At 51.2% G+C, this 227,499-nt stretch overlaps 3 protein-coding genes across 4 annotated transcripts in view; 2 read left to right on the top strand and 1 right to left on the bottom strand.

Annotated features, from left to right (window-relative positions):
- The window catches only part of LOC140478446 (unconventional myosin-VIIa-like), a 531,053-nt gene extending 503,846 nt beyond the window's left edge, over window positions 1-27,207 (top strand). The window contains exons 42-43 of the mRNA XM_072571711.1: window positions 23,712-23,831; window positions 26,087-27,207. Coding sequence (XP_072427812.1) covers window positions 23,712-23,831; window positions 26,087-26,173 — 207 coding nt within the window. The 3' untranslated portion in view covers window positions 26,174-27,207. The remainder of the gene's footprint in view (window positions 1-23,711; window positions 23,832-26,086) is intronic.
- Window positions 27,208-42,314: 15,107 nt separating this feature from the next.
- LOC140479140 (LIM and senescent cell antigen-like-containing domain protein 2) lies at window positions 42,315-216,579 on the bottom strand. 2 transcript variants are annotated; one of them, XM_072573092.1, is made up of 10 exons: window positions 216,504-216,579; window positions 134,952-135,111; window positions 127,284-127,350; window positions 123,739-123,859; window positions 65,933-66,082; window positions 59,954-60,104; window positions 57,132-57,224; window positions 50,027-50,075; window positions 46,337-46,412; window positions 42,315-43,883 (listed from the first exon to the last, which is right to left on the bottom strand). In XM_072573092.1, exons 1-10 carry the CDS (start codon window positions 216,512-216,514, stop codon window positions 43,769-43,771), a joined length of 993 nt encoding a protein of 330 aa, XP_072429193.1. In that variant the 5' UTR covers window positions 216,515-216,579; the 3' UTR covers window positions 42,315-43,768. The 2 variants fall into 2 exon arrangements, with proteins under 2 accessions (XP_072429193.1, XP_072429192.1); XM_072573091.1 differs by lacking the exon at window positions 216,504-216,579 and adding an exon at window positions 192,737-192,885.
- Window positions 89,120-121,630, top strand: LOC140479139 (uracil nucleotide/cysteinyl leukotriene receptor-like). Its single transcript, XM_072573090.1, has 2 exons — window positions 89,120-89,319; window positions 115,737-121,630. The coding sequence occupies exon 2, from the start codon at window positions 115,793-115,795 to the stop codon at window positions 116,789-116,791; it is 999 nt and encodes a 332-aa protein (XP_072429191.1). The 5' UTR covers window positions 89,120-89,319; window positions 115,737-115,792; the 3' UTR covers window positions 116,792-121,630.
- Window positions 216,580-227,499: the final 10,920 nt, after the last annotated feature.

Here is a 227,499-nt window from a genome sequence, read left to right as displayed (position 1 = left end):
CCTCTCTCCCTCCGATACCCCTCTCTCAGTCCAATACCCCTCCCTCCCTCTGATATCCCTCCCTCCCTCTAATTCCCCTCACTCCTTCCAATACCACTCTCTCCCTCCGATACCCCTCTCTACCTCTCATTCCCCTCTCTACCTCCGATTCCACTCCCTCCCTCCGATACCCCTCTCTCGCTCCGATTCCCCTCTCTCTCCCTCCAATTCCCCTCCCTCCCTCCAATTCCCCTCTCTCCCTCCGATACCCCTCTACCCCTCCAGTGCCCCCTCTATCTCTCTGATACCCCTCCCTCCCTCCGATACCACACTCTCCCTCCGATACCCATTTCTCCCTCCAATTCCCCTCTCTCCCTCCGATACCCCTCTCTCATTCCAGTTCCCCTCTCTCCCTCCGATACCCCTCTCTCCCTCCGATACCCATCTCTCCCTCAAATTCCCCTCTCTCCCTCCGATACCCCTCCCTCCCTCCAATTTCCCTCTCTCTCTCCGATACCCCTCTCTCCAACCAATTCCCCTCTCTCCCTCTGATACCCCTCCCTCCCTCCGATACCCCTCTCTCCCTCCGCAGCCCCTCTCTCTCGCCAATTCCCCTCCCTCCCTCCAATTCCCCTCTCTCCCACCGATACACCTCTCTCCCTCCATTTCCCCCCTCCCTCCCATTCCCCTCTCTACCTCTGATTCCCCCTCTCTCCCTACTATTCCCCTCTCTCCCTCCATTTCCTTCTCCCTCTCCCATACCCCTCTCTCCCTCTGATCCCCCCTCTGCCCCTTGATTCCCCTCTCCCTCCCATACCCCTCTCTCCCTCCCATACCCCTCTCTCCCTCTGATCCCCCCTCTGCCCCTTGATTCCCCTCTCCCTCCCATACCCCTCTCTCCCTCCCATACCCCTCTCTCCCTCCCATTCCCTTCTCTCCCTCTGATCCCTCTCTCTGCCCCCTGATTCCCCTCTCCCTCCTATTCACCTTTCGCGTTCCCATTCCCCATCTCCCTCTGATTCCCCTCTCTCCCTCCGATTTCCCCCTCTCTCTCCCGTTTCCCTTCCTCCCTCCGATTCCCCTCTCTCCCTCCGATACCCCTCTCTCCCTCCTGTTCCCCCTCTCTCCCTCCGATACACCTCTCTCCCTCCGATACCCCTCCCTCCAATACCCCTCTGTCCCTCCGATTCCCCACTCTCTCTGCGATTCCCCTCCCTCCAATTCCTCTCTCTACCTCTGATACCCCTCTCTCCCTTCAATTCCCCTCTCTCCCTCTGATACCCCTCCCTCTGATACCCTTCCCTCCCTCCGCGACCCCTCTCTCTCGCCAATTCCCCTCCCTCCCTCCAATTCCCCTCTCTCCCACCGATACACCTCTCTCCCTCCATTTTCCCCCTCCCTCCCATTCCCCTCTCTCCCTCCGTTTCCCTCTCCCTCTCCCTCTCCCATTCCGCTCTCTCCTTCTGAATCCCCCTCTGTCCCTCCCATTCCACTCTCTCCCTCTGATCCCTCTTTCTGCCCCCTGATTCCCCTCTCCCTCCCATTCACCTTTCTCGTTCCCATTCCCTCTCTCCCTCCTGTTCCCCCTCTCTCCCTCCAATTCCCTTCTCTCCCTCCGATACTCCTCCCTCTCTCCAATACCCCCTCTCCCTCCAATTCCCCTCCCACCCTCCAATTCCCTCTCTCCCTCCGATACCCCTCTCTCCCTCCGATACCCCTCTCTCCCTCCGATACCCCTCTCTCCCTCTGTTACCCCTCCCTCCCTCTCTCCCTGCCCTCTCTCCCTCCCATTCCCCTCTCTTCCTCTGTTTCCCCTTTCCCTCCCATTTCCCCTCTCCCTCCTATTCCCGTCTCTACCTCCTATTCCCATCTCTCCGTTCTATTCCCCTCTCTCCCTTCCATACCCCTCTCTCCCTCTGAATTCCCCTCTTTCTCCCATTTCCCTCACTCCCTCCATTCCTCTCTCCCTCCCATTCCACTCTCTTCCTCTGTTTCCCCCTTTCCCTCCCATTTCCCTCTCTCCCTCCTATTCCCCCTCTCCCTCCTATTCCCCCCTCTCCCTCCTATTCCCCTGTCTCCATCTGAATCCCCCTCTCCCTCCCATACCCCACTGTCCCTCCGTTTCCCCTCTCTCCCTCCCATTTCCCTCTCTCCCTCCATTCCCCTCACTCCCTCCGTTTCCCCTCTCTCCTTCCCATACCCCTCTCTCCCTCTGATTCCCCTCTCTGCCCCCAATTCCTCTCTCCCTCCCATTCATCTTTCTCATTCCCATTCCCCATCTACCTCTGATTCCTCTCTCTCCCTCCAATTCCCCTCCCTCCCTCCAATTCCCCTCCCTCCCTCCAATGTCCATCCCTCCCTCCCGTTTCCCTCTCTCCCTCTGATATCCCTCTCTCCCTCCGATTTCCCTCTCTCCCTCCGATGCACCTCTCTCCCTACAATTTCCCTCCCTCTCTCCTATACCCCTCCCTCCCTCCGATACCCCTCCCTCCCTCCAATTCCCCTCTCTCCCTCCGATACCCCTCTCTCCCTCCTGTTCCCCTCCCTCCCTCCTGTTCCCCTCCCTCTCTCCGATTCCCCTCTCTCCCTCCGATTCCCCTCCCTCCCTCCAATTCCCCTCTTCCCTCCGAAACCCCTCCCTCCAATTCCCCACTCTCCACCAATTTCCCTCCCTCCCTCTGATGCCACTCCCTCCAATACCCCTCTCTCTCTCCAATACCCCTCTCTCCCTCCAATTCCCCTCTCTCCCTCCAATTCCCCTCTCTCCCTCTGATACACCTCTCTCCCTCCGTTTGCCCCTCCCATTCCCTTCTCTCCCTCTGATTCCCACTCTCCCTCCAATACCCCTCTATCCCTCCCATTCCCCTCTCTTCCTTTGTTTCCCCCCTTTCTCTCCCATTCCCCTCTCTTCCTTTGTTTCCCCCCTTTCCCTCCCATTCCCCTCTGTCCCTCTAATTCCCATCTCTCCCTCCCGTTCCCCTCTCTCCCTCCATTTCCCCTCTCCCTCCGATACCCCTCTCTCCCTCCAATACCCCTCTCTCCCTCTGTTTCCCCTCCCTCCCTGCCTCCCTCTCCTCTCTCCCTCCCATTCCACTCTCTTCCCCTGTTTCCCCCTTTCCCTCCCATTTCCCCCTCTTCTCCCATTCCCCCACTCTCCCTCCAATTCTACTCTCTCCCTCCAATACCACTCCTTCCCTCTGATACACCTCTCTCCCTCTGATACACCTATCTCCCTCCAATTTCCCTCCATCCCGCCAATACCCCTCTCCCTCCGATACCCCTCCCCCCTCCGATTCCCCACTCTCCCTCCAATTACCCTCCCTCCCTCTGATTCACCTCTCTCCCTCCAATTTTTCTCCCTCCCTCCGATAACCCTCCCTCCCTCCAATTCCATTTTCTCCCTCCGATACCCCTCTCTCTCCAATACCCCCCTCGCCCTCCAATTTCCCTCCCTCCCTCCGATACCCCTCTCTCCCTCCCGTTCCCCTCTCTCCCTCCAATTCCCCTCTCTCCCTCTGATACCCCTCTCTCCCTCCAATTTCCCTCTCTCTCTGATACCCCTCCCTCCGATACCCCTCTCTCCCTCTGATACCCCTCTCTCTCTCCGATTCCCCTCTCTCTCTCCAATTCCCCTCTCTCTCTCCGATACCCCTCTCTCCCTCCTGTTCCCCTCTCTCCCTCCGATATCCCTCCCTCCCTCCAATTCCCTTCTCTCCCTCCGATACTCCTCCCTCTCTCCAATACCCCCTCTCCCTCCAATTCCCCTCCCTCCCTCCAATTCCTCTCTCCCTCCGATACCCCTCTCTCCCTCCGATACCCCTCTCTCCCTCTGTTACCCCTCCCTCCCTCTCTCCCTGCCCTCTCTCCCTCCCATTCCCCTCTCTTCCTCTGTTTCCCCTTTCCCTCCCATTTCCCCTCTCCCTCCTATTCCCGTCTCTCCCTCCTATTCCCATCTCTCCGTTCTATTCCCCTCTCTCCCTTCCATACCCCTCTCTCCCTCTGAATTCCCCTCTCTCTCCCATTTCCCTCACTCCCTCCATTCCTCTCTCCCTCCCATTTCCCCCCTCCCTCCCATTCCACTCTCTTCCTCTGTTTCCCCCTTTCCCTCCCATTTCCCTCTCTCCCTCCTATTCCCCCTCTCCCTCCTATTCCCCCCTCTCCCTCCTATTCCCCTGTCTCCATCTGAATCCCCCTCTCCCTCCCATACCCCACTGTCCCTCCGTTTCCCCTCTTTCCCTCCATTTCCCCTCTCTCCCTCCCATTCCTCTCTCTCCCTCCCATTCCCCTCTCTCCCTCCCATTCCCCTCTCTCCCTCCCATTTCCCTCTCTCCCTCCATTCCCCTCACTCCCTCTGTTTCCCCTCTCTCCTTCCCATACCCCTCTCTCCCTCTGATCCCTCTCTCTGCCCCCAATTCCTCTCTCCCTCCCATTCACCTTTCTCATTCCCATTCCACATCTCCCTCTGATTCCTCTCTCTCCCTCCGATACCCCTCTCTCCCTCCGATAACCCTCTCTCCCTCCTGTCCTCCTCTCTCCCTCTGATACCCCTCTCTCCCTCCGATACCCCTCTCTCGCACCTGTCCCCCTCTCTCCCTCCGATACACCTTTCTTCCTCCATTTCCCCCCACTCTCCCATTCCCCTCTCTACCTCTGGTTCCCCTCTCTCCCTCCTGTTCCCCTCTCTCCCTCCGATTCCCCTCTCTCCCTCCATTCCCCTCTCTCCCTCCATTCCCCTCTCTACCTCTGGTTCCTCTCTCTCCCTGCTATTCCACTCTCTCCCTCCAATTCCCCTCTCTCCCTCTGATACACCTCTCTTCCTCCATTTCCCCCCACTCTCCCATTCCCCTCTCTACCTCTGGTTCCCCTCTCTCCCTTCGATTCCCCTCTCTCCCTCCCATTCCCCTCTCTCCCTCCCATTCCCCTCTCTCCCTCCCATTTCCCTCTCTCCCTCCATTCCCCTCACTCCCTCCGTTTCCCCTCTCTCCTTCCCATACCCCTCTCTCCCTCTGATTCCCCTCTCTGCCCCCAATTCCTCTCTCCCTCCCATTCATCTTTCTCATTCCCATTCCCCATCTACCTCTGATTCCTCTCTCTCCCTCCAATTCCCCTCCCTCCCTCCAATTCCCCTCCCTCCCTCCAATGTCCATCCCTCCCTCCCGTTTCCCTCTCTCCCTCTGATATCCCTCTCTCCCTCCGATTTCCCTCTCTCCCTACAATTTCCCTCCCTCTCTCCTATACCCCTCCCTCCCTCCGATACCCCTCCCTCCCTCCAATTCCCCTCTCTCCCTCCGATACCCCTCTCTCCCTCCTGTTCCCCTCCCTCCCTCCTGTTCCCCTCCCTCTCTCCGATTCCCCTCTCTCCCTCCGATTCCCCTCTCTCCCTCCGATTCCCCTCCCTCCCTCCAATTCCCCTCTTCCCTCCGAAACCCCTCCCTCCAATTCCCCACTCTCCACCAATTTCCCTCCCTCCCTCTGATGCCACTCCCTCCAATACCCCTCTCTCTCTCCAATACCCCTCTCTCCCTCCAATTCCCCTCTCTCCCTCCAATTCCCCTCTCTCCCTCTGATACACCTCTCTCCCTCCGTTTGCCCCTCCCATTCCCTTCTCTCCCTCTGATTCCCACTCTCCCTCCGATACCCCTCTATCCCTCCCATTCCCCTCTCTTCCTTTGTTTCCCCCCTTTCTCTCCCATTCCCCTCTCTTCCTTTGTTTCCCCCCTTTCCCTCCCATTCCCCTCTGTCCCTCTAATTCCCATCTCTCCCTCCCGTTCCCCTCTCTCCCTCCGATACCCCTCTCTCCCTCCAATACCCCTCTCTCCCTCTGTTTCCCCTCCCTCCCTGCCTCCCTCTCCTCTCTCCCTCCCATTCCACTCTCTTCCCCTGTTTCCCCCTTTCCCTCCCATTTCCCCCTCTTCTCCCATTCCCCACTCTCCCTCCAATTCTACTCTCTCCCTCCAATACCACTCCTTCCCTCTGATACACCTCTCTCCCTCTGATACACCTATCTCCCTCCAATTTCCCTCCATCCCGCCAATACCCCTCTCCCTCCGATACCCCTCCCCCCTCCGATTCCCCACTCTCCCTCCAATTACCCTCCCTCCCTCTGATTCACCTCTCTCCCTCCAATTTTTCTCCCTCCCTCCGATAACCCTCCCTCCCTCCAATTCCATTCTCTCCCTCCGATACCCCTCTCTCTCCAATACCCCCCTCGCCCTCCAATTTCCCTCCCTCCCTCCGATACCCCTCTCTCCCTCCCGTTCCCCTCTCTCCCTCCAATTCCCCTCTCTCCCTCTGATACCCCTCTCTCCCTCCAATTTCCCTCTCTCTCTGATACCCCTCCCTCCGATACCCCTCTCTCCCTCTGATACCCCTCTCTCTCTCCGATTCCCCTCTCTCCCTCCAATTCCCCTCTCTCTCTCCGATACCCCTCTCTCCCTCCTGTTCCCCCTCTCTCCCTCCGATACCCCTCCCTCCCTCCAATTCCCTTCTCTCCCTCCGATACTCCTCCCTCTCTCCAATACCCCCTCTCCCTCCAATTCCCCTCCCTCCCTCCAATTCCCTCTCTCCCTCCGATACCCCTCTCTCCCTCTGTTACCCCTCCCTCCCTCTCTCCCTGCCCTCTCTCCCTCCCATTCCCCTCTCTTCCTCTGTTTCCCCTTTCCCTCCCATTTCCCCTCTCCCTCCTATTCCCGTCTCTCCCTCCTATTCCCATCTCTCCGTTCTATTCCCCTCTCTCCCTTCCATACCCCTCTCTCCCTCTGAATTCCCCTCTCTCTCCCATTTCCCTCACTCCCTCCATTCCTCTCTCCCTCCCATTTCCCCCTCCCTCCCATTCCACTCTCTTCCTCTGTTTCCCCCTTTCCCTCCCATTTCCCTCTCTCCCTCCTATTCCCCCTCTCCCTCCTATTCCCCCTCTCCCTCCTATTCCCCTGACTCCATCTGAATCCCCCTCTCCCTCCCATACCCCACTGTCCCTCCGTTTCCCCTCTTTCCCTCCATTTCCCCTCTCTCCCTCCCATTCCTCTCTCTCCCTCCCATTCCCCTCTCTCCCTCCCATTCCCCTCTCTCCCTCCCATTTCCCTCTCTCCCTCCATTCCCCTCACTCCCTCTGTTTCCCCTCTCTCCTTCCCATACCCCTCTCTCCCTCTGATCCCTCTCTCTGCCCCCAATTCCTCTCTCCCTCCCATTCACCTTTCTCGTTCCCATTCCACATCTCCCTCTGATTCCTCTCTCTCCCTCCGATACCCCTCTCTCCCTCCGATAACCCTCTCTCCCTCCTGTCCTCCTCTCTCCCTCTGATACCCCTCTCTCCCTCCGATACCCCTCTCTCGCACCTGTCCCCCTCTCTCCCTCCGATACACCTCTCTTCCTCCATTTCCCCCCACTCTCCCATTCCCCTCTCTACCTCTGGTTCCCCTCTCTCCCTCCTGTTCCCCTCTCTCCCTCCGATTCCCCTCTCTCCCTCCATTCCCCTCTCTCCCTCCATTCCCCTCTCTACCTCTGGTTCCTCTCTCTCCCTGCTATTCCACTCTCTCCCTCCAATTCCCCTCTCTCCCTCTGATACACCTCTCTTCCTCCATTTCCCCCCACTCTCCCATTCCCCTCTCTACCTCTGGTTCCCCTCTCTCCCTTCGATTCCCCTCTCTCCCTCCTATTCCCCTCTCTCCCTCCGATTCCCCTCTCTCCCTCCAATATCCCTCTCTCCCTCCGATTCCCCTCTCTCCCTCCGTTCCCCTCTCTCCCTCCATTCCCCTCTCTCCCTCCGATTCCCCTCTCTCCCTCCAATATCCCTCTCTCCCTCCAATTCCCCTCTCTCCCTTCGATTCCCCTCTCTCCCTCCGATTCCCATCTCTCCCTCCGATTCCCCTCTCTCCCTCCATTCCCCTCTCACCCTCCTATTCCCCTCTCTCCCTCCTTTTCCCACTCCCTCTCCCAACCCCCCGCCCTCCCATTCCCCTCACTCCCTCCCATTCCCCTCTCTCCTTCCCATACCCCTCTCTCCCTCCCATTCCCCTCTCTCCCTCCCATTCCCCCCTCTCCCTCCCATTCCCCTCTCTCCCTCTGATCCCTCTCTCTGCCCCCAATTCCCCTCTCCCTCCCATTCACCTTTCTCGTTCCCATTCCCCATCTCCCTCTGATTCCTCTCTCTCCCTCCTATTCCCTTCTCTCCCTTCTATTCCCCTCCCTCCCTCCTATTCCCCCTCTCCCTCCTATTCCCCTCTCTCCCTCCGTTTCCCCCTCCCTCCAATTCCCCTCTCTCTCCCTCCAATACACCTCTCTCCCTCCGATACACCTCTCTCACTCCAATATCCCCCTCTCCCTCAAATTTCCCTCCCTCCCTCCGATACACCTCTCTCCATCCCATACCCCTCTCTCCCTCTGATCCCTCTCTCTCTGCCCTCAATTCCCCCTCCCTCCCATTCACCTTTCTCGTTCCCATTCCCCATCTCCCTCCGATACATCTATCTCCCTCCGATTCCCCCCCTCTCCCTCCGATTCCCCCCTCTCCCTCCGATGCACCTCTCTCCCTCTGATGCACCTCTCTCCCTCCATTCCCCCCTCCCTCCCATTCCCCTCTCTATCTCTGATTCCCCCTCTCTCCCTCCCATTCCCCTCTCTCCCTCCCATTCCCCTCTCTCCCTCCCATTCCCCAACTCCCTCTGATTCCTCTCTCTCCCTCCGATATCCCTCTCTCTCTCCAATTCCCCTCTCTCCTTCTGATACACCACTCTCCCTCTGATTCCCCTCTCTCTCTCCGGTTCCCCTCCCTCTCTCCGATACCCCTCTCTCCCTCAAATTCCCCTCACTTCCTCCAATGCCCATCTCTCCCTCCCATTCCCATCTCCCTCCAATTCCCTTCTCTCCCTCTGATTCCCCTCTCTCCCTCCGATTCCCCTCTCTCCCTCCAATATCCCTCTCTCCCTCCGATTCCCCTCTCTCCCTCCAATTCCCCTCTCTCCCTCCGATTCCGATCTCTCCCTCCGATTCCCCTCTCTCCCTCCATTCCCCTCTCACCCTCCTATTCCCCTCTCTCCCTCCTTTTCCCACTCCCTCTCCCAACCCCCCGCCCTCCCATTCCCCTCACTCCCTCCCATTCCCCTCTCTCCTTCCCATACCCCTCTCTCCCTCCCATTCCCCTCTCTCCCTCCCATTCCCCCCTCTCCCTCCCATTCCCCTCTCTCCCTCTGATCCCTCTCTCTGCCCCCAATTCCCCTCTCCCTCCCATTCACCTTTCTCGTTCCCATTCCCCATCTCCCTCTGATTCCTCTCTCCCTCCTATTCCCTTCTCTCCCTTCTATTCCTCTCCCTCCCTCCTATTCCCCCTCTCCCTCCTATTCCCCTCTCTCCCTCCGTTTCCCCCTCCCTCCCATTCCCCACTCTCCCTCCAATTTCCCTCCCTCCCTCTGATACCCCTCCCTCCAATTCCCCTCCCTCCCTCCAATTCCCTCTCTCCCTCCGATACCCCTCTCTCCCTCTGTTACCCCTCCCTCCCTCTCTCCCTGCCCTCTCTCCCTCCCATTCCCCTCTCTTCCTCTGTTTCCCCTTTCCCTCCCATTTCCCCTCTCCCTCCTATTCCCGTCTCTCCCTCCTATTCCCATCTCTCCGTTCTATTCCCCTCTCTCCCTTCCATACCCCTCTCTCCCTCTGAATTCCCCTCTCTCTCCCATTTCCCTCACTCCCTCCATTCCTCTCTCCCTCCCATTTCCCCCTCCCTCCCATTCCACTCTCTTCCTCTGTTTCCCCCTTTCCCTCCCATTTCCCTCTCTCCCTCCTATTCCCCCTCTCCCTCCTATTCCCCCTCTCCCTCCTATTCCCCTGACTCCATCTGAATCCCCCTCTCCCTCCCATACCCCACTGTCCCTCCGTTTCCCCTCTTTCCCTCCATTTCCCCTCTCTCCCTCCCATTCCTCTCTCTCCCTCCCATTCCCCTCTCTCCCTCCCATTCCCCTCTCTCCCTCCCATTTCCCTCTCTCCCTCCATTCCCCTCACTCCCTCTGTTTCCCCTCTCTCCTTCCCATACCCCTCTCTCCCTCTGATCCCTCTCTCTGCCCCCAATTCCTCTCTCCCTCCCATTCACCTTTCTCGTTCCCATTCCACATCTCCCTCTGATTCCTCTCTCTCCCTCCGATACCCCTCTCTCCCTCCGATAACCCTCTCTCCCTCCTGTCCTCCTCTCTCCCTCTGATACCCCTCTCTCCCTCCGATACCCCTCTCTCGCACCTGTCCCCCTCTCTCCCTCCGATACACCTCTCTTCCTCCATTTCCCCCCACTCTCCCATTCCCCTCTCTACCTCTGGTTCCCCTCTCTCCCTCCTGTTCCCCTCTCTCCCTCCGATTCCCCTCTCTCCCTCCATTCCCCTCTCTCCCTCCATTCCCCTCTCTACCTCTGGTTCCTCTCTCTCCCTGCTATTCCACTCTCTCCCTCCAATTCCCCTCTCTCCCTCTGATACACCTCTCTTCCTCCATTTCCCCCCACTCTCCCATTCCCCTCTCTACCTCTGGTTCCCCTCTCTCCCTTCGATTCCCCTCTCTCCCTCCCATTCCCCTCTCTCCCTCCCATTCCCCTCTCTCCCTCCCATTTCCCTCTCTCCCTCCATTCCCCTCACTCCCTCCGTTTCCCCTCTCTCCTTCCCATACCCCTCTCTCCCTCTGATTCCCCTCTCTGCCCCCAATTCCTCTCTCCCTCCCATTCATCTTTCTCATTCCCATTCCCCATCTACCTCTGATTCCTCTCTCTCCCTCCAATTCCCCTCCCTCCCTCCAATTCCCCTCCCTCCCTCCAATGTCCATCCCTCCCTCCCGTTTCCCTCTCTCCCTCTGATATCCCTCTCTCCCTCCGATTTCCCTCTCTCCCTCCGATGCACCTCTCTCCCTACAATTTCCCTCCCTCTCTCCTATACCCCTCCCTCCCTCCGATACCCCTCCCTCCCTCCAATTCCCCTCTCTCCCTCCGATACCCCTCTCTCCCTCCTGTTCCCCTCCCTCCCTCCTGTTCCCCTCCCTCTCTCCGATTCCCCTCTCTCCCTCCGATTCCCCTCCCTCCCTCCAATTCCCCTCTTCCCTCCGAAACCCCTCCCTCCAATTCCCCACTCTCCACCAATTTCCCTCCCTCCCTCTGATGCCACTCCCTCCAATACCCCTCTCTCTCTCCAATACCCCTCTCTCCCTCCAATTCCCCTCTCTCCCTCCAATTCCCCTCTCTCCCTCTGATACACCTCTCTCCCTCCGTTTGCCCCTCCCATTCCCTTCTCTCCCTCTGATTCCCACTCTCCCTCCGATACCCCTCTATCCCTCCCATTCCCCTCTCTTCCTTTGTTTCCCCCCTTTCCCTCCCATTCCCCTCTGTCCCTCTAATTCCCATCTCTCCCTCCCGTTCCCCTCTCTCCCTCCATTTCCCCTCTCCCTCCGATACCCCTCTCTCCCTCCAATACCCCTCTCTCCCTCTGTTTCCCCTCCCTCCCTGCCTCCCTCTCCTCTCTCCCTCCCATTCCACTCTCTTCCCCTGTTTCCCCCTTTCCCTCCCATTTCCCCCTCTTCTCCCATTCCCCACTCTCCCTCCAATTCTACTCTCTCCCTCCAATACCACTCCTTCCCTCTGATACACCTCTCTCCCTCTGATACACCTATCTCCCTCCAATTTCCCTCCATCCCGCCAATACCCCTCTCCCTCCGATACCCCTCCCCCCTCCGATTCCCCACTCTCCCTCCAATTACCCTCCCTCCCTCTGATTCACCTCTCTCCCTCCAATTTTTCTCCCTCCCTCCGTTAACCCTCCCTCCCTCCAATTCCATTCTCTCCCTCCGATACCCCTCTCTCTCCAATACCCCCCTCGCCCTCCAATTTCCCTCCCTCTCTCCAATACCCCCTCTCCCTCCAATTCCCCTCCCTCCCTCCAATTCCCTCTCTCCCTCCGATACCCCTCTCTCCCTCTGTTACCCCTCCCTCCCTCTCTCCCTGCCCTCTCTCCCTCCCATTCCCCTCTCTTCCTCTGTTTCCCCTTTCCCTCCCATTTCCCCTCTCCCTCCTATTCCCGTCTCTCCCTCCTATTCCCATCTCTCCGTTCTATTCCCCTCTCTCCCTTCCATACCCCTCTCTCCCTCTGAATTCCCCTCTCTCTCCCATTTCCCTCACTCCCTCCATTCCTCTCTCCCTCCCATTTCCCCCTCCCTCCCATTCCACTCTCTTCCTCTGTTTCCCCCTTTCCCTCCCATTTCCCTCTCTCCCTCCTATTCCCCCTCTCCCTCCTATTCCCCCTCTCCCTCCTATTCCCCTGTCTCCATCTGAATCCCCCTCTCCCTCCCATACCCCACTGTCCCTCCGTTTCCCCTCTTTCCCTCCATTTCCCCTCTCTCCCTCCCATTCCTCTCTCTCCCTCCCATTCCCCTCTCTCCCTCCCATTCCCCTCTCTCCCTCCCATTTCCCTCTCTCCCTCCATTCCCCTCACTCCCTCTGTTTCCCCTCTCTCCTTCCCATACCCCTCTCTCCCTCTGATCCCTCTCTCTGCCCCCAATTCCTCTCTCCCTCCCATTCACCTTTCTCGTTCCCATTCCACATCTCCCTCTGATTCCTCTCTCTCCCTCCGATACCCCTCTCTCCCTCCGATAACCCTCTCTCCCTCCTGTCCTCCTCTCTCCCTCTGATACCCCTCTCTCCCTCCGATACCCCTCTCTCGCACCTGTCCCCCTCTCTCCCTCCGATACACCTCTCTTCCTCCATTTCCCCCCACTCTCCCATTCCCCTCTCTACCTCTGGTTCCCCTCTCTCCCTCCTGTTCCCCTCTCTCCTTCCGATTCCCCTCTCTCCCTCCATTCCCCTCTCTCCCTCCATTCCCCTCTCTACCTCTGGTTCCTCTCTCTCCCTGCTATTCCACTCTCTCCCTCCAATTCCCCTCTCTCCCTCTGATACACCTCTCTTCCTCCATTTCCCCCCACTCTCCCATTCCCCTCTCTACCTCTGGTTCCCCTCTCTCCCTTCGATTCCCCTCTCTCCCTCCAATTCCCCTCTCTCCCTCCAATTCCCCTCTCTCCCTCCTATTCCCCTCTCTCCCTCCGATTCCCCTCTCTCCCTCCAATATCCCTCTCTCCCTCCGATTCCCCTCTCTCCCTCCGTTCCCCTCTCTCCCTCCATTCCCCTCTCTCCCTCCGATTCCCCTCTCTCCCTCCAATATCCCTCTCTCCCTCCAATTCCCCTCTCTCCCTTCGATTCCCCTCTCTCCCTCCGATTCCCATCTCTCCCTCCGATTCCCCTCTCTCCCTCCATTCCCCTCTCACCCTCCTATTCCCCTCTCTCCCTCCTTTTCCCACTCCCTCTCCCAACCCCCCGCCCTCCCATTCCCCTCACTCCCTCCCATTCCCCTCTCTCCTTCCCATACCCCTCTCTCCCTCCCATTCCCCTCTCCCTCCCATTCCCCCCTCTCCCTCCCATTCCCCTCTCTCCCTCTGATCCCTCTCTCTGCCCCCAATTCCCCTCTCCCTCCCATTCACCTTTCTCGTTCCCATTCCCCATTTCCCTCTGATTCCTCTCTCTCCCTCCTATTCCCTTCTCTCCCTTCTATTCCCCTCCCTCCCTCCTATTCCCCCTCTCCCTCCTATTCCCCTCTCTCCCTCCGTTTCCCCCTCCCTCCAATTCCCCTCTCTCTCCCTCCAATACACCTCTCTCCCTCCGATACACCTCTCTCACTCCAATATCCCCCTCTCCCTCAAATTTCCCTCCCTCCCTCCGATACACCTCTCTCCATCCCATACCCCTCTCTCCCTCTGATCCCTCTCTCTCTGCCCTCAATTCCCCCTCCCTCCCATTCACCTTTCTCGTTCCCATTCCCCATCTCCCTCCGATACATCTATCTCCCTCCGATTCCCCCCTCTCCCTCCGATTCCCCCCTCTCCCTCCGATGCACCTCTCTCCCTCTGATGCACCTCTCTCCCTCCATTCCCCCCTCACTCCCATTCCCCTCTCTATCTCTGATTCCCCCTCTCTCCCTCCCATTCCCCTCTCTCCCTCCCATTCCCCAACTCCCTCTGATTCCTCTCTCTCCCTCCGATATCCCTCTCTCTCTCCAATTCCCCTCTCTCCTTCTGATACACCACTCTCCCTCTGATTCCCCTCTCTCTCTCCGGTTCCCCTCCCTCTCTCCGATACCCCTCTCTCCCTCAAATTCCCCTCACTTCCTCCAATGCCCATCTCTCCCTCCCATTCCCATCTCCCTCCAATTCCCTTCTCTCCCTCTGATTCCCCTCTCTCCCTCCGATTCCCCTCTCTCCCTCCAATATCCCTCTCTCCCTCCGATTCCCCTCTCTCCCTCCAATTCCCCTCTCTCCCTCCGATTCCGATCTCTCCCTCCGATTCCCCTCTCTCCCTCCATTCCCCTCTCACCCTCCTATTCCCCTCTCTCCCTCCTTTTCCCACTCCCTCTCCCAACCCCCCGCCCTCCCATTCCCCTCACTCCCTCCCATTCCCCTCTCTCCTTCCCATACCCCTCTCTCCCTCCCATTCCCCTCTCTCCCTCCCATTCCCCCCTCTCCCTCCCATTCCCCTCTCTCCCTCTGATCCCTCTCTCTGCCCCCAATTCCCCTCTCCCTCCCATTCACCTTTCTCGTTCCCATTCCCCATCTCCCTCTGATTCCTCTCTCCCTCCTATTCCCTTCTCTCCCTTCTATTCCTCTCCCTCCCTCCTATTCCCCCTCTCCCTCCTATTCCCCTCTCTCCCTCCGTTTCCCCCTCCCTCCCATTCCTCACTCTCCCTCCAATTTCCCTCCCTCCCTCTGATACCCCTCCCTCCAATTCCCCTCTCTCTCCCTCCAATACACCTCTCTCCTTCCGATACACCTCTTTCACTCCAATATCCCCCTCTCCCTCAAATTTCCCTCCCTCCCTCCGATACACCTCTCTCCATCCCATACCCCCCCTCCCTCTGATCCCTCTCTCTCTGCCCTCAATTCCCCCTCCCTCCCATTCACCTTTCTCGTTCCCATTCCCCATCTCCCTCCGATACATCTATCTCCCTCCGATTCCCCCCTCTCCCTCCGATGCACCTTTCTCCCTCCGATGCACCTCTCTCCCTCCATTTCCCCCCTCCCTCCCATTCCCCTCTCTATCTCTGATTCCCCCTCTCTCCCTCCCATTCCCCTCTCTCCCTCCCATTCCCCAACTCCCTCTGATTCCTCTCTCTCCCTCCGATATCCCTCTCTCTCTCCAATTCCCCTCTCTCCTTCTGATACACCTCTCTCCCTCTGATTCCCCTCTCTCTCTCCGGTTCCCCTCCCTCTCTCCGATACCCCTCTCTCCCTCAAATTCCCCTCACTTCCTCCAATGCCCATCTCTCCCTCCCATTCCCCCCTCCCTCCAATTCCCTTCTCTCCCTCTGATTCCCCACTGTCCCTCCAATTCCCCTCTCTCTCCGATTCCCTGTCTCCCTCCGATACCCCTCTCTTCCTCCAATACCCCTCTCTCCCTCTGTTCCCCTCCCTCTCCTCTCTCCCTCCCCTCTTCCCTCCCATTCCCCTCTCTTCCTCTGTTTCCCCCTTTCCCTCCCATTTCCCTCTCTCCCTCCCATACCCCTCTCTCCCTCTGAATTCCCCTCTTCCTTCCATTTCTCTCTCTCCCTCCATTCCCCTCTCTCACTCCCATACCCCTCTCTCCCTCTGTCCCTCCGATTCCCCTCCAATTCCCCTCCCTCTCTCCAATTCTCCTTCATCCCTCCAATTCCCCTCTCTCCCTCCGATACCCCCCTCTCTATGATACCCCTCTCTCTCTCCAATACCCCTCTCTCCCTCCATTTCCCCTCCCTCCCTCTCCTCTCTACCTCCCATTCCCCCCTCTCTCCTATTCCCGTCCCTACCTCTGATTCCCTCTCTCCCTCCAATACCCCTCTCTCCCTCCGTTTCCCCCTCTCCCTCCCATTCCCCTCTCTCCCTCCCATTTCCCTCCCTCCCTCCGATACTCCTCCCTCCAATTCCCCTCTCTTTCCCTCCGATACACCTCTCTCCCTCCATTTCCCCCCTCCCTCCCATACCCTTCTCTCCCTCCCATTCCCCTCTCTCCCTCTGATCCCTCTCTCTCTGCCCTCAATTCCCCTCTCCCTCCCATTCTCCTTTCTCGTTCCCATTCCCCAGCTACCTCCGATACATCTCTCTCCCTCCGTTTCCCCCCTCCCTCCCATTCCCCTCTCTATCTCTGATTCCCCCTCTCTCCATCCCATTTCCCTCTCTCCATCCTATTCCCCCTCTCCATCCTATTCCCCTCTCTCCCTCCCATTCCCCTCTCTCCCTCCCATTCCCCTCTCTCCCTCCCATTCCCCTCTCTCCCTCCCCTTCCCCTCTCTCCCTCCTATTCCCCTCTCTCCCTCCTATTCCCCTCTCTCCCTCCTTTTCCCACTCCCTCTCCCATCCCCCCTCCCTCCCATTCCCCTCACTCCCTCCCATACCCCCTCTCTCTCCCATTCCCCTCTCTCCCTCCCATTCCCCTCTCTATCTCTGATTCCCCCTCTCTCCCTCCCATTCCCCTCTCTCCCTCCCATTCCCCTCTCTCCCTCCTATTCCCATCTCTCCCTCCTATTCCCCTCTCTCCCTCCCATTCCCCTCTCTCCCTCCTATTCCCCTCTCTCCCTCCTTTTCCCACTCCCTCTCCCATCCCCCCTCCCTCCCATTCCCCTCACTCCCTCCCATACCCCCTCCCTCTCCCATTCCCCTCTCTCCCTCCCATTCCCCTCTCTATCTCTGATTCCCCCTCTCTCCCTCCCATTCCCCCTCTCTCCCTCCCATTCCCCTCTCTCCCTCCCATTCCCCTCTCTCCCTCCTATTCCCCTCTCTCCCTCCTTTTCCCACTCCCTCTCCCATCCCCCCTCCCTCCCATTCCCCTCTCTCCCTCCCATTCCCCTCTCACCCTCTGATCCCTCTCTCTGCCCCCAATTCCTCTATCCCTCCCATTCACCTTTCTCGTTCCCATTCCCCATCTCCCTCTGATTCCTCTCTCTCCCTCCAATACCCCTCTCTCCCTCTGATACCCCTCTCTCCCTCCGATTCCCCTCTCTCCCACCGATTCCCCTCTCTCCCACCGATTCCCCTCCCTCCCTCCAATGCCCCTCTCTCCCTCCCGTTCCCCTCTCTCCCTCCGATTCCCCTCTCTCCCTCCGATACCCCTCTCTCCCTCCGATTCCCCTCTCTCCCACCGATTCCCCTCCCTCCCTCCAATGCCCCTCTCTCCCTCCCGTTCCCCTCTCTCCCTCCGATTCCCCCCTCTCCCTCCGATTCCCCTCCCTCCCTCCAATGCCCCTCTCTCCCTCCCGTTCCCCTCCCTCCCTCCAATGCCCATCTCTCCCTCCCATTCCCCTATCTCCCTCCAATTCCCCTCTCTCTCTCTCTCTCAAATTCCCCCCCTCCCTCTGATTCCCCCTCTCCCTCCAATACCCCTCTCTCCCTCCATTTCCACTCCCTCCCTCTCTCCCTCCCCTCACCCTCTCTTCCTCTGTTTCCCCCTTACCCTCCCATTTCCCTCTCTCCCTCCTATTCCCCCCTCCCTCCTATTCCCCTCTCTCCATCTGAATCCCCCTCCCTCCATTTCCCCTCTCTCCCTCCGTTTCCCCTCTCTCCCTCCCATTCCCCTCTCTCCCTCTGATGCCTCTCTCTCTGCCCCCAATTCCTCTCTCCCTCCCATTCACCTTTCTCGTTCCAATTCCACATCTCCCTCTGATTCCTCTCTCTTCCTCTGATTCCTCTCACTCCCTCCGATACCCCTCTCTCCCTCCGATACCCCTCTCTCCCTCCAATTCCCCTCTCTCCCTCTGATACCCCTCTCTCCCTCTGATACCCCTCTCTCCCTCTGATTCCTCTCTCTCCCTCCGATACCCCTCTCTCCCCCCGATACCCCTCTCTCCCTCCGATACCCCTCTCTCCCTCTGATACCCCTGTCTCCCTCCGATACCTCTCTCTCTCCCTCTGATACCCCTCTCTCCCTCTGATACCCCTCTCTCCCTCCGATACCCCTCTCTCCCTCCGATACCCCTCTCTCCCTCTGATACCTCTCTCTCTCCCTCCGATACCCCTCTCTCCCTCCAATACCCCTCTCTCCCTCCGATACCCCTCTCTCCCTCCGATACCCCTCTCTCCCTCCGATACCCCTCTCTCCCTCCGATACCCCTCCCTCCCTCCGATACCCCACTCTCTCCGATATCCCTCTCTCCCTCCGATACCTCTCTCTCTCCCTGTGATATCCCCCTCTCCCCCTCTGATACCCCTCTCTCCCTCTGATACCTCTCTCTCTCCCTCCGATATCCCTCTCTCCCTCCGATACACCTCTCTCCCTCCAATACCCCTCCCTCCCTCCAATTCCCCTCTCTCCCTCCAGAGAGCAGCGAGTGAGGGCGTGAATGAGGGAGAGTCGATGAGGGAGCAGCGAGTAAGGGGTGAATGAGGGGGTAGTGAATGAGTGATGAGGGAGCAGCAATTGAGTGATGAGAGAGCAGCGAGTGAGGGGGTGAATGAGGGAGCAGCGAGTGAGGGGGTGAATGAGGGAGCAGCGAGTGAGGGGGTGAATGAGGGAGCGGTGAATGAGGGAGCAGTGAGTGAGGGGGTGAATGAGGGAGCAGCGAGTGAGGGGGTGAATGAGGGAGCAGCGAGTGAGGGGGTGAATGAGGGAGCGGTGAATGAGGGAGCAGTGAGTGAGGGGGTGAATGAGGGAGCAGTGAGTGAGGGGGTGAATGAGGGAGCAGTGAGTGAGGGGGTGAATGAGGGAGCAGCGAGTGAGGGGGTGAATGAGGGAGCAGTAGGTGAGTGACAAGGGAGCAGTGAGTGAGTGATGAGGGAGGGAGTTGGAGAGTAGGTGAGGCTCCCTGTGCTGACCTGCCATGATGTGAATAACCCTCACAGGGGTTACTCCCCGTGTGTTTGATGGAAGCATCACGGTGGGTTAAGAGTGAGGGGAGGCCTCTCACTGACCTCACGGAGTGAGAGAGGGTATCGGAGGGACAGAGGGGTATCAGAGGGGGAGAGGGGTATCGGAGGGGGAGAGGGGTATCAGAGGGAGAGAGGGGTATCGGAGGGAGAGAGGGGTATCGGAGGGGGACAAGGGTATAGAAGGGAGAGAGAGGGGTATCAGAGGGAGAGAGGGGTATCGGAGGGGGAGAGGGGTATCAGAGGGAGAGAGGGGTATCGGAGGGAGAGAGGGGTATCGGAGGGGGACAAGGGTATAGAAGGGAGAGAGAGGGGTATCAGAGGGAGAGAAGGGTATCGGAGGGAGAGAGGGGTATCGGAGGGAGAGAGGGGTATCAGAGGGAGAGGGGTATCGGAGGGGGACAAGGGTATAGAAGGGAGAGAGAGGGGTATCAGAGGGAGAGAAGGGTATTGGAGGGAGAGAGGGGTATCGGAGGGAGGGAGGGGTATCGGAGGGAGAGAGGGGTATCGAAGGGAGAGAGGGGTATCGGAGGGAGAGGGGGGTATCGGAGAGAGAGAGGGGTATCGGAGAGAGAGAGGGGTATCGGAGAGAGAGGGGTATTGGAGGGAGAGGAGGTATCAGAGGGAGAGAGGGGTATCGGAGAGAGAGGGGTATCGGAGGGAGAGGAGGTATCAGAGGGAGAGAGGGGTATCGAAGGGAGAGAGGGGTATCGGAGGGAGAGAGGGGTATCGGAGGGAGAGAGGGGTATCGGAGAGAGAGAGGGGTATCGGAGGGAGACGGGTATCAGAGGGAGACAGGGGTATCGGAGGGAGAGAGGGGTATCGGAGGGAGACAGGGGTATCGGAGAGAGGGGGGTATCGGAGGGAGACAGGGGTATCGGAGAGAGAGGGGTATCGGAGGGAGACAGGGGTATCGGAGGGAGAGAGGGGTATCGGAGGGAGGGAGGGGAATCAGAGGGGGAGAGGGTTATCGGAGGGGGAGAGGAGTTCCAGACACTTGCAACTTTCCCATAAACACACCCCCTTGGCACCAAAGGTAAAACCAAACACAGGTTCTTACAGGAGAGATGTCAGAGAGAGAGAGGATCAGTGTGGAGCTGGTCCTTTGACCAACAGTCTCAAAAAACTGACTGCATGATAAAACCAAACTGAACCAAACCAAACCAGATCGTAGTTCAGCTGAAGGGCTGACCACTTCAGTGTACAAGTGATTGTGTTTTTAAACAAATTTCCTCAGTGATTGATGCTCAAAGCCTGATTGAATGGGTCCCTGGTGCTGTGAGGCAGCAGTGCTAACCACTGCTTGGTACGCTTCCCTTTATTGGTCAGAGGATTGAGTACAGGAGTTGGGAGGTCATGGTGCAGCTGTACAGGACATTGGTTAGGCCGCTGTTGGAATATTGCATGCAATTCTGGTCTCCTTCCTATCGGAAAGATGTTGTGAAACATGAAATGGTTCAGAAAAGATTTACAAGGATGTTGCCAGGGTTGGAGGATTTGAGCTCAAGGGAGAGGCTGAACAGGCTGGGGCTGTTTTCCCTGGAGCGTCGGAGGCTGAGGGGTGACCTTACAGAGGTTTATAAAATCATGAGGGACATGGATAGGATAAATAGACAAAGTCTTTTCCCTGGGGTTGGGGGAGTCCAGAACTAGAGGGCATAGGTTTAGGGTGAGAGGGGAAAGATATAAAAGAGACCTAAGGGGCAACATTTTCACACAGAGGGTGGTATGTGTATGGAATGAGCTGCCAGAGGAAGTGGTGGGGGCTGGTACAATTGCAACATTTAAGAGGCATTTGGATGGGTATATGAATAGGAAGGGTTTGGAGGGATATGGGCCGGGTGCTGGCAGATGGGACTTGATTAGGTTGGGATATCTGGTCGGCACGGACGGGTTGGACTGAAGGGTCTATTTCCATGCTGTACATCTCTATGATTCTAATTCCCAGACACTGGTCAGCTCAGGCACAGCCATCAGGCAATGTTGGCAATTGGCCTCAGTGCCTTGAGGTGAGTTGGGGGTGAGGGGGTCCCCCTGCCCCCCCCCCCCAAACCCCCCCATTGCTGCCTGTTCAGTGTTAAGCCCCCACCCTGTACAGTGGGCGTTGTGGCTTCAGGAACGGTTCGCAACCAGAGGAACTGAAGGAACGTTAGCAAATCAACCTGTGACTGTGAGAGAGTCCTCCTCAGTCAGCATCATGAGCCTGGGTTCAGTGTGTGGATGTGATATGTCCTCCCGGGTGTGAGCCATGCGGCTCTGGAGAGAGTGTTAGTTCCCCCTGTGTTGGTGGAGGGTGGGGACGGTGTGATTCTGATGCTGTGTGGCAGTGCTCTTTTCATTCGGCAGTGCCTGATGAATCCCAGAGTGGAGTGCTCTGTGTGACTGTGGGCAGAGGGACAGAGCTCAGGCTAACGGCTGGGTGTTACACTTGGCTGCGCTGACTGGCTGTGCCTGGTACCTCCTGGAGTCGGCTGGTAAGCTGACACCTTTCCGAGGCTCCGTGTGTCTGTGACTGTGATGTTCCTCCATGAACTGATTCGCTCCACATCAGGGGACTGTGTCCACTCGGCTCTCCCACAGCTGCTGCTGACTGGCGGCTGAAGCTGAGAAAGGGAACTGGCTTCAGTCCCCGAGCTGAACCCTCCAGGCTCAGAGAGAAGTGAGAATTCGACCAGGGAAAGCATGGGGAGACAGAGGGGAGGCTGTGACAGCTTCTTCCTGGTCCATACAGCCTGAGGTTCGGGCTGCCCGTAGGGACTGGGTGATGGGCCCTGATTACCCGATTCAACTTTCCCTTCCATGCCAACCTCCCCTTCCCCACCCCCAGCCATTTGTTCTGACAGTCCAGGCAGTAACTCTCCGGAATTATGAAACCTGGATATTAATGTTCCTGTGTATTTCTTTAGGAAAACTGCTTCAGTTTGTAAAAAAAAAATGTCCCATAACATAACAAAACATAACAAAGATCACAGCAGCACAGACTGCTGAAACAGTCAGGCCATTATAGAGTCATAGAGAGGTACAGCATGGAAACAGACCATTAGGTACAATTCGTTCATGCTGACCAGTTAGCCCAAATGAATCTAGTCCCCTTTGCCGGCCCTTGGCCCATATCCCTCTAAACCCTTCCTATTCATATCCCCATCTGGATGTTTTGTAAATGTTGTCATTGTACCAGCTTCTACTATATCCTCTGCCAGTTCATACATTATATATTAGTCCCCTCCCATCTGAAGCCTATGTCCTCTGGAGTCTCCTGCTCGTCTGGGAAAAGACTTTATCTATTTATCCTATCTGAGCCCCTCCTGATTTTATAAACCTCTATGAGGTCACCCCTCAGTCTCTGACGCTCCAGGGAAAAACAGCCCCAGCCTATACAGCCTCTCCCTATAGCTGAAACCCTTCAACCCAGCTACACCTTTGTAAATCTTTTCTGAACCCTTTCAAGTTCCACAACATCTTTCCTATAGTACAGAGTAATAGAGTCATAGAGATGTACAGCATGGAAACAGAGTCCAACCCGTCCATGCCGACCAGATATCCCAACCCAACCTAGTCCCACCTGCCAGCACCCGGCCCCTATCCCTCCAAACCCTTCCTATTCATATACCCATCCAGATGCCTGTTGCAATTGTGCCAGTCCCCACCACAGTCCATAGTTCCATGCAGTATTCCTGCAGTGGCCTAACTAATGTCCGGTACAGCTGCAACATGACCTCCCAACTCCTGTACTCCCAACTTCTGACCAATAAAGGGAAGCATCCCAAACGCCTTCCTCACTATCCTTATCCTACCTACCTGCGACTCTACTCCCATCCTGTCTGCAGTAGATCTGCAACTGGGCAGTCCACTTAGTGCCATTTCCCCATCTTCTTCCCGTAAACCCTGCACTGTCTTCCTTTCCAGAAATCAGGATAATTCCCTTCTAAGTACCTCCATTTAACCAACCTCCCCCACGCTCTCAGGCAGTACTTTCCGGATGGGAACCTTCTCTCTATCCCTCTCTACTTCCCTCTTTGCACACTTGCCTCTTTTGACCATCCTTTTGGTTGTCTGTCCAATTATCTCCTTTGGGTGGCACATCATCACATTTTATCTGATCAAACCCCTGTCAAACACCTTTCAGGTGCTATATGAATTCATGGTGTCCTTGTTGCATGGCGTTACTTGGAGCTAACAGGATGGCAGTGCTGTGGACTATAAATAAGGCTGTAACAATCGAGAATCGATTCCAGCAGAGTGTTGATTCTGAGTTCACTTCCAATTTGATGGAATGGGTTTAATTAAGAACAGAAGGAATAAGAGCCAAAGTAGGCCATTCAGCCCATCGAGTCTGTCGCACCCCCTTGATATGGCCCTGGATGATCTGGTTCCTCCACTCCTCACTCCCGACATTCTTCGCTCTCCTCAGAGACCAGTGAGATGCATGGTCGGACTGGGCAAGATGTGACCGCAATTTGGGTGGGACGTTGGTCAGATGTGGGTGAGGTGAGAGTGACCCACAAGCTGTGGGCAGACAGACCCTGCCATTAGGGGTATTTGGCACCTGACCGTCAGGAGCCCTTACCCCATCCTAGCATCCTCCGAGGCATTGGCACCCAAGGACTGGGCACACTGGGACCCAGCATTGTCTGGCCACATTGAGTACAGGAAGGGAACCCGTACACGTCTATGTGCTGCTGCCTAGGCCTACAGCACACCAGGGAGTGCCCAGTCCAAGGGGTATGCACCTTCCCCCAGGTCAGTGTACCTCCTCCCTCTGACACTTGTACCATGTGGACCCATCCCCAGGAGATGTCCGTCAGTCTGTCAGTCTCTTGATCTTCTCCACTCTGTGCTTGCAGGCAGCTTTAGTGACTCATCCCTTCAACAAAATCTCCAACTGGTGCAGCGGCAGTACCTACTTCCACATGTCCGTCGGTAACCTGGTGCGAGGGGGGAGGCTACTCTGTGAGACCTCACTGGTAAGGCCGGTTACTCACCGGGCTGGTTACTCACCGGGCTGGTTACTGACCGGGATGGTTACTGACCGGGATGGTTACTGATCGGGGCGGTTACTGATCGGGCCGGTTACTGACTGGGATGGTTACTGACCGGGATGGTTACTGACCGGGGCGGTTACTGACCGGGATGGTTACTGACCGGGATGGTTACTGACCGGGTTGGTTACTGACCGGGATGGTTACTGACTGGGATGGTTACTGACCGGGATGGTTACTGACCGGGATGGTTACTGACTGGGGCGGTTACTGACCGGGCCGGTTACTGACCGGGTTGGTTACTGACCGGGATGGTTACTGACCGGGCCGGTTACTGACTGGGATGGTTACTGACCGGGATGGTTACTGACCGGGGCGGTTACTGACCGGGCCGGTTACTGACCGCGTTGGTTACTGACCGGGATGGTTACTGACCGGGCCGGTTACTGACTGGGATGGTTACTGACTGGGATGGTTACTGACCGGGCCGGTTACTGACCAGGTTGGTTACTGACCGGGTTGGTTAGTGACTGGGATGGTTACTGACTGGGCCAGTTACTGACCGGGTTGGTTAGTGACTGGGATGGTTAGTGACCGGGATGGTTACTGACTGGGCCCGTTACTGACCGGGCTGTTTACTGACCGGGATGTTTACTGACCGGGATGGTTATGACTGGGATGGTTACTGACCGGGATGGTTACTGACCGGGCCAGTTACTGACCGGGATGGTTACTGACCGGGCCGGTTACTGACCGGGCTGGTTACTGACCGGGATGGTTACTGACCGGGCCGGTTACTGACCGGGATGGTTACTGACTAGGCTAGTTACTGACCGGGATAGTTACTGACTGGGTCGGATACTGACAAAGTTGGTTACTGACTGGGCTGGTTACTGACTGGGTCGGATACTGACCAAGTTGGTTACTGACCGGGCCGGTTACTGACTGGACCGGTTACTGACTGGGCCGGTTACTGGCCAGGCTGGTTACTGACTGGACCAGTTACTGACTGGACCGGTTACTGACTGGACCGGTTACTGACTGGGCTGGTTACTGACTGGACCGGTTGCTGACAGGGATGGTTACTGACCGGGTTAGTTACTGACCGGGCCGGTTACTGACCGGGATGGTTACTGACTAGGCTAGTTACTGACCGGGATAGTTACTGACTGGGTCGGATACTGACAAAGTTGGTTACTGACTGGGCTGGTTACTGACTGGGTCGGATACTGACCAAGTTGTTTACTGACCGGGCCGGTTACTGACTGGACCGGTTACTGACAGGGCCGGTTACTGGCCAGGCTGGTTACTGACTGGACCGGTTACTGACTGGACCGGTTACTGACTGGGCTGGTTACTGACTGGACCGGTTACTGACTGGGCCGGTTACTGGCCAGGCTGGTTACTGACTGGGCTGGTTACTGACTGGGCCGGTTACTGGCCAGGCTGGTTACTGACTGGACCGGTTACTGACTGGGCCGGTTACTGACTGGGCTGGTTACTGACTGGACCGGTTACTGACTGGGCCGGTTACTGACTGGGCTGGTTACTGACTGGACCGGTTACTGACTGGGCCGGTTACTGGCCAGGCTGGTTACTGACTGGACCGGTTACTGACAGGGATGGTTACTGACCGGGTTAGTTACTGACCGGGATGGTTACTCACTGGGATGGTTACTGACAGGGATGGTTACTGACCGGGATGGTTACTGACTGGGCCCGTTACTGACTAGACTGGTTACTGACTGGGCTGGTTACTGACCGGGATGGTTACTGACTAGGCCGGTTACGGACCGGGATGGTTACTGACCAGGTTGGTTACTGACCAAGTTGGTTACTGACTGGGCTGGTTACTGACCGGGATGGTTACTGACCGGGCCGGTTACTGACCGGGCCGGTTACTGACCGGGATGGTTACTGACCGGGATGGTTACTGACTGGGCCGGTTACTCACTGGGTCAGATACTGACCAAGTTGGTTACTGACCGGGATGGTTACTGACCGGGATAGTTACTGACCGGGCTCGTTACTGACCGGGATGGTTACTGACTGGGATGGTTACTGACCGGGCTCGTTACTGACCGGGATGGTTACTGACCGGGCTCGTTACTGACCGATATGGTTACTGACTGGGATGGTTACTGACCGGGATAGTTACTGACCGGGCCGGTTACTGACTGGGCTGGCAATGACCATAATACCCTGCTCCGTCCTCTAACCATCTGCACCTCTGCTTAAAGGGTTACAAGATGGATGACCTTGTCACCTCCTATGTCGGTGCCTACCAAGCTACAGTGATGCAGAGACCAGCTCGACACCTCGCCTGACCAGATCAATGTGGCCGGATTTCAGTCTCCGCGAGGAGAGTCCGACCACTCCCTCTCTCTCTGTCTGCTGCCTCTCCGTCTCTCCACTTTCCAACATCTCTCTCCTTCGCCGTTTCTCTCTCCTTCGCCTTTTCTCTCTCCTCTTTGCCTTTCCCATCCTCAGTCCACTCTCTCTTCCCAATCCAGGTCGGACTGAGTCATTGAGTTCACATTTGAGATTGTTGTGATGACGTTGTTCATGAGCATCCGAGTGCAGTTCACGCCCAGGTGGCAGAAACGTCATTCCAAATACAATCAAAGTAGCTCGGATCTGAAATGATTAATATCCCCTGACATATTGCAGATCTAACCTTGCGTAAAGACTCTCTGGGCTCCTTCTTTCTCGGGTGTACTCAGCACAAAACTCAAACCTTTTGGGTTTCTTAAATGTCCGGCAGACGGCTCAGATGGGTTCGTGCATTCTGACCCTCAGGCTGAGTGAAAAAAGGACTTTTATACACCTATTACCTTGAGCAGGCTGAAATCTTCAGAGAATCAGTGGTGTCTCCCGACCAAGGCTGGTCCCCTGCTTAATGCCATCAGTGGTGTCACTGGTGCTTCGACACACCCGCAGTGTCACCCCCGAGGAGCCCACGTACCCACCCAGTGTTACCCAGTCTCCTTTAACTTTGAGTGGACGCCTGGCTGGAGGTTTGCTCTCCCAACTTCCTGCCTCCCAATCCTCACCCATGTAACTGGGAGGCACCTGCCATTGCTCTCCCAATGATTCCATGTCTACAGTGGACTTCTGGGCCACATACTCGCTGTGTGACGGGAATGACCTGAAGAGCTCAGTCACGTGGCTGGCGTGCTTTGTAACCTGGAGCAGAGCTGGAAGGTGACCGAATTACCAGGATGTTGCTGGGAGTCGAGGGTTTGAGTTATAAGGAGGGGCTGGACACGCTGAGACTTTTCTCACTGGAACGTAGGAGGTTGAGGGGTGACCTCATGAGAGGCCATTGACCGGGTGAATAGCCAAAGTCTTTTCCCCAGGCTGGGGGAGCTCAAGATGGCGGGGTGGGGGGGGGGTGATATTTTTAAGGGGAGAGGCGAAAGATTTGTTTTTCTTTATTCATTCACAGGATGAGGGCTCTGCTGCCAAGGTTAGCATTTATTACCCATCCCTAATTGCTCAGAGGGCAGTTAAAAGTCAACCACATGGTTGTGGGTCTGGAGTCACATGTAGGCCGGACCAGGGAAGGATGGCAGTTTCCTTCCCTAAAGGGCATCAGTGAACCACATGGTTTTCCCAACAGTTGACAATGGTTATTATTAGGCTCTTAATTCCAGATTTATTGTTTAATTGAGAATTCAAATTGCAGCGTCTGCTGTGGCAAGATTCGAACCAAAGTTGCCAAGCCATTATCTGAGTCTCTGGCTTAACAGTCCAGCGATAATACAACGGGGCCATCACCTCCCCCTTTCGAACACGGAACCTGGTGTGTGGAATGAACTTCCAGAGGACGTGGTAGATGCTGGTACAGTTACTATGTCTAAAAGACATTTGGATAAGTACATGAATACGAAAGGTTTGGAGGGATGTGGGCCAGGAGTAGGCAGCTGGGACTAGTTCAGTTTGGGATTCTTGTCGACATGGACTGGTTGTTCGAAGGCTCTGTTTCCCTGCTGCATGACTGTACGACTCTACACCTTCTCCATTTCAAACCATTCCTGAGTGTTGCTTTGGTGACCAGGAATTTGATGTGATCCTGTTAAATCTGTCTGATCAAAACTGGCGCGTGGAAGACTTCCAACCAGTAGACTGCCACTTCAGTTCAGCAGTGGGTTTTGTTCATCTCTCTCTCATGCGTTACTGGTGCCCAGGCTGTTCCAGTCTTCATAATAAATTATATTCAATATCAACACTGTCTCTTTTTTTCTTACTGACTGTGAAAGAGAAGCTAATTTGGTTGTGGGCTTGAGAAGTGTCAGTAGTTATGAAGGTCAAAGTAATGATGGTCTGAATGATGAGTGTGTGGGTAATAATACCATGGCCATTAAGGGTGTAAGTAACAATGGCTCAGAGTATGTGGCTGTGAGTAACAATAGTTTGAATGATGTCGGTTGGAGTAACAAACATGATAAAGGTTAACAATGCTGGATCGAGGTTGGTGTAGTAACAATCATTTTGATTGAACAATGCTGTGTATGATGACCATCGGAGTAACAATGGTCTGGGTGATAATACTATGAATAATGAAGATCTACATGTCAGGAGTATGAGTAACAATGCCCTGGCTGATGAGGGCGTGACAAGAATAGAATCCCTCAGTTTGGAAACAGGCCCTTCAGTCCAACAAGTCCACACCGACCCCTCCAAAGAATAACCCATCCAGAACCCTTCCCTTACATTTAACTCCTGACTAATGCACCTAACCTACACACCCTTGAACATTGTGGACAACTTAACACAGCCAATTCACCTAAACTGTACAGAAGATACCCACACAGACATGGGGGAGAATGTGCAAACTCCACACAGAGAGTCACTCAAGGCTGGAATCGAACCCAGGTCTCTGGTGCTGTGAGGCAGCCAGTGTGCAGCCCCCAATAATGAACCGAGAGCTCAGGGTGTGAGTAGTAATGTTCTGGAATGATGGAAACCCTGATGAACAGATGGATGGAACAGTGGGCAAGGTGATGTGAACACGGGTAATGATGCCCTGGGTATTGCCATTGGGATACTGATGGCTTGGGTGATGTGAGGGTAACAATGCTCTGTGTAAAGTAATTGGAGTACTGTTGGTCTGGAAAATTATTATCAATGCATTAGGGTGTGAGTAACAAAGGAGTGGGTGAAGGGGGGTGAGTAACAATGGAGTGGGTGAAGAAGGTGGGAGTAACAATGGAATGGGTGAAGAGGGAGTGAGTAACAATGGACTGAGTGAAGAAGGTGGGAGTAACAATGGAATGGGTGAAGAGAGAGTGAGTAACAATGGAGTGGGTGAAGATGGTGGGAGTAACAATGGAGTGGGTGAAGAGGAAGTGAGTAACAATGGAGTGGGTGAAGATGGAGTGAGTAACAATTATCTGTGAGTAATGAGAAAAATAAAGTCATGCGGAATCTGGAAATCGGAGATAAACACCGAGATGTTAGAAACAGTCAACAGCTCTCTGTAGAGAGAGAAACATGAAAATGATAGTTAGTTTGCAGTATTAACACCATTGCTGTCTGTACAGATGCTGCCTGGGATGCTGAGTATTTTCAGCATTTTCTCAGCATTTAAGAGTAATTATGGTCTCAGTGATACAAGACCATATTTATCGATGACAAAGATTGGCAACCTGGTAAGCAGGGTAGGTTAGATATGTGAATGGGCAAAACGATGGCAATTATCGAAACAAAACTGACTCACTAAGGATGCAATAACTACGTTGGGAATGAATATGGGTTTTAAAAATTGGAATATGGATATATTGACATATGACTGGGTTGAAAAGGACTTATTGTGTGGTTCCTTGGGATGGGAAAGTCAAAAGGTTAAACGAGACCAGTCTATTTGCTATTGATATTTTTAAAAATGAACTTTGGAAAGCAGTGTCTAACAAATTTTATAGGGAGAGAGAAGGGTGGAGCTTTGTTGCTTTAACAAACAGACCTGGAAAACCTGAATGGATCAATGCTGCCATTGCCTAGCAACAGCCTCTGGACTGAGATGCTGGGTGTGGAGAAGTTTGCAAGGACATCAGGACTGAGCGTTTCTCTCTTTGTCAGTAAAAGACAGAGCTTGGAGCTAAAAGCAGTGCTCCCTATTTTTCTCTCAGTGATATTTCTAATATCAGAATGCTGATGTCACTCAACTGAATTTAATATCTCATCTAAAGATTTTCCATTAATCTGCAACTGTCAACAATTGGATCCCACCAGCTCAAAGGGATTCAAAGAAATTTGTGATGTCAATCTGTTTTGTCTAAAATCACTCTTGACCCACAGAGTTTTTTGTATTTTCTTTCCTCCTGCCTATTTTTTCCCCACCCAGGAACACTCTGCATGCCTTTGTCCTGTGTGTGTGTATGTGTGTGTGTGTGTGTGTGTTTATAAATGTGTGTGAACTTGAGATTCAGTTTACTTGATACCAGTTTGACAGCATTATTTTTGAATTTTGTTTGAAAAGCCTGGTGAAACTCTATTTAGGTCTATGTGACAGTAATAAAAAGAAACAAATTGACCATTTTGGTGATTAAATAAGACATTTTCACTTTGGGTACAACTTGTGGAGTGATGGGACTTCATTTCAAGCATAATGCTCCAACCAGAGTTCACAACAATTGTCTGTCAGTAATGTAATGGTATACATGCTCAACTCTCTAAATATCCCAAAACACACACACACAGACAAATACACAAGCTCCTCAAGGAAAAAGGGGGGAAAAAAAGAACAGATTGCAGATTTTGGCTTTCTGAAATCGAACAAAGAATAAACCATGGGATGTTGCAGAGTCTGTTGCTCTGATGCCCTGGCACACGAATTCTTACAGACACAGATTGCCTGGGAAACGCAATCTTGAGATTTTTTTTTCCTTGAAAGGAATAAATGCATTTCACCCTGAACTCAACAAGACATTTTCTATCCAGGAATTTGCTGAGCAGCTTGTTCTTAGCAGGCTTTCCTCCATCTCAGCTTGTTCTTATCGGGCTTCCCAAATAAAACAAAACATCCCTGAGTCTGGCACCGATTAGGAAAGTCCCATCTGGGGTTTGTACCAAAGCAAGTAGTTAGCACCAGTCATGTGACTTTCAGGTTACGAATAACTCCAAAATCCACAGTTAACATTCAATGACCTAATTATTTCCACAAAATTTGAAATAAACCTATTATCCACAAATCATTTAAATATAAGGTCCCTCAAGCAACTTTTAATATAACATTGCACAAAGATCATTGAAATGTTATGAACAGACATAAAAGGTGAATTAAATTCTAGCCTTGCTATTCCTGTCCTGCGACATCTACCCGTGACCCTGGGAACAAATCTTTCAGAACCACAATGGTCTTTGAAAAGTACAGGTTAACCAAAATTATACCTTATTATGTTATAGTAACGGTTATGTTAAAGTACAAGAGTCCTACAGCATCAAGTCAGGCCCTTTTGTCCAAACTGGGCCACGCTGACCAAAATGTCCATCCACGTTAACCCCATTTCCCTGTACTGGGTCCATATCCTCCTACATCTTTCCTATTCATGCATTTGGCCAAATGCCTTTTAAATGGTGTTAGTGTACTGTCCTCAACCACTTCTGCTGCCAGCTCATTGCATTTGTGTACCACCCTCTGTGTCAAAAACGTTGCCCCTCAGGTTGCCTTTTATTCTTTCCCCTCTAACCTTAAACTGATGTCCTCTAGTCCTCGATTCCCCAAACCCTGGGAAAAAGACTGAGTACATTCACCCTATCCAGGCCTCTCATGATCTGATACATTTGAACAAGATCCCCCCTCAATCTCCTAAGCTCAAAGGAAAGAAGTTCTAGCTTGTCCAACCTCTCCCTATAGCTCAGAACATTGAGTCCTGGCAACATCCTTGTAAATTTATGCTGCACTCTTTCCAGTTTAATAACGTCCTTCCTGTAGCAAGGTGATCAAAACTGAACACAATATTCCAAATGGGGCCTCACCAATGTCCTGTATAACTGCAAGATAACTTCCCAAATTCTATACTCAATGCCCTAACTGAAGGCCAGTGTGCCAAAAGCCTTCTTCACTGCCCTGTCTACCTGGGACTCCACTTTCAGAGAACCATGCGCCTGAACTCCAAGGTCCCTCTGTTCCACTGCACTCCTTAAGGCCCTACCATTCACCATGAACCTCCTGCCTTGGTTTGACTTTCCAAAACACCAAACTCCATTTGCCGTTTCTCTGCCCAATACCCCAGCTGACCAAGGTATGTAGAACATAGTTGAAAATGTGTTGCTGGAAAAACGCAGCAGGTCAGGCAGCATCCAAGGAGCAGGAGAATCGACATTTCGTGCATCAGCCCTTCTTCAGGAATGAGTGTGTAGAACATAGAACAATACAGCACAGAACAGGCCCTTTGGCCCTCAATGTTGTGCTGACCTGTCAACCTATCTAAGCTCATTCCCCTTACACTATCCCACCATCATCCATGTGCTTATCCAAGGATTGTTTAAATCTCCCTACTGTGGCTGAGTTAACTACATTGGCAGGCAGGGCATTCCACACCCTTACCACTGAGTAAAGAACCTGCCTCTGACATCTGTCTTAAATCTATCACCCTTCAATTTATAGCTATGCCCCCTTGCACAAGCCGACGTTATCATCCTAGGAAAAAGACTCTCACTGCCTACCTTTCTAACCATCTGATCATTTTTTACGTCTCTATCAAATCCCCGGTTAGCCGCCTTCTCTCCAATGAGAACAGATTAAAGTCTCTCAGCCTTTCCTCATAAGGCCTTCCCTCCAGACCAGGCAACAGCCTGATAAATCTCCTCTACACCTTTTCCAATGCTTCCACATCCTCCCTGTAATGAGGCGACCAGAACTGTACACATTAGTCCAAGTGCGGCTGCACTAGCGTTTTGTACAGTAACAGCATCATGGCTCTGGAACTCAATCCCTCTACCAATAAAACTGTATACCTTCTTAACAGCACGATCAACTGGGTGGCAACATTCAGGGATCTATGTACATGGACATCAAGATCCCTCTGCACATCCACACTACCAAGAATCTTTCCACTGACCCAGTATTCTGCCTTCCTGCTATTTTTCCCAAAGTGAATCACCTCATATTTAGCTGCATTGAACTCCATTTCCACCTCTCAGTGCAATTCTGCAACTTATCCAAGTCCCCTGACAATGTGCAACATTCTTCCACTGTCCACTACTCCACAGACTTTAATATCATCTGCAAACTTACTAACCCATCCACCTTTGCCTGTATCCAAGTCATTCATAAAAATGACAAACAGCAGTGGTCCCAAAACAGATCCCTGTGGCACACCACTAGCAACCGGACTCCAGGCTAAATATTTTCCATCAACCACCACACGCTGCCATCTTCCAGAAAGCCAATTTCTAATCCAAACAGCTAAATCACCCTCAATCCCATGCCTCTCCATCAGCCTCCCATGTGGAACCTTATCAAAGGCTTTCCTGAAGTCCACGTACACCACGTCAATTGCCCTACACTCATCCACATGCTTGGTCACCTTCTCAAAAAAACTGAGGTTTGTGAGACATGACTTGCCCTTGATGAAACCATGTTGACGGTCTGAAATCAAAGTGTTGCTTGCTAGATGATTATAAATCCTTATAATCCTTTCCAAAACTTTTCCTACAACAGACGTAAGGCTCACTTGTCTATAATTACCTGGGTCATCTCTACTGCCCTTCTTGAACAAGGGCACATTTGCAATCCTCCAGTCCTCTGGTATTAAGGTCCTGCTGCAATTTCTGAGAACCTTCATCACTCTCCACGATACCGCCTATTTTAGTGTCATCAGCAAACTTACTAAATCATGCCTTGTACATTCCCATCCAAATCACTGACATAGATAAGAAACAGTGATGGGCCCAGCAGCGATCCCTAAGGCATTCCAGGCCTCCAATCCAACAAGCATCCTTCCACAAATACTTCCTACCATCAACCCAAACGTGTATCCAATTTGCCAGCTCCCCCTGGATTCCGTGTGATCCAATCTTCCACAGCAGCCTACCATGTGGAACCTTATCAAAGGCCTTACTGAAATCCATACAGACTTTGTCTACCCTCATCAATCCTTTGTCTACCCTGCCCTCATCAATCTTCCTGGTCAATTCACCAAAGAACTCTTATCAAATTTGTAGGGCATGATCTCCCACTGACAAAGCCATGCTGACAATCCATAATGAAATCCTGTCTTTCCAAATGCATGGATATCTTATCCCTCAGAATCTTCTCAAGTAACTTACCTACCACAGATGTTAAGCTTATTGGTCTATAGTTCCCTGGCTTTTCTTTGCAGCCCTCCTTGAATATGAGAAATTAAGTAAACAGTTGTGATGCTTATCAGCTTTTATAAGGGCAAAGTTAGATTTAATGGAAATTAAAAACAGATTAAAGGAAACAGGGTAGGTGGAGAGATGAGGAATCCTGTGAATGCCCCTGTAATTATTATTCATTTCAATTTCCTGTGTCAGTTGGTAAAGTTATTTGACAAATAGAGGAGCAGACCAGAGTGTGGCATAGTGACTGCATCTTTAATTATATACTTGTATATCATAGAATCCCTCCAGTGTGCCATTCGGTGCACACCAACCCTCCAAAGAGTATCCTACTCAGACCCAAGCCCTTTTACCTTATCCCTGTATTTCCCATGGCTAACCCCACTAGCTTGTGCATTCCCAGACACTATAGGCAATTTAGCGTGGCCAATCCACCAAACCTGCACATCTTTGGACTGTGGGAGGAAACCAGAGCGCACAGACGGGGAGAGAATGTGCAAACTCCACACAGACAGTCGCCTGAAGCTGGAATCGAACACAGGTCCCTGGTGCTGTGATGCAGCAGTGCTAACCACTGAGCCACTGTATACCAGCCACTGCACACAGAGAGACTCAGTACACAGACACAATCTGTTGTAACGTGTGACCAGTGTGACTTGGGATCACTTCCAGCTGAAGCCATTCGTTCTTTACTACGTCCTGGGTGTGTTACTAAAAACTCAGGCATCAAAGTCACCCCTGGCATCAGGGGATGTCCCAAACACCTATAAAACCCAGGAATTGCCGGGATGGTCAGGTCACCCAGTGAGAATGGACTGAGTGGAATGTAATCTCCAGTTTCTGAGGTTTAGGGAAAACGTTGATGAAGGTGTGAAATTCTGAGGGAGTCTAACATGGAGGATACAGCATGAATATTAACCTAACTCTCAGTATAAGGGCTCAGTCACTGAGGGGGTCTGAACGTTTGATTTGCTCCAGGGATTACTTGGCACTGGTAATGTCAGTCAGACTGGTAATCCAGAACTCAGGTTGATGTTCGTAAGACTTTGGTATGAAGGCCATCATAGCAGATGGTGAAACATGAATTCAGTAATAAAGCTGGAGTTCAATCCTCACTCAACAATGACCATCGAACCATTATCGATTGTCAGAAAAACAAAGCAGTGCCCTTCAGGGAAGGAAACCCATCGTCCTTACCCAGTCTGGTCTACAAGTGACTCCAGACCCACAGCAATTGACTCTCAACTGTCCTCTGAAGGGGCCTAGTCAGTCGATTGAGTGAAGGACAATTAGGGATGGCCAATAAATACTGCCAGCCACATCTCGTGAAATAATAAAGAAAGAGTTCTTTACTTTAAGAGAAGTGTAGGTCCTCAGCCATTGAGCATCCAACTGAACATATAAAAAATCTCTGAATTAGGAACAAGCAGAGGCTGTTCAGCCCCTTTGGTCTCCTCCCTATCTTGGTAAGTTCATGGCTGATCTCCTCTTGGTCTCATCGCCATTTTCGTGTCCTTGCTCTCTATTCCCTGACTCCCTCGTCTGTGGAACTCAGCCCTATCTCTCGAATCAACGTCACTGTCTCTATAGAGATGACCTTTGGACGTTAGCACAACATGATGGACTAGTGGTTAGCACTGCTGCCTCACGGTGCCAAGGGAGACAGGCAGGAGGCTGGAAGAACACAGCAAAGTCAGCGTTTCGGAGTCTTGAAGAAGGGTGACACTTGAAACGCTGACTTATCTACCACCTGGCTTTGCTGGGTTCTTCCAGCCTCCTGCCTCTCTACTTTCGATTCCAGCATCTGCAGTTTTTTTTAAAATCTCTCACAGCGCCAGGGGCCCGGGTTCGATTCCAGCCTCGGGTGATGCCGAGAGGCTGTGTGGGGTTTTCACACTCTCCCCGTGTCTACGTGGGTCCCCTCCAGGTGCTCTGGTTTCCTCCCACAGTCCAGTGTGCAGGTTAGGTGAATCGGCCATGGGGAATTGCCCGTAGTGCCCAGTGATATGCAAGCTGGGTGGATTAGCCATGGGAAAAGCAGGCGTGTGTCCGGGTGGGTCGCTCTTCGGAGAGTCTGTGTGGACATGATGGGCCGAATGGCCTGTCTCCATGCTGTGAGAAGCCAGAGTTGAGTAGATTACCGAAGCCACGATGGTACTGAACGCTGGAGCAAGGTCTACCCCTGCTCCTCAGTCTCACGTTCTGTTGATTCCCTGCCGGAGATGTGCCAGGCTTTCTGACAATCTCATGAAGGCCAATGGAAAACATTCCCAGCTGTGAAGTTATAGAAGCCAAAATATGCCCAGAAGGGAGGGGAAAGATTAGAATGTGGAATTTGGAGCACAAACAAATAGGGAACAATCTGGTGGAGCAGGCGCTAGGGGCACAATGACCTCCGACGTTAATAAATATGATTAAGAATGTAACAGCAGCTAATGGTCATGACATGGCTCTGGGTAAATGTATTAGATACAGAAGCTGGGTCCTAAAAAGCTCAACTCATTTAAACCTGCTCATCTCAGAGCTACCAGGATAGCAGCAAGGGTTTGATTCCTTTATTAAGGTTGTACAAACAGAACAGGTTACAGGTACAAGCAGCTTGCAATATGACCTTTAAACAGCTGTTCACTATATTCAATATATCGTTGTTGAACTAAAGCTCTGACTCACGTTAGAGCACTTGGTGCTTCTCCAGCTAAGACCAGACATGACAAGGGTTACCTTTTCCCCAGACAGCCAGCTGTACGATTATCTGAGGAGGGGAATCCTGGTTAATGTTGTTACTCTGATCCCCAAAGAGATTGCGCATTGCTGATCACAGGTTGGACGTGTGAACAGCAGGAATTAATTACCCTTCTCAGAAGGTCAGTGCAGGCCCAATGGGCTGAAGGGTCACTTTCCAAACTGTAGGGATTCTATGATTCTATGAATGTGATTCACTCATTTTTCCTTCCTTTTGCCAGTTTACTTCACTCACCTGTTCACTTGAACAAACAGCCCATGGACCTCAGGAACTACCCCCCCCCCCCCCCCCCACGCCCCCAACCCCTGGCCGCCAGGACAAATGTCACTGTTCAATAGCACAAGTCAAATCTCAACAAATCTCATGTCATAGAGTCATAGAGATGTACAACATGGAAACAGACCCTTCGGTCCAACCAGTCCATGCTGACTATATATCCCAACCCAATCTAGTCCCACCTGCCAGCACCCGGCCCATATCCCTCTAAACCCTTCCTATTCATATACCCATCCAAATGCCTCTTAAATGTTGCAATTGTACCAGCCTCCACCACTTCCTCTGGCAGATCATTCCATACACGTACCACCCTCTGTGTGAAAAAGTTGCCCTTTAGGTCTCTTTTATATCTTGCCCATCTCACTGTAAACCTATGCCCTCTAGTTCTGGATTCCCCCCCACCCCAGGGAAAAGACTTTGCCTGTTTACCCTATCCAGTCCCCTCATGATTTTGTAAACCTCTATAAGGTCACCCCTCAGCCTCCGACACTCCAGGGAAAACAGCCCCAGCCTGTTCAGCCTCTCCCTATAGCTCAAATCCTCCAACCCTGGCAACATCTTTGTAAATCTTTTCTGAACCCTTTCAAGTTTCACAACATCTTTCTGATAGGAAGGAGACCAGAATTGCATGCAATATTCCAACAGTGGCCTAAGCAATGTCCTGTACAGCCACAACATGACCTCCCAACTCCTGTACTCAATACTCTGACCAATAAAGAAATGCATATCAAATGCTGCCTTCACAATCCTATCTACCTGCGACTCTACTTACAAGGAGCTATGAACCTGCACTCCAAAGTCTCTTTGTTCAGCAACACACCCCAGGACCTTACCGTTAAGTGTAACACACTTACACACACACATACACACTTACTGTCTCACATACTCACACATTCACTCTCAAACACATTATTTTACACATACCCCACTGTGTCTCACATACACACTCAAACACAGCCTCACACACAGACTGTTTCACATATTCAGAATCTTACACACACACACACACACGCACTCACACACACACAAACACACACACACACAAACACATGTAAACACACACACAAACACACATACAAAAACACACAAACACACACACAAACACACAACACACACACACAAACACACACGCACACAAACACACACAAACAAACACACACACACAAACACACACACATACACAAAGACACACTCACACACATACATAAACACACACACTCACACACACACTCACACACACACACTCAACACACACACAAACACACACACACAAACACACACACACACAAACACACACACGCACACAAACACACTCACACACACACACAAACACACTCACACACACAAACACACACACTCAATACACACAAACACACACACACGCACACAAACTCACACACACACAAAAACACACGCACACAAACACATAGACACACACACACAAACACACACACACACACACAAACACACACACACAAACACACACACACAAACACACACACACACACAAACACACACACACAAACACACACACACACTCTCACAAACATACTCACACACACAAACACACACGCACACAAACACACAGACACACACACAAACACACACACACAAACACACACACACAAACACACACACACAAACACACACACTCACACACACAAGCACACACAAACACACACACACAAACACACACACAAACACACACACTGACACACACACAAACACACACACTCACACACACAAACACACACACAAACAAACACACACAAACACACACTCACAAACACAAACACACACAAACACACACACACAAACACACTCACACACACACTCAACACACACACAAACACACGCACACAAACACACACACACAAACACACTCACACACACAAACACACACGCACACAAACACACAGACACACACACACAAACACAAACACACACTCACACACACACTCAACACACACACAAACACACGCACACAAAAACACACACACAAACACACTCACACACACAAACACACACGCACACAAACACACAGACACACACACACAAACACAAACACACACCCACACACACATAAACACACACACACACAAACACACACTCACAAACACAAACACACACCCACACACACATAAACACACACGCACACAAACACACTCACACACAAACACACACAGACACACACAAACACACACACACAAACACACACACCAACACACTCACACACAAACACACACACACAAACACACACACAAACATGCACACAAACACACTCACACACACACACTCAACACACACAAAAACACACACACTCACACTCAGACACACACTCACACAAACTCACACACACACTCAGACACACACAAACAAACTCACACACACAAACACACACACACACTCACACAAACACACACAGACACACACAAACACACACACAGACACAAACACACACAAACAGACACACACACTCACACACACAAACACACACACCTCCTACACGAATCCTTGAATAACTGGGATCACTGTAACCCCCCTGAAATGATAGAGCTTAGCTGAACCAATCTGTACAAGTGAGTTCACAGTCAACTCCTTTGGACGACTGTACACAGTTCTGGCCTCCCAATACACCAGTAACATGGAAGCTAGCGATCCTGTGAAGCATTATGGATAAAGAGTGGAGTTGGTGAAAGCACAGCAAGTCAAGCAGCATCAGAGGGGAGGGGGGAGTCAACATATCAGCACCGCTGAAAGGTTCCAACCTGAAACATCGACTCCCCTCCTCTGATGCTGCTTGACCTGCTGTACTTTCTCTAGCTCCACTGTGATCTCCAGCATCTGCAGTTCTCCCTATCTCCAGCATTGGGGAGCAGGTGCACAGAGGTGCCCTTAGTTTGACTCTTGAAGTGATACATATCGGGAAAGATTGAACAAGCTTCAGAATCATGAAGCCTCCTTGACAATTATGGTCACCAGGTTTAATCTGGTCACCAGGGCAACACTTATACACAGGAACCAAGGACCATAAACATCAGATTAAACCCAACAAGGAACAGCAGATAAACTTCAGGGCGGAGAACAAGGACCATATAACCAGAGAGAATAGGTTCCTCGAGGTGAGGAACATCAATGTGTTCAGGGAGGAGTGCAGAGCTCTGTATGAATAAATGGCTGGGCAGGATGTGCTGCTCGATTGAGATGAAGGAGACCAAGAGGAGGTTCAGGTCTGCAGGGAAGAGCTGGCTCCGTATTTTTTCGAATCTACGTAAAGGTCAGTGTGACGCCCTTAATCCACACATCACATCGTCTCCGACTTCCAGTATTTCATCGTCCTGTTGTGCAGCTCAAACCCAGCACTTCACCCCTTAAACCGAGATCGAACAGATAAAACCACCTGATACTTATTACAGTTTGTGTGACTAAACAGCAAGGGAATTCAGGAGAGTGAGGGTTGAGTGGGGATGGGATCCTCCACAAAGGATATACAGATAGGAAAGACCATCCACTGGAACAATATGGGTTTGATCAAGGTCATAATCAGAGTCAAGTCAAAAACCGATCAACCTTCCAATCAAGAGGATGAGGAATTGAGCACGAGATCCTGATGGGTTAGCCATGTCACCCTCAGCTCCTCATTCACCAGTTACATATACTGTAATGACCCAGGTCATGTACCTTGAACCTAGGCTATCATGCAATAAACTACATCTTGTGGTTAAGGCAAGTGTCTCTTGGTTTAAGACTCATGAGTTGTTTATCCTTTATCCCTGTTAACCCTTTGGGGGTCTGCGTCAGTCCCAAGACCCCTCAGTGCCATGTGTCCCCTGGACACATGGTACCTGCTGTTACACATGCTGGCTTTCTTCCCTCGGGGCAGACCCTGGCCATTGAACGGTTGGTGCACAGGCGGCCATTCGGTCCTTCGATGCTGTGCCAGCTCTCTGAGAAATCAAAGTGGGCAGCTCTCCACTCCCCCCACCTCCCGCCCGTAGCTCTGGAAGGTTCCTTCCCTTCAGCTGTAAATCTAATCTTTCGAAAGCCCCAGCCTCTGCCATGCTGTGAATTCCAGATCCTAACCACCCGCTGCACCCAGAGGGATCCCCTCATGGTGCTCTTTGATCCTTTTAACCTAACACCTTACGCCTGCATCCCCCAGTCCTCCCCCAGTGAGGACACTACCTCACCATCTCCTCACCCAGACCCTGTGTGAGGTCGGACACCTCGATCAGATCTCGTTCTCTGGGAAAACCAGCCTGGCTTCTCCAAGCTCTCTGACGTCGTCATTCCCATCCTCATGAGTCTTGCTTCACTCTCGATGGAAGACTTCCCTTCACAGGTTTCTGACAACATAATTCTCTGGTAGCTTCGAAAGGGGGAGGGCATTTTGAAGGAGCTGGGGGAAGCTAAGTGTTGCGTCTTCGGCGTGGATTTGAAAAGGCTACACATCTCCCCAGTTTGGAACGAGAGCTTGTTCCTTGAATCCAACTCTTTCAACGACGGAGGGAGGGTTAAGGTCAACTGATGATTGCTCCCTCGGTCTGATATCCATTCTCCCAGCTGCTGGCAGATTGGCACCTCTTTAACATGTTATGTGAAGGATCACACAGCTCACATCCTGACAATGTCTCACCAACTAGCCTGTGCCTTTCATCACATACTACCCACAACAATCATCAGACAGAGAGGCTTCAGATCCACAACCCCTGGATATGTTCATTCAGCTAAATCCCCCCTTTTGGGCTCTGGGGAAATCACCTTTCACCCAGCAAGCAAATCCCAAACAGCTGTCTGAGAATATTACAAATTTCACAGGGCAGCTACTTAAGACCGGATTGTGCTTAGTGACATTTATGAGGTTGATGTTAGGTTCGGCAGTGTGAGTGTATCTGCCCTGCTCCATTTGGTAGCTCACATCCTGGTGTAACATAGATTAGACACAGGGTAAAGCACCCTCCAAGTTAAAAATATCAGTGTTAACTCCCTTTACATTGGTCCCACCCAAACTCTTCCTGTCACAGTGCTCCGTCCAACCCAGGGGCGGTTTTTTTTACCAATGGAAATTAGAAATGGCGATGTTAATTAGCACCAACAAGCCATTAAATAAAACCAAACCCAAATCTTGCTGATACTGGAACTCAAGTAAAGGTGGAACATATCGCACTGTTTTATTCAAATTCCAGTGAGTGTAGACTCTGAGGAGTTAAGAGAGAGAGTTAGGGCGGTGTTTGGGTTATCAGTGGACAAGGGGAGCTCTGGTTAACAGTTCAGACCAGATGGAAGTGCTGAAGTTAGCTTGTATTTTTGGATCTCTATCATTACTAATGGCGTTGGCAAATTTGAATTTTGATGCGTACTGACAAAGAGAGGATTTTCTTTCCCCCCAGTCAGACTGGAGTAGTCAAATCAGGATCCTATCATTAAAAGGCATTACTCAAATAATTAACCTGCACAATCATTTCCCCAACATACCATATAAAGTGGGGATCAAAATACATCGGGGTGGTGGACAGACTTGCCCTAAAAGTGCCCCAAATCATAGAATCCCTGTGCGGAAGCAGGCCATTCGGCCCATCGCTCCACATCGACTGTCTGAAGAGCCTCCCACCCAGGCCCACCCTATCCCCATAACCCTGCGTTTCCCATGACCAGTCTAACTAACCTGCACATCTATGGAGTGTGGGAGGAAACTCATGCAAATACAGGGAGAATATGCAAACTCCCTGGGATGTGAGGGGGCAGTGCCAACTGCTGAGCCACTGTGCTGCCCGCAGAATGTAGGTTATAGATTCCTGAAAGCAGGAATCATCAGCAGGGCTTCGTCCAGAGGCTCACTGAAGATGTTACCTCGGATGGTGATGAAACGTCTGAAAATGAACCTTCCAGCTCAACGAGGACCTCAACCTGAGCTACAGATATTCTCAAAAACTCGCTGATACCAGGGAAAATTCCACCAGAGACAAAGCAATCAGAGAAAGATCACCACCACAAATGGTCACTTTGAGGAACTGCTTCTTAAAACACTAGCTGCTGTCAATCGCTCACAAGGTTTGTTGCTAACTAATGCCAGTTGTGTCAAGTTAAATACAGCGGGATGGAGGCATTATATTTAGTGGAATGCAAGCAGTTACTGAGGATATTGATGAATTCTTCTAACTCTGCCTCTGCAGTTCGGATACATAGAGCATCGACACAAACATAACCGACAAACCATTAAACAAAACCAAACTCAAATATTGCTGATACTGGAACTCAACTAAAGGTAGGCAATAATGTTTTGCTAAGTTAAGGGCACTATTCAAATGCAAGCTATTGTTGGCAGTGTTACAATGTGATCGTGTCACTGACTCAATGAATGAAGAGGGAGCCCCTGAAAACCAAGATAATACAACTGCAAACATCAAGAGGTCGCCCTCAAAAAAAGCCCTCTAAAAATACAATGTAGGCCTATATATGATTATGAAGCGTTAGTTTCTGTTAATCATCCATCTGTCTCCCAGTGACCCACTGCTACCCCTCCATTATAACCAATCGTTATCATGGAGTGCAGAAAGAATTGCATGGAATCAACTGGAGTTTGAGACCAAAGGCCTCATTTGCGACCACTCTTCTCAGACATTTTCTTCAGTCGCTTCTTCAGCTCCAAGGGGAACTTCTCGTAGCACCTCTTACACACTGGCTTCATCTCAAATTCCACAAACTTATTCCTGGCACACAAAAAAAAAAGAAAAAGATGCAACAGATTCAGTTCTCAAAGCCTGAGGTATTTACAAATCTCAGATTATGAGGCAGTGTGACTCCAAACAAAATGGCCGATCAGGCCTTTGCGTTCCAGGGATCAGGGAATTTCAGCCGCAAGGTGAGATCAGAAGAGTGGGGATTGCAAGGACGATTGAGGGCAGCTCGACGTGTATAGGTCAGAGGGAGACAGTGAGGACTGCAGATGCTGGAGATCAGAGTCGAGAGTGTGGCGCTGGAAAAGCACAGCAGGTCAGGCAGCATCCGAGGAGCAGGAGAATCGATGTTTCGGGCAGGAGCCCTTCATCAGGAATTAATCAGAGAGTCATCCAACCTGGAAACAAACCCTTCGGTCCAACCCGCCCAACTTTTTCACACAGAGGGTGGTGCGTGTGTTGAATGAGCTACCAGAGGAAGTGCTAGAGGTGGGTACAATTACAACATTGAAAAGATGTTTGGACAGGTATGTGAATGGGAGAAAGTGAGGACTGCAGATGCTGGAGATCAGAGCTGAAAATGTGTTGCTGGAAAAGCGCAACAGGTCAGGCAGCATCCAAGGAACAGGAGAATCGACGTTTCAGGCATGAGCCCTTCTTCAGGATTCTCCTGCTCCTTGGATGCTGCCTGACCTGCTGCGCTTTTCCAGCAACGCATTTTCAGGTATGTGAATAAGAAGGGTTTAGAGGGATATGGGGCAAACAGGACTGGTTCAGTTTAGGAAATCTGGTCAGCATGGAGGAGTTGGACCGAAGGGTCTGTTTCCATGTTATATGACTCTGTGACTCTATCGTGAGGGTCGAAACTGAGGCTGGTTATTGTATTATAGCGAGTCAGACTGGAAAGTGGGCTGGAGGATGGGGAGAGAACGTGAAAGGAAATTATTTCTAGTGTCTGATAAACAGGGTTATTTCACACAGTAATTTGACATATTAGGGTAACCATAGTTTCAGTGACTCGGGCAGTGATGTTAGAGTGAGGATCCCAGTCTGGTACAATAGGGGCTGAATTCAGGCAGAAGGAAACAGTTGGATAACCCCCTCAGTACCACACTTCCCATGAAGCTGAGGGTCAGCTAAAATTGGCCAGGCTTGGGACCTACTGTTCAGTCAAAATGGCGGAGTGGGTGGGAGGGGCTGACTCTTACCTCTAAATCCCAGCCTGTATGGTCCACCCCAGTTCAGAAACATAAGAAACACTGGAAGGCTGTTATAAAGCATCCTAGGGTTTGGAACTAGAAACACAGGGTACAAAATTGCTTTAAACCTTTCAATGATTTGGATTTTGCTTAAATCCATTCAGAGGATATGGATGATTCTAGCTCAGCCCAGAGGAGGCAGTTAAGAGCAGTGCTAATCACTGAGCCACCGTCTCTCTCTCTCTCTCTCTCTCTCTCTCTCTCTCTCTCTCTCGCTCTCTATCTACTACTTGATGTGGTCTGGAGTCACGTGCAGGTCAGACGAGTTAAGGATGGCAGAACTCTCTCCTTCAAGGGCATTGATGGACCAAATGGGAGTTTACAAACAATGCACAGGGTGACCATTGGCTAGCTTATTTTTAATGAATTCCAATTAGACCATGGAATTTAGAACCCGGATTGTTAACTGGGATCTACTTGATCCAGTGACATTACCACGATGTCAGCATCACCCCCGAAGAGATCTGAGCACCAGAGTTTAAGGAAGGATATCAAGGCATTGGTGAGGATCCACAGGTGATTTACCAGGATGGGCCGAGCGATGTGGGACTTCAGTTCCACTGAAAGACAGGAGCAGCCTACACCAGGGAAGGTTAATGGGAGATTCAAGAGATGCCTTGAGCACAGGGTCAATAACCAGAGGGCACACGTTTACCAGCATTGCTGATGGAAGCAGAGGGAGAGATGTGAAGTGTTTACTTTGTACAGGCCCAGCCTGAAAAGCCACTGGAGGCAGATTCAATTGGAACTTCTAAAAAGGAAGTCTATAAATACCCAATGGGCAGAGAGCAAAATGGTGTGGGGGCAATGGCAAAGAGCAGGGGAGTTTACCCAAGGTCCGAGACTGGATGGATGGGCTGAATGGACTCCTCCTGTTCTGTAAGATCCCAAAAGTCCCATTTGCACTTGGTTCCTGAAAGGCAGGAGTGGTTTGGTAGCAATTGTCGGCTAGAGTCCTGGCTTGTCTTATTTCATCCTAGCTGAAAAACTCTGGGGAGATTTAACCTCAAAACCCGTTAACTCAGTACAAAGCAGCCATCAGCCCATGGGCTGTTCACATGGGAAGACTACAGGACGAGCAGACAGCTGTGTGACTTTGAAGACACGAGCCGTTCCGCCTCTCCAGCTGAAGTACTGGAGTCGTCACACAATGAGCCAAACGTTCGTGGCTCGATGGCCTCGCTGGGGCAGCCCAAGAGGTCAGAGGGCACGATGATGACCACTTACTTCAAGGTGAGCTTGGCATTGCAGGTGGAACAGGCAAAGCAGTGAACACACCAGGTCTTATTCAGAGCTGAGACCACTGGAACAGAAAGCAGACAGTGTTACCATTTGCTCTCAAGCCTCCCACCATAACCATTCCTGTCATTGCCTCTGATCCACTTGCTATAGACTTGAGCAGGAAAAGGCCTACTCTTCCCCACTAAAGCCTGCATTTAATTATGACCATGCGGTTTCCCATGACGTTCCTCCAAATAATAGTTCAATCTTGATGTGTAGCTATTACTCTGTCTAGAATCATCATAGAGTATGGAAACAGGCCCTTCGGCCCAACAAGTCCACACTGACCCTCCAAACAAGTAATCTACCCAAAGCCATTCCACCAGTACTCTACATTTAGCCCAGACTAATGCACCTAACCTACACAACCCTGAAGACTTTGGGCAATTTAGCATGGCCAGTTCACCTAACCTGTGCATCTTTGGATTGGGGGAGGAAACCAGCGCAGCCGGAGGAAACCCACGCAGAGATGGGCAGAATGTGCAAACTCCACACAGACAGTCGCCTGAGGCAGGAATCAAACCTGGCACCCCTGGCGTTCTCTCTCTCTTTCTCTCTCTCTCTCTGTCTCAACCACATTAACATTGGTTTGGAGGCAGTTTTCAATTCTGGATTTCTTATTAATTGAATTTCAGTTCCATTGGGATTGTAACCACAGGGTATCAGGGATTACTAATCCAATTGTATGCCCATTACATAAGTGAATCTACACTCATTATCCATCTCTGTGTTTGAAATGGCGTCGTTGCTTCAGGAAACAGGAGGAGGCCATTCAAGCCCTCAGGCCTGTTCTGTTTTGCAACTGCACCACCGTTGATCTGTATTTTAACTCCATCACCATACTCCACAGACTTTAACTCATCCAGCATAAATCTCAGCTTTGGAATGTCCAATTGACCCACAACCTCAACAGCCGTTCTGGACAAAGAGAGTTCCAAACTTCCCTTTGTGGGAAGAACCGTTTTGCGTTTGGTCTGTGAGGTGATTGTCCCTGGTTCTGGGCTGTGCCAACAGAGGAACTGGTTCCTGCTATCTCCCTCGATCTCTCCTTCAATCACCTCGAGCAAACCTATCACCTCTTAACAATTCACAGAAGCAATTGTTCCAGTGTAGAAAGAGGCCATTTAACCCATTGCACCTGCACTACCTCTTCAAACGAACATCAGTAGCTAGTGCCAACCTCCTGCCTTCACCTCACACCCTTTGCATACTATTTCTATTCAAATATTCATTTAATGCTCTCTTGAATGCCTTAAACTTAACACATTACACAATCATTCTGTTCAACACCATGTGATGAGAAATTCGGAGCATTCATTCATATTTCACTCTGATTCCATTGGTACATCCATTGGCACATCTCAGGAATAGAGATCATAATCTTATAAAGTTAGATTAGTAGGACAAGGAGCAACATAGTATTAAAATGTACCTACTCAGAGGTGATCTAGTTACTGCACATTGAGGAAGAATTGGAGTTAAAGCATGATCTACAGAAAAACAGCCAACAGGTAACTATGAAGAGTCGCTGGTTAAGCTATAGTCTTAATCCATGCCCAAACGGGTGAAAGGGTGGGTAACCGCAGCCTCTGGAGACAAAACTAGTTAGGCAGTGGGATGAGCTGCAAAAGAAAGACATTTGGTAGATGTCAAGTTGATCATACAAGGGAGAAGGAGGCAGAGAAAAGGTAAAACAGGAAATAGGAGGGGCATGGAGACAGCACGTGACACGCCCGGCAGCTAACATCACAGGGAATCCGAAGACCTTCTATTGACATAGTAACAGTGAAAGTGATGTCAGAGGGCCAGTGAGGTATCAAAATGGAGATCTATTGATGGAAATAGGGGCATGGCTAAAATTCCGGATGTGTACATTCCATCAAGGTTTACTGAGGAAGCTGAACTTGCTCGATTTAACGCAAATCTCCAAGATATTGAAATAACAGATGGGATAAAGTAGGTAGAAATGAGACACTAAAGAAACCATCTGGACTGGATACATCACCCTTTGTGAATGGGCTGCATCATTGGTTGCTGAGGGACACAAAGGCAGAAATTGGGGAGATACTGTTCAAAATCCTCTCTCCTGTTCGGATCTCCTGGATGGCTGCAGAGCATCGGAGATTTGTAAACATTACAAACAGCCCTGCCTCCAAACAATGTTGGAGATTTACACCGGCCAATACAAGATCAGTAGCAGGGGAGCTTTTAGAACTGATTATTCAGGAGAAAATGTACAGCCACTGGACAAGCAAAGACAAACCGAGGGGCACCGACTTAATCTGGGGAAGTCATTCCTGACAAATGTGGAGGTTTTTGATGAGGTGACAGAGAGGTTGGCTAGGACAGGACAGTAGGTGCTGTGGATCTGACGTTAAAAAGCTGTTCACGAGATATTATCAAAATGGAAACCCTTGAGAGAAAAGCAGCAGCAGCAGCATAATGGTTACAAAATTGGCTATGGGCCAGAGCAAAGGTATCAGTCTGATTCAATAAGTATTGGCCAACATCTTTCAGTGGTGCACTGAGATTGTGACAGTATTGGAAACAGTGATAACAATTTGAAGAAGGTAAGTTGGGGGTTAGAATATGGAGATAACACATGGATGCTTAACAAAGCATGAAGGAGCCTGGAGTTTCTAGATAGGGGCAGAGAGAGATAAAGAGCAGGGAAGTTATAATAAACCAGTGGAAAACTCTGTAAACAGCGTTCGGATGAGAAGGTCATGAGCTGAGGCAGTGACTGTGTGCCTCTGTGTTTGGGCCGGTCTGGATCCAACTGTTTTTTTTTATTCTGCTTCAGTTTTAGATTAGATTATTTAGATTAGATTACATTACAGTGTGGAAACAGGCCCTTCGGCCCAACAAGTCCACACCGCCCCGCCGCAGCGCAACCCACCCATTCCCCTACATTTACCCCTTACCTAACACTACGGGCAATTTAGCATGGCCAATTCACCTGTTAGTTCTGCACTCTATAAAACGCTGGCTTGCTTTACAACTACAACGTTGAGGACCAGTTTAGGAAGAAACTGAGGGCATTAGAGAGAGTGTGGAGAAGATGCAGGGGAATGATGGGAAGGATGAGGAACGTCAGTTAATGTGAACAGACTGGAGAAGCTGGGGCTGTTCATTTTAAGTCATTTGACCGAGATATTCAACATTATGAGGGCCACGGCAGAGTTGATGGGGGAAAGCTGTATTACAGAAAGGACAGAGAGGCAGACAGCACAGATTTAAGGTGTTAGGCAAAAGAGGAGGAACTTTGATACACAAGGAGTGGTTAGGATTTGGCGTGCACTGCCTGAGAGCCTAATAGAGAAAGGTTTTGATTCTGACATTGGAAAGGGAATTGGTGTGTTGTTAAAGAGAAGGAAATTGCAGGGCTACTAGGTAAAGGCAGAGGATTTGGATGGAGGGGAGCTGCTCTCTGCAAAGGGTCTGTGTGGAGGTGCTGTTTTCCCAGGATGAGGACGGGGGACAGCAAACAGGATAATAAAACAGAGAAATGGGAATGTATCGAAGTGGGAACTGCCATCATAGTGCAATGATTGAGACACTAACATTAAGCAGACAGATAACGCCCAGAAGAATGCTGATCAGTTTGTGTGCACTGACTCTGAAAGATGCACTTACCATCTCCCTCAATCACGTGGTTACAATGATAGCAAACATCGCCAAACAGCTGCAGAAACAAACAGAGAGCAGATGAGCAGACTCAGAAATGTATATGTCTCTGGGGGCTGGGCCTTGGCCTCCATTAAAAACATCAGCTCAGTCAGCATCATTCTCAGTATTACAGAGAGGAAGGTTAAGCTGATCACACTGAATTACATTGCAGTTATATCACTGTGTGAGTGACGAAAACCAGAATCGAGGAAAATGAAGGTGGTCAACATCTAGGGAAATGAATTTAATACATTTTACCATTTAATATAGTCTTGATATAAGCCTTAAAAAGCTTGACTTTTCTTAGGTCTATCACATAAATTGTGAATATGAGAAAAGCTATTTTTCACCTTTAATGTGATGAATGAGGGTGATCAGTTGGCTGATCCCTGGTATGGAGGGACTGTCTCATGAGCAAAGGCTGAATAATTTGGGAGTCTACCCACTGGAGTTTGGAAGAATGAGAGGTGATCTCTTGCCAGAGTAAATACTGAGAGGATGTTTCCCCTCATGGGAGTCTGGGGCCAGAAGGTATGGTCTCAGAGTAAAGGTGCCAATTTAAGTCTGAGATAAGGAGGATTTTTTTCTTTCAGTGAGTTGCAAATCTCCTGACCAATGAGAGCTCTGGGACAGAGACTTTGAGTATATAAGGCTGAGATAGGTAGATTCTTGACCAACAGAACAGGGAAAGAGACAGGAAGGCAGACATGAGGAAGGTCAGATCAGCCATGATCCTATTGAATAGTGGCTCAGGCTCAAGGGGCCGAATGGCCTATTTCCTATAGTCTCATGGACTAGAATTCTAACTGCTGTCAAGGAAACAATACTGATAATGGTCTCTGTTTGTTTTGACCACTTTCCCCCAGGATGGGGGGGTGGGGTGTTCTTCAGTTTTTCAAAGTCTTCAACTTGTTTTGCTAAAATTGCGTGATGTTTGCACCAGAAACCACACAGGAATTTTGGAGAAGTGCAAAACTCACAACCGCATGACTGATCTGCCGACACAAGTGACTTCATTTTTCTTTTCAACCCCACCACGCTGCTTGCCATTTCCTTATAAAGTGACAAACCAATGTGACAACCTTGTCGCCCACTCCCTTTAAGGAATTATTCGTTTTGATTCTAAAGTTGGCTTCTGTGTCAGATTTTTCCTCTTGTTACAATATTCATTGAGGGGTTTTTTTTTCTATATTCATTCAGGTGGTGAGGGCGTTGCTGGCTAGACCATCCCAGTTAAGAATCAACCACGTCACTGTGGGTCTGGAATGACATGTCAGGCCAGCCTAATGACATGTCCTTCCCTAGAGAACGTTAGTGAATCAGATGCGTTTTTTTTTCCAACAATCGACAACAGAATCGTGGTCATTATCAGATTCTGGATTCCAGTTTTTTTTTTACTGAACTCATATTTCACTATCTGCCGTGGCGTGATTTGAACCTGGGTCACCAGAACCTGGGTCCTGGTCTCTGGATTAACAGTCCAGCGATAATTCCACTAGGCTGTCGCCTCCCCTAAAGCTTTGTTGTTGTTGCACCAACCAACGTAAAAGATCTGCGAAACGATGGATATGCTGGTCAATATCAAAAGTATCATATCAACATACTCTAGGTAGTCGCAAGTTAAAAACAATGACTGCAGATGCTGAAAACCAAATACTGGATTAGTGGTGCTGGAAGAGCACAGCAGTTCAGGCAGCATCCAAGGAGCAGCGAAATCAACGTTTCGAGCAAAAGCCCTTCATCAGGAATAAAGGCAGTGAGCCTGAAGCGTAGAGAGATAAGCTAGAGGAGGGTGGGGGTGGGGAGAGAGTAGCACAGAGTACAATGGGTGAGTGGGGCAGGAGATGAAGGTGATAGGTCAAGGAGAAGAGGGTGGAGTGGATAGGTGGAAAAGGAGATAGGCAGGTCGGACAAGTCCGGACAAGTCAAGGAGACAGTAACTGAGCTGGAAGTTTGAAACTAGGATGAGGTGGGGGAAGGGGAAATGAGGAAGCTGTTGAAGTCCACATTGATGCCCTGGGGTTGAAGTGTTCCGAGGCGGAAGATGAGGCGGTGAAGGAGGCCCAGGACCTCCATGTCCTCGGCAGAGTGGGAGGGGGAGTTGAAATGTTGGGCCACGGGGCGGTTTGGTTGATTGGTGCGGGTGTCTCGGAGATGTTCCCTAAAGCGCTCTGCTAGGAGGCGCCCAGTCTCCCCAATGTAGAGGAGACCACATCGGGAGCAACGGATACAATAAATGATATTGGTGGATGTGCAGGTGAAACTTTGATGGATGTGGAAGGCTCCTTTAGGGCCTTGGATAGAGGTGAGGGAGGAGGTGTGGGCACAGGTTTTACAGTTCCTGCGGTGGCAGGGGAAAGTGCCAGAATGGGAGGGTGGGTCATAGGGGGGTGTGGACCTGACCAGGTAGTCACGGAGGGAACAGTCTTTGCGGAAGGCGGAAAGTGGTGGGGAGGGAAATATATCCCTGGTGGTGGGGTCTTTTTGGAGGTGGCGGAAATGTCGGTGGATGATTTGGTTGATGCGAAGGTTTGTAGGGTGGAAGGTGAGCACCAGGGGCGTTCTGTCCTTGTTACGGTTGGAGGGGTGGGGTCTGAGGGTGGAGGTGCGGGATGTGGACGAGATGCGTTGGAGGGCATCTTTAACCACGTGGGAAGGGAAATTGCGGTCTCTAAAGAAGGAGGCCATCTGGTGTGTTCTATGGTGGAACTGGTCCTCTGGGAGCAGATACGGCGGAGGCGGAGAAATTGGGAATACGGGATGGCATTTTTGCAAGAGATAGGGTGGGAAGAGGTGTAATCAAGGTAGCTGTGGGAGTCAGTGGGTTTGTAATACTCTAGGTAGTTCTGACCTCTACACTGTGTTTACTATCTTTAGGGTATAATTTACATGATTAATGAATAATGACACATTAGATTAGATTCCCTACATTGTGAAGACAGGCCCTTTGGCCCAACAAAGTCCACACCATCCCTCCAAAGAGTAACCCACCCAGACCCATTCCCCCCCCCTACATTTACCCCTGACTAATGTACCTAACACAATGGGCAATTTAGCACGGCCAATTCACCCAACCTGCACGCGCTTTGGATTGTGGGAGGAAACCCACACAGACACGGGGAGAATGTGTGCCTACACGGACAGTCACCCAAGGCAGGGATCGAACCCAGGCCCCTGGGGCTGTGAGGCAGCAGTGCTAACCACTGAGCCACCGTGCCGCCCAGAGTAGCTTTATTCTCAGAAGACCTATGTCTTTTGCATGGATTTGGAAGAAAGGTTTATGAACCGTTTTTCATGATCACTGGATACTTCAGAGGAGAGGTAGGAAGTAGGGCAGGAGTAGGTCAACGCTTTCTGTCATTTGACCAAATCATGGCTGACCTTCTGCTCCAGAGCAATTTTCCTGGGCCTTACATCTTTCATGCCCTAGTGATCCATTGATCCCAGTCTTGAACATATTCAGAGGTACACAGCACAGAAACCAGCCCTTCAGCCCAACTCGTCCATGCCGACCAGAGATCCCAAACTGAACTAGTCCCATTCGCCTGCATTTGGCCCACATCCCTTTAAAACCTTTCCTATCCATGTACCTGTCCAAATATCTTTTCAGTGTTGTAAATGTACCTACCTCTACCACTTCCTCTGGCAGCTGTGTGTGAAAAGGTTGCTGCTCAGGTAGGGGATTCCAAAGATTCAACATCATCCGAGAGAAAAAAATTCCTCCTCATCTCAATCCTAACTGGCCTGGCCAAAAGCACCCCTCCACAACTCCACCCATTATCCCGAGACAGTATCCCCTGGTTCCTGAGGTCCAGCCAGAAGGAAACATCCTTCCTGTATCGCCCAGGTTTTAGTCCTGTCGCAATATCCTATATTTCGATATGATCATCTCTCCTGGTGTAGCAGCCTTGGAGACAGAGGTTTGATGGTTACAGAGTGTAACAGCATCCACTGAGGAAATCAAGAAACCATGGAGGGAACAAGGAATGGCATTTGTCCTAACGTTGTCCTTACTTATGGGTGACTTTTACACAGCTTATTGTATTTTCATGAATAATAAATTACTAATACCATCACTCTCACTCTTCTAAACTGGACAGAACATAGACCCAGTATCTTCAATCTGTCCTCATGGCACAGCCCCAGCACAAGAAGCAGCCTCAAAGTACATTGCAAATGAGCCCTAAAAGGTAGGGTGGCTCAGTGGTTAGCACTGTTGCCTTACGCGATTTCGCTGCTCCTTGGATGCTGCCTGAACTGCTGTGCTCTTCCAGCACCACTAATCCGGAATTACAATATCAGGGACCCAGGTTCAATTCTAGCCTTGGGAATGTGTGTGAAGTTGGTGCATTCTCCCCGTGTCTGCGTGGGCTTCCTCCAGGTGCTCAGGTTCCTACCACAGTTCAAAGATGTGCAGGTTAGATGGACTGGCCGTGTGAAATTGCCCATAATAGTGTCCAAGGATGTGCAGGCTAAGTGAGTGAGCCTTGGGAAATGTAGGGTTTACAGGGATAGGGGAAGGGGTGGGTCTGGGTTCAATGTCCTTTAGAGGACTGTGCAGACTCAATGGGCTGAATGGCCTCTGTGCACAGTAGGGATTCCATGATTGTCAATATGCTAGAATGGCAGTTAACTTGTGCACAGCAATGGTATCATGAGCAGATGATCTGTTTTTTGTGATGTCAATTAAGGAATAAATTTTCACCACAATATCAGGTCAAACCACTGGGTTCAGCATTAACCCTCTCATTGTCCCTCTGAGATGGGATGCTCAAGAGGGAGAGGAGATGGAGTTCCCTTTGAGAATAACTACTGTGAAATGACCAAACTTCAGCAACTCTTGATCATGTTGGGAATTGGTGGAATATGGCCTGCTATTCCCACTCTCCACGAGGGTGAGTGCTGAGTTGAAGGTTTCCCGTTGAAAGAGAGGGAATAATCGACCATAAGGACATATGTAGGTGGTTCCTGCAGAAATCTGGACAGAGAGTCCCTCAGCCTGAAGGACACACATGCTCATGACCAGAACACATGCTTTGGGAATCTTTTTAGCATGGGGCCTTTGCAGCAACGACAGAATTCCGGTTGACTGGAAGATTCATCTACACTTACTGTCTACCTTAGGTGTAGAAGATTGAGAACAAATTCGATTTGGTCACATTACACGCACTTTTCCATTGCCAATGTGCACTGGAGTGGGACTCACACATACAGCATCGGGCCCGGAGACGAGAACACTCTCTGTCTCCGCCCGAGCTGAAATGGGATTGAAAAGGAGACTGCAGCTTCCAGTTATATTGGAGTTATTTAAGGATAATGGTAAGGACGTTTGGGATTTAATGTTTCAGAGAGGACAGCTCTGGGAATAACATCGCAGCACTGATCGGAAAGAGCTTGTTTTGCTCCAAATGGTGGACTGTTCGGGTGCCAGGATCGAGGGGCCAGGATTGTGAGGAGGGGGAGACAAGCTGTTAGAGCTGGGAACCGTGAATATTAACGACTTCCAACTGTTTCAGCAACATCAGCCCAATGAGACCTGAGTCCCAGTGTAGAGTCAGGTCTGGGGTGGACCAGTGAAGAGGGGGGGGGAGCTGTTGCGTTTAGGATAAAGACAGGACCTGCCTCTGGAATCTGTGCAATGTTTCGATAAAATGGGCTCAAGCACAATAGAATCAGGGAGTCACTATAGAACCGAAGGAGGCCATTCAGCCCATCAAGACCAAATATAGCACCATCTAAGCTGGTGGAGCTGGTAGAGCATAGAAATTAAAGAACTACAGCCAGTTACACAGCAATGACAAAAGAAAGAGTACTTTCTTAACAATTTAAGGAATACTTAGCAAAATAAATGAAAGCACAAATGAAGCAGTGGGCGAAATTCTGACGGATCTGTGTTTTACAGCGTAGATGGTAAATTTCCTCATGAATAAGATGCCAGTGTTAAATGCTAGAGGTTAAATGCTGTTCACGTTGACACTTTGATTCCAACTCACACTTCACAAAACTCTTAACAAAATGGAAACCGAAAGAACTGCAAATGCTGCAATTCAGAAACAAAAACGGAAATTGCTGGAAAACCTCTGGAGATCTGGCAGCATGTGTGGAGAGAAATCAGAGTTAATGTTTCGGCTTGAACCCTTAACACTCTGATTACTTGGTCCCCATTGTCCTCAACCGGGTGAAAGTGAGGACTGCAGATGCTGGAGATCAGAGACTAGATCAGAGCGGTGCTGGAAAAGCACAGCAGGTCAGGCAGCATCCGAGGAGCAGGAGAATCGACGTTTCGGGCATAAGCACTTCATCAGGCATCACTCTAATCTAGGTTGTATTGTTCTCATCCAATTATTCCTTAATTAACAGATAATCCCTGTTTCCTACTTGATTATAACAAACAAATTTTATGCAACAATCGAACTGATGAGGTAATTGAGGGCATCAGAGTGAAGACTGGCTTCCCCATTTTAGTTTCGAGAAATATCTTTTGCTGTGTGTTTGGTTGCACTTCACACCTATGCTGCTGATCTTTGGTGACTGGGGCCGGAGGGGTGTGAGCTGATCAGACCAGAGGGGTGTGAGCTCCTCGTGGGTCTGCTCCCGTGCGATACAGATTCCCCAGAATGTTAGCAGGGCTCCGATGTTGAGATGAAGAGAAGGGACTACGTAAACTATGCTTATATTCTCCGGGATGTGGGAGACCAAGGGGCGAATGGAGAGGATCGATGGACAGAAATGGTTGGGCAGTCCAGGACAGAGGGAGCCATCAGGGACATTACAAAATATTTCATCAAACAGAAGTGTGGAACTCCCTCGAACCAAAAGTTCCACTCCATCATTTTCAATCCCATTTTGTGCTGGTTATATATGGATGGGGTTAGGTGGTCAGTTAGTCCCGATTGCATCGAAGGGCTGGACAGGCAGCAAATGCAGGAGGCCTACTCTTTACCCATTTGCACGTGGAACCTGCTGTCGATGTCAGTAATTCAACTGATAGCGATATCACCTTCAGTAACAGTCTGCGTCAAGAGGACCATTTGAAACAAGTGAATAATAAGGATAGGTTTGGGGTCAGTACCTGGTTGTAGTGCTTCTCACAGTAGGCCAGGCCTTTCCGCTCAAAATGATGATGTCCCAGGAACGGCTTCTCACACTTTGCACAAACAAAATGCTGCAGGGGAGATGAAACAGAACAAAGTAATTAATCGGTTTCTCCACAGTCATTCCCTAACACTGGTGAGCCCAGTGTTTATTGCTCACCCCAACCCAACGGAGAACATGGAACAGGAACAGGCCCTTCGGCCCACTGTGTGCTGACCATGTTGCCATTGTAAAGTAATCCCATCTGCCTGCACATAATCTGCATACCTTGGCTGGTCATGTGCCTGCTTAAATATTGCTATCATATATCTGCTTTGCCCACTTCCCCTGGCAGTGTGTTCCAGGCACTTACCACCCTTTGTGTGAAAAACTTGCCATGCACATCTCCTTCAAACTTCCTCCCTCTACCTTAAACCTATGTCCGCCCCCCCAGTATCTGACATGTCCACCCTGGGAAAGAGACTCGGATTTCCATTCTAATCATCATTTTACACACTCGTATCAGGTCGACCCCCCCCCCCCCCCACCACCATCCCCAGCCTCTGACACTCTGGCATAAACAATCCAGGATAGTCCAACCTCTCCTTATAGCTAATACCCTCCAGCCCCACCTTCACTGCAGGCAACCCCAGTCCAGGCAAAGTCCTGATAAACCTTGCTTTGCATCATCTCAAAAATCTCCACCTCCTTCTTTTAGTGTGGGAACCAGAACTGCACCCAATACTCCAAACGCGACCTAACTAAAGTTTAATACATTCTCAGCACATCCTGTATACTCAAAGCCCCAACTTGTGAAGGGCAGTGTGCTGTACACCTTCTTTACCACCTTGTCTACTTGTGTTCCACTCTTACAGCGAGCTGTGGGCCTGCACCCCTCTGTGTATCCGTGCTCCAAAAGGGTCCTGCTACTTTCCTCTTGCATTTTGATCTCCCAAAATGTGTCAGCTCCCCGAGTGAAGTGGTGGTGAGCTGCCTTCTTGAGTTGTTGCTGTTCAAGGTGCCCACAAGTGCCCGACAGGAGGAGAGCTGCTGGGTTTACATGCATGGCCAGCGAGGGCTGCGGTACGGTTTTGGGCGATGTGGAGGTCATCCCCTTGTACCCGCCCTCTGGCTGCCGAACGCTGGGTTGACGGTGGCATGGCTTGTAGTAACCTCACCAGCCCCGTCCGGCCTCATGGTGAGTGGTAAGGGAACCGACCCCAAATCCTCAGCGGCTTTTCCCTCCAATCCAGTCACGTCCACTCCCACGTTGAGGGTTCATCAAAGTGGGGGGGGGGGACTGTAGTGGACTGGTAATCTCTCAGTGGAGGGAGAGGGGCTGGAGTTGGCTTACACCCCGCCCGATCTGCCTCACAGCAGCCTGGGATACACATGAGAAAGTCTCCATTCCCCCCCGCAGCGCCAAGATGGCGCAGACAAAGGGCTGGTTTGGCTCCAGTTTTCGAAAGATACTTCCCATTAAGGTGTATGAGGGACTGCAGCAATGCTGTGTCTCCCTCCCATGCTGTGGCACGAACTCAGTGACCAATGCAGCTGCTCCAAACCCACCCCAGGAGCCTAGATCACCAGGAGGAGATGGGCTGTTACAAGCACCCGCATGTGAGTCCAGACGCTCCCTCACCATAGCCCCTCTCTAGTCCTCCCGTCAGGAACTCAGTATCTCAGTTCCACAAGACACGAGCTTCCTCAGAGCTGAACCCCCCACCTTCACTGCAGGGAAGGTGTAAAATAGGAAATGGGTGACAGTGACAAAGAAAGGAGGGTCAAACTGCCAGGACTGCTCCACGATTTGCTAAATGGTTTGCCCCTGCTCCAGACTTACCGTGGTTTGCCAGGCTGTGACTGACTTTCACCAGAGTGACCTCTTCAGAAACCCACACAAAGTTTTGGGTCACCTGAAGGCACAGACATATTTCACAGACTGTGACCTTTCCTTTCTCTGAGCCCCGGCCTCATTGCTGATCCTGAAAGGTTCTCACCCTGATGACCAGACCAACGGGAAGCATCTTCCACTACTACAACAACTCAACATAGCACCTGTAAGGCAGCGGGTTATCCCGTGGTGTCGTTGGACAGATCCCGACACTGGGTCACGTGAGCTGGCGGACTGGGCACCTAAATGTCCAGAAGGTAAAGGGAGGCAGAGCGGCCAGAGAGACTCAGAACGGGAGCTCTAGAGCATAGCATGCAGGCAGACACCAGAGGGATTGAAGTGGAGGGTGCTGAAAGGGCCGGACTGGGAGGGCCGTAGGGTGGCTGGACATTGCAGAGGTGAGGCCAGGAGGGATTTGCAAACAAATGGAGGCCCTGCTAGACCAGGAGCCGGTGAGAATGAGTGATCAGGAGATGGTGTGAATTAGAAACACAGGCAGCAGCCTTCCCCAGTTAATAGGAGATCAGCCAGGAGTGTGCTGGAATAGTTGCATCTAACAGTAATACTGAGGGACTTCAGCACCTGGAAGAGCTGAGATAGGGGCACAGACGTTGCAGAAGTGTAGAGATTTTCTAATCACCCTGCTCAGAGATGTCACGACCCACCTCTGGAGCAGGTAGGGAGTTGAACCTGGGTCTCCTGGCCCACAGATATGGGCAGTTGCACCATAAGAGAAGCCTGGGGGACAGTGCAGATGTGGGATGGGAAGCTCAGCTGAGGGTTCAGGTGGGGTACCCTCACGGTGAGCCCCTGGCCCGGCCTGAGACTGGGGAGAGGGTTAGACACCCTGTGCCGTTTGTCCATCCGCAGCTCCCCCCCCCTCCCTGTGACAGGTTCCTGAGGCTTCATGCCACTGGCTCACCCACCTCAACGTGCCACTGCTTGCCCAGAGCATTGACCACTCGCCCCTCAATTGGCCTGCGGCACGCTCCACAGATCGGAATGCCCATTTTGTCATGGCATGGGAGACAGTACAGCTCCCCCTTCAGCTCTCGGGCCTCCGCTGTCAGCTCCTTCCTGTAAAATTACCAAACACACACTCCCATTACTAACATCAACAAGTTTAAACCATTACCCTCCAGACATGGGGGCGCGGGGGGCGCGGGGGCGGGGGGGGGGGGATGGGGGGGGGTGGGGGGGGTGGGGGGGGGGGGGCGGGTGGCACGGTGGCTCAGTGGTTAGCGCTGCTGCCTCACAGCGCCAGGGACGTGGGTCCGATCCCACCCTCGGGCGACTGTGCGGAGTTTGCACATTCTCCCCCATGTCTGTGTGGGTTTGTTCCAGTAGCCGTTCGCTTCCACAGAGGATGTGCAGGTTAGGTGGATCGGCCGTGCTAAATTACCCACAGTGTCCAGGGATGTGAAGACTCGGTGGGTTAGACACTATGGATGGGGCGCGGTGAGGCTGGGTGGGATCCCTTTGGAAGTTCGGAGTGGACTCGAATGGCCTGCTTCCACCCTGTAAAGATTCTACACACTCTTTGCCAACACATCTACCATCTTGGCCTTGTTGGAAATCGTGGGATAAAATAAAAGGCTCAATGATTCAATTCAGTCACTCTTCGCACAGCGATAAAGCAGTAGGGGACAGTAATGAAAGGACTGGGTATGGTAAGCCCACAGAGGAGGTAGAAGCTGGGTATAATTGTCAGTGTAATTACCACCGAGTGAAATCAAGAGACACCCTGAATGACAAGTCATTGTCACTCTGTGCAGAGGAATGGAAAACCCTATCAATCATTGACCTCTGTGAGTACCAGATCTAATCATGGAGGACATTGAATGAGTCTTCCAATGAAAACTAATGTGCAAGGGCTGGGGGGAGAAAGCAAGAGGTTGGCACAAGGTAAATGATGGTCATTTAACATGCCACGGCACTTGACGCAATCAGGCAGCGTCAGAGCGGTAAGGCGCCTGGCCCAGATGGATTTAAGGTTGAATCCTACAAAGAGTTTATAGGAGTATTAGCTGGTCCACTTATGGACATGTACAATTACTCATATAGTCAGGGCTACCTCCTGCCTTTGCTGAAAGAGGCAAATATCTCCCTCATTCTCAAAAAAGGAAAGGACTCAGAAAATTGGGCATCATGCAGACTAATATCTTTGCTAAATGTAGATTTTAAAATTCTTTCTAAAACATTAGTATTGAGGCTGGAGAGGGTATTGCCATAAAAGAGGACCAGCAGGGGTTTATCAAGAGCCATAGATCATCTAATAATATTAGAAGGCTTTTGAATGTGATTCAAGTCTGTCATCAGGAAAGAATACTGGGAATAGTAGTCTCGTTGGACGGGGAGAAGGCATTTCACTGGGTTGAATGGTCATACCTGTTCTACACATTGGAAAGGTATTTGTTAAATGGGTCTCAACACTGTATAATGACCCCAAAGCAGTTGTGATCACCAATGGATTAGGCTCGGATAGCTTCAGTGTGGGTAGGGATTGCCATCAGGGATGTCCTCTCTCACCGTTGCTATTCACACTAATAATTGAGCCACTAGCAGAAACTATACAGGCTGATTCTAGTATAACGGCCCCAAGGGTTGACACGGGTAAACATAAAATTACCCTGTATGGAGATGATGTTCTCCTTTTTCTTAGTAATCCTCTGATGTCCGTGCCCCGCCTGATCCAAGTTATTAATTTACTTAGTGCACTCTCAGGTTACAAAATTAATTTCTCAAAATCGGAGGCCATGCCGATGGGTAGTCTCACTAGTATGTCCCACTTATTGGATGGATCTCACTTTCCCTTTCGGTGGTCTCTGGAGGGTTTCTTATATTTAGGTATTTTTATCACCCCAGTATTTGGCCAGCTGTACAAGGTCAATTTTGTGCATTTACTGGAAAGGATAAGGCAGGACCTCCAGCGATGGGGAGACCTTCCAATTTCCTGGCTGGGTAGAATAGCTCTAATTAAAATGAATGTTCTGCCCCGTCTCCTATACCCTATGAGAATGCTTCTGGTGATGCTGCCGAGGCTGGCTCTACGTAAATTGTATGGTTGGCTGGGTTCTTTCATCTGGAATCATAGACGGCCCCTCATTAAGTTAAAAAGCTTCCACAGGCAAGGGGAGGGCTGGATTTTCCAGATTTTAGGAAGTATCAGCTGAGTTCCCTGTTAAGCTACATAGCCGATTGGGTCGTGTCTGACCCGTAATCAATCTGGCTGGACATCGAGGCTTCTCAAGTAAAATGTCCTCTTATTAACCTCTTATTTTCAGATAAGATGAAAGTCATTATGAACCATTGTAAAAACCCCATAGGATTAAACACAATTAAAGCCTGGAAGATAATGCGGCAAAACAAGGATAATTCACATAAAACACATCCCCTTATACTCCTACAGTGGGGGCATGGGGTTTTCAACTGGGGCTCACAGACGCCACATTTAAATCCTGGAGTTTCAGGGGTATCTCCTGTTTAGGGGATCTGTTTGATGAGGGGGTCATGATGTCTTTTGAACAGCTGCACCAGAAATTTGGACTACCTAATGGAGACCTCTTTCGATACTTCCAAATTCGAGACGTCATACAGAAGAAGACTACGTTATTGGATAGCCTTTACAAATCTGATAGAGAACGTAGAGTGTTGTGCCCAATGGGTTTACCTTCGGTCAGCACTCTCTACCATTTATTACATAATGAAGTGTCAGAAGAAATGGAACATGGGAGCAGGAATTGGGGTTGGAAATATCCACAGAAATGTGGGATGACATAGAGTCATAGAGATGTACAGCATGGAAACAGATCCTTCGGTCTAACCCGTCCATGCTGACCAGATATCTCAACCCAATCTAGTCCCACCTGCCAGCACCCGGCCCATATCCCTCCAAACCCTTCCTATTCATATCCCCATCCAAATGCCTCTTAAATGTTGTACCTCCACACATCCCCTGGCAGCTCATTCCATACACGTACCACCCTCTGCATGAAAAAGTTGCCCCTTAGGTCTCTTTTATATCTTTTCCCTCTCACCCTAAACCTACGCCCTCTAGTTCTGGACTCCCCCAACCCCAGGGGAAAGACTTTGTCTATTTACCCTATCCAGGCCCCTCATAATTTTGTAAACCTCTATAAGGTCACCCCTCAGCCTCCGACGCTCCAGGGAAAACAGCCCCAGCCTGTTCAGCCTCTCCCTGCAGCTCAGATCCTCTAACCCTGGCAACATCCTTGTAAATCTTTTCTGAACCCTTTCAAATTTCACAACATCTTTCCGATAGGTAGGAGACTAGAAGTGCACGCAACATCTGGGAAAATGCCAGAAAAATCTCCATCTGTAATCGAACCCAAGCCATTCAGTTAAAGATACTCCATAGGATTCATATAACACCGGAACGATTGGCAAAATTTAGGGCAGGAGCATCTCCAATGTGTCCCAAATGTAAAACAGAAGTGGGCACTCTCACACACTGCGTATGGACATGTCATAAGATCCACAAATACTGGGTCAGAGTAGCAAATGTGCTGACAGAAATCTTGGGAGCAGAAATTGGAGTAGATCCAGTATTTCTTTTCCTGGGCTTCTCAAACCTGCCTTCCCTGGATGTGCACGGGAGGAAATTATTTACCATTCTCTCCTTAGTAAACTGGGTAGCTGAGGGCCCTCCAGGACTTTCAAATTGGTATAGGTTGGTCATGGAATGTATTCCCCTTGACTTCCTTACAAATATGGTGCACCAAAAAACTGAATTATTCTATAAAATATGGCAGCCCTTCCTGAATTATATAGATACAGATATTTCGGCCATTTTGTCAAGGGCTTTCACCTAAGTTGTTGTAGCGGTTCAGGCTGGTCCGGGGACCCTTGGGGGAGGAATCCTGCATGAATAGGGGATTTTATTATGTTAATTCGTTAATTTGATGTTAATTCGGTCTGAGCATGTACTTCACTATTTAATTACTATGTTATCTTTTTTTTCTTGAGTAATGTAAGATATTTTATTATACGCTCTGGTTTCTAATAGGTTAGATTAGTAGTTATTTGAGTTTTGTCTTTTTCTTGTCTTTTCTTTATCTTTTCTTTTTGTTTGACAGGTTTTGGTTATTTATTTAATATTTAATTGTATATTAGTGTTTGCATTTGTGTTTTCTCTTTTGTAAGTTTGTAAAAATATGTTAAATTTTCAATAAATATATCTATTAAAGAAAATGCCACAGTACAGGCACAAGGGGCCGAATGGTCTCCGTCTGCACTGGAACGATATTGTGATGCTGGGTATCCTATCTAACCCACACTGGATGAATGTATAATTTGCGTTACTCTTTCATGGGATGTGGGCATCACTGACAAGGCCAACGTTAGTTACTAAACCCTAAATGGCCTTCACCTTGGTCATCAAGTATCATTTCAGAGGAGGCTCGAGAGTCAAGCACCTTGCTGTGGGTCTGGAGTCACGTGTAGGCCAGATCTGATCAGGACTGCAGATTTACCTCCCTAAAGAATCCAGGTAGGCTTTTACAACAGTCGACAAGAGGGTCACCATATTGCGATAAGCTCCCAATTCCAGGTTTTATGACAATTAAATACCACTGTTTGAACCCAAGCTCCCACATAATGCTAATTCAGTAATCAGGGAGCATTTTGCCACCTTTACTGAGTGACGATCAGGGGGCAATGCTGAGTCACAACTGGTATAGAGATTAATGTTTTCTTATCGCCTTAATGACATACAGTGAATGTAAGCAGTCAATGCGTCGCCTACATTTCCCCTGGGATGTGAATGTTGCTAACCAAAGCCAGTACTTATTTCCCAGCTTTGGGTAGATGCCCCAAAACAGCCTTCTTGAACTGCCTGAGTACATTTGGTGTAAGGACACCCACAGCCCAGTTCGGAAGGGAGTCCCAGGATTTGACCCAGTAACAGTGAGGGAACAGCGATGCATTGTTAAGTTATGGATCGAGTGTGTTCTATGGGGGAGTTTGCAGGTGTTCCCATGTATCTACTGCCATTTTCCTTCTAGATGGTGGAGCCCGTGAGCTTGCAGGGTGCTGTCGAATGAGCCTGCTGCAGTGCATCTTGTAGATGGGGCACACTATTGCTACTGGCCATTGGTGATGGGAGCACCTTGGTGGATAAGGTGCCAATTAAGCGGGCTGCTTTGTCCTGGATGGTGTCAAGCTTCTTAAGTGTGGTTGGAGCTGCACCCATCCAGGCAAGTGGGGAGTATTCCATCACACTCCTGACATGTGCCTTGTAGATGGTGGACAGGCTTTGGGGAGGCAGAGGGTGAGTTACTGGCCACAGTATTCCTAGATTCTAATGTGCTTGTGCAGCCATTATGTTTATGTGGTGAGTTCAGTTGAGTTTCTGGTCAATGATAACCCCAGGATGTTGATAGTGGGTGCTTCAATAATGGTGTGTCAAGGGGCAATAGTTAGATTCTCTCTTGTAATAGAGCCGATCATTGATCCACCGCGGGAGTGTTATATGATCTGTACTCTAAATCAATAGGGAGATATAGTTCTTCGGGCTAAAGGGATCAAAGGAACTGGGACAAAAGTGGGACTCAGTACAGGGAGATCTCTGATTTACGAACGTCCAACTTACAAACACTCGTATGTAGAATCACAATCCCAGTGTAATTTGAAAGTTCCAATATTTCCTTGTGCTTATGATCAGCTATTTCATATAATCCTACACTGTGAGTACAAATTAACTTTAGAACAAACTCACAAACAGAACCTGCTCCCACCCCAGCGACTGCATGTCCTGGCTTGGGTGATAAGCCTTGATCATTGCGCACGGCAGGACGGGTTCGAACAGCCGCATAAGGCCTACTCCTGCTCCGATTTTCTTTGTTCCCATGCTCCTGCATAATGGTTGAACCGTTCCCCTGACTCACCCACAGTGGGTACAGTTGAAATGATCAGCGTGGTAAGCATCACTCCTGTACATGAGTGGAACCTCATCGATGATGAGCTGGCATTTCTGACAGATGTACTGGCCAAGGCGTTTCGCCTTCTCTCGGTTGTGACAGGGTCTGCAGAGATGCCTGTTGGTGAAAGACAATATCAGGGTCTTCAGCTACTCAGACCAGAAGCCACATGTCTCACACATGCACAAACACACCCGGTTAACTGATAGGCCCAACTGTACATATAACTGTACACTCACAATTTAATATACAAGCATCCACACAACACTGAAAAATACTCTTAAAATATTAGTGAATAAATACTTGAAAGCTTTGGGTTTGTGATACTAACAGTCAAAGGGGTGTAATGTTAAAGGCAGTGAATTGTCACCCACAACTATCCAAGACAGGAGCTGCTCACATTTAATGTAAACATGCAAGAATTCTGTAAACACACATACATGTACACAGCTATATACAAATACAGAGCTACATACATGTACACAGTGACATACAAATACACAGCTACATACATGTACACAGTGACATACAAATACACAGCTACATACATGTACAGAACTGCATACGTGTACAAAACCACATATAGGAGGTTAGGTTCACCTCATTGCTATGGATCTAGAATCATATTTCTGTTAGCCAGGCCAGGTGAGCACACAGACTCATTGGTGAAACAGACAGTTTTTACAACAATCATGGCTGCCATTATTCCAGAACATTTTTTAAATTCAAATTTCACCATCTGCCATTGCGGGACCTGAACCCATGCACCTAGCCCAACAATATTAACGTGCGCGCGCACACACACAGGCACTCACACATATACACAGAGACATACACAAACAGAAACACATTGACACACATGTGGACATACACACATATACATATAGGCAAACACACCTCCACACATAAGCACATGCATACACTCACATACACACAGACACACACACAGACATACACCACTCAGCGATAAATTCTAATAATTGTTCAGTAAAAAAGGGGACCTTTCAGCTGTTTTCGCCTCTGGATAATTTGTTGACAGAATTTCATCTTCATGTACCTTCCCCATTTCCTTTCCTTCTCCAACTCCCTTTTAAATGGCAGTCATGGAGTGTGTTACTCTGGGTGTTTCTAGGACCTAACAACCCTCTGAATCAAAATTGACTTTGGAACATTTCCATACAAGTACAGATACACCTGCCCACAATTCCTTGCTGGGTGTAAATTCTCAAACTGCGGGGCAGAAACATATGGACTCTCACACATCTGCACCCATTCTCTCCAGAGATTTCTATCCAACTGACAATTGACATCTCCACACTGTCATTCCTCAGCGCAACTATACTGCAACAGATATCCGTATTATTCACTGAAAGCTGATTGGAGGAATGATACAAACCGAGGCTGAACTCCAGTATCTCAGGCAAATTCGGATGGCGTTAAAAGAAAGTGTACACTTTGGGACTTTGTGCTGAAATTGAGTTTAAGATCAGACTCTGATTCTGTTCCAGATGAGGCCACCATCTCTGGTCCAAATGAAATCTGAAGGGAAATGAATGAACTCACGCCCCGCCCCTTTTTCTTTAACAATTCCTATTTCTGTTGGCAATAGAATTATCTTCCATCCCTAAAACTGCACATCTCACTTACCCAAACCAGATGTAGGAATCTATGGTGTGGGTGTGAATGACTATCATGATATACCCTCCCAAATTGTAACCTTCCATATCATTCCAGCAGTCAGAGAGCAGTTCATCTCAATTTACATAGAACATAGAAAAATACAGTGCAGTACAGGCCCTTCGGCCTTCGATGTTGCACCGACCCAAGCCCACCTAACCTACACTAGCCCACTATCCTCCATATGCCTATCCAATGCCCATTAAATGACCATAAAGAGGGAGAGTACACCACTGCTACTGGCAGGGCATTCCATGAACTCACGACTCGCTGAGTAAAGAATCTACCCCTAACATCTGTCCTATACCTACCCCCCCTTAATTTAAAGCTATGCCCCCTCGTAATAGCTGACTCCATACGTGGAAAAAGGTTCTCATGGTCAACCCTATCTAAACCCCTAATCATCTTGTACACCTCTATCAAATCTCCCCTAAACCTTCTTTTCTCCAATGAAAACACCCCCAAGTGCCTCAGCCTTTCCTCATACGATCTTCCTACCATACCAGGCAACATCCTGGTAAACCTCCTCTGCACCCGTTCCAGTGCCTCCACATCCTTCCTATAGTATGGCGACCAAAACTGCACACAATACTCCAGATGCGGCCGCACCAGAGTCTTATACAACTGCAACATGACCTCAGGACTCCGGAACTCAATTCCTCTACCAATAAGAGCCAGTACACCATATACCTTCTTCACCGCACTATTTACCTGGGTGGCAACTTTCAGAGATCTGTGTACATGGACACCAAGATCCCTCTGCTCATCCACACTACCAAGTATCTGACCATTAGCCCAGTACCCCATCTTTTTGTTACTCATGCCATTAAAACCCTTAATCTGAGGGGATCAACCTCAGATTTATAGAAATCCATCTCCTTCCAATCAATATGAATCCATCTATAATCCTATCTGCAGCGATTTTCGCAAATGCCTCATTGTACGATGTGTTTTTTTTATTTATTCACAGGATGAGAGTGTGACTGGATAGGCCAGAATTTATTGTCCATCCCTAATTTCCCGGAAGGAAGTTAAGAGTTAGCTACATCGTTAAGGGTCTGGAGTCACATGTAGGCCAGACCAGGTAAGGATGGCATTTTCCTTCCCTAAAGTGAACCAGGTGGGTTTTCCTGACCATTGACAATGGATTTATGGTCATCATTAAACTCCCAATTATGGATTTTTATTGAATTCAAATTCCACCTTCTGCCACAGTCGTGTTCAAACTCAGGTCCCCATGGACATTAATAATCCAGTGACAAAGCCACTAGATCATTGCCTCCCCAATAAAATCTGAAAATGTGTTGCTGGAAAAGCGCAGCAGGTCAGGCAGCATCCAAGGAGAAGGAGAATCGACGTTTCGGGCATTGGATGCTGCCTGACCAGCTGCACTTTTCCAGCAACACATTGTCAGCTCTGATCTCCAGCATCTGCAGTCCTCACTTTCTCCCCAATAAAATCCCCAAGGGCTCAACAACAGTTAATCAACAGTGATCAATCAGTCCTCAATCTTTCCAAAATGTAGGCATCAATTTCACTCCAATCTGTAAATATCTATCTACTTTCAATCTTCAGGGATCAATCTACCTGTGATCGAGTCATTCCTCCAAGTTCTAGTCTGTAGGGGGACTGGAATCCACTAGATCTGCGAACCTCAGCCTGATTGTAGCCTGTTCACCCCAATCAGTGGACAATGTAAAAGTCATCAGGTCTTGGGAGGTTTTCCTGATTACCTTAAATGACCAAGGATCAACCTGCCTGTAATCCACTGGCATTAATCGACTGAAATCAGTCTGAACTGTACCATCACGCTCACCGATTGCTATGACTGTGATGTATTCCACTGTCCTCCAGTATGGGTGGCATGGCGGCTCAGTGGTTAGCACTGTTGCCGCACAGCGCCAGGGACATTGGTTCGATTCCCACTTTGGGCGACTGCTTGTGTGGAGTTTGCACATTCTCCCCAGGTCTGCTGAGTGTTTTGGTTTCCTCCCACAATCCAAAGATGTTCAGGCCAAGTGAATTGACTAAGTTGCCCATAATGTCAGGGGTAAATATAGGGTAGCGGAATGGGACTGGGTGGGTTACTCTTTGGAGGGTCAGTGTGGACTTGTTGGGCCAAAGGGCCTGTTTCCATACTGTAGGGAACCTAATCACCTTTAAGGGAATTAGATTATCACAGGGAATAAAACTGACTTTGCCTCAGACAATGGGCAGGTATCATTACCACACATTGGGGAATGATCCGTGGACCAGTCACACAACAATGATCATTTGCCCCCTGGCTGGTTCTTGCAATCCTCTTAAAATGATTTCATCATTTTGAAAATCACAAAACGCAACATTCAATCTTAAAGTCCTTTCTCTGCTCCCCGTTTCTGGCTCCTTGTTCAATTCACTGCTCCACAATCCCTGTACCCTGCCTGTTATTTCCTGTTGAGTGCTCCCAGTTTTCCACTCAATATTCTCAATACCCTGCTCCCCATTCCCAGTTTCTTATTCTATGTCCCCTGTTCCGTATTCCCTGTTTCCACTCCCTGTCTTCCATTCCCTATTCCCTGTTACTACTCTCCATTCCCTGCTTCCTATCCCTTGTTTCCCACTCCCAATTCCCTGCATCCTATTCTCCATTCACTATTCCTTGTTCCCTGGACCCTACTGTCTTTTTCACGTTCCTTATTTCCTGTTACCTGCATACGCTTCCTTGGAGAGTCATAGATTCACAGAAAAGGCCCTTCAGCCCATGAAGACTGCATTAATACTAAAAGGGCGTTAGTCCCAATTTCCTGCACTTGTCCCAAATCCTTGAATGTTACGGTATTATTTGAAGTGTTCATCCAAATATTGTTTAAAGGTTGTAACATTTCCAGCCTCCACTACCTTTTAAGGTAGTGCATTCCAGATGTCCACTAACTGCTGAGTCTTAAACCATGGGCGTGGCTCCTGTTGGTTCTCTCACTCTCTTGTTGCATGATTTGGAGATGGACTGGGGTGTACAAAGTTAAAAATCACCCCACACCAGGTTATAGTCCAACAGGTTTAATTGGAAGCACTAGCTTTTGGAGCGTCGCTCCTTCATCAGGTGATAGTCACAACCTCCTGATGAAGGACCATCACTCCGAAAGCTGTTGGAGTATAACCTGGTGTTGGGTGATTTTTAACTCTCTTGTTGCAATTGGCAGTTTCCACTCTCTTTGGGGTGTTTATGATGAACAGACATTATTTACAGAATTCTTTTAGAACTCTGCACAGACTCAAAGTGTATTTCTAGGCCCCGAAGCCAAGAACTCTCATTTGCGCACAAGAACATTTCCAGTTTTGTTCAATTCAGTTTACTTCTCAATTGATACAGAAGGTCTCACTGACATCGTAGTAAGAACACAGGAACTAATTTCTGACAAAGTGCCTTGGAGAAAGATCGTTTCATGGGAAATTTATTTTTTTCATCTTATAATAATGATCTTTGTTTTTGAATCTTAAAAGAATTTCTTATGAACTAGCTTGATAAACTGAGGAATCTGATTAAAGAGGTTAATCACTGTGCTCATTTAGGATCTCAACAGTTTGGCCTTGTTTAAACAGAAAGAGCAAGGAATATGCGACACAGAAAGGGATTGTTAGAGACTGTAGAGTCAGTGAATTATAGTTGGAAGTGTGTGTCATGTGTTCATCTGTGTGTGTGCAGTGTCAGACATTATGTAGATGTGGCTGTGCATCTATATGTGCATCTGTGTGTCTTCGTATATGTGTGTATGTGTTTGTGTCTATCTGTGTGTTTGTGTCTGTATAAGTGTGCCTGGGTGTATATTTCTATGTGCATGTGTATCTCTGTGTGTGTCACTGTATATGTGGAAGTGTTCATATCTGTGCATCTAAGTGTGCATCTATGTCATTGCGAATGTCTGTATTGCAACTGTGTGAATATGTCTGTGTGTATATATATTTGTATCAGGAGTTTGACCCAGCAACATTGAAGGGACGGCGATATATTTCCAAGTCAGGATGGTGACTGGCTTAGAGGGGAACTTGTAGGTGGTGGTGGTCCCATGTATCTGCTGCCCTTGTCCTTCGAGGTGGAAGTAGCTGTCTGAGGATCTTTAGTGAATTTCTGCAGTGGGTCTTGTAGATAGTACTGCTGCTACTGAGCGTCGGCGGGGGAGGGAGGGAATATTGAAGGTTGTGGATGTGGTGCCAAACAAGTGAGCTGCTCTGTCCTGGTGTAGTGTTGATTTTCTTTCAAATTGTTGGAGATGCATTCATCCAGAATACCCAAGGAGTTGGCATGATACGTCAATCAAATAAAAATGGTGATGGAAATAGGTACTAAGTTAGCACAGCATTACAAGAGACCATGCTCTGGGCAGATGGCATTAGGTTCATGGATTGGGCATAAGTGCGTGCTGAAGGTTTGTTTTGTATTTCATCCAATCTGGAGAAGGAAGGTATCCTTTTGGTTTGGTCCCAGGGCCACCTATGGTGGAGGTAAGGTACCGCTAGGCCTGCAAACATGCATATAAAGTGGGTGAACGCAATGGGACTGACAAGGATAGTCACAAAATTGGACAAAATAACATGGAGTTTAAAACAGAGGTCAGTATTTGAACAAGTCTGGAAATGTTATTATAGAATTTATGCAGCTTGACTAATTCCCCAAAACACCCTCTTCACAATAGACTATGTGCATCTGTTTGTGTGTATGTGTGTTTTTATAGGAGTGTGTGTGTTTGCATATACAAAGACGTGTGTGCATGGGTATGTGTTTGTACAGGAATGAGTCTGTGTGTGCAGGTGTAAGTATGTGTGTGTATATATATATATATATATACACACACACATAAATACGGATGAGGGCATGCATTTGCAACTTTGTGTCTTTGGGTGTACTTGTCTCAATTAACATGTATGTGATTAGGACTCTGGATGCCTGTGCACAGGAGTGTGTGCGCAGGAGTGTGTGTGTGCAGGTGTGTGTATATATATGTCTGTATGTGTCTCTATGTGTCAGTGTCTGTGTGTATGTGTGTGTGTGAAGGAGTGTCTGAGTGTCTATGTCTGACTGAACGTATGTGAGTGTGCGCGTGCGTGTTTGTGTATGTGTCTTTGTGTGTGTGTGTCTGTGTGTGTGCATGTGTGTCTGTGTGTGTATGTGTGTCTTTGTGTGTATGTGTGTGTATGTGTCTTTGTGTGTGTGTGTTTGTCTTTGTGTGTGTCTGTCTGTATGTGTGTATGCGTGTCTGTGTGTATGTGTGTATTTATGTGTCTTTGTGTGTCTGTGTGTGTGTATGTGTCTGTGTGTGTGTATGTATATGTGTATATAAGTCTTTGTGTGTCTGTATGTGTGTGTATGTGTCTTTGTGTGTGTATGTGTGTCTGTGTGTATGTGTATGTGTCTTTGCGTGTGTGTATGTGTATGTGTCTTTGTGTGTGTGTGTGTATGTGTATGTGTCTTTGTGTGTGTGTGTGTATGTATGTGTCTTTGTGTGTGTATGTGTGTCTGTGTGTGTATGTGTCTTTGTGTGTGTGTATGTGTGTCTGTGTATGTGTCTTTGTGTGTGTGTGCATGTGTGTCTGTGTGTGTGTGTATGTCTGTGTGTGTGTATGTGTGTCTGTGTGTGTGTATGTGTGTCTGTGTGTGTATGTGTGTCTGTGTGTGTGTATGTGTCTTTGTGTGTGTGTATGTGTGTCTGTGTGTGTCTGTGTGTGTGTCTGTGTGTGTGTATGTGTCTGTGTCTGTGTGTGTGTGTCTGTGCGTGTATGTGTGTCTGTGTGTGCGTGTGTGTATGTGTGTCTGTGTGTGTATGTGTGCCTGTGTGTATATGTGTCTTTGTGTGTGTGTGTGTGTGTGTGTCTGTGTCTGTGTGTGTCTGTGTGTGTGTCTGTGTGTGTGTGTGTCTGTGTGTGTGTGTCTGTGTGTCTGTGTGTGTGTCTGTGTATGTGTGCATGTGTGTGTGTGTCTGTGTGTGTGGTGTGTGTGCGTGTCTGTGTGTCTGTGTGTGTGTGTCTGTGTGTGTCTGTGTGTGTGTCTGTGTGTGTGTGTCTGTGTGTGTGTGTGTGTGTGTGTGTGTTAGATCTGGGAACACCAACAGTGCAGATATAAAGTGGGCTCTATTCTCATTCCACAAATCCAACGACCGAGCGAGCTAAATTAACTCAGTAAATGTTCAGACTGAGGGCACTTCCAGGCTTTTGTGTCAGTCTGCAACTGAGCCTGACGACAGGTGTTGGCTGGCCGTTCCGTGTGAAAGTTGTGTTTGAACTTGAAACCGCTTTGATTGAAGGAGCTGAAATTCAAGCCCTGTGGAGCTGGACTGCCAGAGTCAACAAACAGAGCAGGGGGTATAGCCTGCAAAACCTCACAGAGTACACACACTCCAGTCCCCGTGACCAATCCACACTCCAACATCAAGTCTCTAATTTTACAAAACAGTCTACTCCTGACACGCAAATGCCCGATCAGGTCGGCACTGAACGTCTCCCGCACTCTGCCATCGGTGGGCCGTTTCAGTGGGCCGACAGACTCTGCCGTGTGGTCTCCTGTTCCACCTCTCTCTAACCTGAACCCTGTCCACACACAGAAAAAAGCACCTTCAGAATAAACGTGAAGAATCATTCCTTATAGCCACACAGCCTTACAGCACAGAAACATGCCTTTCGGCCCAACTTCTCCATGCCTACCACATTTCCCAAACTGAACCAGTGCCATTTCCTTGCGTTTGGCCCGTATCCCTCTAAACCTTTCCTATTCCCAAACCTGCTCAAAAGCCTTCCAAAGTTTGTATTTATATCTGCATCTACCACTTCCTCTGGCTGTTCATTCCATACGCACACCACTCTCTGCATACAACAGCTGCCTCCCAGGTCTGTTTTAAATCTTTCACCTATGCCCTCTAGTTTTGGAATCCCCTACCCTGGGAAAAGACCTCGGCTATTCCCCTTATCTATGCCTCTCATGATTTTATAAATTTCTATAAGGTCCCTCCCCACCACCCCAATACTGCCTCTGATACTCCAGGGAAAATAGTCCCAGCTGATCCAGCCTCTCCTTACAACACAAACCTTCCAGATCCTTGTCAATCTGCTTTGCACCCTTTCCAGTTTAATTACATCCTATAGGAGGGTGACCGGAATTGTATGCGGCACTCCAAATGTGGCCTGACCGATGTCTTGGACAGTCGGAACGAGACATCTCAACTCCTGTACTCAGTGCTCTGACTGACAAGCACAAATGTGCTAAACACCTCCTTCACTATTCTGTCTAGCTGTGTTGCCACTTTCTGCAGCCCTAGGTCTCTCTGTTCAACAACACTCCCCAGGACCCTCCCATTAACTGCATAAGCCCTGCCCTGGTTTGTCTTCCTAAAATGCAACACCTTGCATTTATCTGTCGAATCACAGACTCCTTACAGGGTAGAAGGAGGCCATTCGGCCCATTGAGCTCACACTGCCCCTCCAAAGGCAACCCATCCAGACCTACTCCCCTACCGTATCCCAGTACCCTGCTAATCCACTTAGGTTGCAAATACCTGGATACTATGGAACAATTTAGCGTGGCCAACCCACCCACCCAACCTGCACGTCTTTGGACTGGGGGAGGAAACCAGAGCACCCAGAGGAAATGGTTTCACAGTGACTTAAACAGGAATAGGTCCTTGGACTGTGTGTCCTAATATTCTTGTTATTGATGCTTTCACTGAGGGAGTGGATTTGAGACCTCTATAAAGTGCACAGTGTTGGGAATGTGACCAGGAAACAAGTTAATGCCTAACTAAGACTAGGCTGAATATTGATTTGAGTTCACTCAGGACAGGTGGCCTCCCTATTCATTGTATTAATCGCTTTTACAGCAGCCCCGAACTCATGAACCCCTGTGACAGGAGTCGAATCTTTTGTATGTTCTGTGACACGTCCTGCTCTCAGACAATCTACGACCCTGGTGTAAATTACAGCAGTGTATTGTGTGAGCCCTGCTCCCTACTTCAAAAACTTTCATCATTTTGTCTTCATTACATTTCAGCATCTCACATCCCTTGAGGTCACATATCAGACGCGGTTTTTTTTCTTGCTCTCTATTTGCATAACCTGAGTATCCCTTTTCCCTGAACACTGGAGACTAACTGGGGACAATTAGTCTCGCCCTCCACATGCAGTACCCTGTAAACATTGCCTGACCTTCCCAGGAGGAAGTCAATCAGAGTATCTCTTTCCCAGGGTCAACTCTCACTGCACTTTGATGTCCATTCAGACTGCTTAGCTGCTGGCAAAGGCATTTGATGTCTTGCAGGTGCATCTCAGGGCTAGGATTGCAAATGATTTGGGAGAGTCTCGCCCTCTCTGAGACGTTTAACTGGCTTTTTAATCCCCTTTCCCAGCAAGACGAGACTGCCAAGGGGGAGCTGACGTGAAACGCAGAGACTACACTGGTCCCAGCCAAGTGGATAATGGGTGCCCTTGCCACTCTCAAGAGGCTTGAGGGTAAAATCTAGGCTGGCACTCGGTGGGGAGCTGCTGGAAGTGCTGCTGTTCAGATGAGGCTATGTAAACCTTTTCTGTAAAAGAGATCCCGTGATCTATTTCTCAAGCAACTTCACTGAAAATAAAACAAGGGGAGCTGGTGATTATTTAAGGGAGCAGTCTCAGTACAGCTGGACTCCTGAACTTCCAACATTACGACAGCATTCTCGCTTGTCAAGCATTTTGGGCTATTCCAATGTCATGAAGGGCACTATCTAAAGGCAAGTCTCTCACGATAAGAATGGAAAATTTACAGCGCGCAATGAGACCGTTTGGCCCATCTTGCTGCAAGAATGCTCAGTCACGTCCCACTAGCTACCTCTTGGTGCGAAACTCTAGGTTCAAGTGCGTATCGAAGGACTTTTTAAATGTGATGAGGGCTCCTGGCTCTACCATCCTTTATAAGCCACCATCCTCTGGGTGCAAAGAAATCACCTCAAGTTGACTCACACCTTTGTGCCAATTACTACGTTAAATCCACATTTCCTGGTTATCGACCCCCTCTGTTAAGGTAAATAGGAATTTCCTATCCATTCTATGTCCCTCACAACTTCAACTAAGTCTCCCCTCAGCCCCCTCTAAGCCAAAACAAACAACCCCAGGCTACTGAATCTATCCTCACGGTTACAATTCGTTACTCCTGGCCTTCTTAAATCCCCTCGGTACCCTGTCCAGAATGGTCACGTCCATCCTGTTATACAGCCAGCAGGCCTGTAAACTGTACCATAGCTGTGGCTTCACTCGGGTTTCAGTCTGATAGTCCCATGATTTGTAGGTATCATTTATAAAGCCAGCATTTGTTATCCCAATTGCCCTTAATCTGAGTGGCGTGCTGGGCCATTTCAGGGGGTACATAAGAGTCTGTTCCTTGCTGTGGCTCTGGAGTCACACACAGGCCAGACCAAGGAAGGACAGAAGAAGGGCTTCAATGAAAACAGATTGGGTTAGTGCAACAGTCAATGACAATGATCATAATCACCATTACTGAGAAGAGCTTTCTATACCAGATTTAATAGCTGAAGTTAAACTCCACAGCTTCAAATCCTGACTGTGTGGAGTTTGCACATTCTCCCCGTGTCTGCGTGGGTTTCCTCCGGGTGCTCCAGTTTCCTCCCACAGTCCAAAGATGTGCAGGTTAGACAGGTTGGCCATGTTAAATTGCCCATCGTGTGCAGGATGCACAGGCTAGGTGGATTAGCCATGGGAATTGTGTGCTTATGAGGATAAGGTGGGATGCTCTTTGGAGGGTCAGTACAGACTCAATGCACCAAATGGCCTCTATCTGCCAGTGTTGGATTTTGTCCCCATAATAATTGGAGAACTAGCCCGGGTTGCTGACTTACTAGCCCAGTGGTATCCCTGCTGCGCCCCACCTTGCCCATGTGAACGTGGCATTGAGCTGCCTATTCCAACTCCCTGGTCCATCTCATATAACTGGCCCACAATTGCCCTGAGGGAGGGAGTTTCGGGATCTTGACTCAGTGACAGTAAAGGAACGTTGATATATTTCCAAGTCAGGAGTGGTAAGTGGCTTGGAGGGGAACTTCCAGAGGGTAGTGCTCCTATGTATCTGTTGCCCTTGTCCTTCTAGATGGAAGTGGTCATGGGTTTGGAAGGAGCAGTCTGAAGATCCTGGGTAAATTCCTGCAGTGTATCTTGTAGATAGTACACACTGTTGCAACTGAGGCATCAGCAGTGGAGGGAGTATAGTGTTATACTGCTCTAGTATAACGTCTCTGTTGTTTTATTTTTCTGTTTTGACTAATAAAGTGAAAGAAAGTGCTTTCTTAACCACTTGTTCAGCCATCTTCAAAACTCTGTGGACGTGCACTGCAGGATTCCTCTGTGTCTCTACTTTGCTCAGAACTCTACAAATGATTGTGCATTCGCTGGCTTGTTCCTCTTTCCCTAGATGTATCACTTCTCAAGCATTGGATTGAACTCCATTTGCCACTGGTCCGCCCCATCTGACCAGTCCTGCAGCTGAGCTACCAACCACAGTATCGATTTATTTACTGTTCAAGAAGTTCTTAATCATTTCCCGGATATTTAATCCTAACTCGTGGATACATATACACCACAAACCGCAAGGGACCCTTTCAAAACACGATTAGAAAAGGTGGGTGATTAAAATGAATGGTCTCAAACCCTCCCTTATCCTTATCCTTTCTATGTTTAAATCACAATAGAGCCTACACTTCAAAATATATCTCATTGGCTTCAATTAAGATTGGGATTTTCCTGAGTTATAAAACATGTTGATTAAACACAAGTTCGTTTGCGAACTGATTAAAATTGATTATGGGATATAATTCTGAATTGTAGGTTATGCCTTTCTTGATATATACCTTTGTCAAGATTGGCTGTGTGGCTCTACATTATATTCTGTCGTCTACGTTCTCATCTCAACTATCCCTTAAGGGAGTTGGTTATCCAAAGCTAACTGGTGTTTTGATAGGCCAGGAGCTTTGTTTAAATTGGCAATGTTTTTCACAGTTAAAATCAAAGTCAGTGTATTAAGGGACTGAATGAGTGCTGTTGAAATGCAGAAAATGCTCCCTGTGTCTGCCTGGATGAATTGATAGAGATATTCTTTCTGTGACTATGTTATCGGGTTCACGGCTCTCACTCAGTCCCACTCACAGCTGCTGTTTTCTCTCTTCAGTTCTCTGTATGAAAACATCTGTATTCCCATAAATCAACTCTCTCAGAGTCGACGAGCTCAAATAAAGCACATTCTGTTCACATCAGCAGCATGAAGTATTCAGAATCAACACAGGCTCCCAACCCTCCCGAGTCCATGGTCCAGCTTTGACAGCTCCCACATGTGACAGAATGTCTTACACAATCATCACCGAGGGTGGGGGGGGGATGAAATCCAGATAAATGGGGTGCAAGGAAGACGAGAGAGGGGCAAAACCGAGGGACAGTTACCTCATGTGTGTGGAATTTGCACTTTCTCCCCAGTGTCTGGGTGGGTTTCCTCCGGGTGCTCCAGTTTCCTCCCACAGTCCAAAGATGTGCAGGTCAGGTGGATTGGCCATGCCCATAGTGTCCAGGGATGTGTAGGTTAGGTGGAAAATCCATTGGGAAATGTGGAGATAGGGGTAGGACGCTCTTGAACAGTCAGTGCAGATTCAATGGGCTGAAAGGCCTCTTTCTGCATTAGGGATTCTGTCATTCCATGATTCTATGGAAGTGATAAAGCTTGCTGATGTGAAGAAGGGTGAGGGTAATTTAACAAGTCATATAATTATAAAATCTCTACATTTTAGGCCACTCAACCCAACGAGTCCACACTGGCTCTCCGAAGAGCAACCCACCCAGACCCACCCCACCCCCGTCTCCTCTCCCTGTAACCCTGCATTCACAACAGCTAATCCACCTTGTCTCAAACAGTGACCTTATAAGTCCACTATCCTAAAAAAACATTTTTTTATTTGAAAATCTGCTTGGCTAATCATCTTTAGGGAAGAAAAACTGCCCTCCTTACCCAGTCTGACCCAGCACATGACTCCAGTGTCACAACAATCTGGCTGATTCTTGACTCTGCGGTTGGAAATACTTAGCAACCAACTCAGGTGTATCAAACCACGACGAAGACCAAACAAAGAACAGAAAGATGACCTGGCATTGACCTAGGCACCCAAACGTATGACAAACAACACAGCCCTGCTGACCCTGCAAAGTCTTCCTGACTGACATCTGGGAGCTAGTGCCAAAACTGGAGAGCTGTCTTCCAGACTAGTCAAGCAACAGTCATACTCAGCGAATCATACTTTACGGTCAATGTCCCAGACACCACCATCACTGTCCCTGCATGTGTCCTGTCCCATCAGCAGGACAGACCCAGCAGAGGTGGTGGCACAGTGGGGGACAGTCAAGAAGGAGTTGCCCTGGGAGTCTTCAATATTGCCTCCAGACCCGATGAAGTCTCATGGCTTCAACTTAAACATGGACAAGCAAACCTCCTGCAGTCCTCCCTTGGCTGATGAACCGGTGCTCCTCCACGCTGGACATCACTTGGAGAAAGCACCGAGGATGGTAAGGGTACAAAGTGTGCTCTGGGTGGGCATTCCAAATCCCCACCATCAAGAGTGGCTTGGCAGCAGCACCACTGGTCAAAGCTGGTTGGGTCCAAAAGGAAATAGCTGCCAGACTGGGAACCAAGGGGGAACAAATATATACACTTGATCTCATTTTCATTCATCTATTTATCACAGACGGGTCTGTCCATGATCGGTTAGACTCGCCGCGGCACAGTTCTTTTGGAAACAATGTCCTGCCTTCACATTGAGAACACCTTCCGTGTTGCATGGTCTTGCTCAATAGGACAGACTTCAAACAGATCCAGCAACTCAAGGCTGGGCATCCATGAGTCACAGAGTCATAGGGAAACAGACCCTTCAGTCCAACCCGTCCATGCCGACCAGATATCCCAACATAGGCTTTCAGCCTCAGAATTGTATTCAACCAGAATCTGTAAGCTCAAGGCCCAAGCGATGCCCATTCCACCATCACCGTCAAGCTGGGAAATTAACTTGTCCAAAGGATAATGCAGGAGGATATGCCAGGAGCAGCACCAGGCATACCTAAAAACGAGGTGTCAGCCTGGTGAAGCTGCCAAATAGGATTACCTACATGCCAAACAGCAAGTGATAGACAGAGCGAAGTGACCCCACACCCAATGGAGCAGATCTAAGCTCTTGCAGGCCTGCCCCGTCCAGTCGGGAATGGCGATGGACAATTAAACAACTCATTGGAGGAGGAGGAGGAGGCTCCACAAATATCCGCATCATCAGCGGTGGAAGAGCCCAGCACATCAGTGCAAAAGATAAGGTGGCAGCTTTCGTAGCAATCTTCAGTCAGAAGTGCCGTGTGGATGATCCAACTCGGCCTCCTCCAGTGGTCCCCAGCATTATAATTGCCAGTCTTCAGCCACTTCGATTCACTCCATGTGAAATCAAAACAGGTACTGGATACTGCAAAGGCTATGGGCCTTGTCAATATTCTGGCAATATTTCTGAAGTCTTGCTGCTCCCATAGCCAAGTCGTTCCTGACCAGTTACAACACTGGCATCTACCCAACAATATGGAAAAATGTCCAGGTATGAACTGTACACAAGATGCGCTGCAGAAATTCACCAAAGATCCTCAGACAGCACCTTCCAAACCCACAACCATTTCCATCTAGAAGGACAAGGGCAGCAGATACATGGGAACACCACCCCCTGCAAGGTAACCTCCAAGCCACATTCCCATCCTGACTTGGAAATACGTTGCCATTCCTTCATTGTTCAAATCCTGGAATTCCCTCCCTCCCTGACATTATTGTGGATGCACCCACACCAAATGGACTGCAGTGGTTCAAGAAGGTAGCTCATCATCACCTTCTGGTGGGTAGCTAAGGACAGGTAATTAATGCTGGGTCCAACCAGCAAAACCCATTCCTCATGAATTGATTATAAAAAAAGAAACCGTCCAGAATCTGGACAATTCTGAAAAGTCAATATCACTATATTCACTCTCACTGCACTCTGTTCTTTTAAAAACCTGGTTGTAGGATGCTATGAATTTTTAAGTTTTTCATCCCATCATTTTCTGTCATACATTTCCTTTACAGATATTAATTACAAGGAGTTCCTCACACTTGGTTCCTCACAACTATCAACATATCCTTTATGTCTTCGAATGAGAGTATTTGTTCAACCTCTCTGTCGTTTCTTTAATCTTCACGATCATGTCTCCCATCTCTGCCTCAAAGGCATTTTTTTTTTCCATTTCTCTAATCTCTTCCTGTTTCCACACTTGTAAAAGCTCTTGCAATCTATTTTTATAGATCTTGCAAGTTTGCTCTCATTCTGTTTATCTCTCTTTATCAATTTCCGTATCACACATTGCTGGGTTTTGAAACGTTGCCAAACCTCAGCCTCACTACACGTTCCGGCAATATTGTGAACCTTCAACCTAGAATTATTTTGTTAACTTCTCTATGGTAGGGCTTGATCCATTTTCCGATGGAGGCTTTAATTCTTTCGGTAAATGCATGATTGTTGACATTTGTAAATTTTTTCAACTAATGAACCTTGGAGTGCAGGTTCATAGCTCCTTGAAAGTGGAGTTGCAGGTAAATAGGATAGTGTAGAAGGCATTTAGTATGCGTTTCTTCATTGAGTATAGGAGTTGGGAGGTCATGTTGTGGCTGTACAAGACATTGGAAAGGCCAATTTTGTAATATTGTGCGCAATTCTGGTTTCCTTCCGATTGGAAAGATGTGAAATTTAAAAGAGTTCAGAAAAGATTTACAATGATGTTGCCAGGGTTGGAGGATTTGAGCTACAGGGAGAGGATGAACAGGCTGGGGCTGTTTTCTCTGGAGTGCTGGAGGCTGAGGGGTGACCTTACAGAGGTTTATAAAATCATGAGGAACATGGGTAGGGTTAAATAGACAAGGTCTTTTCCCTGGGGTGGGGGAGTCCAGAACTAGAGGGCATAGGTTTAGGGTGAGAGGGGAAAGATATAAAAGAGACTAAGGAGCAACTTTTTCACACAGAGGGTGGTGCTTGTATGGAATGAGCTGCCAGAGGATGTGGTGGAGGCTGCTACAATTGCAATATTTGAAAAGCATCTGGATGGGTATATGAATAGGAAGGGTTTGGAGGGATATGGATCAGATACTGGTAAGTGGGACTAGATTAAGTTGGGATACCTGGTTGGTATGGATGAGTTGGACCAAAGGGTCTGTTTCCATGCTGTACATCTCTATGATTCTATAACTTTGATACAAGATCCAACTGTTTACATACAATGAATAGCTTTTAGGTCACTCTCAATATTATTTGTGCCATGAATTCAAAAAGCATGTTACACATGTTATTCAGTATAACATCTTTAATTTTAACCTTTAATTTTTACCTGGTGTAACCTTCTTTGCCAATGTTATGTTAATGTTGTCAAAATCTTTGACCCTTCTATATGCGAGTTGCTGAGTTTAACTCTGCTATACAACACTGACTTTCCTCTCCCGGGAAGTTGGCTCTGTTGAGAGCAATCTTGTTTTTGAGGTTTGTAGGTTCAAAGAAGCACAGGGAGAGGTCTCACAGGTATTCTGTCCAACATTTGTCACTCAATCTGCAAGATTATCACATTGCCATTTGTGGGATCTTGCTGTGTGCAAAATGGCTGCCACGCTTCTGAGATTGCAATAGTGGTTGCATTGGAAAACTTTCTGCCTGTTGTAAATCACTTTTGAGATGTCTGGTGACAGGCACTACATAAAGACAACTCTTTCTTTTCAACACCTTGACCATTCCTCCCCGTTACCAGCTTCAAGCCTGCAGGCATGGAGGAAATAATTTACAAGAGTAGTGCCAGAGCTGAAATCCTTCAGTCAGTTGGATAGATTGGAGACATTGGGATTGTTTCTATGGAGAGGACAAGTCTAAGAGGAAACTTAGAAGTCTGCAAAATAATGAGGGGCCTGGACAGAGTGGATAGGGAGAACCTGCTCCCGTTCATAAAAGGATCAAGAATCTTAAAAGAAGCAAGTTATTTGAAAGAAGGCATAAAAGAAGCAGCTTTGACGTGAGAGAAACTTTTAAGGTCATAGTTTAAGTCTGCAGTGCTCTGTCTGGAATCGTGGGGGAGCCGTGCTCAATTGAGACAGTCGAGAGAGCATTGGCTGGTTCATTAAACAGAAACAATCCTTAGGGTTATGGGGCAAAGGCAGGAGAATGGCACTAAGTCACAGTGATCATTAGGGAGCTGGTGCAGCCATGATGGGCTGAATGGCTTCCTTTTACCAGCCTAAAAGCTAGACCGGGGGTGGGGGGGTCCTTCCATTATTGTGGTGAAGTGAAAACAGTCCTGAAAGGTCAAAGGTGAACAAATGCTAAGGGTACCCTGAAAGGGACAATTCATGGCACTATTCATGACGTCCTTAACATTCCTTCCCTAGCGGCCCACAGAGGCCACTCAAACTTCCTATTATGTCGCAGTGAATAGAAATTACAGTTTTGTTCTGAGGCCCTGGATTGAGGACACACTTGGAGATAGCTTTCAGACAAATGGCTCTGAGGAGAAGGCGGCTGTCAGAGAAAGCAGCCTTTTAGAGACAGAATAACTGCTCATTGTGTCTGACAAGGCACATTCACAGAGATGGAGGTCACTGACCGGGTGTGACAATGGAGGGTCAGGCGTTCACCGACAGACCAGTCGAAAACCTTGAAGAGGTGGGGATACAAAACAGCCCCGGCTCAGGGATGGGAAGGATTGGGATTGGAACAAATCAACAATGCCAAGGGATAACTTTGGCACGGTGATAATATCACCAAGGCCCAGACTGTTCTGGGGACATCGATTCAAAATCTCACTCTGGCAGCATTTCGACTCAATGAATTGAACCTCGAGTTGAAAGATAATCTTAGTGATGGCGACTGTGAAACTATCATTCATTGTCATAACCCATCTGGTTCACTAATGTTCACAGGGAAAGGAAATCTGCCATCCTTACCTGGACTAGCCTACATGTGACTCCAGACCCACAGTGATGTGGTTGACTCTTAACTGCCCTTTGTAAGTCTGCAAGCCACTCAGTTCAAGAACAATTAGGGGTTGGCAACGAGACAAAAGTCATTTTTTGGTTGCAAATTATTTTCCATTGGGTGTGGGCATCTCCGCGGTGCCAATGTTTATTCCTCATCCATCCTCACTCTGAAGAAAATGAGCTGGTGAGCTGCCTACCGGAAACACTACAGCCCTTGGGATGTAGATACATCTCCCATGTGGTTACGGAGGGAATTCCAGGGTTTCGACCCAACAACAGTGAAGGAATGGCAATCTATTTCCAAGTCGGGATTGTGAGCAAGTTGGAAGGGAACGTGTCTGGGCTGGTGTTTCCATGCATCTGCAACCATTGCCCTTCTAAATGGAAGTGTTTACGGGTTGAGAAAGGGCTGTCTGAGGATATTTGGTGAATTTCTGCAGTGCACCTTGTAGATAGTACACACTGCTGTTATTGAGTATCAGTGGTGAAGGCACTGGAAGCGTGTGAAGGTGGTGCCAATGAAATGGGTTGCTTTGTCTTGGATTACGTGAAGCTTCTTGAGTGTGGTTGGCGTTGCACCCATCCAGGCAGGTGGGGAGTATTCCATCACCCTCCTGACTTGGGCCTTGTAGATGGCTTTGGGAAGTCAGGAGCTGAGTTACTCACTGTGGTATTCCTAACCTCTGACCTGCTCTTGTAGTCACTGTGTTTATGTGGCCAGTCCAGTTGAGTTTCTGGTCAGTGGTAACACCAAGGATGGCGATAGTGGGGCATTCAGTATTGGCAACACCATTTAATATCAAGGCATTGATTGATTTGAAGTTAGCAAATACAAACCATTATCCAAAAGGAGAGAGAGAAAATTGGAGGGATTATTTATCATGGACATGGCAACAGGCATTTGAAAAATCAAAATTTGAAGAGGTAGAGTCGATACGGTTTTATGAGAGAGTAAATCGATTTGATTTTTTTCCTGGTATGGTAAGCACAGGAAATAAGGAAGAGTTAAGAGGTCTGGCATCACTAAGGTAATGAACAGACAGGTCTTGGTTCAAGTGAAATGCTGGGATTGGTTGGTCAGAGAAGGTGCATTGATCATGTGATCAGACAGATTGATTGTCGGCCTGTAAATCCTCCCAATAAACCAGAAAGGGGCAGTCTGCTGCTCTGTACAACCACAGCAGTATTTTGCCCCACAATTGGACCAATTCAATGGGCCGCCCCTTGGAATTACAGGGACAGACTGATAAGGGAGAACCAGTGGATGTAGTATATTTGAACTTGCAGAAGGCATTCCATAAAATGCAACATGTCATTGTTACGTAAAGTACAACTCGGGACAATATATTTGCACTGAATGAGGAATGATCAATGGACAAAACAAAACATTAGAATTAAGTGAGGATGACACAGTGTTACTGCTGGATGGCTGTATGATGCATCCAGGTTTGCTGACAGTGGTGGGGGCATGAACTAAAGGAGGCTACAAATGGATATCCACAGCTTAAGTGGTTGGCTAAGAAGATGGCAGGTGCAATATAACACTGGGGGAATGTGAAAATTTCAACTTTCTCTCTGAAAGTGGGTGAAGGAGTGGTGAATGTTGGCAAGCAGAGAGATCTGGGTGCCCTAGTTCCCAAACTGCAGTGAGTTAACATGTAGCCAGTGTAACTAGATAGTTTGTTTTGTGAGGGGATTGGTTTGAAAAAGTAAGAAAGCATTGCTGCAATTGCATATAACATTAGTCAGATCATATCTAGGGAAATGTGAATAGTTTTAGTTTCTTTACCGAGAAGGATATATTTATCTTGGGAGGAGCACAGTTGTTGCAATTAGTTCTTTGAGGAGAAATTGAATAAAATGGGTGTGCAATCTCTGAAGGTTACAACAATTAGGGGCGATCTAATTGAAACATAAAATTCATAAAAGAGACTAGAATTAGCAACGCCCAGCACAAGCTGGAAGAGCTTTGGCAGCATGGTGGTTCAAGGGTTAGCACTGCTGCCTCACAGCACCGGGGGCCCAGGTTCGATTCCACCCTTGGGTGACTGTCTGGGTGGAGTTTGCACACTCTCCCCTTGTCTGCGAGGGTTTCTCCCACAATCTAAAGATATGCAGGTTAGCTGGATTGGCCATGCTAAATTGCCCAAAGTGTACAGGCTAGGTGGGTGAGCCATGGGAAATGCAGGCTTATGGGAATGGGGTGGAATGCTCTTCATGACGGGCTGAATGGTCATCTCCCACACTCTAGGGATTCCATGAACAGCACCTCATTTTCGTCCTTGCCTCAGAGTTTTAGCCTGGAACCAACCTGATTAACACTCTCAGCCACTTGCAGAGATGTATGATCTGACACTCCACTAATGCCAGTTGTATGACCTTATTTGATCTCTCTGCATCTGTGTGCCCTGCACTTGACGAAGGGGCTGTGTTCCGAAAGCTTACGTGATTTCAGATAGACCTGTTGGAGTATAACATGTCTGGTCTGACTTTGTAGTACTCTCCACTGCTGAATGCAGCGGAGGCCAAGTCACTGGGCATGCTTAAGAAAGGTCGAAATAGATTGGTTGGACGCCAAAGGCATTTAGCGGGTACAGGGAAAGAGTTGGAGAATGTCACTGAGATAGAGAATTAGCCATGACCATATTGAACATTGGAACAGACTCGAAGGCCCGAATGGCCTGCTCCTATTTCAGTGTCCTGGTGGCCTGCCAGCTGTGTGTTTAGCACCTCCTCCCTATTGGACAGGGTCAACAAAGGCCTGAGGCCTGCTTCTTATTGGACAGGAACACAGAGACAGCTGGAAAAGCTCAGCAGGTCTGGCAGCAGCTGTGGAGAGAAATCAGAGTGAGCCTTCCTCCGAACTCCTGTCTCTGCCTCCACAGTTCTTTTGGTTCCCATTGGACAGCGCCTGGGGGAGCTGCCTATTGGAAAGGGCTTGGACCCTGTCCTGGCCCTACTCTTCATGGTCTCCTGAGTTGCCTATTATTTTCAAATACATTCTGGTTTGCTATTCTGGTAGTTGCATTCTTGTGCAACCTCATTATAGAGAGTAGCGGAGCCTATGGGAAAAACAGGGTTAGGGCAAACCATCTAAAATATCAGCAAAATTTGAAACAAAAATCATAAAAAGCCACAGATGATGGCACAGTCCAAGTTAATGTTAAAATTATATATTTGAATGAGTACAGGAGTTGGGAGGTCATGTTGCGGCTGTACAGGACATTGGTTAGGCCACTGTTGGAATATTGTGTGCAATTCTGATCTCCTTCCTATCAGAAAGATGTTGTGAAACTTGAAAGGGTTCAGAAAAGATTTACAAGGATGTTGCCAGGGTTGGAGGATCTGAGCTACAGGGAGAGGCTGAACAGGCTGGGGCTGTTTTCCCTGGAGCGTCGGAGGCTGAGGGGTGACATTATAGAGGTTTGCAAAATCATGGGGGGCATGGATAGGGTATATAGACAAAGTCTTTTCCCTGGGGTGGGGGAGTCCAGAACTAGAGGGCATAGGTTTAGGGTGAGAGGGGAAAGATATAAAAGAGACCTAAAGGGGCAACTTTTTCACGTAAAGTGAATGGAATGAGCTGCCAGAGGAAGTGGTGGAGGCTGGTACAATTGCAACATTTAAGAGGCATTTGGATGGGTATATGAATAGGAAGGGTTTGGAGGGATATGGGCCGGGTGCTGGCAGGTGGGACTAGATTGGGTTGGGATATCTGGTCGGCATGGACAGGTTGGACCGAAGGGTCTGTTTCCATGTTGTACATCTCTATGACTCTACTACCTGAGGTGGGGGGGGGGGGGGGTGAGAATGCCTGATCTCTGCTGGGGGTTGGGGGGGGCAATGGCTCAATACAGATGTGAAGCAGGGATCCCGTGTCCCTCTGGTTCCCAGTCAGACAGTGTCTCTCTCTCTCTCTCTCTCTGGTGGACCCAGGAGCTGGTGGATCCACCCTGGAGGGGAGGAGGGAATGGGAGGTGTTGAGACCGAGACAGTGAATGTACATTATCTCTGGGGCACTGAAGGTGCCTCTGTTCGCTGGATAGCCGTCTCTCAGGCGCAGGAAGTTTTTGGAAAGCTCCCTCCGGTTGCCGTGGCACCTCGCGTTCCTTCCTCACTCTCTCACTCCCCGCTGTCCCCCTGCACCGTTGCATCTGCGCTGAGACACCCCATTGTGCGTGTGAGGGATCAGTCACACTGACAACTCTCTGAGGGGGGCTGTTATAATGGAACCACTCACACACACATGAATATGATAGAGCTCCTCTTAGCAAGATTTAGTAGGTGGAGGGGGGGGGGGGGGGTGGTGGGAGAGGGGAAGGGTGTGGAGGGAACTGTTGTAAAACAAATTCTTTTCATTCCACACACAATGAGCTCCCTCTGTTGGCTACCGGACAATAGCCGGTTCCCCTCTGGCTATATAGGGGCAGCAGCCTGCAGAGAGCACACGGGGCAGGGTGACGGGCGGTGTGTGGACATCGAGCAGCGCTTGGGAGATGTTACTGGGTCCAGGGTGAAAAGCACTGGCCCTCCCCCTCCCCTCCCCGGACCTGGATCAGTAGGCAGTGTCAGAAGCCCCCTTCCCACCCTCCAAGACCGACAGCAGTCCCAAGACAAGCAGGTAAGGGCTAGCCCAACTCTCCGGGCTGGGGGGTGGGGTGGGGGGAAGGCAGAGTGGAAACAGAGAGAGACAGGTGGGTGACAGGTAATAGGGACAGGGGGGAGAGGGGCGGGGTGGGGGGGAGAGGGGTGGGTGGAGTTGGTTCAGAGATAGAGGGGATGCAGATGGTAGGAGTGGGGAAAGAGAGCTGGATGGAGAACAGCAATTATCCACTGAGGATGGGAGAATCTGAATAAAAGAGCACACACGTGCATACAATATGAGCGAGATGGGGAGGAGAGAGAGAGAAAAGTTTATCCAGGATGTATTTTTTTTTGTCCTACTTTTGAACTACTAGCAGATTGGGAATTAGGCAGCACCTTATCACCCTGGGACTCCCTACGGTGAGGCCTGGCGACAGTGACAGATCAGCCTCCCCGTTTTGGTGCAGAGACAAAGCAGCATCTCACCGGCAATAGCCCTGCCTCAAGACCAGCTGTAGGAACTACATTCATTCCAAAAGGAACGCATTAAGCAGCAGTGACAAGGGAACGAGCTATAAAAGAGAGGAATTACAAGGTAGAGGAGGGTCATCCGGGAGGAGGTTTGAAGATATAACACGTTGGATGTGGGAGGGAAAGAGACGGGGGTGGGGGGGGGGTGGGGGGGGGGGGGAGAAGTCGAGAAATGGATGGGAGAGAGAGAGAGAGCAGATAAGGGAGGGAGAGGGGACAGACAGACGAGTGTTAGAGGGAGGGCAGGTAGTTTGTAAAACGGGGGAGGGGGGGAACAGGTAGAAATGAAAGGGGCAGGGAAGGAGTGGGAGAGGGAGAAGAGGGGGGGGGGAATAAAGAGATGGAAGATAAAAGAAAGGGGGAGAGAGAAGCCGGAGAGAAGGAAGTCAGCGAGAGAGAGAGAGAGAGAGAGAATACAGATAAAGGTCAGAAACAATTGGGAAAGCAAGAGACAGTACCAGGCAGTGAGGGGGAGACATAGGGGGAAAGGACAACGGAGAAGAAAAACGAGGATGAAAAGGGAAAGAACGAAATATGGAAAGAACGGGGGAGGGAGACGGTATGAAAGAGGGGGAAGAGAATGGAAATGGGGATAGAGACAGAGAGTTCAGGATCAGGAGAGAGAGATGGGAACAGGGAGAGAGGGAAGCAGAGGGAGGGAGATGTACACCCCCCCCCCCCCCCACCGCATTAAAAAACAGAGGGACAGGCGGCAAATAGAGGAACAGTAAAGAGTCAGTGGGGATCACAATAGACCAGAAGATCAGAGAGGAGAAAGGAACAGGCTGCAAGGGGTTAAAAAGAGGAAGACAAAGGCAGACGCGGGAAATATGGAGCAGAGAGAGAGAGAGGATCAGTTCACAGAGGGGAAAGGAGCAGGGGACGGGGGGGGTGGGGGAAACAACAGAGGAAGCTGCAGAAACTTCCGTGAAGTCAGACAGAGTTAACGTCTCGAGTCCAAAGCGACTTCTTCCGATTAGGATTGATAGCTAGAGAAAGGACAGCGATAGAGGAGGAGAGAGAGCATGCAGATTTTCTCTGGCACGGGAGGTGATATTCAGGTGTGAGTTTGCTCCCGGGGGGGAGGGGGTTAAAAAAAATCAGGGCTTATTCTGTCTCACTGCTGCCTCCCCCTGATCAAAGCCTGAGCTGCAGCGTTGGAAGTGCCTCTGAGATTGTGACAATCTGACGGATCAATGAGTTGGTTTGGCTGGACGTCAGGGATGTGAGAGTGTGATGAGGAATCTAGGTTAGACCAGGCTGCTCCGATCTCCGTGTTGGCTGGCTGAACCTCTTACCGAATCTCTGCAAATCACGCCGCAGAAAATTGGAAGATCGCTGACATTGTGTGAGGGAACAGCCAGGGGAGACATTACACAGCCAGCACTCTGTCTGATCAAACTGCTCGGTAGGTCATCGAGTCACAGAGATGTATAGCTGCTCCATGCTGACTAGATATCCCAACCCAATCTAGTCCCACCTGCCAGCACCCGGCCCATATCCCTCCAAACCCTTCCTATTCATATACCCATCCAAACACCTCTTAAATGTTGTAATTGTACCAACCCCCACCACATCCTCTGGCAGCTCATTCCATACACGTACCACCCTCTGTGTGAACAAGTTGTCCCTTAGGTCCCATTTTAAATCTTTCCCTCCTCACCTTAAACCCAAGCCCTTAAGGTTTGGACTCCCCTACCCTGGGGGGAAAAAAAAGGGTACTGGTACAACAACACATTTAAAAGGCATCTGGATGGGTGGATTAATAGGAAGGGTTTGGAGGGATTTGGGCCAAGTGCTGGCAAATGGGACTAGATTAGGTTGGGATATCTAGTCAGCATGGACCAGCTTGGACCGAAGGGTCTGTTTCCGTGCTGTACATCTCTCTGACTCTGTGAGTATAACACTGCAGGGAGGTTAGGGCCAAGATCAGTGTGGTGCTGGAAAAACACAGCAGGTCAGGCAGCATCCCAGGAGCAGGAGAATCAATGTTTCGGGCAAAAGCCCTTCACCAGAAACTTTTGCCTGAAACGCCGATTTTCCTGCTCCTCGGATGCTGCCTGATCTGCCTGTGTTTTTCCAGCACCACTCTGATCTTGGCTCTAACCTCCAGCACCTGCAGTACCGACTTCTGCCTGGTGCAGGGAGATTACCAAGGCACACTGCTACTAACAGTATCCATGATCATTGAATCCTCTCCCACTGCTCGTGCACTGACACAGTGGGAAGGCAATGGCTGTTGGAAGGATTCCTGAGGGATTTCTTATGAGGTTCCAACTCTGCTGAGTTCTAACCTTTCCCTGGCATCATGTGAGAAGGATTTCCCCAGCACTGGGTTCAGTCCAGTCCTCCTGTTTAGTAACACGTAACTTAGTATTTATTTACAGGTGACACCTAACTGGCGATTGAAGGGTGAGGATTCATTTAACACATTGTTTGAATTCTCCAGCACCTTTCTATTCTAGGGAGTTACTTCATACACCCCCCCCCCCCACCCTGCTGTGCTTTCTGTTAGATTTCTGCAAGCACTCCCTCTCTATTCAGTTCCTCCCCCCCCCACTCCCACCCAATCCAGACAATCCTCTGGGTCTTACAGCGTCAGTGGGACACCGATTGGGTTAGAAAACCAGGGAGCTACTCCCATCTCCATGGAGGTGGCGAGGTTGTCCAGGGAGGTTGGGGGTGGTTGTGAGGGGGGAGCGGTGAGAGGGGAGCAGATTAGGATTGATTTCCTTGTATGTCAGTGGCTCCAGCTGTAACGATTCTATGGTTTATATGAAAACGGCCCGCCCAGTATCCTTAAACTGTGAACCCTGGTTCAGGCCTTTGGTCTTCTGGAACATTCTTGCTGCATTTACACAGTCTACCCCTGTACAACTTTGCAGGTTTCTATGAGAACCCCCATTCATTCTTCGAAACTCTGGTGAATCTGGTGCTAACTGACCCAGTCAGAGCTGTCTATCGCTGTTGCTAGGATATTGATATCTACATAGCAGGGAGCACGGATCTAGTTCTGGGCTCTGCACTTTGGGATGGATGTGAAAACATTGGAGAGGGGGCAGAACAAACCCAGGAAAATGGCTCCAGAGATGAGGAGCTTCAGATATGAAGATAGAGTCGAGAAGTTAGGACTGTTCCCCTTGCTGAAGAAAGGGCCAAGAGCAGGTTTGATGGAGCTATTTGACATCATGAAGGAGTGGACAGAGCAGGCAGGGGGAAATACATGCCCCGGGGTAAAGGATGGAGAAGGAGAGGGCATCAATTTAACGGAATCAACCGAAAATGTCAAAGGGATGTATGGGAGAACTTGGTCACAATAATAAATGGTTAGGGTCTGGAGTGTACTGTCTGAGAGTGTGGGGACAGGCAGGTTCGCTCGAGATGTTAGGGTCTGGAAGGTACTATCTGAGTACGGGGGAGGCAAGTTCACTCAAGGGGTTAGGGTCTGGGATGTACTGTCTGAGAGTGTGGGGGGAGGCAGGTTTAGTAGAGGGGTTAGGGTCTGGAGTGTACTGTCTGAAAGTGTGGGGGAAGAGGCAGGTTTAGTAGAGGGGTTAGGGTCTGGAGTGTACTGTCTGAGAGTGTGGGGGGAGGCAGGTTTAGTAGAGGGGTTAGGGTCTGGAGTGTACTGTCTGAGAGTGTGGGGGGAGAGGCAGGTTCACTAGAGGGGTTAGGGTCTGGAGTGTACTGTCCGTGAGTGTGGGGAGAGGCAGGTTCACTCGAGGGGTTAGGGTCTGGAGAGTACTGTCCGTGAGTGTTGAGGGAGAGGCAGGTTCACTCAAGGGGTTAGGGTCTGGAGTGTACTGTATGTGAGTGTGGGGGGGAGGCAGGTTTAGTCTAGGGGTTAGGGTCTGGAGTGTACTATCTGAGAGTGTGGGGGAGAGGCAGGTTTACTCGAGGGGTTAGGGTCTGGAATGTACTGTCTGACAGTGTGGGGGGAGGCAGGTTCACTCGAGGGGTTAGGGTCAGGAGTGTACTGTCCGTGAGTGTTGGGGGAGAGGCAGGTTTACTCGAGGGGTTAGAGACTGGAGTGTACTGTCTGAGAGTGTGGGGGGGAAGCAGGTTTTGTCGAGGGGTTGGGGTCTGGGATGTACTGACTGATAGTGTGGGGAGAGGCAGGTTCACTCAAGGAGTTAGGGTCTGGAGTGTACTGTCTAAGAGAGTGGGGAGAGGCAGGTTCACTCAAGGAGTTAGGGTCTGGAGTGTACTGTCTAAGAGAGTGGGGAGAGGCAGGTTCACTCAAGGAGTTAGGGTCTGGAGTGTACTGTCTAAGAGAGTGGGGAGAGGCAGGTTCACTCAAGCAGTTCATCTGGAGTGTACTATCTGAGAGTGTGGGGACAGGCAGGTTCGTTCGAGATGTTAGGGTCTGGAAGGTACTATCTGAGTAAGGGGGAGGCAAGTTCACTCAAGGGGTTAGGGTCTGGGATGTACTGTCTGAGAGTGTGGGAGGAGGCAGGTTTAGTAGAGGGGTTAGGGTCTGGAGTGTACTGTCCGTGAGTGTGGGGGGAGGCAGGTTTAGTCGAGGGGTTAGGGTCTGGAGTGTACTGTCCGTGAGTGTGGGGAGAGGCAGGTTCACTCGAGGGGTTAGGGTCTGGAGTATACTGTCCGTGAGTGTTGAGGGAGAGGCAGGTTCACTCAAGGGGTTAGGGTCTGGAGTGTACTGTCTGAGAGTGTGGGGGAGAGGCAGGTTTAGTCGAGGGGTTAGGGTCTGGAGTGTACTGTAAGTGAGTGTGGGGGTGGCAGGTATTGTCGAGGGGTTAGGGTCTGGAGTGTACTGTAAGTGAGTGTGGGGGTGGCAGGTATTGTCGAGGGGTTAGGGTCTGGAGTGTACTGTCCGTGAGTGTGGGGGGGAGGCAGGTTTAGTCGAGGGGTTAGGGTCTGGAGTGTACTGTCCGTGAGTGTTGGGGGGAAAGGCAGGTTCACTCGAGGGGTTAGGGTCTGGAGTGTACTGTCCGTGAGTGTTGGGGGGAAAGGCAGGTTCACTCGAGGGGTTAGGGTCTGGAGTGTACTGTCTGAGAGTGTGGGGGAGAGGCAGGTTTAGTCGAGAGGTTAGGGTCTGGAGTGTACTGTCCGTGAGTGTGGGGAGAGGCAGGTTCACTCGAGGGGTTAGGGTCTGGAGTATACTGTCCGTGAGTGTTGAGGGAGAGGCAGGTTCACTCAAGGGGTTAGGGTCTGGAGTGTACTGTCTGAGAGTGTGGGGGAGAGGCAGGTTTAGTCGAGGGGTTAGGGTCTGGAGTGTACTGTAAGTGAGTGTGGGGGTGGCAGGTATTGTCGAGGGGTTAGGGTCTGGAGTGTACTGTAAGTGAGTGTGGGGGTGGCAGGTATTGTCGAGGGGTTAGGGTCTGGAGTGTACTGTCCGTGAGTGTGGGGGGGAGGCAGGTTTAGTCGAGGGGTTAGGGTCTGGAGTGTACTGTCCGTGAGTGTTGGGGGGAAAGGCAGGTTCACTCGAGGGGTTAGGGTCTGGAGTGTACTGTCCGTGAGTGTTGGGGGGAAAGGCAGGTTCACTCGAGGGGTTAGGGTCTGGAGTGTACTGTCCGTGAGTGTGGTGGGAGAGGCAGGTTCACTCGAGGGGTTAGGCTCTGGAGTGTACTGTCTGAGAGTGTGGGGGAGAGGCAGGTTTAGTCGAGAGGTTAGGGTCTGGAGTGTACTGTCCGTGAGTGTTGGGGGGAAAGGTAGGTTCACTCGAGGGGTTAGGGTCGGGAGTGTACTGTCCGTGAGTGTGGTGGGAGAGGCAGGTTCACTCGAGGGGTTAGGGTCTGGAGTGTACTGTCCGTGGGTGTGGGGGCGAGGCAGGTTTACTCGAGGGGTTAGGGTCTGGGATGTACTGGTCGAGAGTGTGGGGGGGAGGCAGGTTTAGTCGAGGGGTTAGGGTCTGGGGTGTACTGTCTGAGAGTCTGGGGAGTGGCAGGTTCACTCGAGGGGTTAGGGTCTGGAGGGTACTGTCAGAGAGTGTGGGGGAGAGGCAGGTTCACTCGAGGGGTTAGGGTCTGGAGTGTACTATCTGAGAGTGTGGGGGAGAGGCAGGTTCACTCGAGGGGTTAGGGTCTGGAGTGTACTGTCCGTGAGTGTGGGGGAGAGGCAGGTTTACTCGAGGGGTTAGGGTCTGGAGTGTACTTTCCGTGAGTGTGGGGGGGAGGCAGGTTTAGTCGAGGGGTTAGGGTCTGGGGTGTACTGTCTGAGAGTCTGGGGAGTGGCAGGTTCACTCGAGGGGTTAGGGTCTGGAGGGTACTGTCAGAGAGTGTGGGGGAGAGGCAGGTTCACTCGAGGGGTTAGGGTCTGGAGTGTACTATCTGAGAGTGTGGGGGAGAGGCAGGTTCACTCGAGGGGTTAGGGTCTGGAGTGTACTGTCCGTGAGTGTGGGGGAGAGGCAGGTTTACTCGAGGGCTTAGGGTCTGGAGTGTACTGTCTAAGAGAGTGGGGAGAGGCAGGTTCGCTCGAGATGTTAGGGTCTGGAAGGTACTATCTGAGTACGGGGGAGGCAAGTTCACTCAAGGGGTTAGGGTCTGGGATGTACTGTCTGAGAGTGTGGGAGGAGGCAGGTTTAGTAGAGGGGTTAGGGTCTGGAGTGTACTGTCTGAGAGTGTGGGGGGAGGCAGGTTTAGTCGAGGAGTTAGGGTCTGGAGTGTACTGTCTGAGAGTGTGGGGGAGAGGCAGGTTTAGTCGAGGGGTTAGGGTCTGGAGTGTACTGTAAGTGAGTGTGGGGGTGGCAGGTATTGTCGAGGGGTTAGGGTCTGGAGTGTACTGTAAGTGAGTGTAGGGGTGGCAGGTATTGTCGAGGGGTTAGGGTCTGGAGTGTACTGTCCGTGAGTGTGGGAGGAGGCAGGTTTAGTAGAGGGGTTAGGGTCTGGAGTGTACTGTCTGAGAGTGTGGGGGGAGACAGGTTTAGTCGAGGGGTTAGGGTCTGGAGTGTACTGTCCATGAGTGTGGGGAGAGGCAGGTTCACTCAAGGGGTTAGGGTCTGGAGTGTACTGTCTGAGAGTGTGGGGGAGAGGCAGGTTTAGTCGAGGGGTTAGGGTCTGGAGTGTACTGTAAGTGAGTGTGGGGGTGGCAGGTATTGTCGAGGGGTTAGGGTCTGGAGTGTACTGTAAGTGAGTGTAGGGGTGGCAGGTATTGTCGAGGGGTTAGGGTCTGGAGTGTACTGTCCGTGAGTGTGGGGGGAGGCAGGTTTAGTCGAGGGGTTAGGGTCTGGAGTGTACTGTCCGTGAGTGTTGGGGGGAAAGGCAGGTTCACTCGAGGGGTTAGGGTCTGGAGTGTACTGTCCGTGAGTGTGGTGGGAGAGGCAGGTTCACTCGAGGGGTTAGGGTCTAGAGTGTACTGTCTGAGAGTGTGGGGGAGAGGCAGGTTTAGTCAAGGGGTTAGGGTCTGGAGTGTACTGTCCGTGAGTGTTGGGGGGAAAGGCAGGTTCACTCGAGGGGTTAGGGTCTGGAGTGTACTGTCCGTGAGTGTGGTGGGAGAGGCAGGTTCACTCGAGGGGTTAGGGTCTGGAGTGTACTGTCCGTGGGTGTGGGGGGGAGGCAGGTTTAGTCGAGGAATTAGGGTCTGGAGTGTACTGTAAGTGAGTGTGGGGATGGCAGGTATTGTCGAGGGGTTAGGGTCTGGAGTGTACTGTCCGTGGGTGTGGGGGGGAGGCAGGTTTAGTCGAGGAATTAGGGTCTGGAGTGTACTGTAAGTGAGTGTGGGGATGGCAGGTATTGTCGAGGGGTTAGGGTCTGGAGTGTACTGTCCGTGAGTGTGGGGGGGAGGCAGGTTTAGTCGAGGAATTAGGGTCTGGAGTGTACTGTAAGTGAGTGTGGGGGGGAGGCAGGTTTAGTCGAGGGGTTAGGGTCTGGAGTGTACTGTCCGTGAGTGTGGTGGGAGAGGCAGGTTCACTCGAGGGGTTAGGGTCTGGAGTGTACTGTCTGAGAGTGTGGGGGAGAGGCAGGTTCACTCGAGGGGTTAGGGTCTGGGATGTACTGTCCGTGGGTGTGGGGGAGAGGCAGGTTCACTCGAGGGGTTAGGGGCTGGAGTGTACTATCTGAGAGTGTGGGGACAGGCAGGTTCGCTCGAGATGTTAGGGTCTGGAAGGTACTATCTGAGTACGGGGGAGGCAAGTTCACTCAAGGGGTTAGGGTCTGGGATGTACTGTCTGAGAGTGTGGGGGAGAAGCAGGTTTACTCGAGGAGTTAGGGTCTGGAGTGTACTATCTGAGAGTGTGGGGACAGGCAGGTTCGCTCGAGATGTTAGGGTCTGGAAGGTACTATCTGAGTACGGGGGAGGCAAGTTCACTCAAGGGGTTAGGGTCTGGGATGTACTGTCTGAGAGTGTGGGAGGAGGCAGGTTTAGTAGAGGGGTTAGGGTCTGGAGTGTACTGTCTGAGAGTGTGGGGGGAGGCAGGTTTAGTCGAGGGGTTAGGGTCTGGAGTGTACTGTAAGTGAGTGTGGGGGTGGCAGGTTCACTCGAGGGGTTAGGGTCTGGAGTGTACTGTCTGTGAGTGTGGTGGGAGAGGCAGGTTTAGTCGAGGGGTTAGGGTCTGGAGTGTACTGTCCGTGAGTGTGGGGGGGAAAGGCAGGTTCACTCGAGGGGTTAGGGTCTGGAGTGTACTGTCCGTGAGTGTGGTGGGAGAGGCAGGTTCACTCGAGGGGTTAGGGTCTAGAGTGTACTGTCTAAGAGTGTGGGGGAGAGGCAGGTTTAGTCGAGGGGTTAGGGTCTGGAGTGTACTGTCCGTGAGTGTTGGGGGGAAAGGCAGGTTCACTCGAGGGGTTAGGGTCTGGAGTGTACTGTCCGTGAGTGTGGTGGGAGAGGCAGGTTCACTCGAGGGGTTAGGGTCTGGAGTGTACTGTCTGAGAGTGTGGGGGAGAGGCAGGTTCACTCGAGGGGTTAGGGTCTGGGATGTACTGTCCGTGGGTGTGGGGGGGAGGCAGGTTTACTCGAGGGGTTAGGGTCTGGGATGTACTGGTCGAGAGTGTGGGGGGGAGGCAGGTTTAGTCGAGGGGTTAGGGTTTGGGGTGTACTGTCCCTGAGTGTGGGGGGTGAGGCAGGTTCACTCGAGGGGTTAGGGTCTGGAGTGTACTTTCCGTGAGTGTGGGGGGGGAGGCAGGTTTAGTCGAGGGGTTAGGGTTTGAGGTGTACTGTCTGAGAGTCTGGGGGAGTGGCATGTTCACTCGAGGGGTTAGGGTCTGGAGGGTACTGTCAGAGAGTGTGGGGGAGAGGCAGGTTCACTCGAGGGGTTAGGGTCTGGAGTGTACTATCTGAGAATGTGGGGGGAGGCATGTTCACTCGAGGGGTTAGGGTCTGGAATATACTGTCCGTGCGTGTGAGGGAGGCAGGTTTACTCGAGGGGTTAGGGACTGGAGTGTACTGTCTGAGAGTGTGGGGGAGAGGCAGGTTCACTCGAGGGGTTAGGGTCTGGAGGGTACTGTCAGAGAGTGTGGGGGGAGGCATGTTCACTCGAGGGGTTAGGGTCTGGAATATACTGTCCGTGCATGTGAGGGAGGCAGGTTCACTCAAGGGGTTAGGGTCTGGGATGTACTGTCTGAGAGTGTGGGGGGGAGGGAGAGGCAGGTTCAGTTGAAATCGTCAGAAGGGAGCTTGACGGGTATTTGTAAAGGAAACGTGAGCAGGGATGTTGAGAGAAGCTGGGCTGAATGGCCTTTCAGTGTGCCACTGTAATACAATGGTGTCATTTTTATCACAAACTACAGGCAGGAGCCAACCGTGTGAATTTTAGTTTGTTTCAAAGCATTTATACATTACACATCCAAATAGCTGAAACATTTAACATGGCACTCACTCTGCTCATTTGCTCTGTACTCCAATCAGAGTGGGTTTATTAAATACACCACATTATCCACTTTCAACAGGACTGAGTTATTCATACTGATTTTGTGAAGGAGCTGAGGTTTTAGATCAGCTGCTAAACAGTTAATAAAAGAGCCAGCCTTCAAACCTCAAACAACCCCCATTTCAAAAGGCACTTGAACAGCTATAGCCTTACTGCACCCCCTTTAGGCCAGATGCACTAACTGCAAGGCACATTCATGCCATGAAATTCCATTGAACCCTGAGTGTTACACTGAACCCTGGGGATAACACTAAACCCTGTATATTACACTGAACCCTGGGGATTACACTAAACACTGTATATTACACTGAACCGTGGGGATTACACTAAACCCTGTATATTACACTGAACCCTGGGGATTACACTAAACCCTGTATATTACACTGAACCCTGGGGGATTACACTAAACCCTGTCTATTACACTGAACCCTATCTATTACACTGAACCCTGTATATTACACGGAACCCTGGCTATTACACTGAACCCTGGGGGGTTACACTGAACCCTATCTATTACACTAAACCCTGTCTATTACACTGAACCCTGTCTATTACACTAAACCCTGTACATTACACTAAACCCTGTACATTACACTGAACCTTGGGGGTTACACTGAACCCTGTCTATTACACTGAACCCTGTCTATTACACTGAACCCTGTCTATTACACTAAACCCTGTATATTACACTAAACCCTGTATATTACACTGAACCTTGGGGGTTACACTGAACCCTGTCTATGACACTGAACCCTGTATATTACACTGAACCCTGTCTATTACACTGAACTCTGGGGGTTAAACTAAGCCCTGTATATTACACTGAACCCTGGGGGTTACACTGAACCCTGTCTATTACACTGAACCCTGTATATTACACTGAACCCTGGGGGTTACACGGAACCCTGTCTATTACATGGAACCCTGTCTATTACACTAAACCCTGTATATTACACTAAACCCTGTATATTACACTGAACCTTGGGGGTTACACTGAACCCTGTCTATGACACTGAACCCTGTATATTACACTGAACCCTGTCTATTACACTGAACTCTGGGGGTTAAACTAAGCCCTGTATATTACACTGAACCCTGGGGGTTACACTGAACCCTGTCTATTACACTGAACCCTGGGGGTTACACGGAACCCTGTCTATTACACGGAACCCTGTCTATTACACGGAACCCTGTGTATTACACGGAACCCTGTGTATTACACGGAACCCTGTGTATTACACTGAACCCTGGGGGTTACACTGAACCCTGTCTATTACACTGAACCCTGTCTATTACACTGAACCCTGTCTATTACACGGAACCCTGTCTATTACACTAAACCCTGTCGATTACACTGAACACTGGGGGATTACATTAAACCCTGTCTATTACACTGAACCCTGTCTATTACACGGAACCCTGTCTATTACACGGAACCCTGTCTATTACACTGAACCCTGTCTATTACACTAAACCCTGTATATTACACTGAACCCTGGGCGATTACACTAAACCCTGTATACTACACTGAACGCTGTCGATTACACTGAACACTGGGGGGTTACATTAAACCCAGTATATTACACTGAACCCTGTCTCCCACACTGAACCCTGTCTCCCACACTGAACACTGTCTATTACACTGAACCCTGGGGATTTCACTGAACCCTGTCTATTACACTGAACCCTGGGGGTTACACTGAACCCTGTCTATTACACCGAACCCCGTCTATTACACCGAACCCCGTCTATTACATCGAACCCTGTCTATTACACTGAACCCTGTCTATTACACTAATCCCTTTATATTACACTGAACCCTGGGGGTTACACTGAACCCTGTCTATTACACTAAACCCTGTATATTACACGAAACCCTGTATATTACACTGAACCCTGTATATTACACTGAACCCTGTCTATTATACTGAACCCAGTCTTTTACACTAAACCCTGTCTATTACACTGAACTCTGGAGGTTAAACTAAGCCCTGTCTATTACACTGAACCCTGTATATTACACTGAACCCTGTATATTACACTGAACCCTGGGGCTTACACTGAACCCTGTCTATTACACTGAACCCTGTCTATTACACGGAACCCTGTCTATTACACGGAACCCTGTGTATTACACAGAACCCTGTCTATTACACTGAAGACTGGGGGATTACACTAAACCTTGTCTATTACACTGAACCCTGGGGGATTACACTAAACCCTGTCTATTACACTGAACACTGGGGGGTTACATTAAACCCTGTCTATTACAGTGAACCCTGTCTATTACACTGAACCCTGTCTATTACACTAAACCCTGTATACTACACTGAACCCTGTCTCTTACACTGAACTCTGTCTCCCACACTGAACCCTGTCTATTACACTGAACCCTGGGGATTACACTGAACCCTGTCTATTACACTGAACCCTGGGGGTTACACTGAACCCTGTATATTACACTGAACCCCGTCTATTACACCGAACCCCGTCTATTACACCGAACCCTGTCTATTACACTGAACCCTGTCTATTACACTGAACCCTGTCTATTACACTAAACCCTGTACATTACACTGAACCCTGTCTATTACACTGAACCCTGTCTATTACACTGAACCCTGTCTATTACACTGAACACTGGGGGATTACACTAAACCTTGTCTATTACACTGAACCCTGGGGGATTACACTAAACCTTGTCTATTCCACTGAACCCTGGGGGATTACACTAAACCCTGTCTATTACACTGAACACTGGGGGGTTACATTAAACCCTGTCTATTACAGTGAACCCTGTCTATTACACTGAACCCTGTCTATTACACTAAACCCTGTATATTACACTGAACCCTGTCTATTACACTGAACACTGGGGGGTACACTAAACCCTGTCTCTTACACTGAACCCTGTCTCTTACACTGAACCCTGGGGGTTACACCGAACCCTGTCTATTACACTGAACCCTGGGGGTTAAACTAAGCCCTGTATATTACACTGAACCCTGAGGGTTACACTGAACCCTGTCTATTACACTGAACCCTGTCTATTACACTGAACCCTGGGGGTTACACTGAACCCTGGGGGTTACACTGAACCCTGTCTATTACACTGAACCCTGTCTATTACACAGAACCCTGGGGGTTACACTGAACCCTGGGGGGTACACTGAACCCTGTCTATTACACTGAACCCTGTCTATTACACTGAACCCTGTCTATTTCACTAAACCCTGTATATTACATTGAACCCTGTCTATTACACTGAACACTTGGGGATTACACTAAACCCTGTCTATTACACTGAACCCTGGGGGTTAAACTAAGCCCTGTATATTACACTGAACCCTGAGGGTTACACTGAACCCTGTCTATTACACTGAACCCTGTCTATTACACTGAACCCTGTCTATTACACTGAACCCTGGGGGTTAAACTAAGCCCTGTATATTACACTGAACCCTGAGGGTTACACTGAACCCTGTCTATTACACTGAACCCTGTCTATTACACTGAACCCTGTCTATTACACTGAACCCTGGGGGTTAAACTAAGCCCTGTATATTACACTGAACCCTGAGGGTTACACTGAACCCTGTCTATTACACTGAACCCTGTCTATTACATTGAACCCTGGGGGTTACACTGAACTCTGTCTATTACACTGAACCCTGGGGGTTACACTGAACCCTGGGGGTTACACTGAACCCTGGGGGGTACACTGAACCCTGTCTATTACACTGAACCCTGTCTATTACACTGAACCCTGTCTATTACACTAAACACTGTATATTACACTAAACACTGTATATTACACTAAACCCTGTATATTACATTGAACCCTGTCTATTACACTGAACACTTGGGGATTACACTAAACCCTGTCTATTACACTGAACCCTGGGGGTTAAACTAAGCCCTGTATATTACACTGAACCCTGGGGGTTACACTGAACCCTGTCTATTTCACTGAACCCTGTCTATTACACTGAACACTGTATATTACACTGAACCCTGGGTGTTACACTGAACCCTGTCTATTACACTGAACACTGGGGGGTTACATTAAACCCTGTATATTACACTAAACTCTGTATATTACACTGAACCCTGTCTATTACACTAAACCCTGTCTATTACACTGAACACTGGGGGGGTACACTGAACACTGGGGGGGTACACTAAACCCTGGGGGTTACACTGAACCCTGTATATTACACTGAATCCTGTCTATTACACTTGAACCCCTGTATATTACACATAACCCTGGGGGGTACAATAAACCCTGTATATTACACTGAACCCTTCTATATTACACTGAACCCTGGGGGGTTACACTAAACCCTGTCTATTACACTGAACCCTGGGGGTTACACTGAACCCTGTATATTACACTAAACCCTGTATACTACACTAAACCCTGTCTATTACACTGAACCCTGTCTATTACACCAAACCCTGGGGGTTACACTGAACCCTGTCCATTACACTGAACCCTGTCTATTACACTGAACCCTGTCTATTACACTGAACCCTGTCTATTACACTAAACCCTGTCTATTACACTGAACCCTGTATATTACACTAAACCCTGGGGGTTACACTGAACCCTGTCTATTACACTAAACCCTGTCTATTACACTAAACCCTGTCTATTACACTGAACCCTGTATATTACACTGAACCCTGTATATTACACTGAACCCTGTATATTATACTGAACCCTGCCTATTACACTGAACCCTGTATATTACACTAAACCCTGTCTATTACACTGAACCCTGTATATTACACTAAACCCTGGGGGTTACACTGAACCCTGTCTATTATACTAAACCCTGTCTATTACACTGAACCCTGTCTATTACACTGAACCCTGTATATTACACTAAACCCTGTCTATTACACTGAACCGTGGGGGTTACACTGAACCCTGTCTATTACACTGAACCCTGTATATTATACTGAACCCTGCCTATTACACTGAACCCTGGGGGTTACACTGAACTCTGTCTATTAGACTGAACCCTGTATATTACACCGAACCCTGTATATTACACTGAACGCTGTATATTACACTGAACACGGGGGGGGGGGGTACACTAAACCCTGTCTATTACACTGAACCTTGTCTATTACACTGAACCCTGTCTATTACACTGAACCCTGTCTATTACACGGAACCTTGTCTATTACACTGAACCCTGTTTATTACACGGAACCCTGTCTATTACACGGAACCCTGGGGGTTACACTGAACCCTGGGGGTTACACTGAACTCTGTCTATTAGACCGAACCCTGTATATTACACTGAACCCTGTATATTACACTGAACACTGGGGGGTACACTGAACCCTGTCTATTACACTGAACCCTGTCTATTACACTGAACCCTGTTTATTACACTGTACCCTGGGGGGTTACACTAAACCCTGTATATTAAACTAAACCCTGTATATTACACTAAACTCTGTATATTACACTGAACCCTGGGGGGTACACTAAACCCTGTATATTACACTGAACCCTTCTATATTACACTGAACCCTGGGAGGTTACACCACACCCTGTCTATTACACTGAACCCTGGGGGTTACACTGAACCCTGTATATTACACTGAACCCTGTGTATTACACTGAACCCTGTGTATTACACCGAACCCTGTGTATTACACCGAACCCTGTGTATTACACCGAACCCTGTGTATTACACCAAACCCTGTGTATTACACCGAACCCTGTCTATTACACCGAACCCTGACTATTACACTGAACCCTGTCTATTACACTGAACACTGGGGGGTACACTGAACCCTGTCTCTTACACTGAACCCTGTCTCTTACACTGAACCCTGTCTATTACACTGAACCCTGGGAGGTTACACTAAACCCTGTATATTACACTAAACACTGTACATTACACTAAACCCTGTCTATTACACTGAACCCTGTCTATTACGCTGAACCCTGGGGGGTACACTGAACCCTATCTATTACACTGAACCCTGTATATTTACACGGAACCCTGTCTATTACACTGAACCCTGGGGGTTACACTGAACCCTGGGGGTTATACTGAACACTATATACTACACTGAACCCTGTCTATTACACTGAACCCTGTCTATTACACTGAACCCTGGGGGTTATACTGAACCCTGTCTATTACACTGAACCCTGTCTATTACACTGAACCCTGGGGGTTACACTGAACCCTGGGGTTTACACTGAACTCTGTCTATTAGACCGAACCCTGTATATTACACTGAACCCTGTATATTACACTGAACACTGGGGGGTACACTAAACCCTGTCTATTACACTGAACCCTGGGGGTTACACGGAACCCTGTTTATTACACTGTACCCTGGGGGGTTACACCAAACCCTGTATATTAAACTAAACCCTGTATATTACACTAAACTCTGTATATTACACTGAACCCTGGGGGGTACACTAAACCCTGTATATTACACTGAACCCTTCTATATTACACTGAACCCTGGGAGGTTACACTAAACCCTGTCTATTACACTGAACCCTGGGGGTTACACTGAACCCTGTGTATTACACCGAACCCTGTCTATTACACCGAACCCTGTCTATTACACTGAACCCTGGGGGTTACACTGAACCCTGTCTATTACACTGAACCCTGGGGGTTACACTGAACCCTGTCTATTACACCGAACCCTGTCTATTACACCGAACCCTGTCTATTACACCGAACCCTGTCTATTACACCGAACCCTGTCTATTACACCGAACCCTGTCTATTACACCGAACCCTGTCTATTACACTGAACCCTGGGGGTTACACTGAACCCTGTCTATTACACGGAACCCTGTCTATTACACGGAACCCTGTCTATTACACGGAACCCTGTCTATTACACGGTACCCTGTGGGGTTACACTGAACCCTGTATATTACATCGAACCCTGTATATTACACAGAACCTTGTCTATTACACTGAACCCTGGGGGTTACACTGAACCCTTTCTATTTCACTGAACCCTGTCTATTACACTGAACCCTGGGGGTTACACTGAACCCGGTATATTACACTGAACCCGGTATATTACACTGAACCCTGTATATTACACGGAACCCTGTCTATTACACGGAACCCTGTCTATTACACGGAACCCTGTCTATTACACGGAACCCTGTCTATTACACTGAACCCTGTCTATTATACTGAACCCTGGGGGGTTACACTGAACCCTGTCTATTACACTGAACCCTGTCTATTATACTGAACCCTGGGGGGTTACACTGAACCCTGTCTATTACACTGAACCCTGTCTATTACACTGAACCCTGGGGGTTACACTGAACCCTGTCTATTACACTGACCCCTGGGGGTTACACTGAACACTGCAGCTCATATTCAAGTTTCCAGGATATTGGTACAGGACAGACCTGTGACCCTCACTCTCGTCATGGTCGAAGTCTTACGTACTGCTGGAAACTATCCTTGATTGCTATCATGCAAGAACCTAACATGTTTAACTCAAGAGTCTCTTCTTGTTGATATGTGCCAGTGTTTTTCCTCTCTCACGCTAACCCATTTAGTCCGTTAGACACAGTCTAGGAAAGAGGATGGTGTCAACACACCACTGACACAAGCTGGTCTGGATTCGCAATATCTACAATTACTTCATCTATTAATGCTGACTACAATCTCAAAAGGCTCCATTCACAACTACAGGCCCCGTTCACTACAGTCCCCCTTCACTACAGTCCCCCTTCACTAGAGTCCCCCGTTCACTACAGTCCCCCTTCACTAGAGTCCCCCTTCACTAGAGTCCCCCTTCACTAGAGTCCCCCTTCACTAGAGTCCCCCGTTCACTACAGTCCCCCGTTCACTACAGTCCCCCGTTCACTACAGTCCCCCGTTCACTACAGTCCCTCTTCACTACAGACCCCCCTTCACTACAGGCCTCCTTCACTACAGGCCTCCTTCACTACAGGCCCCCTTCACTACAGTCCCCGATCATTACAGTCCCTGTTCACTACAGTCCCTGTTCACTACAGTCCCCCTTCACTACAGTCCCCCTTCACTACAGTCCCCGTTCACTACAGTCCCCCGTTCACTACAGTCCCCCGTTCACTACAGTCCCCCTTCACTACAGTCCCCCTTCACTACAGTCCCCGTTCACTACAGTCCCCCTTCACTACAGTCCCCGTTCACTACAGTCCCCCTTTCACTACAGTCCCCCTTCACTACAGTCCCCGTTCACTACAGTCCCCCGTTCACTACAGTCCCCCTTCACTACAGTCCCCCGTTCACTACAGTCCCCCGTTCACTACAGTCCCCCGTTCACTACAGTCCCCCTTCACTACAGTCCCCGTTCACTACAGGCGCCGTTCACTACAGTCCCCCTTCACTACAGTCCCCCTTCACTACAGTCCCCCTTCACTACAGTCCCCTTCACTACAGTCCCCGTTCACTAGAGTCCCCGTTCACTACAGTCCCCGTTCACTACAGTCCCCGTTCACTAGAGTCGCCGTTCACTAGAGTCCCCCTTCATTACAGTCCCCTTCATTACAGTCCCCTTCATTACAGTCCCCTTCACTACAGTCCCCTTCACTACAGTCCCCGTTCACTAGAGTCCCCGTTCACTAGAGTCCCCGTTCACTAGAGTCCCCGATCACTAGAGTCCCCCTTCACTACAGTCCCCCTTCACTACAGTCCCAGTTCACTACAGTCCCCTTCACTACAGTCCCCGTTCACTACAGTCCCCGTTCACTACAGTCCCCGTTCACTACAGTCCCCGTTCACTAGAGTCGCCGTTCACTAGAGTCCCCCTTCATTACAGTCCCCTTCATTACAGTCCCCTTCACTACAGTCCCCTTCACTACAGTCCCCGTTCACTAGAGTCCCCGATCACTAGAGTCCCCGATCACTAGAGTCCCCCTTCACTACAGTCCCCCTTCACTACAGTCCCAGTTCACTACAGTCCCCCTTCACTACAGTCCCCCTTCACTACAGTCCCCGTTCACTACAGTCCCCGTTCACTACAGTCCCCCTTCACTACAGTCCCCGTTCACTACAGTCCCCCGTTCACTACAGTCCCCATTCACAACAGTCCCCCGTTCACTACAGTCCCCCTTCACTACAGTCCCCCGTTCACTACAGTCCCCCGTTCACTACAGTCCCCCGTTCACTACAGTCCCCCTTCACTACAGGCCCCGTTCACTCCAGTCCCCCGTTCACTCCAGTCCCCCGTTCACTCCAGTCCACCTTCACTACAGTCCCCTTCACTACAGTCCCCTTCACTACAGTCCCCTTCACTACAGTCCCCGATCACTACAGTCCCCGATCACTACAGTCCCCGATCACTACAGTCCCCCTTCGCTACAGTCCCCCTTCGCTACAGTCCCCCTTCACTACATTCCCCGTTCACTACAGTCCCCGTTCACTATAGTCCCCCTTCACTACATTCCCCGATCACTACAGTCCCCGATCACTACAGTCCCCCTTTACTACAGTCCCCGATCACTACAGACGCCCGTTCACTACAGTCCCCCTTCGCTACAGTCCCCCTTCGCTACAGTCCCCCTTCGCTACATTCCCCGTTCACTACAGTCCCCGTTCACTATAGTCCCCCTTCACTACATTCCCCGATCACTACAGTCCCCGATCACTACAGTCCCCCTTCACTACAGTCCCCGATCACTACAGACGCCCGTTCACTATAGTCCCCCTTCACTACAGTCCCCCTTCACTACAGTCCCCCTTCCCAAATTCCCCGTTCACTACATTCCCCGATCACTACAGTCCACCTTCACTACAGTCCCCGTTCACTTCAGGCCCCGATCACTACAGACCCCGATCACTACAGTCCCCGATCACTACAGTCCCCGATCACTACAGTCCCCGTTCACTACAGTCCCCGTTCACAACAGTCCCCGTTCACTACAGTCCCCGATCACTACAGGCCCCGATCAATACAGTCCCCGATCACTACAGTCCCCGATCACTACAGTACCCCTTCACTACAGTCCCCGTTCACTACAGTCCCCGTTCACTACAGTCCCCGTTCGCTACAGTCCCCGATCACAACAGTCCCCGTTCACAACAGTCCCCGTTCACAACAGTCCCCGTTCAGTACAGTCCCCCTTCACTACAGTCCCCGTTCAGTACAGTCCCCGTTCAGTACAGTCCCCGATCATTACAGGCCCCGATCACTACAGGCCCCGTTCAGTACAGTCCCCGTTCACTACAGTCCCCGATCATTACAGGCCCCGATCACTACAGTCCCCGTTCACTACAGGCCCCGTTCAGTACAGGCCCCGATCACTACAGTCCGCGATCACTACAGTCCGCGATCACTACAGGCCCCGTTCAGTACAGTCCCCGTTCACTACAGGCCCCGTTCAGTACAGTCCCCGTTCAGTACAGTCCCCCTTCACTACAGTCCCCGATCACTACAGTCCCCGATCACTACAGTCCCCGTTCACTACAGTCCCCGTTCACTACAGGCTCCGATCACTACAGTCCCCCTTCACTACAGTCCCTGTTCACTACAGTCCCCCTTCACTACAGACCCCGTCACTATAGTCCCCGTTCACTACAGTCCCCGTTCACTACAGTCCCCGTTCACAACAGTCCCCCGTTCACAACAGTCCCCCGTTCACTACAGTCCCCGTTCACTACAGGCCCCCTTCACTACAGTCCCCGATCACTACAGGCCCTGATCACTACAGGCCCCGATCACTACAGGCCCCGTTCACTCCAGGCCCCGTTCACAACAGGCTCCGTTCACTACAAGCCCCCTTCACTACAGTCCCCCTTCACTACAGGCCCCGTTCACTACAGGCCCCGTTCACTACAGGCCCCCTTCACTACAGGCCCCCTTCACTACAATCCCCCTTCACTACCGGCCCCATTCACTACAGTCCCCGATCACTACAGTCCCCGATCACTACAGTCCCCGTTCACAACAGTCCCCGTTCACAACAGTCCCCGTTCACAACAGTCCCCGTTCAGTACAGTCCCCCTTCACTACAGTCCCCGTTCACTACAGGCCCCGTTCACTACAGTCCCCGTTCACTACAGGCTCCGATCACTACAGTCCCCCTTCACTACAGTCCCTGTTCACTACAGTCCCCCTTCACTACAGACCCCGTTCACTAAGTCCCCGTTCACTACAGTCCCCGTTCACTACAGTCCCCGTTCACTACAGTCCCCCGTTCACTACAGGCCCCCTTCACTACAGGCCCCCTTCACTACAGTCCCCGTTCACTCCAGGCCCCGTTCACTCCAGGCCCCGTTCACTCCAGGCCCCGTTCACTACAGGCCCCGTTCACTACAGTCCCCCTTCACTACAGTCCCCCTTCACTACAGGCCCCGTTCACTACAGTCCCCCTTCACTACAATCCCCCTTCACTACAATCCCCCTTCACTACAATCCCCCTTCACTACAGTCCCCCTTCAGTACAGTCCCCCTTCAGTACAGTCCCCGATCACTACAGTCCCCGTTCACTACAGTCCGCGTTCACTACAGGCCCCGTTCACTACAGGCCCCGTTCACTACAGTCCCTGTTCACTACAGGCTCCGATCACTACAGTCCCCGTTCACTCCAGGCTCCGATCACTACAGGCCCCGTTCACTCCAGTCCCCGTTCACTACAGGCTCCGATCACTACAGTCCCCGTTCACTACAGTCCCCGTTCACTCCAGGCCCCGTTCACTCCAGTCCCCGTTCACTACAGGATCCGATCACTACAGGCCCCGTTCACTACACTCCCCCTTCACTACAGTCCCCGTTCACTACAGGCTCCGTTCACTACAGGCCCCGTTCACTACAGGCCCCGTTCACTACAGTCCCCCTTCATTACAGTCCCCCTTCACTACAGTCCCCGTTCACTACAGTCCCCCTTCACTACAGGCCCCGTTCACTACAGTCCCCGTTCACTACAGTCCCCGTTCACTACAGTCCCCGTTCACTACAGTCCCCCTTCACTACAGTCCCCCTTCAGTACAGTCCCCAATCACTGCAGTCCCCGTTCACGACAGGCCCCGTTCACTACAGTCCCCGTTCACTACAGTCCCCCTTCACTACAGTCCCCCTTCAGTACAGTCCCCCTTCAGTACAGTCCCCGTTCACTACAGTCCCCGTTCACTACAGTCCCCGATCACTACAGTCCCCGATCACTACAGGCTCCGTTCACTACAGCCCCCGTTCACTACAGCCCCCGTTCACTACAGTCCCCCTTCACTACAGTCCCCCTTCACTACAGTCCCCGTTCACTACAGTCCCCGATCACTACAGGCTCCGTTCACTACAGTCCCCCGTTCACTACAGTCCCCGTTCACTACAGTCCCCGTTCACTACAGTCCCCGTTCACTACAGGCCCCCTTCACTACAGTCCCCGTTCACTACAGTCCCCGTTCACTACAGTCCCCGTTCACTACAGTCCCCCTTCACTACCGTCCCCCTTCACTACCGTCCCCCTTCACTACCGTCCCCCTTCACTACAGTCCCCCTTCAGTACAGTCCCCCTTCAGTACAGTCCCCAATCACTACAGTCCCCGTTCACTACAGTCCCCGTTCACTACAGTCCCCGATCACTACAGGCTCCGTTCACTACAGCCCCCGTTCACTACAGTCCCCCTTCACTACAGTCCCCCTTCACTACAGTCCCCCTTCACTACAGTACCCCTTCAGTACAGTCCCCGTTCACTACAGTCCCCGTTCACTACAGTCCCCGTTCACTACAGTCCCCGATCTCTACAGGCTCCGTTCACTACAGTCCCCCGTTCACTACAGTCCCCGTTCACTACAGTCCCCGATCACTACAGGCTCCGTTCACTACAGTCCCCCGTTCACTACAGTCCCCCTTCACTACAGTCCCCGTTCACTATAGTCCCCGTTCACTACAGGCCCCGTTCACTACAGTCCCCGTTCACTACAGTCCCCCGTTCACTACAGTCCCCGTTCACTACAGGCCCCGTTTACTACAGGCCCCCTTCACTACAGGCCCCGTTCACTACAGTCCCCGTTCACTACAGTCCCCCGTTCACTACAGGCCCCCTTCACTACAGGCCCCGTTCACTACAGTCCCCGTTCACTACAGGCCCCGTTCACTACAGGCCCCGTTCACTACAGTCCCCCTTCACTACAGGCTCCAATCATTCACACCGACTCCATTTCCAACACGTTCCATTCAGTACAGACTCTGTGAATCATCACAGGCTCCATTCCTTCCTGTATCTGTCCTGTTTCTGTCGTGTAGACATTATCATATTCACCTTCGACCGGGAGAGGGCTGTGGTTCACAATCAGAACAAAAACATTTGCAAGGTCTTTTGTGGCACAGTGGCGTTGTCCCAACCTCTGAGCCAGGGGGCTTGTATTTCAGTCCCATCTGCTGCCGAAGTGTAACATCTCAGAACAGGTTGATTACAAAACTATCTTTCTTTACAACATGCGCTAATCAGTACAGACTGGAGTGTTCAAGAGAGACACCATTCACCATGGTAGGCCCACAGACACTTGTTTGCATCTTGCTCATGCCCCACATTTCCTTACAGACCACGTACAGAAGAATCTGCCTGTCACAGGCCCAGGAGAACGTCCCTGTTTCCTAATTCCTGCACGGTGGCACAGTGGTTAGCACTGCTGCCTCACAGCGCCAGAGACCTGGGTTCAATTCCCACCTCAGGCGACTGACTGTGTGGAGTTTGCACATTCTCCCCGTGTCTGCGTGGGTTTCCTCCGGGTGCTCCGGTTTCCTCCCACACTCCAAAGATGTGCAGGTCAGGTGAATTGGCCATGCTAAATTGCCCGTAGTGTTAGGTAAGGGGTCTGGGTGGGTTGCGCTTCGGCGGGGCGGTGTGGACTTGTTGGGCCGAAGGGCCTGTTTCCACACTGTAAGTAATCTAATCTAATCTAATCTAAATTTCATCGAACGATGAGCCATGATAACAGATTATGCAGTGTTCAGTTTATTACTGCAACACCAGCACTCAGTGTGCTGAACATGCCCGAAACGTCGATTTCGAAGCTCCTTGGATGCTGCCTGAACTGCTGTGCTCTTCCAGCACCATCTAATCCAGAATCCTATAATCTCCTGTGTCAGGAATTAATGCAAAGTGAGCAACATATATTCGTATGTGGCCATATAGAAAGTATAGTCAAAGTGTACAATATGAATATGGAAATGGGATTTAGGGTTTTTTTAAATGGTGCTTGCAATGTAGTCATCATGCAATGTTAATATGATACTGTCATCACACTCGTAATAGCTAATGGCCTGGAAAACAGGTTCAAATCCCACCAAACCGATGGAATGCGATTAATTCATCTGGAATATTAGAGCTGGGAGTTGGCACGTAATGTTGTGGCAGTACTGGACATTGGTCAGGCTTCTTTTGGAATACTGTGTGCAATCCTGGTCTCCCTGCTATCGGAAAGATATTGTTAAACTTGAAAGGGTTCAGAAAAGATTTACACTGATGTTGCCAGGGTTGGAGGGTCTGAGCTACAGGGAGAGGCTGAACAGGCTGGGGCTGTTTTCCCTGGAACGTCGGAGGCTGAGGGGTGACCTTATAGAGGTTTATAAAATCATGAGGGACATGGATAGGGTAAATAGGCAAAGTCTTTTCCCTGGGGTCGGGGAGTCCAGAACTAGAGGGCATAGGTTTAGGGTGAGAGGGGAAAGATATAAAAGAGACCTAAGGGGCAACTCTATTGTGCAGTGGATGGTATGTGTATGGAATGAGTGCCAGAGGATGTGGTGGAGGCTGGTACAATTACAATGTTCAAAAGGGATCTAGATGGGTATATGAATAGGAAGGGTTTGGAGGGATATGGGCCAAGTGCTGGTAAATGGGACGAGATTAGTTTAGACTATCTGGTCGGCATGGATGAGTTGAACCGAAGGATCTGTTGTCGTGCTATGCATGACTAGGAGATGGCAGTAAAACCAACACTGATCGTTATGAGAAGCTGTCTGTTTCATTCATGGGGAGGAAATTGACCATTGCTCTCAGTCTGGCTTACATGTGGCTCCAGACCCACAGCAATATAATTAACTGGCTAATGCAATGTCCTAACAAACCACTCAGATATTGAGAATCAGGGATGGAGAGACTACGCCCACTTCTGAGAAAGAAAAAGGAGACCAAACGCATTGAGTCTGTGGGACACTGCAATAACACGGTCTGATCGGGGAAGTAGTTAGTAATTCACTACTGCGGCCTAGTGCCCAGAGCTAAACTCCCCAGGAGTTGGAGACCAATGGGTTGGAGCCCATTGATCATTTTTTACTTTCTCGGGATATTGGAATCACTTAAAAGGCCAGCATTTCTTGCCCACCCCCAGTTGCCCCTTTAACTGAGGGATTGCTCAGCCACTTGTAGGCCTGACCAGGTAAGGACAGCCGATTTCCTGATGTTAGTGAAAAAGGTGGGTTTTTAGAAATGCCAAAATAACATTTTGCAACATTGCAGAAGTCAACTTCACAACTCCACCCCGTTCAGAATTGTATTGACAGTGGAGAGCTTCGGACACACTGGGCCTGAGGCTTACCCACTCAGTGACAATCTCGCTCGGCCACGATCCTGACTCAGCGTCTGCTCACCTTGACCATGCCTGCTCACTCTGACTGTGTCTGACCCTGACAGTGTCAGCTCACTTTGACAATATTACTGAGTGTGACAGTATCTGTGACCCTGATGGCACCTGATCCTCACATTCCAGAACGCCGGTCATATATTTTCCTCTTGTTTTGAGCAAGCAGTGGTACCTGTCATGGGAGGGAGGCCAGATGATGCTTCCGGAATGAAAATCTTGGGCCCCATGATAGTGCTGAGATATATTGATCTCGCTGCTGTTCTGGACCACATTATAGCGGCCTCCACTACCCCCCCCCCCCCCCCCCCCCCGCCCCCTGCAGTCAGTATGAACCTCACTTGAGTACAAACATAGGGCAGGAAGGTTGCAGAGTGGCCGCTATCCGAATGCAGCGTTCGTGCATATAGGAATCACTGAGCCTGAAATAGTAGGATGTACAGCTAACATGAGAGGGGTCAGCAGGTGCATCTGAAACAGGGGATTGTCACAGGGCTGTGCTTGTTTTTCTGCAGATGTCCATTGAGAGCGCCATCCAGTCTGCACTCTCTCTGAGCGGGCAACCCTCGCCATGGCGTATCCCATGAGCCTCAGCAATGCCAGTGGCCCGCAGTGCACACAGGAGAGCCGTGAGGAGAATCTCTTCTTCTCGTCTTTCTACGGGGTGGTCTTTGTGCTGGCTTTCGTTGGCAATATCCTGGCCGTGTGGGTTTTCTCATGCGACAAGAGCTCCAACACCACCACCAACATCTACCTGATGCACCTGGCGGTGGCTGACCTCTCCTACGTCCTTATCCTGCCCATGAGGATGGTCTACCACCTCAGCCAGAACCACTGGCCCTTCGGCGAGGTGCCCTGCCGCATCACCGGCTTCCTCTTCTACCTGAACATGTACGCCAGCATCATCTTCCTGACTGGCATCAGCGCAGACCGCTTCCTGGCCATAGTCTACCCGGTGAGGTCCATGCGCGTCAGGAAGCCCCTCTATGCCAACGTGGTCTGCATCGCCCTGTGGGTGGTCATCGTGGTGGGCGTGGCGCCGATGCTGGGCGCACCACAAACCCTTCAGGCGGGCAACGCCACCACCAAGTGCCTCCAGCTGTACCGGGAGAAGACCTCCAGTTTTGCCCTGGTGCCCCTGACGGTGGGCTTCGTGGTGCCCTTTGTGATCACGGTGACCTGCTACTTACTGATCATCCGCAGTCTCCGCAGGGGTAACCGCATCGAGAGGCACCTCAAAGACAAGGCTATCAAGATGATCATCCTGGTGCTCACCATTTTCCTTATCTGTTTCGTGCCCTACCACATCAATCGGTACATCTACATCCTGTTTGCCAGCACCGCCCGCTCCAGCTGCCAGGACAGGAGGCTCATCGCCCTCAGTAATCGCATCACTTCCTGTCTGACCAGCCTCAATAGCTGCCTCGATCCCGTAGTCTACTTCTTTGTAGGGGAGAAGTTCCAGGAGCGGTTCTGTCACTTTGTCTGCGGCCACAGGAAGCGAGCGCAGTCTGTAAGCCATGAGACCAAAACAAACGAGAGCTCGCTCAGCTGTAAGTCTGAGCTGTGAGCTCATCGAGAACCAACCAAGTGTTCCTTCATTTCACTGCAACTCATTGCTCTATATAGGCGCTGGTCTGTGTGAGTGACTGTGTGTGTCTGAGTGAGTTAGTGTATGCATCTGCCTTAGTATTTGAGTGAGTATGAGTGTGAGTGTGTGAGTGTGATTGTATATGTGAGTGTGAGTATGTGTGTGAGTGGATGTGAGAGTGTTTGAGTGTGTGAGTGCAAGTGTATATGTGTGAATGTGAGTGTGACTCTGTGTTTGTGTGAGTGCAAGTGTGAGTCCGTAATATTGTCTGCGTAAGTGTGTGTGTTCTATGTGAGGCAGTGTGAAAGTGGATGTGAGTGTGTGAGTGAGTGTGTGACTGGATGTGAGTGTGTGAGTGTGTGAATGGATGCGAGTGTGAGTGCCCATTGTTTTGTGTATCTGCTGAGTTGCCACAATTGACCTCAGCTACAGTACTCCAGTGAGATCTCAGCCAGTGCAGGCCAGTGAGATCTCAGCCAGTGCAGGTCAGTGAGATCTCAGCTAGTTCAAGCCAGTGAGATCTCAGCCAGTTCAAGCCAGTGCGATCTCAGCCAGTGCAGGCCAGTGCGATCTCAGCCAGTTCAAGCCAGTGCGATCTCAGCCAGTGCAAGCCAGTAAAATCTCTGCCAGTTCAAGCCAGTGAGATCTCTGCCAGTTCAAGCCAGTGAGATCTCTGCCAGTGCAGGCCAGTGAGATCTCAGCCATTTCAAGCCAGTGAGATCTCAGCCAGTGCAAGCCAGTGAAATCTCTGCCGGTTCAAGCCAGTGAGATCTCTGCCAGTGCAAGCCAGTGAGATCTCTGCCAGTGCAGGCCAGTGTAATCTCTGCCAGTTCAAGCCAGTGAGATCTCAGCCAGTGCAGGCCAGTGAGATCTCAGCCAGTTCAAGCCAGTGAGATCTCAGCCAGTGCAAGCCAGTGAAATCTCTGCCAGTTCAAGCCAGTGAGATCTCAGCCAGTGCAAGCCAGTGAGATCTCAGCCAGTGCAGGCCAGTGAGATCTCAGCCAGTGCAGGCCAGTGAAATCTCTGCCAGTTCAAGCCAGTGAGATCTCAGCCAGTTCAAGCCAGTGAAATCTCAGCCAGTGCAGGCCAGTGAAATCTCAGCTACATTACATGCCAGTGAGACCTCAGCCAGTGAAGCTCTGTGTAACCTTAGCCAGTAGGATCTCAACCACTGCAGCCTGGTAAGACCTCAGCCAGTGTATGCCGTGTTGATGACCTTTCCATTGGAACCCATCACAGACTGTGTCTTTGTCACCACCCCAACGTCTTCCTCTGATTCACTCACACTGTCTCGCTCTCTCCCATGCACAGACACACAACATGCACACATACACAGACAGACAGAAAGACACACACACATACATACACACACCCTTTCAGCGAAACAGATGCACCATCCAAGGAGCCTTCAGCACCATTTAACCCTCCAGCAATGGTCTCCAAAACTCCAGCACAACAGACCCACATCTCCCATTCCCTCCTGCAGCAGCTATAGCAGCAGGCACAGTCACCGTCATCACTGCACTCTGACAGGCTGGTCAGCTCATTGTGCTGGGATTTAGTGGAGCTGTCGATTACCCTGCTCTTCCTCCCCATATTGTTTTATAATCTTGCCTTTCGCACATACAATCACAGAGATGTACAACATGGAAACAGACCCTTCGGTCCAACCTGTCCATGCCGGCCAGATATCCCAACCCAATCTAGTCCCACCTGCCGGCACCCAGCCTATATCCCTCTAAACCCTTCCTATTCATATACCCATCCAAATGCCTTTTAAACGTTGCAATTGTACCAGCCTCCACCACTTCCTCTGTGTGAAAATGTTGCCCCTTAGGTCTCTTTTATATCTTTCCCCTCTCACCATAAACCTATGCCCTCTAGTTCTAGATTCCCCGACCGCAGGGGAAAGACTTTGTCTATTTACCCTATCTATGCCCCTCATGATTTTATAAACCTCTATAAGGTCACCCCTCAGCCTCCGCTCCAGAGAAATCAGCCCCAGCCTGTTCAGCCTCTCCCTATAGCTCAAATCCTCCAACCCTGGCAACATCATTTGTAAATCTTTTCTGAACCCTTTCAAGTTTCACAACATCTTTCCCAAGGGAAGGAGACCAGAAATGCACGCAATATTCCAACAGTGGCCTAACCAATGTCCTGTACAGCCGCAACATGACCTCCCAACTCCTGTACTCAATACTCTGACCAATAAAGGAAAGCGTACCAAATGCTGCCTTCGCTATCCTGTCTACCTGTGACTCCACTTTCAAGGAGTCCAGTGCACTCCAAGGTCTCTTTGTTCAGCAACACTCCCTAGGACCTTACCATTAAGTGTATCAGTTTTGCCCTGATTTGCTTTTCCAAAATGCAGCATCTCATATTTATCTGAATTAAAGTCCATCTGCCACTTCTCAGCCTATTGGCCCATCTGATCAAGATCCTGTTGTAATCTGAGGTAACCCTCTATCGCTGTCCACTACACCTCCAATTTTGGTGTCATCTGCAAACTTACTAACTATACCTCTTATGCTCGCATCCAAATCATTTATATAAATGACAAAAAGTAGAGGGCCCAGCACTGATCCTTGTGGCACTCCACTGATCACAGCCTCCAGTCTGAAAAACAACCCTCCACCACCACCCTCTGTCTTCTACCTTTGAGCCAGTTCTGTATCCAAATGGCTAGTTCTCCCTGTATTCCATGAGATCTAACCTTGGTAACCAGTCTCCTATGGGGAACCTTGTCGAACACCTTACTGAAGTCCATATAAATCACATCTACTGCTCTGCCCTCATTAATCTTCTTTGTTACTTCTTCAAAAAACTCAATCAAGTTTGTGAGACATGATTTCCCATGCACAAAGCCATGTTGACTATTCCTAATCAGTCCTTGCCTTTCCAAATACATGTACATCCTGTCCCTCAGGATTCCCTCCAACAACTTGCCCACCACCAATATCAGGCTCACCAGTCTATAGTTCCCTGGCTTGTCTTTACCACCCTTCTTAAACAGTGGCACCACGTTTGCCAACCTCCAGTCTTCCGGCACCTCACCTGTGACTATCGATGATACAAATATCTCAGCCAGAGGCCCAGCAATCACTTCTCTAGCTTCCCACAGAGCTCTCGGGTACACCTGATCAGGTTCTGAGGATTTATCCACTTTTGTGCTTTTTAAGATATTCAGCACTTCCTCCTCTGTAATATGGACATTTTTCAAGATGTCACCATCTATTTCCCTATATTCTATATCTTCCATATCCTTTTCCACAGTAAACACTGATGCAAAATACTCGTTTAGTATCTCCCCCATCTCCTGCGGCTCCACACAAAGGCTGCCTTGCTGATCTTTGAGGGGCCCTATTCTCTCCCTAGTTACCCTTATGTCCTTAATGTATTTGTAAAAACCGTCTAGATTCTCATTAACTCTATTTGCCAAAGCTATCTCATGTTCCCTTTTTGCCCTCCTGATTTCTCTCTTAAGTATACTCCTACTGCTTTTATACTCTTCTAAGGATTCACTCCGTCTATCCTATCTATACCTGACATATGCTTCCTTCTTTTTCTTAACCAAACCCTCAACATCTTTCGACATCCAGCATTCCCTGCACCTACCAGCCTTCCCTTTCACCCTGACAGGAATATATTTTCTCTGGGCTCTCATTATCCCATTTCTGAAGGCTTCCCACTTTCCAGCTGTCCCCTTTACCTGTGAACATCTGCCCCCAATCAGCTTTTGAAAGTTCTTGCCTAATACCGTCAAAATTGGCCTTTCTCCAATTTAGAACTTCAACTTTTAGATCTGGTCTATCTTTTTCCATCATTATTTTAAATCTAATAGAATTGTGGTCACTGGCCCCAAAGTGCTCCCCCACTGACACCTCAGTCACCTGCCCTGCTTTATTTCCCAAGAGTAGGTCAAGTTTTGCAGCTTCTCCAGTAGGTAATTCCCCTTTTTAGACGATATAATATCCTCAACAGGAAGAAGCCCTGTGTGGAAACATTACACTCCCTCACTGCAAACATTTCATCAAATCTCCATTTTCACTCCACTTCACTCAATGTTCAGTCTGCACTCTGACCTTACCCACAGGAAACAATGCAGTACTGTTTACCCCCTGCACATCTGCACCGCTTTTAATAAAAACACCCTTCCACCCTGTCCTTGTGCCGCTGAATAGAGAAATACATTCTGCAAGCCTTCATTCGCAGTCTCTGGCCCTCACCTGTGGTGACATTCAACTGGAGTTTCGAAAACTGAGAGGAGATCTCGTTGAAACGCTGAGGATTCGTCAGGGGTTTGACAGGGTCCATGCTGAAAGGATGCTTCCCGTCATGGGAGAGTCGAGAGGGCAGAGTCTCAGAGTAAAGGGGCATCAGTGTAAGTCTGAGATGGGGAGGAACTTCTTTCAGAGTCTTTGGAAACCCTTGCTGCAGAGAGCAGTGGGGAACAGTGTCCTTGTGCCTATGTAAGGCTGAGATAGAGAGATTCTTGATCAATTTGGGAATGAAGGCTACGGGGAGAATGCAGGCAAGTAACCGTGAGGAATGTGGGATCAGTCTATCGAGTGGCACAAGGCTCGAGGGACCAAATGGCCTACTCCTGTTCCTATTTCTTACGACTTTGTTAACGATCCTAGTTCCTACTCAATTTGTGAATAATCCCTCCTGTAGACTGAGATACATGGAGCTTTATTTTAACTGGAGCCAATCAGTCAGTTTTGATGCAGACTCAGTTTTGCTGCATGTGTTTCTGTATGGATCATACTTCATTGCACAACACTATAATAAATAGCAGTTAGCTTTATATAAACATTATTCAGTGTTGGTGTGATTATTATCAGTGGGATTTTGGCGGTTTCTCCTCAGTTTTGCCCTGGGATTAGCAGACATTGATAATGGGGGTTGGGTGACCCCGTGATCCTCATACGTTTTGGTCAAGTGACCATTCTGATTGAACAGGGCCGGAGGGGCGCGGTGGTGGCGGGAAGGTGAAGGTGTTTTGGCTCAGCCTCGAAATGTTCCGCACTCAGATGGGCAGCCAAAATGCTAATGATCTGAATCCGAAAGCCAATCTGCTAGGCTTCCGTGGAATTACTGGCAGAAAACGGGGTCCCAGACAGTGACTCGGTGATTCATCCACAGTCTCAGACCTAATGCTGCTGTCCTGGAGCAATGTACACATGCACTTTAAAAGGAAGGCGAGGATTGCTCTTTCTTGGCTAATGTGCAGCATCATGCTCATGTCCCACAGTGTAAACCCCATGGTCAGATCCCCAGACCTCAGCCATTTAACAGGGTTACAGGAATAGGAGGGGGGGGGGGGGGGGGGTCTGGGTAGGGTGCTCTTCGGAGGGATGGGTGTGCACTAGATAGACAAATGGCCTGCTTCTACACAGTAGGGATTCTATGATTCTACATCACACACTCCAATCTCAGTGTTACTCTCCACATCATACAAGTCGAGTCTCGTTGTAACTATCCGTATCACACACTCCAGCCTCATTGTTACTCTGTGTATAACATACTATGGTCTCAATCTCATTCTCTATATAATTCGCATCAGCATCACTGTTACTCTCCAACTAACACTTTCTAACCTTATTATTACTCCTTGTCTAACACACTCTCTGCTCAATATTGCTCAGTGACTAACACACTCCAACTGCATTGTTACTCTTTGCATAAAACAATCCAGCCTCATTGTTACTCCCTCTATAACACAATCCAGCCTGATCGTTATTCTCTGAATAACATACTCCAGCCTCATGGTTACTCTCCATATCACAGAGTACAGTTTCAATATGTTTGGGAAAATTGCTGGCTGGGAGACTTTAGCAGTGCTCCCCACTCTGTTGTCTATCACATTTACAGTTATTCTGCATATGATCTGTGTCCAATATTTCCATCGATGGATTGTGTGACACAACTTGTGACAATTAAAGACACTTGCACAAATTACACAGTCCATATCTTTTGTGAGTGCTGCGGATTCCTCTAACATTTTCAGAATAATGGAGCAAAAAAAAACAGTGGTGAGAAAGTTCCCTTCCATCTTTACCTGGACTAGAATCGTCTGTCAACACACAGCAATGTCCCTGAGAGTGCAGTAACTGGGCCAGGGGATTATGAATGGGTTACACCAGAGTCACATGTAAATCTAAAGAAAGCATTGGGTAGCAGTTAATGAAGCTCTTCCACCCTTGTCAATGAACCAGAACCAACTCCTGGGCAAAAACTCGCAAATGCATTTTCTTTCGGATCGTTCCATGTTGGTAGTTAACCTTATCCCAAATTTAGGACTGACAGGAACAGTCTAGAGGGCAGTGAATCTTTGGGATTCTCTCTCCCAGAAAGAATGTGGAAGCTCAGTCATTGGGATTGCTCAGGACCAATGGATTTCTGGGCATGAAAGAGATCAGGTGATATGATGGAAATTTGGACCGGCCAAGATCTAGTTGAACGATAGAGCGGGCTTGAGGGGCAGAATGGCCTAGTCTCGGCCCTTTTACAAGCTGTGAGGCTTGAAAAAGGGGGTGACCACGCGGTGAGCAGGGGCTCGGGGTGTAAAAGCCTGCAACAGCGGGGTGGAGGGGGGTGAAGGTCAACCATTGCTGTGTCAGAGCTCACCACCCTGTAATATCAGCCCGTGACCTCCTTCCACCCACCCTTAACATGCCACTCGGTATCCCAGTCCCAGTGCCCACCTTGAGTAGCTCTGTCCTTAGTCCATTCGCCAGTCACTGTAAATCCATCAGGATGTATGTTACAATTGGATTTGGGATAGAAGCTGAAGTGAGGTGAGGACATCGGATTAGTCCCTGTCTCCTGTTTACTTTCCTTCCCCTCCCTTTGCCCAGCAGACCCAAGGGCCTGGTTATGTGATATTGAGATCAAGACCGCTTTTAGCACTCGTTTTAACATACCTGCCCGCATTCTTGACAAAACCCAGGTCAGCCAGCGCGATGGAGCAAATCTCACAGCAGAAACAGTCCGGGTGCCAATTATTGTTCATCGCTTTGATGACACGGCCAATGATGAACTCCCCTGGGTGCAAAGAATGAAACATAATGTAAGCCGAAATGAAGTGCCCCAGAAGAAGATCCATCTGAAAGAAGGCTGGACAAATAATCCCCCATGTGATCATTTCCACCTTCTGCACGTTTGGAAATATCCAAGCCATTCCCTTGAATTTGAGTTGATTCATTATTGTTGCATGTACCTAGCTACAGTGAAAAGTTCTGTTTTGTGTGCAGTACAGGCAGATCATAACACACAAAATGCATAAGGGTAATAGGCCAGAGTGAGGAATACAATGCAGGGAAGGTGCACAAAGAGTGAGATCAACCCTAAATTTAAACTTTGAGCGTTCCACTCAGAAGTCTAATAACAGCGTGGAAGAAGCTGTTCTTGAATCTGTTGGTGCATGTGTTCTTGAATCTGTTGGTGCGTGCGTGTCTAACCGGGCTGGGAGGGGTCTATGATGATGTTGGCTGTCTTCCCCAGGGCAGTGTAGAAGTGTAGATGGAGTCAGTGGGTGGGAGGCTGCCTTGTGTGATGGACTGTACAACACTGTCATCTACAGAATGGGAATCCTGTTTCTCTGAGTTCTATCTGTTCCCCAAGACCCACTGAGCTGCTGATATTGGGCCAGATGCTTGAATGATTCTTTGTGACACAGATTGTATGATGAGCAGAATCAAATCACAGTGGAACATATCAACGCCTGACATTCATCAAAATGGTCGTTTTACGTCCTGACAGGTGCAGTGGGTTAATCAAACTCTCCCCCCCGAGTATAAAGGCTGGGACAGGGGGCATGAAGAGGCGTCACATCTTAGGAACTGAGCCAGGGAAGGTAAAGTAACCCAGTAGTGATCGTCTGTTTCCACAATACGCTACCTTAAGAGACTGGAAGTATTTATGACATTGGATGGGCAAGGTTTGTTCTTTGGGAGTATTTGTAGTTTCACAGAGTTACAGAACAAGTAAGCTGGGACTGTCAATTGATTTGAAAAATGTGGTGCTGGAGAAACACAGCAGGTCAGGCAGCATCCGAGGAGCAGGAGAATCGACGTTTCAGGTATCCACGGGATGAATGCAGATTTCTCCAGCTTCCTCATTTCCCCTCCCCCCACCTTGTCTCAGTCCCAACCCTCAGACTCAGCATCACCTTCTTGACCTGCAATCTTCTTCCCAACCTCTCCGCCCCCACCCCCTCTCCAGCCTATCACCCTCACCTTAACCTCCTCCCACCTATCACATTCCCAGTGCCCCTCCCCCAAATTCCCTCCCTCCTACCTTTTATCTCAGCCTGCTAGGCACACCAGCCTCATTCCTGAGGAGGGGCTTATGCCCGAAACGTCGATTCTCCTGCTCCTCGGATGCTGCCTGACCTGCTGTGTTTTTCCAGCACCACATTTTTCAACTTTGGTACTCCAGCATCTGCAGCCCTCACTTTCTCCTCACTGTCAATTGATTCCATAGAATTCCTACAGTGTGGAAACAGGCCCTTTGGCCCAACAAGTCCACACCAACTCTCCAAAGAGCATCCCACCCAGACGCATCCCCTAACCCTATCCCTGCAGTCCCACATTTCCCATGGCTGATGTACACATCCCTGGAAACTACGGGGCAATTGAGCAGGGCCAATTCACTGAACCTGCACAGCTTTGGATTGTGGGAGGAAACCGGGGCCTTGGGGTAAACCTATGCAAACATGGGGAGAGCATGCAAACTCCACAGCCTGAGGCTGGAACTGAATCCAAGTCCCTGGCACCGTGAGGCAGTAATGCTAACCATTGAGCCACAGTGCCACCCTGTTCTGTCTGTTGTTTGTAAGTGTCCCCTTGAGCCAGTATAAATGCATGACTCTGAATCCTGCACACTATTATAATGGCTTCAAAGTTTATCATTTTTGTGGACTTGAATTTGAAGGATTTGACACCTTGGACTTTTTTAAAATTGATGTTAGTGAAACATCAGTGGATTTTTTTTAACAAGACACTTTTTTGCTAGCTGTATTTCTTGTGATATTTGCTTGTTATGACTGTCAGGTTGCAGTATGTGGTTTGGAGGTTGTTTGGAATAGCTGGTGACCTGTCTGTTCAAGAGAAGGAGCTCCCCAGCTCAACACTCCTGTTTCTAAACAATAAAAACACCCAACGTTAATCTAGATTGTCCTCTCGAAGAGCAACAGGAAGACTTGTGTTTCCTGAGCAAGCTGTATCTGCCAAGATCCCAGCGAGAACGACCATCGCTTGGCAACAGCAGTCTGCACATGCCTGAACATCAGACTGACAGCCAGCTGAACATTTCAAACTTTGTCTGTTTTGCCTTCTAGAACTCGGTCATTTTCAGCAAAAGGTTTTTTTTTCCCCCAAAGAGTGAATCTTGCAGAGAAAATTCTGTTTTTTCCCATTGGTGTGTGCTATATTGTGTATGTGTGAATGCGCATTTGTTTTTAGGGAGGGAAAACATTTAAATTTTCCTTTTACAAACTGAATAATTAAACCAGTTTTATAAATTCATTAAATACGTTTTCTTTTATAATTATTTAATAAATTTGTGTTTATTAAAGAAACATTGTTGAGTAATCTTTTTAAGTCCAATATAGAGAAAGCATTTGCCAAATCAGAAACTGCTGAACAATTGCACTGTGACCTGAGGACTAGTGAGATTACAGAGAGACAGGGTGCTCCTTGGTCTCACTCAGAACAACACCACTGTGAGCTTCCTTTGTTTGGGTGACTCAGTAACAAAGCAGCGAGTCCATTGGTCCACTTACCAATGTGTAACTCAGAAAAGGAGTCAGATTAACAACGTCAAATAATCATTTTGATAAAGTAGGTGGAAGTGGGGATGCCAGTGATTAAAAAGATACATACACACACAAACACATACATGGAAGCACATTTACTGATGTGTCCTACACATGTATGCACACACGTCATTGCATTGGCATGTTCACACAACTTCACTTGCACCACACAAGCATGGTTAAGAACATGTACCAGGCCTGACAAGGCACACGGCCGGACAAAAACACTTGTGTGCACACATGCACAGAAACACATGTGCACATGCACATGCAAAAACCCTACATGTGCATATACACTCACACCTAAAGCCCAAATATACACACACACAGAAATGCAAACACACACACACACACAAAGATACAATGCTTGTTCCCACACAGACCTGCAGAAACACACGCACATGCAAACAAAGACAAGGACACAGGCACACGCATACACACACAGGTAGACACAGCAAACATGCTCACACATGCAAACACACATACGTGCAGACAGAGAGACACGCACAGAGACACAGACACATACACACAGAGACACATGCACACGCAGGCACACACACACAAACACACACACACACACACACAAACACACACACACACACAGAGCTAAGTGGCTCGAGCATTTGAAATGCCTCCATAGTTTATTCTTACCACATTGTCCACAGCATGGTGCAAACAACATCTGGAAGTCGTGTTCACAATACTTCCTACCTTCAAACTGAGAGAAAGAAGATCAGAGTCAACACAAGTTAAACCAGACAACTCACTGCAGCAGAACACACAGAGCCCAGTGAGATCCTGCAGTTGTATATTTACACAGAGCTGAGTTACAGCACCTTGCTGGATTCATTGCCCCGAAGGGAGGGCCGGGTGAGGAGAGCTCCTACTGCTGAGGTTGAGGGCCTCTGAGTGGAGCTGGAAGAGAGAGGGTCTGTGGGGGATACAGGGCCATGGAGAAAGAAGGGCTGTGTTAGGGAGTTTACAAAGGGGTGCAGAATTGGGGCTGGTTCGGTCAAGAGATCAATGCAGAGTCTGTGTCTTCACCAGAGTAAGTTACATTGAAGGTCAGTCTATCAAACGGAAACATTTGCAGGATAGAGTCTGAACATGTGTGTATAAGAGAGGGTGTATGTGTCAGAGGAGGTGTGTGAAAATGTTTGTGCATATGTGTGTGTGTGTATGCGTGAGTGTGTGTGCATGTATGTGAACATGTATATGTGAGTGAGAGCGTGAACATGACTGCATGTGTGTGTGTCAATGCAAGTGTGTGTTTGCAAATATTTGTGTGTGTTTGCAAGTGTGTGTATGTGCAACTGCAACTTTGTGTGTGTATAAGTGCAAGTCTGAGAGTTTTGGGAGTGTGTGTGTATGTCTGTGTCTGAGTGTGAGTGTGCATGAGTATGTGTATGAAAGTGTGAGTGTGTGTGTGCGAGTGCATGTGTGCACAAGTGTGAGAGTATGTGTGTGTATGAGTATGAGAATGTAGGAGTGTGCGTGTACATGAATCTGTATGTGTTTGCCCATGTGCGAGAGTGTATGCATGTGACTGGGTGTGTGTGCGTGTGCGTGTGTGTGTGTGTGTGTGCATGTGAGTGATCGGGTGTGTGTCTGAGAGTGCATGATGGAGTGTGTGTGCGTGAGTGGGTGTACGTATGAGAGACTGGGTGTGCGTGTGAGTGACTGGGTGTATGTGGATGTTACTGGGTGTGTGTGGATGTTACTGGGTGTGTGTGAATGTTACTGGGTGTGTGTGGATGTTACTGAGTGTGTGTAGATGTTACTGGGTGTGTTTGGATGTTACTGGGTGTGTGGATGTTACTGGGTGAGTGTGGATGTTACTGGGTGTGTGTGGATGTTACTGGGTGAGTGTGGATGTTACTGGGTGAGTGTGGATCTTACTGGGTGTGTGTGGATGTTACTGGGTGTGTGTGGATGTTACTGGGTGTGTGTAGATATTACTGGGTGTGTTTGGATGTTACTGGGTGTGTGGATGTTACTGGGTGTGTGTGGATGTTACTGGGTGAGTGTGGATGTTACTGGGTGTGTGTGGATGTTACTGGGTGAGTGTGGATGTTACTGGGTGTGTGTAGGTGTTACTGGGTGTGTGGATGTTACTGGGTGTGTATGGATGTTACTGGGTGTGTGTGGATGTTACTGGGTGTGTGTGGATGTTACTGGGTGAGTGTGGATCTTACTGGGTGTGTGTGGATGTTACTGGGTGTGTGTGGATGTTACTGGGTGTGTGTAGATGTTACTGGGTGTGTTTGGATGTTACTGGGTGTGTGTGGATGTTACTGGGTGAGTGTGGATGTTACTGGGTGTGTGTGGATGTTACTGGGTGTGTGTGGATGTTACTGGGTGTGTGTGGATGTTACTGGGTGTATGTGGATCTTACTGGGTGAGTGTGGATGTTACTGGGTGCGTGTGGATGTTACTGGGTGAGTGTGGATGTTACTGGGTGTGTGTGGATGTTACTGGGTGAGTGTGGATGTTACTGGGTGAGTGTGGATGTTACTGGGTGTGTGTGGATGTTACTGGGTGTGTGTGGATCTTACTGGGTGTGTGTGGATCTTACTGGGTGTGTGTGGATGTTACTGGCTGTGTTGATGTTACTGGGTGAGTGTGGATGTTACTGGGTGAGTGTGGATGTTACTGGCTGTGTGGATGTTACTGGGTGTGTGGATGTTACTGGGTGAGTGTGGATGTTACTGGGTGTGTGTGGATGTTACTGGCTGTGTGGATGTTACTGGGTGAGTGTGGATGTTACTGGGTGAGTGTGGATGTTACTGGCTGTGTGGATGTTACTGGGTGTGTGTGGATGTTACTAGGTGTGTGGATGTTACTGGGTGAGTGTGGATGTTACTGGGTGTGTGTGGATGTTACTGGGTGTATGTGGATGTTACTGGGTGTGTGTGGATGTTACTGGGTGTGTGTGGTTGTTACTGGGTGAGTGTGGATGTTACTGGGTGAGTGTGGATGTTACTGGGTGTGTGTGGATGTTACTGGGTGTGTGTAGATGTTACTGGGTGAGTGTGGATGTTACTGGCTGTGTGGATGTTACTGGGTGAGTGTGGATGTTACTGGGTGTGTGTGGATCTTACTGGGTGTGTGTGGATGTTACTGGGTGTGTGTGGATGTTACTGGCTGTGTGGATGTTACTGGGTGAGTGTGGATGTTACTGGGTGAGTGTGGATGTTACTGGCTGTGTGGATGTTACTGGGTGTGTGTGGATGTTACTGGGTGAGTGTGGATGTTACTGGCTGTGTGGATGTTACTAGGTGTGTAGATGTTACTGGGTGAGTGTGGATGTTACTGGGTGTGTGTGGATGTTACTGGGTGTGTGTGGATGTTACTGGGTGTGTGTGGATGTTACTGGGTGAGTGTGGATGTTACTGGGTGTGTGTAGATGTTACTGGGTGAGTGTGGATGTTACTGGCTGTGTGGATGTTACTGGGTGTGTGTGGATGTAACTGGGTGTGTGGATGTTACTGGGTGTGTGTATCTTACTGGGTGTGTGTGGATGTTACTGGGTGTGTGTGGATGTTACTGGGTGTGTGTGGATGTTACTGGGTGAGTGTGGATGTTACTGGGTGTGTGGATGTTGCTGGGTGTGTGTGGATGTTACTGGGTGAGTGTGGATGTTACTGGGTGAGTGTGGATGTTACTGGGTGTGTGTATCTTACTGGGTGTGTGTGGATGTTACTGGGTGTGTGTGGATGTTCCTGGGTGTTTGTGGATGTTACTGGGTGTGTGTGGATGTTACTGGGTGTGTGTGAATGTTACTGGGTGAGTGTGGATGTTACTGGGTGTGTGTGGATGTTCCTGGGTGTGTGTGGATGTTACTGGGTGAGTGTGGATGTTACTGGCTGTGTGTGAATGTTACTGGGTGTGTGTGGATGTTACTGGGTGTGTGTGGATGTTACTGGGTGTGTGTGAATGTTACTGGGTGAGTGTGGATGTTACTGGGTGTGTGTGGATGTTACTGGGTGTATGTGGATGTTACTGGGTGTGTGTGAATGTTACTGGGTGAGTGTGGATGTTACTGGGTGTGTGTGAATGTTACTGGGTGAGTGTGGATGTTACTGGGTGTGTGTGGATGTTCCTGGGTGTGTGTGGATGTTACTGTGTGTGTGTGGATGTTACTGGGTGTGTGTGGATGTTACTGGCTGTGTGGATGTTACTGGGTGTGTGTGGATGTTACTGGGTGTGTGTGGATGTTACTGGGTGTGTGTGGATGTTACTGGCTGTGTGGATGTTACTGGGTGTGTGTAGATGTTACTGGGTGTGTGGATGTTACTGGGTGTGTGTGGATGTTACTGGGTGTTTGTGGATGTTACTGGGTGAGTGTGGATGTTACTGGGTGTGTGGATGTTACTGGGTGAGTGTGGATGTTACTGGGTGTTTGTGGATGTTACTGGGTGTGTGTGGATGTTACTGGGTGTGTGTGGATGTTACTGGGTGAGTGTGGATGTTACTGGGTGTGTGTGGATGTTACTGGGTGTGTGTGGATGTTACTGGGTGTGTGTAGATGTTACTGGGTGTGTGGATGTTACTGGGTGTGTGTGGATGTTACTGGGTGCTTGTGGATGTTACTGGGTGTTTGTGGATGTTACTGGGTGAGTGTGGATGTTACTGGGTGTTTGTGGATGTTACTGGGTGTGTGTGGATGTTACTGGGTGTGTGTGGATGTTACTGGGTGTGTGGATGTTACTGGGTGTGTGGATGTTACTGGGTGTTTGTGGATGTTACTGGGTGTGTGTGGATGTTACTGGGTGTGTGGATGTTACTGGGTGTTTGTGGATGTTACTGGGTGAGTGTGGATGTTACTGGGTGTGTGTGGATGTTACTGGGTGTGTGTGGATGTTACTGGGTGTGTGTGGATGTTACTGGGTGTGTGTAGGTGTTCCTGGGTGTGTGGATGTTACTGGATGAGTGTGGATGTTACTGGGTGTGTGGATGTTACTGGGTGTTTGTGGATGTTACTGGATGAGTGTGGATGTTACTGGGTGAGTGTGGATGTTACTGGGTGTTTGTGGATGTTACTGGGTGTGTGTGGATGTTACTGGGTGTGTGTGGATGTTACTGGGTGTGTGTAGGTGTTACTGGGTGTGTGGATGTTACTGGGTGTGTGTGGATGTTACTGGGTGTGTGTAGATGTTACTGGGTGAGTGTGGATGTTACTGGCTGTGTGGATGTTACTGGGTGAGTGTGGATGTTACTGGGTGTGTGTGGATCTTACTGGGTGTGTGTGGATGTTACTGGGTGTGTGTGGATGTTACTGGCTGTGTGGATGTTACTGGGTGAGTGTGGATGTTACTGGGTGAGTGTGGATGTTACTGGCTGTGTGGATGTTACTGGGTGTGTGTGGATGTTACTGGGTGAGTGTGGATGTTACTGGCTGTGTGGATGTTACTAGGTGTGTAGATGTTACTGGGTGAGTGTGGATGTTACTGGGTGTGTGTGGATGTTACTGGGTGTGTGTGGATGTTACTGGGTGTGTGTGGATGTTACTGGGTGAGTGTGGATGTTACTGGGTGTGTGTAGATGTTACTGGGTGAGTGTGGATGTTACTGGCTGTGTGGATGTTACTGGGTGTGTGTGGATGTAACTGGGTGTGTGGATGTTACTGGGTGTGTGTATCTTACTGGGTGTGTGTGGATGTTACTGGGTGTGTGTGGATGTTACTGGGTGTGTGTGGATGTTACTGGGTGAGTGTGGATGTTACTGGGTGTGTGGATGTTGCTGGGTGTGTGTGGATGTTACTGGGTGAGTGTGGATGTTACTGGGTGAGTGTGGATGTTACTGGGTGTGTGTATCTTACTGGGTGTGTGTGGATGTTACTGGGTGTGTGTGGATGTTCCTGGGTGTTTGTGGATGTTACTGGGTGTGTGTGGATGTTACTGGGTGTGTGTGAATGTTACTGGGTGAGTGTGGATGTTACTGGGTGTGTGTGGATGTTCCTGGGTGTGTGTGGATGTTACTGGGTGAGTGTGGATGTTACTGGCTGTGTGTGAATGTTACTGGGTGTGTGTGGATGTTACTGGGTGTGTGTGGATGTTACTGGGTGTGTGTGAATGTTACTGGGTGAGTGTGGATGTTACTGGGTGTGTGTGGATGTTACTGGGTGTATGTGGATGTTACTGGGTGTGTGTGAATGTTACTGGGTGAGTGTGGATGTTACTGGGTGTGTGTGAATGTTACTGGGTGAGTGTGGATGTTACTGGGTGTGTGTGGATGTTCCTGGGTGTGTGTGGATGTTACTGTGTGTGTGTGGATGTTACTGGGTGTGTGTGGATGTTACTGGCTGTGTGGATGTTACTGGGTGTGTGTGGATGTTACTGGGTGTGTGTGGATGTTACTGGGTGTGTGTGGTTGTTACTGGCTGTGTGGATGTTACTGGGTGTGTGTAGATGTTACTGGGTGTGTGGATGTTACTGGGTGTGTGTGGATGTTACTGGGTGTTTGTGGATGTTACTGGGTGAGTGTGGATGTTACTGGGTGTGTGGATGTTACTGGGTGAGTGTGGATGTTACTGGGTGTTTGTGGATGTTACTGGGTGTGTGTGGATGTTACTGGGTGTGTGTGGATGTTACTGGGTGTGTGTGGATGTTACTGGGTGTGTGTGGATGTTACTGGGTGTGTGTGGATGTTACTGGGTGTGTGTAGATGTTACTGGGTGTGTGGATGTTACTGGGTGTGTGTGGATGTTACTGGGTGCTTGTGGATGTTACTGGGTGTTTGTGGATGTTACTGGGTGAGTGTGGATGTTACTGGGTGTTTGTGGATGTTACTGGGTGTGTGTGGATGTTACTGGGTGTGTGTGGATGTTACTGGGTGTGTGGATGTTACTGGGTGTGTGGATGTTACTGGGTGTTTGTGGATGTTACTGGGTGTGTGTGGATGTTACTGGGTGTGTGGATGTTACTGGGTGTTTGTGGATGTTACTGGGTGAGTGTGGATGTTACTGGGTGTGTGTGGATGTTACTGGGTGTGTGTGGATGTTACTGGGTGTGTGTGGATGTTACTGGGTGTGTGTAGGTGTTCCTGGGTGTGTGGATGTTACTGGATGAGTGTGGATGTTACTGGGTGTGTGGGTGTTACTGGGTGTTTGTGGATGTTACTGGATGAGTGTGGATGTTACTGGGTGAGTGTGGATGTTACTGGGTGTTTGTGGATGTTACTGGGTGTGTGTGGATGTTACTGGGTGTGTGTGGATGTTACTGGGTGTGTGTAGGTGTTACTGGGTGTGTGGATGTTACTGGGTGTGTGTGGATGTTACTGGGTGTGTGTAGGTGTTACTGGGTGTGTGTGGATGTTACTGGGTGAGTGTGGATGTTACTGGGTGTGTGAATGTTACTGGGTGTGTGTGGATGTTACTGGGTGTGTGTGGATGTTACTGGGTGTGTGTAGGTGTTACTGGGTGTGTGGATGTTACTGGGTGTGTGTGGATGTTACTGGGTGTGTGTAGGTGTTACTGGGTGTGTGTGGATGTTACTGGGTGAGTGTGGATGTTACTGGGTGTGTGTGAATGTTACTGGGTGTGTGTGGATGTTACTGGGTGTGTGTGGATGTTACTGGGTGTGTGTAGGTGTTACTGGGTGTGTGTGGATGTTACTGGGTGTGTGTGAATGTTACTGGGTGTGTGTGGATGTTACTGGGTGTGTGTGGATGTTACTGGGTGTGTGTGAATGTTACTGGGTGTTTGTGGATGTTACTGGATGAGTGTGGATGTTACTGGGTGTGTGTAGGTGTTACTGGGTGTGTGTGGATGTTACTGGGTGTGTGTGAATGTTACTGGGTGTGTGTGGATGTTACTGGGTGTGTGTGGATGTTACTGGGTGTGTGTGGATGTTACTGGGTGTGTGTAGGTGTTACTGGGTGTGTGTGGATGTTACTGGGTGTGTGTGGATGTTACTGGGTGTGTGTAGGTGTTACTGGGTGTGTGTGGATGTTACTGGGTGTGATCATGTGTGACTGTGTGTGTAAGGGCGATGGGCAGTGAATGTTCAAGGACACAGTGTTGAATGAAGCCTGTGGTCAGAGACAGGGCGGGTGAACTTCTATCCAGGACAGACCACCATTCTTCCATCGGTGATGTGCTGGTCTAATCACTGCCGCCCCACCGGGGGGTTAGCCCAGGCCCTCGTCGTCCCGTGGTGTGACAAAACCAGCATTGCCCCAGTGTCCTGATCGCCAGGCAGTGACCCTAACTCTGCACAATCATCGCAGCAATGACTGCGCTTTGGAACGACCTCACCAGCTGCCGGCACTCAGAGGGCGCTACCGAAACACAACTGCTGCCGCCCAGGTGGCCCTTACCTCGTAGAAGACTCCTCCTGGAAATTGCCGGAAGCACTGGGCACAGACGAAGCACTGCTCGTGGTAGAGCTCCCCGTTGCTGTTGACAATCCGCTCGGAGGGGTCAAAGTGCGAGTGGCAGCGCCCGCAGGTGGCACTGGCCAGTGCGTCAGCCATGTTACTGCCAGGGGGAAGGGAAGAGAAGGAGAGGAGGTGGGTGAGGACCCACTAACCTGCCCAGAGTTATCGTGCTGACTGCTCCCAGCTACTGGAGAAGGTGTGACCAGTCAGACTCTCTCTCTCTCTCTCTCTCACTCACAGACTTGGCGTACAATTATCAAAGCTGCTTTGTGAGCATCACCAGTTTCAGGGGGCCCTGATCAACACATACAAACACACACACAGCCAAAACTCTGTGCTGTAATCTCGGAGCTGCTGAGCCTGTCCCCTTCCCCAGGACCTCTCCCCAAATAAAGAAAACACTTGTTGCTGCTGTTTATTTTCCTCATCTGTCAGAGAGACCGGAGTTTTGCCCAGGCCCAGCACTGGGTCCCATCCAAACCCACCCTCGCCTAGTCTGCAGGTTTGTCCTAAATCCTTCCCCCGCCCCCAACCCCCCACCCCCCACCCCCCACGTGCCCTGTTCTCTGAGAGGCAGCTCAACGCCACTGCCCCCCTCCCTTGTCAACCCAGCACAGGCCCCCCTCGCTTTTGCCCGTTTTCAGACATCCAACCACCCCAAAAGCAGGGAGCAGTCCCCTCCCAGCGCCCGTCAGAGATCGATAGATTCTAAGATGTTGAAGGATGCCCAAGGGGCGTTGCCGGGGGAAACGGTGGCGAGGTAGAAAGATGGCAAGCAGGCTTTGAGGGGCAGAATGGTCTAAGCCCGGCCTCCCAACTTCTTTGATCCCACCTCCCCCGGTAGCGCAGCACCTTCCCTCCCCCCCCCCCGACCCCAGCGGCCCCCACCCAAACCGTTCGGTATTCACCAAGGTGCATCACGTTACTGACTCCAACAGTGCCCTTGGTCCGAACCACCCAGTTCACAGCCGCAGTGGCCCGGGCATCGTGAACAGTAATGAGCTTTCCCATGCTCTACTCCTGCCATCACTAAGACCCACCCACACCCTCTTCCAGAATCTTGAAGGGGTGCAGGAAAGGTTTACAAGGATGTTGGCAGGGTTGGGGGGTTTGAGCGGAAGGGAGAGGCTGAATAGACCTGGTATATTCTCTTTGGTGCATCAGAAGCTGAGGGTTGACCTTATATCATCAGGGGCATGGATAGGATCAATACACAAGCTCTTTTCCCCAGGGTAGGGGAGTTCAGAACTAGAGGGCATAGGCTTAAAGTGAGAGGGGAAAGATTTAAAAGGGACAGAAGGGTCAACATTTTTTTATGCAGAGGGTGGTGCGTGTATGGAATGAGCTGCCAGAGGAAGTGGTGGAGGCTGGTACAATTACAGAATTTTAAAGGCATCTGGATGGGTACATGAATAGGAAAATGTAGAGGGATATGGGCTAAATGCTGACAAATGGGACTGGATTAATTTGGGATATCTGGTCGGTGTGGACCAGTTGGACTGAAGAGTCTTTTCCCACACTGCATGACTACAGTCATCGAGTCATACAGACCCTTTGGTCCAACCCTTCCACTCCAACCAGACATCCCAATCCGACCTGGCCCCATTTACCATCATTTGGTCCCATCTCCCTCTGAACCCTTCCTATACATATACCTATCCAGATGCCTTTTAAATGTTGTAACTGTACCCACCTCCACCACTAACTCTATGACTCCAAGTTGCCACAGCTCACCCCTGCCTCAGTTTATTCCCTGCTGTCACCTTGATCCTGGATCCCAGTCCCGCTCCTGGCTCGTCTCCCACTTTCTGACTCCTGACAAACCTGAGGAAGTTCAGACCTCTGCTGGTTGCGTCCTGACACTCCAGTAAATCCCTGTCACTCCTGAGCCCTGCACTGACTCCCAGTCAAACAATGCCCTCCTTTGTCAAACTCTCTCTGTCCGTTCCGTCAGCCCCTCCTCACCGATGTCGAGCCATGGAGGTCTGCATCACAGAGAAAGGCCGTTCAGGTCTGTGTGAGTCAAAAACAAGCAGGGAACTATCCTGATCCCATTTTCCAGCACTGACAGAGACGGTCTGCTCCAGTCCACAGTCCACTCGAACCTCCCGAGTGTCCCGAGCTCGCTCCCAGCCAAATCCATTGCCTAGGCCCAACCTCTGGAAATCCCGCCGTCCACATCTCCGCACCCACCCCCTCTCTCTGCCTTTAAGACCAATCTCAGCTGAACCTCTGAACATCCTGACACAGCCTGGGAGTCAGTGTTTCTTAATGGGATTCCAGTGAGAGACTGTCGGAAGTTGTTCACCTTTGGTAGAGTCTGTGGTTGTAAATTGTTGAAACCACAGTAAACCAGGAAGGGCCCAGCTGATTGATGACACGTGAGTACGAGGATGAGGAACGGTACAGATATGTTTGAGTGACAGGTCAGGACCGAGCTCTGAGTGAGGAGGGTACAGACCCCTCTGGCTCAGAAGGAAGGAAAACTCGAGAGAACTGGCATCAGTGGATGTGTTTTTGCCAAATATTTATTTGGAGTGTAAACAGGATGCTGGGTGTTGTGGACTGTGGGAATGTTTACTCAAAGCTGACAGAGTCCAGTGAACCAGAGATTCCAGCACACACCCTGATCAGACCAGGGCCAGACTACAAGAGCTCACCCCCAGTGTCACACTCGCGGTCACTCCCAGTGTCACAGAGATGGTCACTCCCAGTGTCCCCCCGCAGAGTCACACTCAGAAAGGCAGAAAGGTTGAGTTGAGAATTATCAGATCAGCCCCCTGATGGATTGGCAGACAATACTCAATGGTTTACTCGGCTCCTTAGATTAGATTACTTACAGTGTGGAAACAGGCCCTTCGGCCCAACAAGTCCACACCACCCCGCCGAAGCGCAACCCACCCATACCCCTACATTTACCCTTTATCTAACACTACGGGCAATTTAGCATGGCCAATTCACCTGACCTGCACATCTTTGGAGTGTGGGAGGAAACCGGAGCACCTGGAGGAAACCCACGCAGACACGGGGAGAACGTGCAAACTCCACACAGTCAGTCGCCTGAGGTGGGAATTGAACCCGGATCTCTGGCGCTGTGAGGCAGCAGTGCTAACCACTGTGCCGTCCTTGTCTTATGTTCTAAGGGAAATCATGCTGTGGAAAATATCAAAAAATATTTCCTTTTTCTGTGTAGCTGGGACCTCCTGACATACCTCTCTCTGAATCACTCACTCTCTGGGGCTGAGGACAGACAGTGGCCTTAGACCTGCGTAATGGGAAGTGCTAGGAACAGCAGCGAGCTGCTGGCATTCTCCTGGGGATTGCAGAGTCTGTGAGAACGTGCTTCCTGATGCAGAACCCTTCATCCAAAAGTATTCGTCAGGGATTGCTGGCTCTGAGCCAAGAATTCCGACCTTCCCTGGGGACCTGGACAGCTAGAGTCCAAATCCAGGACCCAGCCTGTGTCCAGTCGGTCACACAGGGATTTCTGAACCCCGATCAGGCTGGGTACACAATTGCTAATAGAGCAGCCGGTTTGGGTTTTGGCCCTATAGCCTTCTCAGACTAACAAGGACAGGGGCACCAAGGGGCTGCTCTCTCCTCAGAGAGAGACGGACTGGTAGTGGTTTAACCTGAGGATCACCATGTCTCAGGAGAGGGGAGAGAGTGAGGAGGAGAGTTCCTCCATGGCAACTCTGCGTCACGAGCAAGCCATCCAGCCAACTGAGCTAACCCTTAGGGCAGATATGGCTGCACTAGGGACCAATACCATTGCGACAGGGATGAATACAGGCTAACGGTCCCATAGCATAAATAAAACTTGAAAGGGGCCAATCAATCAGTATTGGGGAATATTGGGGGTTGGGGGGGGTGGGTGAAGCTGAAAGAGTCACCAATTCCCCAGCAGTGAGTAAAAGTGGCTGTAGTAATCTGTGGGGACATTTATACCGATACTTAGGGCTGCTGGGGAGGATTAATATATCAATAGGCAATGATGCTCCCATTGGGTAAATTAAGCTTTAATAGGGACATATATCACAAGGGGATGGCAAGGATATAAATAAAGCTGTAATAGGGATTACCCCCCTCAGGGGTAAATACAGCTGTAATAGGGATTACCCCCCTCAGGGGTAAATACAGCTGTAATAGGGATTACCGTCCCAGGGGTAAATACAGCTGTAATAGGGATTACCCCCCTCAGGGGTAAATACAGCTGTAATAGGGATTACCCCCCTCAGGGGTAAATACAGCTGTAATAGGGATTACCCCCCTCAGGGGTAAATACAGCTGTAATAGGGATTACCCCCCTCAGGGGTAAATACAGCTGTGATAGGGATTACCCCTCTCAGGGGTAAATACAGCTGTGATAGGGATTACCCCCCTCAGGGGTAAATACAGCTGTGATAGGGATTACCCCCCTCGGGGTAAATACAGCTGTAATAGGGATTACCCCCCTCAGGGGTAAATACAGCTGTGATAGGGATTACCCCCCTCAGGGGTAAATACAGCTGTGATAGGGATTACCCCTCTCAGGGGTAAATACAGCTGTGATAGGGATTACCCCTCTCAGGGGTAAATACAGCTGTGATAGGGATTACCCCTCTCAGGGGTAAATACAGCTGTGATAGGGATTACCCCTCTCAGGGGTAAATACAGCTGTGATAGGGATTACCCCCCTCAGGGGTAAATAGAGCTGTGATAGGGATTACCCCCCTCAGGGGTAAATACAGCTGTGATAGGGATTACCCCTCTCAGGGGTAAATACAGCTGTAATAGGGATTACCCCCCTCAGGGTAAATACAGCTGTAATAGGGATTACCCCCCTCAGGGGTAAATACAGCTGTAATAGGGATTACCCCTCTCAGGGGTAAATACAGCTGTGATAGGGATTACCCCCCTCGGGGTAAATACAGCTGTAATAGGGATTACCCCCCTCAGGGGTAAATACAGCTGTAATAGGGATTACCCTCCCAGGGGTAAATACAGCTGTAATAGGGATTACCCTCCCAGGGGTAAATACAGCTGTGATAGGGATTACCCTCCCAGGGGTAAATACAGCTGTGATAGGGATTACCCCCCTCAGGGGTAAATACAGCTGTAATAGGGATTACCCCCTCAGGGTTAAATACAGCTGTGATAGGGATTACCCCCTCAGGGTTAAATACAGCTGTAATAGAGATTACCCCCTCAGGGTTAAATACAGCTGTGATAGGGATTACCCCCTCAGGGTTAAATACAGCTGTAATAGGGATTACCCCCTCAGGGTTAAATACAGCTGTAATAGGGATTACCCCCTCAGGGGTAAATACAGCTGTGATAGGGATTACTCCCCTCAGGGTTAAATACAGCTGTAATAGGGATTACCCCCTCAGGGGTAAATACAGCTGTGATAGGGATTACTCCCCTCAGGGGTAAATACAGCTGTAATAGGGATTACCCCCTCAGGGTTAAATACAGCTGTGATAGGGATTACCCCCTCAGGGTTAAATACAGCTGTAATAGGGATTACCCCCATCAGGGTTAAATACAGCTGTGATAGGGATTACCCCCCCTAGGAGTAAATACAGCTGTAATAGGGATTACCCCACAGGGGGTAAATACAGCTGTAATAGGGATTACCCCCCTAGGGTTAAATACAGCTGTAATAGGGATTACCCCCTCAGGGGTAAATACAGCTGTGATAGGGATTACCCCCCTCAGGGATAAATACAGCTGTAATAGGGATTACCCCCCTCAGGGTTAAATACAGCTGTGATAGGGATTACCCCCTCAGGGGTAAATACAGCTGTAATAGGGATTACCATCCCAGGGGTAAATACAGCTGTAAAAGCGATTTCCCTCTGGGGATAAACACAGCTCTAATAGGAATGACTAATTTAGTCCGGGACTAGGGCTGATCTGGATATGAAAGTGCTTGGGAACCGTGTGAGCACAAGCTGTGGTTGTTTTTGAGATGCCTTGAATAAAGCAGACATACAGAAAGGGTTAATCAGGCACTGGGAACTCCAGTTTAACTTGAACATCGTGTCCCAGACTCTCTCTGTGTCTAACAGCTCAGGCAGCCCAGTCACAGAGACACACCAGATCCTGGGTTAAACCACAGACTTTGTACTTTCCATATCATACCCCCAAGAACTGGTCACTGATTTCAGTCAGAGCTTCTAGGCAGGACAGTGACCTAGGCAGGACTGAGAGTGGCCCAGGCTGCACAATGGGGCAGACTGACCTGGGAAACAGATCCCTTCATAGAGCAGCAGAGGTGACCAGGGCTAAGGGAGAAGGGGCTGAACAGAACATGTGCATTTACAACAGGTCAGAGATTGAGAGTCTGAATAAATCACCGAGACTGTCTCTCTGTTCTCCCACTGATTGCAGGCAAGTGGAAACCCTCTGGGGAAAAGCACACACAGGAAAACACACAAACAGGTCTCTGCTCTCTCACCACTCCCATAGTCAGGAGGAAAACCCAGTGGGAAACGATAAAAATAAGACACACTTCCTGGAACTGTGACCAACTGTTCCTGATTATTAACTCTTCAGAAAACTCGAAATATACATCCTGGGCAACAAAATGACCAGACACTAAATCTGAACCGTGAATCACTTCATAGCAACTGGGAATGTTTGATAATTCCCCAGAAAACAGGAAACAGAAATCACAACAATACTGAGAGAGTGCTGCATTGTCAGAGGGTCAGTAATGAGGGAGTGCTGCACTGTCAGAGGGTCAGTACTGAGGGAGTGCTGCACTGTCAGAGGGTCAGTAATAAGGGAGTGCTGCACTGTCAGAGGGTCAGTGCTGAGGGAGTGCTGCACTGTCAGAGGGTCAGTACTGAGGGAGTGCTGCACTGTCAGAGGGTCAGTAATGAGGGAGTGCTGCACTGTCAGAGGGTCAGTACTGAGGGAGTGCTGCACTGTCAGAGGGTCAGTACTGAGGGAGTGCTGCACTGTCAGAGGGTCAGTAATAAGGGAGTGCTGCACTGTCAGAGGGTCAGTGCTGAGGGAGTGCCGCACTGTCCAAGGGTCAGTACTGTGAGAGTGCTGCACTGTCAGATGGTCAGCACTGAGGGAGTGCAGCACTGTCAGAGGGTCAGTACTGAGGGAGTGCTGCACTGACAGAGGGTCAGTACTGAGGGAGTGCTGCATTGACACAGGGTCAGTACTGAGGGAGTGCTGCAGTGTCAGAGGGTCAGTACTGAGGGAGTGCTGCACTGTCAGAGGGTCAGTACTGAGGGTGTGCTGCACTGTTGGAGGGTCAGTACTGAGGGAGTGCTGCATTGTCAGAGGGTCAGTACTGAGGGAGTGCTGCACTGTCGGAGGGTCAGTACTGAGTGAGTGCTGCACTGTCAGATGTCAGTACTGAGGAAGTGCTGCACTGTCAGAGGGTCAGTACTGAGAGAGTGTTGCACAGTCTGAGGGTCAGTATTGAGGGAGTGTTGTACTGTCAGAGGGTCAGTGCTGAGGGAGTGTTGCAATGTCTGAGGGTCAGTACTGAGGGAGTGCTGCACTGTCAGAGGGTCAGTACTGAGGGAGTGCTACACCGTCAGAGAATCAGTACTGAGGGAGTGCTGCACTGTCAGAGGGTCAGTACCGAGGGAGTGCTGCCCTGTCAGAGGGTCAGTACTAAGGGAGTGCTGCACTGTTCGAGGGTCAGTGCTGAGGGAGTGCCGCACTGTCAGAGGGTCAGTACTGAGGAAGTGCCGCACTGTCAGAGGGTCAGTACTGAGGGAGTGCAGCACTGTCAGTGGGGCAGTACTGACAGAGTGCTGCACTGTCAGAGGGTCAGTATTGAGGGAGTGCTGCACTGTCAGAGGGTCAGTACTGAGGGAGTGCAGCAGTGTCGGGGTGTCAGTACTGAGGGAGTGCCGCACTGTCAGAGGGTCAGTGCTGAGGGAGTGCTGCAGTGTCGGGGGGTCAGTACTGAGGGAGTGCCGCACTGTCAGAGGGTCAGTACTGACAGAGTGCTGCACTGTCCGAGGGTCAGTACTGAGGGAGTGCCGCACTGTCAGATGGTCAGTACTGAGGGGGTGCTGCATTGTCAGAGGGTCATTACTGAGGGAGTGCTGCACTGTCAGAGAATCAGTACTGAGGGAGTGCTGCACTGTCAGAGGGTCAGGACTGACAGAGTGCTGTACTGTCAGAGGGTCAGTACTGAGGGAGTGCTGCACTGTCGGAGAGTGAGTACTGAGGGAGTGCTGCACTGTCAGAGGGTCAGTACTGACGGAGTGCTGTACTGTCAGAGGGTCAGTACTGAGAGAGTGCTGCACTATCGGAGGGTCAGTACTGAGGGAGTGTTGCACTGTCGGAGGGTCAGTACTGAGGGAGTGCTGCACTGTCGGAGGGTCAGTACTGAGGGTGTGTTGCACTGTCGGGGGTTAGTACTGAGAGAGTGTTGCACTGTCTGAGGGTCAGTACTGAGGAGGTGCTGCACTGTCTGAGGATCAGTACTGAGGGAGTGTTGCACTGTCTGAGGGTCAGTACTGAGGGAGTGCTGCACTGTCGGAGGGTCAGTACTGAGTGAGTGCTGCACTGTCAGATGTCAGTACTGAGGGAGTGTTGCACTGTCCGAGGGTCAGTACTGAGGGAGTGCTGTACTGTCGGGGGTCAGTACTGAGAGAGTGTTGCACAGTCTGAGGGTCAGTATTGAGGGAGTGCTGTACTGTCAGAGGGTCAGTGCTGAGGGAGTGTTGCACTGTCTGAGGGTCAGTACTGAGGGAGTGCTGCACTGTCAGAGGGTCAGTACTAAGGGAGTGCAGCAGTGTCGGGGTGTCAGTACTGAGGGAGTGCCGCACTGTCAGAGGGTCAGTGCTGAGGGAGTGCTGCACTGTTCGAGGGTCAGTACTGAGGGAGTGCCGCACTGTCAGAGGGTCAGTACTGAGGGAGTGCCGCACTGTCAGAGGGTCAGTACTGAGGGAGTGCTGCACTGTCAGTGGGCCAGTACTGACAGAGTGCTGCACTGTCAGAGGGTCAGTATTGAGGGAGTGCTGCACTGTCAGATGGTCAGTACTGAGGGAGTGCAGCACTGTCAGGGGGTCATTACTGAGGGAGTGCCGCACTGTCAGAGGGTCAGTGCTGAGGGAGTGCTGCAGTGTCGGGGTGTCAGTGCTGAGGGAGTGCCGCACTGTCAGAGGGTCAGTGCTGAGGGAGTGCTGCAGTGTCGGGGGGTCAGCACTGAGGGAGTGCCGCACTGTCAGAGGGTCAGTGCTGAGGGAGTGCTGCACTGTCCGAGGGTCAGTACTGAGGGAGTGCTGCACTGTCAGAGGGTCAGTACTGCGGGAGTGCTGCATTGTCAGAGGGTCAGTACTGAGGGAGTGCTGCACTGTCAGAGAATCAGTACTGAGGGAGTGCTGCACTGTCAGAGGGTCAGTGCTGAGGGAGTGCTGCAGTGTCGGGGTGTCAGTGCTGAGGGAGTGCCGCACTGTCAGAGGGTCAGTGCTGAGGGAGTGCTGCAGTGTCGGGGGGTCAGCACTGAGGGAGTGCCGCACTGTCAGAGGGTCAGTGCTGAGGGAGTGCTGCACTGTCCGAGGGTCAGTACTGAGGGAGTGCCGCACTGTCAGAGGGTCAGTACTGACAGAGTGCTGCACTGTCAGAGGGTCAGTACTGCGGGAGTGCTGCATTGTCAGAGGGTCAGTACTGAGGCAGTGCTGCACTGTCAGAGAATCAGTACTGAGGGAGTGCTGCACTGTCAGAGGGTCAGTACTGACAGAGTGCTGCACTGTCAGAGGGTTAGTACTGAGGGAGTGCAGCACTGTCAGGGGGTCATTACTGAGGGATTGCTGCACTGTCAGAGGGTCAGTGCTGAGGGAGTGCTGCAGTGTCGGGGTGTCAGTGCTGAGGGAGTGCCGCACTTTCAGAGGGTCAGTGCTGAGGGAGTGCTGCAGTGTCGGGGGGTCAGCACTGAGGGAGTGCCGCACTGTCAGAGGGTCAGTGCTGAGGGAGTGCTGCACTGTCCGAGGGTCAGTACTGAGGGAGTGCCGCACTGTCAGAGGGTCAGTACTGACAGAGTGCTGCACTGTCAGAGGGTCAGTACTGCGGGAGTGCTGCATTGTCAGAGGGTCAGTACTGAGGGAGTGCTGCACCGTCAGAGAATCAGTACTGAGGGAGTGCTGCACTGTCAGAGGGTCAGTACTGACAGAGTGCTGCACTGTCAGAGGATCAGTACGGAGGGAGTGCTGCACTGTCAGAGGGTCAGTACTGACGGAGTGCTGCACTGTCGGAGGGTCAGTACTGACAGAGTGCTGCACTGTCAGAGGATCAGTACGGAGGGAGTGCTGCACTGTCAGAGGGTCAGTACTGAGGGAGTGCTGCACTGTCGGAGGGTCAGTACTGACGGAGTGCTGCACTGTCGGAGGGTCAGTACTGAGGGAGTGCTGCACTGTCGGAGGGTTAGTACTGAGGGAGTGTTGCACTGTCGGAGGGTCAGTACTGAGGGAGTGCTGTACTGTCAGAGGGTCAGTACTGAGGGAGTGCAGCAGTGTCGGGGTGTCAGTGCTGAGGGAGTGCCGCACTGTCAGAGGGTCAGTACTGCGGGAGTGCTGCAGTGTCGGGGGGTCAGCACTGAGGGAGTGCCGCACTGTCAGAGGGTCAGTGCTGAGGGAGTGCTGCACTGTCCGAGGGTCAGTACTGAGGGAGTGCTGCATTGTCAGAGGGTCAGTACTGAGGGAGTGCTGCACTGTCAGAGAATCAGTACTGAGGGAGTGCTGCACTGTCAGAGGGTCAGGACTGACAGAGTGCTGCACTGTCAGAGGGTCAGTACTGAGGGAGTGCTGCACTGTCAGAGGGTCAGTACTGACAGAGTGCTGCACTGTCAGAGGGTCAGTACTGAGGGAGTGCTGCACTGTCGGAAGGTCAGTACTGACAGAGTGCTGCACTGTCGGAGGGTCAGTACTGAGGGAGTGCTGCACTGTCAGAGGGTCAGTACTGACAGAGTGCTGCACTGTCGGAGGGTCAGTACTGAGGGAGTGCTGCACTGTCGGAGGGTCAGTACAGAGAGAGTGTTGCACTGTCTGAGGGTCAGTACTGAGGGAGTGCTGCACTGTCGGAGGGTCAGTACGGAGGGAGTGCTGCACTGTCTGAGGGTCAGGACTGAGGGAGTGTTGCACTGTCTGAGGGTCAGTACTGAGGGAGTGCTGCACTGTCGGAGGGTCAGTACTGAGTGAGTGCTGCACTGTCAGATGTCAGTACTGAGGGTGTGTTGCACTGTCCGAGGGTCAGTACTGAGGGAGTGCTGCACTGTCGGGGGTCAGTACTGAGGGAGTGCTGCACTGTCGGAGGGTCAGTACTGAGGGAGTGCCGCACTGTCGGAGGGTTAGTACTGAGGGAGTGTTGCACTGTCTGAGGGTCAGTACTGTGGGAGTGTTGTACTGTCAGAGGGTCAGTACTGAGGGAGTGCTGCACTGTCAGAGGGTCAGTACTGAGAGAGTGCTGCACTGTCAGAGGGTCAGTACTGAGGGATTGCTGCATTGTCGGAGGGTCAGTACTGAGGGAGTGTTGCACTGTCGGCGCGTCAGTACTGAGGGAGTGCTGCACTGTCAGAGGGTCAGTACTAAGGAAGTGCTGCACTGTCGGAGGGTCAGTACTGAGGGGGTGCTGCACAGTCCGAGGGTCAGTACTGAGGGGGTGCTGCACTGTCCGAGGGTCAGTACTGAGGGAGTGCCGCACTGTCGGGGGTCAGTACTGAGAGAGTGTTGCACTGTCTGAGGGTCAGTACTGAGGGAGTGCTGCACTGTCTGAGGGTCAGTACTGAGGGAGTGTTGCACAGTCTGAGGGTCAGTACTGAGGGAGTGCTGCACTGTCAGAGGGTCAGTACTGAGAGAGTGTTGCACTGTCTGAGGGATAGTACTGAGGGAGTGCTGTACTGTCAGAGGGTCAGTACTGAGGGAGTGCTGCACTGTCAGAGGGTCAGTACTGAGAGAGTGTTGCACTGTCTGAGGGTTAGTACTGACAGAGTGCTGCACTGTCAGAGGGTCAGTACTGAGGGAGTGCTGCATTGTCAGAGGGTCAGTACTGAGGGAGTGCTGCACTATCGGAGGGTCAGTACTGAGGGAGTGTTGCACTGTCGGCGCGTCAGTACTGAGGGAGTGCCGCACTGTCGGGGGTCAGTACTGAGAGAGTGTTGCACTGTTGGAAGGTCAGTACAGAGGGAGTGCTGCACTGTCGGAGGGTCAGTACTGAGGGAGTGTTGCACTGTCGGAGGGGCAGTACTGAGGGGGTGCTGCACTGTCCGAGGGTCAGTACTGAGGGAGTGCCGCATTGTCGGGGGTCAGTACTGAGAGAGTGTTGCACTGTCTGAGGGTCAGTACTGAGGGAGTGCTGCACTGTCTGAGGGTCAGTACTGAGGGAGTGTTGCACTGTCTGAGGGTCAGTACTGTGGGAGTGCTGCACTGTCGGAGGGTCAGTACTGAGTGAGTGCTGCACTGTCAGATGTCAGTACTGAGGGAGTGTTGCACTGTCCGAGGGTCAGTACTGAGGGAGTGCTGCACTGTCAGAGGGTCAGTACTGAGGGAGTGCTGCAGTGTCAGGGGGTCAGTACTGAGGGAGTGTTGCACAGTCTGAGGGTCAGTATTGAGGGAGTGCTGTACTGTCAGAGGGTCAGTTCTGAGGGAGTGTTGCACTGTCAGAGGGTCAGTACTGAGGGAGTGACGCACTGTCAGAGGGTCAGTGCTGAGGGAGTGCTGCAGTGTCGGGGGGTCAGTACTGAGGGTGTGCTGCACTGTCAGAGAATCAGTACTGAGGGAGTGCTGCGCTGTCAGTGGGTCAGTGCTGAGGGAGTGCTGCACTGTCCGAGGGTCAGTACTGAGGGAGTGCCGCACTGTCAGAGGGTCAGTGCTGAGGGAGTGCCGCACTGTCAGAGGGTCAGTACTGAGGGAGTGCTGCACTGTCAGTGGGGCAGTACTGACAGAGTGCTGCACTGTCAGAGGGTCAGTACTGAGGGAGTGCTGCACTGTCCGAGGGTCAGTATTGAGGGAGTGCTGCACTGTCAGAGGATCAGTACTGAGGGAGTGCTGCACTGTCTGGGGTTCAGTACTGAGGGAGGGCTGCACTGTCAGAGAGTCAGTACTGAGGGAGTGCTGCACCGTCAGAGGGTCAGTACTGAGGGAGTGCTGCATTGTCAGAGGGTCAGTACTGAGGGAGTGTTGCACTGTCAGAGGATCAGTACTGAGGGAGTGCTGCACCGTCAGAGGGTCAGTACTAAGGGAGTGCTGCACCGTCAGAGGGTCAGTACTGAGGGAGTGCTGCACTGTCAGAGGGTCAGTACTGAGGGAGTGCTGCATTGTCAGAGGGTCAGTACTGAGGGAGTGCTGCACTGTCCGAGGGTCAGTGTTGAGGGAGTGCTGCACTGTCAAAGGGTCAGTACTGAGGGAGGGCTGCACTGTCAGAGGGTCAGTACTGAGAGAGTGTTGCACTGTCAGAGGGTCAGTACTGAGGGAGTGCTGCACTGTCAGAGGGTCAGTACTGAGGGAGTGCTGTGGTGTCAGACGGTCAGTACTGCGAGAGTGTTGCACTGTCAGAGGGTCAGTACTGAGGGAGTGCCGCACTGTCAGAGGGTCAGTACTGAGGGAGTGCTGCACTGTGTGGGGGTCAGTACTGTGGGAGTGCTGCACTGTCAGAGGGTCAGAACTGAGGGAGTGTTGCACTGTCTGAGGGTCAGTACTGAGGGAGTGTTGCACTGTCTGAGGGTCAGTACTGTGGGAGTGCTGCACTGTCGGGGGTCAGTACAGAGGGAGTGCTGCATTGTCAGAGGGTCAGTACTGAGGGAGTGCTGCACTGTCAGAGAATCCGTACTGAGGGAGTGCTGCATTGTCAGAGGGTCAGTACTGAGGGAGTGTTGCACTGTCAGAGGGTCAGTACTGAGGGAGTGCTGCAGTGTCAGAGGGTCAGTACTGAGGGAGTGCTGCACTGTCAGATGGTCAGTACTGAGGAAGTGCTGCACTGTCAGAGAGTCAGTACTGAGGGAGTGTTCCACTGTCAGAGAGTCAGTACTGAGGGAGTGCTGCACTGTCAGAGGATCAGTACTGAGGGAGTGCTGCACTATGTGGGGGTCAGTACTGAAGGAGTGCTGCACTGTCAGATGGTCAGTATTGAAAAGAGTGCTGCACTGTCAGAGGATCAGTACAGAGGGTGTGCTGCACTGTCAGAGGGTCAGTACTGAGGGAGTGCTGCACTGTCGGAGGGTCAGTACCGAGGGTGTGATGCACTGTCGGAGGGTCAGTACTGAGGGAGTGCTGCAGTGTCAGAGGGTCAGTACTGAGGGTGTGCTGCACTGTCGGAGGGTCAGTACTGAGGGAGTGCTGCACTGTCGGAGGATCAGTACCGAGGGTGTGATGCACTGTCGGAGGGTCAGGACTGAGGGAGTGCTGCACTGTCAGAGGATCAGTACAGAGGGAGTGCTGCACTGTCCGAGGGTCAGTACTGAGGGAGTGCTGCACTGTCCGAGGGTCAGTATTGAAAGAGTGCTGCACTGTCAGAGGATCAGCACTGAGGGAGTGCTGCACTGTCAGGGGGTCAGTACTGAGGGAGTGCCGCACTGTCGGGGGTCAGTACTGAGGGAGTGCCGCACTGTCGGGTGTCAGTACTGAGAGAGTGTTGCACTGTCTGAGGGTCAGTACTGAGGGAGTGCCGCACTGTAGGAGGGTCAGTAATGAGGGAGTGCTGCACTGTCGGGGGTCAGTACTGAGGGAGTGCCGCACTGTCGGGTGTCAGTACTGAGAGAGTGTTGCACTGTCTGAGGGTCAGTACTGAGGGAGTGCTGCAGTGTCAGAGGGTCAGTACTAAGGGAGTGCTGCACTGTCAGATTGTCAGTACTGAGGAAGTGCTGCACTGTCAGAGAGTCAGTACTGAGGAAGTGCTGCACTGTCCGAGGGTCAGTACTGAGGGAGTGCTGCACTATGTGGGGGTCAGTACTGAGGGAGTGCTGCACTGTCAGATGGTCAGTATTGAAAGAGTGCTGCACTGTCAGAGGATCAGCACTGAGGGAATGCTGCACTGTCAGAGGATCAGCACTGAGGGAGTGCTGCACTGTCCGAGGGTCAGTACTGAGGGAGTGCCGCACTGTCGGGGGTCAGTACTGAGAGAGTGTTGCACTGTCTGAGGGTCAGTACTGAGGGAGTGCTGCACTGTCTGAGGGTCAGTACTGAGGGAGTGTTGCACAGTCTGAGGGTCAGTATTGAGGGAGTGCTGCACTGTCAGAGGGTCAGTACTGAGAGAGTGTTGCACTGTCTGAGGGATAGTACTGAGGGAGTGCTGTACTGTCAGAGGGTCAGTACTGAGGGAGTGCTGCACTGTCAGAGGGTCAGTACTGAGAGAGTGTTGCACTGTCTGAGGGTTAGTACTGACAGAGTGCTGCACTGTCAGAGGGTCAGTACTGAGGGAGTGCTGCATTGTCAGAGGGTCAGTACTGAGGGAGTGCTGCACTATCGGAGGGTCAGTACTGAGGGAGTGTTGCACTGTCGGCGCGTCAGTACTGAGGGAGTGCCACACTGTTGGAAGGTCAGTACTGAGGGAGTGCTGCACTGTCGGAGGGTCAGTACTGAGGGAGTGTTGCACTGTCGGAGGGGCAGTACTGAGGGGGTGCTGCACTGTCCGAGGGTCAGTACTGAGGGAGTGCCGCATTGTCGGGGGTCAGTACTGAGAGAGTGTTGCACTGTCTGAGGGTCAGTACTGAGGGAGTGCTGCACTGTCTGAGGGTCAGTACTGAGGGAGTGTTGCACTGTCTGAGGGTCAGTACTGTGGGAGTGCTGCACTGTCGGAGGGTCAGTACTGAGTGAGTGCTGCACTGTCAGATGTCAGTACTGAGGGAGTGTTGCACTGTCCGAGGGTCAGTACTGAGGGAGTGCTGCACTGTCAGAGGGTCAGTACTGAGGGAGTGCTGCAGTGTCAGGGGGTCAGTACTGAGGGAGTGTTGCACAGTCTGAGGGTCAGTATTGAGGGAGTGCTGTACTGTCAGAGGGTCAGTTCTGAGGGAGTGTTGCACTGTCAGAGGGTCAGTACTGAGGGAGTGACGCACTGTCAGAGGGTCAGTGCTGAGGGAGTGCTGCAGTGTCGGGGGGTCAGTACTGAGGGTGTGCTGCACTGTCAGAGAATCAGTACTGAGGGAGTGCTGCGCTGTCAGTGGGTCAGTGCTGAGGGAGTGCTGCACTGTCCGAGGGTCAGTACTGAGGGAGTGCCGCACTGTCAGAGGGTCAGTGCTGAGGGAGTGCCGCACTGTCAGAGGGTCAGTACTGAGGGAGTGCTGCACTGTCAGTGGGGCAGTACTGACAGAGTGCTGCACTGTCAGAGGGTCAGTACTGAGGGAGTGCTGCACTGTCCGAGGGTCAGTATTGAGGGAGTGCTGCACTGTCAGAGGATCAGTACTGAGGGAGTGCTGCACTGTCTGGGGTTCAGTACTGAGGGAGGGCTGCACTGTCAGAGAGTCAGTACTGAGGGAGTGCTGCACCGTCAGAGGGTCAGTACTGAGGGAGTGCTGCATTGTCAGAGGGTCAGTACTGAGGGAGTGTTGCACTGTCAGAGGATCAGTACTGAGGGAGTGCTGCACCGTCAGAGGGTCAGTACTAAGGGAGTGCTGCACCGTCAGAGGGTCAGTACTGAGGGAGTGCTGCACTGTCAGAGGGTCAGTACTGAGGGAGTGCTGCATTGTCAGAGGGTCAGTACTGAGGGAGTGCTGCACTGTCCGAGGGTCAGTGTTGAGGGAGTGCTGCACTGTCAAAGGGTCAGTACTGAGGGAGTGCTGCACTGTCCGAGGGTCAGTGTTGAGGGAGTGCTGCACTGTCAAAGGGTCAGTACTGAGGGAGGGCTGCACTGTCAGAGGGTCAGTACTGAGAGAGTGTTGCACTGTCAGAGGGTCAGTACTGAGGGAGTGCTGCACTGTCAGAGGGTCAGTACTGAGGGAGTGCTGTGGTGTCAGACGGTCAGTACTGCGAGAGTGTTGCACTGTCAGAGGGTCAGTACTGAGGGAGTGCCGCACTGTCAGAGGGTCAGTACTGAGGGAGTGCTGCACTGTGTGGGGGTCAGTACTGTGGGAGTGCTGCATTGTCAGAGGGTCAGAACTGAGGGAGTGTTGCACTGTCTGAGGGTCAGTACTGAGGGAGTGTTGCACTGTCTGAGGGTCAGTACTGTGGGAGTGCTGCACTGTCGGGGGTCAGTACAGAGGGAGTGCTGCATTGTCAGAGGGTCAGTACTGAGGGAGTGCTGCACTGTCAGAGAATCCGTACTGAGGGAGTGCTGCATTGTCAGAGGGTCAGTACTGAGGGAGTGTTGCACTGTCAGAGGGTCAGTACTGAGGGAGTGCTGCAGTGTCAGAGGGTCAGTACTGAGGGAGTGCTGCACTGTCAGATGGTCAGTACTGAGGGAGTGCTGCACTGTCAGAGGATCAGTACTGAGGGAGTGCTGCACTATGTGGGGGGTCAGTACTGAAGGAGTGCTGCACTGTCAGATGGTCAGTATTGAAAGAGTGCTGCACTGTCAGAGGATCAGTACAGAGGGTGTGCTGCACTGTCAGAGGGTCAGTACTGAGGGAGTGCTGCACTGTCGGAGGGTCAGTACCGAGGGTGTGATGCACTGTCGGAGGGTCAGTACTGAGGGAGTGCTGCAGTGTCAGAGGGTCAGTACTGAGGGTGTGCTGCACTGTCGGAGGGTCAGTACTGAGGGAGTGCTGCACTGTCGGAGGGTCAGTACCGAGGGTGTGATGCACTGTCGGAGGGTCAGGACTGAGGGAGTGCTGCACTGTCAGAGGATCAGTACAGAGGGAGTGCTGCACTGTCCGAGGGTCAGTACTGAGGGAGTGCTGCACTGTCCGAGGGTCAGTATTGAAAGAGTGCTGCACTGTCAGAGGATCAGCACTGAGGGAGTGCTGCACTGTCAGGGGGTCAGTACTGAGGGAGTGCCGCACTGTCGGGGGTCAGTACTGAGGGAGTGCCGCACTGTCGGGTGTCAGTACTGAGAGAGTGTTGCACTGTCTGAGGGTCAGTACTGAGGGAGTGCCGCACTGTAGGAGGGTCAGTAATGAGGGAGTGCTGCACTGTCGGGGGTCAGTACTGAGGGAGTGCCGCACTGTCGGGTGTCAGTACTGAGAGAGTGTTGCACTGTCTGAGGGTCAGTACTGAGGGTGTACTGCAGTGTCAGAGGGTCAGTACTGAGGGAGTGCTGCACTGTCAGATGGTCAGTACTGAGGAAGTGCTGCACTGTCAGAGGATCAGTACTGAGGGAGTGCTGCACTATGTGGGGGTCAGTACTGAGGGAGTGCTGCACTGTCAGATGGTCAGTATTGAAAGAGTGCTGCACTGTCAGAGGATCAGCACTGAGGGAATGCTGCACTGTCAGAGGATCAGCACTGAGGGAGTGCTGCACTGTCCGAGGGTCAGTACTGAGGGAGTGCTGCACTGTCCGAGGGTCAGTATTGAAAGAGTGCTGCACTGTCAGAGGGTCAGTACTGAGGGAGTGCTGCAGTGTCAGAGGGTCAGTACTGAGGGAGTGCTGCACTGTCAGATGGTCAGTACTGAGGAAGTGCTGCACTGTCAGAGAGTCAGTACTGAGGAAGTGCTGCACTGTCAGATGGTCAGTATTGAAAGAGTGCTGCACTGTCAGAGGATCAGTACAGAGGGTGTGCTGCACTGTTCGAGGGTCAGTACTGAGGGAGTGCTGCACTGTCAGAGGATCAGCACTGAGGGAGTGCTGCACTGTCGGAGGATCAGCACTGAGGGAGTGCTGCACTGTCCGAGGGTCAGTACTGAGGGAGTGCTGCACTGTCAGAGGATCAGCACTGAGGGAGTGCTGCACTGTCAGAGGGTCAGTATTGAAAGAGTGCTGCACTGTCAGAGGATCAGCACTGAGGGAGTGCTGCACTGTCGGGGGTCAGTACTGAGGGAGTGCCGCACTGTCGGCTGTCAGTACTGAGAGAGTGTTGCACTGTCTGAGGGTAAGTACTGAGGGAGTGCCGCACTGTCAGAGGGTTAGTACTGAGGGAGTGCCGCACTGTCAGAGGGTTAGTACTGAGGGAGTGTCGCACTGTCGGCAGGTCAGTACTGAGAGAGTGTTGCATTGTCAGAGGGTCAGTACTGAGAGAGTGTTGCACTGTCTTAGGGTCAGTACTGAGGGAGTGCTGCACTGTTGGAGGATCAGTACTGAGGGAGTGCTGCACTGTCAGAGTGTCAGTACTCAGAGATTGCTGAACTGTCCGAGGGTCAGTACTGAGGGAGTGCTGTACTGTCTGAGGGTCAGTACTGAGGGAGTGCTGCACTGTCAGAGGGTCAGTTCTGAGGGAGTGCTGCACTGTCGGAGGGTCAGTTCTGAGGGAGCGCTGCACTGTCAGAGGGTCAGTGCTAAGGGAGTGCTACACTGTCAGAGGGTCAGTACTGAGGGAGTGCTGCACTGTCAGAGGGTCAGTACTGAGTGAGTGCTACACTGTCAGAGGGTCAGTACTGAGGGAGTGCTGCACTGTCAGAGAATCAGTACTGAGTGAGCACTGCACTGTCCGAGGGTCAGCACTGAGGGAGTGCTGCACTGTCAGGGGTCAGTACTGAGAGAGTGTTGCACAGTCGGAGGGTCACTGCTGAGGGAGTGCTGCACTGTCTGGGTTTCAGTACTGAGGGAGTGCTGCAGTGTCGGGGATCAGTACTGAGGGAGTGTTGCACTGTCGGAGGGTCAGTACTGAGGGAGTGTTGCACTGTCGGAGGGTCAGTACTGAGGGAGTTCTGCACTATCAGAGCATCAGTACTGAGGGAGTGCTGCACTGTCAGAGAATCAGTACTGAGGGAGTGCTGCACTGTCAGAGGGTCAGTACTGAGTGAGTGTTGCACTGTCGGAGGGTCAGTACTGAGGGAGTGCTGCACTGTCAGAGAATCAGTACTGAGGGAGTGCAGCACAGTCGGAGGGTCAGTACTGAGGGAGTGCTGCACTGTCAGAGGGTCAGTACTCAGAGATTGCTGAACTGTCCGAGGGTCAGTACTGAGGGAGTGCTGTACTTTCTGAGGGTCAGTACTGAGAGAGTGCTGCACTGTCCGAGGGTCAATACTGAGGGAGTGCTGCACTGTCCGAGGGTCAGTACTGAGGGAGTGCTTCACTGTCAGAGAATCAGTACAGAGGGAGTGCTGCACTGTCGGAGGATCAGTACTGTGGGAGTGCTGCACTGTCCAAGGATCAGTACTGAGGGAGTGCTGCACTGTCCGAGGGTCAGTACTGAGGGAGTGCTGCAGTGTCAGAGGGTCAGTACTGAGGGAGTGCTGCAGTGTCAGAGGGTCAGTACTGAGGGTGTGCTGCACTGTCGGAGGGTCAGTACTGAGGGAGTGCTGCACTGTCAGAGAGTCAGTACTGAGGGAGTGCTGCACTGTCAGATGGTCAGTATTGAAAGAGTGCTGCACTGTCAGAGGATCAGTACAGAGGGTGTGCTGCACTGTCGGAGGGTCAGTACTGAGGGAGTGCTGCACTGTCGGAGGGTCAGTACCGAGGGTGTGATGCACTGTCGGAGGGTCAGTACTGAGGGAGTGCTGCAGTGTCAGGGGGTCAGTACTGAGGGTGTGCTGCACTGTCGGAGGGTCAGTACTGAGGGAGTGCTGCACTGTCGGAGGGTCAGTACCGAGGGTGTGATGCACTGTCGTAGGGTCAGGACTGAGGGAGTGCTGCACTGTCAGAGGATCAGTACAGAGGGAGTGCTGCACTGTCCGAGGGTCAGTATTGAAAGAGTGCTGCACTGTCAGAGGATCAGCACTGAGGGAGTCCTGCACTGTCGGGGGTCAGTACTGAGGGAGTGCCGCACTGTCGGGTGTCAGTACTGAGGGAGTGTTGCACTGTCTGAGGGTCAGTACTGAGGGAGTGCCGCACTGTAGGAGGGTCAGTAATGAGGAAGTGCTGCACTGTCGGGGGTCAGTACTGAGGGAGTGCCGCACTGTCGGGTGTCAGTACTGAGAGAGTGTTGCACTGTCTGAGGGTCAGTACTGAGGGAGTGTTGCACTGTCAGAGAGTCAGTACTGAGGAAGTGCTGCACTGTCCGAGGGTCAGTACTGAAGGAGTGTTCCACTGTCAGAGAGTCAGTACTGAGGGAGTGCTGCACTGTCAGAGGATCAGTACTGAGGGAGTGCTGCACTATGTGGGGGTCAGTACTGAGGGAGTGCTGCACTGTCAGATGGTCAGTATTGAAAGAGTGCTGCACTGTCAGAGGATCAGCACTGAGGGAGTGCTGCACTGTCCGAGGGTCAGTACTGAGGGAGTGCTGCACTGTCAGAGGATCAGCACTGAGGGAGTGCTGCACTGTCCGAGGGTCAGTACTGAGGGAGTGCTGCACTGTCAGAGGATCAGCACTGAGGGAGTGCTGCACTGTCCGAGGGTCAGTACTGAGGGAGTGCTGCACTGTCAGAGGGTCAGTATTGAAAGAGTGCTGCACTGTCAGAGGATCAGCACTGAGGGAGTGCTGCACTGTCAGGGGGTCAGTACTGAGGGAGTGCCGCACTGTCAGGGGGTCAGTACTGAGGGAGGGCTGCACTGTCAGATGGTAAGTATTGAAAGAGTGCTGCACTGTCAGAGGATCAGTACAGAGGGTGTGCTGCACTGTTCGAGGGTCAGTACTGAGGGAGTGCTGCACTGTCAGAGGATCAGCACTGAGGGAGTGCTGCACTGTCGGAGGATCAGCACTGAGGGAGTGCTGCACTGTCCGAGGGTCAGTACTGAGGGAGTGCTGCACTGTCAGAGGATCAGCACTGAGGGAGTGCTGCACTGTCAGAGGGTCAGTATTGAAAGAGTGCTGCACTGTCAGAGGATCAGCACTGAGGGAGTGCTGCACTGTCGGGGGTCAGTACTGAGGGAGTGCCGCACTGTCGGGTGTCAGTACTGAGAGAGTGTTGCACTGTCTGAGGGTCAGTACTGAGCGGGTGCCGCACTGTCAGAGGGTTAGTACTGAGGGAGTGCCGCACTGTCAGAGGGTTAGTACTGAGGGAGTGTCGCACTGTCGGCGGGTCAGTACTGAGAGAGTGTTGCATTGTCAGAGGGTCAGTACTGAGAGAGTGTTGCACTGTCTTAGGGTCAGTACTGAGGGAGTGCTGCACTGTTGGAGGATCAGTACTGAGGGAGTGTTGCACTGTCAGAGGGTCAGTACTGAGGGAGTGCTGCACTGTCAGAGTGTCAGTACTCAGAGATTGCTGAACTGTCCGAGGGTCAGTACTGAGGGAGTGCTGTACTGTCTGAGGGTCAGTACTGAGGGAGTGCTGCACTGTCGGAGGGTCAGTACAGAGGGAGTGCTGCACTGTCAGAGGGTCAGTTCTGAGGGAGTGCTGCACTGTCGGAGGGTCAGTACTGAGGGAGCGCTGCACTGTCGGAGGGTCAGTGCTGAGGGAGTGCTACACTGTCAGAGAGTCAGTACTGAGGGAGTGCTGCACTGTCAGAGGGTCAGTGCTAAGGGAGTGCTACACTGTCAGAGGGTCAGTACTGAGGGAGTGCTGCACTGTCAGAGGGTCAGTACTGAGTGAGTGCTACACTGTCAGAGGGTCAGTACTGAGGGAGTGCTGCACTGTCAGAGAATCAGTACTGAGTGAGCACTGCACTGTCCGAGGGTCAGCACTGAGGGAGTGCTGCACTGTCAGGGGTCAGTACTGAGAGAGTGTTGCACAGTCGGAGGGTCACTGCTGAGGGAGTGCTGCACTGTCTGGGTTTCAGTACTGAGGGAGTGCTGCAGTGTCGGGGATCAGTACTGAGGGAGTGTTGCACTGTCGGAGGGTCAGTACTGAGGGAGTGTTGCACTGTCGGAGGGTCAGTACTGAGGGAGTTCTGCACTATCAGAGCATCAGTACTGAGGGAGTGCTGCACTGTCAGAGAATCAGTACTGAGGGAGTGCTGCACTGTCAGAGGGTCAGTACTGAGTGAGTGTTGCACTGTCGGAGGGTCAGTACTGAGGGAGTGCTGCACTGTCAGAGAATCAGTACTGAGGGAGTGCAGCACAGTCGGAGGGTCAGTACTGAGGGAGTGCTGCACTGTCAGAGGGTCAGTACTCAGAGATTGCTGAACTGTCCGAGGGTCAGTACTGAGGGAGTGCTGTACTTTCTGAGGGTCAGTACTGAGAGAGTGCTGCACTGTCCGAGGGTCAATACTGAGGGAGTGCTGCACTGTCCGAGGGTCAGTACTGAGGGAGTGCTTCACTGTCAGAGAATCAGTACAGAGGGAGTGCTGCACTGTCGGAGGATCAGTACTGTGGGAGTGCTGCACTGTCCAAGGATCAGTACTGAGGGAGTGCTGCACTGTCCGAGGGTCAGTACTGAGGGAGTGCTGCAATGTCGGAGGGTCAATGCTGAGGGAGTGCTGCACTGTCGGGGGTCAGTACTGAGGAAGTGGTGCTCTGTCTGAGGGTCAGTACTGAAGGAGTGTTGCACTGTCGGAGGGTCAGTCCTGAGTGAGCGCTGCACTGTCCGAGGGTCAGTACTGAGAGAGTGTTGCACTGTCGGAGGGTCAGTACTGAGGGAGTGCTGCACTGTCAGGGGTCAGTACTGAGAGAGTGTTGCACTGTCGGTGGGTCAGTACTCAGGGAGTGCTGCATTGTCTGGGGGTCAGTACTGAGGGAGTGCTGCAGTGTCGGGGGGTCAGTACTGAGGGAGTGCCGCACTGTCGGAGAATCAGTACTGAGGGAGTGCTGCACTGTCAGAGAGTCAGTACTGAGGGAGTGGTGCACTGTCTGAGGGTCAGTACTGAGGGAGTGCAGCACTGTCGGGGGTCAGTACTGAGGGAGTGCTGCACTGTCAGAGGGTCAGTATTGAGAGAGTATTGCACTGTCGGAGGGTCAATACTGAGGGAGTACTGCACTGTCCGAGGGTAAGTACTGAGGGCGTGTTGCACTGTCGGAGGGTCAGTACTGAGGGAGTGTTGCACTGTCGGAGGGTCAGTCCTGAGAGAGTGTTGCACTGTCGGAGGGTCAGTACTGAGGGAGTGTTGCACTGTCGGAGGGTCAGTACTGAGGGAGTGTTGCACTGTCGGAGGGTCAGTCCTGAGAGAGTGTTGCACTGTCTGAGGGTCAGTGCTGAGGGAGTGCCGCACTGTCGGGGGTCAGTACTGAGGGAGTGGTGCACTGTCGGGGGTCAGTACTGAGGGAGTGGTGCACTGTCTGAGGGTCAGTACTGAGGGAGTGCAGCACTGTCGGGGGTCAGCACTGAGGGAGTGGTGCACTGTCTGAGGGTCAGTACTGAGGGAGTGCAGCACTGTCGGGGGTCAGTACTGAGGGAGTGCTGCACTGTCAGAGGGTCAGTACTGAGAGAGTGCAGCACTGTCGGGGGTCAGTACTGAGGGAGTACTGCACTGTCAGAGGGTCAGTACTGAGAGAGTGTTGCACTGTCGGAGGGTCAATACTGAGGGAGGTCTGCACTGTCCGAGGGTCAGTACTGAGGGAGTGTTGCACTGTCCGAGGGTCAGTACTGAGGGAGTGCTGCACTGTCGGGGGTCAGTACTGAGGGAGTGCTGCACTGTCAGAGGGTCAGTACTGAGGGAATGCTGCACTGTCGGAGGGTCAGTACTGAGGGGGTGCTACACTGTCGGAGGGTTAGTACTGAGGGAGTGCAGCACTGTCAAAGGGTCAGTACTGAGGGAGTGCTGCACTGTCTGGCGGTCAGTACTGAGGGAGTGCTACACTGTCAGAGGGTCAGTACTGAGGGAGTGCAGCAGTGTCGGGGGGTCAGTACTGAGGGAGTGCTGCACTGTCGGGGGTCAGTACTGAGGGAGTGTTGCACTGTCGGAGAATCAGTGCTGAGGGATTGCTGCACTTTCGGGGGGTCAGTACTGAGGGAGTGCTGCACTGTCAGAGAATCAGTACTGAGGGAGTGTTGCACTGTCAGAGGGTCAGTACTGAGGGAGTGCTGCACTGTCAGAGGGTCAGTACTGAGGGAGTGCTGCAGTGTCAGGTGGTCAGTACTGAGGGAGTGCCGCACTGTCAGAGGGTCAGTACTGAGGGAGTGTTGCACTGTCGGCGGGTCAGTACTGAGAGAGTGTTGCATTGTCAGAGGGTCTGTACTGAGAGAGTGTTGCACTGTCTTAGGGTCAGTACTGAGGGAGTGCTGCACTGTTGGAGGATCAGTACTGAGGGAGTGTTGCACTGTCAGAGGGTCAGTACTGAGGGAGTGCTGCACTGTCAGAGTGTCAGTACTCAGAGATTGCTGAACTGTCCGAGGGTCAGTACTGAGGGAGTGCTGTACTGTCTGAGGGTCAGTACTGAGGGAGTGCTGCACTGTCGGAGGGTCAGTACAGAGGGAGTGCTGCACTGTCAGAGGGTCAGTTCTGAGGGAGTGCTGCACTGTCGGAGGGTCAATACTGAGGGAGTGCTGCACTGTCGGAGGGTCAGTGCTGAGGGAGTGCTACACTGTCAGAGGGTCAGTACTGAGGGAGTGCTGCACTGTCAGAGGGTCAGTGCTAAGGGAGTGCTACACTGTCAGAGGGTCAGTACTGAGGGAGTGCTGCACTGTCAGAGGGTCAGTACTGAGTGAGTGCTACACTGTCAGAGGGTCAGTACTGAGGGAGTGCTGCACTGTCCGAGGGTCAGTACTGAGGGAGTGCTGCACTGTCCGAGGGTCAGTACTGAGGGAGTGCTGCACTGTCAGAGAATCAGTACTGAGTGAGCACTGCACTGTCCGAGGGTCAGTACTGAGGGAGTGCTGCACTGTCAGGGGTCAGTACTGAGAGAGTGTTGCACAGTCGGAGGGTCACTGCTGAGGGAGTGCTGCACTGTCTGGGTTTCAGTACTGAGGGAGTGCTGCAGTGTCGGGGATCAGTACTGAGGGAGTGTTGCACTGTCGGAGGGTCAGTACTGAGGGAGTGTTGCACTGTCGGAGGGTCAGTACTGAGGGAGTGCTGCACTATCAGAGCATCAGTACTGAGGGAGTGCTGCACTGTCAGAGAATCAGTACTGAGGGAGTGCTGCACTGTCGGAGGGTCAGTACTGAGGGAGTGCTGTACTTTCTGAGGGTCAGTACTGAGAGAGTGCTGCACTGTCCGAGGGTCAATACTGAGGGAGTGCTGCACTGTCCGAGGGTCAGTACTGAGGGAGTGCTGCACTGTCAGAGAATCAGTACAGAGGGAGTGCTGCACTGTCGGAGGATCAGTACTGTGGGAGTGCTGCACTGTCCAAGGATCAGTACTGAGAGAGTGCTGCACTGTCGGAGGGTCAGTACTGAGGGAGTGCTGCACTGTCGGAGGGTCAGTGCTGAGGGAGTGCTGCACTGTCGGGGGTCAGTAATGAGGAAGTGGTGCTCTGTCTGAGGGTCAGTACTGAGGGAGTGTTGCACTGTCAGAGGGTCAGTCCTGAGTGAGCGCTGCACTGTCCGAGGGTCAGTACTGAGAGAGTGTTGCACTGTCGGAGGGTCAGTACTGAGGGAGTGCTGCACTGTCAGGGGTCAGTACTGAGAAAGTGTTGCACTGTCGGTGGGTCAGTACTGAGGGAGTGCTGCATTGTCTGGGGGTCAGTACTGAGGGAGTGCGGCAGTGTCGGGGGTCAGTACTGAGGGAGTGCCGCACTGTCGGAGAATCAGTACTGAGGGAGTGCTGCACTGTCCGAGGGTCAGTACTGAGGGAGTGCTGCACTGTCAGAGGGTCAGTACTGAGGGATTGCTGCATTGTCAGAGGGTCAGTACTGAGGGAGTGCTGCAGTGTCGGGGGGTCAGTACTGGGGGAGTGCCGTACTGTCGGAGAATCAGTACTGAGGGTAGTGCTGCACTGTCAGAGGGTCAGTACTGAGGGAGTGCTGCACTGTCGGGGGGTCACTACTGAGGGATTGCTGCACTATCGGGGGGTCAATACTGAGAGAGTGCTGCACTGTCGGGGGTCGGTACTGAGAGAGTGTTGCACTGTCGGAGGGTCAGTACTGAGGGAGTGTTGCACTGTCGGAGGGTCAGTCCTGAGAGAGTGTTGCACTGTCGGAGGGTCAGTCCTGAGAGAGTGTTGCACTGTCTGAGCGTCAGTGCTGAGGGAGTGCCGCACTGTCGGAGGGTCAGTGCTAAGGGAGTGCCGCACTGTCGGGGGTCAGTACTGAGGGAGTGGTGCACTGTCGGGGGTCAGTACTGAGGGAGTGGTGCACTGTCTGAGGGTCAGTTCTGAGGGAGTGCAGCACTGTCGGGGGTCAGTACTGAGGGAGTGGTGCACTGTCTGAGGGTCAGTACTGAGGGAGTGCAGCACTGTCGGGGGTCAGTACTGAGGGAGTGCTGCACTGTCAGAGGGTCAGTACTGAGAGAGTGCAGCACTGTCGGGGGTCAGTACTGAGGGAGTACTGCACTGTCAGAGGGTCAGTACTGAGAGAGTGTTGCACTGTCGGAGGGTCAATACTGAGGGAGTTCTGCACTGTCCGAGGGTCAGTACTGAGGGAGTGTTGCACTGTCCGAGGGTCAGTACTGAGGGAGTGCTGCACTGTCGGGGGTCAGTACTGAGGGAGTGTTGCACTGTCGGAGGGTCAGTACTGAGGGAATGCTGCACTGTCGGAGGGTCAGTACTGAGGGAGTGCTACACTGTCGGAGTGTCAGTACTGAGGGAGGGCAGCACTGTCAAAGGGTCAGTACTGAGGGAGTGCTGCACTGTCTGGGGGTCAGTACTGAGGGAGTGCTACACTGTCAGAGGGTCAGTACTGAGGGAGTGCTGCAGTGTCGGGGGGTCAGTACTGAGGGAGTGCTGCAGTGTCGGGGGGTCAGTACTGAGGGAGTGCCGCACTGTCGGAGAATCAGTACTGAGGGAGTGCTGCACTGTCAGAGGGTCAGTACTGAGGGAGTGCTGCACTGTCAGAGGGTCAGTACTGAGGGAGTGCTGCAGTGTCAGGGGGTCAGTACTGAGGGAGTGCCGCACTGTCCGAGAATCAGTACTGAGGGAGTGCTGCACTGTCAGAGGGTCAGTACTGAGGGAGTGCTGCACTGTCGGGGGGGTCAGTACTGAGGGATTGCTGCACTGTCGGGAGGTCAGTATTGAGGGAGTGCTGCACTGTCGGAGGGTCAGTACTGAGAGAGTGCTGCACTGTCGGGGGTCGGTACTGAGAGAGTGTTGCACTGTCGGAGGGTCAGTACTGAGGGAGTGTTGCACTGTCGGAGGGTCAGTCCTGAGAGAGTGTTGCACTGTCTGAGGGTCAGTGCTGAGGGAGTGCCGCACTGTCGGAGGGTCAGTGCTGAGGGAGTGCTGCACTGTCGGGGGTCAGTACTGAGGGAGTGGTGCACTGTCGGGGGGTCAGTACTGAGGGAGTGGTGCACTGTCGGGGGGTCAGTACTGAGGGAGTGTTGCACTGTCAAAGGGTCAGTACTAAGGGAGTGCTGCACTGTCGGGGGGTCAGTACTGAGGGAGTGCTGCACTGTCGGGGTTCAGTACTGAGTGAGTTTTGCACTGTCGGAGAATCAGTGCTGAGGGAGTGCTGCACTGTCGGGGGGTCAGTACTGAGGGAGTGCTGCACTGTCGGGGTTCAGTACTGAGTGAGTTTTGCACTGTCGGAGAATCAGTGCTGAGGGAGTGCTGCACTGTCAGAGGGTCAGTACTGAGAGAGTGCTGCACTGTCGGAGGGTCAGTACTGAGGGAGTGATGCACTGTCGGGGGTCAGTACTGAGAGAGTGCTGCACTGTCAGGGGGTCAGTACTGAGGGAGTGCTGCACTGTCGGATGGTCAGTACTGAGCGAGTGTTGCACTGTCGGGGGTCAGTACTGAGAGAGTGTTGCACTGTCGGAGGGTCAGTACTGAGGGAGTGCTGCACTGTCGGGGGTCAGTACTGAGAGAGTGTTGCACTGTCAGAGGGTCAGTACTGAGGGAGTGCTGCACTGTCAGAGGGTCAGTACTGAAGGAGTGCTGCACTGTCGGGGGGTCAGTACTGAGGGAGTGCTGCACTGTCAGAGGGTCAGTACTGAGGGAGTGCTGCACTGTCGGAGGGTCAGTACTGAGCGAGTGTTGCACTGTCGGGGGTCAGTACTGAGAGAGTGTTGCACTGTCGGAGGGTCAGTACTGAGGGGGTGCTGCACTGTCGGGGGTCAGTACTGAGAGAGTGTTGCACTGTCAGAGGGTCAGTACTGAGAGAGTGCTGCACTGTCAGAGGGTCAGTACTGAAGGAGTTCTGCACTGTCAGACGGTCAGTACTGAGGGAGTGCTGCACTGTCGGGGGTCAGTACAGAGAGTGTTGTACTGTCAGACAGTCAGTACTAAGGGAGTGCTGCACTGTTGGAGGGTCAGTACTGAGAGAGTGTTGCACTGTCGGAGGGTCAGTACTGAGGGAGTGCTGCAGTGTCGGGGGGTCAGTACTGAGGGAGTGCCGCACTGTCGGAGAATCAGTACTGAGGGAGTGCTGCACTGTCAGAGGGTCAGTACTGAGGGAGTGCTGCACTGTCAGAGGGTCAGTACTGAGGGAGTGCTGCAGTGTCAGGGGGTCAGTACTGAGGGAGTGCCGCACTGTCCGAGAATCAGTACTGAGGGAGTGCTGCACTGTCAGAGGGTCAGTACTGAGGGAGTGCTGCACTGTCGGGGGGGTCAGTACTGAGGGATTGCTGCACTGTCGGGAGGTCAGTACTGAGGGAGTGCTGCACTGTCGGAGGGTCAGTACTGAGAGAGTGCTGCACTGTCGGGGGTCGGTACAGAGAGAGTGTTGCACTGTCGGAGGGTCAGTACTGAGGGAGTGTTGCACTGTCAGAGGGTCAGTCCTGAGAGAGTGTTGCACTGTCTGAGGGTCAGTGCTGAGGTAGTGCAGCACTGTCGGAGGGTCAGTGCTGAGGGAGTGCCGCACTGTCGGGGGTCAGTACTGAGGGAGTGGTGCACTGTCGGGGGTCAGTACTGAGGGAGTGGTGCACTGTCTGAGGGTCAGTACTGAGGGAGTGCAGCACTGTCGGGGGTCAGTACTGAGGGAGTGGTGCACTGTCTGAGGGTCAGTACTGAGGGAGTGCAGCACTGTCGGGGGTCAGTACTGAGGGAGTGCTGCACTGTCAGAGGGTCAGTACTGAGAGAGTGCAGCACTGTCGGGGGTCAGTACTGAGGGAGTACTGCACTGCCAGAGGGTCAGTACTGAGAGAGTGTTGCACTGTCGGAGGGTCAATACTGAGGGAGTTCTGCACTGTCCGAGGGTCAGTACTGAGGGAGTGTTGCACTGTCCGAGGGTCAGTACTGAGGGAGTGCTGCACTGTCGGGGGTCAGTACTGAGGGAGTGTTGCACTGTCGGAGGGTCAGTACTGAGGGAATGCTGCACTGTCGGAGGGTCAGTACTGAGGGAGTGCTACACTGTCGGAGGGTCAGTACTGAGGGAGTGCAGCACTGTCAAAGGGTCAGTACTGAGGGAGTGCTGCACTGTCTGGGGGTCAGTACTGAGGGAGTGCTACACTGTCAGAGGGTCAGTACTGAGGGAGTGCTGCACTGTCGGAGAATCAGTACTGAGGGAGTGCTGCACTGTCAGAGGGTCAGTACTGAGGGAGTGCTGCACTGTCAGAGGGTCAGTACTGAGGGAGTGCTGCAGTGTCAGGGGGTCAGTACTGAGGGAGTGCCGCACTGTCCGAGAATCAGTACTGAGGGAGTGCTGCACTGTCAGAGGGTCAGTACTGAGGGAGTGCTGCACTGTCGGGGGGGTCAGTACTGAGGGATTGCTGCACTGTCGGGAGGTCAGTATTGAGGGAGTGCTGCACTGTCGGAGGGTCAGTACTGAGAGAGTGCTGCACTGTCGGGGGTCGGTACTGAGAGAGTGTTGCACTGTCGGAGGGTCAGTACTGAGGGAGTGTTGCACTGTCGGAGGGTCAGTCCTGAGAGAGTGTTGCACTGTCTGAGGGTCAGTGCTGAGGGAGTGCCGCACTGTCGGAGGGTCAGTGCTGAGGGAGTGCTGCACTGTCGGGGGTCAGTACTGAGGGAGTGGTGCACTGTCGGGGGGTCAGTACTGAGGGAGTGGTGCACTGTCGGGGGGTCAGTACTGAGGGAGTGTTGCACTGTCAAAGGGTCAGTACTAAGGGAGTGCTGCACTGTCGGGGGGTCAGTACTGAGGGAGTGCTGCACTGTCGGGGTTCAGTACTGAGTGAGTTTTGCACTGTCGGAGAATCAGTGCTGAGGGAGTGCTGCACTGTCGGGGGGTCAGTACTGAGGGAGTGCTGCACTGTCGGAGAATCAGTGCTGAGGGAGTGCTGCACTGTCGGGGGTCAGTACTGAGAGAGTGTTGCACTGTCGGAGGGTCAGTACTGAGGGAGTGATGCACTGTCGGGGGTCAGTACTGAGAGAGTGCTGCACTGTCAGGGGGTCAGTACTGAGGGAGTGCTGCACTGTCGGATGGTCAGTACTGAGCGAGTGTTGCACTGTCGGGGGTCAGTACTGAGAGAGTGTTGCACTGTCGGAGGGTCAGTACTGAGGGAGTGCTGCACTGTCGGGGGTCAGTACTGAGAGAGTGTTGCACTGTCAGAGGGTCAGTACTGAGGGAGTGCTGCACTGTCAGAGGGTCAGTACTGAAGGAGTGCTGCACTGTCGGGGGGTCAGTACTGAGGGAGTGCTGCACTGTCGGAGGGTCAGTACTGAGCGAGTGTTGCACTGTCGGGGGTCAGTACTGAGAGAGTGTTGCACTGTCGGAGGGTCAGTACTGAGGGGGTGCTGCACTGTCGGGGGTCAGTACTGAGAGAGTGTTGCACTGTCAGAGGGTCAGTACTGAGAGAGTGCTGCACTGTCAGAGGGTCAGTACTGAAGGAGTTCTGCACTGTCAGACGGTCAGTACTGAGGGAGTGCTGCACTGTCGGGGGTCAGTACAGAGAGTGTTGTACTGTCAGACAGTCAGTACTAAGGGAGTGCTGCACTGTTGGAGGGTCAGTACTGAGAGAGTGTTGCACTGTCGGAGGGTCAGTACTGAGGGAGTGCTGCAGTGTCGGGGGGTCAGTACTGAGGGAGTGCCGCACTGTCGGAGAATCAGTACTGAGGGAGTGCTGCACTGTCAGAGGGTCAGTACTGAGGGAGTGCTGCACTGTCAGAGGGTCAGTACTGAGGGAGTGCTGCAGTGTCAGGGGGTCAGTACTGAGGGAGTGCCGCACTGTCCGAGAATCAGTACTGAGGGAGTGCTGCACTGTCAGAGGGTCAGTACTGAGGGAGTGCTGCACTGTCGGGGGGGTCAGTACTGAGGGATTGCTGCACTGTCGGGAGGTCAGTACTGAGGGAGTGCTGCACTGTCGGAGGGTCAGTACTGAGAGAGTGCTGCACTGTCGGGGGTCGGTACTGAGAGAGTGTTGCACTGTCGGAGGGTCAGTACTGAGGGAGTGTTGCACTGTCGGAGGGTCAGTCCTGAGAGAGTGTTGCACTGTCTGAGGGTCAGTGCTGAGGGAGTGCCGCACTGTCGGAGGGTCAGTGCTGAGGGAGTGCTGCACTGTCGGGGGTCAGTACTGAGGGAGTGGTGCACTGTCGGGGGGTCAGTACTGAGGGAGTGGTGCACTGTCGGGGGGTCAGTACTGAGGGAGTGTTGCACTGTCAAAGGGTCAGTACTAAGGGAGTGCTGCACTGTCGGGGGGTCAGTAATGAGGGAGTGCTGCACTGTCGGGGTTCAGTACTGAGTGAGTTTTGCACTGTCGGAGAATCAGTGCTGAGGGAGTGCTGCACCGTCAGAGGGTCAGTACTGAGGGAGTGCTGCACTGTCAGAGGGTCAGTACTGAGGGAGTGCTGCACTGTCAGAGGGTCAGTACTGAAGGAGTGCTGCACTGTCAGACGGTCAGTACTGAGGGAGTGCTGCACTGTCGGGGGTCAGTACAGAGAGTGTTGTACTGTCAGACAGTCAGTACTAAGGGAGTGCTGCACTGTTGGAGGGTCAGTACTGAGAGAGTGTTGCACTGTCGGAGGGTCAGTACTGAGGGAGTGCTGCAGTGTCGGGGGGTCAGTACTGAGGGAGTGCCGCACTGTCGGAGAATCAGTACTGAGGGAGTGCTGCACTGTCAGAGGGTCAGTACTGAGGGAGTGCTGCACTGTCAGAGGGTCAGTACTGAGGGAGTGCTGCAGTGTCAGGGGGTCAGTACTGAGGGAGTGCCGCACTGTCCGAGAATCAGTACTGAGGGAGTGCTGCACTGTCAGAGGGTCAGTACTGAGGGAGTGCTGCACTGTCGGGGGGGTCAGTACTGAGGGATTGCTGCACTGTCGGGAGGTCAGTACTGAGGGAGTGCTGCACTGTCGGAGGGTCAGTACTGAGAGAGTGCTGCACTGTCGGGGGTCGGTACTGAGAGAGTGTTGCACTGTCGGAGGGTCAGTACTGAGGGAGTGTTGCACTGTCGGAGGGTCAGTCCTGAGAGAGTGTTGCACTGTCTGAGGGTCAGTGCTGAGGGAGTGCCGCACTGTCGGAGGGTCAGTGCTGAGGGAGTGCTGCACTGTCGGGGGTCAGTACTGAGGGAGTGGTGCACTGTCGGGGGGTCAGTACTGAGGGAGTGGTGCACTGTCGGGGGGTCAGTACTGAGGGAGTGTTGCACTGTCAAAGGGTCAGTACTAAGGGAGTGCTGCACTGTCGGGGGGTCAGTAATGAGGGAGTGCTGCACTGTCGGGGTTCAGTACTGAGTGAGTTTTGCACTGTCGGAGAATCAGTGCTGAGGGAGTGCTGCACTGTCGGGGGGTCAGTACTGAGGGAGTGCTGCACTGTCGGAGAATCAGTGCTGAGGGAGTGCTGCACTGTCGGGGGTCAGTACTGAGAGAGTGTTGCACTGTCGGAGGGTCAGTACTGAGGGAGTGCTGCACTGTCGGGGGTCAGTACTGAGAGAGTGCTGCACTGTCAGGGGGTCAGTACTGAGGGAGTGCTGCACTGTCGGATGGTCAGTACTGAGCGAGTGTTGCACTGTCGGGGGTCAGTACTGAGAGAGTGTTGCACTGTCGGAGGGTCAGTACTGAGGGAGTGCTGCACTGTCGGGGGTCAGTACTGAGAGAGTGTTGCACTGTCAGAGGGTCAGTACTGAGGGAGTGCTGCACTGTCAGAGGGTCAGTACTGAAGGAGTGCTGCACTGTCAGACGGTCAGTACTGAGGGAGTGCTGCACTGTCGGGGGTCAGTACAGAGAGTGTTGTACTGTCAGACAGTCAGTACTAAGGGAGTGCTGCACTGTTGGAGGGTCAGTACTGAGAGAGTGTTGCACTGTCGGAGGGTCAGTACTGAGGGAGTGCTGCAGTGTCGGAGGGTCAGTACTGAGGGAGTGCTGCAGTGTCGGGGGGTCAGTACTGAGGGAGTGCCGCACTGTCGGAGAATCAGTACTGAGGGAGTGCTGCACTGTCAGAGGGTCAGTACTGAGGGAGTGCTGCACTGTCAGAGGGTCAGTACTGAGGGAGTGCTGCAGTGTCAGGGGGTCAGTACTGAGAGAGTGCTGCACTGTCAGGGGGTCAGTACTGAGGGAGTGCTGCACTGTCGGATGGTCAGTACTGAGCGAGTGTTGCACTGTCGGGGGTCAGTACTGAGAGAGTGTTGCACTGTCGGAGGGTCAGTACTGAGGGAGTGCTGCACTGTCGGGGGTCAGTACTGAGAGAGTGTTGCACTGTCAGAGTGTCAGTACTGAGGGAGTGCTGCACTGTCAGAGGGTCAGTACTGAAGGAGTGCTGCACTGTCAGACGGTCAGTACTGAGGGAGTGCTGCACTGTCGGGGGTCAGTACAGAGAGTGTTGTACTGTCAGACGGTCAGTACTGAGGGAGTGGTGCACTGTCGGGGGGTCAGTACTGAGGGAGTGTTGCACTGTCAAAGGGTCAGTACTAAGGGAGTGCTGCACTGTCGGGGGGTCAGTACTGAGGGAGTGCTGCACTGTCGGGGTTCAGTACTGAGTGAGTTTTGCACTGTCGGAGAATCAGTGCTGAGGGAGTGCTGCACTGTCGGGGGTCAGTACTGAGAGAGTGCTGCACTGTCGGAGGGTCAGTACTGAGGGAGTGATGCACTGTCGGGGGTCAGTACTGAGAGAGTGCTGCACTGTCAGGGGGTCAATACTGAGGGAGTGCTGCACTGTCGGATGGTCAGTACTGAGCGAGTGTTGCACTGTCGGGGGTCAGTACTGAGAGAGTGTTGCACTGTCGGAGGGTCAGTACTGAGGGAGTGCTGCACTGTCGGGGGTCAGTACTGAGAGAGTGTTGCACTGTCAGAGGGTCAGTACTGAGGGAGTGCTGCACTGTCAGAGGGTCAGTACTGAAGGAGTGCTGCACTGTCGGGGGGTCAGTACTGAGGGAGTGCTGCACTGTCGGAGGGTCAGTACTGAGCGAGTGTTGCACTGTCGGGGGTCAGTACTGAGAGAGTGTTGCACTGTCGGAGGGTCAGTACTGAGGGGGTGCTGCACTGTCGGGGGTCAGTACTGAGAGAGTGTTGCACTGTCAGAGGGTCAGTACTGAGAGAGTGCTGCACTGTCAGAGGGTCAGTACTGAAGGAGTTCTGCACTGTCAGACGGTCAGTACTGAGGGAGTGCTGCACTGTCGGGGGTCAGTACAGAGAGTGTTGTACTGTCAGACAGTCAGTACTAAGGGAGTGCTGCACTGTTGGAGGGTCAGTACTGAGAGAGTGTTGCACTGTCGGAGGGTCAGTACTGAGGGAGTGCTGCAGTGTCGGGGGGTCAGTACTGAGGGAGTGCCGCACTGTCGGAGAATCAGTACTGAGGGAGTGCTGCACTGTCAGAGGGTCAGTACTGAGGGAGTGCTGCACTGTCAGAGGGTCAGTACTGAGGGAGTGCTGCAGTGTCAGGGGGTCAGTACTGAGGGAGTGCCGCACTGTCCGAGAATCAGTACTGAGGGAGTGCTGCACTGTCAGAGGGTCAGTACTGAGGGAGTGCTGCACTGTCGGGGGGGTCAGTACTGAGGGATTGCTGCACTGTCGGGAGGTCAGTACTGAGGGAGTGCTGCACTGTCGGAGGGTCAGTACTGAGAGAGTGCTGCACTGTCGGGGGTCGGTACTGAGAGAGTGTTGCACTGTCGGAGGGTCAGTACTGAGGGAGTGTTGCACTGTCAGAGGGTCAGTCCTGAGAGAGTGTTGCACTGTCTGAGGGTCAGTGCTGAGGTAGTGCAGCACTGTCGGAGGGTCAGTGCTGAGGGAGTGCCGCACTGTCGGGGGTCAGTACTGAGGGAGTGGTGCACTGTCGGGGGTCAGTACTGAGGGAGTGGTGCACTGTCTGAGGGTCAGTACTGAGGGAGTGCAGCACTGTCGGGGGTCAGTACTGAGGGAGTGGTGCACTGTCTGAGGGTCAGTACTGAGGGAGTGCAGCACTGTCGGGGGTCAGTACTGAGGGAGTGCTGCACTGTCAGAGGGTCAGTACTGAGAGAGTGCAGCACTGTCGGGGGTCAGTACTGAGGGAGTACTGCACTGCCAGAGGGTCAGTACTGAGAGAGTGTTGCACTGTCGGAGGGTCAATACTGAGGGAGTTCTGCACTGTCCGAGGGTCAGTACTGAGGGAGTGTTGCACTGTCCGAGGGTCAGTACTGAGGGAGTGCTGCACTGTCGGGGGTCAGTACTGAGGGAGTGTTGCACTGTCGGAGGGTCAGTACTGAGGGAATGCTGCACTGTCGGAGGGTCAGTACTGAGGGAGTGCTACACTGTCGGAGGGTCAGTACTGAGGGAGTGCAGCACTGTCAAAGGGTCAGTACTGAGGGAGTGCTGCACTGTCTGGGGGTCAGTACTGAGGGAGTGCTACACTGTCAGAGGGTCAGTACTGAGGGAGTGCTGCAGTGTCGGGGGGTCAGTACTGAGGGAGTGCTGCAGTGTCGGGGGGTCAGTACTGAGGGAGTGCTGCACTGTCGGAGAATCAGTACTGAGGGAGTGCTGCACTGTCAGAGGGTCAGTACTGAGGGAGTGCTGCACTGTCAGAGGGTCAGTACTGAGGGAGTGCTGCAGTGTCAGGGGGTCAGTACTGAGGGAGTGCCGCACTGTCCGAGAATCAGTACTGAGGGAGTGCTGCACTGTCAGAGGGTCAGTACTGAGGGAGTGCTGCACTGTCGGGGGGGTCAGTACTGAGGGATTGCTGCACTGTCGGGAGGTCAGTATTGAGGGAGTGCTGCACTGTCGGAGGGTCAGTACTGAGAGAGTGCTGCACTGTCGGGGGTCGGTACTGAGAGAGTGTTGCACTGTCGGAGGGTCAGTACTGAGGGAGTGTTGCACTGTCGGAGGGTCAGTCCTGAGAGAGTGTTGCACTGTCTGAGGGTCAGTGCTGAGGGAGTGCCGCACTGTCGGAGGGTCAGTGCTGAGGGAGTGCTGCACTGTCGGGGGTCAGTACTGAGGGAGTGGTGCACTGTCGGGGGGTCAGTACTGAGGGAGTGGTGCACTGTCGGGGGGTCAGTACTGAGGGAGTGTTGCACTGTCAAAGGGTCAGTACTAAGGGAGTGCTGCACTGTCGGGGGGTCAGTACTGAGGGAGTGCTGCACTGTCGGGGGGTCAGTACTGAGGGAGTGCTGCACTGTCGGAGAATCAGTGCTGAGGGAGTGCTGCACTGTCGGGGGGTCAGTACTGAGGGAGTGCTGCACTGTCGGAGAATCAGTGCTGAGGGAGTGCTGCACTGTCGGGGGTCAGTACTGAGAGAGTGTTGCACTGTCGGAGGGTCAGTACTGAGGGAGTGATGCACTGTCGGGGGTCAGTACTGAGAGAGTGTTGCACTGTCAGAGGGTCAGTACTGAGAGAGTGCTGCACTGTCAGGGGGTCAGTACTGAGAGAGTGCTGCACTGTCAGGGGGTCAGTACTGAGGGAGTGCTGCACTGTCGGATGGTCAGTACTGAGCGAGTGTTGCACTGTCGGGGGTCAGTACTGAGAGAGTGTTGCACTGTCGGAGGGTCAGTACTGAGGGAGTGCTGCACTGTCGGGGGTCAGTACTGAGAGAGTGTTGCACTGTCAGAGGGTCAGTACTGAGGGAGTGCTGCACTGTCAGAGGGTCAGTACTGAAGGAGTGCTGCACTGTCGGGGGGTCAGTACTGAGGGAGTGCTGCACTGTCGGAGGGTCAGTACTGAGCGAGTGTTGCACTGTCGGGGGTCAGTACTGAGAGAGTGTTGCACTGTCGGAGGGTCAGTACTGAGGGGGTGCTGCACTGTCGGGGGTCAGTACTGAGAGAGTGTTGCACTGTCAGAGGGTCAGTACTGAGAGAGTGCTGCACTGTCAGAGGGTCAGTACTGAAGGAGTTCTGCACTGTCAGACGGTCAGTACTGAGGGAGTGCTGCACTGTCGGGGGTCAGTACAGAGAGTGTTGTACTGTCAGACAGTCAGTACTAAGGGAGTGCTGCACTGTTGGAGGGTCAGTACTGAGAGAGTGTTGCACTGTCGGAGGGTCAGTACTGAGGGAGTGCTGCAGTGTCGGGGGGTCAGTACTGAGGGAGTGCCGCACTGTCGGAGAATCAGTACTGAGGGAGTGCTGCACTGTCAGAGGGTCAGTACTGAGGGAGTGCTGCACTGTCAGAGGGTCAGTACTGAGGGAGTGCTGCAGTGTCAGGGGGTCAGTACTGAGGGAGTGCCGCACTGTCCGAGAATCAGTACTGAGGGAGTGCTGCACTGTCAGAGGGTCAGTACTGAGGGAGTGCTGCACTGTCGGGGGGGTCAGTACTGAGGGATTGCTGCACTGTCGGGAGGTCAGTACTGAGGGAGTGCTGCACTGTCGGAGGGTCAGTACTGAGAGAGTGCTGCACTGTCGGGGGTCGGTACTGAGAGAGTGTTGCACTGTCGGAGGGTCAGTACTGAGGGAGTGTTGCACTGTCGGAGGGTCAGTCCTGAGAGAGTGTTGCACTGTCTGAGGGTCAGTGCTGAGGGAGTGCCGCACTGTCGGAGGGTCAGTGCTGAGGGAGTGCTGCACTGTCGGGGGTCAGTACTGAGGGAGTGGTGCACTGTCGGGGGGTCAGTACTGAGGGAGTGGTGCACTGTCGGGGGGTCAGTACTGAGGGAGTGTTGCACTGTCAAAGGGTCAGTACTAAGGGAGTGCTGCACTGTCGGGGGGTCAGTAATGAGGGAGTGCTGCACTGTCGGGGTTCAGTACTGAGTGAGTTTTGCACTGTCGGAGAATCAGTGCTGAGGGAGTGCTGCACTGTCGGGGGGTCAGTACTGAGGGAGTGCTGCACTGTCGGAGAATCAGTGCTGAGGGAGTGCTGCACTGTCGGGGGTCAGTACTGAGAGAGTGTTGAACTGTCGGAGGGTCAGTACTGAGGGAGTGCTGCACTGTCGGGGGTCAGTACTGAAGGAGTGCTGCACTGTCAGGGGGTCAGTACTGAGGGAGTGCTGCACTGTCGGATGGTCAGTACTGAGCGAGTGTTGCACTGTCGGGGGTCAGTACTGAGAGAGTGTTGCACTGTCGGAGGGTCAGTACTGAGGGAGTGCTGCACTGTCGGGGGTCAGTACTGAGAGAGTGTTGCACTGTCAGAGGGTCAGTACTGAGGGAGTGCTGCACTGTCAGAGGGTCAGTACTGAAGGAGTGCTGCACTGTCAGACGGTCAGTACTGAGGGAGTGCTGCACTGTCGGGGGTCAGTACAGAGAGTGTTGTACTGTCAGACAGTCAGTACTAAGGGAGTGCTGCACTGTTGGAGGGTCAGTACTGAGAGAGTGTTGCACTGTCGGAGGGTCAGTACTGAGGGAGTGCTGCAGTGTCGGGGGGTCAGTACTGAGGGAGTGCCGCACTGTCGGAGAATCAGTACTGAGGGAGTGCTGCACTGTCAGAGGGTCAGTACTGAGGGAGTGCTGCACTGTCAGAGGGTCAGTACTGAGGGAGTGCTGCAGTGTCAGGGGGTCAGTACTGAGGGAGTGCCGCACTGTCCGAGAATCAGTACTGAGGGAGTGCTGCACTGTCAGAGGGTCAGTACTGAGGGAGTGCTGCACTGTCGGGGGGGGCAGTACTGAGGGATTGCTGCACTGTCGGGAGGTCAGTACTGAGGGAGTGCTGCACTGTCGGAGGGTCAGTACTGAGAGAGTGCTGCACTGTCGGGGGTCGGTACTGAGAGAGTGTTGCACTGTCGGAGGGTCAGTACTGAGGGAGTGTTGCACTGTCGGAGGGTCAGTCCTGAGAGAGTGTTGCACTGTCTGAGGGTCAGTGCTGAGGGAGTGCCGCACTGTCGGAGGGTCAGTGCTGAGGGAGTGCTGCACTGTCGGGGGTCAGTACTGAGGGAGTGGTGCACTGTCGGGGGGTCAGTACTGAGGGAGTGGTGCACTGTCGGGGGGTCAGTACTGAGGGAGTGTTGCACTGTCAAAGGGTCAGTACTAAGGGAGTGCTGCACTGTTGGGGGGTCAGTAATGAGGGAGTGCTGCACTGTCGGGGTTCAGTACTGAGTGAGTTTTGCACTGTCGGAGAATCAGTGCTGAGGGAGTGCTGCACTGTCGGGGGGTCAGTACTGAGGGAGTGCTGCACTGTCGGAGAATCAGTGCTGAGGGAGTGCTGCACTGTCGGGGGTCAGTACTGAGAGAGTGTTGCACTGTCGGAGGGTCAGTACTGAGGGAGTGCTGCACTGTCGGGGGTCAGTACTGAGAGAGTGCTGCACTGTCAGGGGGTCAGTACTGAGGGAGTGCTGCACTGTCGGATGGTCAGTACTGAGCGAGTGTTGCACTGTCGGGGGTCAGTACTGAGAGAGTGTTGCACTGTCGGAGGGTCAGTACTGAGGGAGTGCTGCACTGTCGGGGGTCAGTACTGAGAGAGTGTTGCACTGTCAGAGGGTCAGTACTGAGGGAGTGCTGCACTGTCAGAGGGTCAGTACTGAAGGAGTGCTGCACTGTCAGACGGTCAGTACTGAGGGAGTGCTGCACTGTCGGGGGTCAGTACAGAGAGTGTTGTACTGTCAGACAGTCAGTACTAAGGGAGTGCTGCACTGTTGGAGGGTCAGTACTGAGAGAGTGTTGCACTGTCGGAGGGTCAGTACTGAGGGAGTGCTGCAGTGTCGGAGGGTCAGTACTGAGGGAGTGCTGCAGTGTCGGGGGGTCAGTACTGAGGGAGTGCCGCACTGTCGGAGAATCAGTACTGAGGGAGTGCTGCACTGTCAGAGGGTCAGTACTGAGGGAGTGCTGCACTGTCAGAGGGTCAGTACTGAGGGAGTGCTGCAGTGTCAGGGGGTCAGTACTGAGAGAGTGCTGCACTGTCAGGGGGTCAGTACTGAGGGAGTGCTGCACTGTCGGATGGTCAGTACTGAGCGAGTGTTGCACTGTCGGGGGTCAGTACTGAGAGAGTGTTGCACTGTCGGAGGGTCAGTACTGAGGGAGTGCTGCACTGTCGGGGGTCAGTACTGAGAGAGTGTTGCACTGTCAGAGTGTCAGTACTGAGGGAGTGCTGCACTGTCAGAGGGTCAGTACTGAAGGAGTGCTGCACTGTCAGACGGTCAGTACTGAGGGAGTGCTGCACTGTCGGGGGTCAGTACAGAGAGTGTTGTACTGTCAGACGGTCAGTACTGAGGGAGTGCTGCACTGTCGGGGGGTCAGTACTGAGGGAGTGTTGCACTGTCAGTGGGTCAGTACTGAGGGAGTGCTGCACTGTCGGGGGGTCAGTACTGAGGGAGTGCTGCACTGTCGGGGGTCAGTACTGAGGGAGTGTTGCACTGTCGGAGAATCAGTGCTGAGGGAGTGCTGCACTGTCGGGGGGTCAGTACTGAGGGAGTGCTGCACTGTCGGAGAATCAGTGCTGAGGGAGTGCTGCACTGTCGGGGGGTCAGTACTGAGGGAGTCCTGCACTGTCGGAGAATCAGTGCTGAGGGAGTGCTGCACTGTCGGGGGGTCAGTACTGAGGGAGGGCTGCACTGTCGGAGGGTCAGTACTGAGGGAGTGCTGCACTGTCGGAGGGTCAGTACTGAGCGAGTGTTGCACTGTCGGGGGTCAGTACTGAGAGAGTGTTGCACTGTCGGGGGTCAGTACTGAGAGAGTGTTGCACTGTCGGAGGGTCAGTACTGAGGGAGTGCTGCACTGTCAGAGGGTCAGTACTGAGGGAGTGCTGCAGTGTCAGGGGGTCAGTACTGAGGGAGTGCCGCACTGTCCGAGAATCAGTACTGAGGGAGTGCTGCACTGTCAGAGGGTCAGTACTGAGGGAGTGCTGCACTGTCAGGGGGGTCAGTACTGAGGGATTGCTGCACTGTCGGGAGGTCAGTACTGAGGGAGTGCTGCACTGTCGGAGGGTCAGTACTGAGGGAGTGCTGCACTGTCGGAGGGTCAGTACTGAGCGAGTGTTGCACTGTCGGGGGTCAGTACTGAGAGAGTGTTGCACTGTCGGGGGTCAGTACTGAGAGAGTGTTGCACTGTCGGGGGTCAGTACTGAGAGAGTGTTGCACTGTCGGAGGGTCAGTACTGAGGGAGTGCTGCACTGTCGGAGGGTCAGTACTGAGGGAGTGCTGCAGTGTCAGGGGGTCAGTACTGAGGGAGTGCCGCACTGTCCGAGAATCAGTACTGAGGGAGTGCTGCACTGTCAGAGGGTCAGTACTGAGGGAGTGCTGCACTGTCAGGGGGGTCAGTACTGAGGGATTGCTGCACTGTCGGGAGGTCAGTACTGAGGGAGTGTTGCACTGTCGGAGGGTCAGTACTGAGGGAGTGTTGCACTGTCGGAGGGTCAGTCCTGAGAGAGTGTTGCACTGTCTGAGGGTCAGTGCTGAGGGAGTGCCGCACTGTCGGAGGGTCAGTGCTGAGGGAGTGCTGCACTGTCGGGGGTCAGTACTGAGGGAGTGGTGCACTGTCGGGGGTCCGTACTGAGGGAGTGGTGCAGTGTCGGGGGGTCAGTACTGAGGGAGTGGTGCACTGTCGGGGGGTCAGTACTGAGGGAGTGTTGCACTGTCAAAGGGTCAGTACTAAGGGAGTGCTGCACTGTCGGGGGGTCAGTACTGAGGGAGTGCTGCACTGTCGGGGTTCAGTACTGAGTGAGTTTTGCACTGTCGGAGAATCAGTGCTGAGGGAGTGCTGCACTGTCGGGGGGTCAGTACTGAGGGAGTGCTGCACTGTCGGAGAATCAGTGCTGAGGGAGTGCTGCACTGTCGGGGGTCAGTACTGAGAGAGTGTTGCACTGTCGGAGGGTCAGTACTGAGGGAGTGCTGCACTGTCGGGGGTCAGTACTGAGAGAGTGCTGCACTGTCAGGGGGTCAGTACTGTGGGAGTGCTGCACTGTCGGATGGTCAGTACTGAGCGAGTGTTGCAGTGTCGGGGGTCAGTACTGAGAGAGTGTTGCACTGTCGGAGGGTCAGTACTGAGGGAGTGCTGCACTGTCGGGGGTCAGTACTGAGAGAGTGTTGCACTGTCAGAGGGTCAGTACTGAGGGAGTGCTGCACTGTCAGAGGGTCAGTACTGAAGGAGTGCTGCACTGTCGGGGGGTCAGTACTGAGGGAGTGCTGCACTGTCGGAGGGTCAGTACTGAGCGAGTGTTGCACTGTCGGGGGTCAGTACTGAGAGAGTGTTGCACTGTCGGAGGGTCAGTACTGAGGGGGTGCTGCACTGTCGGGGGTCAGTACTGAGAGAGTGTTGCACTGTCAGAGGGTCAGTACTGAGAGAGTGCTGCACTGTCAGAGGGTCAGTACTGAAGGAGTTCTGCACTGTCAGACGGTCAGTACTGAGGGAGTGCTGCACTGTCGGGGGTCAGTACAGAGAGTGTTGTACTGTCAGACAGTCAGTACTAAGGGAGTGCTGCACTGTTGGAGGGTCAGTACTGAGAGAGTGTTGCACTGTCGGAGGGTCAGTACTGAGGGAGTGCTGCAGTGTCGGGGGGTCAGTACTGAGGGAGTGCCGCACTGTCGGAGAATCAGTACTGAGGGAGTGCTGCACTGTCAGAGGGTCAGTACTGAGGGAGTGCTGCACTGTCAGAGGGTCAGTACTGAGGGAGTGCTGCAGTGTCAGGGGGTCAGTACTGAGGGAGTGCCGCACTGTCCGAGAATCAGTACTGAGGGAGTGCTGCACTGTCAGAGGGTCAGTACTGAGGGAGTGCTGCACTGTCGGGGGGGTCAGTACTGAGGGATTGCTGCACTGTCGGGAGGTCAGTACTGAGGGAGTGCTGCACTGTCGGAGGGTCAGTACTGAGAGAGTGCTGCACTGTCGGGGGTCGGTACTGAGAGAGTGTTGCACTGTCGGAGGGTCAGTACTGAGGGAGTGTTGCACTGTAGGAGGGTCAGTCCTGAGAGAGTGTTGCACTGTCTGAGGGTCAGTGCTGAGGTAGTGCCGCACTGTCGGAGGGTCAGTGCTGAGGGAGTGCTGCACTGTCGGGGGTCAGTACTGAGGGAGTGGTGCACTGTCGGGGGGTCAGTACTGAGGGAGTGGTGCACTGTCGGGGGGTCAGTACTGAGGGAGTGTTGCACTGTCAAAGGGTCAGTACTAAGGGAGTGCTGCACTGTCGGGGGGTCAGTAATGAGGGAGTGCTGCACTGTCGGGGTTCAGTACTGAGTGAGTTTTGCACTGTCGGAGAATCAGTGCTGAGGGAGTGCTGCACTGTCGGGGGTCAGTACTGAGAGAGTGTTGCACTGTCAGAGGGTCAGTACTGAGGGAGTGCTGCACTGTCAGAGGGTCAGTACTGAAGGAGTGCTGCACTGTCAGACGGTCAGTACTGAGGGAGTGCTGCACTGTCGGGGGTCAGTACAGAGAGTGTTGTACTGTCAGACAGTCAGTACTAAGGGAGTGCTGCACTGTTGGAGGGTCAGTACTGAGAGAGTGTTGCACTGTCGGAGGGTCAGTACTGAGGGAGTGCTGCAGTGTCGGGGGGGTCAGTACTGAGGGAGTGCCGCACTGTCGGAGAATCAGTACTGAGGGAGTGCTGCACTGTCAGAGGGTCAGTACTGAGGGAGTGCTGCAGTGTCAGGGGGTCAGTACTGAGGGAGTGCCGCACTGTCCGAGAATCAGTACTGAGGGAGTGCTGCACTGTCAGAGGGTCAGTACTGAGGGAGTGCTGCACTGTCGGGGGGGTCAGTACTGAGGGATTGCTGCACTGTCGGGAGGTCAGTACTGAGGGAGTGATGCACTGTCGGGGGTCAGTACTGAGAGAGTGCTGCACTGTCAGGGGGTCAGTACTGAGGGAGTGCTGCACTGTCGGATGGTCAGTACTGAGCGAGTGTTGCACTGTCGGGGGTCAGTACTGAGAGAGTGTTGCACTGTCGGAGGGTCAGTACTGAGGGAGTGCTGCACTGTCGGGGGTCAGTACTGAGAGAGTGTTGCACTGTCAGAGGGTCAGTACTGAGGGAGTGCTGCACTGTCAGAGGGTCAGTACTGAAGGAGTGCTGCACTGTCGGGGGGTCAGTACTGAGGGAGTGCTGCACTGTCGGAGGGTCAGTACTGAGCGAGTGTTGCACTGTCGGGGGTCAGTACTGAGAGAGTGTTGCACTGTCGGATGGTCAGTACTGAGGGGGTGCTGCACTGTCGGGGGTCAGTACTGAGAGAGTGTTGCACTGTCAGAGGGTCAGTACTGAGAGAGTGCTGCACTGTCAGAGGGTCAGTACTGAAGGAGTTCTGCACTGTCAGACGGTCAGTACTGAGGGAGTGCTGCACTGTCGGGGGTCAGTACAGAGAGTGTTGTACTGTCAGACAGTCAGTACTAAGGGAGTGCTGCACTGTTGGAGGGTCAGTACTGAGAGAGTGTTGCACTGTCGGAGGGTCAGTACTGAGGGAGTGCTGCAGTGTCGGGGGGTCAGTACTGAGGGAGTGCCGCACTGTCGGAGAATCAGTACTGAGGGAGTGCTGCACTGTCAGAGGGTCAGTACTGAGGGAGTGCTGCACTGTCAGAGGGTCAGTACTGAGGGAGTGCTGCAGTGTCAGGGGGTCAGTACTGAGGGAGTGCCGCACTGTCCGAGAATCAGTACTGAGGGAGTGCTGCACTGTCAGAGGGTCAGTACTGAGGGAGTGCTGCACTGTCGGGGGGGTCAGTACTGAGGGATTGCTGCACTGTCGGGAGGTCAGTACTGAGGGAGTGCTGCACTGTCGGAGGGTCAGTACTGAGAGAGTGCTGCACTGTCGGGGGTCGGTACTGAGAGAGTGTTGCACTGTCGGAGGGTCAGTACTGAGGGAGTGTTGCACTGTCGGAGGGTCAGTCCTGAGAGAGTGTTGCACTGTCTGAGGGTCAGTGCTGAGGGAGTGCCGCACTGTCGGAGGGTCAGTGCTGAGGGAGTGCTGCACTGTCGGGGGTCAGTACTGAGGGAGTGGTGCACTGTCGGGGGGTCAGTACTGAGGGAGTGGTGCACTGTCGGGGGGTCAGTACTGAGGGAGTGTTGCACTGTCAAAGGGTCAGTACTAAGGGAGTGCTGCACTGTCGGGGGGTCAGTAATGAGGGAGTGCTGCACTGTCGGGGTTCAGTACTGAGTGAGTTTTGCACTGTCGGAGAATCAGTGCTGAGGGAGTGCTGCACTGTCGGGGGGTCAGTACTGAGGGAGTGCTGCACTGTCGGAGAATCAGTGCTGAGGGAGTGCTGCACTGTCGGGGGTCAGTACTGAGAGAGTGTTGCACTGTCGGAGGGTCAGTACTGAGGGAGTGCTGCACTGTCGGGGGTCAGTACTGAGAGAGTGCTGCACTGTCAGGGGGTCAGTACTGAGGGAGTGCTGCACTGTCGGATGGTCAGTACTGAGCGAGTGTTGCACTGTCGGGGGTCAGTACTGAGAGAGTGTTGCACTGTCGGAGGGTCAGTACTGAGGGAGTGCTGCACTGTCGGGGGTCAGTACTGAGAGAGTGTTGCACTGTCAGAGGGTCAGTACTGAGGGAGTGCTGCACTGTCAGAGGGTCAGTACTGAAGGAGTGCTGCACTGTCAGACGGTCAGTACTGAGGGAGTGCTGCACTGTCGGGGGTCAGTACAGAGAGTGTTGTACTGTCAGACAGTCAGTACTAAGGGAGTGCTGCACTGTTGGAGGGTCAGTACTGAGAGAGTGTTGCACTGTCGGAGGGTCAGTACTGAGGGAGTGCTGCAGTGTCGGGGGGTCAGTACTGAGGGAGTGCCGCACTGTCGGAGAATCAGTACTGAGGGAGTGCTGCACTGTCAGAGGGTCAGTACTGAGGGAGTGCTGCACTGTCAGAGGGTCAGTACTGAGGGAGTGCTGCAGTGTCAGGGGGTCAGTACTGAGGGAGTGCCGCACTGTCCGAGAATCAGTACTGAGCGAGTGCTGCACTGTCAGAGGGTCAGTACTGAGGGAGTGCTGCACTGTCGGGGGGGGCAGTACTGAGGGATTGCTGCACTGTCGGGAGGTCAGTACTGAGGGAGTGCTGCACTGTCGGAGGGTCAGTACTGAGAGAGTGCTGCACTGTCGGGGGTCGGTACTGAGAGAGTGTTGCACTGTCGGAGGGTCAGTACTGAGGGAGTGTTGCACTGTCGGAGGGTCAGTCCTGAGAGAGTGTTGCACTGTCTGAGGGTCAGTGCTGAGGGAGTGCCGCACTGTCGGAGGGTCAGTGCTGAGGGAGTGCTGCACTGTCGGGGGTCAGTACTGAGGGAGTGGTGCACTGTCGGGGGGTCAGTACTGAGGGAGTGGTGCACTGTCGGGGGGTCAGTACTGAGGGAGTGTTGCACTGTCAAAGGGTCAGTACTAAGGGAGTGCTGCACTGTCGGGGGGTCAGTAATGAGGGAGTGCTGCACTGTCGGGGTTCAGTACTGAGTGAGTTTTGCACTGTCGGAGAATCAGTGCTGAGGGAGTGCTGCACTGTCGGGGGGTCAGTACTGAGGGAGTGCTGCACTGTCGGAGAATCAGTGCTGAGGGAGTGCTGCACTGTCGGGGGTCAGTACTGAGAGAGTGTTGCACTGTCGGAGGGTCAGTACTGAGGGAGTGCTGCACTGTCGGGGGTCAGTACTGAGAGAGTGCTGCACTGTCAGGGGGTCAGTACTGAGGGAGTGCTGCACTGTCGGATGGTCAGTACTGAGCGAGTGTTGCACTGTCGGGGGTCAGTACTGAGAGAGTGTTGCACTGTCGGAGGGTCAGTACTGAGGGAGTGCTGCACTGTCGGGGGTCAGTACTGAGAGAGTGTTGCACTGTCAGAGGGTCAGTACTGAGGGAGTGCTGCACTGTCAGAGGGTCAGTACTGAAGGAGTGCTGCACTGTCAGACGGTCAGTACTGAGGGAGTGCTGCACTGTCGGGGGTCAGTACAGAGAGTGTTGTACTGTCAGACAGTCAGTACTAAGGGAGTGCTGCACTGTTGGAGGGTCAGTACTGAGAGAGTGTTGCACTGTCGGAGGGTCAGTACTGAGGGAGTGCTGCAGTGTCGGAGGGTCAGTACTGAGGGAGTGCTGCAGTGTCGGGGGGTCAGTACTGAGGGAGTGCCGCACTGTCGGAGAATCAGTACTGAGGGAGTGCTGCACTGTCAGAGGGTCAGTACTGAGGGAGTGCTGCACTGTCAGAGGGTCAGTACTGAGGGAGTGCTGCAGTGTCAGGGGGTCAGTACTGAGAGAGTGCTGCACTGTCAGGGGGTCAGTACTGAGGGAGTGCTGCACTGTCGGATGGTCAGTACTGAGCGAGTGTTGCACTGTCGGGGGTCAGTACTGAGAGAGTGTTGCACTGTCGGAGGGTCAGTACTGAGGGAGTGCTGCACTGTCGGGGGTCAGTACTGAGAGAGTGTTGCACTGTCAGAGTGTCAGTACTGAGGGAGTGCTGCACTGTCAGAGGGTCAGTACTGAAGGAGTGCTGCACTGTCAGACGGTCAGTACTGAGGGAGTGCTGCACTGTCGGGGGTCAGTACAGAGAGTGTTGTACTGTCAGACGGTCAGTACTGAGGGAGTGCTGCACTGTCGGGGGGTCAGTACTGAGGGAGTGTTGCACTGTCAGTGGGTCAGTACTGAGGGAGTGCTGCACTGTCGGGGGGTCAGTACTGAGGGAGTGCTGCACTGTCGGGGGTCAGTACTGAGGGAGTGTTGCACTGTCGGAGAATCAGTGCTGAGGGAGTGCTGCACTGTCGGGGGGTCAGTACTGAGAGAGTCCTGCACTGTCGGAGAATCAGTGCTGAGGGAGTGCTGCACTGTCGGGGGGTCAGTACTGAGGGAGTGCTGCACTGTCGGGGTTCAGTACTGAGGGAGTCCTGCACTGTCGGAGAATCAGTGCTGAGGGAGTGCTGCACTGTCGGGGGGTCAGTACTGAGGGAGTGCTGCACTGTCGGAGGGTCAGTACTGAGGGAGTGCTGCACTGTCGGAGGGTCAGTACTGAGCGAGTGTTGCACTGTCGGGGGTCAGTACTGAGAGAGTGTTGCACTGTCGGGGGTCAGTACTGAGAGAGTGTTGCACTGTCGGAGGGTCAGTACTGAGGGAGTGCTGCACTGTCAGAGGGTCAGTACTGAGGGAGTGCTGCAGTGTCAGGGGGTCAGTACTGAGGGAGTGCCGCACTGTCCGAGAATCAGTACTGAGGGAGTGCTGCACTGTCAGAGGGTCAGTACTGAGGGAGTGCTGCACTGTCAGGGGGGTCAGTACTGAGGGATTGCTGCACTGTCGGGAGGTCAGTACTGAGGGAGTGCTGCACTGTCGGAGGGTCAGTACTGAGGGAGTGCTGCACTGTCGGAGGGTCAGTACTGAGCGAGTGTTGCACTGTCGGGGGTCAGTACTGAGAGAGTGTTGCACTGTCGGGGGTCAGTACTGAGAGAGTGTTGCACTGTCGGGGGTCAGTACTGAGAGAGTGTTGCACTGTCGGAGGGTCAGTACTGAGGGAGTGCTGCACTGTCGGAGGGTCAGTACTGAGGGAGTGCTGCAGTGTCAGGGGGTCAGTACTGAGGGAGTGCCGCACTGTCCGAGAATCAGTACTGAGGGAGTGCTGCACTGTCAGAGGGTCAGTACTGAGGGAGTGCTGCACTGTCAGGGGGGTCAGTACTGAGGGATTGCTGCACTGTCGGGAGGTCAGTACTGAGGGAGTGTTGCACTGTCGGAGGGTCAGTACTGAGGGAGTGTTGCACTGTCGGAGGGTCAGTCCTGAGAGAGTGTTGCACTGTCTGAGGGTCAGTGCTGAGGGAGTGCCGCACTGTCGGAGGGTCAGTGCTGAGGGAGTGCTGCACTGTCGGGGGTCAGTACTGAGGGAGTGGTGCACTGTCGGGGGTCAGTACTGAGGGAGTGGTGCAGTGTCGGGGGGTCAGTACTGAGGGAGTGGTGCACTGTCGGGGGGTCAGTACTGAGGGAGTGTTGCACTGTCAAAGGGTCAGTACTAAGGGAGTGCTGCACTGTCGGGGGGTCAGTACTGAGGGAGTGCTGCACTGTCGGGGTTCAGTACTGAGTGAGTTTTGCACTGTCGGAGAATCAGTGCTGAGGGAGTGCTGCACTGTCGGGGGGTCAGTACTGAGGGAGTGCTGCACTGTCGGAGAATCAGTGCTGAGGGAGTGCTGCACTGTCGGGGGTCAGTACTGAGAGAGTGTTGCACTGTCGGAGGGTCAGTACTGAGGGAGTGCTGCACTGTCGGGGGTCAGTACTGAGAGAGTGCTGCACTGTCAGGGGGTCAGTACTGTGGGAGTGCTGCACTGTCGGATGGTCAGTACTGAGCGAGTGTTGCAGTGTCGGGGGTCAGTACTGAGAGAGTGTTGCACTGTCGGAGGGTCAGTACTGAGGGAGTGCTGCACTGTCGGGGGTCAGTACTGAGAGAGTGTTGCACTGTCAGAGGGTCAGTACTGAGGGAGTGCTGCACTGTCAGAGGGTCAGTACTGAAGGAGTGCTGCACTGTCGGGGGGTCAGTACTGAGGGAGTGCTGCACTGTCGGAGGGTCAGTACTGAGCGAGTGTTGCACTGTCGGGGGTCAGTACTGAGAGAGTGTTGCACTGTCGGAGGGTCAGTACTGAGGGGGTGCTGCACTGTCGGGGGTCAGTACTGAGAGAGTGTTGCACTGTCAGAGGGTCAGTACTGAGAGAGTGCTGCACTGTCAGAGGGTCAGTACTGAAGGAGTTCTGCACTGTCAGACGGTCAGTACTGAGGGAGTGCTGCACTGTCGGGGGTCAGTACAGAGAGTGTTGTACTGTCAGACAGTCAGTACTAAGGGAGTGCTGCACTGTTGGAGGGTCAGTACTGAGAGAGTGTTGCACTGTCGGAGGGTCAGTACTGAGGGAGTGCTGCAGTGTCGGGGGGTCAGTACTGAGGGAGTGCCGCACTGTCGGAGAATCAGTACTGAGGGAGTGCTGCACTGTCAGAGGGTCAGTACTGAGGGAGTGCTGCACTGTCAGAGGGTCAGTACTGAGGGAGTGCTGCAGTGTCAGGGGGTCAGTACTGAGGGAGTGCCGCACTGTCCGAGAATCAGTACTGAGGGAGTGCTGCACTGTCAGAGGGTCAGTACTGAGGGAGTGCTGCACTGTCGGGGGGGTCAGTACTGAGGGATTGCTGCACTGTCGGGAGGTCAGTACTGAGGGAGTGCTGCACTGTCGGAGGGTCAGTACTGAGAGAGTGCTGCACTGTCGGGGGTCGGTACTGAGAGAGTGTTGCACTGTCGGAGGGTCAGTACTGAGGGAGTGTTGCACTGTCGGAGGGTCAGTCCTGAGAGAGTGTTGCACTGTCTGAGGGTCAGTGCTGAGGTAGTGCCGCACTGTCGGAGGGTCAGTGCTGAGGGAGTGCTGCACTGTCGGGGGTCAGTACTGAGGGAGTGGTGCACTGTCGGGGGGTCAGTACTGAGGGAGTGGTGCACTGTCGGGGGGTCAGTAATGAGGGAGTGCTGCACTGTCGGGGTTCAGTACTGAGTGAGTTTTGCACTGTCGGAGAATCAGTGCTGAGGGAGTGCTGCACTGTCGGGGGGTCAGTACTGAGGGAGTGCTGCACTGTCGGAGAATCAGTGCTGAGGGAGTGCTGCACTGTCGGGGGTCAGTACTGAGAGAGTGTTGCACTGTCGGAGGGTCAGTACTGAGGGAGTGCTGCACTGTCGGAGGGTCAGTACTGAGGGAGTGCTGCACTGTCGGGGGTCAGTACTGAGAGAGTGTTGCACTGTCAGAGGGTCAGTACTGAGGGAGTGCTGCACTGTCAGAGGGTCAGTACTGAAGGAGTGCTGCACTGTCAGACGGTCAGTACTGAGGGAGTGCTGCACTGTCGGGGGTCAGTACAGAGAGTGTTGTACTGTCAGACAGTCAGTACTAAGGGAGTGCTGCACTGTTGGAGGGTCAGTACTGAGAGAGTGTTGCACTGTCGGAGGGTCAGTACTGAGGGAGTGCTGCAGTGTCGGGGGGGTCAGTACTGAGGGAGTGCCGCACTGTCGGAGAATCAGTACTGAGGGAGTGCTGCACTGTCAGAGGGTCAGTACTGAGGGAGTGCTGCAGTGTCAGGGGGTCAGTACTGAGGGAGTGCCGCACTGTCCGAGAATCAGTACTGAGGGAGTGCTGCACTGTCAGAGGGTCAGTACTGAGGGAGTGCTGCACTGTCGGGGGGGTCAGTACTGAGGGATTGCTGCACTGTCGGGAGGTCAGTACTGAGGGAGTGCTGCACTGTCGGAGGGTCAGTACTGAGAGAGTGCTGCACTGTCGGGGGTCGGTACTGAGAGAGTGTTGCACTGTCGGAGGGTCAGTACTGAGGGAGTGTTGCACTGTCGGAGGGTCAGTCCTGAGAGAGTGTTGCACTGTCTGAGGGTCAGTGCTGAGGGAGTGCCGCACTGTCGGAGGGTCAGTGCTGAGGGAGTGCTGCACTGTCGGGGGTCAGTACTGAGGGAGTGGTGCACTGTCGGGGGGTCAGTACTGAGGGAGTGGTGCACTGTCGGGGGGTCAGTACTGAGGGAGTGTTGCACTGTCAAAGGGTCAGTACTAAGGGAGTGCTGCACTGTCGGGGGGTCAGTAATGAGGGAGTGCTGCACTGTCGGGGTTCAGTACTGAGTGAGTTTTGCACTGTCGGAGAATCAGTGCTGAGGGAGTGCTGCACTGTCGGGGGTCAGTACTGAGAGAGTGTTGCACTGTCGGAGGGTCAGTACTGAGGGAGTGCTGCACTGTCGGGGGTCAGTACTGAGAGAGTGCTGCACTGTCAGGGGGTCAGTACTGAGGGAGTGCTGCACTGTCGGATGGTCAGTACTGAGCAAGTGTTGCACTGTCGGGGGTCAGTACTGAGAGAGTGTTGCACTGTCGGAGGGTCAGTACTGAGGGAGTGCTGCACTGTTGGGGGTCAGTACTGAGAGAGTGTTGCACTGTCAGAGGGTCAGTAGAGGGAGTGCTGCACTGTCAGAGGGTCAGTACTGAAGGAGTGCTGCACTGTCAGAGGGTCAGTACTGAGGGAGTGTTGCACTGTCGGGGGTCAGTACAGAGAGTGTTGTACTGTCAGACGGTCAGTACTGAGGGAGTGCTGCACTGTCGGGGGGTCAGTACTGAGGGAGTGTTGCACTGTCAGTGGGTCAGTACTGAGGGAGTGCTGCACTGTCAGAGGGTCAGTACTGAGGGAGTGCTGCACTGTCGGGGGTCAGTACTGAGGGAGTGTTGCACTGTCGGAGAATCAGTGCTGAGGGAGTGCTGCACTGTCGGGGGGTCATTACTGAGGGAGTGCTGCACTGTCAGAGGGTCAGTACTGAGGGAGTGTTGCACTGTCAGTGGGTCAGTACTGAGGGAGTGCTGCACTGTCAGAGGGTCAGTACTGAGGGAGTGCTGCACTGTCGGGGGTCAGTACTGAGGGAGTGCTGCACTGTTGGGGGTCAGTACTGAGAGAGTGTTGCACTGTCAGAGGGTCAGTACTGAGGGAGTGCTGCACTGTCAGAGGGTCAGTACTGAAGGAGTGCTGCACTGTCAGAGGGTCAGTACTGAGGGAGTGTTGCACTGTCAGTGGGTCAGTACTGAGGGAGTGCTGCACTGTCAGAGGGTCAGTACTGAGGGAGTGCTGCACTGTCGGGGGTCAGTACTGAGGGAGTGCTGCACTGTCGGAGAATCAGTGCTGAGGGAGTGCTGCACTGTCGGGGGGTCAGTACTGAGGGAGTGCTGCACTGTCGGAGGGTCAGTACTGAGGGAGTGCTGCACTGTCGGGGGTCAGTACTGAGAGAGTGTTGCACTGTCGGGGGTCAGTACTGAGAGAGTGTTGCACTGTCGGAGGGTCAGTACTGAGGGAGTGCTGCACTGTCGGGGGTCAGTACTGAGAGAGTGTTGCACTGTCAGAGGGTCAGTACTGAGGGAGTGCTGCACTGTCAGAGGGTCAGTACTGAAGGAGTGCTGCACTGTCAGACGGTCAGTACTGAAGGAGTGCTGCACTGTCGGGGGTCAGTACAGAGAGTGTTGTACTGTCAGACGGTCAGTACTGAGGGAGTGCTGCACTGTTGGAGGGTCAGTACTGAGAGAGTGTTGCACTGTCAGTGGGTCAGTACTGAGGGAGTGCTGCACTCTCTGGGGGTCAGTACTAAGGGAGTGATGTTATATATTCATTGAGCACTACAGCCACCATCCTTGGGGTCCACATGCAGATTGCCTCCATATTCTGTGATGTGCCCTGTCCTATCCAGGGTCACTCTTTCCTAAAACCCAATGTACCTTTGTGTTTTCCATTGTTCCACCTGCTAATGCTTCCTCACCCACTCTTTTATGACTCCTAGTTTCCTTTTTAAACGCAACTTCCACCAAGACCACGTCACTTCCGCGTACCAAATATTCGGTCCAGATCTCCCTCCCTTCTTTTGGGGGTTTTTAATATCCTGCCTGAACTGACTCGCTTGGATGTAATTTAAAGAATTGTGCTCTCTCTCTCTCTCCTTTTTCATTCCATCGCTTCTCCTCTATCCTCTGACCCCATTCCCCGGCCAATCTCCCGCCTATTCACCCCACAGCATTAACACCCCTCCCCATGAACATGCTGGTCCCAGTCCTGTTGAGATGTGGTGTCTGTGACTGACTCCTAATCTCACCCACTCCTCTCAGTCTAACTCCCTATCAATTAAAAACAATTCCCTTCATTTCTCCTGCAGTGATATGTTACGGACAGTTTGGGCTTGGCGATGTACAAGTGGAAAATAAACTTCAGGCCCTCTCCAGCCTGAAAACAAGTTCCACACGGGCGGCTCAGTGGTTAGCACTGCTGCCTCACAGCGCCAGAGACCCGGGCTCAATTCCAGCCTCAGGTGACTGCCTGTGTGGAGTTTGCACATTGTCCCTGTGGGTTTCCTCTTGGTTTCCACCCACAGTCCAAAGATGTGCTGCTCAGGTGGATTGACTATCCTAAATTGCCCCATAGTGTGCAGGCTAGCTGGATTAGCTACAGGAAGTGCAAGGTTACAGGTGGGATGATCTTCAGAGGTTCAGTGTGGACTCGATGGGCTGAATGACCTGCTTCCACACTCTTGGGATTCTATCTTAATTCAGGCGAGCACGTTCCTGGCCGTCTGCCCTTCTCCTGTTTGAAAGACCCTGGCACCTCACAGGAGATGGGGACATCTTTGTCCACGAGGCTGGGGAGTCCAAAAGTGTCATGGTCCCTCCTTCGTCTGGAGGATTCTCAATGAATCCTGAGGCCCCCAGTGTCTGCTAATTGTCGTTCTCTTGAAGAGTCAGGCTAACAGTATAACTGAGCCTCACAGACCAAAAGAAGAAATCTATGTTGGAGAGGGTCATGGTTCGGAAAGAGTTAATGCTGGACACTGCAATAAGCTCCGTCCAGTCTGATAGGCCCCATCATGGTGGGTGGGGAAAGGGGCAGATTTGCTGGAAACTAAAGAGGAGAGAGATGTTGCCGTTGGTGTTAGTGACAATGTGCAAGGAGCTGATGCAATTTACACCGAGTTGCTGTGGCCCAATAAACCATGCCCTGTTTTGACAGGAGTCTTTCCTTGTGAACACTTGTTCTTCCTGTTGTCCTTCTCCCACTATCAACCCAACAGACCCCTTCGAGCCAGTCAAGGGAACAAGGGTATCCACCTGCCCACAAACACACCACCATCTAGGGTGACAAGGCACTCTGGGACATCGGAAAATAGGAATAAGGAGGCCATTTGTCCCTTCAATTCTGTTCCACCATTCGACTAGACTTTGCCTAATCATCCACCTCATCACCATCCCCTCCCAGCCTCCTGTCCCTTGATCTCTGCAACATCTAGAAATCTAAAAATATTCTCAACGTCAGACTCTGGGGTCAAGAATTCCAAAGATTCTCCATCCTCTGGGTGAAAAATTCCTCCTCAGCTCAGTCTAAATGACCTGCTCTTTATTTTGAGACTTTGCTCTCTGCTCAGACTAGAGACCCCTCAGTCAGGGGACAAACACCCTTCTTGCGTTCATCCCAGGCAAACCTTGGAGGTTTGAAGGAACCTGGTTTAACCCCTTCCATCCTGATTTTCCGACAGGGTAAGGGAGGGTCTGTCTGATGAACCTCCAGTGACTCTGCTAAGAGTGTGCACAGACAATACTCAGGGACTGCAACATAGGGAGAGAGACTCATGCAAGACATCCTCATCAGTGAACAGCACCTAGCCTTCCATCTCCAGCCTTCTCTTCCCAATGGGATTGCAAGCCCATTGAGAATCCATTCCTCCCAAGGTTCCTTTTCCAACCTATGCGTGGGCTGGGTGCCGTGCTGGTGAGACCAATATCCCCTGCTGTGAGAATGTCACGGGTCAGACACAGCTAACCTCTCAGTAAATCCCACTGCCCAATCAGTCCCCATGCTTGCTCTCTCTCTCTCTCTCTCTCTCTCTCTGACCCCCCAGTGGCTCCCACTCAATGAAGTCTTGACTTTAAAATCCTCATTCTGGATTCCAGGTCTCTCCCTGGCTGTGTTCTGCTCCATTGCTGCTAACACCTTCAGCTCTCAGAGATGGATGCACCCCCATGGGTGCAGCACGGTGACACAGTGGTTAGCACTGCTGCCTCACAGCGCCAGAGACCCAGGTTCAATTCCCACCTCAGGCGACTGACTGACTGTGTGGAGTTTGCACATTCTCCCCATGTCTGCGTGGGTTTCCTCTGGGTGCTCCAGTTTCCTCCCACAGTCCAAAGATGTGCAGGTCAGGTGAATTGGCCATCCTAAATTGTCCCTAGTGTTAGGTGAAGGGGTAAAGTGTAGGGGAATGGGTCTGGGTGGGTTGTGCTTCGGCGGGGTGGTGTGGACTTGTTGGGCCGAAGGGCCTGTTTCCACACTGTAAGTAACCTAATCTAATCTCCAATCCTCACCTCCTGTTGATTCCTCCATTGAAGTCTTGTGTACTTCAGCCCCAAGCTCCAGAAATCTTTTCCCCCATCCCCCACCCCTCCACTCCTCCATCCCTCAAGTTTTCCAAACCTCCACCCTCCAAATCTTCACACCTCCATCCTACGATCTGTCCACCTCTCCACCTTATACCCCTCCACACTCACATGCGTGCACACTCACACAGTCTCACATACTCACACACTCACTCTCAAACACACTGTCTTACATTCTCTGACACACACACATAGTCTCACATGCCCTCACACTCATACTGAAACACACTGTCTTACATCCACCCACACACATACACACTTACTGTCTCACATACTCACACATTCACTCTCAGACACATTATTTTACACATACCCTACTGTGTCTCATACACACACTCAAACACAGCCTCAGACACACACTGTCTCACCGATTCGGAATTTTACATACGTACACACACACACACACACACACATACACACACACACACACACACACACACACACCCTGACACCGCCCATGCACCAGCCTATCCTCTCCTGGATAAGTTTGATTTTGGGTTTTTCCACCAATGAGGCGACACCTCGGGGGCACCAAACCCAAACCGGGAGGAGTGACAGTGACAGAATCGAGGGAAGCCTTGGCTGAGCTTGGGGAGCTGGCATGGCCTCTGCCCGCTGAATGCCCAGGTGCGAGCTGGGGTTGGGGGTGGTGCAAGGCCACAATAAAACCTGCCGATTAATTCGCAGCATTCCAAAGGGAGCAAATACCCGACTGCAAATGTGTAAAGCAGGGAGGGGTTGGCGACTCAATCTCTGACTGTGAGGGGGGGGAAGTTTAGCTTTGTCTTTTGCAGCAGCTACAATCCTGTTCCTTTCCTGTTTCTCGGGGAAGGCTGTGGTGTTGCTTTTAGAAACTCTCTGAGTGTAATAAAGCAGCAGCACCTACCCAGGTCTTCTGCTGGGGGGCTCAGTCCTGCTGTGCCAGAGCTCCAGTACCCCACTGTTCCTCTCATAGCGACGCCGATACAGCTGAGACGAGGCCAGCTCCCGTAGCCTGACAGCAGCCATGCCTCCTGGCACTGGGGACAGATCGTCCCGGGGCCTCACTCAGGCCAACGGGGGTGGAGACTCAAGGAAACGGAGGCAGGAGGCCCCTGGCCGGCTCTTGCAGGCTTCCTGCTCCGGTTCCTGAGGGCCATCCCAGGCCTCCATCCTGACTCACTGCATTAGCCCACACCCACTCCTGCCAGAGCAAACAGCAATCCCAGCAGGCAGCTCAGCCACAGCCAGGCAGACAGGCTTGTGATTGGCAGCACCTTCCTTGATGGGTAGCGTGGCAGCCAGACTCCGGCCTAGGCTGCCGGGGCATCGGCCAACCCACAGGCAGGGAACGGGTAGAGGGTACCCCCGATCGAGGGCACACTCTTGGGCCTGTCCTGCTAGGAGCCGCACTATCCCAGACAGAGAGCATGGTCACACCCACGTCATTGGGTGTTTTCCATTCACTCTTAGCACTTGGGTGTCACCAGCATTTCATTGCCAATCCCTGGTGTACCTTTATACCCAGGATGTCGCCATCAGGGCAACTTATAAACGTTTCACTGTCGTCATATGAAGACACGTGACAATAAAGCTAATTGTGACTCTCGTTGGCCCTTGAGAAGGTGGTAGTGAGCTGCCCTCTTCAGCTGAGGCAGTCCACTTGCTCCGGAGTTGACCCACAATGTCCTGAGGGAGGGAATTCCAGGATTTTGGCCCAGCGACGGTGAAGGAATGGCAGTGTATCTCCAAGTCAGGATGGGGAGTGGCTTCGAGGGGAACTGGCAGTTGTTGGTGCTCCCACGTTACTGCTGCACTTCCCCTTCTAGAGGGAAGTGGCCGTGTGGTTGGAAGGTGCTGCCTGAAGATCTTTGGTGAGCTCTGTAGCGCACCTTGTAGGTATTATACGCTGCTGCTATTGAACGTCGGTGGGAGATGCATGTGGGTGTGGTGTCAGTCAGGCGGGCTGCTCTGGCCAGGGTGGTGTCAAGCTTCTTGAGTTTCATTGGAGCTGCTCCCATCCAGGCAAGTGGGGAGTACTCCATCACACCCCTGACTTGTGCCGTGTAGATGGTGGGGCAGGTTTGGGGGAGTCAGGAGGTGAGTTACTCGCCGCAGTATTCCTAGTCTCTGACCTGCTCTTGTAGACCTGCGCTCATGTGGTGAGTCCAGTTGAGTTTCAGTTCCATGGTAACCCCCAGGATATTGATAGTGGGGCATTCGGTGATAGTTACACAAATGAATGTTAAGGAGCAGTGTTAGATCATTGGAGATGATCACTGCCTGGCATTTGTGTGGAGTGAATGTTACTTGGCACTTAGATCTTGTTGCATTTGAACATGGACTGCTCCAGGACCGGGGGAGTTGTGAATGGTGCTGAGCACTGTGCAATCATCAATCAGCATCTCAACTTCTGACTTTATGATCGAGGGAAGGGCATTGATGAAGCAGCTGAAGGTGGATGGGCCTCGGACACTACCCCGAGGGACTCCTGCAGAGATGTCCTGGAGCTGAAATGACTGACCACAACCATCTTCTTCTGTGCCAGGTGTGAGTCCAACGAGCGGAGAGTTTGCCCCCATTGATTCCAGTATTTCCAGGGCTCCTTGATGCCACACTCAGTCAAACGTAGCCTTGATGTCAGGGACTGTCACTCTCACCACCCCCCACACCCCCACCCCTCTGGAATTCAGTACTTGCGTCCATGTTTGGCCCAAAGCTGTAATGAGGTCAGGAGCTAAGTGTCCCTGGTGGAACCCAAACTAGGCGTCACTGAGCAGGTTATTACTGAGCAGGCGCTGCTCGATGACACTGTTGGCGACACCTTCCATCACTTTACTGATGGTCGAGAGGACCCCAATGGGTGGGAATTGGCTGAGTTGGATTTGTCCTGCTTTTTATGTATCTGGGCAATTGCCATGTAGATGACAGCTGTAACTGTACTGGGAGAGCTTGGCTAAGGGAACAGCAAGTTCTGGAACACAAGTCTTCAGTACGATTACCAGACTGTTGACACCATACAAAGCCTTAGCAGTATCCAGTGTCTCTAACCATTCCTTGATATCACGTGGAGGGATCTGAATTGGCTGAAGATTGGAAACTCAGATGCTCAGGTCCAATGGAGCAGGAATAGGGACAGGCTCACTATGCAGCTGCATGAGAACAAAACACTCACAACCCTGCTCACTAACACTGACACACTCACCACCCTGCACACTAACATCGACACAATCACAATCCTGCACACTAACACTGACACACTCACCACCCTGCACACTAACATCGACACAATCACAACCCTGCACACTAACACTGACACACTCACCACCCTGCACACTAACATCGACACACTTACTACCCAGCACACTAACACTGACACACTCACAACACTGCACACTAACATCGGCACAATCACAACCCTGCACACGAACACTGACACACTCACCACCCTGCACACTAACATCGGCACAATCACAACCCTGCACACTAACACTGACACACTCACCACCCTGCACACTAACATCGACACAATCACAACCCTGCACATTAACACTGACACACTCACTACGCTGCACACTAACATCGACACAATCACAACCCTGCACACTAACACTGACACACTCACCACCCTACACACTAACATCGACACAATCACAACCCTGCACACTAACACAGACACACTCACCACCCTGCACACTAACATTGACACAATCACAACCCTGCACACTAACACTGACACACTCACCACCCTGCACACTAACATCGACACAATCACTACCCTGCACACTAACACTGACACACTCACTACCCTGCACACTAACATCGACACAATCACAACCCTGCACACTAACACTGACACTCACAACCCTGCACACTAACATTGACACAATCACAATCCTGCACACCAACATCGACACACTCACAGTCCTGCACACTAACACTGACACTCACTCCCCTGCTCACTAACACTGACACACTCACCACCGTGCACACTAACACTGACACACTCACTACCCTGCACACTAACATCGACACACTCACTATCCGGCACACTAACACTGACACACTCACCACCCTGCACACTAACATCAACACAATCAGAACCCTGCACACTAACACTGACACACTCACTACCCTGCACACTAACACTGAGACACTCACGACCCTGCACACTAACATCGACACAATCAAAATCCAGCACACTAACACTGACACACTCACTACCCTGCACACTAACACTGACACACTCACGACCCTGCACACTAACATTGACACAATCACAACCCTGCACACTAACACTGACACTCACTACCCTGCACACTAACATTGACACAATCACAACCCTGCACACTAACATTGACACACTCACTACCCTGCACACTAACACTGACACACAAACGACCCTGCACACTAACATTGACACTCACAACTATGCACCCTAACACTGACACACTCACTACCCTGCACACTAACATCGACAGAATCACAACACTGCACACTAATATTGACACACTCACTACCCTGCACACTAACATTGACACAATCACAATCCTGCACACCAACATCAAGACACTTACAATCCTGCACACTAACACTGACACACTCACTACCCTGCACACTAACATCGACACAATCACAACGCTGCACACTAACACTGACACTCACAACCCTGCACACTAACATCGACACAATCACAATCCTGCACACTAACACTGACACACTCACAATCCTGCACACCAACATCGACACACTCACAATCCTGCACACTAATACTGACACACTCACTACGCTGCACACTAACATCGATACAATCACAACCCTGCACACTAACACTGACACACTCACCACCCTACACACTAACATCGACACAATCACAACCCTGCACACTAACACAGACACACTCACCACCCTGCACACTAACATTGACACAATCACAACCCTGCACACTAACACTGACACACTCACCACCCTGCACACTAACATCAACACAATCACTACCATGCACACTAACACTGACACACTCACCACCCTGCACACTAACATCGACACAATCACAACCCTGCACACTAACATTGACACTCACAACCAAGCACACTAACACTGACACACTCACTACCCTGCACATTAACATCGACACAATCACAACCCTGCACACTAACATTGACACAATCACAATCCTGCACACCAACATCAAGACACTTACAATCCTGCACACTAACACTGACACACTCACTACCCTGCACACTAACATCGACACAATCACAACCCTGCACACTAACACTGACACTCACAACCCTGCACACTAACATTGACACAATCGCAATCCTGCACACCAACATCGACACAATCACAACCCTGCACACTAACATTGACACACTCACTACCCTGCACACTAACACTGACACACAAACGACCCTGCACACTAACATTGACACTCACAACTATGCACACTAACACTGACACACTCACTACCCTGCACACTAACATCAACACAATCAGAACCCTGCACACTAACACTGACACACTCACTACCCTGCACACTAACACTGAGACACTCACGACCCTGCACACTAACATCGACACAATCAAAATCCAGCACACTAACACTGACACACTCACTACCCTGCACACTAACACTGACACACTCACGACCCTGCACACTAACATTGACACAATCACAACCCTGCACACTAACACTGACACTCACTACCCTGCACACTAACATTGACACAATCACAACCCTGCACACTAACATTGACACACTCACTACCCTGCACACTAACACTGACACACAAACGACCCTGCACACTAACATTGACACTCACAACTATGCACACTAACACTGACACACTCACTACCCTGCACACTAACATTGACACAATCACAATCCTGCACACCAACATCAAGACACTTACAATCCTGCACAGTAACACTGACACACTCACTACCCTGCACACTAACATCGACACAATCACAACGCTGCACACTAACACTGACACTCACAACCCTGCACACTAACATCGACACAATCACAATCCTGCACACTAACACTGACACACTCACAATCCTGCACACCAACATCGACACACTCACAATCCTGCACACTAATACTGACACACTCACAACTCTGCACACTAACACTGACACACTCACAACCCTGCACACTAACATTGACACAATCACAACCCTGCACACTAACATCGACACAATCACAATCCTGCACACTAACACTGACAAAGTCACAATCCTGCACACCAACATCGACACACTCACAATCCTGCACACTAACACTGACACACTCAATCCTGCACACCAATATCGACACAATCACAATCCTGCACACTAACACTGACACACTCACAATCCTGTCACACTTAGTCTATCACACTGACACTGACACACCCCCTCTCCATAACACTAACACTGACACACTCACTCTATCACACTGATACTGACACACGCACTCTCCATAAAACTAACACTGACACACTCAGTCCATCACACTGACACTGACACACCCACTCTCCATAAAACTAACACTGACACACTCAGTCTATCACACTGACAATGACACACCTACAGCCCATAACACTAACCCTGACACACTGAGTCTATTACACTGACACACCCACTGTCCATAACAATAACACTGACACACTCACAACCCTGCACACTAACATCGACACAATCACAACCCTGCACACTAACATCGACACAATCACAATCCTGCACACTAACACTGACACACTCACATTCCTGCACACCAACATCGACACACTCACAATCCTGCACACTAACACTGACACACTCAATCATGCACACCAATATCGACACACTCACAATCCTGCACACTAACATCGACACACTCACAATCCTGCACACTAACATCGACACAATCACAATCCTGCACACTAACACTGACACACTCACATTCCTGCACACCAACATCGACACACTCACAATCCTGCACACTAACACTGACACACTCAATCATGCACACCAATATCGACACACTCACAATCCTGCACACTAACATCGACACACTCACACTCCTGCACACTAACACTGACACACGCAATCCTGCACACTAACACTGACACACGCAATCCTGCACACTAACATCGACACACTCACACTCCTGCACACTAACACTGACACACGCAATCCTGCACACTAACATTGACACAATCACAACCCTGCACACTAACACTGACACACTCACAATCCTGCACATTAACATTGACACACTCACAACCCTGCACACTAACACTGACACTCACAACTCTGCACACTAACATCGACACAATCACAATCCTGCACACTAACACTGACACACTCACAATCCTGCACACTAACACTGACACACTCAATCCTGCACACCAACATCGACACAATCACAATCCTGCACACTAACACTGACACACTCACAACCCAGCACACTAACACTGACACACTCACAATCCTGCACACTAACATCGACATACTCACACTCCTGCACACTAACACTGACACACGCAATCCTGCACACTAACATCGACACACTCACAATCCTGCACACCAACATCGACACACTCACAATCCTGCACACTAACACTGACACACTCACAATCCTGCACACCAACATCGACAGACTCACAATCCTGCACACTAACACTGACACACTCAATCCTGCACACCAATATCGACACACTCACAATCCTGCACACTAACATCGACACAATCACAATCCTGCACACTAACACTGACACACTCACAATCCTGCACACTAACATCGACACACTCATAATCCTGCACACTAACACTGTCACACTCACAATCCTGCACACTAACACTGACACACTCACAACCCAGCACACTAACACTGACACACTCACAATCCTGCACACTAACATCGACACCCTCACAATCTTGCACACTAACACTGACACACTCAATCCTGCACACTAACACCGACACAATCACAATCCAGCACACCAACATCGACACAATCACAATCCTGCACACTAACACTGACACACTCACAATCCTGCACACCAACATCGACACACTCACAATCCTGCACACTAACACTGACACACTCAATCCTGCACACCAATATCGACACACTCACAATCCTGCACACTAACATCGACACAATCACAATCCTGCACACTAACACTGACACACTCACAATCCTGCACACTAAAATCGACGCACTCATAATCCTGCACACTAACACTGTCACACTCACAATCCTGCACACTAACACTGACACACTCACAACCCAGCACACTAACACCGACACACTCACAATCCTGCACACTAACATCGACACCCTCACAATCCTGCACACTAACACTGACACACTCAATCCTGCACACTAACACCGACACAATCACAATCCAGCACACCAACATCGACACAATCACAATCCTGCACACTAACACTGACACGCTCACAATCCTGCAAACAAACATCGACACACTCACAATCCTGCACACTAACACTGACACACTCAATCCAGCACACTAACACCGATACAATCACAATCCAGCACACTAACATCGACACATGCAATCCTGCACACTACCACTGACACACGCAATCCTGCACACTAACATCGACACAATCACAATCCTGCACACCAACATTGACCCAATCACAACCCTGCACACTAACACTGACCCACTCACAATCCTGCACACTAACACCGACACAATCACAATCCTGCACACTAACACTGACACACTCACAATCCAGCACACTAACACTGACACACAATCCTGCACACTAACACTGACACACTCACAAAACTGCACACTAACAATGACCTACACACAAATCTGCACACTAACATTGACACACTCACAAAACTGCACACTAACGTTAACACATTCACAGAACTGCGCACTAACACTGACCGATACATAAAACTGCACACTAATATTAACACACTCACAATCCTGCACACTAACATCGACACAATCACAACCCTGCACACTAACACTGACACACTCACAACCCTGCACACTAACATCAACACACTCAAAACCCTGCACTCTAACACTGACACACTCACAACCCTGCACACTAACACTGACACGGGCACACTCACATCACAGTAATACAGACACACTCACAAACCTGCTGACTAATGCTGACACACTCACAAACCTGAACACTGACACGGGCACACTCACAGCACACTAATACTGACACACTCACAATCCTGCTCACTAACACTGACATGGGCACACTCACAGCACACTAATACTGACACACTCACAATCCTGCTCACTAACACTGACATGGGCACACTCCAAGCACACTAATACTGACACACTCACAATCCTGCTCACTAACACTGACATGGGCACACTCACATCACACTAACACTGAAACATTCACAAACGTGAACACTAATACTGACACATCCACAAACCTGCTCACTAAAGCTGACACACAGAAATCACACTAACATTGATATACTCACAAACTTGCACTCTATCACTGACACACCACAACCCACTACAATCACAATCACAATCACAGCCACAGAACTGCAAACACTGACACACTTACAAACCAGTATAATAACACTAACACTGACATTTCAGCATTGTGCACACTAATACTGACACACTCACAATGGAGCCCGCTAACACTGACACACCCACTGTCCATAACACTAACACAGTCTATTACACTGACACTGATACATCCACTGTCCATAACACTAGCACTGACACACTCAGTCTATCACACTGACACTGACACACCCACTGTCCATAACACTAACACACTCAGTCCATCACACTGACACTCACACACCCACTCTCCATAACACTAACACTGACACACTCAATCTATCACACTGACACACCCACTCTCCATAACACTAATACTGACACACTCAGTCTATCACACTGACACTGACACACGCACTCTCCATAAAACTAACACTGACACAGTCAGTCTATCACACTGACACACCCACTCTCCATAACACTAACACTGACACATTCGCTCTATCACACCTACACTGACACACTCACTGCCCATAAAACTAACACTGACACACTCAGTCCATCACACTGACACTGACACACCCACCCTCCATAAAACTAACACTGACACACTCAGTCTATCACACTGACAATGACACACCTACTGCCCATAATACTAACCCTGACACACTGAGTCTATCACACTGACACACCCACTGTCCATAACAATAACACTGACACACTCAGTCTATCACACTAACACTGACACACCCACTGTCCATAACACTGACACTGACACACTCAGTCTGTCACACTGACACTGACACACAATCTCTCCATAACACTAACACTGACACAGTCTATCACACTGACATTGACACACCCACCATCCATAACACTAACACTGACACGTTCACTTTATCACACCTACAATGACACACTCACTGCCCATAACACTAACACTGACACACTCAGTCCATCACACTGACACACCCACTGTCCATAACACTAACACTGACAGACTCAGTCTCATACACTGACACATTCACTCTCCATAACGCTAACACTGACACACTCAGTCTATCACACTGACACACCCACTGCTCATAACAATAACACTGACACACCCAATGTCCATATCGCTAACACTGACACACTCAGTCTATCACACTTACACTAACACACCCACTGTCCATAACACTAACACTGTCACACTCAGTCTATCACACTGACACTGACACACCCACTGTCCGTAACACTAACACTGACACACCCATTCTCCATAACACTAACACTGACACACTCAGTCTGTCACAGTGACACTGACACACCCATTCTCCATAACACTAAAACTGACACGCTCAGTCCATAACACTAACACTGACACACCTACTGTCCATATCGCTAACACTGACACACTCAGTCTATCACACTGACACTGACACATCCACTGCCCATAACACTAACACTGTCACACTCAGTCTATCACAATGACACTGACACACTCAGTTTGTCACACGAGCACTGACACACCCACAGACCAGAACACTAACACTTACATACTCAATCTATCACACTGACACCGGCACACCCACTGCCCATAACATGAACACTGACACACTCAGTCTATCACACTGTCACTGACACACCCTCTGCCCATAACACGAACACTGAGAAACTCAGTCTATCACACTGACACTGACACACCCACTGCCCACAACACTAACACTGTCACACTCAGTCCATAACACGAACACTGACACACTCAGTCTATCACACTGACACTGACACACCCACTCTCCAAAACACTAACACTGACACATTCAGTCCATCACACTGACACACCCACTGCCCATAATAATACTGTCACACTTAGTCCATCACACTGACACATCCAATGTCCATAACACTGACACACTCAGTCTATCACACTAACACTGACACACCCAATGTCAATAACAATAACACTGACACACTCAGTCTATCACACTGACACTGACACACGCAATGTCCATAACAGTGACACACTCAGTCTATCACACTAACACTGACACACCCAATGTCCATATCGCTAACACTGATACACTCAGTCTATCACACTGACACTAACACACCCGCTGTCCATAACAGTAACACTGACACACTCATTCTATCACACTAACACACCCACTGCCCATAACAATAATACTGTCACACTTAGTCCATCACACTGACACACCCAATGTCCATAACACTGACACACTCAGTCTATCACACTAACACCGACACACGCAGTCTGTCACACTAACACTGACACACCTACTGCCCATAACACTAACACTGACACACTCAGTCTATCACACTGACACTGACACACCCACTGTCCATAACACTAACACTGACACACTCAGTCTACCACACTAACACTGACACAACCACTCTCCATAACACTAACACTGACACACTCAGTCTAACACACTGATGCTGACACACTCACTGCCCATAACACTAACACTGACACACTCAATCTATCACACTGACACACCCACTCTCCATAACACTAACACTGACACACTCAGTCCATCACACTGGCACTGACACACCCACTACCCACAACACTAACACTGTCACTCTCAGTCCATCACACTGACACTGACACACCCACTGCCCACAACACTAACACTGTCACTCTCAGTCCATCACACTGACACACCTACTGCCCATAACATGAACACTGACACACTCAGTCTTTCACACTGACACTGACACACCCACTCTCCATAACACTAACACTGACACACTCAATCTGTCACACTGACACTGACACTGACACTGACACACCACCGTCCATGACACACCCACTGTCCATAACACGAACACTGACACACCCACTGTCCAAAACATTAACATGGACTGACTCAGATTATCACACTGACACTGATTCACTCCCTGTGCATAACACTAACACACTCAGTCTATCACACTAACACTGACACACCCACTGCCCACAACACTAACACTGTCATTCTCAGTCCATCACACTGACACTGACACACCCACTGCCCACAACATTAACACTGACAAACTCAATCACACTGTCACATTCACTGCCCATAACACTAACACTGACACACTGTCTGTCACACTAACACTGACACACCCACTCTCCATAACACTAACACTTGACACACTTAGTCTCATACACTGACACATTCACTGCCCATCACACTGACACTGACACACCCACTTTCCATAACACTAACACTGACACACTCAGCCCATCACACTGACACTGACACACCCACTGCCCATAACAATAATACTGTCACACTCAGTCCATCACACTGACACTGACACACCCAATGTGCATAACACTGACACACTCAGCCTATCACACTGACACTGACACACCCACTCTCCATAACACTAACATTGACACACTCAGTCTGTCACACTGACACTGCGACACTCAGTCTATCACACTGACACACCCACTATCCATGACACTAACGCCAACACACTCAGTCTATCTCACTGACGCTGACACACTCACTGTCCATAACACTAACACTGCCACACTCAGCCCATCACACTAACACTGACACACTCACTGTCCATAACACTAACACTGCCACACTCACTGTCCATAACACTAACACTGACACACTCAGCCCATCACACTAACACTGACACACCCACTGTCCATAACACTAACACTGCCACACTCAGTCCATCACACTAACACTGACACACTCAGCCCATCACACTAACACTGACACACTCACTGTCCATAACACTAACACTGCCACACTCAGTCCATCACACTAACACTGACACACCCACTGCCCATAACAATAATACTGTCACACTCAGTCCATCACACTGACACTGACACACCCACTGCCCACAACGCTAACACTGTCGCACTCAGTCTATCACACTGACACTGACACAGCCAATGTCCATAACACTAACACTGTCGCACTCAGTCTATCACACTGACATACCCACTGCCGATAATACTAACATTGACACACTCAGTCTGTCACATTAACACTGACACACTCTGTCTATCACACTAGCCCTGACACACCCACAGACCATACACTAACACTTACATACTCAGTCCTTCACACTGACACTAACACACCCGCTGTCCATAACACTAACATTCTCAGTCTATCACACTAACACTGACACACTCAGTCTGTCACACTGACACTGACACACCTACTGCCCATAACACTAACACTGTCACACTCATTCAATCACACTGACACTAACACACACACTGTTCATAACACTAACACTGTCACACTCAGTCCATCACACTGACACACCCACTGTCCATAACACTAACACTGACACACTCAATCACACTGTCACATTCACTGCCCATAACACTAACACTGTCACACTCAGTCTATCACACTGACACACCCACTGTCCAAAACACTAACACTGACACACTCAGTGTATCACACTGACACTGACACACCCACAGTCCATAACATGAACACAGTCACACTCAGTCTATCACACTTACACTGACACACCCACTGTCCGTAACACTAACACCGACACATCCACTGTCCATAACATTAACACGGACAGATTCAGACTATCACACTGACACTGATTCACTCCTTGTCCATAACACTAACACACTCAGTCTATCACACTAACACTGACACACCCACTCTTCATAACACTAACACTGACACACTCAGTCTATCACACTTACACTGACACACCCACTGTCCGTAACACTAACACTGACACACCCACTGTCCATAACACTAACACTGTCACACTCAGACTATCACACTGACACTGACACACCCACTGTCCATAACACTAACACTGACACACTCAATCACACTGTCACACCTACTGCCCATAACACTAACACTGTCACACTCAGACTATCACACTGACACTGACACACCCACTGCCCACAACACTAACACTGTCACACTCAATCACACTGTCACACCCACTGTCCATAACACTAACACACTCAGTCTATCACACTGACACTGACACACCCACTGTCCATAACACTAACACTGACACACTCAGTCTATCACACTGACACTGACACACCTACTGTCCATAACACTAACACTGTCGCACTCAGTCTATCACACTGACACTGACACACCCACTGTCCATAACACTAACACTGACACAGTCTATCAAACTGACACTGACACACCCACTGCCCATAACACTAACACTGACACACTCAATCACACTGTCATGCCTACTGCCCATAACACTAACACTGTCACACTCAGACTATCACACTGACACTGACACACCCACTGCCCACAACACTAACACTGTCGCACTCAGTCTATCACACTGACACTGACACACCCACTGTCCATAACACTAACACTGACACAGTCTATCAAACTGACACTGACACACCCACTGCCCATAACACTAACAGTGACACACTCAGTATATCACACTGACACTGACACACCCACTGTCCATAACAGTAACACTGACACACTCAATCACACTGTCATGCCTACTGTCCATAACACTAACACTGTCGCACTCAGTCTATCACACTGACACTGACACACCCACTGTCCATAACACTAACACTGACACAGTCTATCAAACTGACACTGACACACCCACTGCCCATAACACTAACACTGACACACTCAATCACACTGTCATGCCTACTGCCCATAACACTAACACTGTCACACTCAGACTATCACACTGACACTGACACACCCACTGCCCACAACACTAACACTGTCGCACTCAGTCTATCACACTGACACTGACACACCCACTGTCCATAACACTAACACTGACACAGTCTATCAAACTGACACTGACACACCCACTGCCCATAACACTAACAGTGACACACTCAGTATATCACACTGACACTGACACACCCACTGTCCATAACACTAACACTGACACACTCAGTGTATCACACTGACACTAACACACCCGCTGTCCATAATACTAACACTGACACACTCAGTCTATTACACTGACACTGACACACCCACTGTCCATAACACTAACACTGACACACTCAGTGCATCACACTGACACTAACACACCCGCTGTCCATAACAGTAACACTGACACACTCTATCACACTAACACTGACACATGAATTCTGTCACACTAACACTGACATACCTACTGCCCATAACACTAACACTGATACACTCAGTCTATCACACTGACACTAACACACACACTGTCCATAATACTAACACTGACACACTCAGTCCATCACACTGGCACTGACACACCCACAGTCCATAACACGAACACAGTCACACTCAGTCTATCACACTGACACTGACACGCCCACTGTCCATAACACTAACACTGACACACTCAGTCTATCACACTGACACTGACACACCTACTGTCCATAACACTAACACTGTCGCACTCAGTCTATCACACTGACACTGACACACCCACTGTCCATAACACTAACACTGACACACTCAATCACACTGACACACCTACTGCCCATAACACTAATACTGACACAGTCTATCAAACTGACACTGACACACCCACTGCCCATAACACTAACACTGACACACTCAGTCTTTCACACTGACACTGACACACCCACTGTCCATAACACTAACACTGACACACTCAGTGTATCACACTGACACTGACATGTCCACTGTCCATAACACTAACACACTCAGTTTATCACACGGACACTGACACACCCACTGCCCACAACACTAACAATGTCACACTCAGACTATCACACTGGCACTGACACACCCACTGTCCATAACACTAACACACTCAGTCCATCACACTAACACTGACACACCTACTGCCCATAACAGTAACACTGATACACTCAGTCTATCACACTGACACTAACACACACACTGTCCATAATGCTAACACTGACACACTCAGTCCATCACACTGGCACTGACACACCCACTGTCCATAACACGAACACAGTCACACTCAGTCTATCACACTTACACTGACACACCCACTGTCCATAACACTAACACACTCAGTCGATCACACTGACACTGACACACCCACTGCCCATAACACTAACACTGACACACTCAGTATATCACACTGACACTGACACACCCACTGTCCATAACAGTAACACTGACACACTCAGTCTATCACACTGACACTGACACACCCACTGTCCATAACACTAACACTGACACACTCAATCACACTGACACACCTACTGCCCATAACACTAATACTGACACAGTCTATCAAACTGACACTGACACACCCACTGCCCATAACACTAACACTGACACACTCAGTCTATCACACTGACACTGACACACCCACTGTCCATAACACTAACACTGACACACTCAGTGTATTACACTGACACTGACATGTCCACTGTCCATAACACTAACACTGTCACACTCAGTCTATCACACTGACACTGACACACCTACTGTCCATAACACTAACACTGTCGCACTCAGTCTATCACACTGACACTGACACACCCACTGTCCATAACACTAACACTGACACACTCAATCACACTGTCATGCCTACTGCCCATAACACTAACACTGTCACACTCAGACTATCACACTGACACTGACACACCCACTGCCCACAACACTAACACTGTCACACTCAGTCTATCACACTGACACTGACACACCCACTGTCCAAAACACTAACACAGTCACACTCAGTCTATCACACTTACACTGACACACCCACTGTCCGTAACACTAACACCGACACATCCACTGTCCATAACATTAACACGGACAGATTCAGACTATCACACTGACACTGATTCACTCCTTGTCCATAACACTAACACACTCAGTCTATCCCACTAACACTGACACACCCACTCTTCATAACACTAACACTGACACACTCAGTCTATCACACTTACACTGACACACCCACTGTCCGTAACACTAACACTGACACACCCACTGTCCATAACACTAACACTGTCACACTCAGACTATCACACTGACACTGACACACCCACTGTCCATAACACTAACACTGACACACTCAATCACACTGTCACACCTACTGCCCATAACACTAACACTGTCACACTCAGACTATCACACTGACACTGACACACCCACTGCCCACAACACTAACACTGTCACACTCAATCACACTGTCACACCCACTGTCCATAACACTAACACACTCAGTCTATCACACTGACACTGACACACCCACTGTCCATAACACTAACACTGACACACTAAGTCTATCACACTGACACTGACACACCTACTGTCCATAACACTAACACTGTCGCACTCAGTCTATCACACTGACACTGACACACCCACTGTCCATAACACTAACACTGACACAGTCTATCAAACTGACACTGACACACCCACTGCCCATAACACTAACAGTGACACACTCAGTATATCACACTGACACTGACACACCCACTGTCCATAACAGTAACACTGACACACTCAATCACACTGTCATGCCTACTGCCCATAACACTAACACTGTCACACTCAGACTATCACACTGACACTGACACACCCACTGCCCACAACACTAACACTGTCACACTCAGTCTATCACACTGACACTGACACACCCACTGTCCATAACACTAACACTGACACACTCAGTCTATAACACTGACACTGACACACCCACTGTCCATAACACTAACACTGACACACTCAATCACACTGACACACCTACTGCCCATATCACTAATACTGACACAGTCTATCAAACTGACACTGACACACCCACTGTCCATAACACTAACACTGACACACTCAGTGTATCACACTGACACTAACACACCCGCTGTCCATAACAGTAACACTGACACACTCTATCACACTAACACTGACACATGAAGTCTGTCACACTAACACTGACACACCTACTGCCCATAACACTAACACTGATACACTCAGTCTATCACACTGACACTAACACACACACTGTCCATAATACTAACACTGACACACTCAGTCCATCACACTGGCACTGACACACCCACTGTCCATAACACTAACACTGACACACTCAGTGTATCACACTGACACTAACACACCCGCTGTCCATAATACTAACACTGACACACTCAGTCTATTACACTGACACTGACACACCCACTGTCCATAACACTAACACTGACACACTCAGTGTATCACACTGACACTAACACACCCGCTGTCCATAACAGTAACACTGACACACTCTATCACACTAACACTGACACATGAAGTCTGTCACACTAACACTGACACACCTACTGCCCATAACACTAACACTGATACACTCAGTCTATCACACTGACACTAACACACACACTGTCCATAATACTAACACTGACACACTCAGTCCATCACACTGGCACTGACACACCCACAGTCCATAACACGAACACAGTCACACTCAGTCTATCACACTGACACTGACACACCCACTGTCCATAACACTAACACTGACACACTCAGTCTATCACACTGACACTGACACACCTACTGTCCATAACACTAACACTGTCGCACTCAGTCTATCACACTGACACTGACACACCCACTGTCCATAACACTAACACTGACACACTCAATCACACTGACACACCTACTGCCCATAACACTAATACTGACACAGTCTATCAAACTGACACTGACACACCCACTGCCCATAACACTAACACTGACACACTCAGTCTTTCACACTGACACTGACACACCCACTGTCCATAACACTAACACTGACACACTCAGTGTATCACACTGACACTGACATGTCCACTGTCCATAACACTAACACACTCAGTTTATCACACGGACACTGACACACCCACTGCCCACAACACTAACAATGTCACACTCAGACTATCACACTGGCACTGACACACCCACTGTCCATAACACTAACACACTCAGTCCATCACACTGACACTAACACACCCGCTGTCCATAACAGTAACACTGACACACTCTGTCTATCACACTAACACTGACACATGCAGTCTGTCACACTAACACTGACACACCTACTGCCCATAACACTAACACTGATACACTCAGTCTATCACACTGACACTAACACACACACTGTCCATAATGCTAACACTGACACACTCAGTCCATCACACTGGCACTGACACACCCACTGTCCATAACACGAACACAGTCACACTCAGTCTATCACACTTACACTGACACACCCACTGTCCATAACACTAACACACTCAGTCGATCACACTGACACTGACACACCCACTGCCCATAACACTAACACTGACACACTCAGTATATCACACTGACACTGACACACCCACTGTCCATAACAGTAACACTGACACACTCAGTCTATCACACTGACACTGACACACCCACTGTCCATAACACTAACACTGACACACTCAATCACACTGACACACCTACTGCCCATAACACTAATACTGACACAGTCTATCAAACTGACACTGACACACCCACTGCCCATAACACTAACACTGACACACTCAGTCTATCACACTGACACTGACACACCCACTGTCCATAACACTAACACTGACACACTCAGTGTATTACACTGACACTGACATGTCCACTGTCCATAACACTAACACTGACACACTCAGTCTATCACACTGACACTGACACACCTACTGTCCATAACACTAACACTGTCGCACTCAGTCTATCACACTGACACTGACACACTCAATCACACTGTCATGCCTACTGCCCATAACACTAACACTGTCACACTCAGACTATCACACTGACACTGACACACCCACTGCCCACAACACTAACACTGTCACACTCAGTCTATCACACTGACACTGACACACCCACTGTCCATAACACTAACACTGACACACTCAGTCTATCACACTGACACTGACACACCTACTGTCCATAACACTAACACTGTCGCACTCAGTCTATCACACTGACACTGACACACCCACTGTCCATAACACTAACACTGACACACTCAATCACACTGACACACCTACTGCCCATAACACTAATACTGACACAGTCTATCAAACTGACACTGACACACCCACTGCCCATAACAATCACACTGACACTGACACACCCACTGCCCATAACACTAACACTGACACACTCAGTCTTACACACTGATGCTGACACACCCACTGTCCATAACACTAACACTGACAAACTCAGTCTATCACACTGACACTGACACACCCACTGTCCATAACACTAACACTGACACACTCAGTGTATCACACTGACACTGACATGTCCACTGTCCATAACACTAACACACTCAGTTTATCACACGGACACTGACACACCCACTGCCCACAACACTAACAATGTCACACTCAGACTATCACACTGGCACTGACACACCCACTGCCCACAACACTAACAATGTCACACTCAGTCCATCACACTGACACTAACACACCCGCTGTCCATAACAGTAACACTGACACACTCTGTCTATCACACTAACACTGACACATGCAGTCTGTCACACTGGCACTGACACACCCACTGTCCATAACACGAACACAGTCACACTCAGTCTATCACACTTACACTGACACACCCACTGTCCATAACACTAACACACTCAGTCGATCACACTGACACTGACACACCCACTGCCCATAACACTAACACTGACACACTCAGTCTATCACACTGACACTGACACACCCACTGTCCATAACACTAACACTGACACACTCAGTCTATCACACTGACACTGACATGTCCACTGTCCATAACACTAACACACTCAGTTTATCACACGGACACTGACACACCCACTGCCCACAACACTAACAATGTCACACTCAGACTATCACACTGGCACTGACACACCCACTGTCCATAACACTAACACACTCAGTCCATCACACTAACACTGACACATCTACTGCCCATAACACTAACACTGACACACTCAGTCTATCACACTGACACTAACACACACACTGTCCATAATACTAACACTGACACACTCAGTCCATCACACTGGCACTGACACACCCACAGTCCATAACACGAACACAGTCACACTCAGTCTATCACACTTACACTGACACACCCACTGTGCATAACACTAACACACTCAGTCGATCACACTGACACTGACACACCCACTGCCCATAACACTAACACTGACACACTCACAGACCATGAGACTAACGAAGGGCTTCTGCCCAAAATGTCGATTCCCCTGCTCCCCGGATGCTGCCTGACCTGCTGTGCTTTTCCAGCACCACACTCTCGACTCTGATCTCCAGCATCTGCAGTCCTCACTGTCTCCTAATGTTGACATACCCATAGTCCATTGCACTAACACACACCAACAATCCATCAAACAAACACTGTCACTCCCACAATCCATCAGGCAAATGTTGACACATTCACAGTCAGTCACACTCATCTACACACTCACAGTCTGTTATCACAATCACGGACACACCCACAGTCCATTACAGTAACATTGGCATGCCCAATGTGTTAGTGACATTCTCCCCCTGTATCTCAATCCCTGCCACATTCCCTTCTCCAGAGCCTCACCCATCTTCCTGTGGCTTAACCCTCTCCCTGGCCACATCCTCTCAGTGAGCATCCAGTCTCTACCCCACTCTCTCCCCCTGGGGCTGTATCCTCCTGGGGCTCTCCCCCAATCCCTCCGGAACATCTCCTTGGGGCTCACCCCCATTCACATTGGGCTCTCTCCAATCCCTACCCCGGGTCTCTCTTGCCCCCCACCCAGGGTCCTCTCCCTGACCCTCCCCCTTGGGATCCCTCTCTCTCCCTGGGGTTCTCTCCCTCTTTATCTCCCGGGGCTCTCTACCCGTCTCTCTCCCTGAGACTTTCCCCCCTCTCTCTCCCTGGGACTCTCTCCCCCTCTCTCTCCCTGGGGATGTCTCCCCCCTCCCCTGGGACTCTCTCTCCTCTCTCTCCCTGGGACTCTCTCCCCTCCCCCTTGGGGCTCTCTCTCTCTCTCTCTCCCTGAGACTCTTCCCCCCCCCCCCCTCTTTCTCCCTGGGACTCTCTCTCCCTGGGGCTGTCTCTCCCCTCCCCTGGGACTCTCTCTCCTCTCTCTCCCTGGGACTCTCTCCCCTCCCCCTTGGGGCTCTCTCTCTCTCTCCCTGAGACTCTCTCCCCCTCTCTCTCCCTGAGACTCTCTCCCCCCTCCCCCTCTCTCCTTGGGACACTCTTCCCCCCTGCCCCCCCACCCGCCATCTCTCCCTGGGACTCTCTCTCTCCCTGAGAATCTTCCCCCCCCCCCTCCCTGAGACTCTCTCTCTCTCCCTGAGACTCTTTCCCCCCCCCTCCCTGGGACTCTCTCTCTCCCTGAGACTCTTTCCCCCCCCCCCTCCCTGAGACTCTCTCTCTCTCCCTGAGACTCTCACTCTCTCTCCCTGGGACTCTCTGCCCTCCCCCCCCCCCGGGACTCTCTGCCCTCCCCCCCCCCCCCTCTCTCCCTGGGACTCTCTCTCTTTCTCTCTCCCTGGGACTCTCCGCCCCCCCCCTTCCCTCTCTCTCCCTGGGACTCTCCTCCCCCTCCCCCTCCCTTCTCTCTCTCTCTCCCTGGGACTCTCTCTCTCTCTCCCTGAGACTCTTCCCCCTCCCTGGGACTCTCTCTCTCCCTGGGACTCTCTCTCTCTCTCCCTGGGACTCTCCCTCTCCCTGGGACTCTCTCTCTCCCTGGGACTCTCTCTCTCTCTCCCTGAGACTCTTCCCCCTCCCTGGGACTCTCTCTCTCCCTGAGACTCTTCCCCCTCCCTGGGACTCTCTCTCTCCCTGAGACTCTCTCTCTCTCTCCCTGGGACTCTCCCTCTCCCTGGGACTCTCTCTCTCCCTGAGACTCTCTCTCTCTCTCCCTGAGACTCTTCCCCCCTCCCTGGGACTCTCTCTCTCCCTGAGACTCTCTCTCTCTCTCCCTGAGACTCTTCCCCCCTCCCTGGGACTCTGTCTCTCCCTGGGACTCTCTCTCTCTCTCTCCCTGGGACTCTCTCTCTCCCTGAGACTCTTCCCCCTCCCTGGGACTCTCTCTCTCCCTGAGACTCTCTCTCTCTCTCCCTGGGACTCTCTCTCTCTCTCCCTGAGACTCTTCCCCCTCCCTGGGACTCTCTCTCTCCCTGGGACTCTCTCTCTCTCTCCCTGGGACTCTCTCTCTCCCTGGGACTCTCTCTCTCTCTCCCTGAGACTCTTCCCCCTCCCTGGGACTCTCTCTCTCCCTGAGACTCTTCCCCCCTCCCTGGGACTCTCTCTCTCCCTGAGACTCTCTCTCTCTCTCCCTGAGACTCTTCCCCCTCCCTGGGACTCTCTCTCTCCCTGAGACTCTCTCTCTCTCTCCCTGGGACTCTCTCTCTCTCTCCCTGAGACTCTTCCCCCTCCCTGGGACTCTCTCTCTCCCTGAGACTCTTCCCCCTCCCTGGGACTCTCTCTCTCCCTGAGACTCTCTCTCTCTCTCCCTGGGACTCTCTCTCTCTCTCCCTGAGACTCTTCCCCCTCCCTGGGACTCTCTCTCTCCCTGAGACTCTTCCCCCCTCCCTGGGACTCTCTCTCTCCCTGAGACTCTCTCTCTCTCTCCCTGAGACTCTTCCCCCTCCCTGGGACTCTCTCTCTCCCTGAGACTCTCTCTCTCTCTCCCTGGGACTCTCTCTCTCTCTCCCTGAGACTCTTCCCCCTCCCTGGGACTCTCTCTCTCCCTGAGACTCTCTCTCTCTCTCCCTGGGACTCTCTCTCTCTCTCCCTGAGACTCTTCCCCCTCCCTGGGACTCTCTCTCTCCCTGAGACTCTTCCCCCCTCCCTGGGACTCTCTCTCTCCCTGAGACTCTCTCTCTCTCTCCCTGAGACTCTTCCCCCTCCCTGGGACTCTCTCTCTCCCTGAGACTCTCTCTCTCTCTCCCTGGGACTCTCTCTCTCTCTCCCTGAGACTCTTCCCCCTCCCTGGGACTCTCTCTCTCCCTGAGACTCTTCCCCCTCCCTGGGACTCTCTCTCTCCCTGAGACTCTCTCTCTCTCTCCCTGGGACTCTCTCTCTCTCTCCCTGAGACTCTTCCCCCCTCCCTGGGACTCTCTCTCTCCCTGGGACTCTCTCCCTTCCCCCTTGGGGCTCTCTCCCCCTCCCCGATGCCCACACGCCTTGCCCGGGGACTGGGTACCAGTTCCCTCACCTCCCGGTCATGCTGCTGGTGGCCGGTTCTCCGCTCTCCCCGTCCTTGGGCAGACCGCGAAGTTGCAGCAGAGTCTGCAGCAAGTGTTTCCAACCCAAAAAAGGAGGGATCGGAGCGGCGCTGCTTGGGCAGACGGTCCCTCCCTCCCCAGACACGGGGCTGGGACAAACAGCGCAGGTTTCCCCTGAGCCTGGCTCTGCTGGGAATCCCCCTGCCAAGGCGCCTTCTCCCTGCTGGGATCTGCAAGCGGCGCCCCAGCAGAGCTCCAGCAGCTGGGGAGGGGGAAGGTGTGAACCGTGTTTGGTCTCTGCAGCATTTGGGGTAATGTCAGGGGTTGATCATGGAGCAACTCAAACCCACGGGACAGGAGGAGCTGCACCCCCCCACGGGGCCAAGTGCCCCTCCGCGGGTGCACTCACACATCAGCCTGGCTCCCTCCCACCACACAGGGGTGGTGGGGGGATGCACACAGTCACAGGGGGTCAGAGCTGGTCTGAACTGTGCTGGTCTGAGCCGGACTGAGCTGTACTGGACTAAGCTATACTGGTCTGAGTCGTGCTGGTCTGGGCTGAGCTGGGATTGGCTGTGCTGGTCTGGGCTGAGTTGGGCTGTGCTGTGCTGTGCTGGGCTGTGCTGGACTGTGCCAGGCTGTGCTGGACAGTGCCAGGCTGTGCTGGACTGTGCCAGGCTGTGCTGAGCTGTCTGGGTTAGGCTGTGCTGGGCTCGGCTGTCAAGATTAGAGTGGTGCTGGAAAAGAGTAGATGTTTCGGGCAAAAGCCCATCATCAGGAATTCCCTTCATCAGAACCTTCTTGATGAAGGACTTTTGCCTGAAATGTCGATTTTCCTGCTCCTTGGATGCTGCCTGACCTTGCTGTGCTTTTCCAGCACCACTCTAAGCTTGACTCTGATCTCCAGCATCTGCAGTCCTCACTTTTGCCTGGTCTCAGCTGCGTTGTACCATCCTGTGCTAAGCTAGGCTGTGCTGGGCTGCACTGATCTGTGCTGAGCTGAGCTGGCCTGTGCTGGGCTGGACTATGCTGAGCTGGGCTGTGCTGGGCTGAGCTGGACTGTGCTGAGTTGGGCTGTACTGGTCTGAGCTGGGCTGTACTGGTCTGTCCTGGGAGAAAGTGAGGACTGCAGATGCTGGAGATCAGAGCTGAAAAATGTGTTGCTGGAAAAGCGCAGCAGGTCAGGCAGCATCAAAGGAGAAGGAGAGTCGACGTTTCGGGCATAAGCCCTTCTTCAGGCGGAAGATGAGGCGTTCTTCCTCCAGGCGTCTGGTGGTGAGGGAGCGGCGGTGAAGGAGGGCCAGGACCTCCATGTCCTCGGCAGAGTGGGAGGGGGAGTTGAAATGTTGGGCCACGGGGCGGTTTGGTTGATTGGTCCGGGTGTCTCGGAGATGTTCCCTAAAGTGCTCTGCTAGGAGGCGCCCAGCCTCCCCAATGTAGAGGAGACCACATCGGGAGCAACGGATACAATAAATGATATTAGTGGATGTGCAAGTAAAACTTTGACGGATGTGGAAGGCTCCTTTAGGGCCTTGGATAGAGGTGAGGGAGGAGGTGTGGGCACAGGTTTTACAGTTCCTGCGGTGGCAGGGGAAGGTGCCAGGATGGAAGGGTGGGTTGTAGGGGGGTGTGGACCTGACCAGGTAGTCACGGAGGGAACGGTCTTTGCGGAAGGCGGAAAGGGGTGGGGAGGGAAATATATCCCTGGTGGTGGGGTCTTTTTGGAGGTGGCGGAAATGTCGGGGGATGATTTGGTTGATGCGAAGGTTTGTAGGGTGGAAGGTGAGCACCAGGGGCGTTCTGTCCTTGTTACGGTTGGAGGGGTGGGGTCTGAGGGCGGAGGTGCGGGATGTGGACGAGATGCGTTGGAGGGCATCTTTAACCACGTGGGAAGGGAAATTGCGGTCTCTAAAGAAGGAGGCCATCTGGTGTGTTCTGTGGTGGAACTGGTCCTCCTGGGAGCAGATACGGCGGAGGTGGAGGAATTGGGAATACGGGATGGCATTCTTGCAAGAGGTAGGGTGGAAAGAGGTGTAATCCAGGTAGCTGAGGGAGTCGGTGGGTTTGTAAAAAATGTCAGTGTCAAGTCGGTCGTCATTAATGGAGATGGAGAGGTCCAGGAAGGGGAGGGAGGTGTCAGAGATGGTCCAGGTAAATTTAAGGTCAGGGTGGAATGTGTTGGTGAAGTTGATGAATTGCTCAACCTCCTCGTGGGAGCACAAGGTGGCGCCAATGCAGCCATCAATGTAGCAGAGGAAGAGGTGGGGACTGGTGCCGGTGTAATTACGGGAGATGGACTGATATACGTAGCCAACAAAGAGACAGGCATAGCTGGGGCCCATAAATGTGCCCATGGCTACCCCTTTGGTCTGGAGGAAGTGGGAGGATTCAAAGGAGAAATTGTTAAGGGTGAGGACCAGTTCGGCCAAACGAATGAGAGTGACGGTGGAAGGGTACTGTTGGGGACGTCGGGAGAGGAAGAAATGGAGGGCTTGGAGGCCCTGGTCATGGCGGATGGAGGTGTAGAGGGATTGGATATCCATGGTGAAGATGAGGCATTGGGGGCCTGGGAAATGGAAGTCTTGGAGGAGGTGGAGGGCGTGGGTGGTGTCTCGAACATATGTGGGGAGTTTCTGGACTAGGGGGGATAGGACAGTGTCAAGGTAGGTAGAGATGAGTTCAGTGGGGCAGGAGCATGCTGAGACAATGGGTCGGCCAGGGTGGTCAGGCTTGTGGATCTTGGGAAGGAGGTAGAACCGGGCAGTGCGGGGTTCCCGGACTATGAGGTTGGAAGATTTCCTGAGGTGATGAGGTTCTGTATGGTCTGGGAGATGATGGTTTGGTGATGGGGGGTGGGGTCCTGGTCGAGGGGGCAGTAGGAAGAGGTGTCCTTGAGTTGGCGTTTGGCTTCAGCGGTGTAGAGGTCAGTGCGCCAGACTACCACTGCGCCCTCTTTATCTGCTGGCTTGAGGTTGGGATTGATTAGATTAGATTAGATTACTTACAGTGTGGAAACAGGCCCTTCAGCCCAACAAGTCCACACCGCCCCGCCGAAGCGCAACCCACCCATACCCCTACATCTACCCCTTACCTAACACTACGGGCAATTTAGCATGGCCAATTCACCTGGCCTGCACATCTTTGGACTGTGGGAGGAAACCGGAGCACCCGGAGGAAACCCACGCAGACACGGGGAGAACGTGCAAACTCCACACAGAGAGTCGCCTGAGGCGGGAATTGAACCCGGGTCTCTGGCGCTGTGAGGCAGCAGTGCGAACCACTGTGCCACCGTGCCACCCACTTGGAGCAGAGGGATTGGAGGGCTGCGCGTTGTGAGGGTGAGAGGTTGGAGTGGGGGAGGGAGGTAGACAGGTTGAGGCGGTTAATGTCCCAGCGGCAGTTGGTAATGAAGAGGTCGAGGGCAGGTAATAGGCCAGCGCGGGGTGTCCAGGTGGATGCAGTGTGTTGGAGGTGGGCGAAGGGGTCCTCGGAAGGTGGGCGGGAGTCCTGATTGTGAAAGTAAGCTCAGAGGCGGCAGAAGAATTGTTCGACGTCACGGCGTGCATTAAATTCATTGATGCGTGGACGGAGGGGGATGAAGGTGAGTCCTTTGCTGAGGACTGATCGTTCGTCCTCAGTGAGTGGAAGATCTGGAGGGATGGTGAAAACTTGGCGTTAAAGTGATCAGCCACGGGGTGGTTGGGTTGGTTGGTCCGTCCGGGTGTCCCAGAGGTGTTCTCTGACACGTTCTGCAAGTAGGCGGCCTGTCTCCCCAATATAGAGGAGGCCACATCGGGTGCAGTGGATGCAGTAAACGATGTGTGTGGAGGTGCAGGTGAATTTGTGACGGATATTGAAGGATCCCTTGGGGCCCTGGAGGGAAGTGGGGGGGGGGGGAGGTGTGGGCGGAAGTTTTGCATTTCTTGCAATTGCAGGGGAGGGTGCCGGGAGTGGAGGTTGGGTTGGTGGGGGGTGTGGACCTGACGAGGGAGTCATGGAAGGAGTGGTATTTCCGGAACGCTGATAGGGGAGGGGAGGGAAATATATCCTTGGTGGTGGGATCTGACTGGTCTGTCCTGGGCTGAGCTGGACTGTGTGGAGTTGGGCTGGACTGGTCTGTGCTGTGCCACTCCAGCCCATCAGTGCACCCGAGGTGCTTGCCTGATTGTGTAGGTGCACACTGAACACAGAGAATAGCTCAGAATGGAAGGTGTTGTTGGGAGTACCCTGGACTCTCCTTCAGCCCACTCCCATTGTTGTATGTGAAGGGTTTGCCAACACTCTGCTAACGGACAGGGCACCGGATACAGACTTACACCTCACACATCACACCGAAATACTGGTCATTGTCACAGGGATCTCTGCCCCTACATCGGGGCTGACATGAGGAAAAGCTTTGTTCCAAACTGCCCCTCAAGGTGATAGTTAGTGTAGTCATACCAAAGAGCATCAGTTATAGCATCTTTACCTCTGATTAAAGAGGAACACTGGTCATAGAGTGGGATTCCTGTAGGGTTACTCCTGTGGGGTTTGACTCAAGAAGGTAGAAGACAGAGGGTGGTGGTGGAGGGTTGTTTTTCAGACTGGAGGCCTGTGACCAGTGGAGTGCCACAAGGATCGGTGTTGGGTCCACTACTTTTTGTCATTTATATAAATGACTTGGACGTAACATTGGAGGTATAGTTAGTAAGTTTGCAGATGACACTAAATTTGGAGGTGTAGTGGACAGCGAAGAAGGTTACTTCAAAGCACAATGGATCTTGATCAGATGGGCCAATGGGCTGAGGAGTGGCAGATGGAGTTCAATTTAGACAAATGCAAGATGCTGCATTTTGGAAAGACAAATCAGAACACAACTTATACATGTAATTGTAAGGCTCAGGGGAGTATTGTTGAACAAAGAGACCTTGGAGAGCAGGTTCATAGCTCCTTGAAAGTGGAGTCGCAGGTAGATAGGATAGTGAAGAAGGTGTTTGGTATGCTTGCCTTTATTGGTCAGAGTATTGAGTACAGGAGTTGGAAGGTCATGTTGTGGCTGTACAGGACATTGGTTAGGCCACTGTTGGAATATTATGTGCAATTCTGGTCTCCTTCCTATCGGAAAGGTGTTGTGAAACTTGAAAGGGTTCAGAAAAGATTTACAAGGATGTTGCCAGGGTTGGAGAGGTTGAGCTTTAGAGAGAAGCTGAACAGGGAGGTGGGGGAGTCCAGAACTTGAGGGCATAGGTTTGAAGGGAGAGGGGAAAAGATATATAAGGGACCTACAGGGCAACTTTTTCACACAGAGGGTGGTGTGTGTGTGAAACAAGCTGCCAAAGGAATTGTTGGAGACTGGTCCAATTGCAACATTTAAAAGGCATCTGGATAGGTATATGAATGGGAAATGTTTACAGGGATTTGGGCCAAGTGCTGGCAAATGGAACTAGATTAGGTTAGGATATCTGGTCGGCATGGATGAGTTGGACCGAAGGGTTTGTTTCTGTGCTGTCCATCTCTATGACTCTATGAGGGGAGATTGTGGAGGCTGCACCAGTTTTCTGTGCATTTTAGAGGAATAAGTGGTGATGATATGAAATTCTTACAGGGCTTGACGGGCTGGAAAGCTCCCCATTTAGGTTGTCTTAGAACAGAAGGCACTGCCTCAGAAGGAGAGGGAGGCTATTTAGGTCTGAGATGAGGCAGGACGTCCTTGCTCAAGAGACTGGCGAATGTTTGGAATTCTCTGCTCCAGACTCACTCATTAGGGGTAAAAACCAAAAGAACTGCAGATGCTGTGAATCAGAAACCGTTGGAAAAGCTCAGCAGGTCTGGCAGCACCTGTGGAGTGAAATCAGAGTTAACTTTTTGGGTTGAGTAATCCTTCCCTCAAAAGCTTTTCCAGCAATTCTTGTCTTTGTTTCAGTCACGGAGGGTGTTCAGCTGAGGCCGAGAAATCTCTAAATACTGACGATATGAAGTGATTTGGGGACAGAGTGGGGAAACAGCGTCAATATAGATCATCGGCCATGATTGACTCAATGACCGAACACGCTTGGTGAGCTGACCTACTCTTGCTCCCATTTCCCATTAAAAGAAACTAGATCACACCTTAAATTGCAGGGAAACAGGGACAAATGGGACTGACTGGATTTCTCAACAAAGGGATGGGCCAAATGGCCTCTTACTATGTCATAACGAAATTGGAACTCCAGGTTGTTCAGCTCCAGTATTTAATTAAAACGTGGATGATTTATGCCTTAACTCCATTTTCCCACTCCATTTTCCTCTACCAATACAATGCAATTTCAGAAGGAAATTTCAATCGACCCCTAAGATCCACAGTCTTTGGTGGGGGGGGGGGGGGGGGGGCGGGGAGGGAGGCAATCCCCTCGTTTTCAATCCCCTTCCTTATGGAGAAGGGTCTCCTCATTCCATGCCTAAAGTATCTGATTAAGAGTAATTCGGTGACCCCTGGAAAAGGATTTAACAGAATGGAGAGGTCATTAGACTTTGCTCCATTGAAAACAACCTTTAACTAAAAATCATAGATGAAGGGTCAGAGCCTTCATGCATCCCACAGAATTGGTGGTGGGGGGGGGTGGAAAACAACGATTAAGAAACAATCTCAGATGACGCCCAGCTTCAGTTGCCAAAAGGCTCCTTCTTTAAAATGAACCCTCGGTGATGAAAGTCATTCAGTCACAGAGATGTACAGCACGGAAACAGACCCTTCAGTCCAACTCATCCATGCCAACCTGATATCCCAAATTAATCTAGTCCTATGTGCCAGCATTTGGCCCATATAGCCCCTCCCTATAGCTTAAACCCTCCAACCCTGGCAACATTCTTGTAATTTCTTTTCTGTACTCTTTCAACTTTAACATCTTGCCTAGAGCAAGGAGACCAGAACTGAATGCAGTATTCCAAAACTGGTCTAACCAATGTCCTGTACAGCCGCAACATGACATGCCAATTCCCATACTCAATGACTGACCAATAATAGCAAGTGTATCAAACACCTTCTTCCCTATCCTGCCTACCTGCAACTCCACTTTCAAGGAGCTATGAACCTGTACTCCGAGGTCTCTTTGTACAATTTGACCCAAGCTGTGAGGACCACTGTTAGTTGTGCCATGTTACTGCCAGGTAACACTTCTCATCCATCTTATACCTTGTGCGACACTCAGTCACAGAATTGTTATGAATCAGGAGGCCATTCGGCCCATTGTACATGCACCAGCTCTTCAAACGAGTATCATTAACTAATGCCTGTCTTGTGCTTTTTCCTCAAAACCTTGCACACAATGTGACCTCGAAGTATCGTGAGTCAGTGTGCCAGATCGCCAAACAGTCACAGATATGTACGATACATAATTCTCCATCAGCTAAAATGTCCAAACTGTTAAATGAACAGATATTGAATTGGTTAAATCTGAAAATCAAGAAGGAGCAAACATAGGGAGCTAAGCCTTGTCTTATAAAAAAATCTCAGCACTAATAGAACTAGTTGCTCACATCATTTTTTCCAATTGTTTTCCTTATGTTCACGGCCAGGCAGAAAGAAATGAACTAATTCCTTCACATCAACGTTGTTGAATTGCTGTGAAAGTCAAACTCCCCCACAAATAAGATGGCACTCCAAGATGCAGCCAGAAGAAATTCCATGGTGAGAGATTAGAGAAGCTGGGAATTTCCTGCACTTGTGCCAGTTGAACTGAATCTGAAAGATTTCTGTTCTATCCCTTATGGAACTTGTACAGAACAGTTCCTTAACAGGGAATAGCTGGCCTCACTGAAAGATGAATGACTGTCTTTGGGAGGAATTAGTCAGTCGCTTTAGTTTGTGGTTTCTCAGTTCCACAATCATGCAGCACAGACATAGTCACCATCTCTCGAGGTGATAGTCAAGTCTCTTATCTATTGTTAATTTAATGTCAAAAATCACAACACTAGGTTATAGTCCAACAGGTTTACTTGAAATTGCAAACTTTCAGAGCCCCTGCTCCTTCCTCGGGCAGTTGGTGAGAGAGAAGACATCAGACACAGAATTTGTAAGTAAAAGATCAGAGGGTCATATAACTTATGTGAATGTATTGAACAAACCGAGATGGCTGTTAAGTCTTTAATCAGTTAGAATGGAGGTGCATATTAATTCCAATTGATTTATATATATAAATCCCAGAATTTCTTTCAAATCACTGCCCCAAGATAACTTCAGGTTTTATCAGAATCAAGGTGACACCTCAGGTCAGACAATGCGTGTGAGGCCCTGTTTCAAGTCTGTTTGTACCTCATCCTGGGACCAGACTGGTTTTATTTCCAAAGTAGGAATTTATAAAATGCTACATGGACTGTCGTTTGATAGTCATCGAGGTTTGTTGAATATCATTGCATAAGTTGGAGGACCCTTTGATCTTTTACTTACAAATTCTGTGACTGATGTATTCTCTCTCAGTAGCTGTACGAGGAAGGAGCGCGGGCTCCAACAGCTTGCAGTTTCAAATACTATAACCTGGTGTTGTGTGATTGTTGACTTTGCCCACCCCAGTCCAACACCGGCACTTCCATATTATTTTAATGTAACTTGTTCGTCACATTCATGCTTCTTCTGCTGATGATCCATTAGTGGTTAACTCTTTGCTATTTAATACTAGCAAGCACTACAAACTAGCAATTGAAGGAGGCTTGGAGGTAGAAAGTCTACTCAAATAAGTGGCTCACAGAACCAGCTGTCAGCTACGAGCATCTCCCCCAAGTGACCCGCACACCAATAACCTCACAAGCCACACTGTGAGTGTTTGACAGATTCAGAATGAGACAGGCGTCATGCAAGCTGCAGCTTTCAGTGTTCCTAACTCAGAGCCGACAGCAACAAAGTCGCAGAAGATGGATAAGTAACTGGTGCAGGAAGTTAAGAAAGGTTTAATATTTTCCATGGTTTATACCATGAGTCATAAACTTCAAAAATGCTGTCAGTTGGCAAGGTTGAATACTATTGGCAGATCTTCCAGTTGCTGAGGTTAGTGATGCTGTACTTGAATTTATGATTTCTTATGGCATATGTGAAGCTATTGATGCGTTTGTCTAAGAATATCTTAAGATCATTCCTTTCGCTCTAAAAAAATAATTTAGCTGTTTATCCAAAAATGACTGGTCTATTTACTTTCTTGGCAGCTGTACAAGAAAAGGCATTGAAAATTACTTCTTTGAAGGAAGCCTCCAACGTCAAAACTTGCCCTGGAGACATGACAGCAGGTATTATGGTAAATCTATCAGGAATTCTGATACCATAGATCCATGAATCCAGTTATAAAGAATCTCAGAACCCAAGTGTCAGATTCAGTTGGGTCACTCTGCTTCAAGTTGTTAAGACAGTAAGTAATTAGCATTTCTATCTCTTAAACCTGTAGCACAACCATCAGATCAAATACTCTGAAGTGTAATTTCGAAGACGGAGAGGAATTGACTAGTCTTGATAGTATTTTGTCAATTTCAGTTATCAAAGTGTAACTCAATGCAACCTTTCGAGGTAGGACTTCTATTGCAGTTTGAGCACAGGAGTTCTACCACAGCCTGTCTCCTTCAAAAGGTCCAAACATTTCACTGGCTCTTCTTAACCGTCTGATTGGGACTTTTGGATCGTTTTTATCCACAGAAAGGAGCTGACAAAAGAGTTTGTTTTAACTTCTGGCATATTTCATGCAAAGTGGGAATTCGCACATATTTTGAACAAAGCAAGAGGGATGAAAACGCTGATCAGTTTGGCTTTGATGAAAATAAACCAGTTTGTCTGAGCCTACTGAATGCACAGCCCCGACTCTCTCCGTTTGCATGCCTCCAGATCCAGGTGTTTGCCAGGCCCCACCTTTTGGAAGTGATACACAAGGTAATAAAATGAGTGAGAGCCACACAAATTGTCAGTCATTTTTTTTAAACAGAAGGCGAAGATAACAAGCTTTGGCCAGGCCCAGAGACAGTGCAGGTTAGTTAGGGTTTAGCTTCAATCAAGCTAACTGACCCAGTGATGTGGGGAAGTGAAGTGCACTCACTCTATTTTCATATTATGTTCAAAAATGCTGTGCTTATTGAAGATGTTGAGTCCAATCGCTTTATGTTCACTGACTACAAAATAAAGCAGCTTAGCAATTCATCTCTGGCTTTATCTTCCAAAGTGTTTTCTCAGTTGGCCTCATAAGACTTCGGAGTCAGATGAAATCAAGTTGCAAAAGGGTACTGTCATTACACCATTAATTACACTGTCATAGAGATGTACAGCATGGAAACAGATCCTTTGGTCCAACCCGTCCATGCCAACCAGCTATCCCAACCTAATCTAGTCCCAGTTGCCAGCACCCGGCCCATATCCCTCCAAACCCTTCCTATTCATTTACCCATCCAAATGGCTTTTAAATGTTGCAATTGTACCAGCCTCCACCATTTCCTCTGGCAGCTCATTCCATACACGTACCACCCTCTGTGTGAAAAGGTTGCCCCTTAGGCCCCTTTTATATCTTTCCCCTCTCACCCTAAACCTATGCCCTCTAATTCTGGACTCCCACACTTTGTCTGTTTACTCTATCCAAGCCCCTTATGATTTTATAAACCTTAATAAGATCACCCCTCAGCCTCCGACGCTCCAGGGAAAACAGCCCCAGCCTGTTCAGCCTCTCCCTGTAGCTCAAATCCTCCAACCCTGGCAACATCCTTGTAAATCTTTTCTGAACCCTTTCAAGTTTCACAACATCCTTCTGATAGGAAGGAAACCAGAAGCGCACGCAATATTCCAACAGTGGCCTAACCAACCTCCCGTACAGTTGCAATGTGACTTCCCAACTCCTATACTCAATATTCTGACCAATAAAAGGTGTACCAAATGCCCATTGGTCAGGTGTCAGATAATGTAGACACATCCTTAAACACAAGACTCTCAGAGCAAGCATGGGAATGACTGGAGGAACATTGGAGGAAAACCTGTAACCTTTGTAATTATTGCTTTTGCTCCCATGA

Source organism: Chiloscyllium punctatum, chromosome 6 (assembly GCF_047496795.1).
Source record: "Chiloscyllium punctatum isolate Juve2018m chromosome 6, sChiPun1.3, whole genome shotgun sequence".
Classification (NCBI taxonomy): domain Eukaryota; kingdom Metazoa; phylum Chordata; class Chondrichthyes; order Orectolobiformes; family Hemiscylliidae; genus Chiloscyllium; species Chiloscyllium punctatum.
Note: the sequence above shows the minus strand (reverse complement) of the source record. Positions and strands in the feature narration are given on the sequence as shown.

Bases quoted from the DNA above. Each gene is read 5' to 3' on its own strand.
- LOC140479140 (XM_072573091.1), bottom strand. From the start codon at position 192,858: ATGGCTGCTGTCAGGCTACGGGAGCTGGCCTCGTCTCAGCTGTATCGG. The intron at 123,860-127,283 runs GTAAGAATAAAC...CTTTGCACCCAG, and splicing joins ACCATGCTGTGGACAATGTG to GGGAGTTCATCATTGGCCGT. The intron at 57,225-59,953 runs GTGGGTGAGCCA...TCTCCCCTGCAG, and splicing joins GCAAGCAGTGGCACGTTGAG to CATTTTGTTTGTGCAAAGTG.
- LOC140479139 (XM_072573090.1), top strand. From the start codon at position 115,793: ATGGCGTATCCCATGAGCCTCAGCAATGCCAGTGGCCCGCAGTGCACA.